At 42.8% G+C, this 283981-nt stretch overlaps 2 protein-coding genes across 3 annotated transcripts; both read left to right on the forward strand.

Moving 5' to 3' along the window:
• The first annotated feature begins 6339 nt into the window (after window positions 1–6339).
• Window positions 6340–125605, forward strand: LOC141107490 (class I histocompatibility antigen, F10 alpha chain-like). 2 transcript variants are annotated; one of them, XM_073598258.1, is made up of 9 exons: window positions 6340–6492; window positions 50713–50862; window positions 62594–62854; window positions 68196–68474; window positions 94989–95267; window positions 108683–108781; window positions 110264–110296; window positions 122014–122059; window positions 124034–125605. In XM_073598258.1, exons 1-8 carry the CDS (start codon window positions 6420–6422, stop codon window positions 122055–122057), a joined length of 1218 nt encoding a protein of 405 aa, XP_073454359.1. In that variant the 5' UTR covers window positions 6340–6419; the 3' UTR covers window positions 122058–122059; window positions 124034–125605. The 2 variants fall into 2 exon arrangements, with proteins under 2 accessions (XP_073454359.1, XP_073454360.1); XM_073598259.1 differs by lacking the exon at window positions 50713–50862.
• A 61049-nt stretch (window positions 125606–186654) lies between these two features.
• LOC141107496 (class I histocompatibility antigen, F10 alpha chain-like) lies at window positions 186655–278328 on the forward strand. The gene is made up of 8 exons (XM_073598265.1): window positions 186655–186829; window positions 197618–197878; window positions 202708–202986; window positions 254061–254339; window positions 260589–260687; window positions 262325–262357; window positions 264887–264932; window positions 272751–278328. Exons 1-7 carry the CDS (start codon window positions 186757–186759, stop codon window positions 264928–264930), a joined length of 1068 nt encoding a protein of 355 aa, XP_073454366.1. The 5' UTR covers window positions 186655–186756; the 3' UTR covers window positions 264931–264932; window positions 272751–278328.
• The last annotated feature ends 5653 nt before the right edge of the window (window positions 278329–283981 follow it).

Genomic DNA, 283981 nt, shown 5'->3' on the forward strand with positions numbered 1-283981 from the left:
CCAAGCACACCAGCTCAAGCACCGCATGGCATCTTTTGGCCTGCGTACTTGCGTAGCCCCTTGAACGCCTACGGAGCACCGCTGGTTCCGAGGAAGAGGCCATGGAGGAAGAAGAAGAGGAGGGGGTGGAGGAGAGAGGTGTGTCACAATCAGCATTTTGGAGGCGTGGTGGCGGAACAACCTCCAACACTACTGCACCTTGTCCTGCATCCTTCCCAGCTGCCAGCAGAGTCACCCAATGCGCCGTGAAACTTAGGTAACGTCCCTGTCCATGCCTGCTGGACCATGAGTCAGCGGTAATATGCACCTTACCGCTGACCGCCCTGTCCAGCGAGGCATGGACATTGCCTTCCACATGCCGGTAGAGAGCCGGAATCGCCTTCCGTGAGAAAAAGTGGCGTTTGGGTACCTGCCACTGAGGAACCGCACATTCCACAAACTCACGGAAGGGGGCAGAGTCTACCAACTGAAAAGGCAGCAGTTGAAGTGCTAGCAATTTTGCCAAGCTAGCATTCAACCGCTGGGCATGTGGATGGCTGGGAGCAAACTTCTTTCGGCGGTGCAGCAGCTGGGGCAGGGAAATTTGCCTGGTACAATCTGACGTCGGTGTACCAAAAGCAGATTGCCCACAAGTACTTGGCTGTGACACACCTAATTCTACACCTTCATTCCTCTCACTGCAGGTCTCAGAGAGGACTGAAGGTCTAGTGGGGTTGGAAATCTCAGCTGATGAGGAGCAAGGAGAGATCCTCTTTGTTCTTTGGTGTGGGTCTTTTAGATACGCTTGCCAACGAACTGCATGGCAGGTCAACATATGTCTGGTCAAGCATGTGGTACCCAAGCGGGAGATGTTTTGGCCACGCGAGATACGCTTGAGACATATGTTGCAAATAGCAGCGGTGCGATCTGATGCACTCGTCTCAAAAAAGGCCCACACCAAAGAACTTTTTGAATAACGCGCAGAGACTGCAGCGCCCTGCACATGTGGAGCTTTGGGGTGTGATGCAGTCAATGTGCTGCCCTTAGGCTGGCCCCTGGAGGGCATCCTGCCTCGTTGGTGATGTGCCGCCGCCTCCTCCTCCTCCTCCTCCTCCTCCTCCTCCTCTCTCCTATCAGGCACCCACGTTGAGTCAGTGACCTCATCATCCCCTCCCTCCTCATCACTGGAGCAAACCTGGCAGTATGCTGCAGCAGGGGGAGCATGACTGCCAGATTGCTGTCCTTCTTGGGCACCCCCTCTGTCCGTGCTCATGTTACTGCCTTCATCGAGCTCAGTATCGTCATCAGAGCCTTCCAAACGCTGGGCATCCTCCTGGAGCATGTACCCAACACTGTGGTCAAACAGTTCGAGGGAATCCTCATGAGGACATGGTGGAGCTAGGGAAGGAGTCACTGATGACATTGAGCTGAGGGAAGAGGCCGCTGCTTTGCCAGACAAAGCACCCTGGGCATGGGTGAGAGAGGATGAGGAGGATGAGGACGGCTTGGTCATCCACTCGACCAAGTCTTCCGCATGTTGCGGCTCAACACGGCCAGCTGCCGAAAAAAAGGCCAAGCGTGTCCCATGGCCACGTGCTGATGAGGATGCACCGTCTCCACGACCAGCACTAGACACAGAGCCTGCTTGCCCTCTCTTATTGGCTTGTGACTGTCTGCCTCTCCTTCTTGGCCTTCCAGACATACTAATGGCCTGTAGCTGCACTAAGCTGGGATAGAACACCTGTAATTTTCTTCAAGTAGCTTTATATACTGTAACCAGACAAGCCTGCCTGTCAGTAGGAAGATAACAGGAACGGATCTAGCTGAACACTGTGAGCAGGACGCACTGTACTAAATGTAAATAGTCTAGCTGCCTGACCGTGGTACTAATAGGATCAAATAGAACACCTGTAATTTTCTTCAGGTAGCTTTATATACTGTAACCAGACAAGCCTGCCTGTCAGTAGGAAGATAACAGGAACGGATCTAGCTGAACACTGTGAGCAGGACGCACTGTACTAAATGTAAATAGTCTAGCTGCCTGACCGTGGTACTAATAGGATCAAATAGAACACCTGTAATTTTCTTCAGGTAGCTTTATATACTGTAACCAGACAAGCCTGCCTGTCAGTAGGAAGATAACAGGAACGGATCTAGCTGAACACTGTGAGCAGGACGCACTGTACTAAATGTAAATAGTCTAGCTGCCTGACCGTGGTACTAATAGGATCAAATAGAACACCTGTAATTTTCTTCAGGTAGCTTTATATACTGTAACCAGACAAGCCTGCCTGTCAGTAGGAAGATAACAGGAACGGATCTAGCTGTACACTGTGAGCAGGACGCACTGTACTAAATGTAAATAGTCTAGCTGCCTGACCGTGGTACTAATAGGATCAAATAGAACACCTGTAATTTTCTTCAGGTAGCTTTATATACTGTAACCAGACAAGCCTGCCTGTCAGTAGGAAGATAACAGGAACGGATCTAGCTGTACACTGTGAGCAGGACGCACTGTACTAAATGTAAATAGTCTAGCTGCCTGACCGTGGTACTAATAGGATCAAATAGAACACCTGTAATTTTCTTCAGGTAGCTTTATATACTGTAACCAGACAAGCCTGCCTGTCAGTAGGAAGATAACAGGAACGGATCTAGCTGAACACTGTGAGCAGGACGCACTGTACTAAATGTAAATAGTCTAGCTGCCTGACCGTGGTACTAATAGGATCAAATAGAACACCTGTAATTTTCTTCAGGTAGCTTTATATACTGTAACCAGACAAGCCTGCCTGTCAGTAGGAATTTAACAGGAACGGATCTAGCTGAACACTGTGAGCAGGACGCACTGCACTAAATGTAAATAGTCTAGAAGATAACAGGAACGGATCTAGCTGAACACTGTGAGCAGGACGCACTGCACTAAATGTAAATAGTCTAGAAGATAACAGGAACGGATCTAGCTGAACACTGTGAGCAGGACGCACTGCACTAAATGTAAATAGCAGGAACGGATCTAGCTGAACACTGTGAGCAGGACGCACTGCATTAAATGTAAATAGTCTAGATAGAAGATAACAGGAACGGATCTAGCTAAACTGAATACAGTGTATATATATATATGCAACACCTGGGATGCATATATATACACAATACACTGTAAGTGCAGCTAACTGATTGACTGTTCTGCCTAATCTATCTAACTCAAATCAAATGACACTGTCTCTCTCTCTCTCTATCTCTCAGCACACCGGAACACACACTACACAGGGCCGCCGTGCAGGCGGCCTTATATAGTGTGGGGTGTGTACTAAATCCCCTGAGCCATAATTGGCCAAAGCCACCCTGGCTTTGGCCAATTACAGCTCTCTCTACTGACGGCGCTGTGATTGGCCAAGCATGCGGGTCATAGTGCATGCTTGGCCAATCATCAGCCAGCAATGCACTGCGATGCCGCAGTGAATTATGGGCCGTGACGCGCCACACGAATTTAGCGCGAACGGCCCATAACGTTCGCAATTCGGCGAACGATCGAACAGCCGATGTTTGAGTCGAACATGGGTTCGACTCGAACACGAAGCTCATCCCTAATGTGTATGTGTGGGAGCGCTCTGTATATTGTGTACTGTGTCTATGTACATGTGTATGTGTGGGAGCGCTCTGTATATTGTGTACTGTGTCTATGTACATGTATATGTGTGGGAGTGTTCTGTATATTGTGTACCGTGTCTATGTACATGTGTATGTGTGGGAGTGCTCTGTATATTGTGTACTGTATATGTATATTGCGCTCTGTATATTGTGTAATGTGTATGTGTGGGAGCGCTCTGTATATTGTGTAATGTGTATGTGTGGGAGCACTCTGTATATTGTGTACTGTGTCTATGTACATGTGTATGTGTGGGAGCACAATATACAGAGTGCGCTCCCACACATACACATGTACATAGACAGCGGCCACGTCATTGGATTTGGTTGACAGCAGCGGGAGCCAATGGCTGTGCTGCTATCAATCTATCCAATCAACAGCCGAGAACCCCCTAGCAGAGAGATGGCACGTCCCCGTGGGACAAGTTCAAGGGTTTGGGTAAGTAAAATGGGGGGGGCGGTCACTGACAGCTGTTTTTGCACCTTAATACATAGATTGCATTAAGGTGAAAAAACATGAAGATTTACAACCCCTTTAACCTCCCTGGCGGTATGATTATTTCGGATTTTAGGTGCTGAAAGCGGTACAATTATTTTGCATGGAAATTTGGCGTTTTATATTGTAGGTCTGTAATTCTTAACAATAACACACTTAAATCTGTCCAAACAAGAGTCTAGTAGATATCCCGGGTATGATAAAGTTTGAAACACAAAAACATAAATTATAATATAATAAAAAAAAAATAATAATTAAAAAAAATAAAAATAAATAGTAATAAAATAAATCTCCCCACGATTCACTATCGCTCAATTCTGCAAGTGTTCTAATTTACTATCGCTGTTTTCTAGCTGGTCTAAAGCCATTTTTGACGTAAAGGGACACTTTTTGGTTGCTATGGACAATCTCCAGTTTCCAGGCAGAGAGAACAGTATATATAATATAAAACTGCATGCAGGGCATGGGCCAGAGCACTGGGGACAAATGGGATGTGAAATGATTTCATACAGTACTGTAATCTGTAAGATTACAGTACTGTATGTGTTATGCTTTTTACATTTTTTGAATTTGCCGCCAGGCTCCGCCCCCGTGCGTCGCGACGCTCGCAGGGAACGGAGCCTGGCACGGAGAGGCTTCAGAGGAGGACACAGCCCGCGGACACTGCGGGAGACATCGCAGGATCCCGGGGACAAGGTAAGTAAGGAGGCACCAGGATCCTGCGATGTAATCCCGAGTGTGGCTCGGGGTTACCGCTAATGGTCCTGAATTTTAACCCCGAGCCACACTCGGGAATACCGCCAGGGAGGCTACTAACCTTGTCTCTAAAGCTCTTAATGCAAGCTATAAACAAACCTGCCTCTTGAAGGGCGCTACTGTTGTAGAGTAAGGCCTCTGAGCAGACCTGTCTGTGGTGGCAGTGTGTGTTACAGACGCTTATTCTAAAATCATAATTGGTATTGCTAAATTGATGGAAGTAAAGGTAGGTAAAGGGTTAATTGTGTAATTAGCCCAGTGACAATCGCTCTCAGGCTGCTCGCACTTAGATTGTGGTCCCACAAGCTGGAAAATCTTTGTGCTGGGCGCAGCTGAGAGTGGCATTGTTACGTAAGTGACAGCGTGGTATGAAGTTGGCCGGTCCTTTGTCTCGAGTTAGCGTGGCAGGGATCTGTCACTCGCATTTGTCACATCCTCTGCACTCATTTCCTGTACATAATGTCTTACACTTTGCACTCCTTTCCTACACATACCATCATACGCTCCACACTCTTGTATATGCTGCTGGAAATTCAGCACTCCCTTCCTGCACATACCGTAATACCCTCTGTACTTAATGAAAATGAAAAGGTGAACTAATGCTCCTAGTCTCCACTGCACTTACCTCTGTAGTAATGCAAGAGTTTTATTTATTTTTTTAATGATTGTGCTGAGGTTTATACATGTCGGTGAGACTCTTGCTTGTGGCACATCAAAGTGAGCATATTTTATGGGTACAAGAATGATTTTGCTTTATTTAATCATGCCCCTTTAGGCCTTCCCACTGTTAACACAATATGACCACACCCACTGTATGCCATGGCATGTTTGGGTTTGGCTTGAAGAAAAGGTGGCAACCCTGGTGTGAAAGCCTGAGTGCCTTCACACTGGGGCGGTGTACTTGCGGGACATTTGAAAAAGTTCTGCAAGCAGCATTTTTAGGGTGGTTTGGGAGCTCTCCCAAATTGCCCCTGCCCATTGGAATAACAATGGGCAGGCGCTTCAGAAGCGCCGCAAAACGTTAAAAGCGGCCCGTGCCCCAGTGTGAAAGTGCTCTAAAAAAGGGAGATGGCCTGGCTGGGCTAGGCAATGGCATACAGCTAGCTGAATCAACAGCAGGCATTTAACCAGTCTTGTGGGGAAACAGGTAACAGCAGAACCTTAGAAGTTAAAGCAATGGAACTACATGTACCAGCATGCCTGCTGATCTTTAGGAATAGAAGAGATATCTACAGCATGACTATTGCATTTATGAAATTACTGCAGGTTTCAATTTCACAGATTATTTGATGTGCTGGCAGCTACTATTTTTTGTTTAAGACAGCGCAGTTTCTTTTACTTTTTTATATATACATTCAAATTCACTTTGTGGCGTCTCATCGCAAACCTTCATAATGCTATTCTGCCCGGTAACTGCTGATCCTCCATCTTCTCATTTCCCTATTGGGGATAGAGAGGAAGCCTCCTCCGCCTTCCTGTACACAGACTGTCCTGAGCTCAGTGAAGTGGAAGGTTGTTGTGTTTTGGGGTCTCTCTATAGATGACAGCGGGGAGGATGAAGATGATGATCCCCCTCATCCTGATTATTCTGGGGGTGTCAGGGGTGGAGTGTGGTAAGTAGAGGACAATATAGATGACATCTTGTCAGTGGGGGGGATTTCCTCCAAGTGTTGTATAGAATGGTAGAAATCAATGTTTAGTGATAAAGGTAGAAGTATTGTGGAAGTGACAACCATGTCCTGTCTGTGTGAAGATGACAATACGGCTCTCCAGGCTCTGAAGGATCTTTATTGATCTTGTGTACGGAGCTGATGAGGGGCGGAGAAGTTGGTATCTTTACACACAGCTATTTCCTGTTTACATGTCTAATCCTGGCAGATGTACTACAATCTCTTAGTCATTAGATAAATGTTTTGATGTTAAAATGGAATTTTCAGTTAAACCATTTTTCTAGTTTAGATACAACAGAAAAGGATGAAAACCCTGTTCAGGCTTTTTTTTATTGCCACTGTCCCCGGAGACATTAGCTTAGTTTCAGTTACAAGGAAGACATTCAAAGTGAAGGGAAACTGACATTTATGATGGAGGATAAAACAAAACCTAAAACCAGTTTTGTACCTTTGACATGTGTTAGTAAATCTGTACATATCACAACTATTCAGTGTATCTGGGTTAATTATACCTTGTTTTTTTAGACTAATTATAGCTTCTTCTTGGTGGTAAATGGTAATGTATATCTCCTGATTTTATTTTTTTCGAAAGGTAAACTAAGACCCAAAATGGTAAAAAAGATTATATATATATATACAGTGGCTTGCAAAAGTATTCGGCCCCCTTGAACTTTTCAACCTTTTGCCACATTTCAGGCTTCAAACATAAAGATATAAAATTTTAATTTTTTGTGAAGAATCACCAACAAGTGGGACACAATTGTGAAGTGGAACGAAATCTTTTGGATTTTTGAAACTTTTTTAACTAATAAAAAAATGAAAAGTGGGGCGTGCAAAATTATTCGGCCCCCTTGCGTTAATACTTTGTAGAGCCACCTTTTGCTGCGATTACAGCTGCAAGTCGCTTGGGCTTTGTCTCTATCAGTTTTGCACATCGAGAGACTAAAATTCTTGCCCATTCTTCCTTGCAAAACAGCTCGAGCTCAGTGAGGTTGGATGGAGAGCGTTTGTGAACAGCAGTTTTCAGCTCTTTCCACAGATTCTCGATTGGATTCAGGTCTGGACTTTGACTTGGCCATTCTAACACCTGGATACGTTTATTTGTGAACCTTTCCTTTGTAGATTTTGCTGTATGTTTGGGATCATTGTCTTGTTGGAAGATAAATCTCCGTCCCAGTTTCAGGTCTTTTGCAGACTCCAACAGGTTTTCATCCAGAATGGTCCTGTATTTGGCTGCATCCATCTTCCCCTCAATTTTAACCATCTTCCCTGTCCCTGCTGAAGAAAAGCAGGCCCAAACCATGATGCTGCCACCACCATGTTTGACAGTGGGGATGGTGTGTTGAGTGTGATGAGCTGTGTTGCTTTTACGCCAAACATATCGTTTTGCATTGTGGCCAAAAAGTTGGATTTTGGTTCCATCGGACCAGAGCACCTTCTTCCACATGTTTGGTGTGTCTCCCAGGTGGCTTGTGGCAAACTTTAGATGAGACTTTTTATGGATATCTTTGAGAAATGGCTTTCTCCTTGCCACTTTTCCATAAAGGCCAGATTTGTGCAGTGTACGACTGATTGTTGTCCTATGGACAGACTCTCCCACCTCAGCTGTAGTTCTCTGCAGTTCATCCAGAGTGATCATGGGCCTCTTGGCTGCATCTCTGATCAGTCTTCTCCTTGTCTGAGCTGAAAGTTTAGAGGGACAGCCAGGTCTTGGTAGATTTGCAGTGGTCTGATACTCCTTCCATTTCAAAATGATCGCTTGCACAGTGCTCCTTGGGATGTTTAAAGCTTGGGAAATCTTTTTGTATCCAAATCCGGCTTTAAACTTCTCCACAAAAGTATTACGGACCTGCCTGGTGTGTTCCTTGGTCTTCATGATGCTCTCTGCGCTTTCAACAGAACCCTGAGACTATCACAGAGCAGGTGCAGGTTTTTCAGGGGTTGGGCTTGGCCTCTTAGTTCCAGTGAAGGGGACTCTTAAGGCGTCAGCATAGCAATACATTTTGGACAATTTGATGCTCCCAACTTTGTGGGAACAGTTTGGGGATGGCCCCTTCCTGTTCCAACATGACTGCTCACCAGTGCACAAAGCAAGGTCCATAAAGACATGGATGAGCGAGTTTGGGGTGGAGGGACTTGACTGGCCTGCACAGAGTCCTGACCTCAACCTGATACAATACCTTTGTGATGAATTTGAGCAGAGACTGTGAGCCAGGCCTTCTCATCCAACATCAGTGCCTGACCTCACAAATGCTCTTCTGGAAGAATGGTCACACATTCCCATAGACACACTCCTAAACCTTGTGGACAGCCTTTCCAGAAGAGTTGAAGCTGTTATAGCTGAAAAGGGTGGGCCAACTCAATATTGAACCCTACGGACTAAGAGTTCATGTGTGTGTGTAAAGGCAGGTGTCCTAATACTTCTGGCAATGTAGTGTATATATTTCTTGCAATTACCATAACCCATCACCAAAGAACAAACAAAAATAAATTCTCATGGCAGCGATAGCACAAATGTGTACATTTGTTGTTGTTTGTACCAGTAGTACAGCCCAAAAACAATAGTGCACATTTTGCACACTGACACTGAATAAAAAAAAACTGTTTAAACCTAAAAAAACACACTGACCATGAGCTTTGACCCCAACCTTTGTTAACCTTTGACCCTTAACTTGACTCTACAGCTACCTTCACATCTATGCAGGTGCATTTTGGAACAATTATGCACATTGCATTTAGGGCTGACCATTTATTTCAATTAAAATTTTGCAACTTTGATATGTGTAAGTAAAACTATACATATCGTCAAAACTACTTTGTGTATGAAGGTGGATTATACCTTGTTTTTTTTTTAGGACAAATTGGGCTTTCATTTGGTGATAAATGGTAACAGATATCTCTTACATTTCATTGTTTTATGATCAAATAAAAACTGGTCCAAAATAGTAAAAAAAATTTTTGTGAATTTAGCTGTATATTTGTTGCCATTACCATAGTTTACCACCAAAGTACAACCCAGAATAAATTCTCCTGCTAGTTGTTGTTTGTGCCTGTGGTATGGCCCAGAAACAATATTCCACATTTTGCATTTTTTTATCCTAAAACACACTGACACTAACTAAAACAACTTTTTCTTAATTCTACCTAAAATATGCTGATGTGAACATTGACTCCTGACCTTGACCCTAACACTAACCCTGCACATTTTGCATTTTTTTTTTTATACTGCCTTAACCATTTCAGCCCCGGAAGAATTTACCCCCTTCCTGATCAGAGCACTTTTTGCGATTCGGCACTGCGTCGCTCTAACTGATGTTGCACCCAAACAAAATTGACGTCCTTTTTTTACCACAAATAGAGCTTTCTTTTGGTGGTATTTGATCATCTATGCAATTTTTATTTTTTGCGCTATAATCAAAAAAATAGCGACAATTTTGGAAAAAAAAGCAATATTTTTTACTTTTTGCTATTATAAATATCTCCTAAAAATATACAAAAAAAATTTCTTTCTCAGGTTAGGCCAATATGTATTCTTCTACATATTTTTGGTAAAAAAATAAACTAAAAATCACAATAAGCGTATATTGATTGGTTTGTGCAAAAATAGGGGATAGATTTATGGCATTTTTATTATTATTATTTTTTTTAATTAGTAATGGCGGCGATCTGCGATTTTTTATTGTGACTGTGACATTATAGTGGACACATCGGACACTTTTGACACTATTTTGGGACCATTGTCATTTATACAGCGATCAGTGCTATACAAACTGATTACTGTGTAAATGACACTGGCAGGGAAGGGGTTAAACACTAGTTGGCAATTAAGGGGTTAAGTGTGTCCTAGGTAGTGATTCTAACTGTAGGGGGAGGGGCTACCACTGACATAACAGCGATCACTGCTCCTGATGACAGGGAGCAGTAGATCTCTGTCATGTCACTAGGCAGAACGGGGAAATGCCTTGTTTACATAGGCATCTCCCCGTTCTGCCACTCCATGACATGATCGCGGCCCCCCAGCGGACATTGAGTCTGCGGGAACTGTGGGCACAGAGTATGCGGCTGGCGTGTGCACCCACAATGCCACGATTAAAAGGGGATGTACCTGTACACCCATTTGCCCAGCCGTGCCATTGTGCCGACGTACATTGTCGTGTGCTGGTCAGCATGTGGTTAAACACACTGACACTAATTTAGTATATTTTTTAATTATACCCAAAATATGTTGACATGACCTTTGACTCCCAACCTTGACCCTAATACTAACCCTGGCAAACCTTAATCTTGTTTTTTTTTCTTGATTTTTTTTCTTTTTTTTCTTCTTTTTTTTTACACACTTTTTAAAATTTATAGCTTCATCTCTTGCAATTATATACAATTTTATTTAGACATTATATACAGTACTTATGATTCTATCTCCCACTTTGAGGTGAACTCTGTTTTAAAATTTGCAGATGACACCACATTAATTGGGAGAATAAGGGATGGTGACGAGGCTGCATATCATCAGGAAATAGAAAACTAATGCCGCGTACACACGGGCGGACTTTTCAATTGGACTGGTCCGATGGACCACCCTAAGTTGACTCCCGGCCTCGGTCGATAGTTCATCCTACAAAACATGTTCTTAATGTGTATTTTTATGTTGTGCCATGATATGATCTCTGCTTATATCCCCTCAGATCATCACAACTATTTTGGCTTTTCATATATTTCAATAAAAAAATTGTGCCAGAAAGTGAAAGTAAAAGAAAATCCCACATTTTAGATTGTCCCCAAAAAAGTGATAGAGGGGAAGTTTAACAATGAGGACACTAGTTCTGGTGACCTGGGGACCCCAAAGAATTCCCTTGATTGACAGATATTTTCTCTGACTTCCTATTTTGGCTATGGGACAGGAAGTGAAGGGAAATCTCTGCAGTGGGACACAGATAGTGAAAAATATCTGACGGGGGTTATAACCCTCCCTTGCTTTATCAAAAATGAGAAAAAATGTTTTGCCTATAGTTCTACTTTAATAATTCAAAGCTAAATGTGGATAAGACAAAGAAAATAATTGTAGATTATAGAAGACCTAGAGAGATCAGCTATGGGCCAGTTGTGATTGATGGGGTGGAGGTTGAGAGGGTACAGGAGTTTCCTGTTTCTTGGGATCAATAATGTGCTATGCCAAAATGCATAGTACTTTGTTATCATGCCTTTTGGCATGCATGAACATGTGCAAATGCATATGAAAAAATATTTCAGAAGTATAGAACCTACTGATAAAGAAGGTTACCTTAGAAATCTACGCAGCATGACTTACAAAATCCATTGTTCTTACTGGAGCAAATATAAAAAAAATACTATGACAAATATATTTAAATATAAATAAAACCTTCACCTTCCACCATTAAGACTCGGTACACACTGGGGCAACTTGTCAGGTGACTTAGCCGCCTGACAAGTCGTGCTCCATTCTGTACAATGGAACCGTTCTAATAGGAATGACACAAGTCGCTCCGACTTAGAAAAAGGTTCCTGTACTACTTTGGGGGTGACGTCAGGCGACTTGCATTGACTTCTATACAGAAGTCATTTTGCAAGTCGCCGCTGAAGTCGTGTGCAGGTCGCCTGAGGCAGTCGCGCTGCAAGTCGTGCTGCCTCAGTGTGAACTGACTCTAAAATTTGAAAATTTTGTCAAACAACATTACAGTCCAGGTGCAAATGCACATACATTAGCAAGATGCATTGGGGTGTCATTAAAGAGGAACTGCAGTCTGCTCACATAATTTGTAATAAAAAGATCTTTGCCATTCTGAAGCTTCCCTCCAACCACTTTGCATATTATTTTATACATATATACTATGAATTTGTACTTGCCAAATATGCTGCAGAAATCTCCCTCCAAAAAGTCTGAGTCTGGCAGCAGCCATTTTAACTGTGGGCAGCCGAAGCTGCTGCCTGTTCACCTCCTGGGTTTACACAGAGGCACACCTCCAGCCTGGCAGCTCTCATTGGCCCTCTTATGACTCACTCCCTCTTATGAGAGAGAGAGCTGTGCATGATGTCATAAGCCTAGGCTAATGACCAGACAAGAAAGAGGAAGTGGACTGTATAAGGCATTTTCTGGCAGAAAGAAAAATGTTTTTCTATCCAAAGTTAAAACAACAAGGGCAGAAGATTTAATAGATGGAAAGATGAAAAAATGTCCGCTTTAAGTATTAATGACACAGCCATGCACCTGCAGAAGGAATGCATTTTTTTTCTGCGTCGTGGGAAAGTGCACAATTTTACAAACATTCCCACAATACACAAATGTAAACCTAGACTTGCCATTATATTGACTTAGATTAACTACCTGCACTCTGGAAGGCTTTAGCCCCTTCATGACCAGAGCATTTTTTGCTATTCAGCGCTGCACTGCTTTAACAGGTAATGCATGTAATGGAAACCATTCATGACTGTTTTGTTTACATGGGAATCATGTTACCACTATGGCCAATCATAGTGATCACATGTTACCCAGTTACCAGTAACAGTAATCCGCTGCGTCACTGGAGTAGCATGCTGTGAGCCCCTAACCTGGAGCAGGTGGGATGATCTACATGTCACCCAGCCTGCTTGTGCCACCTGCCGGTAATATAAATATAGGGCGGGCGGCAAAAGGTTAAAACCTGACCTAGGTTTTTTTTTTTTTTTTTTTTTTATTTTCTCCTCTAATAAAGATAAAAAGATACAATGTTTTTATCTCCATCCAAGAGGAGAAATGGTGAAGGAATGGGCTGTACAGTGACTGATCACCATGATACCCAGTTACAGGCCATCACAGCAATCACAGCTGCTCCTCCCAATTTCTGATAATTAGTATGAGACCTGGAGCTGTCAATGACAGTTCAGTCTCCGTGCTGAGAGCTTGTTGTGCAGCATACTTCCAACACAAACACAGGTATGGCCCCATGGGAGAAAGGCCACTTTAGTGAGGCCACATACGTACAAAGGAGTTAACAGATGTCATTAATAAAAGGTGTCCATTCTGGAAGATTCCCCTCCACTGGTGACAACTGTGAAATTCTAAAACCTAACTCTGGGAAAATTAGATGTCCCTCCTTTGCAGAGGGGCTGCACTCACACTTCAAGGATTAAATCCTCAAACAACGGAAAGAAAAAGCACTTTTATTTAACCAATCCTCTGCTCTCCCAACAGATAGTGCACCCCCATGGTCCAACAATGGTCTGTCCCCTGGCATTCGTACATGCATACAGGGCTATGGTCCGAACATCGGTCTTGATAATTTAGAGCATCAGTCACCAACCAGTGATTCGTGGACCACTGATGGTCCACAAGAAAATTCAGTTGGTCCCCAGGGGTTCTCCCGCAAATCAACATTGTGGTGGATGTATACAACCCAATGTTTCCAGTGTTGTTCTCAATGTGCGCTGTCAATACTGTCAGAACCCATTGATGCCCAATGCCGCCTCCTGTAGTTCTGGGTCCTGTGAACTCAGAGGGAGGCACCGGGAGTATTGCAGAAGGAGGTGAAGAGGGAGGGGACTTCCAATAGCAGCACTGATCACAGGCTGTGGGAGGGAGCACAGAGCTCAAGCACATGGCTGGATAAGGAGGTGAGATCCATTGATGAGTCTGTGTAAGGCAGCAGTGTGATGCAGAGTGTGGAGGGAGCAGAGAGCCAGAGCATTGTGTATGTAAGGCAGCAGTGTGATCCAGGGAGAGGGGGAGGGGGCAGAGAGCCAGACCACTGTGTATGAGGCATGTTAGTGGTATAAATTCATGTCAGCGGTCCTCAAGATTAAAAATTGTGAGTTTAACTGCTTGCAGTCCAGTCGCTGCAGTTTTACTCTGGTAGGCTGGCTCCCCTGCGCAAAATCACGTTACTGTACATGATCTCGTGAGGAACGGATAGCAGGCACTGGCGCGCGCCCGTTGCACAGCAGGGGTGCCGATGCTCGTGGCCGACGGTCGCGATGACCGCTAACTACGAGCGATCGTGACCAGGAGACACAGAACAAGAACGAGTGTGTGTAAACACATACTTCCCTATTCTGTTCTGACAGGAGTGACAGATTGTGTGTTCCTATTAGCTAGGAACCACGATCTGTCACTTTTTCTCTAGTCAGTCCCCCCCTTCAGTTAGAATCACCTCCCAGGGAACACAGTTAACCCCTTCACTGCCAGTGACATTTTTACAGTAATCAATGTATTTTTAATCGCACTGATCGCTGTAATAATGCCAATGGTTCCATAAATGTGTCAAATGTGTCCGCCATAATGTCGCAGTCATGATAAAAAAATCGCAGATCACCGCCATTACTAGTAAAAAAATAAATAATAATAAAAATGATATAAATCTATCCCTTATTTTGTAGACGCTATAACTTTTGCGCAAACCAATCAATATACGTTTATTGCGTTTTTGTTTTTTTTTACCAAAAATATGTAGCAGAATACACATCGGCCTAAACTGAGGAAAAAAATATATTTTTATATATTTTTGGGGGATATTTATTATAGCAAAAAGTAAAAAATATTGTGTTTTTTTTTTTTTCAAAATTGTCGGTCTTTTTTTGTTTATAGCGCAAAAAATAAAAACCACAGAGGTGACCAAATACCACCAAAAGAAAGCTCTATTTGTGGGAAAAAAGGAAGTCAATTTTGTTTGGGTGCAACGTCGCATGACCGCGCAATTGTCAGTTAAAGCGACGCAGTGCAAAAAGTGCTCTGGTCAGGGAGGGGGTAAATTAACCAGGAAGTGGTTAATGGTCTGTGAGGTCCAAAAGGTTGGAGACCACTGTGTTAGAGGACTATAGCAGGGGTCTCAAAGTACCAGCCCGCAGGCCATTTGAGGCCCGCGGACCGGTTAAAAATAGCCCGCAGGCAGGGCCGATCCAGTACTAGAGGTCGACCGATATTTGGCCATTAACCTGATAAATAGCACTGGCCGCCGTTCCTCCTCCCTTCTCCACACTCAGCGCTTGATGCTTGTGTGAAAATGACACATAACAAGAGGAGAGAGACAGAGGGATCTGTCAGAATTGAGGTTGATGTTGGGGGTGGGTGGGACCCGGCCAGGGTGGGCGGGACCCGGCCAATATCAAACACCAGCCAATGGGATCTGGGTGGGCCGCTACGTGTATGTGGCCCGCCCCTTTTCTTAAGCAGCCCAATCATTGGCTGGTGTTTGATAGATGCTTGGTCCCGCCCACCCCGGCCGGGTTCTGCCCACCCCGACATCAACCTTAATTCTGACAGATCCCTCTGTCTCTCTCCTCTGTGTTACGTGTCAGTTTCACACAAGCATCAAGCGCTGAGTGTGGACAGCTCCTTGTCAATTTCACACACGGTTACACTCCGCTCAGTGTGAAACCTGCCAGTGCCAACCAGTGCCACCTGCCAGTGCCAACCAGTCTGCCAGTGCCACCTGCCACCTCCAACCAGTACCACCTGCCAGTACCACCTCCCACCGCCAACCAGTGACACTGCCAATCAGTGCCATGTGCCATTGCCAACCAGTGCCTGCCAGTGCCACCGCCAACCAGTGTCACTGCCAATCAGTGCCACCTGCCACTGCCAATCAGTGCCTGCCAGTGCCACCGGCCGCCACCTTGCAGTGCGACGCCAATCAGTGCCACCTACCAGTGGCATGCCAATCAGTGCCACCTGCCAGTGCCAATAGTGCCACCTGCCAGTTCCAAACCAGTGCCACCTGCCAGTTCCACACCAGTGCCACTTGCCAATGCCTGCGAGTGCCATCTTCCAGTGCCAACCGGTGCCACTGCCAGTAAGTGCCACCTGCCAGTGCCAATCAGTGCCACCTGCCAATCAGTGCCATGTGCCACCTGCCAGTGACAACCAGTGCCACCTGCCACAGCCAACCAGTGCCATCTGTACTGAGGACATCAAGTGTGTGGTAGAGGAGCAAGCAGAGAGGAGTGGAGTGGGTGAGGTTTTTTTTTTTTAAACCGGCCACAAAAATCGGCATTATATATCGGCCATCGGCTGCCCCGATTTCTAAATATCGGTATCTGCATCGGCCAGAGAAAAACCCATATCAGTCGACCTCTATCCAGGATGTCTTTTTGAACTGCACCCAGGCACTGCAGAGGGGGAGGTGCCAAAGAGCTTTACCTCCCCATCTCCTCTGTCCTCTCTGCTGCACGCTGCTGCAACCCAGAGAGATAACAGAGCAGAGGAAGGAGCGAAAGAAGGATCCGCTCATCGATCCGCCCACCTAGGCATTGACGATCGACCAGAGCCCCGATCCAGGGTCCTTCTGACACCTCAGGGCGGGAGATTGTGTTCTCTGGGTCCCCTGTCACTAGGCCTGTGTGGAAGCCAGGAGGAGAGGACTCGGGAGGCAGATGATCCTGACTGCCAGGAGAGGTGAGTGAGCCATCACACTGAGGCAAAGTCCTTAGTGGGGTGACTGGGGTAGAAATTTGTGTAGTGTGGGGGGTAATTGTGTAGTGTGGGGGGTAATTGTGTAGTGTGGGGGGTAATTATGGAGTGTGGGGGGTAGTTGTGCAGTGTGGGGGATAGTTGTGCAGTATGGGGGTAGTTGTGCAGTGTGGGGGGTAGTTGTGCAGTATGGGGGGTAGTTGTGCAGTGTGGGTGGTAGTTGTGCAGTATGGGGGGTAGTTGTGCAGTATGGGGGGTAGTTGTGCAGTGTGGGGGGTAGTTGTGCAGTATGGGGGGTAGTTGTGCAGTGTGGGGGGTAGTTGTGCAGTATGGGGGTAGTTGTGCAGTGTGGGTGGTAGTTGTGCAGTATGGGGGGTAGTTGTGCAGTATGGGGGGTAGTTGTGCAGTATGGGGGGTAGTTGTGCAGTATGGGGGGTAGTTGTGCAGTATGGGGGGTAGTTGTGCAGTGTGGGGGGTAGTTGTGCAGTGTGGGGGGTATTTGTGCAGTGTGGGGGGTAATGCTGGGGGTTAATAATGCGTTTGTTGACACCAGTGCTGGATATAATGCGTTTGTTGACACCAGTACTGGGTATAGTATATTATTGCTGGTATAGTTTATTGTTTTTGAAGTTTTGAAAGTTTGCATTGCAGCCCCCATGGGATATGAAAACTTGTCATGTGGCCCTCAGGCAATTTGAATTTGAGACCCCTGGACTATAGACTACTGGAGTGTAGGTGAGAAGAGGCTGCAGGGATGAGTTTAGGAGCCAGAGGAGCCTGTGGGTAGGGAGGATAAGTTAAGTAATACCGCTGTACCTGGTCTCCTAGACAGAAAATTGTATACTATCAGATTGTATAGTGTGTGGCTAACTCTTAGGAGGTTGTACAATAAGATTGTATAGTGTATGGCCAGCTTTAAGAAGACCGGATAATTAGATTGTATAGTGTGTGGTCAGCTTTTAGGAGGTTGTACAGTCAGACTGTATTGTGTATGATCACCTCTAATTAGATTGTACAAACAGATTGTGTAGTATATTGTCAGCTCTAGGATGACTGTGTAATAAATTTGTATAGTGTATGGTCAGCTCTCAGGAAGTTGTACAATCAGACTGCATAGTGTATGGTCAGCTTTAGGCGGGCCATAGATTGATTGATAGAATTTCAAATAAAAATTCCTGGGAAAAGAAGGGTCCCAGAAAGTTCATTAATTTTTCGAATCATTAGTGGGGTCAAATTGACATTCATTTTTAATGACAGTGACGAGCAAGAACAGTATGGGCATTTTTTCTCAAGCAAACACATTTCTAAGTGTATGTGATTTTTGTTTGGTAAAGCCCATTCATTTGGAACAACAAACAAATGTTCTGAGAAATTTCGTATGAATTTTCCTAAGAATTGTCCTCTGAAATGCTATCCATTTATGGCTAGCTTTAAGAAGATTGTACAATCAGATTTTAAAGTGGGTAGTAAACTCTGTACTACCACTTGTAGCCTTATTATAGGCTTACCTGTAGGTACTGTGACTATCTACAAAACGTGCACAGTTTAGGAGATATTCAGAGTGCATGCAGCCAATGTCATCACCAGCACATGCCCTCTGAAGTTCTGGGTTATAGTGCCAAACCTTCAGAACCCATGCCAGAGACGTTGGCTCCCACGTGTATGCAGTAACGTCATCCTGGCTCCAGCCAATCACATAGCCAGAGCTTGCAGACCCAGAAGACAGACAGGGGAACATGTCAGCCCTCTTAGGGATGACTTCACCTTTGTTCCAAGGTAAGTATTTCATAATGTGCTTGTTAATGGCACCCCAATTGCGGTGCGATTTTGCAGCGATTTTCCCGCAATAAATTGTGCTGCAATTGCAGCAAATTCACGCAAAAGAAGCTCCTTTTTGATGGACAAGCTTAGTTTGTTGCTATTTTACTGCAATTGCAGCACAATTTATCACGGAACAATTGCAGCAAAATAGGAGTTGGGATGCCATTAACAAGTAATGGCATCGCAATCGAATGCCGCTTTTTGCCAAGATTCTGGGATCATGGTTCCAAAAGCCTAGGTGTGAATGCAGGTATAAACAAGGCCAAGGATAAAAAAAAGTCACTTTCAGCGCTAATAGGTCTTCCAAGGTGTGGAGTAACAGATGTCAGATAAAATGGTGGTGTGAAAGGTATATATGGTATCCAAAACTAGGTGGATGCTGCCTTCCTCAGATGGGGTAATCCGAAAGGAACTACAAGAAAAACAGAAATGGAAGGCGTGCACACCTAGTGCATTACCAGAGATAATTTAATAATAAAAATGTTTTATATAAAAGTGGGTACTCACAAAATGCAACTGACAAAAGGCCATAAAAACACTGCATGGACATGCACAGAACACAGGGTACATCCAATGCGTTTCAGAAGTGCACCAACGTGTTTCAGGGGCATACCCTCTTCCTCAGAGCTAGGCTCTAAGGAAGGGGGTACACTCTGAAACGCTTTAGCTGTACCCAGTGTTCTGTACATGTCCATGCATTGTTTTTATGGCCTTTTGTCAGTTGCATTTTGTGAGTACCCACTTTTATATCAAACACTTTTATTATTAAATTATCTTTGGTAATGCACTGGGTGTGCGCGCCTTCCATTTCTGTTTTTCTTGTAAGGCCAAGGATAAATCAAAGGAAAAAAACAAGCTTAACTAAGGCCCCTTTCACACTGGGGCGGCGTCTGCGGTAAAATGGCGCTATTTTTAGCGCCGCTTTACAGTCGTTTTAGCTGCGGTATTCCGCCACTAGCGGGGACAGTTTTACCCCCCTGCTAGCGGCCGAGAAAGGGTTAAAACCACCGCAAAGTGCTGCTCTGCTGCAGCAGCACTATGCCGGCGGTATTACCGCGCAGCCCTATTCATTTCAATGGGCAGGAGCTGTATACACACCGCTCCTTCACCACTCCAAAGATGCTAGCAGGACTTTTTTTTACCATCATGCCAGCGCACCGCTCCAGTGTGAAAGCCCTCGGGGCTTTCACACTGGAGACACAGCAGCGGCTCTTTCAGGGCACTTTGCAGGTGCTATTTTTAGTGCTGTAGCGCCTGCAAAGCGCCCCAGTGTGAAAGGGGTCTTGCCAATCAGCTGGCAGACAACCAAATTAACCTGTCTAACAGTATGCGTTAAAAGCAGGCGTTTAGTCTGCACACGTTTGCAAATGCATGCATAAGCCACAGAGCCTTATCAAGGCACCCTGGTATCTGTGGTACCTAACACTAACTTATAAGTGTCCCCACAGTGGAGGCACATGCATTCTGATGGATAGGTGAGGGCAGGTGGACTGAAGGGGAGCCCCACCCCTTCTTAAAGGTACAGGAGCACACCAAACACCGAGTATATAGCACAATGGCTGCAGTAGGTGGATCATGGTTTGCTGTTTTTTTTGCCTTCCACTGGATCAACTGTGTGTAAAGGCTTGTGTATATGGGATTATATGATTGTGTTTTTTTTTATTGGTTGAGCTAGATGGACTCTTTTTTTCAACCTGACTAACTATGTAACTATGAATAGTAGAGCTGCACAATTAATCGTTAAAAAATCGTAATCTCGTTTCACCTCCCCTGACGATCTCTCCTGCAGAGTTTGCCGATTCTTTCATATAAACAAGTGGAGAGACTTTATCTGCTAACTCAGCTGTCAAAAGAAAGCATCCGGGCAGTCTGCCAAGTCTTTAAAGCGGGGTTCCACCCAAATTTGTAACAATATCTGTATGTATTCTCTTCCTTGCCTAGATGCTGACATGCCGTTTAAAAAAATTTAAAGCGCCGTAATTACCTTTTATTTTTCTATTCTTCTTTGCACTTCCTGGTTCTCCTCCTGTGGGCGTGTTTCTAGCCTCTCCCAGACTCCTGGGAGCTAGTCTCAGGCTTCCCAGGATGCCACTGAGCATGTGCGGGAACAAGCAGTGAATGCTGGGAGCACAGCATTCACCACATCCAGGAAATAAATGCTTGTGGGCTTCAAATGCCCACAATGAAGATGGAAACCGCCTGCAGTAAATAATATAAATTATTCTTTCCGATGAAATCTGACACAGGCGGACATATTACACACAATATGTGAGTATGTAATGCTGAGAAGAAAAGTTTGGGAATGAAATAAAAAAAAAAAAACGATAGATAGGTGGACCCCTGCTTTAACTTGAAACATTGTAACTAAGCTTCCTTCTTAGATCCAAGAGATAGAACTTCTGTGTGTACATAGATAATCCTGGCAGTCTGCCAAGTTTTCAACAATGTGTAGATGCAGGAAGTTTAACCACTTAAAGTCTAAATCTTTTTCTGATACTTCTTTCTTAAAGCGGAGTTCCACACAAAAATGGAACTTCCGCTTTTCGGAACCCTCCCCCCCTCCGGTGTCACATTTGGCACCTTTCAGGGCGGTGCAGATACCTGTCTAAGACCCACTCCCGCATAGACTCCCATGGGAGTCTATGCCTCTTCCTGTCCCTCCGCGCTGTCTCCTGGGAAACACACAGCTCCCAGGAGAGAGCGGGGACCACTTACGATGTTCAGCGCGACTCGCACATGCGCAGTAGGGAACCGGGAAGTGAAGCTGCAACGCTTCACTTCCTGATTCCCTCACCTAAGATGGTGGCAGCAGCTGCCGAGAACCGAGCGGGTTCTCGGCGTCGCCTGCCGACATCGCTGGACCCTGGGACAGGTAAGTGGCCATTTATTAAAAGTCAGCAGCTGCAGTATTTGTAGCTGCTGGCTTTTAATATTTTTTTTTTGCGATTTGGGTGGACTCCCTCTTTAAGTTAAAATCAATATTTTTTGCTAGAAAATTACTTGGAACACCCAAACATTATATATATTTTAGCAGAGACCCTAGGGAATAAAATGGCAATTGCTGCAATATTTTATGTCACACTGTATTTGCCCAGCGGTCTTTCAAACACATTTTTTGGGGAAAAAATACACTTTAATGAATAAAAAAAAAAAGCGAAACAGTAAAGTTAGCCCAATTTTTTTTTGTTTTAATGTGAAAGATGATGTTACACCGCGAGAATCGTGAGAGAATCGTGATCTATCTTCTAAGCAAAAAAATTGTGATTCTCATTTTAGCCAGAATCGTGCAGCTCTAATGAATAGCCATAACTTTCTTTCCCATCAATATAGTTCGGATTCACAATAGGTGTGAATGCAGTCTAATGCCGCGTACACACGGGTGGACTTTTTGACCGGACTTTCGACGGACTTTCCTAACGATCGGACTTGCCTACACACGATCACAACAAAGTCCGACGGATTCGTACGTGATGATGTACACCGGACTAAAATAAGGAAGTTGATAGCCAGTAGCCAATAGCTGCCCTAGCGTCAGTTTTTGTCCATCGGACTAGCACACAGACGAGCGGATTTTTGGACCAGATTTGAGCCCGTCTGAAAGATTTGAAACCTGTTCCAAATCTAAAGTCTGTCAGATTTTCGACCGAAAAAGTCCGCTGCAGGTCCGATGGAGCCTACACACGGTCGAATTGTCCGCTGGATCCATCGGACCAGTCCAGTCGAAAAGTCTGCCCGTGTGTACGCGGCTTTAGGGTTGATTATAACTATACAAAAATTCAAAAAATTAATAATGCGCCAACCACAAAGCAAAGCAGCCAACACCACAATCAGACAAATTGTACAAAAATAAAATTAAAAACAAGTGTGGCGCTAAAAGAAAAGTGTCCTTTATTGGGCAAAGCCAAACAGAATGGTATCTGGAGGGCAAAATGCACAATAAAGATTATTAATGAAAAGAGTCCTGCAAGGACTAAGAATTAATTCCAGAAACAATACAACATGGATGGCTAAAAAATGAGTGAATCCATAAATTATGTACCGTGAAAGGTATAACTAATATGTGCTATAAGGAAACGGGTAGTATGAAAAGAGCCTCAAAATCCAAACAAAAGGAAAGGTCTTCATAAAACGCTGTGAAAAGTAAATATGATGTGCAACACTGACATATTGCACATGAAAAAACGGTATGTGTATGTGTGGGGGATTGTGCACAACACAAGTGTAATACAAATAAATATAAATTGGTATATAAAGAAAACAAATATGCTATTACAATAAAAAGTCCATCCAAATTGGAAAAATAAAGTGATGACACTAAGTCCAAATCATGTATTGGAAACAACGATCAGCAACCACTGAGTCAACTGAGACAGGACCAATGGATCCAAAGATGGCATCCACAAGTTGCGATCTTGAACATCTGTGTAAATGATGTAGGCAAAAATACCCTTACCGGATAGGATGGACTCCCAGTCAGCGACTTGAGAGTCAAACAAGCTTGTGTAAAAATATGGAGGGTAGTTCCTGGTCCCCGACAGCTGGAGGTATTAGAAGAGTGGCGATGTTCACCGACCTGATCACTCCGATCTCACCGACCCGTCACTCCATAGGTTGCAATGGTAGGTACCTATTGGGACTCCGGCTCCATAGGAAGGATGTCACTCCTCAGAGATGATGGGAAAAGAAAAGAGGCTTCCCCATAGTATAAATCAGCTAAAAAACCAGCTTTATTAAAATAAAATAATAAAAGCACTCAGGCCCTTATATAGCAAAATAATGAAAGTAGCGCTAAAATACAAATGGTGGCAAGACAGGCATCAAAAACCCTACGCGTTTCGTCCGATAGGACTTCTACTGGGGTGTATGCTCGTCTGCCACTTGTGCCTGTATATATAGATGAACTAATAATAATCAAAATGTGGCAGCTGTTCGCGCCATGTAAACCGTCACTTCCGGGTTGTAGGAAAATGGTGTCTATATCCACCCTGATCCAATCGTAACAAAGCTAGAGCCAACCCAAAACCAAGCCTCAGTATGGATAGGCTAATCGTAGTAGTGCCATATATCGCGTCATCAGACCGGGGTCCGGACATGGGTCACATGTTAGCATTGCACCTATAAGATGCCCAATATGGACAATACAATGTCCAATAGGGCATATCCGTGTACTTAACCAATCGCGGACAAGGAGTAGCGTCCTATCCGGAAATATGTTGAGAGCGTATGACGTCATTCCGGCGTACGTCCGGAAGTGACGTAAATACAGACGGTGGTGGACCGCAAAAGCGTTCCACAACTCATTCTAAAAAAATACATGACGGAAGTGTTAAACTTGGACCGCAATGCGGTTCAACTGTCAATAGAGAGACCAAGTAAATAGATGTGTTTGAAGACGCTGACATGGCACGAACATTGCTATACTCTGCAGTAAAACAGATACATAATCAAAATGGACAGTAAACAGTGATGTAACCCTACAGTCAAATACAATGTTGGAGTATATAAGTGAGTGTTAATATGAGAATGGTATAATTAAAAATACTTAAAAAGAAAAACGTCTATATATAGACGTATTAACTAAAAACTAAAAAACTAGAAAAATCCCAAAAGAAATGAAACAAATAATCAAAATTGATTAGATAATAAGGTAGTACGAAGAGAAAACCATATATAGAGCTAAAAAGATTTTCTTTTTTGAAAAGATTTTCTTTTTCCAAGGAAAGAGTCTATGGAACAAAAAGTGAACATAACCTCCATATTAGTTCAAAGGTGACTAAATACAGTGGCCAACCAAATAAGGGTTATCACCCAATCTGCAAGATTGATGATAATCGCGAGAGTCATTATTCAGCACATATTCAAAAAAAAAAAAGAAGAAAGGGGGTGGTGTGTAGGCCTAAAAGAAAAAATATTGTCAATAAACGAAAAAGAAATTATGACTGGTTAATAAAAGAATTGATATCCCATTCAATGTTAAGGCCAAATGGCGAATAACATTTAAGTTGGTGTATCCAGAAAGTTTCCAATCTGGACACACCCCTCTTCATTGATTCGCCCCTCCAATGAGGGGTGAATTTATCAATAACTTGGAACCGAGTTCCATTAGGGTCCTGATTATGACAATGTCTAAAGTGTTTGGGTACACTATGGTTTGTAAGACCTTTTTTAATGTTGGCTATGTGCTCGTTCCCTCTAATTGAAAAGGTACGTATCGTGCGCCCCACGTACTGTTTCCTACATGGACATGTGATCAAATAGACTACGTATCTGGTATCACATGTTAAAAAGTGTTTTATCTGGTACTCTTTCCCAGTGGAAGTGGAGACAAATGTCTCAGTCTTCCTCCGTCCGCAACTATTATGTACACAGACATTGCACCGTTTACAAGGGAAAAAACCTTTCATGTTGTGAAAGAAGGAGCGGGTTACTGGGGGGTCAGTGATATTGGGGGCAATCTGATTTCTGATGGAAGGGGCCCCTCTATAGATAACACCACTGCGTTCTGGAAGAACAGGGCCCAGAATGGGGTCGTTTTTAAGAACTCTCCAATGTTTTGCTACAATTTCTTTAATTTGTCTGTGTTGAATAGAGAAATTGGTTAAAAGGGACCATTTATGTTTATTGTCGGGACCACTTTTAGGTTTAACCGCTAACAGAGACTCTCTATTAATCTCGGCTATGTCAATAATTACGCTGTCAATTTCTTTGGGGTCATAACCTCTATCAATAAACCTGGACTTCAAAATCTGTGTTTGATGAAAATAATCCGTAAGAGTACTACAGTTACGCCTGATTCGTGTAAACTGACTACGTGGTACAGATTTTAACCAGGTAGCATGGTGGCAACTATCGACCGGAATATAACCATTCCGGTCGGTAGGTTTAAAAAATGTCTTAGTCTCCAAATGGTTGTCAACTACTAATATCTCCAAGTCCAAAAAATGAATCGCGGAAGGACTAACCTCATACTTCAACTCTATCCCAATATCATTATCATTTAATATACGCAAAAAATCATGCAGAGATTGGGTGCTACCCCTCCATAGGAGGAGGATGTCGTCTATGTACCTCACCCAGAGAACAAGCTCCGGGGGGTCAAGAGCATAGACGACATCCTCCTCCCAACGGGCCATAAAGATATTAGCCAGGCTCGGGGCGAACTTCGCGCCCATAGCCACTCCCTTCTGTTGGATAAAAAAATCACCATTGTACCAAAAATAATTATGTTTGGTAGCAAACCGTAGAAGGTCCATGATGAATCGCTGTTGAGTTTTGGGAATGGACTCTTCTCTAGACAGGAAGAGTTCAACTGCTGAAAAGCCTGCATGGTGGGGTATGGACGTATATAATGACGTAACGTCAGCTGTAACCAAGAGAAGATCACTAGTATAAATGATATTATTTAACTTAGAAATAGTGTCCTTGGTATCCTTTAGATATGATGGTACAGATTGAACAATAGGTTGTAAAAAGAAATCTATATATCTCCCTATGCGGGAAGTAATAGAATCAATGCCGCTGATGATAGGGCGGCCAGGAGGTTGTGTAATGCTTTTGTGCACTTTAGGTAAGTAATAGATTACCGGGATTCTTGGGGCCACCGGAACCAAAAAACTTTTTTCCTTATTATTCAGGATGCCCAACTGGAACCCCGTATCCACCAAGTCCACAAGTGATTTCTTATAAGTGGTTGTAGGATTAGTATAGATCCTCGAGTAAGTGTCAGTGTCACTCAGGATTCTAGTCATCTCTAGGTGGTAGTCGTTTTTGTCTAAAACGACTATCCCTCCTCCTTTATCCGCTGGACGGATAATTAGATCTTTCCGTTCGCACAATTTTTTAAGTCCAATTTTCAAAGTTGGATCATAAAACGATTTTTTTGTAGGTAATCTGTCTAGGTCTTGTAAGACCAAGTCCCGAAAAACCTTAATGGAGGGGGCAGTGGGGCCTGGAGGGTTGAAGAGGGAAGGGTTAGAAAGTCCTGAATGAACTATGTGGGAATTAACTTCAACTTTGGGTCTAGTGGGATTAGCAATAATATATCTTTGTACATTTAATTTCCGCACATATTTCTGCACATCTATAAAGGTACTGAATTTGTTTAATTTTTTCGGTGGGGCGAACTTTAAGCCCTTTTCCAGGACCGAAAGTTCCGCCTCAGATAAATCTGCTTTACTGAGATTAAATATCCCGCTTCCCTTTAAACTCGTTTTCTTTTGTCGGGAGCGCCTCCCCCCTCTGGTCCCCCGTTTCCTTCTATGGCCCTTTTTTGTCTCCCTGGTTCCCTGGGAAAATCCCCGTGATAGGGGGGGGGCAATTGTTGGTTATAGTTGAAAGGTGATCGATTATAATAGTTGGAATCGTTTTCTCTATAGGGATGATAGGAGTTGTGAGTCTCCCATGATCTCTCATTCCTCAAAGGGGAATACCTATTAAAAGTGCGCACAGGCGTTCTCTGTGGATAAGGGTGTTCGTAGTATTCATTATGTCTATCGTAATGGTTCTCTCTCCTAGGTGTAGCTCTTTGGTGGTACTGGTTAGAGGATGAATCTCTCTGTCCCCCGCCCCTCCCTCTTCTATCCCTACCTCTGGAATTAATCGGAGGACCCTTACGATAATTTTTCGGGGTTTTGGGGGGGGCAGGTGGATGATACTCAATAGTCCCATGGTCTGTCGTATCAGCACTCCTAGATAGGAGTGATTGGGATTGGGGGTATTGTTGCTCCGAAACATCCATCTGACCTGGATCCTTTTCAGAAGCAGTAGGTCCCCCATCTACCGTTTGCCAGGAAAAGACACAACCACTTTTATAGTCATTGACATCCCTGGTATACTTTTTCTGTTTTTTAATTTTTTGATCCTTCTCTTCTTTTTCTAAGAGAGTTCTAAGGGCAGTTGAGTGTGTAGTATATTCAGAGGAAGACCTAAAGGATACCAACTTATCTCTGATCTCCTTTATCTCCCTGTCAATAGTCAACATCCTTGTTTTCTTTTTGTCTATTAGGAATTTTAAGAGGGAGATCCCGACCTCATTAAAATATCGGAACCAAGATTCCAGATCCAAGTCACCTTGTTGTGGAAACACATTCCACCTTAATCCCCTCGGAACCATATGCTCCTTGGAATACTGTTCCAGAAAAACAATATCCCAATCTAGATGTAATTCTGCAAGCATAAGGTTCTTAAGTCTGACAAACAGACCCCCTATCTCAGTGTCTGTTTTTAACAGTGTAAAAACACCCTCAGTATTAACTGAGCGGTTAGTGCGATAATCAAATACATCCATAGCGATGAATGCTGGAGGTAATGAGATATTTAAGTGGAGGCAGCACTATCTACGTCTAAAAAAGTATACAAAAATTCAAAAATTAATAATGCGCCAACCACAAAGCAAAGCAGCCAACACCACAATCAGACAAATTGTACAAAAATAAAATTAAAAACAAGTGTGGCGCTAAAAGAAAAGTGTCCTTTATTGGGCAAAGCCAAACAGAATGGTATCTGGAGGGCAAAATGCACAATAAAGATTATTAATGAAAAGAGTCCTGCAAGGACTAAGAATTAATTCCAGAAACAATACAACATGGATGGCTAAAAAATGAGTGAATCCATAAATTATGTACCGTGAAAGGTATAACTAATATGTGCTATAAGGAAACGGGTAGTATGAAAAGAGCCTCAAAATCCAAACAAAAGGAAAGGTCTTCATAAAACGCTGTGAAAAGTAAATATGATGTGCAACACTGACATATTGCACATGAAAAAACGGTATGTGTATGTGTGGGGGATTGTGCACAACACAAGTGTAATACAAATAAATATAAATTGGTATATAAAGAAAACAAATATGCTATTACAATAAAAAGTCCATCCAAATTGGAAAAATAAAGTGATGACACTAAGTCCAAATCATGTATTGGAAACAACGATCAGCAACCACTGAGTCAACTGAGACAGGACCAATGGATCCAAAGATGGCATCCACAAGTTGCGATCTTGAACATCTGTGTAAATGATGTAGGCAAAAATACCCTTACCGGATAGGATGGACTCCCAGTCAGCGACTTGAGAGTCAAACAAGCTTGTGTAAAAATATGGAGGGTAGTTCCTGGTCCCCGACAGCTGGAGGTATTAGAAGAGTGGCGATGTTCACCGACCTGATCACTCCGATCTCACCGACCCGTCACTCCATAGGTTGCAATGGTAGGTACCTATTGGGACTCCGGCTCCATAGGAAGGATGTCACTCCTCAGAGATGATGGGAAAAGAAAAGAGGCTTCCCCATAGTATAAATCAGCTAAAAAACCAGCTTTATTAAAATAAAATAATAAAAGCACTCAGGCCCTTATATAGCAAAATAATGAAAGTAGCGCTAAAATACAAATGGTGGCAAGACAGGCATCAAAAACCCTACGCGTTTCGTCCGATAGGACTTCTACTGGGGTGTATGCTCGTCTGCCACTTGTGCCTGTATATATAGATGAACTAATAATAATCAAAATGTGGCAGCTGTTCGCGCCATGTAAACCGTCACTTCCGGGTTGTAGGAAAATGGTGTCTATATCCACCCTGATCCAATCGTAACAAAGCTAGAGCCAACCCAAAACCAAGCCTCAGTATGGATAGGCTAATCGTAGTAGTGCCATATATCGCGTCATCAGACCGGGGTCCGGACATGGGTCACATGTTAGCATTGCACCTATAAGATGCCCAATATGGACAATACAATGTCCAATAGGGCATATCCGTGTACTTAACCAATCGCGGACAAGGAGTAGCGTCCTATCCGGAAATATGTTGAGAGCGTATGACGTCATTCCGGCGTACGTCCGGAAGTGACGTAAATACAGACGGTGGTGGACCGCAAAAGCGTTCCACAACTCATTCTAAAAAAATACATGACGGAAGTGTTAAACTTGGACCGCAATGCGGTTCAACTGTCAATAGAGAGACCAAGTAAATAGATGTGTTTGAAGACGCTGACATGGCACGAACATTGCTATACTCTGCAGTAAAACAGATACATAATCAAAATGGACAGTAAACAGTGATGTAACCCTACAGTCAAATACAATGTTGGAGTATATAAGTGAGTGTTAATATGAGAATGGTATAATTAAAAATACTTAAAAAGAAAAACGTCTATATATAGACGTATTAACTAAAAACTAAAAAACTAGAAAAATCCCAAAAGAAATGAAACAAATAATCAAAATTGATTAGATAATAAGGTAGTACGAAGAGAAAACCATATATAGAGCTAAAAAGATTTTCTTTTTTGAAAAGATTTTCTTTTTCCAAGGAAAGAGTCTATGGAACAAAAAGTGAACATAACCTCCATATTAGTTCAAAGGTGACTAAATACAGTGGCCAACCAAATAAGGGTTATCACCCAATCTGCAAGATTGATGATAATCGCGAGAGTCATTATTCAGCACATATTCAAAAAAAAAAAGAAGAAAGGGGGTGGTGTGTAGGCCTAAAAGAAAAAATATTGTCAATAAACGAAAAAGAAGTTATGACTGGTTAATAAAAGAATTGATATCCCATTCAATGTTAAGGCCAAATGGCGAATAACATTTAAGTTGGTGTATCCAGAAAGTTTCCAATCTGGACACACCCCTCTTCATTGATTCGCCCCTCCAATGAGGGGTGAATTTATCAATAACTTGGAACCGAGTTCCATTAGGGTCCTGATTATGACAATGTCTAAAGTGTTTGGGTACACTATGGTTTGTAAGACCTTTTTTAATGTTGGCTATGTGCTCGTTCCCTCTAATTGAAAAGGTACGTATCGTGCGCCCCACGTACTGTTTCCTACATGGACATGTGATCAAATAGACTACGTATCTGGTATCACATGTTAAAAAGTGTTTTATCTGGTACTCTTTCCCAGTGGAAGTGGAGACAAATGTCTCAGTCTTCCTCCGTCCGCAACTATTATGTACACAGACATTGCACCGTTTACAAGGGAAAAAACCTTTCATGTTGTGAAAGAAGGAGCGGGTTACTGGGGGGTCAGTGATATTGGGGGCAATCTGATTTCTGATGGAAGGGGCCCCTCTATAGATAACACCACTGCGTTCTGGAAGAACAGGGCCCAGAATGGGGTCGTTTTTAAGAACTCTCCAATGTTTTGCTACAATTTCTTTAATTTGTCTGTGTTGAATAGAGAAATTGGTTAAAAGGGACCATTTATGTTTATTGTCGGGACCACTTTTAGGTTTAACCGCTAACAGAGACTCTCTATTAATCTCGGCTATGTCAATAATTACGCTGTCAATTTCTTTGGGGTCATAACCTCTATCAATAAACCTGGACTTCAAAATCTGTGTTTGATGAAAATAATCCGTAAGAGTACTACAGTTACGCCTGATTCGTGTAAACTGACTACGTGGTACAGATTTTAACCAGGTAGCATGGTGGCAACTATCGACCGGAATATAACCATTCCGGTCGGTAGGTTTAAAAAATGTCTTAGTCTCCAAATGGTTGTCAACTACTAATATCTCCAAGTCCAAAAAATGAATCGCGGAAGGACTAACCTCATACTTCAACTCTATCCCAATATCATTATCATTTAATATACGCAAAAAATCATGCAGAGATTGGGTGCTACCCCTCCATAGGAGGAGGATGTCGTCTATGTACCTCACCCAGAGAACAAGCTCCGGGGGGTCAAGAGCATAGACGACATCCTCCTCCCAACGGGCCATAAAGATATTAGCCAGGCTCGGGGCGAACTTCGCGCCCATAGCCACTCCCTTCTGTTGGATAAAAAAATCACCATTGTACCAAAAATAATTATGTTTGGTAGCAAACCGTAGAAGGTCCATGATGAATCGCTGTTGAGTTTTGGGAATGGACTCTTCTCTAGACAGGAAGAGTTCAACTGCTGAAAAGCCTGCATGGTGGGGTATGGACGTATATAATGACGTAACGTCAGCTGTAACCAAGAGAAGATCACTAGTATAAATGATATTATTTAACTTAGAAATAGTGTCCTTGGTATCCTTTAGATATGATGGTACAGATTGAACAATAGGTTGTAAAAAGAAATCTATATATCTCCCTATGCGGGAAGTAATAGAATCAATGCCGCTGATGATAGGGCGGCCAGGAGGTTGTGTAATGCTTTTGTGCACTTTAGGTAAGTAATAGATTACCGGGATTCTTGGGGCCACCGGAACCAAAAAACTTTTTTCCTTATTATTCAGGATGCCCAACTGGAACCCCGTATCCACCAAGTCCACAAGTGATTTCTTATAAGTGGTTGTAGGATTAGTATAGATCCTCGAGTAAGTGTCAGTGTCACTCAGGATTCTAGTCATCTCTAGGTGGTAGTCGTTTTTGTCTAAAACGACTATCCCTCCTCCTTTATCCGCTGGACGGATAATTAGATCTTTCCGTTCGCACAATTTTTTAAGTCCAATTTTCAAAGTTGGATCATAAAACGATTTTTTTGTAGGTAATCTGTCTAGGTCTTGTAAGACCAAGTCCCGAAAAACCTTAATGGAGGGGGCAGTGGGGCCTGGAGGGTTGAAGAGGGAAGGGTTAGAAAGTCCTGAATGAACTATGTGGGAATTAACTTCAACTTTGGGTCTAGTGGGATTAGCAATAATATATCTTTGTACATTTAATTTCCGCACATATTTCTGCACATCTATAAAGGTACTGAATTTGTTTAATTTTTTCGGTGGGGCGAACTTTAAGCCCTTTTCCAGGACCGAAAGTTCCGCCTCAGATAAATCTGCTTTACTGAGATTAAATATCCCGCTTCCCTTTAAACTCGTTTTCTTTTGTCGGGAGCGCCTCCCCCCTCTGGTCCCCCGTTTCCTTCTATGGCCCTTTTTTGTCTCCCTGGTTCCCTGGGAAAATCCCCGTGATAGGGGGGGGCCAATTGTTGGTTATAGTTGAAAGGTGATCGATTATAATAGTTGGAATCGTTTTCTCTATAGGGATGATAGGAGTTGTGAGTCTCCCATGATCTCTCATTCCTCAAAGGGGAATACCTATTAAAAGTGCGCACAGGCGTTCTCTGTGGATAAGGGTGTTCGTAGTATTCATTATGTCTATCGTAATGGTTCTCTCTCCTAGGTGTAGCTCTTTGGTGGTACTGGTTAGAGGATGAATCTCTCTGTCCCCCGCCCCTCCCTCTTCTATCCCTACCTCTGGAATTAATCGGAGGACCCTTACGATAATTTTTCGGGGTTTTGGGGGGGGCAGGTGGATGATACTCAATAGTCCCATGGTCTGTCGTATCAGCACTCCTAGATAGGAGTGATTGGGATTGGGGGTATTGTTGCTCCGAAACATCCATCTGACCTGGATCCTTTTCAGAAGCAGTAGGTCCCCCATCTACCGTTTGCCAGGAAAAGACACAACCACTTTTATAGTCATTGACATCCCTGGTATACTTTTTCTGTTTTTTAATTTTTTGATCCTTCTCTTCTTTTTCTAAGAGAGTTCTAAGGGCAGTTGAGTGTGTAGTATATTCAGAGGAAGACCTAAAGGATACCAACTTATCTCTGATCTCCTTTATCTCCCTGTCAATAGTCAACATCCTTGTTTTCTTTTTGTCTATTAGGAATTTTAAGAGGGAGATCCCGACCTCATTAAAATATCGGAACCAAGATTCCAGATCCAAGTCACCTTGTTGTGGAAACACATTCCACCTTAATCCCCTCGGAACCATATGCTCCTTGGAATACTGTTCCAGAAAAACAATATCCCAATCTAGATGTAATTCTGCAAGCATAAGGTTCTTAAGTCTGACAAACAGACCCCCTATCTCAGTGTCTGTTTTTAACAGTGTAAAAACACCCTCAGTATTAACTGAGCGGTTAGTGCGATAATCAAATACATCCATAGCGATGAATGCTGGAGGTAATGAGATATTTAAGTGGAGGCAGCACTATCTACGTCTAAAAAAGTATACAAAAATTCAAAAATTAATAATGCGCCAACCACAAAGCAAAGCAGCCAACACCACAATCAGACAAATTGTACAAAAATAAAATTAAAAACAAGTGTGGCGCTAAAAGAAAAGTGTCCTTTATTGGGCAAAGCCAAACAGAATGGTATCTGGAGGGCAAAATGCACAATAAAGATTATTAATGAAAAGAGTCCTGCAAGGACTAAGAATTAATTCCAGAAACAATACAACATGGATGGCTAAAAAATGAGTGAATCCATAAATTATGTACCGTGAAAGGTATAACTAATATGTGCTATAAGGAAACGGGTAGTATGAAAAGAGCCTCAAAATCCAAACAAAAGGAAAGGTCTTCATAAAACGCTGTGAAAAGTAAATATGATGTGCAACACTGACATATTGCACATGAAAAAACGGTATGTGTATGTGTGGGGGATTGTGCACAACACAAGTGTAATACAAATAAATATAAATTGGTATATAAAGAAAACAAATATGCTATTACAATAAAAAGTCCATCCAAATTGGAAAAATAAAGTGATGACACTAAGTCCAAATCATGTATTGGAAACAACGATCAGCAACCACTGAGTCAACTGAGACAGGACCAATGGATCCAAAGATGGCATCCACAAGTTGCGATCTTGAACATCTGTGTAAATGATGTAGGCAAAAATACCCTTACCGGATAGGATGATTATAACTATCATCATATTTTTTTGCCACCTGTGTCCCATTGGGGAGATTTTCCTTCACTTCCTGTCCCATACGTAGCCAAAACAGGAAGTGAGAGGAAATTCCTCCAAAGTGAGGTAAACTAGTTGTCACCAGAACTAGTGCCCCTGTTGCAAGATTTCCCCTCTATTACTTTTTTGGGGACAACCCAAAATTTGGTATTTTTTTCAGTCTCAGGCCGGGTTCACAGCATGGGATCCGGTGGGTTTCTGTTCACTGGTTCAGGTGCGATTCTGAATTTTTGCCTGAATCTGCACCTGAACTGGACCCAAAGACACACAGGACCCTTTTGAAATGCAGACCACGACCATCCTGGATCTGTGTGAACCGATTCCATTGTGAGCCCGTCACACTTACATGTCATGCGAATTGGATGCGGAAAAATCTGCATCCAATTCGCACATACAGTGTGAACCCAGCCTCAGTAATAATGATCAAATAGAGAGAATGAATCTCCTTAACCCGGCACAGACAGCAATACAAACCTGACTAACATCTCCACTTTGTCCAAAACTATTTTTTTTGCCTTTAATTATACTGTACATTTAGATTACAAGGTAAGGTATTAAGGTATCCAAACAAAGAAAAAAGCTTGGGCTGAAGTTCTACCTTAACCACTTCAGCCCCGGAAGAATTTACCCCCTTCCTGACCAGAGCACTTTTTTCGATTCGGTGCTTTAACTTACAATTGCGCGGTTGTGCGACGTGGCTCCCAAACAAAATTGACGTCCTTTTTTTCCCACAAATAGAGCTTTTTTTTGGTGGTATTTGATCACCTCTGCAGTTTTTATTTTTTGCGCTATAAACAAAAAAAGTGACAATTTTGAAAAAACACATTTATTTTTGACTTTTTGCTATAATAAATATCCCCCAAAAAATATAAAAAAAACATTTTTTTTTCTCCTCAGTTTAGGCCGATACGTATTCTTCTACATATTTTTGGTAAAAAAAGTCGCAATAAGCGTTTATTGATTGGTTTGCGCAAAAGTTATAGCGTCTACAAAATAGGGGATAGTTTTATGTCATTTTTATTAATAATTTTTTTTTTACTAGTAATGGCGGTGATCACCGATTTTTTTTTTTTTGTGACTGCGACATTATTGCGGATAGATCAGACACTTTTGACACATTTTTGGGACCATTGGCATTAATACAGCGATCAGTGCTATAAAATTGCATTGATTACTGTAAAAATGTCACTGGCAGTGAAGGGGTTAACCTCTAGAGGGTGGGGAGGGGTTAAGTGTGTCCTAGGGAGTGATTATAACTGTGGGGGATGGACTAGAAGTGACACAACACTGATCTCTGCTCCCGATGACAGGGAGCAGACGATCAGTGTCCTGTCACTAGGCAGAACGGGGAGATGCTGTTTACATCGGCATCTCCCCATTCTTCTGCTCCGTGACATGATCACGGGTATCCCAGCAGCGATCGAGTCCACGGGTCCCACGGGCATGGTCACAGAGCTTGCGGCAGGCACGCGCGCATGGCAGGAAATTCAAAGTATCGTACAGGTACGTTACTTTGCTCAGCCGTGCCATTCTGCCAACGTATATTTGCTGACAGTGGTCGGCAAGTGGTTAAAGCTGAACTCCAGGATAATCAAATATGATGTACTGTAAATACAAGAGTCATGTGTATTCTTCCCTGAATCTTGGTGAGCTTTGTGCATTTCTTCCAGATCTGTTCAGTAATCCAGTGTGAGGCTTTACCTCTGTATAGGATATTGGTCATCAACCCTGTCCTCAGGACCCACTAACAGGCCAGGTTTTATGTATTACTTTGGGGAGATGCAGACTAGAATACTGCAATCACTGAGCAGCAAATGAGATCACCTGTGATGTTTTTCAGTTATCTTGCAAACCTGGCCTGTTAGTGGGTCCTGAGGACAGGAGTTGAGAACCACTGGTATAGGAGCTGCCGGTAATAAAGACCGCTCACTGCTGCTCTCTCTCCTTGTGCAGGGGACTGGTCTTGTCTCTGCCCCCTCCTGTAGTTTTTTGCAGGCAGCTTGTAATGGGTGGAGCCTGCTGGGTCCCTCCTACAGCTCTTTTCTCTGCTCTAGCTATGTACAGAACAGTGAAGATGTCACTGCTACTTTTCCATAGTAATATCTGGGTTTTCAAAAGCATTTGGGGCACATGGAATGGATTTATATCCTTTGTGGTTATTAGGAAATCTAATTAAATGAACATTTTTGTATCTGAAGTTGAGCATTAGGCACATTGAGAATTTTGGCTGTGTCACAGCTTATTGAACAATTATATTGTTTTATGGCTAGACCCTTCTCATCACCTCCTAGTTTAACTAGCCCCTTCATCCATAAATGCCTAATTTCTCTTGGATGTGGAAGGGTTAGATCCTCTGTCTGGATGTTATTGCCCCTTCTGTCCCCCTTTTAGGAGATCCCCCTCGCATAGGGAGCCCATGTGTCCTGGATTGCCCAGGATAGTACCGCATTTAGCAAGTCTGTCCCGGGCACCTTAATTCTGGGACAATACAGTGTCAGGGAATGATACTGACAGATTGAGCAAACCCCGCTGTAGTGCTGGTGCTCACTCTGCCTCCACCGCCACCTGATACTTTACTGGCCACTGGTTGCTAGAGCCGCCTGGCATCTAGCAACCAGTGATGTCATGGCTGCGACTCCCTGCTCAGCTCTCAAAGCGGAGGAATGGTTAACTTCCTCCTCCTCCATGCCTAGTGCTCTCCACTACACTGGATGACCCCCCTACTCTATCTTCTGGCAAGTGACACTGCATCTGGGCCTGGTGTCAGTGGGGGCCCCACTCACGGCATTGCAAAGAACCTGCCTGGAGTCTCTGCTACTTCACTTCCACTCACCACGGGGATCTCTACCATGCATCTGACCCTTCACAACATGGAGCAGCCAGCACCAGTAATCTTCCCAATCAGTGTTATTCTAGCAGGGGGGAACTGCCAGCCTCTGCCCACACCATAAAGGGACACATTAGGTTGGCAGAGGGAGTTGTAGGAGTTCTATAGAGCTGCCTGTTGGATGGATGAGCCTGAGCCTCCTTGTCAGTCACTTTCTTCACCTCCCCCCTCCCTAACCTGCCTGTTTAGAATGCTCCATGTTGGCCATGCTAGAAGAATCATAAATCACTGAGGCGACCATGAACGAGTGCTGGGGAGGGTGGGGGTGTACAGCTGTCAGTGTGTATGTACATGTCTACTGCCTGTGTGTGTGCTACACTGAGACATGGGACAACACTGGCTGTGTGCTGAGAGATCCCTCCCCCCACTGTATACACAGCATGTCACAGTACACAGAGAGACAGTCCCTGACCTGGACATCAGTCCCTCTCCTTCACCCACTACCGTGGATGGCATCTCCCTGATTAATAGGGACAGTCCCTGATTTATAAACAAACCCCTCTGTCCTTTTTTTTTATTGTCTTCTGTCCCTCTACCAGCTGTAACTATCATAGTTCTAATCCCTGTTTGGTAAGGACAGTCCCTGATGTACAGAGAAATCCATGTTATAGACAGTCCATTAAAGAAACATTCCTTGTGATCCACTTGCCCTCTGGAAGATTTACCCTCCTTCATGACCAGGCCATTTTTTGCAATATGGCACTGTGCTACTTTAACTGACAATTGTGCGGTCGTGCGATGCTGTACCCAAATATAAAATTGATGTCCTTTTTTCCCACAAGTAGAGCTTTCTTTTGGTGGTATTTGATCACCTCTGCAGTTTTTTATTTTATTATAAACAAAAAAGCTGACAATTTGGAAAAAAAACAATATTTTTTACTTTCTGCTATAATACACATCCAATAAAAAAAATATAGAAAAAAATTGAATTTATTCATCAATTTAGGCGAATATGTATTCTGCTACATGTTTTTGATAAAAAAAAAATCCCAATAAGCCTATATTGATTGGTTCGCACCCGTGTGGTTATAGCGTCTACAATCTCTGGGATATTTTATGGAATATTTTTTTTTCTACTCATAATGGTGGCGATCAGCGACTTATAGCGGGACTGCAATGTTGCAGTGGACACATTTGACACACTACATCTGGTGGCAGGTAACAAGCACAGGGTTCCCACTGATTCTACATTATGGTGAGTTGAACTATTTCATTATATATTACAATGTAGTAATAGAAATAATAAAGCAATAAAGGCCCTTAGTAGAGAAAAGAATGGCATGAACCCCCGCTATATTTTGCTTTTATATTTATCTCCTATTGCATATTTACTTCCTATTGCAGACAGATTACATGTAGGGCCAGTTATCTGTCCTTAGCCACAGGTATGTGAGGATAAATGTGAAGATCTGCTGATAAATGCAGCGACTGTCATTGCTAATCATGGACCCACTACTGGACCTTAACCACTTGCCGACCAGCCGCCATCATTATACCGCAGCAGGTTAGCTCCCCTGTGCGAATCGTCGTAGGTGTACGTCGGCTGCTATAAGAGTGATAGGGGGCACGCATGCGATGTCCACCAGCCACCCTCGATCGCTTCACAGAGAGCCAGAATGGGGATCAGTGTATGTACACAAACAGATCCCCCTTCTGTCAGGGGAGTAGAGAGAGAGATCTGCTGTTCCATTGATCAGGAACAATGATCAGTCTCCTCCTCCAGGCAGTCTCATCCCCCCCACAGCTAGAAACACCTCCCTAGGACACATTTAACCCCTTGATCGCACCCTAGTGTTACTCCCTTCCCTGCCAGTTACATTTATACAGTAATCAGTGGCTATTAGCTCTGATCGCTGTATAAATGTTAATGGTCCCAAAAAAGTGTCACAAGTGTCCGATCTGTCCGCCGCAATCCCGCTAAAAATCACTGATCACCGCCATTACTAATAAAAAATAAATAAATAATAAAAATGCCATAAATCTATACCCTATTTTGTAGATGCTATAACTTTTGTGCAAACCAATCAATATATGCTTATTGCAAATTTTTTTACCAAAAAATATGTAAAAGAATACATATTGGCCTAAACCGATGAAGAAATTTGTTTTAATTATTTTTTGGGATATTTATTATAGCAAAAAGTAAAAAATATTGTTTTTATTTTTTCAAAACTGTCGCCCTTTTTTGTTTATAGCACAAAAAATAAAAACCGCAGAGGTGATCAAATACCACCAAAAGAAAGCTCTATTTGTAAGAAAAAAGGATGTCAATTTTGTCAATTTTGGGTACAACGTCGCATGACCGCACAATTCTCAGTTAAATTGACACAGTGCTGTATCGCAAAAAATGGCCTGGTCATTAAAAGAGAAGTGTGTTGTTTTTTTTTATTTTTTTTTTATTTTTTAACCCATCATACTTACCTAGGTGGATGCTGCATCTTTCCCTGCCACCTCTGCACTGAGAACCGAGCCATCGAACACTGCCGATGGCTTGCTTAGCTGCTGACTGTCAGTCAGTGGCTCTCCACTCTGCCCCCCCCATGCTCACTGGAGCATTGAGCTGTGGAGGGGCAGGGAGCAGCCGTCTCAGGCTCTCAGCGGCTGGTTGATAGGCTGAGGTGGGTATCAGTCCAGGCACCTGGCAAATCCAGACTTTATTGTCGGGATGACATGCTGCCTGGACTGATTCCAGTGATGTCAGCAGAGAGAGGACTTCAGATCACTCTCTGCTGAAAATGGGTCACAGGAGTGCAAAACGAATTGCACGCCTGTGACTAGGGATGAGCTTCGAGTTCGAGTCGAACTCATGTTCTACTCGAACATTGGCTGTTCGCAAGTTCGCCGAACAGCGAACAATTTGGGGTGTTCGCGGCAAATTCGAATGCCGCGGAACACCCTTTAAAAGTCTATGGGAGAAATCAAAAGTGCTAATTTTAAAGGCTAATATGCAAGTTATTGTCAATAAAAGTGTTTGGGGACCTGGGTCCTGCCCCAGGGGACATGGATCAATGTAAAAAAAAGTTTTAAAAACGGACGTTTTTTCAGGAGCAGTGATTTTATTAATGCTTAAAGTCAAACAATAAAAGTGTAATATCCCTTTAAATTTCGTACCTGGGGGGTGCCTATAGTATGCCTGTAAAGGGGCGCATGTTTCCTGTGTTTAGAACAGTCTGACAGCAAAATGACATTTGGAAGGAAAAAACTCATTTAAAACTACCCGCGGCTATTGCATTGCCGACAATACACATAGAAGTTCATTGATAAAAACGGCATGGGAATTCCCCACAGGGCAACCCCGAACCAAAATAAAAAAAAAAAAATGATGTGGGGGTCCCCCTAAATTCCATACAAGGCCCTTCGGGTCTGGTATGGATATTAAGGGGAACCCCAGCCAAAATTTAAAAAAAAAATTGACGTGGGGTTCCCCCTAAATTCCATACCAGACCCTTCAGGTCTGGTATGGATTTTAAGGGGAACCCCGCGCCAAAAAAAAAAAAAAAAACGGCGTGGGGTCCCCCTAAAAATCCATACCAGACCCTTATCCGAGCACGCAACCTGGCAGGCCGCAGGAAAAGAGGGGGGGACGAGAGTGCGGCCCCCCCCCTCCTGAACCGTACCAGGCCACATGCCCTCAACATTGGGAGGGTGCTTTGGGGTAGCCCCCCAAAGCACCTTGTCCCCATGTTGATGAAGACAAGGGCCTCATCCCCACAACCGTGGCCGGTGGTTGTGGGGGTCTGCGGGCGGGGGGCTTATCGGAATCTGGAAGCCCCCTTTACCAAGGGGACCCCCAGATCCCGGCCCCCCCCTGTGTGAAATGGTAAGGGGGTACTTACCCCTACCATTTCACTAAAAAACTGTCAAAAATGTTAAAAATGACAAGAGACAGTTTTTGACAATTCCTTTATTTAAATGCTTCTTCTTTCTTCCTTCATCTTCTTCTTCTTCTGGTTCTTCTGGCTCTTCTGGTTCTTCCTCCGGCGTTCTCATCCAGCATCTCCTCCGCGGCGTCTTCTATCTTCTTCTCCTCGGGCCGCTCCGCACCCATGGCATGAGGGGGGAGGCTCCCGCTCTTCTCTTCATCTTCTTCTTCATCTTCTTCTTCATCTTCTTCTTCTTCTTCTTCTCTTCTTCATCTCTTCTTCCTTCTTCATTTCTTCTGCGGGCCGCTCCGCATCCATGCATGGAGGGAGGCTCCCGCTGTGTGACGGCGTCTCTTCGTCTGACGGTTCTTAAATAACGGGGGGCGGGGCCATCCGGTGACCCCGCCCCCCTCTGACGCACGGTGAATTGATGGGACTTCCCTGTGACGTCACGGGGAATGCCACAGGGAAGTCCCGTCATGTCCCGTGCGTCAGAGGGGGGCGGGGTCACCGGGTGGCCCCGCCCCCCGTTATTTAAGAACCGTCAGACGAAGAGACGCCGTCACACAGCGGGAGCCTCCCTCCATGCATGGATGCGGAGCGGCCCGCAGAAGAAATGAAGAAGGAAGAAGAGATGAAGAAGAGAAGAAGAAGAAGAAGAAGATGAAGAAGAAGATGAAGATGAAGAAGAAGATGAAGAGAAGAGCGGGAGCCTCCCCCCCATGCCATGGGTGCGGAGTGGCCCGAGGAGAAGAAGATAGAAGACGCCGCGGAGAAGATGCTGGACGAGAACGCCGGAGGAAGAACCAGAAGAGCCAGAAGAACCAGAAGAAGAAGAAGATGAAGGAAGAAAGAAGAAGCATTTAAATAAAGGAATTGTCAAAAACTGTCTCTTGTCATTTTTAACATTTTTGACAGTTTTTTAGTGAAATGGTAGGGGTAAGTACCCCCTTACCATTTCACACAGGGGGGGGGGCCCGGGATCTGGGGGTCCCCTTGTTAAAGGGGGCTTCCAGATTCCGATAAGCCCCCCGCCCGCAGACCCCCACAACCACCGGCCACGGTTGTGGGGATGAGGCCCTTGTCTTCATCAACATGGGGACAAGGTGCTTTGGGGGGCTACCCCAAAGCACCCTCCCAATGTTGAGGGCATGTGGCCTGGTACGGTTCAGGAGGGGGGGGGGGCCGCACTCTCGTCCCCCCCTCTTTTCCTGCGGCCTGCCAGGTTGCGTGCTCGGATAAGGGTCTGGTATGGATTTTTAGGGGGACCCCACGCAGTTTTTTTTTTTTTTTTGGGCGCGGGGTTCCCCTTAAAATCCATACCAGACCTGAAGGGTCTGGTATGGAATTTAGGGGGAACCCCACGTCAATTTTTTTTTTAAATTTTGGCTGGGGTTCCCCTTAATATCCATACCAGACCTGAAGGGCCTTGTATGGAATTTAGGGGGACTCCCACATCATTTTTTTTTTTAAATTTTGGTTCGGGGTTGCCCTGTGGGGAATTCCCATGCCGTTTTTATCAATGAACTTCTATGTGTATTGTCGGCAATGCAATAGCCGCGGTAGTTTTAAATGAGTTTTTTCCTTCAAAATGTCATTTTGCTGTCAGACTGTTCTAAACACGGGAAACATGCGCCCCTTTACAGGCATACTATAGACACCCCCCAGGTATGAAATTTAAAGGGATATTACACTTTTATTGTTTGACTTTAAGCATTATTAAAATCACTGCTCCTGAAAAAACGGCCGTTTTTAAAACTTTTTTTTACATTGATCCATGTCCCCTGGGGCAGGACCCAGGTCCCCAAACACTTTTATTGACAATAACTTGCATATTAGCCTTTAAAATTAGCACTTTTGATTATTCATGTTCGTGTCCCATAGACTTTAACGGTGTTCGCGTGTTCGAACAAATTTTTTTCCTGTTCGCATGTTCTGGTGCGAACCGAACAGGGGGGTGTTCGGCTCATCCCTACCTGTGACCCATAGGAGAAGCCAAGCCAAACAAGCTCAGGCTGGACTTATTATTTAACCGCTTGCCGACCGCCTCACTAGGATATATGTCGGCAGAAGTGCTCGTACAGGTAGAATCATGTACCTGTACGTTCCCTTTAAGAGGCGGCCAGCGGGCACATGCGCATGCCCGTGGCAAGCTCCGGGTCGCGGGGCCCGCAGAGTAGATCGCCACGGGGATACCCGCGATCGCCGCATGGGGAGGAAGAACAGTCAGATGCTGATGTAAACAAGCATCTCCCCGTTCTGCCTAGTGACACTGTCACTGATCTCTGCTCCCTGTCATCGGAGCAGAGATCAGTGACGTGTCACACACAGCCCAACCCCTCCACAGTTAGAAACATGCCCCTAGGACACACTTAACCCCTCCCCGCCCCCTAGTGGCTAACCCCTTCACTGCCAGTGTCATTTACACAGGAATCAGTGCATTTGTATAGCACTGATTGCTGTATAAATGACAATGGTCCCAAAAATGTGTCAAAAATGTCCGATGTGTCCGCCATAATGTCGCAGTCACGATAAAAATCGCTGATCGCGGCCATTTAAAAAAAAAAATTATTAATAAAAATGCCATAAAACTATCTCCTATTTTGTAAACGCTATAGGTTTTGCGCAAACTGATCAATAATCACTTATTGCGATTTTTTTGTACCAAAAATATGTAGAAGAAAACATATCGGCCTAAACTGAGGAAAAAAAATCGGTTTTTTTATATATTTTTGGGGGATATTTATTAAAGCAAGAAGTAAAAAATAATGTGTGTTTTTCAAAATTGCCACTTTTTTTGTTTATAGCGCAAAAAATAAAAACCGCAGAGGTGATCAAATACCACCAAAAGAAAGCTCTATTTGTGCTATTAGATTGTAAGCTCTTCTGAGCAGGGCCCTCTTAATCCTATTGTATTGTATTGTATTATAACTGTATTGTCTCCCTTTTATATTGTAAAGCGCTGCGTAAACTGTTGGCGCTATATAAATCCTGAATAATAATAATAAATAATAATTTGTGGGACGTCAATTTGGTTTGGGAGCCACGTTGCACGACCGCGCAATTGTCAGTTAACCCCTTCCCGATGACCATACGCAGATGTGCATACTCGGCTTTCCGGGGTTATACTGGGATGATGCCTGCAGCTGCGGGCATCATCCCGGTATAACCCCGGAAAGCCAAGTACGCACATCCGTTGTTTAGAGCCGGCGATCGCCTATCGGCTGTTATACCGGAGGAGCGGGAGGGGACGCCACCCCCTCCCGCCGCACGGGAGGCCTTGCGGATTGCTCCGGTGGCTGGGGGCGGGCTGGAGCGAAGCCGTGAATGGCTTTGTTCCAGCCTTCTAATTGTAAACGTGGAAGCAACGTCACTTCCCGTTTACTCGACTGCCAATGGCACCGGTTTAAAAAAAATACACAGTATTCAGAATCGCCATTTTCGGTGATCTGAATACTTTGAAGTGCAAAGGAAGGATTGGAGGTCTTTAAGACCCCCGATCCCTCCATAAAGAGTACCTGTCACCACCTATTACTGTCACAAGGGATGTTTACATTCCTTGTGACAACAATAAAAGTAAAAATATTTTTTTTTTCAAACACAATTTAGAAGTATAAAAATAAATTAAATAAATAATATATATTTTTTTTAAAGCACCCCCGTCCCCGCAGGCTCGCGCAGCGAAGAAAACGCATACGGAAGTCGCGCCCGCATATGTAAACGGTGTTCAAATCACACATGTGAGGTATCACCAAGATCGTCAGAGCGAGAGCAATAATTCTAGCACTAGACCTCCTCTGTAACTCTAACCTGGTTACCGTAAAAAAAGCGTTGCCTATGGAAATTCATAGGTACCATAGTTTGTCGCCATTCCACGAGTGCGTGCAATTATAAAGCGTGACATGTTTGGTATCTATTTACTCAGCGTAACATCATCTTTCACATTATACAAAAAAATTGGGGTAACTTTACTGTTTGGATTTTTTAAAATTCATGAAAGTGTCCCTTTTCCAAAAATTTGCATTTAAAACACCGCTGCACAAATACCTTTGTGATATAAAATATTGCAACAATCGCCATTTTATTCTCTATATTCTCTGCTAAAAAATATATATATATAATATTTGGGGGTTCTAAGTAATTTTCTAGCAAAAAATACGGATTTTAACTTGTAAACAGCACATTTCAAAAATAGGCTTAGTCATGAAAGGGTTAAAGCGACGCAGTGCCGAATCTCAAAAAGTGCTCTGGTCAGGAAGGGGGTAAATTCTTCCGGGGCTGAAGTGGTTAAGGGGGCAAATCCCCCCGGTCCTTAAGTGGTTAAATAAGCAGTGTGAATAATGCCTAACACTGTTACGATGGCCACAAACACTTTGATCATTGATCAATTTTTCTTCCAATTGATCTCTTCTGATAGAAAAAAATCATAATCTAATCAACAATCCATTTGTTCAGTGTGCCACACATGGGGAAAGGGATTTCAGTTCATTGTTAAGACTTGATCTTAATTTATCAATAAGTAATTAATCATATATTGGGTTACCATGTAATCTCATAATCTGATCCTTAAAAAATACTATAATAGATAAAAATACATAAATACAAATTCATGACCAAATAATCTCAGTGCTGGCTGATCATCTCAGTGTGACTAAATCTGATCTATAGTGATCGGAAAGAAAGTTATGGTCATTCATAGTTACATAGTTAGTCAGGTTGTTAAAATATTATTCCAAATTCATAATTCGGCACTTATAGGTGTTATATTCATGGCAAGCTTGCAAAACATATTTGGTTTTATGATTAGTCATGATTAGTAATAAATAGAGTATTATGTGTGAATGACCTTGATCAATTGATTTGATGGGATTCTTCATCTAAAGCTGAGCATTGCTGTATGTTTCTGGTGTAGCCAATTTGAGTATGACATATAGGCCCCTTTCACACTGGGGCGATTTGCAGGCGTTATTGCGCTAAAAATACCGCCTGAAAACCGCCCCTAAACAGCCTCCGCTGTTTGTTCAGTGTGAAAGCCCGAGGGCTTTCACACTGAAGCGGTGCACTGGCAGGAGAAGAAAAAATCTCCTGCAAGCCGTATCTTTGGAGCGGTGAAGGAGCGGTGTATTCACCGCTCCTAAACCGCTCCTGCCAATTGAAATCAATGGGACAGCGCAGCTATACCGCAGCTATAGCCGCGCTGTATGGGTGGTTTTAACCCTTTTTCGGCCGCCAGCGGGGGGGTTAAAACCGCACCGCTAGCGGCCGAATACCGCGGTAAAACAGCGCTAAAAATAGCGCTGTTTTACCGCCGACGCCCCCTACCGCCCCAGTGTGAAAGGGGTCATAAGGTATCTTGGTATAGAATGTCACGAGAAGACAAGAATAGACCTCCAGAATAGACCAGTATTTATGTAGTGAGAGAAATAATATATTTGTTTATATCCTGTTAAGTTTAGTGTAGTTCCAGTCATATTAATAAGTATTACTATATAGTTACTTAATGTAGTTAAAGTTTGGTAATATGTGTTCATATTATGTAGATATTTGGTTATATGACATTACATGTTCAGCACATTACTTGTATGGAGTGTTACATGTGGGCTTGTCAATCGTCTACCATATATGACTCTGAGTTAGAACCTCCTTCTGTATATCATATTGCTGAAGTTAGCAGAAATGAATATGTGCCATACAAGGTTCTAAGTTTTTGTGAGGTTATGATGTTCACATGTAACATATAAAGCCAACGTTTCTATACTGAAGGGAGACAGACACACCCTCTAGGAGGTATGACACTGACATATTCACACGAAGAGTCTTACAAGTTGGGACAGCTAAATTCTGCCAGAAGTCTGAGAACGTCATTTCCTGCTTCTTCTTGAACGACACAAGACAGCATGGAGACAGGAGGGCAGCAGCCATGAAGCACACATGTTTTCATAATCTTATTTAGGGCTGCAACTAACGATTATTTTCATAATCGATTAGTTGGTCGATTATTGTTTCAATTAATCGATTAATCGGTTAATAACATTAAAAAAAAAAGCGTGGTGTATAATTTAGTTAATATGTAAAGTTTTTTAAAAAAAACTGTTTATTCTTAAATATCTCTATGCCATGGTAAATATAAACAACCAACTATATGGTTAGGGAGCAAAATATTGAATCCACTCTGAGAATAACAGACAGAAGAGAGATACTGTATATACACTATTAGAGGAGAAATAGTTTTTTGGCCAATTTGTTGTTGGGCAGATTAAAAAATACAAATTGCTGCAAAAACGCATTACATGCTTTTCTGCAGCTTCTCCATTGAAGTATATTGAACCAAAAAAGCACTGTTTTGCGTTAAAAAAAAAAGTCCCTGACCCTTTCCAAATACGCAGCGGCTAAAAAAAGCATAGATGTGAACGTGTCCCATAGAAAACCATGTTAAATGAACTGTAGTGTGTTTCTGCAAAAAGCACCAAAAAACACAAAGATGAGAACCAGGTCTAAGACGTTTAGTAACATAATGGGGTTAAAAAAACTAAAATTAGCCCTTTATAGTACAAAAAAAGCAAATCATCACTACTGTAAGGGGTTCACTTTTTTACTGTAGAACTGTGAAAGTAATATTTACAGTAGCGATTATTTGTTCTTTTTGTACTATAAAGGGCTAATTTTATTATTTTTAACCCCATTATGTTACTGGCCGATTAATCGATTATGAAAATAGTAATCGATTAATTTCATAATCCATTAGTTGTCGATTAATCGATTAGTTGTTTCAGCCCTAATCTTATTACAGCTTTATAACTTTTTATTCTATTTCATATATTTTTACCCACACTGAACTGAACTATTATACTTTTTACATTGTATTTATGATGTCAACTGTGTGAAAATAAACTCACACTTTGCTTTAAGTCAGTATGACTATCAATGCTATTCATCCGGAAATGCCTCTGAGATACAAGAATATTAGATATTAATATTATTCTTCACAGGTTAAAAAAGACACAAAAAGAACACAATCAAACAATCCCATATACACAATCCTATACCCACAGTTGACCCAGAGGAAGGCGAAAAACCCCAGCAAAGCATTCTCCAATTTGCTACAGCAGGGGATAAAATTCCTTCTTGATCCCAGAGAGGCAATCAGATTTTCCCTGGATCAACTTTACCAATAAATGTCAGTACCTAGTTATATTCTGTACATTTAGGAAAGTATCCAGGACTTTTTTTAAAGCAATCTGCTGAGCTTTCCAGAACCACCTCTGGAGGGAGTCTATTCCACATTTTCACAGCTCTTACTGTGAAGAAACATTTCCATATTTGGAGATGAAATCTCTTTTCCTCTGGGCGTAAAGAGTGCCCCCTTGTCCTCTGTGATGACCTTAAAATAACTCAACACCAAGTTCACTATATGGACCCCTTATGTATTTGTACATGGTGATCATATCCCCCTTATTCCCCTCTTCTCAAGAGTGAATAAATTCAGTTCCTCTAATCTTTCCTCATAGCTGAGCTCCCCCATGCCTCTTATCAGTTTGGTTGCCCTTCTCTGCACTTTCTCCAGTTCCCCGATATCCTTTTTGAGAACTGGTGCCCAAAACTGAACTGCATATTTCAGGTCTTACTAATGAGGTCTTACTAATGATTTGTACAGGGGGGGCAAAATGATATTTCTTGCTCTGGAGTCCATTCCTCTCTTAATACAAGAAAGGACTTTGCTTGCTTTGGAAACCGCAGCTTGGCATTGCATGTTATTATTGAGCTTATGATCTACCAACACCCCCAGATCCTTCTCCACCATGGATTCCCCCAGTTGTCCCCCCCAATATGTATGATGCATGCATATTCTTGGCCCCCAAGTGCATAACTTTACATTTCTCAACATTAGACCTCATTTGCCATATGATTGCCCAATTAAACAGTGCATTGAGGTTGGCTTGTAAATTGGAGACATCCTGTAAGGACGTTTTTCCACTGCATAGCTTGGTGTCATTTGCAAAGACAGAAATGTTACTTTTATATCCAGACCCAATATCATTTATAAAAAGTAAGGGTCCCAGCACTGAACCTTGGGATATACCACTGATAACCTTAGACCATTCAGAGTAAGAATCATTAACCATTACTCTCTGAATTCTGTCTTTTAGCCAGTTTTCTATCCATTTACAAACTGATATTTCCAAGCCTGTAGACTTTACCTTACACATGAGCCGTGTGTGCGGAACTGTGTCAAATACTTTTGCAAAATCCATGTGTACCACGTCCACAGCCATCCCTCTGTCCAAGGTTTTACTTACCTCCTCATAAAAAGAAATCAGATTTGTCTGACTACTTCTGTCTTTCATGAATCCATGCTGTCTGTTGCTTAAAATATATTTTTCCAGCAAAGAACTCGTCTATGTGGTCTTTTATTAAATGCTCCAGTATCTTCCCGACTATAGAAGTTAAACTAACAAGGTCTATAGTTACTTGGTATTCAACTGTTTGCTGATCACTTTGATCAAATGGCACACTGATTGGATAATAAAATTAAAACGACTATTACTGTGTCAAAATACAAATGAACCCTTTTGCTTCTGCAGCTTTTTTTTAGACACAGATTAAAATACTTAAAACACTGAAAATTAGGGATGCACAAATATATTGGCCACAAAAAATTATCAGGCAAAATAGGGTTATCAGAGTTTTGCCGTTAGAAAAAGAAAGTGCTGATAACAGCCTGCTGCATCCAAAATTGCGCCTCATTGACTTCAATGTAAAAATGCCCCCTATTGACTTCCATGCTAAAATCGCATCCCATTGACTTCAATGAAAAATAGCACCCCATTAACTTTAATGCAAAAACGCCAGCCACATCAATTCAATTAAACATTTTTTTTTTAACTGTCCATTTTGGTTTCAGTTTTCGGCCATGTGTATCCTGAATTTTTGGTTTTGCTCCAGAATTTTCATTCATGTCTGGATTCTTTTAATATGTAAACAGAAAAATCAGTACTATTACCCATATGACACATAGATAGCAGATCTCCCAGGGGATTGTTCCACAGTCGTTGGCTGAGTAAAGTAATGTAGGAAAGATGATTTGCACTCTGGTTGTTGCTCTTTAAAAAAATCTTAATTTTATTGAAAAGCCATAGTGCACAAACGCAGATAAAAACAGTTGATGCATTTCAGCCTATAAGGCCTTAGTCATAAACACATTATCGCGATCAGACATGAAACTTTGAAATAAATAGTAGCTCTAAAGATCGAAGGCTCCACCCATTGATTGTCTCTTGATTGACCGCAGGCAATTATCAAAAAAAAATCTGCTGCAATACATACTTGGTGATCCACGTGTATGCCACTAATTTTCACACACCTTGTGGTGATAGTATGTAAACACATATACATACACACACACACAAATATATTCATACACATATACGCACAAGGATATGATCTAATGTAAAATAAACCAAACATTTCAGGCTGTGTATGTTTGCTCATTCTTTTTTGATTTTTTTTTGTTGCAGAAGTAAAAGTGCCTCATTTTGTGACTCCTGGACTGAACTTCATGGAGTGTACTGGCGTCTATCTGACAATATATATATTTGTCAGACATTGGAGGAGTACAATGCCCACCCTAATCCTGCTTATTCTGGGAGTGTCGGGGGTGTATTGTGGTAAGTAGACCTCAATATACACTATATTAGATTATATACAATAGGTTGGTAGGATTTCCTCCAAGTGTTGTATAGAATGGTAGAAATCAATGTTTAGTGATAAAGGTAGAAGTATTGTGGAAGTGATAACCATGTCCTGTCTGTGTGAAGATGACAATACGGCTCTCCAGGCTCTTTATTGATCTTGTGTAGGGAGCTGATGATGGAGGGAAATGTTGACATCCTTGAGTCAGCCATTTCTTGTTTACATCTGATCCCGGCTGACACAGTAGAATCCCTTTCAGTAAGTGTCAAGTGAATTTCTAATTTGTAAGGTAATGTTAAAATGGAACTTCAGCCAAAACATGTATCTAGTTTAGATGAAGCAGTGAAGAATTGAAACCCCTGCCATGCTTCTACTGTTTTCTCTATCCCTGCTGGGGAGACATCAGCTCACTTTCTGTTACAAGGAATATACCAAAGTGACGGGATACTCCACCTTTAATGCCTTAGGGCAGCCAATATTAAAAAAAACAAAAAACTAAAACATCAACACAAGGAACATAACTTACAGTCAGTAGGATGTGTTCCTTGTGCTGATACCACTTTTAAGGTGAAATTCTCCTCCGTCCATGCCCTCCCACCCTGGCAGGTTGTACCTTTCAATCATCTGCCCATCCTCTATTCATCAATCAAATTTAATTCATAGAAGCTGTAGAACTGCTGGGCAGAAAGGGCTGGCATATTTTGGCTCTCTTGATAAGAGCCTGTGACAGCATTTTAGCTCTATTAACCCCAGCTGCACCAGAATAGTATGCCAGCATGGGTGAAGAGGGCAAGGACTGAGGAGGATTTCACCTAAAAAAAAGAAGCATCAGCACAAGGGACACATCCTACGAACTGTAAGTTATGTCCCTTGTGCTGATTTTTCTGTTTCTATTTTGGCTGCACTTAGGCTTTAACCAATGTCATCAAAACAGGTCTCCGTAATGAAAGATTTCCCCTCTGCTGCAGACAACTTTTACATTTTAAATTTGATCACTGGGTTTTATAATCCTTCCCCATTCTATTAAAAATTAGAAAAAGAACTTGGGCTGAAATTCTATTTTAAGCTGCACTTTTTTATAGTATAGAACTTCTGTCTTGTCACAGATTATGGAGCTGCATTGTATTGTTTTATGGTGAATCCCCTCTCATCTCCTAGTTATAAGAGAACAAAAAATGTGTAATTTCTCTTGGGTGGGGAAGGGTTAGACCATCTGTCTGGTTTTTAATAGACATGTGCATTCATTTTCATCCGAATTTCATGTGTTTTCGCGTTCGTTTTAACAAAAGAGGGAGTCCCGTGAAATTTTTTTTTTAAAAGTCAGCAGCTACAAATACTGTGCCTGCTGACTTTTAAAATATGGACACTTACCTGTCACAGGGTCCAGCGATGTCGGCACCCGAGGCCAAACCATCCCTCGGTCCTCGGGTGCTGCCGCCACCATCTTCTGTATGGGAATCAGGAAATGAAGTCTTGCGGCTTCACTTCCCGGTTCCTTACTGCGCATGCGCGAGTCGCGCAGCGCAATCTGAATGATTCGTGCTGTCTCTGGGACCCGTGTGTGTCCCAGCAGACAGCGCGGGGGGACGGGAAGTGGCGTAGACTCCCGTGGGAGTCTATGCCCGGAAGTGGGTGCAAATACCTGTCTTAGACAGGTATCTGCACCCCCCTGAAAGGTGACAAATGTGACACCGGAGGGGGTGAGGGTTCCGAAAAGTGGAGGTTCAATTTTTGTGTACACCTCCGCTTTAATGAACGCGCAGAATCTGAAAGATCCAAAATAAAAAAATGCTTTATTTTCATATCCATTATATTTTCGTATTGTTGCGACAACAGTTCGATATAGATAGAGGATTTGACATGACAGTGACAATAGCGATCTGTGTCTATTGAATCTGCGGTTGAATGTGCCTAACCTAACTCTATTATTAGTCCAATATTATTTGGCATTATAGAGACATGAAGATTTGACGAAGCAGCTAAAGACATATGATCGTCGTGAGCGGACATTTACAGTCAAATGCTCCGCCCATAGGCTATAGAAGAATACTAATGTTGTTTGACTAGTAATAATAACTAATAATTATAATTATTACTAGTCAAACAACATTAGAATTCTACTATAGCTTGTGGGCGGAGCATTCGACCGTAAATGTACGATCGCGGTGTCACATAGTTTAGCTGCTTCATCGAATCTTCTTAGAACCTCCGACAGACTCCATAAGCCTTCAATTGATAGATTTGATCTTAAAGCGGAGTTCCACCCAAAAGTGGAGCTTCCGCTCATTTGTCTCCTCTTCCCCTCCGGTGCTACAATTGGCACCTTTCTGGTGGGGAGGGGGGACAGGATACCTGTCTTTGACAGGTATCCTGTTCAGATATCCTGTTCCCACTTCTGGGAGTCTGGGCCGCGGCCCGTGACATCACCGTGGGATTCCCTCCTCCTCCCTCCTCTTCTCCCTGTTGCTGGGCCAGTAGTAGAGAGGAGTGGGGCCTCGCGCATGCACAGTAGGGTTTCCGATGTGAAACCATAAGGCTACACTGTCGGGTACCCTTACCCACAATGGCAGAGGCAGCACCCGACAGCTGATGCAAACATGAGCTGCGGTGCCAACATTGGTGGACTCCAGAACAGGTAAGTGTCCTATTATTAAAAGCCAGCATGTACAGTATGTGTAGCTGCTGGCTTTTATTTTTGTTTTCTTTTGGTGGAATACCGCTTTAATTCAGATTTTTGGATGAATGCATTTTTTTAATGAAACAAAATTAAAAAAAACAAATTTCGGGAGTAACTAAATACATTTATTTTTTGGACGAAAACAAAATTCAGAAACAAAATATTTAATTGTGCGCATGTCTAGTTTTGAATACCACTTCAGTGCCTCTTTTAGGAGATCCCTTTTGCTTCCTGTTGTCAAATTGGTACAAGAAGTGAAGTAAATGTCTCCTCTGGGGATACAGCAATAAAAGTTCTTTTATTAGTGGAGTGGAGAGGAGTTTGACCCCCTGCCAGATTTTTCTGCTGTCTTTAATTTCTATTGCACTGAAAAGCGAGAGGAAATCTTCTCAATGAGGACACAGACAGAAACAAAAAACCTTAGAGTTTCTCAAAATGTCCCCACTTCATCCAAAATAAAAAATGGGTAGTGTTTCATTCAGCATTTTATGCACTGAAAATATAATCTTTCAACTCTCTTTTCAAGTCATTTCTACATTTAGACTGGCCATACATTATAAAATTCTTGTACAATTTTCCTTTAGATTTAGGATCCATGCACATTGGGCAAAAAACACCAGTTCCCTTGGCGGAACATTTTTGTACACACGTTTAGGTGCATTTAGGAGTGTTTAGCCTTTTTTCTTCAATCAAAAATGCAAATCAGAAGGTTTTTTTCCTAGATACAAAATAACTCTCCTGTGCTTAGGTATTATGCTCAAGGAACGGAAATGTGTATCTCTTAATCATTTTCATCCACACTTAAAGAGTAACTGCAGTCTACTCACATAATTTGTAATAAAAACATCTTTGCCATTCTGAAGCTTCCCTCCGACCACTTTGCATATTATTTTAGATATACTGTGATTCCGTACTTGCCAAATATGCTGCAGAAATCTCCCTCCACTAATTCTGGCTGCATCCATGTTAACTGTGGGCAGCTGAAGCTGCTACCTGTTCACTTCCTGGATTTACACAGACACACACCTCCAGCTCTGCAGCTCTCATTGGCCCTCTTATGACTCATCCCCCTCTCTCATCCTGGCAAACTCTCAGGAGAGTGAGAGAGAGCTGTGCATGATGTCATAAGCCTAGGCTAATGACCAGACAAGAAACAGGAAGTGGGCTGTTCAAGGTATTTACTGGCAGAAAAAAAATGTTTTACTATCCAAAGTTAAAACAACAAGGGCAGAGGATTTAATAGATGGAAAGTTGAAAAAATTACTGAAGGTCCACTTTAACCTCTCTGGCGGTATGATTATGTCAGATTTTTGCGTCTCAATGTGGTACAATTATTTTGCATAGAAATTTGTCATTCTATATTGTAGGCCTGTAATTCTTAGGAATAACTCACTTAAAGGGGTTGTAAAGGTAATTTTTTTTTTAAATAACAAACATGTTATACTTACCTTCACTGTGCAGCTCATTTTGCACAGAGTGGCCCCGAACCTGCTCTTCTGGGGTCCCTCGGCGGCTGTTTCAGCTCCTCCCCGCAAGAACTAACCACCTTAATGCGAGCTCCCTCGCATGGTGGTTAGTTCTTGCGGGCGCACTCCCGTGATACAGCCGGTGGCTATAGCCGCTCACTGTATCACTCGGCCCCGGCACGCTGCGTCATTGCATGTGATTGACAGCAGCGCGAGCCAATGGCTGCGCTGCTTTCAATCCATCCACTGTAGCCAATCAGCCGCCAAGCTGAGTGGCGAAATGGATGTCAGGAGCGAGCAGCTGACTTTCGAGGGGTCAGGTAAGTAAAACGGGGGGGCTGGGGGCGGCGGTATTGTCTGAAGTTTTTTCACCTTAATGCATGGAATGCATTAAGGTGAAAAAATTTTTACCTTTACAACCCCTTTAAATCTGTCCAAAAAAAGTCTAGTAGACATCCCGGGTATGATAAAGTTTGAAACAAGAAATTATAATATAATAAATAACTATAAATAATTATCAAAAATAATAGTTTTATAATAATAAAATGTATTCAATAATGTAATCAAATCAAAAACACTGAAATTTGCTCAGTTGCAGAATTATCAGTCGTCACTTTTACTGTCTGATGACAAATTTCCTCACAAAGTGATTCTAATTTATTATCGCTGTTTTCTAGCTGGTCTAAAACCACTTCTGATGTAAAGGAACGCTTTTTGGTTGCTATGGACTATCTCCAGTTTCCAGGCAGAAAGAACCGTGTATAAAATATAAAACTCCATGCAGGGCACTGGACAAAGCATTAGAGACAAAAGGGAGGTGAAATGATTTCATACAGTAATGTAATCTTACAGATTACAGTGTACTGCATATATTCTGTATTTTTTCACTATTTTAAATTTGGCGCCGGGCTCCATCCCCGTGCGTCGCAACGCTCGTAGGGAACGGAGCTTGGCACAGTGATGAATCGAGCGGAGTACACAGCATGTGGACACAGCAGGGGGGGCCATCGCAGGATACTGGGCACAAGGTAAGTAACTTTTCCAGGATACTGAAATGCAATCCCGAGTGTGGCTCGGGGGGTTAAAGCTTTTGGTAGTGAAAATTCCCCCCGAGCCACACTCAGGATTACCGCCAGGGAGGTTAAGGTCTTGCTGCCCTTTCAGGACCATGGGTATCCAAAAGTACTAAAAGACAATGAAAAATAAGAGAAGGGCGCACTTACCTAGTGCAATTCCAATAAAAACATTTATTAAAGAATAAAAAGTGACACGAACCATACTCACAAACATAGGTGTTATAAACGCAAAGTACAATATAACGGAATGCCTCCAGGAGTGCTGGGGCACTCCAACAATGCAAGGAGACCAGAACATGTCCGTGTTGGCTAGGCTGACACGTTTCCAGGGAGACCCCTCTTCCTCAGAGCCTCTGGAAATGCATCAGCCTAGCCAACACGGACATGTTCTGGTCTCCTTGCTTGGTTGGAGTGTCCCAGCAGTCCTGGAGGCATTCAGTTATATTGTACTTTGACATGTGTTTATAACACCTATGTTTGTGAGTATGGTTTGTGTCACTTTTTATTCTTTAATAAATATTTTGAATGGAATTGCACTGGGTCAGTGTGCTCTTCTCTTGTTTTTCTAATCGCTGAGCTTAAAATATGCCTCTAATCGTCCTAATGTGTGGGGAGATATTGGGGTTGATTTACTAAAACTGGAGAGTGCAAAATCTGGTGCAGCTGTGCATGGTAGTCAATTAGTTTCTAATTTCTGCTTGTTCAGTTAAGCTTTGACAGAAAACCTGGAAGCTGATTGGTTTCTATGCAGAGCTGCACCAGATTGTGCACTCTCCAATTTTAGTAAATTGACCCCATAGGATAACTTTGAGCTGCTTCTACAGGCAAAACACAAAACTCCTGTTGAAGTGAAGCAGTGTTTTTTTTTTTTTTTTTAGCCATTGTGCATGGACCCTTACCAAAACCCATATAATATGGAGGTTAAACCTAGACAACACTTTCAATTTGTATCCAATCAGCCATACCCTTGCACTACTCAAGATAGGTGAAAAGCATTTCCCCGACTCTAAATGTAACAAATGCAAAGTTCTTTGCTCACTTCTGACAGCTGACAAAAAAGGAATATCCAGGCAGCCTACCAAGGAATACCCAGGCAGTCTGCCAAGTTTATCACATCAGGGATAGGGATGAGCCGAACACCCCCCGGTTCGGTTCGCACCAGAACATGCGAACAGGAAAAAAGTTTGTTCGAACACGCGAACACCGTTAAAGTCTATGGGACACGAACATGAATAATCAAAAGTGCTCATTTTAAAGGCTTATATGCAAGTTATTGTCATACAAAGTGTTTGGGGACCTGGGTCCTGCCCCAGGGGACATGAATCAATGCAAAAAAAAGTTTTAAAAACGGCCGTTTTTTCAGGAGCAGTGATTTTAATAATGCTTAAAGTCAAACAATAAAAGTGTAATATCCCTTTAAATTTTGTACCTGGGGGGTGTCTATAGTATGCCTGTAAAGGGGCGCATGTTTCCCGTGTTTAGAACAGTCTGACAGCAAAATGACATTTTGAAGTAAAAAAACCCGTTTAAAACTACCCGCGGCTATTGCATTGCCGACAATACACATAGAAGTTCATTGATAAAAACGGCATGAGAATTCCCCACAGGGAAACCCTGAACCAAAATTAAAAAAAAAAAATGATGTGGGAGTCCCCCTAAATTCCATACCAGGCCCTTCAGGTCTGGTATGGATATTAAGGGGAACCCCGGCCAAAGTTTTTTTTTAAAAATGACGTGGGGTTCCCCCTAAATTCCATACCAGACCCTTCAGGTCTGGTATGGATTTAAAGGGGAACCCCGCGCCAAAAAAAAAAAAAAACGGCGTGGGGTTCCCCCAAAAATCCATACCAGACCCTTATCCGAGCACGCAACCTGGCAGGCCACAGGAAAAGAGGGGGGGACGAGAGTGCGCACCCCCCTCCTGAACTGTACCTGGCCACATGCCCTCAACATTGGGAGGGTGCTTTTGGGTAGCCCCCCAAAACACCTTGTCCCCATGTTGATGAGGACAAGGGCCTCATCCCCACAACCCTGGCCGGTGGTTGTGGGGGTCTGCGGGCAGGGGGCTTATCAGAATCTGGAAGCCCCCTTTAACAAGGGGACCCCCAGATCCCGCCCCCCCTGTGTGAAATGGTAAGGGGGTACTTACCCCTACCATTTCACTAAAAAACTGTCAAAAATGTTAAAAATGACAAGAGGCAGTTTTTGACAATTCCTTTATTTAAATGCTTCTTCTTTCTTCTTTCTTCCTTCATCTTCTTCTGGTTCTTCTGGCTCTTCTGGTTCTTCCTCCGGCGTTCTCGTCCAGCATCTCCTCCGTGGCGTCTTCTATCTTCTTCTCCTCGGGCCGCTCCGCACCCATGGCATGGGGGGAGGCTCCTGCTCTTCTCTTCATCTTCTTCTTGCCGCAAACACCCCAAATTGTTCGCTGTTCGGCGAACTTGCGAACAGCCAATGTTCGAGTCGAACATGAGTTCGACTCGAACTCGAAGCTCATCCCTAATCAGGGATAACTATAAACAAAGTAACATTTTGATCTTAGATAAAAGGGATGAACTTCTGTCTGTAAATGAGGGCAGTTTAACCACTTAAGGACACTTTTTCTGACACTTGTTGCTTACAAATTAAAATCAGTATTTTTTGCTAGAAAATTACTTAAAACCCCTAAACATTGTATATATATTTTTAGCAGAGACCCCAGAGAAATAAAATGGCGGTTGTTGCAATGTTTTATGTCACACTGTATTTGCGCAGCCATCTTTCATACACAATTTTTTTGTGAAAAAATACACTTAGTTAGCCCAATTTTTTGTATAATGTGAAAGATGATGTTGAGCCACGAAAATCATGATCTTTAATCTAAGCAGAAAAATCGTGATTCTCATTTTAGCCAGAATTGTGCAGCTCTAATATGCAGTCACTAATATGTTTTTTGTAAATACTAATATTTTGATATAATAAATGTAAACTTTTAACAGATTCAGTATGGTTCCTCAATTGTTACTTTTGGGCACTTCAAATATCCCCATTTTCTCATGATACTCCCCCTCTCGGGATACATGAGACATTTCCTCTATTTGTACACCTTGCACTACATAGTTGAAGGAAAGAAGTTAATTTTGTGTCAACACAGGGTAATACTGTAGACACAACCTAATACACTGTGCCTCATCCTACATTGAGTAAACCTTGATGTACAGAGAGAATGGACTTTGATGGAACCACATACACACAACTGTTAACATTTGGTTAACAGTTTAGTGGAGGGGGATTATGGTGTGGGGCGTTTTTCAGGGGTTGGGCTTTGCCCCTTAGTTCCAGTGAAGGGAACTCTTAAAGTGGATGTAAACCCTCACATACACCCAGTGATGTGAACAGCCTCAGGTGATACAAATCTCCTTACATAAGTTTTACATGTATATCTGCTGTCTTCAGCTTTATATACTGTTTACAAAATGCATGTCCTGTTAGAATTTTCTCTTCCTAATTCACCTGTTGGTGTGTATTCTTGCCATACACTGTGAGACAGCTGATTGGAGGAAGGGCACACACCCCCTCTCCACATAGGTAGAGACTCACAGAGCTGTGCTGTGAATAGACCAGCTCTCTGCTAATCTATTTATAGCACCCACCCTGACATAAAATTCAGGCTGGTTTTATCACAGTTGACAGAGAACTTGTCAGAAGTTATCATGCTGATAACAGAAGAACGGAGCAGCAGAAAGACATGGAACTTAGCGCTTTGAAGAGAGATAAGAAAACTGCAGATATATGTACCCAGGTCAAATTCATGAATAAGGTTTACATCCACATTAAGGGGTCAGTATACCAAGACATTTCTGGCCTGCACAGAATCCTTACCTCAACCCGATAGAACACCTTTGGGATGAATTAGAGCGGAGACTGTGAGCCAGGCCATCTCGTCCAACATCAATGCCTGACCTCACAAATGCGCTTCTGGAAGAATGGTCAAACATTCCCATAGACACACTCCTAAACCTTGTGGACAGCCTTCCCAGAAGAGTTGAAGCTGTTATACAGTGCCTTGCAAAACTATTCATACCCCTTGAAATTTTCCACATTTTGCCATGTTACAACCAAAAGTGTAAATGTATTTTATTGGGATTTTATGTTATAGACCAACACAATGTGGCACATAATTGTAAAGTGGAAGGAAAATGATAAATGGTTTTCAATTTTTTTTACAAATAAATATCTGAAAGGTGTGGCGTGCATTTGTTTTCAACCCCCCTTTACTCTGATACCCCTAACTAAAATCTAGTGGAAACAATTGCCTTCAGAGGTCACCTAATTAGTAAATAGAGTCCACCTGTGTGTAATTTAATCTCAGTATAAATACAGCTGTTCTGTAAAGTCCTCATAGGTTTGTTAGAGAACCTTAGTGAACAAACAGCATCACGAAGGCCAAGGGACACCCCAGACAGGTCAGGGATAAAATTGAGGAGAAGTTTAAAGGAGGGTTGGGTTATAAAAAAATATCCCAAGCTTTGAACATCTCACAGAGCACTGTTCAATCCATCATCGGAAAATGGAAAGAGTATGGCACAACTGCCAACCTACTAAGACATGGCCATCCACATAAACTGACAGGCTGGGCAAGGAGAGCATTCATCAGAAAAGCAGTCAAGAGGCCCATGGTAACTCTGGAGGAGCTGCAGAGATCCACAGCTCAGGTGGGAGAATCTGTCCACAGGACAACTATTAGTCGTGCTCTCTACAAATCTGCCCTTTATGGGAGAGTGGCAAGAAGAAAGTAATTGTTGGAAGAAAGCCATAAGAAGTCCCGTTTGCAGTTTGTGAGAAGCCATGTGGGGGATACACCAAACGTGGAAAAAAGTGCTCTGGTCAGATGAAACCAAAATGTAACTTTTTGGCCTAAAAGCAAAACCCTATGTGTGGCAAAAAACTAACACTGCACATCACCCTGAACACACCATCCCCACTGTGAAACATGGTGGTGGCAGCATCATGTTGTGGGGAAGCTTTTCTTCAGCAGGGACAGGGAAACTGGTCAGAGTTGATGGAAAGATGGATGGAGCCAAATACAGGGCAATCTTAGAAGAAAACCTGTGAGGTCGGGTTCACACCTATGCGAATTAGATGCAGGTTTCCTCACATCCAATTTGCATAGCAGGAGAATGTGACTGGCTCCCTATGGAGCCAGTTCACATATCTCCATTGTGGCTGCGAAGCCCACTGCATAGAAACGCTGTGCGTCTTTGGCTCCGTTCCAGGGCTGAATTCAGGCATAGATTCAGCCCTGATTTGGCCCTGAAACGGGGAACAAGGACGCACATCACTCCTGTGCAATCCGCAGCCGGTTCCAGTGTGAACCGAGCCTTAGAGTCTGCAAAAAGACTTGAGACTGGGGTGGTGGTTCACCTTCCAGCAGTACAAGGAACCTAAACATACAGACAGAGCTACAATTAAATGGTTTAGATTAAAGCATATTCATGTGTTAAAATGGCCCAGTCAAAGTCCAGACCTAAATCCAATTGAGAATCTGTGATAAGACTTGAGCTATTTTGAAAAGAACGGGAAACAATGTCACTCTCTCTAGATGTGCAAAGCTGCAATTACAGCAAAAGGTGGTTCTACAAAGTATTGACTCAGGGGGGCTGAATACAAATGCACACCACACTTTTCACATATGTATTTGTAAAAATTAATGAAAACCATTTATCCTTTTTCTTCCACTTCACAATTATGTGCCACTTCAGTCAGACATGAAGGGTGGAAGGGAGATCTAAATCTTTTATATTAAAGTAGTACTAAAAGCTTTTTTTTCACGGATATGATCATTTTAAATATAATGCACAATACTGGTAAAAGTTTACTTGAAATGTAATTGTAATGCCTTCTATTATCTCAAGTCTTTCAGCCTCCACTTTCTTCCGGGTTCAGATGCTGATCTTCCTGCAGTCTTTAAAGTGATTTTTTTTCTAAACCAGAAACATCTTATACTTACCTGCTCTGTGTAATGGTTTGCACAGAGCAGCCCTGATTCTCCTTTTCTGGGGTCCTCCTCCTGCTTTCAGAGTGGCCCAATAGCAAGCTGCAAAGTATAGTATAGAGAGCTCTTATAGCAAGGTAAAAAAACTTATGCCTTTAGAACCACTCACTTCCTAACCAGGACTACATGTCCCATGAGTTGAAAACTATTTTCATAATCGATTAGTTGACAATTAATCGATTAGTTGTTTCGGATATATATATATATATATAAAGACGCATTAGTTGTTTCAGATATATATATATATATATATATATATATATATATATATATATATATATATAATTAGTGGTAATATATATTATAATATATTATAATATATATATATATATATATATATATATATATACTTAGCTCCTATCCAGGAGTAGTCTGGATCAGTATGATAATGTATGGTTATCATATACTTTAAGCTGTGTATGATATATAACACTCTGTATGTCTCTTTATCAGACAGTCACTCTATGCGGTATTATATCACTGGAGTCTCCTCTCCGGGATCCGGACTCCCTGTATATTCTGTGGTCGGATATCTGGATGATAAGGAGATAACAAATTATAACAGTGACACCCGGCAGTATCTTCCCAAGACTGAGTGGATCAAGAAACTGGGATCTGATTACTGGGAGGAGGAGACACAAAAAGATCGATCTGCTGAGCCTTTTTACAAGCGCAATGTCCAGACAGCAATGAGACGATTCAACCAGACTGGAGGTGAGAAGAATCTGAGATTTATCAACTTTGGCACAAAAACATACACATGACCATTTCATGTACTAAGGAGTGCAATTCACACAGTTAATATTCATCTCAAATATTCATTTTAAGATTTAATGGTATTCACCTATTTGTTTCTGCCAGAATTCAGTCTATATATAATGTAGGCAGCTAATAGGTGAATCTTGCATAATTGAATGTTGGCAAGTTTGAATGTAGAAAGTAGAAGTTATTTTCTTATTTCTGGTGGAATCTTTGCATTTAGAAGGAGAGTCCCTTTTAATTAGCCAAATTTGCAAAATGTTCCCTGTGGTACTGAAACTGGGTTTATACCCAGTTTCAAACCTAAAGGGTTAAAGGGTAACTCCAGTTTTGTGGGGGGGGGGAATGGAAAATAAAGAACAAAATAATATAGCGTATACAATTGAGACACAAGTCATATTGTAATTAAGCCCTGGTTCACACTTAGCTGTGGTGATGAAGCCGTGTGAGTTCAGCTGAATTCACATGATTTCACTCCCGCTTGTCAGTCCCGATTTCGGACGCGATTTCAGGGACATCTGTGCAGGTTTCTGCACAGATGTCAATGTAAATCGCACCCCAAAATCGCAAAAAGTAGTACAGAAACTACTTTTTGAAATCGGCGCAGCGCCGCAGATGTGGTGTTGCACCGATTAGGATGGTGCCATTGCCGCTGATTTGACAAGGGGCACAGACAAAAACAGGGATTTCTTCAGAATAACAAAAATTAGGAATCTGCAACAGTTTGTTATAATCCTTGTAATGTACATACATCACCCTTAGGGGAATGTTTTTTTTTTTCAACAAAAGTGAAGTTGGGCTTTAAATGTCATTTTTTAACCTTCCTTGGCAGTATGATTATGTCTGATTTTTGAATGTCAAAGTGTTACATTGTTTTGCATAGAAATTAGTTGTTTTATATTGTCTGTAATTCTTAGGAAGAACACACTTAAATCTGTCCAAACAAGAATCTAGTAGACATCCTGGGTATGATAAAGTTTGAAACACAAAATCCTAAATTATAAATCCTAAATTATAAATCCTAAATTATATTTAGCAATGGCTCAATCAGTGATAGATGTTGCCATTCCATAGTAGCTGTTTTTTGGATTTAATTTTGTTCCTTTCCAAGTGTATAGGACTGAATTCCAAATGTAACCAGTTGAAGATTTACACGCATAAAGGATTTTACACCAAATCGTGCTCTCTTTGATGCAATGAATTGTAACCAGCTGAGCCTTCCCTTGTAGGCCATTAGACTTTCATCCATGCTGATATCTCTTTCTGGCAGATAGCTCCGTTGGAAATTTTTTTAGAATCATTTGAGATACTTCCCAAATTTTCTTGAGTTTTGGTGCAGGATGAGTAGTTTCATCAAATTCTTTGTTGTTGTCGAAGTTCATGATCAGGGAAAATCTGTACTCTGACATGACCATGCCAAAGAATGGAGTGGCAAGTAATTTGTTAGTTGTCCAATACCGCTTCTGCAGTGGTTTCCCCACCACTCCATGAAGTATTATTTGGCCCAGAAATTTCCAAATGTCATCTTTGGTCACTGGTTCCCACTTTCTACTTCTTGGAAACTTCTGATGTGTAGTAGCTTGTTGCTCTTGGTACCTGTTTGTCTATGTAACTATTTTTTCAAAGACCTCATCGGTCAGAAATAGTTGTAAGCATGCCAAGGGGTTGTCATCTTCAACGCCCACTTTCATACCAGATGCTCTAGTAAATAGGAATCTTGGGTGCGCTGCGCGATCCAAACCACTGTCAATAGAGCACCAAGCTCGAACATCACTGAGCTCAGTCACAGAATCGTCGCTGTCGTCACTTTCAGTGTCTGATGACGAATTTCCCCACGAATCACTATCACTCAATTCTGCAAAGTGATTCTAATTCATTACCGCTCTTTTTAAGCTGGACAAAAACCGCTTTTGACATAGAGACATGCTTTTTGGGTGCCATGGATCTTCTCAAGTTTCCAGGCAGACAGAATGGCAGAAAGAATGGTAAAACTGCAGGCAGGGCACTGGACAAAGCACTAGGGACATCCTGAGGTCAAATGATTTGATACAGTAATGTAATCCTATAAGATTACAATGTGTGTGTGTGTGTTGTGATTTGTACTTTTTGAAATTGCCACTGGTTCCTCCCCCATGCGTCGCGATGCTCGCAGGTAAAGGAACCCGGAACACTCAGAGCATCGGGCGGAGGATCTGGCCCAGGGACACAGAGGGAGTACATCGCGGGATCCCAGGAACAAGGTAAGTTCATGTTCCTGGATACTGCGATACAATCCAAAGTGTGGCTCGGGGTTACCGCTAATGGTACTGAAATTTTAACCCCGAGCCACACTATGGATAACCTTAACCCAATGCTGAAAGGCATCATGCTCTTTGGCACCCCCAGTGTGCCCAGAAAGAGGTGCCAGCAAAGAAGGGGTGCTCCTATACATCTACCTTTTCTCCATCATGGGGCGAAAAGGAGGCTACACACTCCCCAGTAAACTGGTTTTAGGGGCCCTTTTGATCAGGTAAAAAAGGTGTGAATAAACACCTTTTGCAGTTAAAAGTTTTTACATTTCCAGGGTTCAGCAATACCAAATTGTGTCCTATGGTATCCCTCCAGCATTGAAAGGTCAGAAGAAAGGAAGGCACAGGTGTCTTCCCTTCCTTACTGCTCAAACATTATTGGGATATTTCCCAGGCTTATGACCAATAACAAAAATGGCCAGTGTTGTCATGGGGAACCCTACTCTGGATTTCTCTGGGCACCTAAAATGGTTTGAGCAATGAGCAAAGAGGACCTGTGCCCTTTCTTCTGATTTACCAGTGCTGGTGAGACACTGTGGACACCCTCAAAAATCACTGAATTTTTACCAATGTTTTTTTCAAATTTCTTCTTAACTTAATGCACCATTAAACTGGCTAGGGGTCTGATGGTGCCTTTTTAAACTTTTTTTTGTTAAAATATATCACTTATAACCCTCCATTATTTGATAATAATAATTTCTCAAAGATTTGACTAGAAGTTAGAAATTAACCTCTAATTTACTATCAACATTCGATTTGATATTTGATAACATTCTAGGGCTGCAACTAAAGACTATTTTCATAATCGATTAGTTGGCTGATTGCTGTTTTGATTAATTGATCGGATAAAAAAAAGTGTATAATAATAAATTAGTTAACATGTAAGGCCTCATGCACACAGGCTGTTAAAATAACGCTATGAAAACGCCAGTATCTTTGCAGTGATTTTTTTTAACTTTTTTCAGCTTTTTTCAACATTTTTGCAATAGTGTTTTTGAGCTTTTTTCCGTGTTAGCGTTTTTTTTCAAATTTTTTTTTCTTCAATGCATCAAAAATGGTAAACGTTGGTGAATGATGTTTTTGAGCGTGTTTGAGCGTTTATCAGCGTTAGAGCGTTTTTACAGCTGAAAAACATCTCTCAGAACCCACTGGTCCTGGGTTTTTTTTACAGCTTAAAAACGCCTATGCCATTTGCTGCTCAAAAACGCCTAGGTGGGCATGAAGCCATAGACTAACATAGACATGCCTTTTTAAGCTGAAAAAAAAGCTCAAAAAAGCAGCTGTAAAAACATCCGTGTGCATGAGGCCTAAAGCTTAAAAAAAAGGCAATTTATTCTTAACTATCTATATGCAGTGGTAAATATAAATAACCAGCTATATGGTTGGGGAACAAAATATCTAATCCACTCTTAGCCTCCGTTCACATCGGCGTGATTTGACAGCTCAAATCGCCTGTCAAATTGCAGCCTATTCCCGGCAAAGGGAGAGTCCCAATTGGTGCGATGGCGACTTTGCGGCGACGCACTGATTTCCAAAAGTAGTTCCTGCCCTACTTTTGGTGACTTCGGGAACGATTTCAATAGACATCTGTGCATGAACCCGCACAGATGTCTTTCAAGTCGCCCCCCAAAGTTGGACTGAAATGTAGCTGAACTCGTCCGATTTCAAAGCCGCATTAATAACGAGAGTAACAGAGATATACTGTATCTACTATTAGAGGCTGAATCTGGTACATATCATCAGACTCAGAGATCAAAATTTTTATTCAAAGAATTGCAGATTTACAGACAGAACTGTAATATAAAATAAAAAAAACAATCAGCGCAATAAAATATCAAACCAATAACATGGGAATGCTAAGCACTAAAGGCAATTTTCACAATACCTTTACATACAAAAAAAAGAGAGTGCAGAACAAACCAATATTACATATGAAAGTATAATGAAGATGTAGCTCAGAGAGAATCATAAAATATCCATGAATATATACATCCACTGAGAGCATGACAGATATGACATCCAAAGTGACAAACGTGTTGGATTCCACCACTGGGGAGCAAAATGGGCCACGCAACTCAATGAGCTAACAGAATGGTCAAGACAGGCATTCCCTCATGGGAATAAAACCATGGGTTATAATACCGCTAATAGCTCTGCTCACTGTACTGGGCTATGTCAAACATATCTGTCAAACACATATGCAATTTAAAGAAGTGACAAATAGTGCTCTCAGTTTTAAAAACATGTAATGATACAAAACATAAAATCCACTCACATTAATGAGCACTGTCCTCAGCGCATGTAAACTGCATTGTGTTACACTGTAATCTTGAAGTTTGCATGGAGATGGCCATGGGTGATGCTGGCATCTGCAAAAGCTTCCTTCTCCGTATGCGTTACATCCAGGGCAGAACTTCGTCAGCGAGGATGGAACCAAGATGTCAGCCAGCATTAAAATAGCAGTGCCATAACCATGGAAACCAAAAACACAGCTGAATAATCACAGCGAGTGCATAGCTATGAAGAAACAACAACTTCCTGTTGTCAGTGACCACACACCTACACATGCAGGGTTCTCAGGGCTGGCTTTGAATTTTGGTCCTCCTCTCCTCTTGCTTCCCTTCTTTGCAGTCTCTTTTAAAACATTAGAAAAAGGTGCCAAGCGCCATGATGTCACTGTGCATGTAGACCCATGGCCCACCCCCCTGCCTGAGCCTGAGCCCAAGCCCAACCGACTACTAATAGGCCAACTCCGGAACTGTGACTGGAGACAAGTTCAGAGCCAGGAGACAAGTAGATTTTTTAGGGCACTTTTCTGCTGTTCACAGATAATTATATACAGTGTCTGTAAATTTATGGATGGTTGGTAACCCAGCTCATATACTGTACCTTGTGTACATAAATTCACATATAGTATCACCTTCTATATCAGTACATACAATACTACACACATAGCAGCACATGCCCTACTTCTGCTTTGTAACATCTTCTTCCCCTTCTCTCTGCAGGAACCCATATTCTCCAAAGGATGTACGGCTGTGAGCTGAGAGATGACGGCACCACTGAGGGGTATCAGCAGTACGGATATGATGGGAGAGATTTCATGTCTCTGGACACACAGAGAGGGATCTATATCCCGACCATGAATGAGGCTCAGGTCACCACAGAGAGATGGAACAGTCCAGACATCAGACTGGGAAAGAAGGACCAGGATTACCTGGATAATGTCTGTATTGAATTTCTAAGGAAATTAATAGAATATGGGAGAGAAGATCTGGAGAAAAGAGGTGACCATATACAACTATATATATGTGTGTGTGTGTATATATATTACACCGATCAGACATAACGTTATGACCACTAATAGGCAAAGTGAAAAAAACAGTAAAATGGGTGCAAGGATAAGGATATGAGCAACTTTGAAAAGGGGCAAATTATAATGGTTAGACGACATGTTCAGAGCAACTCCAAAACTGCAGCTCTTGTGTAAATTCTGGTGCTGATAGAAAGGTGTCAGAACACAAAGCACATTGCAGATTGTTGTGTATGGGGCTGCGTAGCCACAGACCAGCCAGGGTGCTCATGCTGACCCGTGTCCACAGGCCAATTGCCCCAACAATGGGCATATTAGCATCAGAATTGGACCATAGAGCTGGGTGCATCTGCATTGCTTACCTGGGATGGCAGAGAAGAGATGCACTATGGGAAGAAGGCAAGCTGACAGAGGAGGTGTGATGCTATGTCTATTGGAGTCTGCACTTCAATGGCTCAGGGTTGTTTTGGTGGCAAAATGTGGACTTACTTAAAGTTAGGTGGATGGTCATAATGTTATAGTTGATCGGTATACTGTATATACACACACATTATGCTGTATATGCATTGGGGGAATTCTTAAACAGTAACACTCTTAGAGCTCCATCATGCCTCCACACAACAAATGTACCTGTTGTAAGCAGGCATCTGAATTCGGGGCATGCACCAAGTATGGAGGCATGCTGAGATAGGAGTGTCCATATAGACACTCCATCCAACTCAGCTTCCACCTGCTGCATCTGTCACCAGACATCACAATGGTGGGGAGTTTTCTATCTGGGTAGGCGGAACCTGATGGGTTTTTTACAGACACTAGTTCCCCATCAAGTTTGCTCCTCATGATTGGCAGCAGGCAGTGGGCAGATCCTTAGCCAATAAACAGCCTGCGGTCAGGCACTGATGTTGGATGAGAAGGCCTGGCTCACAGTCTCTGCTCTACTTCATCCCAAAGGTGTTCTATCGGGTTGAGGTAAGGATTCTGTGCAGACCAGTCAAGTTCCTCTATCCCAAATGCGCTCATCCATGTCTTTATGGAGCTTGCTTTGTGCACTGGTCCAAATCATTTGGTGGATGAGGGATTATGGTGTGGGGTTGTTTTTCAGAGATTGGAATTGGCTCCTTAGTTCCAGTGAAGGGAACTCATAAGGCGTCAGCATACCAAGATATTTTAGACCATTTTATGCTCCCAACTTTGTGGGAACAGTTTGGGGGGTGGCCCCTTCTTGTTCCAACATGACTGCGCACCAGTGCACAAAGCAAGGTCCATAAAGACATGGATGAGCGAGTTTGGGGTGGAGGAACTTGACTGGGCTTGCACAGAGTCCTGACTTCAACCCAAAAGAACACATTTGGGATGAATAAGAGCGGAGACTGCGAGCCAGGCCTTCTCATCCAACATCAATGCCTGACCTCACAAATGTGCTTTGGGAAGAATGGTCAAACATTCCCATACACACACTCCTAAACCTTGTGGACAGCCTTCCCAGAAGAGTTGAAGCTGTTATAGCTGCAAAGGGTGGGCCAACTTAATATTGAACCCTACAGACTAATCAGGAAGTATACGAAAAGATCTGGACAGCCGCACACCGAGAAAAAAATGCAAGTGTCTTTATTATAAAATCTGGATCATAGAGCATACAGGACACTGTAGCAAAAAAGTACACACAAAACAGCTAACGTGTTTCACACTTATGCCAAGTGCTTACTCATAGCTGGCTATGAGTAAGCACTTGGCATAAGTGTAAAACGCGTGTGAAAGGGTTTTGCGGACTACCCCTTTTAGAGACCCACAACACCCCCACCACCTGCTTTTTGGTTAGCGCAGCACCCTCTCCCTGTATTTTATTTGTTATAGTTGGGGTTGTCTTTCCCCAGTTTTGGTGCATGCAGCTGTCCATTTTTTAGTTTTTTTAGTTTTTACGCTTATTCTCCATTACGGTAGCGCAGGAATACCCCTATCATATTTTTTTTTTTTTTACACTTTTATTTGTAATTGTAACAGTTCGGTTCCAGGTTCGGGTCTCTCAAAATGCGATGGCATCTTGGGAGACCCTGTGAAAGTGTTCCTAGTCTGTGCAATGCTGTACCCTACGCTAAAACTCCACCAAGTATGATAGCGTTCAAAACATTCACCAATGCAAAGACCAGGATTGTCAGGACAGGAGGAACAATAATAACAGGTGTCGCCTATATCCGCGCTTTCTACAGACAACATTTTCTTTGGGGGGCTCATTGGGTAGGGGTACTCGGGAGGACATATGGAAAATGCCTTTCATGCAGCCGGCTTACTGCATTTGGTTGGGGATGGTGAGGTAGAGCACTGTCTGGATACAGAAGGGCTCTGATGATCTCTGGAATTTAAGGAAGGATCCAGTCTGTCCTGAAGCTCTGTACAGCACATGAGCGTTCAGCAAAGCCAATTGAAATAAATAGACACTTTCTTGTACCAGCGTCTGGCCTTATGGGCAACTAGGTATGGCGCCAACAACTGGTCGTTGAGGTCCACCCCTCCCATATTTTGGTTAAATTCATGGACACAGAAGCGTTTTTCCACAACACCAGTCGCTGTAGTAATTTGGGTCGTCGTGTCTGCATGAAGGGGGTAAGAATGAAAACATTCTTCTCATCCCTCCACTTCATAGCGAGCAAGTTATTACACTGCAAGCAGGCTCTCTCCCCCAGCCTAAGACGGGATTCTACAAGCCTCTGGGGAAAGCCCCGGCAATTAGTTTGCACAGTGCCACATGCGCCAATCTGATGATCAAACAAGTGACTAAAAAGTGGCACGCTCATGTAATAATTGTCCACATACAAGTGGTACCCCTTTTCCGAATAAGGGTGACACCAAGTCCCACACAATCTTGCCAGAGCTTCCTATGTAGTCAGGGCAGTTTGTCGGCTCTACGTGACTATCTTTGCCCTCGTAAACCATAAAACTACATGTATAGCCTGTGGCCCTGTCACAGAGCTTATACATCTTGACCCCGTATCTGGCACGCTTGCTGGGAAGATACTGTTTGAATGACAAGCGGCCAGAAAACGTAATCAGGGACTCATCAATGCATACAACTTGATGGGGAGTAAACAAGTCTGTTGGTTGAAGTGGTTTACGAGGGGCCAAATTTTGTAGAGCTGATCGTATCCAGGGTCTCCACGAGGACGACAGAGTTCATTGTTGTTGAAGTGCATGAACCGCAAAATCTGCTCGTATCGTGCCCTGGCCATGGAAACAGAGAACACGGGCATATGGTACATTGGGTCAGTGGACCAATATGACCGCAACATACTCATTTTAACTATGCCCATGTTGAGGGAAAGGCCTGGAAAGGTCTTAAATTTGGCGACCGTAATTGGTCTCCAATCTCTGGCAAGGGAGGACTGGGGATTAGTGGAGATGTATTGACCAGCATACAAATTGCTTTGGTCCACAATAGATCTATAGAGATCTTTGGTGAAAAAAGTGAATAAAAATCAAGTGACATAAAATCAACTGTTTCCACCTGAATGCCGGGTTGGCCAGTGAATGGGGGAAGTACGGGTGCTGCAGAAGTGGTGGACTCCCAATTCAGATTGGCAAATTTGCAGAAGGTAGATTATAAACATATACCACACTGTCTCAAAAAAACAAAAAACACAGCAGTGGATAAAGTTGCAAAAATGACAAATTGGGTGAAATGTGCAGCGCTTATGTGATCATATAAACCATAACAAATAATATGAGTACCAAAAACGTGAATAATAAATGATGTGCTCAAAAATACTCCAAGAAGTCCTCTATTATGACATGTGATGTCTATAAACAGAGGAACTTGGATGTGTGATGTCCAAAAAAGAAAAAAGTCAGTGACAAGCTTCAATCATGTGTGATGATAATCCTCAACCACATGTGGATATAGTATAGTGACAGTCTTTAACTTCAAATATGTATGATGTGATAACAGTTAAGAGTAGGTCCACCACCAAAGACACCAGAAGCTGCTTACCAGAGGGATTGAACTCAAATAGGTGTACACCTAGTGAGTCAATCAAGCTTTGTGGTATAATATAGCAAGGGGATCAGATGCTCTATCCAGATATGACCTCCAGATTGACCTCCAAACAGGTGTAAGGTATGGATGGACTCAGTAGATATAGGCAGTCAGCCCCATCATTAAAAGAAAGAGGAAGGCATAAAGTGTAACTCCATATGGAAATTTTAATACATAAAAAGCAAAGGAAATACACTCACATGTTTAGCAGTAAAATCAAGCGCTTGTATAAAAGAAGACAGTGGTCTCAGCATATCCTCCCAACGTGTTTCAACTTAGAAGTCATCATCTGGGGTGCTGGACCACTGTACTGGCTGAGTATTTATAGATACTGGTTACCCCATAACAAGTGGCAGCTCCATCTGATTGAAAGTGCAAATTATGGAGATTAGTTCCTGGGTCCTCCAAAATGGAGCCGGGCTTGCATTCCCCAGCCTCGTTTTCATATGTAGAGGAGGATTACTTCCTGGTTCTGCCAAAATGGCGCCCGGACAAGAGTTCCAAGTCTCATTTTAACATGTGAAAGAGGATGTGACATCATGTGGAACAATGACTGGTTTAAACAGTGTTTAAATTATTATCTATTATCTATTAGAGGCACAAGGTAACCGAGAAAAGGATGGACAACTACTTAATGAACACTGAGAATGTGGTTTGGATTACTTCAAATGGGACAGTAATATTTATCAACAATATCCCTCAAGAAATATATGACAAATTATTCCCACTGTATCAGAATGATGGAACATTGTATAAGCTTTGCCAAAGACTATGGTAGATAGGAACTGGACAGTCTGCTACTGGGGTGTCCTGCTATTGTCTGAAGGTGTTCTGTGTTTATACTTATGATAATGTGCATTGAACTTTGAGCTCGGTGATGGTAAGTCTGACCTGAAGTGGAGATTTAATTGAGTCACCTAGGTTGGGTTAAAGCGGAGTTCCACCCAAAAATGGAACTTCCGCTTTAAGTGAAGGTGTCCCCCTGACATGCGACATTTGGCATGTCTTTTTTTTTGGGAGCTGAAACCATCTTTTTAAAGGGTTCCAGCTCCCACTTCCTCCTGGGGCACCGCAGCACCGGAAGCAAGTTCACCTCTCTCCCCTCCCTCTCGGCAATCATCTGGGACACAGGTTCCAGATGATTGCCCGGCTAGTCGCAGCGCAGCTCGCGCATGCACAGTACCTGCCTGGCTGTGAAGCCACAGCCGGGTGCCCACAGTGACAATGACGGTGCCGCAGAGAGGAGGGGAAGATGAGCGGGGCTTCATTCCCCTGCATCGCTGGATCCCTGGGACAGGTCAGTGTCCGATTATTAAAAGTCAGCAGCTGCAGTATTTGTAGCTGCTGGCTTTTCGGAACTCCGCTTTAAACGACAAGTTAATTAGCTCATGTTAATTACCGTATGTTCTTGGTTACAGTTTGTATTGCTAGGGTAATATTATCATGAGGGGGATGTCCTCCTGTGGGGTACATATATTCTGTTTGTATGAACATGGAAAACTTTTATTGAAACTCGATCTATTGTCGGCTAGTGTTGTATAATCGGCTATAATATCTGATCTCTGATGCTCAGACTGAAGTAGGCTGTATACTAACGGATGCACCAAACTGGGTGCTGGGAACGTTCAGTTACACCGGCAATCAAAGAAAAGCTGCTAAAGCCAAAAATAATTGATCTCTCTTATCCCAAACTTGCTGACCGCATAGTAAGTTTGTAAGGTTGAATGAAGGCCGCACAAGACCTTCAAGCTATCTATCTTACATATATCTTCCAAGCAATTCTGGCATAACTTCCCCAAAGGTTGCTACCCCTATAGTCAAATAAGTTTGCAATTGTTTCAGAGCAGAAAGGCCTACTTCCTGCATGCCAATCTAATCATCCTGATAACCCAACAGTGGATGACTCTTGAGGATCTGATGGCTAAATAAAAAGATTGTCCACTTTCCTCTTTTGACCAAGTACACTGTTAGTAACTTGACCATGTGTAAGGAACTGAAGTCTTCCTGCTATGCATTCAGTGACTTGTGTGTGAAAACTGTGAGGGACTATGGTGATACCAAACTTAATTTGTGAAATGACGCTGGTCGCAAACCGAATTGGTCGTGAACCGGGGCAAATTTCCCAAATGGGTTCAATGTAAATCCGGTTATTTCATTCTGAACTTTTTTTGTTGTTTTTGAACCACAAAAATCTGAAACCAAGTACAGTATAGTATGAAGAGAGAAAACACTAACCTTGTTTGAGATGACTTCTGGCGTAGAGGAAGGCGGATGGGAGGTGGTTATTTGGAGGGAAAGTCCCTCTCCATAAGGGGAGATCTCCTTCAGGGGTTTCCTCGCTTCTTTGTCTCTTAGCCGCTGGTTCAGTTTTGCTGAAAAATCTGTTCAATGTCACTTATCTTTTCTTGCGCTGCATAACCTTCCGGAAATGAGTGACCGCGTTATCATTAATCAGATTTAACACTCTGTTCGTTACAGTTATTTTGGGGTGGTGCTTCTCAAAAAAATCATGGCACTCATTCCATTTTCCCATAATGGATTTTATGGAATCACTGCTAACCTTCTCCCTGTCTTCCTCCTTCCTCAGTGGAGTGCTCCTCAAAAAGCGCCTGCTGCTGCTCACTGTGGAGTTCAGAAAGTTCTTCCATGGTCAGCTCCTCCTTATGTTCCTCAACAAGCTCCTCTACGTCTGCACCATCGACATCTAGACCCATACTCTTGCCCATGGACACAATCTCCTCCACTACCTCTGCATCAGACCCTTCAAAGTCACGTTCAGAGACACATTCTGGCCACAGTTACCTCCAGGCTGAGTTTAAGCTTCGGTGAGTAACCTCTTCCCAGGCTTTGTCAATGAGGTTAATGCAATGGAGAACATTGAAATGTTTTTTTTCCAGAATTCGATTCAGAGTCAAGGACATATCTTCAGTGACATTAAAACACCTAGTGAAGAGCACCTTTGTGTACAGATTTTTTAAGTTGCAGATCACTTGGTGGTCCATGGGCTGCAGAAGAGGTGCCGTGTTGGGGGAAGGAACTTGACCTTTATGAAGTCATACTCAGCATCCATATCATCCAACAAGGCTGGAGGCTGTGCCGGGGCATTGTCCATTAGAAGAAGGCACCTTTCAGGCAGTTGGTTGTCAGAAAGATATTTTTTACGGTGGGTGCAAACATCTTGTGCCATTCCATGAACAATTGCCTTGTGACCCAAGCTTTCACATTGGCCCTCCACATGACAGGCAGTATGGCCTTTTTCATGTTCTGTTTCCTGAATGCATAAGGGGTCTGGGAATGGTACACCAGTAGTGGCTTAACCTTCAGATCGGTGCTTGCGTTCGCACACAGCAAAAGGGTCAATCTGTCCTTCATGGGCTTGTGCCCCGGCAGTGCCTTTTCCTCCTGAGTGATATAGGTTCTGTTCAGCATCTTTTTCCAGAAGAGCCATGTTTCATCACAGTTGAACATTTGTTCAGTGATGTATCCTGTCTTCATGAATTCTGCTAATTCTTTCTTGTAGGCCTTTGCACCGGCCTTGTCAGAACTGGAAGCCTCACCATGTCTTATCACACTGTGGATGCCACTTCTCTTGCAGAATTTTTCAAACCACCCTCTACTGGCGTTAAATTCTTCACTTGCTGCACTTGTAGAGGAGTTTGTTTGCAGTAAATCACTGTGCAATTTTCTGGCTTTTTCACAGATCATAGCTTCACTAACGCTATCACCTGCCAGCGGGTTCTCATTCAACCACACTAACAAAAGTTTTTCCACCTCTTCCAGCACTTGTGTCCTCTGCTTGGTTAACCTAGTTACTCCTTTTGCCACATCAGCTCCTTTGAATGGCAGCTTTGTTCTTCAAAATAGTTGAGGTTGTCAACTTTACCATCTTGTACTCCGAGGCCAGATCAGTCACACGAATACCACAGTCATGTTTTTCTATAATTTTCTTCTTCAGCTCAATGGTTATTTTCTTTACAACGTTATTTTTGGAATTCCTACTCTGCATATTCTTGTCACCTTTATTACTACTCTGCGCTTTTTTAACCACCATGCTTGCTCTGCGTATTCTTGTCACCTGCATTTCCAATCTGCACATTCTTGTCACCTTCATTAACGCTCTGCACATTCTTGTCACCTTCATTACCGCCTTTCACATTCTTGTCACCTTCATTACTGCGCCGCACTTTCTTTTTACCACCATGCTTGCTCTTAATTTTCTTTGGAGCCATACTGGATGTCCGGTACAGTACAGTGTGTGCTAAAAAGCACACCAAAAGATTCAAAATACTGTAAGTGTCATACAGTACACGCACAGTACTCTTCTCTGTGACCGCGATCCACCTACAGGAAGTCGCAACCATGTGTCAAAGCAATGATGAGCAGGGAAATCGGCCGCAGCTCGTGTTCATGAACCAAAGCAGAGTTCGCATACCGAAGCAAATTTTTATGAACTTTTCTGTTCGCAAACAAAGTTGTTCATGAACCGAAGTATCACTGAACTTCCCAGTTTTGCTGGAACCTGGATACCACTTTAAAATGGAACTTTTGGAAATAGACATAGTATCCCTATTTCTGTTAAAAAAAAAGAAAAGAAAAGACACCAAAGGGCCCTTGCAGGAAAGTGTTGCAATCTTCAACATCCTTCTGTCTGAAGTACTTGCTGTCAGAAGAACTAGTTTAACCATAAGGTACTTCAATAGAAGTTAAACCATTGGAGCAAAGGGTGCTCTCAGATCCAAGCCTAATGCCGCGTGAGTGGACTTTCCGGCGGACTAGGTCTGACAGGATTAGTCCGGCGGACAATCCAATCATGTGTGGGCTAGTCCGATAGCTTTTCGGGATAAAAATCTGACGGACCTAGAAATAGAACATGTTTCAAATCTGTCCGATGGACTCAAGTCCAATGGACTAAAATCGGGAAAACTGTCCGTCTGTGTGCTGGTCCAATGGACCAAATACGACGCAGGGGAAGCTATTGGCTACTGGCTATTAAACTTCCTTTTTTAGTCCCGTTTACGTCATCATGTTCAAACCAAACGGACTTCTGAAAGGACTTATGCCCCGTACACACGGTCGGATTTTCCGATGGAAAATGTCCGATCGGAGCATGTTGTCGGAAATTCCGACCGTGTGTGGGCTCCATCGGACATTTTCCATCGGATTTTCCGACACACAAATTTGGAGAGCAGGAGATAAAATTTTTCGACAACAAAATCTGTTGTCGGATATGCCGATTGTGTGTACACAAATCTGACGGACAAAGTGCCACGCATGCTCAGAATAAATAAAGAGATGAAAGCTATTGGCCACTGCCCCGTTTATAGTCCCGACGTACGTGTTTTACGTCACCGCGTTTAGAACGATCGGATTTTCCGACAACTTTGTGCGACCGTGTGTAGACAGAACAAGTTTGAGCCAACATCCGTCGGAAAAAATCCTAGGATTTTGTTGTCGGAATGTCCGAACAAAGTCCGACCGTGTGTACGCCCTATAAGTCCAATCGTGTGTGGCCAAGTCCGTTGGTTTGGAAAGTCCATTGGAACTCCACTGAAAGTCCATCAGAAAGACCGTTGGACCTAGTCCACCGGAAAGTCCACTCGTGTGTACGCGGCATTAGTCCCACAGTGCTAACAAGAATTTCCCTCAAGGTCATTGTGATGAACGCGGGTGTCAGATCCCTGCCCTCCTCGCTAACTCGCGACAAAGGACCGGCCAACCTCACACCATGCTGTCACTTACGTAACAATGCCACTCTCAGCTGCGCCCAGCACAAAGATTTTCCAGCTTGCAGGACCACAATCTAGGTGCGAGCAGCCTGAGAGTGATTGTCACTGGGCTAATTACACCATTAACCCTTTAACTGCCACCACCCCCGTTTAAAAGACCGAGCCGGGGGAGACTCGTAATTTTGCAATACCAATTATAATTTTAGAATAAGCGTCTGCCACACACACTGCCACCACAGACAGGTCTGCTCAGAGTCTTACTCTACAACAGTAGCGCCCTTCAAGAGGCAGGTTCGTTTATAGCTTGCATTAAGAGCTTTAGAGACAAGGTTAACACTTTTCACCATAAGGGTTTATTATGAAAAGGTCAAAGTTGATGCAAATAAAATATTTACAGAAAAAAGATGTTTCAAAAGATAAAGACAATATACAGCCACAAAGCAATAAGGTAGAATTGGGAAGGAAGAATACTTGCAATTAATGTCCGAGGGTTGATCAGAGTTCGATCGATGAGCTAGGTAATCGGTTCTCAACTTGGCAGATGTTTCTTCTTGGGTGGTAAAAGGAGAACTGCCCATTGTCTTGGCATCTCTTTTCTGTCAAATCAAAGGGGGTGTTGACAGCGACCAGTAACCAATCATCTGGTCATCCTGTTTTAGGGGTTGGATGCTGGGAGGTGTCTACACTCATGACCACGTCCCAGGTAGATTTTGTAATACATACTCATATATCTGCATCTATAGTGTTTACAGACTCCAAATATCCATATTATTATTCAGCGTGAGATTTCCTTCAAAACAAGTCTAAACATGCCATATCTATAACGTATAGCCTGCTTTGGAGGAATAAGTGGTCCCAGGGGTTTCCCATATGACCTGACATAGGGGTGTCTGGACTTGAAACGTTCCATATTATCTGAGGAAGCTAAATATGTCCAGATTATGGCTGTGCTATTACTAAGTCAGAAGTTATGAAACATGCTGAAATTTCATACTTATTCTAGTGAGGTGTATTCAGACATTTTACGACCAAGGCCTGTTAGGTCTCTGAATGGGGAGGGTGACAGTTTTACGACAGGCCTGAACACTGCCCTTACAACAAATGTTTTCTACTGACCTAACCTGGTTCTGTTTTCTCTGTTGAGATAACCTTTTCTGTTGAACTTAAAAAGCTTTGAATTCCTAAGATGGGGAAGGAGGGAGTTCAAAGTTCTCTGTGAGGTTACATGGTTAGCCAAACTGTCATGGCTACTTCCACACAAGATGGCAGCTAGCTACAGCTTTTCATGTCCCGTACTTGATATCGTTACAGTCATATATAGATTGTCACCTGCAAGAAGCATCTGGTCACTGGCTTTTCCACTCATCTGCAGCCTGTGAAAGATAAAGTAGAGATGTGTACCCTAAATGTAGTTGTATGCCAGACCAACCTCTAGCGCTGACTGTATAATGTCCAGGATATTGGCTAGAGCAGGGAACACAGGAGAGAGCTTTTGCTGAGCAAACAAAACAAACTTTCATATCCTCTCATATGTAATGTTCATGGATGATCCTATGGTCACCAAGGTCTAAACAACCTCGGATGAGAATTCCTGCACCTCTAGTCTAGCCTATTCCATAGCCAGGCTATTTTAAAGTAGTCTCATTGGATTGGAGTGCTGTCACTGACCTTGCCATAAAAGTATTAATTTGACCAGAAACGTGTTTGGTGCTGATGATATCTGGGGGAGCAGTGAAAGCCAAGGCCTTCTCAGTAGGTGGAAAGGACCTGTATGGCATGGATTTGTTCTGTCCAAATTTTCAGAAGCACCTTTATATTCAAAAGGACCCCGGAGAGAGACAAAGATCAAACAGAAAATTTCATGGCAAGGTAAACCTATCTTGTATGACGGATTTTTTGTTTTGGTATCCTGTTGCAAATATCAGAAGTTGTATTTTCAGTGGAGTCTCCCTAAGAACTACTGCTGGAAAGCCCCATAAGGCCAATATTGCTTTGAGGCACTTGTTGAAAAATATTCTGCCTAACCAAACCAATAGTTGATTTTGCTTTCCTGGCAAGACCAACCTTAACTGACTGTAAGTGGTTCTCTGCCCCGCAAAAAGTTTCTTTGCAAAATGCAAAAAACAGGAAAAGAATTTTGGTGTCCCCTTGTCAGGCAATGTAGGCTACTACTGTCTTGTTCTCAATCAACTTTACTCAGCCCCCCTTGAAGAAGATCCTGAAAGGCTTGCAATGCCAGAAAAGGCTTCCTTCCATTCAAGATACTTGGGAGTCTGCGCTCCACCACACTCCAATGGCCTTGCACTTCTTTCTTCAGATTGTAGACTCCCCAACCCCAGAGACTGCCATTTGGCTTCAGAGTCATCCTATCCCCTGGGCTGAGAGGTATGCCCCGAAAGAAGCACAGTGACGATGTCCAAAATTCCAGTTCTTGCTGAACCTGTATAGGCACAAAGATTTTCTGATCCATAGACAGCCCAGCTCATAGACTAAAGAAGGCAAATTGAAATGCCCTCATGTGCCACCTGGCCCAAGGTACCACCACTGCCAACAAGATCTTCAAAACATTCCTGGGGCTGTGCCAGTTCTGTAAAAGGCAGACACCTGAACTGGAAGGGACATCTGGCCACTGCAAATCTCACATGCCTCTGGTGCTTGCCATTAATTGGTACATGGAAGTATAAGTAGGCAGGTCAATTAACACTAACTGGTCCTCCTGCTGAACTGCCCCTGTGACTGTCTGCATGGACTCCATCTTGAACCTCTTGGTGTGCCTGAACACATTTGATTCCTTCAAACTGAAACAAGCCAGAAGGCTCCTGCCTTAGGCACTAGAAAATCTGGGGAGAAAAGCCCCCAGATGATTCTATGTTTTCGGCATCACTGGCATGGTGACCTTGTAGCAATATAAATTATTATACCTAATCTTGCAAATTTTTTCTCTTCTGAGATCTGTTGATCATAAATTAAATGGATTCAGTGGTCAACTTGGGAATTCTCCATTGTACTCCCACCTAACTGTCTTCTGGACCCACTGGTCTTTGATTGTCATACAAACCCTCCAGAAGGAGGTTTCAATCATCAACTTCACTCAGGCCCCCTGGCCCCAACTAGAGGAGACTGGTTGGATGCACCTTCAAAAGACTTACCAGCCATCTTAGCAACTTGCTCTGGACTTGATTTCATGAAAAAAAGTAACTTTGAGGCACCTCCACTGTGATCTGTTAAATCTTCAGCCTGACATATAAGATTTTACCTCCTGCACCCTCCTGAAGTTCAATATGCTTGAGTGAAAGATAGCTGCCTCCTCTTACTTGTCTGTAGCCACAGTCCAGACTTTTCCTTCTGTCATTCGCTTAATTGCGTTTTTTAACGTTTGGCCAAATAATCTCCCATTATAGGAAATGTTGAAAGCTAGAAGCTCCACCTGCCCTCCGGTCGCGTAACTACAATGCTCTCATGGCAGTGACTGAGTACACCAGTGCTTGTACTGGCAATGCAATACTGCCAACGCACACGTTCCTCCACAGCTGTATCTTAGGTTGGGTGCTGAAATGACCAATAGCTGGAACCGACTGCAATCATGAGAAGGAAGTGTCACCAACACACCAGGATCTCCAAAATTGGATCCAAAACTTTAATCACATAGTATAAAAAAATAAATAGAAGTGACATTTCGGAGCCACGCAGGACCCCTTCATCAGGCATGTGATGAAGGGGTCCTGCGTGGCTCCAAAATGTCACTTCTAATTATTCTTTTGATACTATGTGATTAAAGCTTTGGACCCAACTTTGGAGATTCTGGTGTGCTGGTGACACTTCCTTCTCATGAATGCTTGTACTGGGTCTATCAAAACATCTATAAAAAGTCAGTTGCCAGGTTCAATTCCTCCAGAAACTGTGCCAAATCTTGCAGTTCTCAGTCTTGAATTTAATGCCATTTCTAAACAGTTTATATATCAAAGTTAATGCTATTGCTGGTTGACAGGCAAAAACGGTCACTGTATAGATTCTCTACAAACCTGATGATAGAAACCAGATCGCCTCAATTTCTGCGTTCAAGATGTGTTTCTGCTTGGATGTTTATCATGCTTTCTAATGTGTTCTCAATGCGTTTTGCCACTTTCCAGATGTGTTCCATACAGAAACAATCAGAATCCAAGTTATACACTCTACATGCGTTCTTGATGCAGAACAAAAACATACTGCACTGCATGTGGTGTGAACAAGTCCACCTTTCAAACCCACAGGATCTCTAAAGGCAACTGAATTTTAAAAAGGCAAAGATACTTGATGCGCCAGACGGTAGAGGGCAGCATTCACCCCTGGACGTGCAGTGCATAAACATACATCAGCCATCTTAAATGGATAAAGCTTAGAGAACCTGTTACTGTAAATTGGTCTTCTGATGAGGTCTCTGCCATCCTTCATCAACAAGCTCTTTACGCTCTTTTTTGTGTTGCGTGTGGCGTGGATATTTGCAGCACGCTTTCTGCTATAGCCGCTTTAATAGGGCTTAGAATTTTGCACAACCGCATCATTGTGAGGCAATTTGTGCAGTGTCATTTCTCTGCCATGCAGGCCCAAAATGCCCCCTGGTCTTGACGAGGCATTTCCTATCATGCTGACCTAAATGCATGTGAGCCAGTGCCACATGGAGTGCTTGGGGAGCATGAAAGCCACCCTGTGGGGACTTTGTGGGATGCGGGTTGTCCTGGTCAGGATAAGATGATTGTTGGCGGGATGTATGTTTTTTTGGAGCGTTTGTGTTCAGGGTGTCTGCTCCTAAAATAATGCAAAATGCCCTCATTTAAATTTCCTTGAGCACTCTTTTAAAAACCATGTCCCACATTGCCCCCTCCTACCTCTGCTAGAGTTCTGTGCCACTAACAGGTGTGGCAAGCTCATATTTGCACATAATATATGGAGAAAATCATATTCCCTCTCACCAAAAAACAGGTACACTGTATCTTTAAGACCCATCTGCCTTCATCCACTCACTTCAGAAGCAGCAGCAGGTGAGCTCAGGAAACACTTCCAGATGCAGACACAGTCAGAGTGTGAGACAAAACCAGTCAGACTGTCAAACCCACAGAAGTACACAGCGTAGCTTGGGAGCCAGGACAGCACATCCAGAGCCAGACAGGAGACACAGTCAGAATCTGAGGCAAGTCTTTACCTGCCATCATTGCAGAGAGAGAGGGAGAGAAGCCCTCTCAACTGCAGACCTCCAAGATCATTTACGCCATTGCATGGTGACTGGCAGGTACTATCCTGTGCTGCCCATCTCTCTGCCCCTGTGACATCATTCACAGCCACTTTCAGACTGACAATAAAGCCAGGAGAGCAGTGCAGCAAGCTGCATATAAAAGACAGGAAAAAACACCAAGTGAGAATCAATGATGATATTGCAGAGCTTTTATGATACCACACCTGTACAATATCAATGCTCTTTAAGTATCTTTTTGCCCACGGCCCGGCACACAGGGCACACAGTTTTTAGGAGGGTTTACCATCCAACATTCAGGGTCTTCCAACTCCATGAGAGGTTGAACATGGAGGGGTAGGGTTGGCAGGGGAGGATATACTGCAGCGAACAAAGTACTTACAAACTACAATCAACAGGTGGCGTGGAGCATGACCAAAAAAGAACACTTCTGTTGGGGGAAGGGTTATCTTTTATTTAGCTAGGAAGAGGTGGTTCTGTGGGGCTCCAGAGGAGGTGTTAATTCGTTGTGTGCTGATGTGAGGTGGGCCAGTTAATATGTTATATCTACACACTGTATATACACACACTACACTACATACATTATATATGTTATGTCTACACACTGTATATACAGCCCTTATATACAGTACAAATACTACACTGTAAAGACATGGCTCTATGTACACAGTGCTTTATGTAGTCACAGCATATGGTATATACACCGTACAAACTGTGACAAATAATTCAAACTGTTTAAACAGAAATAAATACTCATCAAAGCGGTGCCCCTGTCAAAAAAATCGCATTGACTAGCTAGCATATGTGCATTAACATATATGAACAATAGATACAAAATATTGAAAGATTGCAAAATAACAGATGGTGATGAGAAAGCAGTCCGTAGTGGATATAGTTGGTGGACCTAAAATCATCTGTTGACGAGTGCACCCTTCACCAAATTCCTCCAAACTTTGCTCAACACACCCCACTTGGGTTTAAACTCACCAGAATGATGCAATTATCAGGCCTCAATCATCATCAGTATCCTGCCATATACACAAATAGAGCCACATTGGAAACCTTAGGAATCGGGAAGTCCAGCTACTCTTTCAACTCTGTAACTGAGTCCTGCACTGAGCAAACGACCATAAACAGTGTGAGAAATCAATAAGACCAGAAAAAAAGAAGCAGACATGTTCCTGAGAATCTAGAATAACTGACATAGTCTAGCAGCATTTTTGAAGCTGTGTTGAAAACTATCCTTTAACCAGTTCCCGCCCGGGCTATAGCAGATTGAAGGCAAGGCAGTAGTTCAGTTATTCTGACTGGGAGTCATATGACGTCCAGCAGGATAACATGCCGCCGCATGCCTCCGGCGGAGGCTCTTTACCACGTGATCAGTCGTGTCCAATCATGGATGATCACGATGTCAATAGGAAAAGCTGTTGATCGGCTTTTCCTCTCTCGTGTCTGACAGACGCGAGTAGAGGAGAGCCAATCAGCGGCTCTCCTGAAAGGGGGGTCTGCACTGATTGTTTATCAGCACAGCCCCCCCTCAGATGACCACACTGGATCACCAGGGATGCCACTAGGACCACCAGGGAAGGGGGCAACATGTGGATGGCCAGGTATGTACCCCATGGCCATCCACATGTGCCCAATGTGCCCAGTCTGTGCCAATCAGTGCCCACAAATGGGCACTGATTGGCACCATTATATTTCAGTGATGCCCAGCAATGCCACCAATCAGTGTCATCAGTGCCACCCATCAGTGTCTATTGGTGCCACCTGTCAGTGCCCATCCATGCCCATCAGTGCCCATCTGTGCCACCTATCAGTGCCACCCATAAGTACCCATCAGTGCCACCCATAAGTACCCATCGATGCCAACTATGAGTGCCCATCAGTGCCGCCTATGAGTGCCCATTAGTGCCGCATACCAGTGCCACCTATCAATGCCACCTCATCAGTGCCACCTCATCGGTGCCCATCAGTGCCGATCAGTGCAGCCATATCAATTCCCGTCATTGAAGAAGAAAACATACTTATTTACAAAAAATGTTAACAGAAACAAAGAAAAACTTGTTTTTTTTTCAAAATTTTCGATCTTTTTTTATTTGTTGCGCAAAAAATAAAAACCACAGAGGTGATGAAATACCACCAAAAGAAAGCTCTATTTGTGGTAACAAAATGCTAAAAAATGTGGGTACAGTGTTGTATGACCGTGCAATTGTCAATCAAATTGCGACAGCGCTGAAAGCTGAAAATTGGCCTGGGCAGGAAGGTGTCTAAATATTAGTATTGAAGTGGGTAAATGAAAGGGTAGCTGGATTTCCTGATTCTTGAGGCTTTCCAATGTGGCTCTATTCATGTATATGGCAGGATACTGATGATGATTGAGGCCTGATAATTGCATCATTCTGGTGAGTTTAAACCCCAGCGGGGTGTGTGGAGCACAGTTTGGAGGAATTTTGTAAATGAGGCACTCGTCAACAGATAATTTTAGGTCCACCAACTATATCCACTACGGACTGCTTTCTCATCACCATCTGCTATTTTGCTATTTTTCAATATTTTGTATCTATTGTTCGTATATGTTAATGCACATATGCTAGCTAGTCAATGTGATTTTTTTGATAAGAGCACCACTTTGATGAGTATTTATTTCTGTTTAAACAGTTTAAATTATTTGTCACATGTGAGTTTTTTTATCCAGTTTTTAAGTGGTTGCTGACCAATACATATGGTTATCATATGGCTTTATAACCAATTGCTTTTATTGTTGAAATTTGAAATCCATAGCGCTGAGATAGGAAGAAGTAGGGACTGCTATTAATTTTTTCTTCCTTTTTTAACATATACACTGTACACTATAGATATACTGTATAAGGGAATGTGTAGAGTGAGTCTGCGATGTGATGGACATAGATCAGGGTTAAATGTGCTAAATGCAATGGATAAATACATCTACACTGATATGTTTTTACAGAAGAATCTGCCAGCAAAAAAAATGCTCATGTCTGTGTGAATGAGACCTAAATGCCCAATCATGTGCTAACAAAAATTGTATATTTCTTAATATTCCTTGTACATTATAAGGTATTCAAAGTGATCACAGTTTCATCTTATTTATTAATGATAATGTATAACTGTAACAACACCCCGAGTATGAAAGGGGTTAAAGTCGTTTAGGACATTCCATACCCAAACACAAAGGCAGCTACCGTCAGCCGAACCAGGAACCCATACAAATAATTCTCCCCCAAGTACAAGACAAGATGCTCTGTCTTGAGGTTCAAGCAGGAATGAATCTTTATTCAAAAACATGTCACACAGATCCCACTTCAATACAACTCCCCCCACCCTTGGAAAACCAGGCGGGCCAAACTGTCCAATGACAATAGACACACAGGTCAGGTGTGTCCAATGTCTCATCAGCACACAGTCTTACCAGCAAGGAGAGCTGCTGGAGGTATCCCCCTCCCTCCATAGAAATACACATCCTGTGATCCAAGGCAGACAAACACAATAGAACAGTGGAGTACAAGCCCACCCCAAACTAGCACAGCAAACAGTACACAACAGCATGAGACAACACAATATATACACAACATTGTGAAGCAGTCACTATTTATAATATGGCACATACGGAGTTCCCAGAGTTTTGTATTTTGGGGGGACATAGACTTGAATCCAAAGTAACATTAGTTCAGGGTCCCCAGGCATGCACCTCACAAAGAGTATTGTTCCCTTAAAATCCAGGGCCCATAGTCAAAAGGCAAGAGGCCTGCATTCAGTTCTCTCCAAAAGCCTCTGTCCCGGCTAGGTGTGTCACAATAACTAAACGCAAAATTGTGATTTATTTTTGGATAGAGTTGAGAGGAATTAGGACCCCTGTCAGGTTTTTATTGCTGTCTGTGCCCCCATTAGTGAGATTCCCCCTCTCTATTTATCCTGGTGACCATTATAACAGAGTTAAAGGGTTTCTCTTTAAAATAACAAACATATCATACTTACCTCCACTGTGCAGTTTGTTTTGCACAGTGTGGCCTGAACCTCATCTTCTGAGGTCCCCCAGCGTCACTCGTGGCTCCTCCTCACATCGGTAAACCCCCTAGGAGAAGCCCTCTCGCTGGGGGTTACCTTGTGGGCGTGCTCCCGAGTCAAGCATTTGCATCCATAGACACAGAATGCTGGACTTGGCACTGCCCCCCGATGCCTGCATCATTGGATTTAAATGACAGCTGCAGGAGCCAATGGCCGCACTGCTATCAATCTATCCAATCAAGAGCCAAGAACCCCGGGCAGAGAGGTAGAGCGTGTCTCTGCCGAGGGAATGAACAGGCTCAGGTGAGTAAAACAGGGGGGGGGCTAGGGGGCCGGTCAGTGTCAGAGGTTTTTTCACCTTAATGCATAGGATTAACTCCTTTAAAGTGAAAAAATCCCCATATTTTGGGTTGTCACCAGAACAAGAATAGAGGAAATCTTCCAATGGGGACACTAGTTCTGGTGACAACCAGGGATGTCCTCACTTTTTTGTTTTGGCTATGGGACAGGAAGTGAAGAAAAATCTCCCTAGAGGTGCACATAGCAAAAACCTCCATTATGCTATCCAAATGAAACAAAAACATTGTGACTTTAGTTCTATTTAAACATTGAAAAATAAACATTCACTTTGCCAGATGACCAGCCTCCATACCTTATAAATGAATCCACTAAACTTTCCACACTGCTCTGTATACATCCACTATTATAGGGACATTACCATAATAGGTGGTTTAGGTCAGCCTTGTTCTGGTATTGTTGGGTGCACACAGAGACATTGGAGGTCTGATACAGTGCCTTGAAAAAGTATTCATACCCCTTGCAATTTTCCATATTTTGTCATTTTCCAACCAAAAACGTAAATTTATTCTATTGGGATTTTATGTGATAGACCAACACACAGTGGCACATAATTGTGAAGTGGAAGGAAAATGATAAATGGTTTTCAATTTTTTTTTAACAAATATCTGAAAAGTGTGACATGTATTTGTATTCAGCCCCCTTTACTCTGATACCCCTAACTAAAATCTAGTGGAACCAATTGCCTTCAGAAGTCACCTAATTAGTAAATAGAGTCCACCTGTGTGTTATTTAATCTCAGTATAAATACCTTTGAACAGCTCAAGGAGCGCTGTTCAATCCATTATCTGAAAATGGAAAGAGTATGGCACAACTGCAAAGATACCAAGACATGGCCATCCACCTAAACTGACAGGCTGGGCAAGGAGAGCATTAATCAGAGAAGCAACCAAGAGGCCCATGGTAACTCTGGAGGAGCTGCAGAGATCCACAGCTAAGGTAGAAGAATCTGTCCACAGGACAACAATAATATCCTGTACACACAATAGGATTTTCATGAAAAATGTGTGATAGGAGCTTGTTGTCGGAAATTCCGACCGTGTGTAGGCTCCATCACACATTTTCCATAGGAATTTCCATCACACAAAGTTTGAGAGCTGGCTATAAAATTTTCTGACAACAAAATCTGATCGCGTAAATTCCGATCGTGTGTAGACAATTCCGACACACAAAGTGCCACACATGCTCAGAATCAAGCAGAGGAGCAGCATTGGCTATTGAACTTCATTCTTCTCTGCTCGTCGTACGTGTTGTACGTCACAGCGTTCTTGACGTTCGGAATTTCCGTCCAACTTTGTGTGACTGTGTGTATGCAAGACAAGTTTGAGCCAACATCCGTTGGAAAATCCTATCGTGTGTACAGGGCATTAGTCGTGCATTCCACAAATCTGGCCTTTATGGAAGAGTGCCAAGAAGAAAGCCATTGTTGAAAGGAAGCCATAAGAATGTGGGGGACACGGCAAACATGTTAAAGAAGGTGCTCTGGTCAGATAAGACCAACATTGAACATTTTGGAATAAAAGCAAAATGCTATGTGGCAGAAAACAAACACCACCCTGAACACACCATCCTTATGGTGGTAGCAGCATCATGTTGTGGGGATGTCTTCCTTCAGCAAGGACAGGGAAGCTGGTCAGAGTTGATGGGAAGATGGATGGAGCCAAACACAGGGCAATCTTAGAAGAAAACCTGTTAGTCACCTTCCAGCAGGACAATGACCCTAAGCATACAGCCAGAGCTGCAATGGAATGGTTTAGTTCAGTGGTTCTCAACTCCAGTCCTCGAGACCCACCAACAGGCCAGATTTTAAGTATTACCTTGGGGAGTTGCAGACTAGAATACTGCAATCACTGAGCAGCAAGTGATATCACCTGTGATGTATTTCAGCTATCTTGCAAACCTGGCCTGTTGGTGGGTCCTGAGGACTGGAGTTGAGAACCACTGGTTTAGTTCAAAGCATATTCATGTGTTAGAATGGCCCAGTCAAAGTCCAGACCTAAATCCAACTCCGAATCTGTGGAAAGATGTGAAAATTTGCTGTTCACAGATGCTCTCCATCCAATTTGACAGAGCTTGAGCTATTTTTCAAAGAAGAATGGGCAAAAATGTCACTCTCTAGATGTGCAAAGCTGGTAGAGACATCCCCAAAAATACTTGCATCTGTATTTGCAGCAAAAGGTGGTTCTACAAAGTATTGACTCAGGGGGCTGAATACAAATGCACTCCACACTTTTCACATATTTAGTTGTAAAAAAATATTAAAACAATTTATAATTTTCCTTCCACAATTATGTGCCACTTTGTGTTGGTCTATCACATAAAATCCCAATATAATACATTTACCGTATTGTTTGTTCCATAAGACGCACCTGACCATAAGACGCACCTAGGTTTTAGAAGAGGAAAGCAAGAAAAAAAATATTCTGACCCATACAGAAGACTGGCGAATAAATGTATGTTAGCCAGTGGTATATATTCCTATAATAAATAAAGATACGCCAGTGTTTATGTGAGTATAATCTGTTAAGTGAGTAATTGGATTTTTTAAGGCCATACAGTGTGGATCTATAGCAGGATGTCTCCCATGTTCCTATAGATATATAGCACAGTACACACACACCACTGTCATAATACAAGCAAATATATTGAAATGGTAAGAAAAAAAGGTGAAAAGCAGTGTAGTCGTCGTGTCTCTGTCAGAGACCATGAAATCAGGCCGAGACAGAAGTACAGTTAATCACACATATTTAATAATAAAAGTAAAAAGAACAAATGTAGTCAAAACATAGCCAAAGTTAAGTAACCGGAATGGATAGTCAGCCAAGCTAGAAGTCAGGGATTAATGTAGTGGAACGGCAAGTAGGATCTGGAGCCAGGAGGGATGTCAGCAAAGCAAGTCTTTAAACAGGAACGCAGGAGAAAGGCTCTGTGATGTTGACCAAGGTGAAGGCAGAGATCCTTTGGGCTGGACATCTTAGGTAGGCAGGCCTGATGAGCAGGGCTGAGTAACTGTGGAGAGATAGAAGCTGGCAATTAGCCGACAGGTGAGCGACCAGATCTGAGAAGGAAGGGCTGAGCCCAGCCTTGACAGTCTCTTTTCATCTACCTAAGCACCTAGCATGGTCTCTGTGACAGACTCACCAGGGACAGGGGGCTTTTGGAGGAGACTGAATGCTAGCCTCTTGCCTACCGACTATGGGCCCTGGCATTTGAGGGAGCTACAAGCATTTAGGAAGATATTCTGTTATGTAATGAAAAAGGACATTATTAGGGAGGCCATGATGGTCTCTGCTGTTTGGGGTGTGGCTGTATTCCAATGTTCTATTGTGTCTGTCTGCCTTGGATATTATGGGATGTGTATGTAGATTAGCTGGGAGATTGGTGGGGGCAAATTCCTCCAACAGCTCTCACTACTGATTAGACAGTCTACCCTGCCTGGAATGCAAAGGTGGGGGGAATGTCCAGAGTATTACCTGTGTACCTGTGTTTTCAATAAAGAGTCCATGTTCAACAACCAAATGAGTATTGTCTTGGTTGTGGTTGTTAGCAGTTGGAATATCTGATATCTATATTCAGACTGGGAGGAAGCGGTATATGATGAAAGTACTCAAGCAGAATGTGGGATGTTTTGTTACAGTCTCCACATACAGTTGTGCCCATAAGTTTACGTACCCTGGCAGAATTTATGATTTCTTGGCCATTTTTCAGAGAATATTAATGATAATACAAAAACATTTCTTTCACTCATGATTAGTGTTTGGCTGAAGCCATTTATTGTTAATCAACTGTGTTTACTCTTTTTAAATCATAATGGCAACAGAAACTACCCAAATGATCCTGATCAAAAGTTTACATACCCTGGTGATTTTGGACTGATCACATGCACACAAGTTGACAAAAAGGGGTTTGAATGGCTATTAAAGGTAACCATCCTCACCTGTGATCTGTTTGCTTGTAATTAGTGTGTGTGTATAAAATGTCAATGAGTTTCTGGACTCCTGACAGACCCTTGCATCTTTCATTAAGTGCTGCACTGAAGTTTCTGGATTTTAAATCATGGGGAAAGCAAAAGAATTGTCAAAAGGATCTGCAGGAAAAGGTAGTTGAACTGTATAAAACAAGAAAGGGATATAAAAAGATATCCAAGGAATTGAGAATGCCAATCAGCAGTGTTCAAACTCTAATCAAGAAGTGGAAAATGAGGGGTTCTGTTGAAATCAAACCATGGTCAGGTAGACCAACTAACGTTTCAGCCACAGCTGCCCGGAAAATTGTTCGGGATGCAAAGAAAAAAACACAAATAACTTCAGGTGAAATACAGGACTCTCTGAAAACATGTGGTGTGGCTGTTTCAAGATGCACAATAAGGAGGCACTTGAAGAAAGATGGACTGCATGGTTTAGCGGCCAGAAGAAAGCCATTACTACGCAAATGCCACAAGACATCCCGCTTACAATACGCCAAACAGCACAGAGACAAGCCTCAAACCTTCTGGCACAAAGTAATTTGTAGTGATGAGACCAAAATTGAGTTTTTTGGCCACAACCATAAATGCTACATTTGGAGAGGAGTCAACAAGGCCTATGATGAAAGGTACACCATTCCTACTGTGAAACACAGAGGTGGATCGCTGATGCTTTGGGGATGTGTGAGCTACAAAGGCACAGAAAATTTGGTTAAACTTGTTGGCAAGATGAATGCAGTATGTTATCAAAAAATACTAGAGGATCATTTGCGTTCATCGGCCAGGAAGCTGCGCATGGGACGTAATTGGACATTCCAACATGAAAATGATCCAAAACACAAGGCCAAGTCGACTTGTCATTGGCTACAGCAGAATAAAGTGAAGGTTCTGGAGTTTCCATTTCTGTCTCCTGACCTCAATATCATTGAGCCACTCTGGGGAGATCTCAAACATGCAGTTCATGCAAGAATTTACAGGAACTGGAGGCTTTTTGCCAAGAGGAATTGGCAGCTTTACCATCTGAGAAGATAAAGAGCCTCATCCACAAATACCACAAAAGACTTCAAGCTGTCATTGATGCTCAAGGGGGCAATGCAAGATACTAAAGACTGGGGTATGTAAACTTTTGATCAGGGTCATTTGGATTGTTTCTGTTGTCATTATGATTTAAAAAGAGTAAACACAGTTGATTGATAATAAATGGCTTCAACCAAACACTAATCATGAGTGAAAGAAAAGTTTTTGTGTTATCATTCATTCTCTGAAAGAAATCATAAATTCTGCCAGGGTATGTATGCACAACTGTAAATACTCCCATAAATACTCAAGCATATATTTCAGCATTCTAAACACACACGCCGCTTGACGCTACTTCTCCATCTCACCACCCATCCCATTAATTCTGGCAGTTGGTCCCGCCTCCTTCTGCCCCATTGGCTCGCAGCAGCCCAGGAGGAAGGCGTCCCCAGAAAGCACATAGGGATGGCCGCAATTGACAGCAGACTCCCACATCACGACCCCTTGTTGGGCTAGCAGCACTGCTATTGGAGGCAACGCGGCATCCCCTTTGCATGGACTTGGGTGGGGCTGGCTTATGGTTAGCTGGAGAAGTGTGAAACTGCGTGTTAATGTAACCAGCTGTGGAAAAGTGAGGGCTTCCTGAGCCATGTATGCGCATGGAGCGAGCAGTGGCAGTGACGGGGGAAGTGGCCTGGTCAATATTCGCTCCATAAGATGCACAGACATTTCCCCCCATTTTGGGGGGGGGATGTGTTGTATGGAGTGAAAAATACGGTACGTTTTTGGTTGTAACATGACAAAATGTGGAAATTTTCAAGGGGATGAATACTTTTTCAAGGCACTGTATGTTTTTTTAACCACTTGGCTTCTGGACGGTTTAACACCCCCCCACATTCTTCATGACCAGGCCATTTTTTGCAATATGGCTTTGCGTTATTTTAACTGACAATTGCGCAGTCATGTGAAAATGTACCAAAATGAAATGTATGTCCTTTTGGTGGTATTTGATCACCTCTGTGTATTATTTTTTGTGCTGTAAACATAAAAAGCCTGACACTTTTGAAAAAAAACAAAAACATTTTTTTACTTTTTGCTATGAATCATATCCAATAAAGAAATGTAAAAAATCGAATTTCTTCATCAGTTTAGGCCAATATGTACTACATATTTTTGGTAAAAAATTCCAATAAGCATATTTCGATTGGTTTGCACAAATGTTATAGCGTCTATAAACTATGGGATTCACTTGTGGAATTTTTGTTTCTTTATTTTTTTTGTAGCAATGGTGACAATCAGTGACTTATAGTAGGACTGCGATATTGTGGTAGACAGATCTGACACTAACTGACACTTTTTGGGGACCAGTGACACTAATACAATGATCAGTGCTAAAAATATGCACTGTCACTGTATTAATGACACTGACTGGGAAAGGTTTAACATCAGGGGTGATAAAATGGTTAACTGTGTGCCTAGCTGGTGTTTGTGCACTGTGTGGGAGGTGCTTTTACTAGGGGAAGACATTGATTCATGTTCCTGCTTTGCAGGAACACAGGATCGATGCCTTCCCTACTGACACAACGGTGATCTTATTTGTTTACATAGACAGACTGCCATTCTGGCTCTCTGCCTAATGATCGGCGGGTGCCAGCAGATCAGCTCCCACTGCGTATAATCACAGCAGGAGGAGGTCACCTGCAGCGCACATGTGTGCCCCAGACCCAGAAGTCCAGAATCATGTACTAGGTATGTGATCCTGCACAGCAGAGCTGCCCTGCCGCTGTATATGTAAGTGATATGGTTGGCAAGCAGATTCATTTGAATGTGGAAATCCTAATAAACCCCATGAATTATTTATATTATTATCTCACCAAGTCTAACATGTCATGACTTTCCCAATGTTTGGCCAGGTCTCAGGTAATCATTCTAAATTTCTTCATCTGATAGGTTTGGTAATCTCACACATTAGATCACATTTATTAGTTTGTGGGAATAGTCTACCTGGACTTTTTTTGCAGAGTTTGTCCAAGGAATGGAATATTTGTTTTTGGATTCAAGAAATGATTTAAACCAGATGAATATGTGACCTCTTGTACAACCGGCAGATTTTTATTTTTCTCTCTCTCTCTCTCTCTCAGTGCGTCCAGAGGTGAAGGTGTGGGGTCATCGTCAGTCGGATGATGTGACAAGACTTCAGTGTCTGGTGTACGGGTTTCACCCCCGACCTGTGGATGTGAAGTGGATGAGGAATGGGGAGGACCAGCTTCCTTCAGATGAAATGAGTCCAATTCTCCCCCATCCTGATGGCACCTATCAGATCAGAGTCAGTGTGGAAGTGCCAACCAAGGAGGGAGACACTTACTCCTGTCATGTGGACCACAGCAGTCTGAAGGATGAGACTCTCCGTGTGATATGGGGTGAGTTACACAGAATACATTAAACTTAGAAGATTGGGAAAAGAGAGCAGCAAAAAAAGTTTTTGTTTATTCCATGTGACATATCAATTTTCCATGGGATTCTAAAATTGAAATATCAAGAACAATTCATCTTCACACATTGCAGTCCCAGTTGTGTTCACTAAGATGCACATCCAAGAGACTTTTAAAAATATTAATACTCCCCACTGATGCCACCAATTGTGGAAGAGAGTTCCACATCCTTATCGCCCTGACAGTGAAAAATCCCCTACACAGCTTGAGGTTAAACAGCTTCTCCTCCAAACTCATTGTGTGGCCCTGTGTCTTCTTACACTCCCTGAGACTGAAAAGTTTTCTTCCTACGCTGGGATAACCATTTAGGTATTTGTTATTGCTATCATATCTCCTCTCAAGCGTCTCTTCTCCAGGGAGAACAAATTCAGTGCTTGCAGTCATTCCTCATAATTGAGGTCCTCCAATTGGTCCGCCTACCAATTTAGTTGCCCTTCTCTGGACTCTGCCCAGCTATACCACATCCCTCCTGAGGACTGGTGACCAGAACTAAATGGAATACTCCAGATGTGGCCCGAAAACAAAGATTTATAAAGTGGCAGGATCAGGGCTGCTGTTAGAAATCATGTGCCCCGTACAGCGTACCTAACAGGGCCCCTTGGCCCCGCCCACAACCCCACCCCTGGCTCCGCCCCTGACCCCATGCTGTCACAAAATCTGGGGGAATGGTGGCAGGAGCTGAAACATATAACATGTTCCAAAAGGTGAACCTTTAAAAGCAGTGTTTCACCCAAAAAAAAATAAACATTAAAAGCCAGCAGCTACGCATACTGTAGCTGCTGGTTTTTAATAAATGGACACTTACCTGTCCTGGAGTCCAGCGATGTCGGCACTCGCAGCTGATGTTTTCATCAGCTTTTGGGTGCTCCGCCGCCATTGCAAGTAAGGGAACCCAGCAGTGTAGCCTTTCAGCTTCACGCCAGGAACCCTGCTGCACATGCACGAGGACCCCCTCCTTTCTCCTATTGGCCCGGCAGCCGAGGGAGGAGGAGGGAGCTCTGCGGCAGGGACTCCTGGAAGTGGAAAAGGATAGCTGATACCTTGTCCCCCCCCAAAAGGTGCCAATTGTGGCACTGGAGGGGGGGAGGAATACGATGAGCAGAAGTTCCACTTTTGGGTGGAGCTCCGCTTTAATAACCATTATTATTCAAAACTTTTTACACCATTATAAAGCAGCAGAGATGTCTTATTTTAGAAGTTTTTTGACAACTAATTAGCAGGGATGAGCTCAGGCATGTTCAGACCGTAGTTTGAACCCACCTTAGCTTTACCACCAGGAAGCTTTACAGCGCCCCACCAATCATAACTGGATCTGAATGAGAGAGATGTCAGTTTTTGAACATCTGTGCCCGTTCAGTTTGTGTCCCCCCCATACACCACAGACTTGTGTCCATTTACATTAGGCTACCTCTGATCTGTCACATTTAGGTCTGGAAAAATAGAAAAGGATGTTCTTTTCCTTTTTTTGACCTGAATGGACACAAGTCAATTCATATCTGGACTCCTGTAGACCTACATGGAGCTTTCAATCAGGTCCACATCAGTGGCAGCTGGTGCTCAAAATTAATGGGGAGGGCGCAAACAAACTGAAAAATTCTGAAAAAAAAAAAACATCAATTGCTGCCACTGTGCCCATTAAATGCCACTGTGCCATCATATGCAGCTACTGTACCCATCCATTGCTGCCACTGTCCCATCATACGCAGCTACTGTACCAACTGGTCCACAGGAAAAACTAACAGCCACCTGATTGCAAAGCTTGGGTGAAAATTTCTTAAAGGGGAGTGGTTTGGGGGGTGGTAAAAATGCAGCTTGGCTGTGTTTTTACTGTCCCTTCCCCCATCACATGTGTAAAGTAGCATCTCACTATGTGCTCATGGTCATTATCATTATGATGATCAGAGCACAGCAGGGTGCTGACTTTCTCATGGCTGTGCTGTGTTTATTGTCTGTAACACACAGTACAGCCATATATTAAGAAAGTCATCACCACACAGCATTATACACAGACAGAGCCATAGAGAACCTGCTGTGCTCTGATCATCATAATGACCATGAGCACACAATAGGGAGTGTGGGGACTGAGCCTCGGCCTGTGTGATGTGTCAGTGTGTGTGTAGGGGGATTGCTTGCCTGTGGCCCAGCATCAGATTACTCTCAGTGTCTCCTTCAGGCTGCAGCATGGCACTTACTCAGGTAAGGGAACCGCATTACAATTGAATACATCCGCCCAGGAAAGCATACAGTGAGCACAAGGTACACTCACTGATGCAGTGTAGGGATTGTATGCTTCCACCCGAAAATGGAGAAAAAGTCCCTCTTCTGCTCTCACCTCCTGGGCCCCTCTATTAATCTGATGGGGCCCAGGAAGGTACTATATACTTTGCCAATCAAGTAGGTGCAGGTTAATAAAGTTCTTTAGCTCCCCTAGTGGCTTGACCCGGTACAACAGGGCTGGCTGTACTGCCCTATCAGCGGCCCTGGACAGGATAATCGTTTTATCTCTGGAGTAAATTCAATTTCTTTATGCAAGCTAATAGTCTGCTGCCTTTGGTAGCTGCAACTTAACATTGCCTGCTATTGCTCAGTCTGTCTTCTACTAGGACCACCAGAATTTTCTCCATCCTGGATTCCCCCAGAGTTCCCCCCTAGTGAATAGTTTGCATTTATATTCTTAGCCCCCAAGTGCATCACTTTACATTTTTCAACATTAAACCTCATTTGCCATGTAGTTGCCCATGTAGTTGGTCTTTCTTTAAGATTTCTATATCCTGATGTGAAGTTATTGCCCTGTTTATTTTTATGTTGTCCACAAAAACTGAGATTCTGTGTAAAAACCAAGGAGAAGAAAGCATTCAGTACAGTTGCCTTCACTGTGTCATCTGTAACCATCCTCCCTCCCTTTGTCATCTTTTATGTGGCCAATGTGCGCAAATGTTGCTTCTTTACTGTTAACCACTTGACAACTGGGCACTTAAACCCCCTTCCTAACCAGACCAATTTTCAGCTTTTGGTGCTCTCACATTTTGAATGACAATTACTCAGCCATGCAACACTGTACCTATATGAAATTTTTGTCCTTTTTTTCACACAAATGGAGCTTTCTTTTGGTGGTATTTAATCACCGCTGGGTTCTTTATTTTTTGCGCTGTAAAAGAAAAAAGACCGAAAAATCTGTAAAAAAAAGCATTTTTCTTCATTTCTGTTATAATATTTTGCAAATTAGTAATTTTTCTTCATATATTTTGGCCAAAATTTATACCGCTACATATCTTTGGTAAAAATAACCCAAATCGGTGGATATTATTTGGTCTTTGTGAAAGTTATAGAGTCCAAAAGCTATGGTGCGAATATCTGAAAATTGATCACACCTGAAGTACTGACGGCCTATCTAATTTCTTGAGACCCTAACATGCCAGAAAAGTACAAATACCCCCCAAATGATACCTTTTTGGAAAGAAGACATTCCAAGGTATTTAGAAAGATGCATGGTGAGATTTTTGAAGTTGTCATTTTTTCCCACAATTCTTTGCAAAATCAAGGTTTTTTTTTTACTTTTGTTTTTTCCCACAAAATTGTCATATTAGCAGGTTATTTCTCACACACCACATATGCATACCACAAATTACACCCCAAAACACATTCTGCTATTACTCCCGAGTACGGCGATACCACATGTGTGAGACTTTTACACAGCGTGGCCACATACAGAGGCCCAACATGCAGGGGAGCACCTTCAGGCGTTCTGTATCTCCCAGGCCAATTCTGACATTTCTCTCCTACATGTAAAAATCATCATTTATTTGCTAGAAAATTACATAGAACCCCAAAACATTATATATGTTTTTTTAGCAAAGACCCTAGAGAATACAATGGCGGTCGTTGCAACTTTTTATCTCGCACGGTATTTGCGCAGCAATTTTTTTAACGCGTTTTTTTTGGGAAAAAAACTGTTTTGTGCTTTACAAAAACCAAAACAGTAAAGTTAGCCTAATATTTTTGCATAATGTGAAAGATGAAGTTATACTGAGTAAATAGATACCCAACATGTCACCTTTCAAAATTGCACGCGCTTGTGGAATGGCGCCAAACTTTGCTACTCAAAAATCCCCATAGGCGACGCTTTAAAATTTTCTACTGGTTACATGTTTTGAGTTACAGAGGAGGTCTAGGGCCAAAATTATTACTCTCGCTCTACCGATCGCATCGATACCTCACATGTGTGGTTTGAATACCGTTTTCATATGTCGGCGGGACTTACGTATGCGTTCGCTTCTGCATGCGAGCACGCAGGGACAGGGGCGCTTTAAAATTTTTTTTTTTTTTATTGTTCATTTTACTTTATTTATTTTAGTTTGATGCTTTTTTCCCAAAAAAAAATTTTTGACCACTTTTATTCCTATTACAAGGAATATAAACATCCTTGTAATAGGAATATGGCATGACAGGTCCTCTTTACAGTGAGATATGGGGTCAATAAGACCCCACATCTCACCTCTAGGCTGGGAAGCCTGAAATAAAAAAATAAAAAAAAACGATCCTGGCTTTGATCGTAGCGGTGAGTCGGTAGAAGCGCGGGAGGGGGGGACATCCCCTCTCGCCTCCCGTAAGAACGATCAAGCAGTGGAACAGCCGCTATGATCATTCTCATGGTGTAGGGAATCGCCGGCTGAAAAAGCCGATATCTGAATGATGCCTGTAGCTGCAACCATCATTCAGATATCTCCGCACAAAGTCAAGGACGTTGTATGACGGCCGGTGGGCGGAAAGTGGTTAAAACGCATTTTTTTTTTAACACAAAGTTGTCCATTTATACAATATTTCTACCACATAACATGTACATACCAAAAATGACACCCCAAAATAGATTCCCCTGCTCCTCCTGAGTATGGCGATACCACATGTGTGAGACTTCCACAGCCTGGCCACATACAGAGGCCGAGTACAGCTGAGCATGGCTCGGTATGGCAGGGTATTGCGGAGTATGGCAGAGTATGGCGGAGTATGGCGGAGTATGGCGGGGTATGGCGGAGTATGGTGGGGTATTGCAGGTTATGGCAGAGTATGGCAGAGTATGGCGGGGTATGGCGGGGTATTGCGGAGTATGGCGGGGTATTGCGGAGTATGGCGGGGTATGGCAGAGTATGGCGGGGGCATGGCAGAGTATGGCGGGGGCATTGCAGGGTATGGCGGGGGCATTGCAGAGTATGGCGGGGGCATTGCAGAGTATTGCGGGGGAATTGCAGAGTATTGCACAGCATTGCAGAGTATTGTGGGGGCATTACAGAGTATGGCGGGGGCATTGCAGAGTATTGTGGGGGCATTGCAGAGTACTGCACAGCATTGCAGAGTATTGTGGGGGTATTGCAGAGTATTGTGGGGGTATTGCAGAGTATTGTGGGGGTATTGCAGAGTACTGCACAGCATTGCAGAGTATTGTGGGGGTATTGCAGAGTATTGCACAGCATTGCAGAGTATTGTGGGGGTATTGCAGAGTATTGTGGGGGTGTTGCAGAGTATTGTGGGGGTGTTGCAGAGTATTGTGGGGGTGTTGCAGAGTATTGCACAGCATTGCAGAGTATTGTGGGGGTATTGCAGAGTATTGTGGGGGTGTTGCAGAGTATTGCACAGCATTGCAGTGTAGTGGGGATGGCTGAGCATGGATGGATGGATGCCTGGATGTCTCTGTGCAGCGCTGTGGGCACTACACATACAGCCCACAGCACTGCAGACATCCATCCATCCCCCTCCCCGCTCACTGTGTACCGATCGGTACACAGGCGGGAAGGAGAGGGGGAGGAGAGGAACCGGCGTCATCAGATGACGCTGGTCTGTTTACATGTGATCGCGCCGTCATTTGACGATCAGCGGCCATTTACCGGGATCCGTGATGCGCCGGGTCCTCCGGACCCGGCGGTCACGGATGTGTTTGGGTGCGCGCCCCAGGGGGCGCGCGAGAGGGGAATTCTGGGAGGACGTCATAGTACGCCCTCCCAGAGTTATCCAACCGCCCTGAAGCCGTCATTCGGCTATGGGCCGGTTGGTAAGTGGTTAATATATCTAAAAAAAATGTTTTTTTTTACTCTCCTCCGCTATGTGTCTTGTTTAGCCGCCCTGACACTTCTTGCACGTTCTTCTTATGTGTTCTTACACTTCTTGTATTGTATTACTTGTAGTGTTGAAATGCTGATGATGACCTATTTTTTTCTCTTTAATAAGACCTTTTACATTATGGTTTAGACACCCAGGTTTAACCTTCACTCTTCTAGATTTATTTCCCATTGGAATGCACTGTGTAATATCTTTGTTTAATATGTTCCTAAAACATTCCCATTTTTCCTCCATTTTCAATGTTTCTAGTATTTGATCCCAACTGATGTCTTGTAGTATTAAGCACAGTTCAGAAAAGTTTGCTTGTTTGAAATTTAGGTTAGGGGGCCTGTAACATAACCCCAATATTAATTTCCCACTTACTTCTTCCCTTTGAAGTTCCACCCAAATGGATTCCACCTCCCCCTTGCACCATTTACAATATCACTCCTCTCTTCCATCCGTAAATCATTCTTGATATATAGGCACACCCTTCCACCTTTTCTACCCCCCATCCCTCTGATGCAATGAATACCCCTCAATATTTGCCAGCCAGTCATGTGAGCTGTCAAACCAAGTTTCTGTTATTCCTACAAAGTCTTAGTCCTCCTCGTGTAACAGCAGCTCCAGTTACTCCATTTTGTTAGCTAGGCTCCTGGCATTTGTGTATACTCCTCTCAGTATTGTATGGCTGCATATTATTTTCTCATTATGTTTTCTCAGGCTTTGTTTTTGATTTGTTATCTCTTTCACCCCGGGATTAGATGTTATGGCTATATTATCACTACTGATTCCACTATTAGCCTCTGTTCTTTGCTCACTGCCGGCTATCGCTTCCTCTGAACCCTCCCCCAACACCTAGTTTAAAAGCCCCTCCAACTTCTTGGCCATCTTTTTTTCCAACAGAGCTGCACCCTCCCCATTAAGGTGCAGCTTGTCCCTACTAAAGAGTCGGTAACTGACTGAGAAGTCACCCCAGTTCTCCAGGAACCAAAACCCTCCTTCCTACACCAGATCCTCAGCCACTTGTTAAGTTCCCAAAGCTCCTGCTGCCTCTCTTTTGTGGCTCGAGGCACAGGTAGTATCTCTGAGAAAACTACCTTCCCTTCAATCTATTCCCTAAGTCCCTGAAAAATTTTTTTAGTACGTTCCACCTTCCTCTTACTTTGTCATTGGTACCAACGTTTACCATGACCACTGGGTCCTCCCCAGCTCCACCCAATAATCTGTCCATCCGATCCTCCATATGCCAAATCCGCATGCCCGGTAAACAACATACCGTTCAGCGATCCCTGTCTTTGTGACAGATTGCCCTATCTGTCCTTCTAATAATTGAGTCCTCTGCATGAAAGTTTCTTACCTTCCTGTTTTCTTCTTTTGTATGTACACTCCATCTATACACATCACACAGTGCTGTATAGGAGGTTATTGGGAAATTTCTGCCTTCTCTTCTTCACTCATTCCTTGGAAGCTTCAATTTTCTATATTAAAAAAACACAAATTAAAACCCGTCTTAAAGTGGAAGTCCACCCTAACACTTAAATTCTCCCCTGCAATCATTAATGTGAGCTAAGTTCAGCATTATGTCTCAAAATGAAAAAATCCCAGTTTTTTTACCTTTATTTTGTAGTATCCAGTGCCGTCACCAGACTTCAGTTCTACTTCCTTCTGAGTCTAAAAGCAGCAAGTGGGTGTGGTTACTGAAGGCTAATGACATCACTTCCAGGGAGGGACACTGGTCCTGTGTAGCCAGTAGGTGTATACAGGATGGGAGGAGCTAGTCATAGGTTCCCGCCCAGTGTTCTCTCATCAGTAAGACCCCCTTTCACACTGGGGCCATTCTGCGGTAGCGGTAAAGCACTGCTTGTTTTTGCAGCGCTTTACTGCTGTTTAAGTGGCGCTGTAGCGCCACTTTTTGGCTGTTAGCAGGGCGCTTTTAACCCCAAAGAAGGGGTTAAAGGCGCCCGTGTTGCTGTGCTGCCACAGCGATTTGCAGGCACTTCGGCAGCACTGCCCATTCATTCCAATGGGCAGGGGCGGTTTGGGAGCACTGTATACAGCAATCCCAACCCGCCCCAAAGATGCTGCTTGCAGGACTTTTCATAACGTTAACACTGGTAACACTGGAATGAATAGAGAGGCAGTTTTCAGGTGCTTAGCAGAGGCTATTTCTCGGGTAAGTAAAATGGGGAACTGGGGGGCCGGTCAGTGACAGAAGTTTTTTCACCTTAATGCATAGGATGTATTAAGGTGAAAAAATGTGAGTGTTTACAACCCCATTTAAGTCTACGTTTCCACTAGTGAAACTTGTCATGACAAGTCACAGCCCATTGATTTCAATGACACCCGTTTCCATCTATACAACTTTGAAAATCAGCGACTTTAAAGAGGTACCTGCACTACATTGATGTGACTTTGATCTAGAGAGTGTAAAGTTGGATCAAAGCTGCATCCAAAGTCGCATCAAAGTCAAAATCTAGCCTTAGGCTACATTTCCACTAGCGCGACTCCAAAGTTGTGCGATTTAGAGTGCGACTTTGAGTGGGGCTTTGATCCAACTTTATACTCTCTGGATCAAAGTTGCATCAAAAGTTGCATCAAAGTATTGCAATGGGTAGGGGCGGTTTGGGCGCACTGTATACAGCGCTCCCAACCCGCCCCAAAGATGCTGCTTGCAGGACTTTTCATAACGTTAACACTGCTAACACTGGAATGAATAGAGAAGCGGTTTTCAGGCGCTTAGCAGAGGCTATTTCCTGCGCTAAAGCGCCTGAAAACCGCCCAGTGTGAAAATTGACTTGCATTGTACATCCTAATTCATCATAGAATGAAGAATTAAAAAAAGTCCCATCCACACAGAACTGGGGGGGGGGGGGTGCAGGGCACATATACAGTATAGCTGTGCTGGGCTTTGACTGAAGATTTGCACAGGAGAAGGGAGCTGGACAAGGGGGGGACTGTCAGTGTAGCTGGAAATGCTCATCAATATACATTAAAGGAATAGTACAGACAACCACACTAAAGCTTTGTACACACGCTTAGATTTTCAGACGACCGAACGTCTGTTTTTTGTGACATGCTAGTCTCATGTCGAACGTGAAGAGGTTACTCACAATATGAAAATTCTCCTATGACAGAATTCAACTTCAGAAGTGATGTAATGTTTTGAATAGTTTTGTATGTATTCTTTAGTTTCTGACCATGCATAGTCTTGCTCTTACGACTTTTTTCATACGAAAACCATACTAATGAAACATAAATTGGACATTGAGTTCACATCTGACAAAAAATATTATAGTCTGCACATCCAGCTTTTGTCTGACAAAAAGGTGAAATTGGCTGTCGAAAGCACCGTACTAACAATCCGAAAATCATCAGACAGCTCGTCGCGCGCAATTTTTCCAGCTATAAATGAAATTTCTGAGCTAACTAAGTGAAAAAAGTGCAGCTGCTTGTGTAAGCCTAAATACAAAAAAGCTCAAAAACATATATCTCCAAAAAACAAGCACGCAACCATTAAATAATCAGTATAGATGATTAAATACAACCATACAAACTCATATAAAGATATATATATATATATATATATATAGTATTGTGCAAAAGTGATACAATAAAGTAAAAAAATGCTACCAAAAAACACCCATGTGAACAGTGGTGTGCACCATCAACCTGTTACAAGGACCTAAAGCAAAAGTACTCTGATATATACAAAATCCATATAAAGTGAGTGTATCTAAGTGATCAAAAATATATAAGCAAAGTCCATAAAAATGACAATGTGAGTATGGAGAAACTCAGTAATCAGAGAGATGGGAATGAGATGATCTTGCAGCCCAAAAACTTGTGATATTACTGCTGCTTACCAGATCAGTTGGACCTCAAATTATAGAGATCATGGGAGCCTGTTGCATCAGCCTGCCGGCATCAAAATCCTCCACCTGTCTTTGAATCCAGGGATCGTGGTTACAATCACCCTCAATGACCGAAGCCAACTCCTCTCTCCTTTTGGAATCCACACACAGGAACAGTTATAATCACCCTTGATTCAGATCTCTTCTCATGGATGATCTCAGCGGTTAACACTCAGCGGATAAGAAAAAAGCTCCATAGTGAAGATAAACTTCGAAAAGGGGGTTTTTTATTCCAAAAAACTTCACAGCAGCTCACAGCACTTTAAAAAACTTTGATAAAACTTCACAGCAAATGTTCACAGCAAGCTAGCAATCATAAAAACGGAAACAGGAATGGTTGAAAAACGAATGAAGCAACAGCTCAGGATCAAACCAAATAGCTTAATAAAACGTGATAACGTCAGAATCCGCTGCTCCACCCAACGCGTTTCTCCATAGAAGGCATCAACTGGGAATGGAGGCCTCCGTTCCCAGTTGATGCCTTCCATGGAGAAACGCATCTCTCTGATTACTGAGTTTCTCCATACTCACATTGTGATTTTATTGGACTTTGCTTATATATTTTTGATCACTTAGATACACTCACTTTATATGGATTTTGTATATATCAGAGTACTTTTGCTTTAGGCCCTTGTAATAGGTTGATGGTGCACACCACTGTTCACATGGGCGTTTTTTGGTAGCATTTTTTTACTTTATTGTATCACTTTTGCACAATACTATATATATCTTTATATGAGTTTGTATGGTTGTGTTTAATCATCTTCACTGATTAATTAATGGTTGCGCACTTGTTTTTTGGAGATGTACACATTTTTCCATCTGATTTTCAGATCGAGTGTGTGGGCCTTTAAATGATTATAAGGCTTTCTTTTTTATTTTATTTTTAAATAACAAACATGTCATACTTGCCTCCACTGTGCAGTTTGTTTTGCACAGAGTGGCCCCGATCCTCATCTTTTGGGGTCCCCCAGCGGCGCTGGTAGCTCCTCCCCGCATCGTATAAACCCCCTAGGAGAAGCCCTCTCCCGGGGGGGTTACCTTGTGCGCGCGCTTCAGAGTCCAGCATTTGGCATCCATAGACACCAAATGTACGACTCGGCCCCGCCCCGGCGCCTGCATCGTTGGATTTGATTGACAGCAGCGGGAGCCAATGGCTGCACTGCTATAAATCTATTCAATCAAGAGCCCCGAACCCCGGGCAAAGGGGAAGAGCGCATCTCCGGCAGGGGGATACAGGACTCGGGTAAGTAAAATGGGGGGGCTGGGGGGCCGGTCAGTGACAGAAGTTTTTCCACCTTAATGCATAGGATGCATTAAGGTGAAAAAACATGAGGGTTTACAACCCCATTTAAGTCTACATTTCCACTAGTGAAACTTGTCATTCGGCTTTGGACACACAAAGTTGCATGACAAGTCACAGCCCATTCATTTCAATGACACCTGTTCCCATCTATGCGACTTTGAAAAGGTACCTGCACTACTTTGATGTGACTTTGATCCAGAGAGTGTAAAGTTGGATCAAAGTTGCACTCCAAATCGTGCGACTTTGGGGTTGCAATAGTGGAAACTTTGATTAAGGCTCCGTTTCTACAAGTGCAACTTGTCAAGTGACTTTGGACATATAAAGTCGCATGACAAGTCACAGCCCATTGATTTCAATGACACCCGTTTACATCTATACAACTTTGAAAATCAGTGACTTTAAAGAAGTACCTGCACTACATTGATGTGACTTTGATCTAGAGAGTGAAAAGTTGGATCAAAGCTGCACCCAAAGTCGCATCAAAGTCGAAATCTAGCCTTAGGCTACATTTCCACTAGCGCGATTCCAAAGTTGTGCGATTTAGAGTGCAACTTTGAGTGGGGCTTTGATCCAACTTTATACTCTCTAGATCAAAGTTGCCTCAAAAGTTGCATCAAAGTATTGCAGGCACCTTTGTAAAGTCGTTGATTTTCAAAGTTGCATAGATGGGAACAGTTGATGGGAACATGTTGAAATCAATTGGCTGTGACTTGTCATGCGACTTTGTGTCCAAAGTCACATGACAAGTTGCACTAGTGGAAAGGGAGCCTGAAACTCATTACTCACATGTAATGAGCAATAGAAATCGATCTGTATCCTTCCAAACTTTCAAAAATGGTCCTTTGTACCCCATTTCTTTCATATATTGTGCCGGTCACGTGACATTTCTTCCCCAACTCCCTCCGCCATTCACAGCAGCTGGGCGTGTGACACATCATGCACACCGTGCCCATCACAGTGCCACACCATGTACACAGTGCCCATCACAGTGCCACACCATGTACACAGTGCCCATCACAGTGCCACACCATGTACACAGTGCCCATCACAGTGCCACACCATGTACACAGTGCCCATCACAGTGCCACACCATGTACACAGTGCCCATCACAGTGCCACACCATGTACACAGTGCCACACCATGCACACAGTGCCATGCAGAAACAATCACGTGGTTCTACACTGTAGGAAAATCTGTGGCATGTTGCATTGTAATCTATCTTACAGTTTCTAATAAACAGTGTGTGTGTATTATGTGCTGCTGGAACCATGAGGAGAGAGCAGAACATACTTCAAAAGTCTCTCTCTCTCTCTCTCTCTCTCTCTCTCTCTCTCTCTCTTTTCTCTCTCTCTCTCTCTCTCTCTCCCCCCCCCCCCTCTCTTTCTCTCTCTCTCTCTCTTTTTCTCTCTCTCTTTCTCTCTCTCTCTCTTCTCTTCTCTCTCTCTCTCTCTCTCTCTCTCTCTCTCTCTCTCTCTCTCTCTCTCTCTCTCTCTCTCTCTCTCTCTCTCTCTCTCTCTCTCTCTCTCTCTCTCTCTTTCTCTCTCTCTCTCTCTCTTTCTCTCTCTCTCTCTCTCTCTCTCTCTCTCTTTCTGTCTCTCTTTCTCTCTCTCTTCCCCCCCCTCTCTCTCTCTCTCTCTCTCTCTCTCTTTCTCTCTCTCTTGTGAAAGTCAGCTTAGCAAATTCAGATAATGGGAGATAGCGTTATCAGTGAAGAACAGAAAGTAGCTGATTGTCTGGCTTAGATTAGACTTTCTAAGTGACACAATCAGCCAGAAAATGAATAATATCAAAGATAAAGATATTTAACATACTATTAATAGGAAAAATGTCATTTTGACTGGACTTCCACTTTAATACCTCATCTTGTAATTTGTATTTACTATATAGTAGTAATGTACACACTGTTCTATATAGTGCAGGAATAATGTATCAAAGGTGGCCAATACTTTTTGCAATATTGTAAACTTAATTTATATACAAGAATTCCAAAGTCTCTAATATCTCATATTCTCTTTATGTTTATCTCTGTCAGATCCACCAGGCAATGGCCTCTCACTCGGAGTGATCATTGGTGCTGTTATTGGAATCATTGCTCTTCTTGCTGTTGTTATTGCAGTTGTTTATTGGATAAGTAAGTATAAGGATTCGGGAATAATAATTTTTCTTAGCGCACTAATACCAGGCAGAGTGTCTGTATGCAACTCTTCTGATTCTATATCTGAGTGTAGAAAGTATAGAGATAGCTGTACTACTCCCAGTGCTCAGTAAAAATGCAAACCGTAAATAAAAGGGAGAAGCCCATGTTGTGGCATTCACTTTTTTGGAACTAGCCCCTATTAAGCCATCAGAATTTTAAAACTGCTGCAATTCCTGAAGTTCTTCATTAACCACCTGACCTCTGGAAGATTTACCCCCTTCATGACCAGGCCATTTTGTGTGATATGGCACTGCGTTGCTATAACTGACAATTGTGCAGTCATGCAATGATGTACCCAAATAAAATTGATCTCTTTTTTCCTCACAAATAGAGCTTTCTTTTGGTGGCATTTCATCACCTCTGCAGTTTTTATTTTTTACGCTACAAAGCGACAATTTTGAAAAAAAAAATTTTTTTTTACTTTCTGCAATAATACATATCTAAAAATAATATATAAAAAAACAAAATGTATTCATCAGTTTAGGCCAATATGTATTCTTCTACATATTTTTGGTAAAAATAATTGCAATAAGCGTATATTAATTGGTTTGTGCAAAAGTTATTGCATCTACACAATATGGGATAGATTTAGGGACTTTTATTTTTTTTTTTTTTACTAGTAATGGCAGCGATCTGCGATTTTTAGCGGGACTGCGACATTTTGGCAGACAAATTTGACCCCAAATGACACTTTTTGGGGACCAGTGACATTATTACATTGATCAGTGTTATAAAAATGCACTGATCAATGTAAAAGACACTGACAGGGAAGGGGTTGGGGGTGATCAAGGGGGTAACTGTGTTCCATAGGTGTGTTCTAACTGTAGGGGGGATGGGCTACCAGGGACATGACAGAGATCACTGTTCCCCATCATTGGGAACAGAAGATCTCTGTCATGTCTCCTGTCAGAACGTGGAATCACCTTGTTTACAAAAACATATCCCTGTTCTGCCTCTGTACTAGGCAATCGCAGGTCGCCGGCAGACATCGAGTCCACTTGACCCACAGACACACTTCCACAGTGGGCAACTGTGCCGGTGTGAGCCGCTGTACAGCTACGGTGATTCGCGCTGGAGAGATGATCTGCCGCTGTATAACGATGGCAGCTGGTCGGCAAGAGGTTAAAACAGCTCCTGGGATTTCTACAGTTTTGTCCAAAGCATCCAATTTAGTAAAGCCCGACCATCATGTAGCAGAGCAAATCAGAAAGCAGAGCCGGCATATCTAATAGACAAATATGACTGCCCCATGTACAAAATTAACAAAACAAAGATGATTGTATTTACATCAATTTGTAGATTCCATTTAACAATCTAATTTTCAACTGTGATGTTGTCTGGGTGAAAATATTCAAAATATAGTTTATGGGTTGAACTTTTTTTTTGGGTTCCTAACTCCATGTCTTTATATTTCAGAGAAGAACCAGGCAGGCTACAAAAGCACCAACAGTGAGTAATGTTTGCTGTATTGCTCTGTGTAGTATTTTATATTGTTATGATTTGTAGACTGTAATCTTTATGTAGAATTTTCTAAGGATCCTCTTAAGTGCCGGTTCACACTACCGTGACTTGGGATCCGACTTGTCAGACCTCAAGTCGCCCCAAGTCACTTGACATCAGAAATTCCATTCAAGTGAATGAGAGCCGTCTTAATGTACGCTACTGAAGTCGCTCCGACTTCAGAAAAGGTTCCTGTACTACTACAATCCGACTTCTAGGCAACTTGTACCCATTGATTTCAATGGAGGTCGCCTCCAAAGTCGGATCGTGTCTTAACTGAATCAACAATACAGGAAGAGAAGATGGTTTTCTCAATCAAACCCCTTCCTCCCCCCTCCCTCCCACAGAACTGATTGTTGTTTGATTGGCCACTGGAAAGTCGCCTGTCCTGGAGGCGACTTGAAGTCGCCTTGTAAGTCGCCCCAAGTCACCCCAAGTCGCGCTGTGGTGTCGCCCTCAGGTCATGTCTAGGTCGCCTTGCAAAGTCGCGGCCAGAGTCGTGTTGCCCCTGTGTGAACCGAGCCTAAGTCTGATGAGCAATGTAATCCAAACTGCACTGACAACCTCCTCATTATTGGTATTATTGCTTTCCATACACCCCAATGCCTCTCACAAAGTACAGAAAGAAGGGATGAGATGAGTTTAGAGATGAGTTTGGCTCTTTTCCCAGGGCTTGCGGGCTTGCCCATGGGCCATCCTACTGAATTCGCACACCAGCCACCCCACCTGTACACACTCTGCCCCCCTCAATCCTGTATGTATGTCAGCCTTCCTCACACCTGTATAAATGTCAGCCCCCCCACACACCTGTATATATGCCAGCCCCCCACACACCTGTATATATGTCAGCCCCCCTCAGAGTTGCCAACCCTCCAAAGTAAAAATTTACTGGCAGAATGAGAAAAATTTACAAACTGCACCAATTTTTTTACTGGCACTGTCAAAAAGTACCTAAAATTACAGTTTTCAGTGCTAAACAGTATAAATACAAATATCAATATTTAAACTATAAACATATATCTAGTGCAATTAGCAATGTGTTTAAGTTAAACAAAAGTAAAAAACATATTTCTGCATTAAAAACAAAAAAAAAACAAATGCACAAAACCAAAGTGAGCTGAAGCAGTTAGAGAGGTCTAAGAAGCCGCCACACATAAGGCAGTGTTCCCACACAGAAAAGCAAAATGATCATAAGAAATATGTGGCGCTAACTAAGTGCATAAACATATAAAAAGGATGATGAAACCAAACAGAAAATAGTGGTTCTTCAATTCTTCAAATACTAGCTAAAGTGCATGGGTGTAACGAGCAAGATCAATAAAAAACCTGGACATAAAAAAAAATGACAATTCAAACAATGTGACATCAAATGTAAAAAACAAATTGATAAAAGGATCCTATAAGAGTACATGCAATCCAATAATAGTCTAAAAGTGCATCAAGGTGAAAAAAATCCCAAAATATGAAAAAAATTGCATAAGATAGAAAAAGTCGCAAACAATGAAAAAAATCACAAAAAGTGCAAAAACGCAATAGAAATAGCCAAAAGTGCATAATCCAACTAGTGCAATAAAGTTCCAACGTGAATGGAGTGAATCTTCATATAACAGTTTGTGCAACAGACAAAAAATTGCTAGTGCAAAAATGATCAGTGTCAGATTCCTCTAATCATCCGTAATCTGTGGTGCGCCACACGTTTTCCCCCAGCCTCTCACCTCTAATAAAGACCCCTACGGGTCAAGGCGGGCCTGCAATCAGGAAGTGGGTGAACACCATCGATCAATCAATCTCCCCAGATTGTTGCAGCCCTGGCAGGTCTCCAGTGGAAGGCTTCAAGCTTGGCAGGTAGGGTGGAGGCATGAAAAAAAAGGAGTATCCCCATCATGTAGTATTCAACAAGATTTATTGAAAAAAAACATAGTGACTTACATATAAAAACAGAATGAACAGCACAGATCCCAGTACTTCCGGTTTTGGCCACGGCCGGAGGTGACGACACCTGACTCCTCCCTGACGCATTGCATCACTGCTCACGTGACTTCATCAAAGGGTGATGGAGTCAGGTGCCAGGTGTCTATTTAAATGGTCCGTTCCATTAGCAGAACAGATGGAATGGTAATTAGTATATCTTCACTAGATAAATACTAAGAATATCTATGCAAAGTCTAGATGATTGTAATAGACCTCCTAATAAAAAGTCCGGATAAGAATATATAAAAATGAAATAAAAATTTTATACTCACTATTTTTATCTATGGCGTATGTTTTTATCCTCTTTGTTTCACATATCAGATTTATCTACTTACAGTGTGAAATTTATTATCAGTACTATTATTTATCTAGAAGATGGCAGTATATGCGAAGTAGAATAAGGAGTCTATTCTATGCTTAGCATTGTACTCAAAGAATGAGTTTTTATCTTTTTACCACTAGATGTCATCTGTGTGCCAGGCTCATAAGGTGTTATTGACCAATCACCACCAGATGGCGCTGTCCTATGGAGATTTTTATATAGGCTATTTTTAATAATATTATTTCATTTTTATATATTCTTATCCGGACTTTTTATTAGGAGGTCTATCTATTACTATCATCTAGACTTCGCATAGATATTCTTAGTATTTATCTAGTGAAGATATACTAATTACCATTCCATCTGTCCTGCTAATGGAACGGACCATTTAAATAGACACCTGGCTCCTGACTCCATCACCCTTTGATGAAGTTACGTGAGTGGTGACGCAACGTGTCAGGGAGGAGTCAGGTGTCATCACCTCCGGCCGCGGCTGAGACCAGAAGTACTGGGATCTGTGCTGTTCATTCTGTTTTTATATGTATGTCACTATTTTTTTTTCAATAAATCTTTGTTGAATACTACACGATAGGAATAAGCCTTCCACTGGAGACCCGCCAGTGCTGCGACGATCGGAGGAGATTGATCGATTGATAGTTTTCACCCACTTCCTGATTGCAGGCTCGACTTGACCCGTAGGGGTCTTTACTAGAGGTGAGAGGCTGGGGGAAGCGTGTTGGATTATGCACTTTTGGCTATTTATATTGCATTTTTGCACTTTATGCGATTGTTTTCATTGTATAAGACTTTTTCTATCTTATGCAATTTTTTATTTCATTTTTTTCATATTTTGGGATTTTTTTTCACCTTAATTCACTTACTAGACTATTATTGGATTGTATTTACTCTTATAGGATCCTTTTATCAATTTGTTTTTAACATTTGATGTCACATTATATGAATTGTCTTTTTTTTTTATGTCCAGTTTTTTTATTTATGTGATCTTGCTCATTAGACCCATGCACTTTAGCTAGTATTTGAAGAATTGAACCACTATTTTCTGTTTGGTTTCATCATCCTTTTATATGTTTATGCACTATAGTTAGTGCCACATATTTCTTATGATCATATTTCTGCATTGACATGAAGGTCAGGTTACTAGAACCCAGCCAGCACAGAGTTCCCCCTTACATCAGAGTGTGCAGGATTCCCCCTTGCAGTGAAGCAAAACTCCTATGTAAAGGGGAATGCTGCAAATCATGATCTAAGGTGGAACTCTAATTTAAGGGGAGGCTCTGGTGACCAGAGACCACCTTATATCAGAGTCCACGGTGTTCCCTTTACATCAGAGTTCACAATTACATCAGGGTCTGCAGATTGAGTTCCCCCTTGTAAGGGGGAATCCTGCAGACTCCGGTGTAAAGGGGAACACCAGAAACTCTGATGTGGGGGAGACTCTGGTGACCAGAGACCACCTTCAGTAGAGTGAATACACTAAGGTAAGGGGTGCCCCCTTACATCAGTGACCCCCCCTCAGACTGGCCTGGCAGCGCTGTCACTGACCTCCCTTCAGCCCCTCACACCTGTATATATGTCAGCCCCCTCACACCTGTATATATGTCAGCCCCCTCACACCTGTATATATGTCAGCCCCCTCACACCTGTATATATGTCAGCCCCCTCACACCTGTATATTTGTCAGCCCCCCCACACACCCTTATATATGTCAGCCCCCCTCACACCTGTATCTATGTCAGCCCCCTTCATACCTGTATATATGTCAGTCCCCCCACACACCTGTATATATGTCAGTCCCCCCACACCTGTATATTTGTCAGCCCCCCCCACACACCTGTATATATGTCAGTCCCCCCACACACCTGTATATATGCCAGTTCCCCCCCAACACACCTGTATATATGTCAGCCCCCCACACACCTGTATATATGCCAGTTCCCCCCTCACACCTGTATATATGTCAGCCCCCTCACACCTGTATATATGTCAGCCCCCTCACACCTGTATATTTGTCAGCCCCCCCACACACCCTTATATATGTCAGCCCCCCTCACACCTGTATCTATGTCAGCCCCCTTCATACCTGTATATATGTCAGTCCCCCCACACACCTGTATATATGTCAGTCCCCCCACACCTGTATATTTGTCAGCCCCCCCCACACACCTGTATATATGTCAGTCCCCCCACACACCTGTATATATGCCAGTTCCCCCCCAACACACCTGTATATATGTCAGCCCCCCACACACCTGTATATATGCCAGTTCCCCCCTCACACCTGTATATATGTCAGCCCCCTCACACCTGTATATATGTCAGCCCCCCCACACACCCTTATATATGTCAGCCCCCCCTCACACCTGTATCTATGTCAGCCCCCTTCATACCTGTATATATGTCAGTCCCCCCACACACCTGTATATATGTCAGTCCCCCCACACCTGTATATTTGTCAGCCCCCCCACACACCTGTATATATGTCAGCCCCCCCTCACACCTGTATCTATGTCAGCCCCCTTCATACCTGTATATATGTCAGTCCCCCCACACACCTGTATATATGTCAGTCCCCCCACACCTGTATATTTGTCAGCCCCCCCACACACCTGTATATATGTCAGTCCCCCCACACACCTGTATATATGCAAGTTCCCCCCCACACACCTGTATATATGTCAGCCCCCACACACACCTGTATATATATGCCAGTTCCCCCCCACACACACCTGTATATATGTCAGCCCCCACACACACCTGTATATATATGCCAGTTCCACCCCACACACCTGTATATATGTCAGCCCCCACACACACCTGTATAATTGCCAGCCCCCCACACACACCTGTATACAGTGGCGGCTGGTGCTCAACATTTTTAGGGGGGGCGCAAACAAACTGAAAAATTCAGGAAAAAAAATTGCAGCCTCACTGTGCCCATCAATTGCAGCCACTGTGCCCATCAAATACAGCCACTGTGCCCATCAAATGCAGCCACTGTGCCATCAAATGCAGCCACTGTGCCCCATCAAATGTAGCCACTGTGCCCCATCAAATGCAGCCACTGTGCCCCATCAAATGCAGCCACTGTGCCAATCAAACGCAGCCACTGTGCCCATCAAACGCTGCCACTGTGCCCATCAAATGCTGCCACTGCGTCCATCAAATACCACCACTGTGCCCATCAAATACCACCACTGTGCCCATTTAAAAGTTAACACTGTGACCCCCAGCCCGCTCGCTGTCTGCCCGGCACTTACCCTATCTCGGTGGGGCAGCGGGTGACGGTGGTGAGCTGTGTTCTCCATGCGTCCCCTCTCCTCCTTGTGATAGGCATCCAATCACAGCGCCTGTCGTTTTAACCAATCAGGTGATGGGTAACACACCTGTGCTTCCTGATTGGCGGAGAGGCGGTTCAGTGTTAGAAAAGTGAATATTCATTTGCTGTTCTAACACACCTGGGTGAACTGCAAGTGCAATGTTGTACGCTCGCAGTGCGCCTATGGCTCTAATCAGGTGCTTCAATAATAAACCCCTGCTGCTGTAATTCAGGCGCCTGAAAAGGGGCCCTTAATGGGTGCACCACCACTGCCTGTATATATGCCAGACCAGCCCCCCCCCACACACCTGTGTGTGTGTGTGTGTGTGTGTGTGTGTGTGTGTGTGTATATAAATGTGTATATATAGGGCTTTATTTCTGCCGGAACGAAGTTCCGCCACCTCTGGCAGCCCTGTCCTCTCCCTCTTGTCAGTAACACAGAGAAGTAAAGGAATCACTTCCTCCACCAGCTTCTGTGTAGTAGTGTCGGCACTGCATCCGGGGCACATGATGCTGGATGTTTACAGATGGATGTCCCAGCGGGTCTCGATGCTGCAATAACCCACATTGTTTGTAAATATGGGGCTTGGGGAGGCGGCTTCTTTCTCCACCTGCCGCCTGTTACAGCTGTGTGTAGAACAGAGAGGAGCGAAGTGCTGTGAAACTCCTCCTCTGCTCCGTGCTACATTCCTAATAGGCAGAGCTGCAGGAACGTCACTGTGTTGAAAAAAAAAGCCCGGGCACAGCTATCAGAGCCGTGACGGCTGCATTCTGCAAGAGGTGACAGAGAGCTGTGGGGGAGGAGGACAATCTGTGAACAGGTGAGAGAGCTTTTTGTGTGGGGGGGTGGGAGGATTTGTGAGAAAGCTGGAATTAGGGATCTGTGAAAAAGGTGAGAGAGCTGGGGGGGAGGTGGGTGTTTGTGAAAGGATGAGAGAGCTGGGGGATCTGTAAAAAGGTGAGAGATTTGTGCACAGGGGAGAGCTGGAAAAGGGGCGATTTGTGTAGGGGTTATAGCAGGGAAGGGGATTTGCAGATTGTGCAGAGGTGAAAGCTGTGAGGATAAGCTGAAGATGAGGGTGCTGAGGTGAGTTGTGGACTGGGGGGTGTAATCGGTGGGGGGAGGGGTGCAGAGGTGAGATGTTAATGGGGTACAAAGGTAAGTTGTGGATGGGGTGCTAAGGTGAACTGTGGAAAAAGTGCAGAGTTGAACTGTGGATGGGGCAGAAGAGGTGTGTTGTGGATGGGGAGGTGTGTAGGTGGGTTGTGGATGTTTGGCAAAGAGCTGAGCTGGGGATGGGCACAGAGAAAAGCAGAGAGGTGTGCAGAGGCGAGTAATTGATGGTTACTTTGAGGGGTGAAGGATTTTTGCTTGGAGAGGACAAGGGAACTTTGCTGGGGGGGGGCAGCAAATTATACAGAGTTCAGTAACTAAGAGTATGTCATGTCTGGTAGGGTATGCAGGGTGCAACAGTGAGGATTTAGTAAAATATCTTGTACATTACCTAGTCATAACTGTATGCTGTGCTATACATTACATACCTCTTACAGTCATATGTTACATTAATGGGCCCTGGATAATACTAATGAATTCTGCACTCTGTACACAGTTCTGAGCCTCAATCACACCCACTATTTGGCAACCACATAATTTTCACCTCTAAAGGAAAATGTGGCTGGGGGTGCGGTTGTGGGTGTGGTGGGGGCGGGGTTGTAGTTGGGGTGGGGCATTGGCTGGGGAGGGTGAGTTCCAGCACCTATTTTCTGAGAAAAAAAGCCCTGTATATGTGTGTGTGTGTGTATATATATATATATTGTGTATATATATATATATATATATATATATATATATATATATATATATATATATATATATATATATATAAAAATGTCAGCCCCACACATACACAAATCTGTAAACACACAAGGCTCTGGCCCCTCCCTGTACACAAACAGCCCCCCTCCCTTTCCCTCACAGCCCCCACTTGTCAAGAATTTTTTCCTACCTGGTCCTGGCTCGTTTTCACAAAGTTGACATGTTGCTGACACAGAAAAGCCCAGTACACGAGGGGTGCCCATGCACATAGTAACCAGAGGTGGCAGTAAAGAGCTCGATGTCTGAGCTCAATGCCACAGAGAGCACACGCTGTGAGATCATTTCTGTACTGCACAGCATGGCTCCCCCTCACCCGTCCTGCCTTCTTCTGGCTCGGGCGGGCCCCTTGGGCCCCGGAGCCCCTTATACCATGTTCACGCGGTCGGAATTTCCGACAACAAATGTTCGATGTGAGCTTGTTGTCGGAAAATTTGAGAGCTGTATCTCAAATTTTCCGACAACAAAATCCGTAAATTCTGATCGCGTGTACACAATTCCGACACACAAAATTCCACGCATGCTCGGAATCAAGCAGAAGAGCCCCAATGGCTATTGAACTTAATTTTTCTTGGCTCGTCGTATGTGTTGTGTGTCACCGCGTTTTTGGTGATCGGAATTTCCGACAACATTTGTGCAACCGTGTGTATGCAAGACAAGTTTGAGCCAACATCCTTCGGAAATAAATCCAGGATTTTGTTGTCGGAATATCTGATCGTGTGTACGCGGCATAACAGTTGTAACGGATGTACCCCCCTGATGGCGGCCCTGCCCTGACCAGTGTGTGTTTGGGACATCCCATAATAAAAACTCCATTTCTTGGAGTACAGTACAGGACACGGGTCCCTCTCCTGTTATTTTGATCTCCCTATTTCTTGCTACAATCCTGAGCCTGTCTGGTAGTGGGTGGAGTTATATTGGTATTTTTGGCAGTCTATTTTGTCCAATCACCTGAGCTCATCCATGTAACCCATGGTAAAGACTAAAGAACCCATACTATACTCTAAGACACAGATTTTACTACTAACAATGGCTATACACTAATAGATTTTCATACAATAAATTTTTCAAACATTCCTAAGAATATTCTCACTATATATGAGGGTTTGACAAATATTGTTCAAAATGTTGTTTACATTTAGCTTTCAATTTATATTGAATGGACTTCCCAAACTAAAACTACATACTCTGCTAGGAATTGGTTCATTCAACAAAAAAATTCAACTTGCTCCTTCTAATTTTCTCCTCACTGCTGTTGAAAACCAACTTCAATTTTACCCACTAATGATTAGACAATCTAATGAATGTTCTTAAAATGAAAGAATTCTAATTAACTGCTTCAGCCCCGGAAGATTCTACCCCCTTCCTGACCAGAGCACTTTTTGCGATTCGGCACTGCATCACTTTAACTGACAATTGCGCGGTCGTGCGACATTGCACCCAAACAAAATTGACGTTCTTTTTTTCCCACAAATAGAGCTTTCTTTTTGTGGTATTTAATCACCTCTGCGTCAATTTAATAAATTATATTTGTACTAAGTATACCTTTCTATGGTTTTTATATGTGCCTAAATAGTCCACCAATAGGGGACCCTCTTTGTTGTTGTTTGATTTATTTGATCACCTCTGCGGTTTCTATTTTTTGCGCTATAAACAAAAAAAGAGCGACCATTTTGAAAAAAACGCAATATTTTTTTAATTTTTGCTATAATAAATATCCCCCAAAAATATATAAAAAAAACATTTTTTTTCCTCAGTTTAGGCCGATATGTATTCTACATATTTTTGGTAAAAAAATCGCAATAAGTGTATATTGACTTATTTGCGCAAAAGTTTTAGCGTCTACAAAATAGGGGATAGTTTTATGGCATTTTTATTATTTTTTTACCAGTAATCTGCAATTTTTATCAGGACTGCGACATTATGGCGGACACATCGGACAATTTTGACACATTTTTGGGACTATTGGCATTTATACAGCAATCAGTGCTATTAAAATGCATTGATTACTGTAAAAATGTCACTGGCAGTGAAAGGGTTAACACTAGGGGGCGATCAAGGGGTTAATGTGTTCCCTAGTGTGTGTTCTAACTGAAAGGGGGGGTGGACTGTGTAGGGGAGATGACAGTTCGCTGTTCATACTCTGCATGAACGGACGATCTGTCACTTCTCCCCTCAGAGAACCGGAAACTGTGTGTATACACATACAGATCCGTGTCTCGATCGCGGGAACCCAGCGGTGATCATGAACGCCAGGCACTGGCATCGGTTCGGGGGGCGTGCAGCGGGCGCTTGCCTCCGGTGGTGCGTGCCCCTAGTGGCCACAGGGCGAAGCGACGTAACATAACATTGCTTCGCCCAGCCGTGCCATTCTGCCGCAGTAATACTGCGGTGGCTGGTCGGCAAGTGGTTAAATTCTTTATGTAAAACATGGTTAAGTGGTTATGTTTGTGTGCTCTAACTAATTAACTAGTGTATTTTTTACTGAAATGTTGTGAATGATAAATCATTGAGCTATTATAAAAATTATTTTATTCTCATGGGTCTCTGCTTTAATAAAATATATAATATTTTTTTGAGGGGGTACACTAATCTTCAAGTCTGAAATGGCTTTTTAAAGCAGACCTTCACTCATCTTTTGAACTCTCTATCTATTAAATCTTCTGCCCTTGTTGTTTTAGCTTTGGATAGTAAAACCTTATTTTTTTCTGACAGTAAATACCTTCTACAGCCCACTTCCTGTTTCTTGTCTGGTAAAAAGCCTAGGCTTATGACATCCATGCACAGCTCTCTCTCTCTCTCTCTCTCTCTCTCTCTCAAGAGTTTGCCAGGAAGGGAGGGGGATGGGTCATAAGAGGGCCAATTAGAGCTGCAGAGCTGGAGGTGTGCCTCTGTGTGACTGTATAAATCCAGGAAGTGAACAGGCAGCAGCTTCAGCTGCCCACAGTTAAAATGGTTGCAGCCAGACTTAGTGGGGGGAGATTTCTGCAGCATATTTAGCAAGTACAGAATCACAGTATATATAAAATAATATGCAAAGTGTAAAAGAAGGAGGGGGATGGGTTAGTGGGACTTTTAAATGAGGCATGTATATGTAAGTAATAATGGAGAAATAAACTTATTATAGGAATGCGACATATAATATGATATATAATGTATTATATAATGATATACAATACATGATGTAAACTGGAAGAGACATAATATATAAAAATCATATTGACATATTTAATGTTGGTAGTTGATAAAACATGATTGTTACAGACACCGATAATAAATTAAATAAACATACAAATCCAATAAAATGAATATTCATAATACAAAATGTAGACATTGAATAGTATTTGCAGAATTCATGATTCTAAGCTTGCTTAGAATCATGGTTGGTTGGGTTCTAACAGGTCACTTTTCGTTCTCTATATTCGTAATATGCAAAGTGGTTGGAGGGAAGCTTCATAATGGCAAAGATGTTTTTATTACAAATTATGTGAGCAGACTGCAGTTTCTCTTTAATCATGTGTGCAAAAAAAATGTAAAGATGACTGGCATTAAAAGTGTTAAATGGATTTTGTATTTTAAATGTTTAGAGCTCCTCGATTAGCTGTTTTTTGTTCTCACTAGTTCATGTTCTCCAGGGCAGTGCCCAGCTATCCATGCCCTTTATTTGACAATTGTTTTCCTATTTGCCTTGAAAATAGAGGTAATTTTCAAGGTTCACCTTCCATTGGAAAGTTTTGCTTTAATGTTTCCAATTTGCAGACTTTTGGATGTGTTTGCTGCAATTCAACCCCAAACACATTTACCCATCACTAGATTTTTCCTGTTAAAACAACTTTGTGATCATCCCTGATAGAGGCTGTTACTTGTTACTATGATGTCATTGTAAATGTTTGTCATACAAACATCACCTAACTGGCAAACACGTCATTCTAATATTGTTATTGGTGTAATGAGGAGGAAAGAGACCCATATTCTTGTATTAGAGTCAGTGCCGGACCCAACCACAGGTATGGTAGTGGTTGCCACCTCTGCCATCCATCTTGTTACTCCATTCAAGTGCTCTGTATACAGACCATGTGTGCGATTTATCTGATATTACACTGATATAGTCATGTTAATAATATAATAGAAGCACATGGTAATCATTGCTTTATATTTTATAGCTTCTGACACCTCTTCTGACTACTCCAAGGAAGTAAAGGCCTGAATGTAAGTTTTCAGTTTACTATTAATGTTCTAATTTGCCACATATGACACATGTTGCCCAAAGAGAACCAACTAGATACTGCCTCATATTTCCAAGGAAGGTTATACATCACATCTTTGATAACAATTATTCACTATAAAGAAAATTGTGACCATGAAAGTGTTGCACTCTTTTAAACCTGGTTGAACTAGTCAAAATTTCAGACCTTAAACTCCAATCTTCATTTACTTCCACCTACTAAGTCTCTTGGTTAGCTCCTGTACAGGTGGTCCTGGGCCAATGTAATTTTTACCCATTTAAAAAAACAGACCTGCAGTCATCACTTGTATTTGCTGTTAATGATTTTTATAAATTGTCTCTGGACATATTGGGGCCAAGTCACACTAGGAATTGTGGTAATGCAACTGTGTAAATACGATGTGTTACCATTCTTTAGCGTGTAGTGCAATAGGGGAGCCCATTCATTTTAAATGGTCTGGCAGTGCCCCATAACATGGGAAAATGGACCTGACCCTTTTTTCCAATGCAATGCCTTCTACTGTAAAATTGCATTGGAGTGCTTTGCTTAAAGTGGTTATTAAGCCACTATCTCATCTTTATACCGACCCCTCTGTCAGATAAAAATCTGTATCCTTCGGACTGTTTTTATTTTAAAAAAAGCAGATTTCTACCTGTTTTAACAGAATCTCCCAGCGATTATGTGACTCAGGCTCTCTGCTCTCCCTGTCTGATAGCTCCAGCGGGCAGGCCGAGATTCCCCTGACGTCAGCCGGGAGGAGAGAAGGAGAGAGCCTGGAGTCATGTGATTGCTGGGAGACGCTGTTAAAGTGGTTATAAACCCTTACAGACCACTTTGACCTACAGATAAGCCAAGATTATGGCTTACCTGTAGGTCCAAGAAATATCTCCTAAACCTACACGGTTTAGGAGATATTTGCAAAAAGACAGGCACCGCTGTCTACAGTGCATGCGCCATAGACTGCGGCGTGCAGGCACACTGAGCATGCCACTGCTAGCAGCGATATGCTGTTAGTGACGGCTCCCATGCTCATGCGTGGGAGTGACATCATCGCGGCTCCAGCCAATCACAGTGCTGGAGCCACGATACCCGGAAAGAAGATGGATGCTCCGTAGCAGAGGGGACAGCGGTGACATCGCAGGCTCCTGTCTCAGGTAAGTGGCACATAATGGGCTACTGTGCGATACATAGTAGCCCATTATGCTTTACCTTTGCAGGGAAACAGAGGGGTTTACTTCCTCTTTAAAACAGGTAGAAATCTGCTTTTTGTTAAAAAAAAAAAAAAAGCACAGGCACTAGGATACAGCTTTTTATCTGACAGAGGGGATGATATAAAGATGAGATTGTTTTGTATCAGTGGGGAGGGAAGCAGAGCAGCGCTAATGAGAGCTGACAAACAGGGAGGGGTGAGGAGAGGAGGACAGAGGGAGACACAAAAGAGCTGCAGATAGCAGCGGATGGCGGAGGCATGTACACTGACCACAGTGTCAGGGCTCAGTAGCCCTGATATATTGTGGTCAGTGTACAGAGGGGAGGGTAGAAACTGGCAGGATCAGCCAGGTATTTCAGGTGTTACAGGAGACCATATGACACAGCACAATCACTGTGCTGTATAACATACTTTAAGGGAACAGGATAGTTTTTTTTTTCTTTTTGGGGTAAATAAACGCTTTATTGAATGGCACCTTAATGCACCACACCACACTTTGCTTATTACTATAACATTTAATTGGCCCTAAATGGTACATTCTTTTTGGTTGAGTCAATAAAAAATTGCAAGCTTTCAAAACAGCTCAGTTCTCTTGTTCTGGTGATGCGAATGGGAGAAGAAGCTTGCAAATATAATTGTCTTGTTTTCACAAGTTTTCTATTTTATGTTAAATAGGCAAGGTGTGCAAAGAAATTTTATATATTCTGATATAGGACTATATAAATAAATGCTTTTTGTTCTTTGCAGGTCTACAAAGGAGAAGAATGCAGATGGCTTCCTTTATTTGTATCTTTATTTGTATCTTTATTTGTTTCTATCACATATAGACTTTCAGATCACAACCTTACAGTTGTACAGCCAATAAATGCCATCATAGGCCCAAAATTCTAGTAGTTATCATGTGCTCAGGGTAACCAACTCTCGCACACTCCATTATTGAATGGATAGGAAAAAAAAATATTTACAGGATAACTACTTTGCCAATAGCTTTGTATGGCCAAATTTATAAAAGCTCTCGCGTTATGAGATTGAGTGAGCCTCAGATTGGAGAAACCAATCTACAAAAATAGGGCCAACTTCATCCAAGAAAGGATTACAAAGCAGAGAAGAAGGCGCTTCTAAGTGCAGTAATAAAACACTTTAATGACAAGGAAGGGTTAAAAACACTTACAAGATGGAAGTAATAAACAGGCATATCAATGAATCCATAACATCCAGCGGGATGCCTCCTGGGAGTAAAGACAGCTGCAGGTTGATGGTTCCAGCCGACCAGCGGTGGGAAGCACTGTCTCTCTGATCCAAGATGGAGGGCCGTGCTGTCAGTACCAGCATGGAATCCAGCCAATTTTTCAGGAACTACAATTCCCATCATGTCTGTGAATGTCAGAGATTTACAATGCCTTGTGGGACGTGTAGTTCTGCAACAGCTGGAGGGCCGTTGTTTGGAGATTCCTGGTCTAGGTGATCCAATGGCTTACTCCAATCCTGATCCCTTTGCAGTTTAGTTGGTGACTACCAATTTAGGAAGCCTGTATTCTATCCCATTATGATATTTTTTAGAGCAATTATGTCAAAGGGAGTGAGCAATCATGTCCCCTAATCTCCTGCACCCCCTGGTAATGAATAAAACTGCATTTATCAGCCTCTTGGGAAGTCCATTGCTCCGGGTGCAGATCTGAGGAGCTCATCTAGCTCAGTATGTATAGCAAAATTGAAAAACAAGGCTGAACTCTACAGAAATGTTATTGGTAAGTTTATTTTGTGTAGCTGGGTGTTGATGCCGTCCCTGCCCTTATGCCACACTCCTCTGACAGGTTTTAGTCCCTCCAAGGTCTATAATAAAGCCACAGGATAGGCCAGTGATGGTGAACCTTGGCACCCCAGATGTTTTGGAACTACATTTCCCATGATGCTCAACTACATTGCAGAGTGCATGAGCATCATAGGAAATATAGTTACATAACTATATTGGGGGTGCCAATATTTACCATCACTGGAATAGGCAAAACATGTTGGGTTGTGGCATAAAAGCAGGGACTGTGTCAGCAGCCAGCTACACACAATACATTTACCAGTGGGATTTCCATGAGTGTGGCCTCATTTTTTCAATTTTGCTAAGCATTCCTAATGGATTTCACATTCTGCTGACCAGAGCTAAAGAAGTTACTGCTGCTCAAAGATCAGGCGCTTCAATTGAACTAGTACAGAGTTTGAAAGGACTCAGTTACTATTTTACTAAACTACTATGCATTGCAAGACTACTACTAGCATCTTCTTCACCAAAGTGTTGTGAAATTTGCTAAAATTCACTAATTAATAGGCATGAATGATAGTGATAAGTTACCTGGTTTTCATCCTTACAGTATCAGATCTGTCAGAAAGGTGGAGTTGTGTTATTTGAAGGATGAAGCTAGCATTAGCCCTAAACTATAGCACTGTGCCATATAGTCTGTACTAACTCATTTTCTATGATTGAGGATTCTAATTGCCGTATTTGATGTGACATTTTTGAAGGATAATTACGACCAGCAACGCACCCTGGATGTATATACTGGGACAAAATAAAGTAATGGGTTGCTTTAATATTTAAACTTTACCTTTCCACTAGATAAGTAAACGATAATTCACCTTATGACAGGTTTGCTTTTATTATATAATTTTATATATATTATACACTTATATTACTGACTGTTTTATGCTTAAAGTAAACCTGTATTTTGCCCATACTAAACAAACTAATGAGTTCACATTACTCCATAGAACATGGAGGCAGAAGCAGTATGTACCTTTCACTTTCAATAAAAGGGAACTTGGAATATTTGAGTACCTGAAAAATACCCTCCGGTTACTTACCCACTCACTGAAAATAAACATAAATAAATACAAGTGGAGCTCTATGGTCAATGTAAATCCTAAACAAACAAAAGACAGTACCAAGAAAGCGTATAGTCAAAAGGACCATAGTAATGAGCCTCAGGGGTATAGTAGACCAAAGTACACAAATAAAAAATAAAACCAAATAGGAAATTACAAAAGCTTTATTTATCACAAAAATCAATCAAAAAAAAATCCAAATAAGAAAACCACCTTCCAGTCCATCCTCATAAAAAAGACAACGTTGTCTAAAATACCAAATGTGCGTCTAGATGCCACATACACATCCAGTCAATCCAGCAAGCAAATGCATGGAAAGGGTACTGTAGAGGACTAGAGGATTGTATATAAATTCTACCAATAAATGACCAGGAGTGATACATAACTTCCCACGAGGGAAAGGCAAGTAAACCAAACCAATAGTTAGAGCTCAGGCATAAAGTACAGCTAGCCCAGATTTCTTGGCTAAATAGCCATAATGTATCACTCCAAGGTGGTACATCCGGGTAAAATAAATATAAAGTGCAAGGGGGTGCTGCAAACAGACTGGGAGGCAAAAACTGCTGTCAGATATTAATATTACCACCATAGCCTAGTATGTAAAGTCCTGGAGATAATCCATATATGTATGTATTCATAGAGGCATTGGTGGACTATAACTGTCAGCAGAAATCAGCAGAAAGTCACATGAGCCACAGCATGAGCATATAGTCTGAGGCTGGGTTTACACCTAAGACGGATTCCGTCTCACAGCAGGACTCTGGTATGTCCTGGTTCACCGTTTTCAGGTCTGATATCCGTCTGAATTCTGTGCCTGTTACTTTAAATAGTGTGGCCAAAACACAGGTTAACTTTTGGATATGCATTTAAAAAGTATCTACAATCAGGTTTTGGGCTCTTAAAATCTTGTTTATTTTACTTGTTTTGCTAAGGCCCCTTTCACACTTATACGACTTCAAAGTCGCACGATTTTACCGTGATTTCGCGGCCACTATTTTGCAGTGATTTTACCGCGATTTACCACGATTTGGGAGCAGTACTACTTTGCCACAACTTTGGCATTAACAAATGAAAACATACAGTAGTTGGTATGAATCGTGAGGGGGAACTCCACACCAAGTTTTAAATAAAAAACTAGCGTGGGTTCCCCCCAGGGGCATACCAGGCCCTTAGGTCTGGTATGGATTGTAAGGGGAACCCCCTATGCCGAAAAATAGGCTTGGGGGTCCCCCCAAAATCCATACCAGACCCTAATCCGAGCATGCAGCCCGGCCGGTCAGGAATGGGGGTGGGAACGAGTGAGCGCCCCCCCTCCTGGACCATACCAGGCCGCATGCCCTCAACATGGGGGGGTACTTTGGGGCATGGGGGAGCACCTTGTCCCCATGTTGATGAGGACAAGGGACTCTTCCCGACAACCCTGGCTGTTGGTTGCTGGGGTCTGCGGGTGGGGGGCTTATCGGAATCTGGGAGCCCCCTTTAATAAAGGGGGCCCCAGATCCCAGCCCCCCACCCTATGTGAATAAGTATGGGGTACATCGTACCCCTACCCATTCACCTAGGGGAAAAAGTGTCAATAAAAAACACAGTACACAGGTTTTTAAAGTAATTTATTAGGCAGCTCCGGGGGTCTTCTTCCAACTTCGGGGGTCTCTCCGGCTTCTTCTCCTGGTGTCCGCATCTTCTGCCGGCTCCACCGCTATCTTCTGCCGCTCTTTTGCCAGCGGTGGCCCGGACTTCTGGATCATCTTCTTCCCTCTTCTCTTCCAGAGATGTTGACACGACGCTCTCTCCAGCTGGAATGGTCTCTGAGCGCTCCGCAACGGACTTATATAGGCAGTGACCCCGCCCCCTTATGCCGTCACAGTCCCTGGGCATGCTGGGACTGTGACATTTTAGGGGGCATGGTCACCGGGTGATGACCATACCCCCTTTAAGATGGCACAGTCCCAGCATGCCCCGGGACAGTGACCTCATAAGGGGGCGGGGTCACCGCCTATATAAGTCCATTGCGGAGCGCTCAGAGACCATTCCAGCTGGAGAGAGCGTCGTGTCAACATTGAAAGAAAAGAAGAAGGCAGAAGTCCAGGCCACCGCTAGCAATTGAGCTGCAGAAGATAGCGGAGGAGGCGGCAGAAGATCAGGACACCAGGAGGAGACGCCGGAAAGACCCCCGAAGTCGGAAGAAGACCCCGGAGCTGCCTAATAAATTACTTTAAAAACCTGTGTACTGTGTTTTTTCATTGACACTTTTTTCCCTGGGTGAATGGGTAGGGGTACGATGTACCCCATACTCATTCACAAATGGAGGGGGGCCGGGATCTGGGGGCTCCCTTATTAAAGGGGCTCCCGGATTCCGATAAGCCCCCCGCCCGCAGACCCCGACAACCAACGGCCAGGGTTGTTGGGAATAGGCCCTTGTCCTCATCAACATGGGGACAAGGTGCTTTGGGGTGGGGGGGCCCACAGGGTGCCCCCAAAGCACCCACCCCCCATGTTGAGGGCATGCGGCCTGGTACGGTCCAGGAGGGGGGGAGGCTCGCTCGTTCCCACCCCCATTCCTGACCGGCCGGGCTGCGTGCTCGGATGAGGGTCTGGTATGGATTTTGGGGGGGACCCCACGCTGATTTTTCGGCGTAGGGGGCTCCCCTTAAGATCCATACCAGACCTAAGGGCCTGGTATGCCCCGGGGGGGGAACCCACACTGTTTTTTTCATTTAAAACTTGGTGCGGCATTCCCCCTCATGATTCATACCAGACAGCTGTCAGCACTGCCTGTCGCTCATTGCAAAAGGAAAAAAAAAGTTTTCCTTTCCTGATCAGTGAGCCAGGCTTGTGCTTACAAAGTCATACTGAAATCGTGTCTATATTATTCAGGTACGATTTGCATACTACTTGAGGGTTTAACATTGAGGTCTATGGAGTACAACTCGCATTGAAGTTGAACCAAAGTAGTGCAGGGACTACTTTCAAGTCGGCACGACTTAAAGTCGTGCCAATATGAATGGTAGTCATTCAAAAACATGGAGAATGACTTGTCATACGATTTTGCAGTACAAAATCGTGGGACAAGTCATATAAGTGTGAAAGGGGCCTAATTAGGATCAGAATTTTTTTAAAGATTTGTTAATATAGCTTATGTGTCTAATTATATCCAATTGTCTGCTCTCATTGTCCTATATTTCCTTATAGTATTTCAAAATAAACAGCTAGGACTGGAATTATTGTTTTCTGTTACTTCACGTTGTAGGACAATATTAAGTGATTGCTATACTTGATGTTATAGATCCTGAATGTATGCTGAATGTTGATTTTTTTTAACTGTCATTTTCATTTTTAGGCTGATTAAAAGATTTTTACCTTTTGGAAAATGTAAATTACATTAAACCATAAAAATAAAGAAAGGATGATGGGGGTGGGGGGATCGCTGGAGTTGGGCATTAACAATTTCACTGCAACAGCCAAGAGTGTGTGAAAGGCCTTATTCACATGGGTGTACTTAAAGTGTAAGTAAACCCCCTATCGGTTTCAGCCAAGGAAGCTGCCACTTTTGCTTTGGTTTAATCTACAACTTACCTGATGTTGCACATCTGATCAGTTATGACACCAGCCATTAGATGGTTTGACAGTTTGGTTGAGAACACAACCAATAGGACTGTTACATTTCCGGCACGTGGCGGAAATGAAACTGTTTTATGGATGGGTTTACTTCCGCTTTAAGCATACACCCATATGAGGGTCAATTTTGCCTTTATGGGGTGCAGAGGTGTTTTGTGCAGGCAGTCCCATTCCTGTCAATTGGGAGCAGCAGCTTCACGGACACAGTTGTTGCTGTTCCCAATTTCACATGCGTGTGGGTGCCATTACATGTCCCCAAATTCACACTTTGTATTTGGGAACAGGCACTGCACTATCACCAACACATGTGGGTTCAACTGCAGCATATTTGAAATGAACGGGATGGCCTGCAGGCAGATGCACAGAACACCTGTGTATCCCTGTGCAGGCAAAACATGGCCCTCACCTGGGTGTGTGCTACAGTATGCCCATGTGAATGTGGACTAAAACCCCATAAGACATACAGCGGTGGCAGAAAGAGAATTAAATAGAAGTATGGCCAAAACTCTTTTGGCCATACTTCTCATGTGGGTCACTCCTGTAACCCAGAATCGGCCAATAGCGGACTAAAGCCCACTGACATCACAGAGCTACTCCATACTCTGAGAGGATTCCAAAAATAAAGTCAGGATCCACCCAGGTTCCTGACTGGTAGCTGGCTGAGCCTCTTAACATGCAACTGAGAGTCTGAGACAGCCACTCCTGTCCCCTCTCCTGCCTGACACTCCAGTGATCACTAAAGGGGCAGAGCACAGAGAGGGGACTGACAGTCAGTGCTCTCTGCTCAGAGCAAACCCGCTGAGTGATTATTGATGAAAATATTCATGTTTTTGTGTCTGGAGTTCACTTTTAAATAAAGTAAAAGTGATTCTAAAGTTTAAGGCTGCATTCTCACCTGAGCGTTTCAAAGTTGCGCGTTTTTACCATGATTTTGTTGCTTTGTTTTACGAGCGTTTTATGAGCTGAAAATGCTCAGGTGTGAATTCAGCCTAAGGCCCCTTTCACACATGCGGACAGTATGTCCGTATTTCATCCATCCATTTTCGGATGAAATACAGACATACATGCATCCCTATAGGATAGCGGGTGTCAGCGGATGGACATCCGCTGACACCCAATATCATCCTATTTTTCTATCCGTCTGCAGAGCGGATCGGATGAACACGGACAAACGGTCGGTGTTCATCCGATCTCCCCACAGGGGAGAGCGGAGATCTGACAGTGCGGTCCCTGCACAGTGTGCTCCATAGAATAACAATGTTCATATTGGGGATGAAACCAGAAAGAAAGCCACTCACATTTAGAAAATACATCAATAGCTTGACAACCCAGTAAAGGAATGCAGACTCCCATACACCATCCAATCTGATCAGACTGATCTTATACGGGGCTTAAAGATACACTATATTGCCAAAAGTACTGGGACGCCTGACTTTACGCGCACATGAACTTTAACGACGTCTCAGTCTTAAGCCTCTTACACACGATCTGATTGTTGGCAAACAGAACATGACTTTTGTCTGAAGGGCATGTGTCAGGAACTTGTCTTGCATACTAATGGCACACAATTGTCGGCCAACAAACACGAATGTAGTGATGTACTATGTGGAATTTCAGCTCTTGAGCACCACCCTTTTGGGCACCTTCTGCTAATGTCGTGTTTGGTGAGCATTGCATGTTTGTACTTTGGACTTTTGTTTGACGGACTTGTGTACACATGATACGAAAATCTGACAACAGACCGTTGTCCCCCCGAAAATTTACTAGCCTGCCATCCAACATTTGTTGGTGTAAAGTTGGACAACAATTGTCTGAAGGAGCATACTAACGGTCGGATTTTAGGAAAACCATTTGCCATCACACAATTCTGCTGAAAATCTGATCGTGTGTACAAGGCTTTAGTCCGTAGAGTTTAATATTGAGTTGGCCCACCCTTTGCAGCTATAACAGCTTCAACTCTTCTGGGAAGGCTGTCCACAAGGTTTAGGAGTGTGTCTATGGGAATGTTTGACCATTCTTCCAGAAACGCATTTGTGAGGTCAGGCACTGATGTGGACAATAAGGCCTGGCTCGCAGTCTCCACTCTAATTCATCCCAAAGGTGTCAGGTTGAGGTCAGGCCAGTCAAGTTCCTCCACCCCAAACTCACTCATCCATGCCTCTATGAACCTTGCTTTGTGCACTGGTGTGCAGTCATGTTGGAACAGGAAGGGGCCATTCCCAAACTGTTCCCACATAGTTGGGAGCATGAAATTGTCTTGATATGCTGACACCTTAAGAGTTCCCTTCATTGGAACTAAGGGGCCAAGCCCAGCCCCTGAAAAACAACCCCCACACCATAATCCCCCCTCCACCAAATGATTTGGACCAGCGCACAAAGGAAGGTCCATAAAGAAATGGATGAGCAAGTTTGGGGTGGAGGAATGTGACTGGCCTGCACAGAGTCCTGACCTCAACCTATAGTATATAACCATTGGGTAGCTTCTGAATGTATAAGTTGGGGAGATCCATAGCTCAGAGTGGTGAAAACAACTCTGATCTCTCCATCCGTTAACCACATGCTGTCCTACCCACAGTAATTATACTGCAGGCAGCCGGCACAGCCAGGCACAATCATGATTGGTGTGCAACATGCCCCCTGATCCATCAGACAGCATATTGAAGCTCCCAGTACCCGGCCGCTATGCAATCTCATGATCACCCTGTAAACACAACTGTGGGTTTCATTCATAACAGATAGACTTTAGTATTGTGATGCAGTGATTGGCCCAAATCTATTACATGGTACCTGGGCCAATCACAGCACCCTGTATTATGTGATAGCTGTGGGCCAATTATAACACACAATAGTAATCAGAGTTGTTATGAATGTAACTCATTCATGACAGTTCAAAACATAGCTGTTACAGTGATTATTACTGTAACAATAACAAAAGTGTAAAAAAAATCCCTGATCACTCCCCCATAGTAGCACAATGTCACAATGGTAACACTGAACTACTATGATGAAAGTATGTAAACAAGCGGAAAAAAAAGTTTAATTGAATTGAAACCCTGATCACCACCACACTAGTCACACGTTGACACTACTGCACTGGTGTGCGTATGTAAAAAAAAAAAATAAATAAATAAAAAATAAACATTTTTTTTTTAAATTTCTTGATTTTCCAAAAAGTTGTGAAAAAAAGTTACAACTTCAAAAAACTGACCATGCCTCCTATTAAATACATTAGACTGTCATACATTCTACAAAGAGATAATTTGGGGGTATTTGTACTGTCCTAGCATTTTAAGGGCTTCAAGAAATGAGATATGCCATCAGTACATCATGATTGATCAATTTTCAAATATACAGGTGCATCTCAAAAAATTAGAATATCATTAAAAAGTTCATTTATTTCAATTCAAAAAGTGAAACTTGTATATTATGTAGATTCATTACACACAGAGTAATACAGTATATTTCCAGCATGTCTTTCTTTTAATTTTGATGATTTTATGGCTTATAGCTAGTGAAAACCCAAAACTCAGTATCTCAGAAAATTAGAATATCACATAAGACCAATAAAAAAGGATTTTTAATACAGAAATGATGGCTGAAAAGTGTGTAAATGTACAGTATAGTATGCACTCAATACTTGGTCAGGGCTCCTTTTGCATGAATTACGGCATCAATGCGGTATGGCATGGAGGTGATCAGCCTGTGGCACTGCCGAGGTGTATGGAAGTCCAGGTTGCTTTGATAGCGGCCTTCAGCCTGTCTGCATTGTTGGGTCTGGTGACTCATCTTCCCCTTGGCAATACCCCACAGATTCTCTATGGGGTTTAGGTCAGGCAAGTTTGCTGGCCAATTAAGCGCAGTGATACCATGATTATTAAACCAGGTATTGGTACTTTTGGCAGTGTGGGGAGGTGCCAAGACCTGCTGGATAATGTAATTGGCATCTCCATAAAACTGGTCAGCAGAGGGAAGCATGAAGTGCTCTAGAATTTCCTGGTAGAGGGCTGCGTTAACTTTGGACTTGACAAAACACAGTGGACCAACACTGTGGGACCTGATTTCCAAATTAAATGAAAAACTTACTGGACAACAGTCCAGTCCTTTTCCTCCTTAGCCCAGGTAAGACGCTTCAGATGTCGCTGGTTCAGGAGTGGCTTGACACAAAGAATGCCACAGTTGTAGACCATGTCCTGGATACGTGTGGTGGCTCTTAAAGCACTGACTCCAGCTGTAGTTCACTCCTTGTGAATTGCCCCCAAATTCTTGAATGGCCTTTGCTTCACAATCCTCTCAAGGCTGTGGTTGCTCATTGCTTTATTTTCTACCACACTTTTTCCTTCCACTCAACTTACCATTAATATGCTTGGATACAGCACTCTGTGAACAGCCAGCTTCTTTAGCAATGACCTTTTGTGACTTACCCTCCTCTGGACAACTGTCAAGTTCCCCATGATTGTGTAACCTACTAAACCAGACCAAGAAACTGTTTAACAGCTCAGGAAACCTTTACATGTGTTTTGAGTTAATTCGCTGATTAGAGTGTGACACCATCAGTCTACAATACTGAACTTTTTCACAAAATTCTAATTTTCTGAGATACTGAGTTGTTGGTTCTCACTAGCTATAAGCCATAATAATCAAAATTATAAGAAAGAAATGCTTGAAATATATCACTCTGCATGTAATAAACCTATATAATATACGAGTTTCACTTTTTGAATTGAATTGCTGAAATAAATTAACTATTTGATGATATTCTAATTCTTTGAGATGCACCTGTATACCCCATACTTTGTAGACACTAACTTTTGGATAAAACCAATTAATATACACTTATTGGGATTTTTTCTTACTAACACATGTAGCAGAATACATTTTGGCCTAATCTTATTAAGACATTTGATTTTATTGGATGTGTTTTATAACAGAAAGTAGAAAATATTTTTCAAAATATTCCAGTGCTGATCAAATACCACCAAAAGAAAGTTCTATACGTGTGAAAAAATGATATAAAACTAAATCTGCATATAGTGTTGCATAACCAAGAAATTGCCAGTTAAAGTAGCGTGGTGCTGAATAGCGAAAAATGTCCAGGTCATGAAGGGGGTGAAACCTTCATGACCTTCAAGGTCAAGTGGTTAAGCCCACCTAAGTACTTTACTTTTCTTGTCCATCTTCTTACAGAACAGGCACTGCCAATAAAAGCGTGAATTTCGTTTTTTTTTTATTTTGCATTACCAATATAGAAGAAGGTCCCTGTTAAAAGGATGGACTGACATGTTATTCTTTTGTACACTTTGAAATGTTTTTGTTGTTTTAACTAGGTTATAATGTAGTTATATTCCCTGTGTACCTATCTTATCCCTATTCACCAGAGAGAGATGCAGCTTCCTGTTCACATAGCATCCAGTTCATGCCTAGTGTAGCGCTACTCCCACAGGAGTCGCTGGATAGGATGGGTTATCTGATCTTTGACCTCGACCTCACAAGCACCACAGCCCCTCCAACACTCCAGGTTAGTCAGACACATTTTGTAATGACACTGAATTTACTGAACACCCTTCTTCCCCTTGAAAAGCGAGCGATTTTGGTTGCTTTTCATTTTTTTTTTTTACATTTATTTTTTTTTAATTTTTTTTTCTTACCCTTGAAAAGCGAGCGATTTTGGTTGCTTTTCATTATTTTTTTTAAATTGTTTTTTATTTATTTTTTTTCTTCCGCTTGAAAAGCGAGCAATTTTGGTTGCTTTTCATTAATTTTTATTTATATTTTTTTATTTCATTTTTTTTCTTCCCCTTGAAAAGCGAGCGATTTTGGTTGCTTTTCATTATTTTTTTGAATTTTTTTTTATTTAATTTTTTTTTCTTCCCCTTTAAAAGCGAACGATTTTGGTTGCATTTAATTTTTTTTTCTTCCTCTGGAAAAGTGAGCAATTTTGGTTGCTTTTCATTATTTTTTTTCCCCTTGAAAAGCGAGCGATTTTGGTTGCTTTTCATTATTATTATTTTTTTCTTCCCCTTGAAAAGCGAGTGATTTTGGTTGCTTTTCATTATTAATTTTTTTCCTTTCCCTTGAAAAGCGAGCGATTTTGGTTGCTTTTCATAAATTTTTTTTATATTTTCTTTATTTAATTTTTCTTCTTCCCCTTGAAAAGCGAACAATTTTGGTTGCTTTTCATTATTATTATTTTTTCTTCCCCTTGAAAAGCGAGCGATTTTGGTTGCTTTTCATTTTTTTTTAACTATTTTTTTATTAATTTTTTTTCTTCACCTTGAAAAGCAAGTGATTTTGGTTGCTTTTCATTTTTTTTCTTCCTCTGGAAAAGCGAGCAATTTTGGTTGCTTTTTATTATTATTATTTTTTCTTCCCCTTGAAAAGTGAACAATTTTGGCTGCTTTTCATTTTTTTCTTCCTCTAGAAAAGCGAGCGTATTTGGTGGCTTTTCATTATTTTTTTATTTTTATTTTGCTCTTCCCCTTGAAAAGCGAGCAATTTTGGTTTCTTTTCATAATTTTTTTTTACATTTATTTTATTTAATAATTTTTTCTCACCCTTGAAAAGCGAGCGATTTTGGTTGCTTTTCATTATTATTTTTTTTCTTCCCCTTGAAAAGCGAGCAATTTTGGTTGCTTTTCATTATTTTTTTTTAATTGTTTTGTTAGTTTTTTTCTTCCGCTTGAAAAGCGAGCAATTTTGGTTGCTTTTCATTATTTATTTTTTTTATTTATTTTTCTTCCCCTTGAAAAGCGAGCTATTTTTGGCTGCTTTTCATTTTTTTTCCTCTATAAAAGCGAGCGTATTTGGTTGCTTTTCATTATTTTTTATTTTTTCTTCCCCTTGAAAAGCGAGTGATTTTGTTTGCTTTTCATAATTTTTTTTACATTTATTTTATTTAATTATTTTTTCTTACCCTTGAAAAGCGAGCGATTTTGGTTGCTGTTCATTTTTTTTATTTAAATTTTTTCTTCCCCTTTAAAAGCGAACGATTTTGGTTGCATTTCATTTTTTTTTTCTTCCTCTGGAAAAGCGAGCAATTTTAGTTGCTTTTCATTATTTTTCTTCCCCCTGAAAAGCGAGCAATTTTGGTTGCTTTTCATTATTTTATTTTTTTTTTATTTTTTATTTCATTTTTCTTCTTCCCCTTGAAAAGCAAACAATTTTGGTTGCTTTTCATTATTATTTTTTTCTTCCCCTTGAAAAGCGAGCGATTTTGGTTGCTTTTCATTTTTTATTTTTTTCTTTCCCTTGAAAAGCGAGCGATTTTGGTTGCTGTTCATTATTTATTTTTTTCCCCTTGAAAAGTGAGTGATTTTGGTTCCTTTTCATATTTTTTTTACATTTATTTTATTTAATAATTTTTTCTTCCCCTTGAAAAGCAAACAATTTTGGTTGCTTTTCATTATTTATTTACTTTTTTTTTTAATTCTTTATTTGCAAAGAGGCGGGAAAACAGCAATATACAAACATCAATAGAACGGGCACATCAGTTTTCCACATTTTATGTCCAGTTCTACTGATTAATCCTTACTGACCAGCAATACTGCCTGATAACGTGTAGAATCCTATACAGTCTCACCCTAGTTAACCGCTTTACAATTCAAGGAGGCCTGCAGTGCCAGATTTACTATTATGTATTATCTCTTGTATTTTCTTTTCTTAATGTTCTGTGTTCTCCCTCCTCTTCCCTTATCTGTATACCGTAATATACGAAGAGAAAATTGAGTACTGTCCGTGATACTTTTTTTATTTGCACTAACATACAATTTTTCAGGACAAGCTTTCGGGGTATGTCCCCTTCTTCAAGGTCCAAGCAGTACTGATTCACAAATTTTTTCAGCAGAATGTTAAAGAAGAAGAAAAAAAAAAAGAGAGAAAAACAAACACATACAAATCAATGGTAATAAAGATAGCAGCAGAGTTAGTGAGATAAGACAGAGGGAGAGCTATAGAATGCAGGGGGGGGATACTAATCACAGAGCGGTGGTAAAACTTTAGCATAATGTGTAAGGAAACCAATATCTAAATTCAGGCCATTATTCTTTGTGTCAAAAAGAAGTAATACAGTATATGGTGTGGTCCGATTATAGAAGACCTCAATGTTTTAGTTCTTAAAGGGAATTTCAGAACTATCCAGGAAAGGAAAAGGTTTGAACTAAGAATGATACTTCTTTTTGACAAGAAGAATAATGGCCTGAATTTAGATATCGGTTTCCTTACACATAATGCTAAAGTTTTACGACCCCCTCTGTGATTAGTATCCCCCCCTTGCATTCCCCCCCCCAGCTCTCCCTCTGTCTTATCTCACTAACTCTGCTGCTATCTTTATTACCATTGATTTGTATGTTTGTTTTTCTCTCTTTTTTTTGATTTGTATGTGTTTGGTTTTCTCTTTTTTTTTTTTTTTTTTCTTCTTCTTTAACATTCTGCCTAAAAATTTGTGAATCAGTACTGCTTGGACCTTGAAGAAGGGGACCTACCCCGAAAGCTTGTCCTGAAAAATTGTATGTTAGTGCAAATAAAAAAAAAGTATCACGGACAGTACTCGATTTTCTCTGTCACAATTGCACTAATACGGCTACAATCAAATCAAGTAGTATACAAACAAAGATAAACTAAGAACAGAAAGAGAAGGAGACAAGGAAAGTATAGGGGAAGAGGGATGAGAAGGAGAGGAGAGAGAGAGCGAGGGGAAGAGGGATGAGAAGGAGAGGAGAGAGAGAGTGAGGGGAAGAGGGATGAGAAGGAGAGAAGAGAGAGAGCGAGGGGAAGAGGGATGAGAAGGAGAGAAGAGAGAGCGAGGGGAAGAGGGATGAGAAGGAGAGAAGAGAGAGCGAGGGGAAGAGGGATGAGAAGGAGAGAAGAGAGAGAGCGAGGGGAAGAGGGATGAGAAGGAGAGAAGAGAGAGAGCGAGGGGAAGAGGGATGAGAAGGAGAGAGCGAGGGGAAGAGGGATGAGAAGGAGAGAAGAGAGAGAGCGAGGGGAAGAGGGATGAGAAGGAGAGAGGAGAGAGCAAGGGGAAGAGGGATGAGAAGGAGAGAAGAGAGAGCGAGGGGAAGAGGGATGAGAAGGAGAGAAGAGAGAGAGCGAGGGGAAGAGGGATGAGAAGGAGAGAGGAGAGAGCAAGGGGAAGAGGGATGAGAAGGAGAGAAGAGAGAGCGAGGGGAAGAGGGATGAGAAGGAGAGGAGAGAGAGAGCGAGGGGAAGAGGGATGAGAAGGAGAGAAGAGAGAGCGAGGCGAAGAGGGATGAGAAGGAGAGAAGAGAGAGAGCGAGGGGAAGAGGGATGAGAAGGAGAGAAGAGAGAGAGCGAGGGGAAGAGGGATGAGAAGGAGAGAGCGAGGGGAAGAGGGATGAGAAGGAGAGAAGAGAGAGAGCGAGGGGAAGAGGGATGAGAAGGAGAGAGGAGAGAGCAAGGGGAAGAGGGATGAGAAGGAGAGAAGAGAGAGCGAGGGGAAGAGGGATGAGAAGGAGAGAAGAGAGAGAGCGAGGGGAAGAGGGATGAGAAGGAGAGAGGAGAGAGCAAGGGGAAGAGGGATGAGAAGGAGAGAAGAGAGAGCGAGGGGAAGAGGGATGAGAAGGAGAGGAGAGAGAGAGCAAGGGGAAGAGGGATGAGAAGGAGAGAAGAGAGAGCGAGGGGAAGAGGGATGAGAAGGAGAGAAGAGAGAGCAGGGGGAAGAGGGATGAGAAGGAGAGAAGAGAGAGCGAGGGGAAGAGAGATGAGAAGGAGAGAAGAGAGAGAGCGAGGGGAAGAGGGATGAGAAGGAGAGGAGAGCGAGGGGAAGAGGGATGAGAAGGAGAGAAGAGAGAGAGCGAGGGGAAGAGGGATGAGAAGAAGGAGAGAAGAGAGAGCGAGGGGAAGAGGGATGAGAAGGAGAGAGGAGAGAGAGCGAGGGGAAGAGGGATGAGAAGGAGAGAAGAGAGAGAGCGAGGGGAAGAGGGATGAGAAGGAGAGAAGAGAGAGAGCGAGGGGAAGAGGGATTAGAAGGAGAGAAGAGAGAGAGCGAGGGGAAGAGGGATGAGAAGGAGATAAGAGAGAGAGGGGAAGAGGGATGAGAAGGAGAGAAGAGAGAGCGAGGGGAAGAGGGATGAGAAGGAGAGAAGAGAGAGAGCGAGGGGAAGAGGGATGAGAAGGAGAGAAGAGAGAGCGAGGGGAAGAGGGATGAGAAGGAGAGAAGAGAGAGCGAGGGGAAGAGGGATGAGAAGGAGAGAAGAGAGAGCGAGGGGAAGAGGGATGAGAAGGAGAGAAGAGAGAGCGAGGTGAAGAGGGATGAGAAGGAGAGAGGAGAGAGAGCAAGGGCAAGAGGGATGAGAAGGAGAGAAGAGAGAGAGCGAGGGGAAGAGGGATGAGAAGGAGAGGAGAGAGAGAGAGTGAGGGGAAGAGGGATGAGAAGGAGAGAGAAGAGAGAGCGAGGGGAAGAGGGATGAGAAGGAGAGAGGAGAGAGAGCGAGGGGAAGAGGGATGAGAAGGAGAGAGGAGAGAGAGCGAGGAGAAGAGGGATGAGAAGGAGAGAGGAGAGAGAGCGAGGGGAAGAGGGATGAGAAGGAGAGAAGAGAGAGAGCGAGGGGAAGAGGGATGAGAAGGAGAGGAGAGAGAGAGCGAGGGGAAGAGGGATGAGAAGGAGAGAAGAGAGAGAGCGAGGGGAAGAGGGATGAGAAGGAGAGGAGAGAGAGAGCGAGGGGAAGAGGGATGAGAAGGAGAGAAGAGAGAGCGAGGGGAAGAGAGATGAGAAGGAGAGAAGAGAGAGAGCGAGGGGAAGAGGAATGAGAAGGAGAGGAGAGCGAGGGGAAGAGGGATGAGAAGGAGAGAAGAGAGAGAGCGAGGGGAAGAGGGATGAGAAGAAGGAGAGAAGAGAGAGCGAGGGGAAGAGGGATGAGAAGGAGAGAGAGCGAGGGGAAGAGGGATGAGAAGGAGAGAAGAGAGAGAGCGAGGGGAAGAGGGATGAGAAGGAGAGAAGAGAGAGAGCGAGGGGAAGAGGGATTAGAAGGAGAGAAGAGAGAGAGCGAGGGGAAGAGGGATGAGAAGGAGATAAGAGAGAGAGGGGAAGAGGGATGAGAAGGAGAGAAGAGAGAGCGAGGGGAAGAGGGATGAGAAGGAGAGAAGAGAGAGAGCGAGGGGAAGAGGGATGAGAAGGAGAGAAGAGAGAGCGAGGGGAAGAGGGATGAGAAGGAGAGAAGAGAGAGCGAGGTGAAGAGGGATGAGAAGGAGAGAGGAGAGAGGAGAGAGAGCAAGGGCAAGAGGGATGAGAAGGAGAGAAGAGAGAGAGCGAGGGGAAGAGGGATGAGAAGGAGAGGAGAGAGAGAGAGTGAGGGGAAGAGGGATGAGAAGGAGAGAGAAGAGAGAGCGAGGGGAAGAGGGATGAGAAGGAGAGAGGAGAGAGAGCGAGGGGAAGAGGGATGAGAAGGAGAGAGGAGAGAGAGCGAGGAGAAGAGGGATGAGAAGGAGAGAGGAGAGAGAGCGAGGGGAAGAGGGATGAGAAGGAGAGAAGAGAGAGAGCGAGGGGAAGAGGGATGAGAAGGAGAGAAGAGAGAGCGAGGGGAAGAGGGATGAGAAGGAGAGAAGAGAGAGCGAGGGGAAGAGGGATGAGGAGAGAAGAGAGAGAGCGAGAGGGAAAGAGGAACAAAAAAAAAAAGGGGGGGAAGGGGGGGTGGGAAAACCACCCCTCTCCAGCCACACCTACAGTGTCTCCACATTCCAATTCTCCAACTTACAAAATATCTAGGCCACCAGCCCTGCATACTCTTCTGAGTAGAAAAATTGGAGCCAATAATACCACTTCTTAGAGAAGTGTTCTCCACGTCCCTGGTCTATGGCCATGAGGTCCTCCATTTTGTGAATATCAACTATCTTTTTCAACCAAACCGCAATACCCAGGGGCTCCGTCCTTTTCCAGAATAGGGGAATACAACTTTTCGCCGCCGTAATCAATGAGGGCAGGATTGATTTCCTGTATGCCTTGCTTGGTATTTCATGATGGTTTAATCGAAAGAATTCGGGGGTCTTGGGCAGCTCCCTATCTGTAAACTTCTGTGTGATCCGGTGTACTTCTGACCAGAAAGGAGCAAGAAGCCTACAAGACCAGAATATGTGAAGAAGAGAGCCCTCTTCCTCTCCACACCTCCAGCAAATATCCGTGCTCTGAGGAAACATCCGATGTACTCTGGTGTGTAATACCAATGTGATAGGACCTTGAACCCCGCTTCCTGTTGGGCCGCACAGATCGAAGTCTTGTAGGTAAAGAGAAATCTTCTCTCTGCCTGTCTCTCGTTTAGCTTTATTCCCAAGACTCGTTCCCACTTAGCTAGATAAGGAGGTCTAAATCCCTCGGGGGGTGAGATGAGGAGCTGGTAAGTTAATGAAATTTCATGGCGCAACGGCTCCTGCTCCGAACAAATAAATTTGAATGCTGTCAGTTCTCGCAAGAAAGATGCCGGTGAGGGCTGTGCTCTAAGAAAATGCGCTAATTGGACCTTTTGCCAAAAAGAAAAGCTCGCCAGGAGGGGATCATCCATAATTTCCTCCCTGGTCATCCATTTCCCATTCCCAATGAAGTGACGGAGCTGAGACCTGTTACGCCCCTTAAGAGCTTGGAATCTGGGTTCGTTCACTCCTGGGCTAAAGGCAGGATTATCACTTACTGGGGTTAGTGGTGAGGGAGCGGGCACAATCGAGTGTTCTTTAAATATTTTTGGGCCATTCGCCACGTCTCACCCACTGTAGGATGGTCCGTTATGCGGACTGGTAATTCTTCTGACACCACGGCAAGCCCTCTAGCTCCACACCCGTCAAACACTTTTCTATTTGAATCCATTGTTTTAGTGTCCCATGGTGACACCAGTCAATTATTCTTGTCAAATGGCAAGCTGAATGATAGAGAGCCACATCTGGAAAAGCAATTCCACCGAGCATTTTTGGTAAACGTAGGATTGATTGGGCGAGCCGTGGGGGCTTTCCAGCCCAATTAAACAGGGTCAACTCCCTATTTGCTGCTCTTAGAAATGCCTTTGGAATCCTAACGGGTAGAGTCTGGAGATAGTATAAAATGCGGGGCATAACATTCATTTTTTACTATACTACATCTTCCAAACCAGGAGAACAAACCCGATTGCCACTTCTGCAGATCTTTTTTAATGTCTCTCAGCATGGGAGGAAAATTAAAAGTGAATACGTCTTCCACCTTCTTTGGTAGACGGATGCCCAAGTATTTGATACAGTAATCCGCCCACTTGAAGGGAAAGTCTGCTTGCAGCAGTTTAGCCAATGAACTCGGCATGGATATATTTAGGGCTTCCGATTTTTGGAAGTTAACTTTAAAATTAGATAATTTACCGTATGCCCTGAGCTCTGACATCAAGTTAGGTGTGGAGACTAGGGGATTAGATATAAAGAAGAGCAGGTCGTCCGCGAAGGCCGCTATTTTGGGAGACAAGGAGTCCTTCAGGTGTATCCCTGACATGTTAGGATTGTCTCTCACCATACGGAGAAAGGGCTCCAATGCTAAGATAAATATTAAAGGGGATAAGGGACACCCCTGCCTTGTCCCGCTGGCAATAGCAAAAGGGGAGGATAGCAGTCCGTTTACTTTCACCTGAGCCGATGGTCTAGAATATATGGCTAACATCCAGTTCATCATCCTCTGTCCCAATCCTATGTGATATAGGGTCTCTATCAAGAAGGGCCAGTTCACCCTATCGAACGCTTTTTCGGCATCGGTAGAGAGAAGTAGCATCGGGATTCCTTTCATTCGTGCTGCGTGGATAAGGTTGATTGCTTTCCTGGTGTTATCCCTCGCCTCTCTGGAGGGCACAAATCTGACCTGATCTGAGTGGATAATTGACGGGATCCAATCCGATAATCTCATGGATAGAACTTTGGTAAAGATCTTTAGATCCACATTAAGGAGGGATATAGGCCTATAATTCTGACAATACAACGGATCTTTCTCCTCCTTTGGAATCACCAAAATGAACGCCCGTAATGAATCCTGAGGTAGACTCGTCCCCTCCCTGGTGTCATTATAGGCCGCAAGAAAGTGTGGTGTCAGGATACTCCCGAATGTCTTATAGTATGTCAGCGAGTATCCGTCTGGGCCCGGGGCTTTACCTTTTTGCATACGGGTGATGGCCAGTGCTACCTCCTCCTCCGATATTGGTACCTCCATAGTTGCTAATGCCTCATCAGGCAGCCGAGGGAGACCCGATTTCTGGATATATTCTCGTATAGCCTCCCTTTCTCTTACTTTATCACTAGCCGACAATTGTTGTGGAAGGTTATATAAAGAGGTATAATATTTGCGGAAATGTTCCGCAATGTCCTCCGTAATATGTACTTTGTGGCCCTGTTCTCACATGAGCTCAGGGATGAACGTTTGTGCCCTCTGGGCTCTCAAGGCCCTCGCTAGCAATTTACCACATTTGTTACTGTGCTCGTAGAAAGTGCGTTTGCATTTCGCGATCACTGCCTTAGCTTTGAACATTGCCAGGGCTCTCAATTGATTTCTCAGAGTTGTAAGCTCCAAAAGTGTTTGATGTGCAAGGGATTGTTTATGTATGGTTTCCAATACCCTAATTTTATCTAAGAGGTCAAGGATTTGCTGAGACCTCGCCTTCTTGAGGCGAGTACCAATTTTTATTAGAATTCCTCTGATCCTCTGGGGTGTACTATCCGGGCCTACATTATCCAAAAAAAAGTTTCTAAGTTCCCTCGCCACCTCCTCCACCACTTCAGGATCTTGAAGTAATGAGTCATTAAGCTTCCATTGCCATTGTTTAGGCACATGTGGTATGAAGTCTATGTCAACAAAGACCGGAGCGTGGTCTGAGAAAGTGATGGACCCTATAGATGCCGATCGTACCCTAGACAGCATGGATTGGGGTAGCATAAAGAGATTGATTCTCGTATAGGAATCATGAGGATGAGAATAGAAGGTGTAGTCCCTCTGTGTCGGGTTCAACACCCTCCACACATCGACCAGGTGAAAGGCATGAAAATTCCTTTTTAAGCGCTTGAGTGCTGCATAAGAAATTTGGGAAGTTTGCTTAGACGCGTCTAGGTATGGGTCCATAGTGAAGTTGAGGTCTCCCCCCAACACCACCGCCCCCTCAGCAAAATCTTGTAATTTCATCAGGATAGACTCAAGGAATCTAATCTGACCAGTGTTGGGGAGGTACAAATTCACTAGAGTTACCAAGGAGCTGCCCAAGGTTCCCTTCACCAGTAATGCCCATCCCTCAGTGTCATTCCACTGGTCTTTCAGCGTCCATGGCGTTGCGGCACGTATTAAAATGCTAACCCCCTTTGACTTAGATTCGGACGAGCACCCATGGTATGCAGTTGGGAAAAAGCGATCTCAAAGTCTTGGCATTGCATCGGCTCGAAAATGAGTTTCCTGTAAAAAGCATATATGGGCCTTCGCTTGTTTCAAATTAGCTAAGACCATACATCTTTTCTCAGGGGTATTAAGTCCCTTGACGTTGATAGACATTAATCGGAGAGTATCCCTGGAGTCCATGGTGTAGGCTAGGCTTAGGGAAGGGGTACAAATTTAAAAAAAAAAAAAGGGGGGGAGGGGGTTGGAAAAGGTAAGTAGAAAAAAGCAGAAAGAAAAGGCAGAAAAGTAGAAAGTGGGTCACTAAAGTATCAGTGTACCCAGGAAAAAAAGGGGGGGAAGAAAAAACTAAAACGCCTACAGCGTTTGGGAGACTTAGTCTCAGAACACCCTTGGGACTACTAAACCAAGCCCCAGAGGGGTGTTATCCTAATTGGGGTAGTGGCTGAACACAACCGTGGTCAGGAGCTCCCCAACCACACCCATATGTAAAAGAAACAAATATAAGGAAAGTAAACTATCCTGAACCAGCATGTAGTTCAAGGAAAATTGAAACTGAAAAACTAAAAATTATCATGAACCAGCATATAAGCATCAGTAACTTGAACCTTAATCCGGCTATCTATGAGGCAAGGTACACATTGAAAATTATGACTTAGGAGGAGTACTTCTGTCGCCTGCTACACCCCACTGCTTGCAATCAGTTAATTACATTCCAGTGATGTCTCACTGGAAAACCCTTGTGTCCATCCAACTATATGGGTGCGCAGCAGGCGAAATTCAGCACCTTTTAGAGCGCTGATGAGGCATAACAGTGTAATAACAAGCATAACTTAGAGCATGTCTGTGCTATAGGGACCATACATTTATAACAGTAACAGTCTCACCCCCCCCAGGCATCATTTGCTGGTATCTTTGGTGCAACTGGAATCTGACATACAGCCCCGCACCAGCCATCTTTTTGAACGTGTTCCTTTCCCCAGCGTAACTCTCGCCGGGAGGGCACATCATCTCTGACCATGGCGACACAGGGGTCCCCCCATTAACAGAAAGCCCCCTGCGTCATCCCGATATTCACCAAGAGGCAGTGCCGTGCTGCACGTCTACAACAAATGAGCGTCCTGTTCCCTACTTCCTGCTATGTTCTAGATCCCCCTCTTCCCTCCCCTTCAGTGCCTCCACCTCCAAAACACACAATACCTTCCACATGTTTATTCTTAGATGTCGAGAGGGGGTTAGAGTCCTCTCAATTTGCTGTGTGAAAAAAATGTGTTAGTGGTTGTCCTCTTAACCTGTAACATGCATTTTCAAACTGTTGCAGTAGTTCATGGCCCATGTTGTCCCAGGATAGCCAGGCCACCCCATAAGACATCTGCCTCCTCTCAGCCAGAGTTTCCTATCTACTTGAGGATGATGACATGGTTGCATACCGGGTGGTAAACTCCGTGGCGTACCCTGGGAAAGGGGGAATGCAATCTTACTAATGTGGCCACACATCACAGTCCTGGAGAGGAGATGGGATCGGCAGTACTAATCTCCTGTTCACAAAAGAGTAATGTAAAGGGGCAGAGGGGGGGCACCATTGGGGTCTGAGCGGAGCCCCATAAAGGTCGGGCATCCAGCGGGGCTCGGGCAAATTCAATATCCCTGAGCCTGTTGATTGTCATGAAAACATTACGAGTCCCGTAACACAGTCACCTCGCACTGTCAGTCACTTAAATGTACGGGATCTCTGGTCTCACGGCTCCGGATCCCCTCTTCCTATCGGAGTGTGCTCTCTTTGTCTGCGCCTGGTCGATCGACGAGGGAGACCCAACGAAGCACTCTGGGGGGCCGGAAGGAAATCCCTGCTCGGTATGGGACCCAGCCAGTCCCGCAGCAAAACCGGCTCCATCCCCAGGAAGGCAAATAGGTCCGGGAGTTCGGCATGTCAGCGTAGAGTAAATGTGTCACTTCCTTTCTGGACGGTCAGTTGTATAGGGAATCCCCATCGGTATGACAGTCCCGCTCGGCTTACTCTCTCCAGCAATGGCTTCAGCATCGCTCTCCTCAGGAGGGTTGCACGGGACACATCTGGATACACTGAGATCTGTGCTCCGTCAAAATCCACCGGGCCCTTGAGCTGCGCTGCGCATGATCTGTTCCTTGTGATTGTACCGGTGGAGACGGCATAACACATCGCGGGGACGTTCCATGTCCGCATGTTTCGGGCCAAGCGCTCTGTGTACCCTGTCAAACTCCAGGGAGGCAGGAAGGTCACCATCTAGTATTGTGTGTATTAGTGCCCGCACTGTTTCTATTAGATTCTGCGGGCCGGTAGCTTCTGGTATGCCTCTGAGCAGTATGTTTTGGTGCCGGCTACAGTTCTCTAAGTCCTCGGCATGCAGCTGTACCTCCGCTAGCTGTTCCTGATATCTCTGCTGTGATCTCTCCAGTAGTGTTACTCGAGTCTCCAGAGCCCCCACTGAGGCCTCCTCTTTAGTCAGCCGCTCATCAATCTCTTGGACCTCTGCCCGAATCTCCTGCAGATCGCGGCGGTGCTGTTCCTCTACTCTCAGGACAAGCGCCTCCACGTCTGCCTTGGTGGGGAGAGCTTCCATGTCTGCTTTAGTGGGCAGAGCCCTCAGCAATGCTCTCATGTCAGAATCATCACTGGGTAGCTGCACAGAAGGACCTGTTGCCGGCTGGCTGTTCAGCGATGGGTTTAGCAGATTCAGGATCCCCGTGAGGGCCTGTGAGCTCGTACTCTGTGAAGCCGCCATGCTGTCAGGAGATGCAGATGGTGAGCAGGCCTCGCCACGTGTTATCCCAGCCCAAACCTCCTGGCTTGGTCTGGACTTTTCTTTTAGATATCGGTTGATTTGTGCCGCCGGGTTTAGCTTGAGAGATGCCTTGTACTTGCCTCTCTTTCGATAGCTCATGGCCGGGTAGATAGAAGCTGGTGAAATGGCATAACAGCCTCGTTTGCTGGGTCTGGGGTCAGGAGCTCAAGCACCAAGTGACTTCACTCCGCCATGTCCAGGCCATGCCCCCACAGTCCTAGTTCTAATATTCACCCAGGTGCCCGGGGACAGGAGCTGATCTTGCAAAGTTAATGTGTGAGGTGTCACCCCTCCCTTCTCAGAGGCACTGGCCGTCTGGAGCCTTACCCTGTAAGATACAGGGGACGAGTAGGCACTGTCTAGAGGGGCACAGCAGAGCCACAATCCGTGTTCACAGCCCAGGCATAGGGGGTAGGTGTGCCAAAATGGCCGCCGATCACCATATGTAGGCCCAGGTGGCAGTCTAGGCCGGTTATGGGCATCAGTTTCCTTGGGTCTCTGATGGATAAATAGGACAGCAAACAGGGGGATGAGTGCAGTCCAGCCTTCCCAGGAAGCTATCTAGTAGCGGGGTACCTGTGTGATGCAGCAGGTTTCAGGCAGGGCCGTAGGTGAGGAGGACCAAGATGGCCGTGGCCTCCGGTTGTAGGCCGAAGCCGCGGTCTACATTTATTTTGCCACCGAGCGGAAGATCGCCGCTCCGTTCGGGCCACCGCACGTTCCTCCTCTTCAGGAACCAGATTCTTCTGTCCCAGGTGTCCCAGGGAGACAATCCAGCCGGCTACCCAGTGCAAACAGTCCAGGATTAGTAATAAAATGGAGTACTGGATGGAGCTCAGATTCCACACGCCCTACTCCATGCTGTGTCAGGCCACGCCCCCTCATTATTTTTTTTTAATTGTTTTTTATTTTTTTTCTTCCGCTTGAAAAGCGAGCGATTTTGGTTGCTTTTCATTATTTTTTTTACCCTTGAAAAGCGAGCAGTTTTGGTTGCTTTTCATAATTTTGTTCTTTCCTTCCCCTTGAAAAGCGAGCGATTTTGTTTGCTTTTCATTATTTTTTTTTTATTTTTTTTATTTACTTAATTTTTTTTCTTCCTCTTGAAAAGCGAGCAATTTTAAGTTGCTTTTCATTTTTTTTTCTTTCTATAGAAAAGCGAGCGATTTTGGTTGCTTTTCATTATTTTTATTTACCCTTGAAAAGCGAGCAGTTTTGGTTGCTTTTCATAATTTTGTTCTTTCCTTCCCCTTGAAAAGCGAGCGATTTTGGTTGCTTTTCATTATTTTTTTTTTTTTTTTTTATTTACTTAATTTTTTTTTTCTTCCTCTTGAAAAGCGAGCAAATTGAAGTTGCTTTTCATTTTTTTTTTCTTTCTCTAGAGAAGCGAGCGATTTTGGTTGCTTTTCATTAATTTTTTTTATATTTTCTTTATTTAATTTTTCTTCTTCCCCTTGAAAAGCGAACAATTTTGGTTGCTTTTCATTATTATTATTTTTTTTCTTACCCTTGAAAAGCGAGCGATTTTGGTTGCTTTTCATTATTTTTTTAAAATTGTTTTTTATTTATTTTTTTTTTTATCATTCAAAGTTTTATTGAAATAGGTACAAGAAAAATAAAAATAAAACATAGTGCACAGTGCTTCCATCGCAGATGCAACTGCATGTATTGTTTTTCATATATAACATGTACGCATAAGGTAGCTAACATTTACAAAATATTTAGTTCTAGTTTAGGAACTGAATTCGCAAAACATTTCAAGTATGGTTAAACCTTTCAGTTGAATTAAACATTACTGTAGTGAGCTGAAGTGGAACACACTTGGTCATTTCGCAGGAACAATTATAACCTGAAACATTAGTTGAGAACAGAGGCGGCTCTCTAATTAGGCAAATTAGGCGGTCGCCTAAGGCCTCGCACTCACAGGGGCCTCGCGGCTGCCTAATTTGCCTGTTCTCAATCACTGAAGTTGACGCCGGTGGCTCTGCCTACCCCCACTGGGACTCTGTGGCTTAGGAGCTAACGGACAAATCAGATACTGCCCGCAGGAATAGCGGCCTCATCACGGAGCGTCCCAGTCCGTGGGGCCTCATGTGTAAGTTTTGCCTAAGGCCTCACAAAGCCTAGAGCCGCCTCTGGTTGAGAATTATTAATAGCTTCAAATTCAGTTTGAGCTAGCAAAAACATCTGTCTTCTTAATTGGAATAGAGGATGTGCTCACTGTAGGAAAATTAAAGAAGGTAAATATTTAGAGAAGAGAAGTCAGGTTAGGTAATAGGAGGTATCGTACATATGGTATCATAGTGAATTACTTAAATCATATTAGGATCTTTCAGAGGACAATTTCAGGTATCAATTCCAGGTGTATCATCCCAGTGTGAGTCAGCACTTTATGCATATTTGAAAATCAACCATGGTTGCCAGGTTTTGTGAAACCTTTCAATGTTGCCTGTATCTTGCGCCAGAGTGTCTTCCATCTCATAGATTTCCTTTATTTTTTTCACCCATTCGTCAATAGATGGGGCTCGGGTAGAGTTCCAATGTAAGGGGATCAGTGATTTGGCTGCGTTTAGCAGGTGCTTTGTTAGGCTGGATTCACATCTATGCATTTTAGTGCTTTTTGCATTTTGCAGATTTGCACTACAGAACATGTACCATAGGAAACCATGGTAAATGCAAAATGCAAAAAGCACTAAAAATGCATAGGTGTGAATCCAGCCTTAGGCTGGATTCACACCTATGCATGTTGCTTTTGAGCGTTTTTGGAGGTTTTTTTTTCATGCTTGCCACGTTTTTGAGCCGTGTTTTTGCCGCGATTTTGTCGCGATTTTGCCGCGATTTGCGTTTTGCGGTTTTTGTTTTTTTTTTACATTTTTTTTTACAGTCTTTAAAAAAATTAAAAAAAAACAAAACAAAAAAAAAAACGGCAAAAACGCATCATAAACGCACCAAAAACGCATCAAAAACGCTGCAAAAACGGTGCACTTGCGTTTTTGATGCTTGTCCATTGAATTCTATTACATGCAAAACGCTGCATTTTGCATGAAAAAAAGTCCCTGACCCTTTCCAAAAATGCAGAGAAACAAAAAAGCATTGATGTGAACATGTTCCATAGGAACCCATGTTAAAAAATTCCCGTGCATTTCTGCAAAATGCAAAATGCATCAAAAAACGCGCTAGTGTGAATGGAGCCTTAGGGAGTGTTTATAGCGTTTAAGGGAGAATTTGGTTATATGTAGCAGACAGCAAGCTGCATTCAGTGTTATCCTTGTTTCAGTGATTTTTTTTGATTAGTCTACATACTTCATTCCAGAAGGGCTCAATCTTGGGACAATGCCACCAGATGTGCGCTAGAGACCCCCTTTCCGATAGGCATCTCCAGCACAAATCAGATTTCTGTTTATCCCATTTGTGTAATTTGTCGGGTGTGTTATACCAACGTGTCAGCAGTTTGTAACTTGTTTCTTGAAGTTTTGTGCTGATGGAACATTTGTGTGTTAATATACAGGCATACCTCCATTGTTGATCCGTTATTTCTTCTTTCAGTTCCTCTGACCATCTCCTCCTGTGTCCACTCCCACCCGTTGCTCCCGCATATCTCAGCCAGGAATATGCTACCGAAGTAGCCCTGTCAAGTGGCTTCCCTTCTTTGCAAACCGATTCTAGAGCTGTCAGGGGTCTACATAGTTGTTGGTCGTTTTTAAATTTACCTAAATAGCTCCTTATTTGAAAGTAAGTCCATTGTCTCATACGGGGTAGGTTTTTTTCTGATTTAAGTAGTGACCATTCTCTAAATTTATTGTCTGTGTAGCAGTCACCAGCCAGCAGAGGAACGTTCTGCATCGGTGGTTGGAGTGTCTGGTTGTGCATGCCTGGCAAAAAGTCAGGATTGTCCAACAGCGGTGTCAGGGGGCTTGGTAGTGTAGTAAGCTCTTTTTGTTTTGCTATTGTATTAATGATTCGCAAAGTCATGCCGGTGATTGGGTGTTTGCGTAGGACATGCGGGTAACTATTCAGGGTAACCCATGGCGAATACTTCAATGGGTACATGGATAACTCCGCTTCTAAGGCAACCCAATCTTTCGTGTGGTCATGGCAGTGCCAATCAATGACTCTCGCTATGTGTGATGCATAATAGTAGTGCTGAAAGTTTGGTAGGTTAATGCCTCCTAGATCTTTAGGTTTTGTTAGTGTGGTTAGTTTGACTCTTGGTTTTTTGTGGTGCCATAGGAACTTCGAAATTAAAGAGTTTAGGGCTCTAAAGAATTTTTGGGGGATCTTGATCGGTAGCGTGCGTGTTAGGTAGAGGAATTTGGTCAGTATCACCATTTTCACTATTGCTGCTCTGCCAAACCATGAGAAGAACCCCTCATTCCACCTCCCGAGATCTGTCCTGTATCCCTGAAGGAGGGGTATGAAATTTCTCTAAAAAATGGAGCTTAGCTGTGGCGTGAGCCAAGTCCCTAGGTATTTCAATGTATTCGGATCCCATCGAAATTGGGAATTTGTCTTGGTCTGTGTAAGCAGTCTTTCTGTAAGGGAAATGTTTAAAGCTTCAGATTTTGTGTAATTTATTTTTAAGTTGGATATATACCCATAATTAGCGAATTCTTGTAAGAGGTTGGGGAGGGTTATTGTCGGGTTGGTGAGGAAGAATAAGAGGTCGTCAGCATAGGCTGCTACCTTATATTCTCTGTCTTTGATCTGAAATCCATGAATTGCTGTGTTGTGTTGGACTGATCTAATGAAGGGTTCCAGGGATAGGATAAATAATAGGGGAAAAAGGGGACATCCTTGTCTGGTCCCGTTAGTAACGTGGACCTTTTTAGAGAGTATGCCATTTATTTTCAGTTCCGCTGAAGGGTTTTGATAAAGTGCGGAGATCCAAGCCATCATATGTGGACCCAAACCGACTCGTCTACATACAGTCAGCATGATATCCCATGCTACTCGATCGAAGGCCTTCTCCGCATCAGTTGATAGGAGAAAACCCTCGATCTTTCGCAATTTCACTGCATGAGTGAGCAGAAGTGCTTTGGTTACATTATCCTTGGCCTCTCTGCCTGGCATGAAACCAACCTGTTCCATACCTATGAGATTCGGCAATAGTGGGCCCATCCTCAAAGCAAGCACCTTAGCAAACAATTTGACATCCAAATTCAATAGAGAGATAGGTCGATAGCTAGCGCATTCTCTGGGGTCTTTGCCCGTTTTTGGTATAACCGTGATGTGAGCTGCTAATAAATCTGGGGTCACTGCTCTCGGGTTAGAAAGTGTGTTCAAGGCGTCTTTTAAAGGATTAGTGAGAATGTCTATAAAGGTCTTATAGTAGGTGGCTGAGAACCCATCTGGGCCAGGACTTTTACCTGATTTAAGTTGTTTAATGGCTTGTTTGATTTCAAATGAAGAGATTGGGGTTTCTAGTAGATCTATGTCAGATTTTGCTAGAGTTGGGAGTCCACTGTTGGTTATGTAGTCCTGCATGATTTGTGTTTGGTCTCCGGTCATATGCGGCTGCTTATGCTGTGAAGGTAGGTTGTATAACTTTGTGTAGAAATCATGGAAGTGATTGGCTATAGCCCTGATGCAATATCTAGTTTCCCCTCCTTGTTTCTAATGCCCGCAATATTGTTGGTAGAATTTTGTTCTCTTAGAGCTCTCGCCAGGAACCTACCGGCCTTGTCTCCTGACTCATAATAAATTCGTTTTTTGAAAAATAGCATCCGTTTGGCTCTAGAGTCAAGCATCTGTTGTAGCTCTTTCCTGGCTTCTAATAGGCTCCTGGCTGAAGCTACAGAGAGGGACTGTTTGTGCAATCATTCCAAAGTTTCAATTTGGTCAATCAGTTTCTTTATTTTGGTGTCTCTTTCTTTTTTACGCCTGGAACCCAGTTCTATTAGTGTTCCTTGTACATTTGTGTGCTTCCCATACCATCAGTGGGTCTGCCTCAGGTGTAACGTTGTGAGTGAAGAATTCTGTCAAGTTTTTAGTGATCGTGGGAAGGAGCACTTGGTCCATCAGTAGTGAAGTATTTAGTCTCCAAGTCGGTTGCTTTTGTGTGGTGATTTGTAAGTCCATGGAGATAGAAATCGGGGAGTGGTCTGAAATCGTCTGTATGCCTATGCGGGCGTCAGTTAGTTTTGAAAGATCCCTTTGTGAGATGAATAAATAGTCTAGTCGTGCGTATCTATTATGTGGGATTGATAAGTGGGTATAGTCTCTTCCTTCTGGGTTAAGAAAGCGCCAGGAGTCCACCAGTTGTAGCGTCTGTAAGAGTAACTTGAGTTTTTTAAGTATTTTGTAAGTGATACAGGTCTTGCCATTAGAGGCATTAGAGGTATCAAGGAGGGGGTTCAAGGGAACATTGAAGTCCCCCCCAAGTATCAGGCATCCCCTTGCAAACTCCTGGAGCTTTCCCACAATATGTTGACTGAATGTAATGTGGGCTTTGTTCGGAAAATAGACGTTAGCCAAGGTTATGGGAGTGCCTCTGTATGAGCCCTTCAGGAATACAAATCTTCCCTCCGGATCACACATTTGTTCAGCTAGTTCAAAGGGTACATCTCTACCTATAAGGATAGATACACCCTTGGACTTAGAATCAGCAGTAGTGGCATGAAAACCTCCTGGGAAGTGTAAATTTGTGAGTCTTGGTACATGGTGTGTCTTAAAGTGGGTCTCTTGCAAAAAAACAAATTGTGGCTTACCTTTTTTAAGTTCCCTCATGAGGGTGGAGCGGTGTTCAGGAATGTTTAGGCCTCTGATGTTATGTGATACTAGCAGAGGGCGGGTGCCCATGGATGAGTAGACCATGGTGGAGTGGTAGGAGGAGACGGTCGGAGGTCCTCACTGGGGATACAAAACTGTTTTATGGAGGTTAATACTCACGACCTTTGTCAAAAATAGTACTCTTATGGCAAACTTTTCTGGTACCTTCTATATATTAAAAACAAAAAAAGTAGGGGGAAGAGAAAAAGGACAGGTCGAGAGAAGGGAAGAGAGGGAAAGACAGAGAAAAGGAAACACTTGTTGAAAGTATTGGGAGAGTATTACTATGGTAGCCCTCTCTCCCGAGGGGTCACCTACTCCCTCAGAGTAGAGGTACCACCTGTTGTACTGTAGCTATTCCCTTCGCTCAACCAGGAGGTCAGGGAAGCTTTGTGGGATCGCTGGGAGGCGACAACAACCAGGGGACAGTCTACCCGTCAATCTGCAAAAATGTAGATTGATCAGATAACTGTAAATGGGGCTAGCCTCAGTGAGGCACACACGGTCAGTTCAATTATAGTTTAAGGTAGGAAATTATCCTTTATTTATTTACACCCGATCATGGTGTAGCGTATGGAAGTAAATGGGCATTTTTTTTTTAAAAGTATAACATAATATAATGTAGTATAATGTATAAGACCTAGTTGACACAAAGTGTTGTTATAGGTAGCATAACATGTATTCGCCATCATAACTATTAAATGAGAACCGTCTCAACTGATGGTGACTAATACGTATAAGTAGCGTTATTTCTAACTTTGTTGGTTAACAGGACTTAGGGTGGTAGATATATGTGAGAGGGATTATACGGTGTGTAGTAGTAGTGTCGTTACTCCTCTTCTTTCCCTGTGCGCAAGTCCTCTTCTCCTGCTGCATTCATCGGTTCGGTTGCCTCAACGTTATCAATTTTGGTCAGAGCGAGAAGCAGTACTTGCAAGTAGTGACCTTTTTACAGACAGTGAGCCATGTCCCGGGCAAGATGGTGTGTGGGTCCTGTTTGGGCATTGTAAAGTCTGCTAACATTCTTATGGTCAGTCTGTGCTCACAGGTAATATGAACCGAGATCTCATTTTTCTTTCCTTGGACCAGGATATGAAGAGAAAGTATTGCTGGGGCTATTCTGTGTGAGTTTAAGGTAGAACTCATCAGAGAGTGTTACTGTGACATGATGATGTCATCTGGATTGAGCTGTAGTGAGGAAGGAAGTTCATACAAATTCTTTACCTGCCTGTCTGGGGTTGTGTCGAAATTCAAAACGAAAAGTTGAAACAGGAGAGTTCTGAGATGGCATTTCAATCCTCTTCCTGTTCTCTAGAGGTGCCGGCCAGACTTCTCGGGGTGTCTGTTACAGAGTTGCCCCCCCTGGTTTTGTTTACGTTTTTTCAGCTGTCTCTTGTCTGGAGACGAGAAGGGTGAAGTAGGTGGGCTCCTCATCACCGGAGGTTGTAGGAATTCAGCGTACCATTCCGGAAGGTCCAGTTGGTCTATGTCCAACATCTCGCAGAATTCTGGGAGATCTGCTGGGGTGCGCAGTATGCATTGGTGCCCCTTATGCGATACTGTGAGGGCGAACGGGAATCGCCATGTGTACTTTAAGTCTCTTGCTCTCAATTTCTCCAGCAGGGGGCGTAAGGCGCGACCGTTCCTCAGAGTGATCTGTGATAGATCCTGAAAGAGCATTAATTGTAGCTCCATTAAAGATGATCTGGTCATTTCGCCTGGCTTTGCGCATAATGTCTTCTTTTATGCCGAAATTTTGTAGGCAGCATATTATGTCTCGGAGTGGTGCTGATTCTGACCCTCTGGGTCTTAATGCTCTATGGGCTCTCACAAAGTCAATCTCTGCGTCCTCCTGTCTCTCCAATAGTGTGTTAAAGACTCTCCTAAGGGCCGGAACAATGTGTTCTTGTTCCACTGATTCAGGGATCCCTCTCACCCTGATGTTGCATCTTCTGCCCCTGTTGTCAAGGTCTTCGATATGGCGGTTCATATCTATAAGGTGCTGCACATGTGCTGATGTAGTCATCTCTAGTTTGTGTATCGCCTTATCTCTGTGTCTGCCAGCGCTCTCAGCAGCAGCCATCTTCTCATTAATCACCAGCATGCTTGTTTTCAGGTCTGTGATGGCTGCTGAGAAGGTCGCTTTGATGTCTGCTGCAAACACTGACATGTCAGCGAACGTCGGGGGATGGTCCGGTCTGGACTTACCCCTGCCTGTGTCCTCCGCGGCTGAGAGAGAGTCCTCACTGCCTTCTTCCTCATGAGACGTGGGCGCCATCTTAGGCCTCGTTGTTCCGCTGCGGCCCGCCGACTTGCTTCTGAAGATGTCAGCGATGGTATTGTTAGCTGACGGTACCGAATTGCGGCGCGATCCGCTGGGGAGTCAAGTGGAGCTTTCTGCCCGGCATCTGGAGGCGGCTGATCGGGTTAAGAGCTGTGAACTGCCGTGTGTGTCAAGGAGCTCCTTCAATGTGCTGCCATCCCTGTTGCTCGCCAAGCCACGCCCCTTATTTATTTTTTTTCTTCCGCTTGAAAAGCGAGCGATTTTGGTTGCTTTTCATTATTTTTATTTCCCCTTGAAAATCGAGCGATTTTGGTTGCTTTTCATAATTTTGTTCTTTCCTTCCCCTTGAAAAGCGAGCAATTTTGGTTGCTTTTCATTATTTATTTTTTTTAATTGTTTTTTATTTATTTTTTTCGCTTGAAAAGTGAGCAATTTTGGTTGCTTTTCATTTATTTATTTTTTATTTATTTATTTTTCCTCCGCTTGAAAAGCGAGCTATTTTTGGCTGCTTTTCATTATTTTCTTCCTCTAGAAAAGTGAGCGTATTTGGTTGCTTTTCATTATTTTTTATTTTTTCTTTCCCTTGAAAAGCGAGTGATTTTGGTTGCTTTTCATAATTTAGTTTTTTCCTTCCCCTTGAAAAGCAAGCAATTTTGGTTGCTGATCATTATTATTATTTTTCCCCTTGAAAAGCGAGCGATTTTGGTTGCTTTTTATTATTTTATTTTTTTTTATATTTTTTATTTCATTTTTCTTCTTCCCCTTGAAAAGCAAACAATTTTGGTTGCTTTTCATAATTATTTTTTCTTCCCCTTGAAAAGTGAGCAATTTTGGTTGCTTTTCATTATTTTTTTTCCCCTTAAAAAGCGAGCGATTATGGTTGCTTTTCATAATTTTGTTCTTTCCTTCCCCTTGAAAAGCGAGCGATTTTGGTTGCTTTTCATAATTTTGTTCTTTCCTTCCCCTTGAAAAGCAAGCAATTTTGGTTACTTTTCATTATTTATTTTTTAAATTGTTTTTTATTTATTTTTTTGCTTGAAAAGAGAGCGATTTTGGTTGCTTTTCATTTATTTATTTATTTATTTATTTTTTTTTATTTTTTTTTTTCTTCCCCTTGAAAAGCGAGCTATTTTTGGCTGCTTTTCATTTTTTTCTTACTCTAGAAAAGTGAGCGTATTTGGTTGCTTTTCATTATTTTTAATTTTTTCTTTCCCTTGAAAAGCGAGAGATTTTGGTTGCTTTTCATTATTTTATTTTATTTTTTATTTACTTAATTTTTTTTCTTTCTCTAGAAAAGTGAGCAATTTTGGTTGCTTTTCATTATTTTTCTTCCCCCTGAAAAGCGAGCGATTTTGGTTGCTTTTCATTATAAATTTTTTCCTTCCCCTTGAAAAGCGATCAATTTTGGTTGCTGTTCATTATTATTATTTTTTTCCCCTTGAAAAGCGAGCGATTTTGGTTGCTTTTCATTATTTTTATTTTTTATTTTTTTATTTCATTTTTCTTCTTCCCCTTGAAAAGCAAACAATTTTGGTTGCTTTTCATTATTATTTTTTTCTTCCCCTTGAAAGACGAGCTATTTTGGTTGCTTTTCATTTTTTTTTAAACTTTTTTTATTACATTTTTTTTCTTCCCCTTGAAAAGCGAGTGATTTTGGTTGCTTTTCATTTTTTTCCTTCCTCTTGAAAAGCGAGCGATTTTGGTTGCTTTTCATTATTATTATTTTTCTTCCCCTTGAAAAGCGAGCAATTTTGGTTGCTTTTCATTATTTTATTTTATTTTTTATTTACTTATTTTTTTTTTCTTCCTCTTGAAAAGCGAGAGATTTTGGTTGCTTTTCATTATTTTTTTTTTTTTTTTTTTTTTTCATTAACATTTTTATTTTATTCTGTTACCATAGTTTACATTGCATAGAATACAACGGTTGAGGTGTTAGAGAAACACGATGCATAATAATAAACAAACAAGTACAGGTACGTGCAGTGTTCTCCCCAGCGTGTCGGGGGAGGACTATGGCCCCCAGGTCAGCCCGGTCACCACATCCCCCCAACACCACACACCCGGAGCAAACCTCTGGTATCTAGTAACAAAGACAACATTTGTAATAAAAACTAAAGAAAAGAAAGAGAAGGAAAAGGGAGAGGGAAAAGAACAGGAAAGAAGAAAGGGTTAAAGTCACCTGAGTGAGTCAATGATTCGTTTATAAGGAGTCCTCCCGGAGGCGCCACAGCTCCCAAACTTTATCATGTGCTTCCAGTCTGTCTTGCATCCTGGCCGTCATCCTCTCCATCAGCTCTATATCTTTAATCCTAGCATAAAGTGCTTCAGAAGTAGGGGGGGATTTCTTTTTCCAATTCAGTGCTATGAGGCATCGTGCTGCCGTTAGAATGTGGCGTATTAATTTTTTTTTGGTTTTGGAAAGCTTTAGTGGGGCTAAGCCCAACAGGAAAAATTTAGGGGTCATAGGGAGTGTTTTTCCCAGGAGATTGGTCAGTAACTGTTGGACTGTTCCCCAGTAGGTGACAATTTGAGGGCATTCCCAGTAGATATGGAGGAGGGTACCCCTGGCTCCCAAGCACCTCCAGCATCGATCTGTGCTAGTGGGGTAAATGGCATGAAGTACATCGGGGGTCATGTACCAAAAGAAGATTATTTTGTAAGCGTTTTCCTTGTATAGGGTACAAATTGAGCTTTTCGTTGCCTGGGACCATATCACCTGCCATTGTTCTATGGAGAGTTCCTCCTTCAGGGCTTTCTCCCATTTAACCATATAGAGGTGTTTGCCTTGTGTCTCTGTTGAGTAGGAATTTAAAATTTTGTAGATATCAGAGATCAGTCCCCTCTGTGTCAAACCTGCCATAACCAGGGTTTCAAAGGGGGTTAAGGAGGAAAAACGCAGGTCAGGTGCTATGGTCAGGGCATAGTGGCGGATCTGTAAATAGCTATAAAAGGCTTGGCGTGGTATATCGTGCTTATTTTGAAGTTCAGAGAAGGTTAGTAATCTACGTGTTCTAGGATCTACTATGTTGCCGAAGTGGAACAAGTTTCGGGAGGACCATGGGTAGGACATCTGATGTGTGAGGCTATCCGGTACTTTGGGATTGAATATAAAGGAGGTTAACAGCGATTTTTCAGATGAAAGGCCATGTGGGGAGCGCAATGCTTTCCACGTTTTACGGAGTTGGGACATAGTTCCTAGTAGGCGTTCAGGGGGCACCTCCGCATCCGCACACCAGAGCAAGCTATTTGGGTGGGCCGGGGCTAGCCAGATTTTTTCGATTTCTGTCCATTTATTATAGGACCATTGGGTGGACCACGAGACTATAGCTCTAAGTTGAGTTGCTTGATAGTATTTAATCAGATTCGGTAAGGCAAGGCCACCGTCAGACCGGGCTGCCATAAGGACTGATTGGGGGATTCTGTGCCTTTTATAATTCCAGACAAATTTAAGTAGGTCTGTCTGAAGTTTTCTGAGATGTTTAGATGGGACTGGGATGGGCAGTGTTTGAAATAGATATAGTAATTTTGGGAGGATTGTCATTTTGATGGATGTTATTCGTCCCAGTAGGGAGAGGTGATGTTTTTTCCATCTGAGGAGCATGGATCTAATGGAATGAAACAGGGGGGGGAAGTTTTCCTGGTAGAGTTTTGTGAATGTTGGGGTAATGTGGATTCCCAGATATTTTAAGGATGTAGTTTTCCAGTGATATGGGAAGTTGGTCTGTAGTTGTGCGACCTCCTGTTCTGGGATGTTTATTGGGAGGGCTTCTGATTTGGACGTGTTAATTTTATAGCCCGATAGTGCCCCATATTTATCAAGCTCGGCGTGGAGGTTCGGGAGAGATATTCTAGGTTGTGTCAGGGTCATAATGATATCATCAGCAAACAATGAGATTTTAAACTCCCTACCACGGACTGATATTCCGTGAATATCTGGATTCCCCCGGATATGGGCCGCTAGAGGTTCTACGCATAATGCAAACAGTAGGGGAGAAAGGGGGCACCCCTGTCTTGTACCGTTGTGTATTAAGAGCGGGGCCGAGACGGCAAAGGGAGTTCTGACCTGTGCAGTGGGGTTGGAGTATAGGTGTTGCACCGCTCGTAGGAAGGGACCTTTCATTCCTATGTGCTGTAGGGTTGCGAACAGGAAGGGCCAACCTAAACGATCGAATGCTTTTTCGGCGTCCAAGCTTAGAAGCAGAGACGCCGAATCCTCCCTGTTCGCCACATCCACCAGATCAATTACTTTCCTCGTGTTATCTCCCGCCTGTCTAAGTGGCACGAATCCTACCTGGTCTTTGTGTATGAGGGAGGGGAGAATTACATTTAGGCGGATTGAGAGTATTTTCGTGAAAATTTTTAAGTCGGAATTTAAAAGGGCAATGGGTCGATAGTTGGCACATAATATGGGGTCTTTATCTGGTTTGGGGATTAGGGTGATAAATGATCTTTGCATGTCAGCTGGGATCGGGGTATCCCGAAGAAAGGTGTTAAACAGTCTACTCATATGAGGTAGTAGGAGCGGGAGAAAAGTTTTATAGTATTCATATGGTAGACCGTCGGGGCCTGGCGATTTACGGGATGGTAGTGATTTGATTGTAAGTTCTATTTCCTCTTCTGTAATGGGTGCGTTTAGTGCCTCCAGGTCTGCGGGTTGTAGGTGGGGGACACCACTTTGTTCTAGATATTGTTGTAGCCTAAGTGAGAGCTCTGGGGTGAGAGGATTTTTTGGGATGTCTGGGTTGTTGTAGAGGTCAGTGTAAAAGTCTGCAAAGGCGTGTGCAATATCTTTAGGATGGGACAACAGGGAACCCTTTTTATTTTTAATTTGGTGTGGTGTTGCATTAAGGGTGTTCTCCTGTAACTTTTTTGCCAGCAATGAGTGTGCCTTGTTTCCCCTATCATAATACACCTGCCTTAATCGAAGCAAGGCTTTTTCTACTCGGCCCAATGCAAAGTCCTTTAGTATCGTCCTAAGTTTGATAACCTTCCTGAGAAGGGGTATGGTAGGGGATGTTTGAAGCTGCGTCTCCAAAACCCGTAGTTCCCTCTCAGTTCGGAGTTTTGTGGCTAATGCATCTTTTTTCATAGCCGATGATAGGGCTATGCATCTACCCCTGATGACCGCCTTATGGGCCTCCCATAGTGTAGCAGGGGAGATGTCAGGGGTATTGTTTTCTTTGAAGTACAATTTCAGGGAAGAGGTTATTTCCGTGGCTGATTGAGGGTGTTGGAGGAGAAAAGTGTTTAGTCTCCAGTTACAGGGCCTAGGGTTGGGGGACTCCACATCTAGTGTAAGAGTGATCGGGGCGTGGTCGGACCAGGAGATTGGGAGCACCTTGGCTTCTCGAACTATTCTAAGAGTAGAGTTGTTAACAAAAAAGTAGTCAATCCTGGTGTGGGTTTTATGGGGGGCTGAGTAAAAGGTGTACTGCCGATCCCCCGAGTGGAGGGCCCTCCAGGCATCAAATAGAGCATGTTTTCTAGTTAGTTGGCGAAAAAGCTTCGAGTCCCTAAGGGCTCGAGCTGATGGTGCCCGGGGGTCGACCACAAGGCGGTCAGCACTTGTGGAGTGTATTAGATTAAAGTCACCCCCCACCACCAGGATCTCATGTTCTGAGCGGAAAAGACGGGCAAACATCTTAGCTAGAAATCCAAGCTGCCTGGCATTGGGTGTGTACAGAGCGCACAAGGTGATCTCCCGTGACTGCCATCTACCCCTAACTATAATATAGTGACCATGTGGGTCTCCATAGTGACTCTCATATACAAATGGGGAACCTTGTTTAATGAGTATGGCCACTCCTGCCCGTTTGTGTGATCCTGAGGAAAGGTAGCTGTTTGGGAAGTGCCTAGATGCGAAAGCAAAGGTGCCCCCCCTGTCAAAGTGTGTCTCTTGGACAAAAATAATATCAGCGCCAGACTGTTTAAATTCCTTCAGCGCTAGATGCCTCTTTTTATTGGAGTTTAGTCCATGGACATTTAATGAAAATATCCTAGCCATAGTCTTTAGCTGGGAAAGGGGTGGTGTTTATGTTACCTGGTTTGAAGACGACGGCCATGGACCCTGGAACTGGAAGCGGGTCACCCCCGGCGAGGGGTCCGGACCTAGCTTGCGGTCCATGTGGAGAGTCACTCAGGGACAAGGGGTATAGAGTAAGAGGGGGTGAGACTAGAAAAAAGAGACAGGGGTTAGTATTAAACAAAACAAGGTAAAGCCTAAGACGTGCTGTCAGCTGACCTTGAGAGGTCAATGGACCTAGGTCAGTACGGTTTCCCAAGGATCCGCCCAGCCGTGCTCTAAGAAAGCCGGCCCGACGGGTGCAAGGGAGCCCTGGGTTGATCATGCAACAAAATATTACCAAAGCAATTGTGACAGTCATCACTTAAGTAAAGGGGAGGGGTTGGTGACCTAAGGGGAGAAAACATCTTCACTCCCAAGCCTCAACGGAGACATGCCCATATAGTGAAACAAGATCAAACTTGGAGATGAAAAAATGAAAAAACTGGAGCAAAAAGATTGGGGACTACGTGAATAAAATGTCCAGGACAGATCCATCAGCCTAATACAGTGGCTTAGTATTTATAAATTGAAGGACCCAGTAAAAGATAAAAGGGAAAAAAGTGTTCGAGTCAGCCGTTTCTGGATTTGGAACTCTTATGAGGGGTGTTTTCCCTCCGGTTGCGGTTAGAGGGGGGAACCTTCTGCCATGTTGTAGGCGGCGGTGGTGGAGTGGTTACTAAGTCCCAGTCCGGTAGTTGAGGAGGGTTGATCCCCAGAGCGTCACAGAAGTTGGTTAGATCCTCTGGATACCGTAGAACGGCAGATCTGCCTTGGTTCTTGGCTGTAAGGGTGAAGGGGAATCCCCAACGATAGGGGATATTTTCTTCCTGGAGGATGCGTAGAAGAGGTTGCAGAAGTCTGCGCTTCTGTAGGGTTATCCAGGAGAGATCTGGGAACAGTTGCAGGTGTGTATCTTGGAAGGTTATTTTACGTGTCAGGCGAGATTGACGCATAATGTCCTCTTTTAAGGGGTATGAACTTATTCTGCAAATAATATCCCTCGGTTTGGAGGTAAGATTCTTGGGGCGGAGGGCTCTGTGGGCCCTGTCCATGTCGATACGGTTGGTTAAGGGTTCTCCAAGTAGGTTGTTGAATATGTGTTGCAGTTTGTTGTGGATGTCTTCCGGGCCATCTGTTTCGGGCACACCCCGTACTCGAATATTGTTTCTGCGCCCTCTATTATCCAAGTCTTCGAGGTGGCGCTGCATTTCTCTTAGTTGGATACGGTGGTCTGCTCCTTGAAGTTGAGTCCTATGGACTGCTAGTTTAGTTTCTTGAATTTCTTCTTCGGCCATCTCCACCCTGTCAGCTAGGTGCTTGAGGCCTGTTTGTATTATCTGTATTTCTGAACGACAGGTGGATTTCACATCTGCAATCAACTGTTTGAAGTCATCTTTGGTGGGCATCGCCTGTAGATAGGTGTACCATTCACTGGGGAATGGGTGATGGGTGGTTGGTAGTGAGATTTGTTGTGGCATTCGCTTGTTTGTGTGTTGGTGTTGCACTTGAGATGCAGCTTCATCCCTCATGGTAGGTATGGTTTGTGGGGATGCAGTCCATCTGTTTCCCCAGGGTTGTTCCCGGATATGTATGGGGGTCTCAATCTCTTCCAGAACATGACAGTGGGGGACAGGAGCTGGTTCCCCTCGGTCTGTGTGGGCAGAGCGTGTGGGTTGCTCTTTGGTTGTGCTCAGTGCTTGAGAGAACGAAAGTCTCTGCGTTTTAGGTGGGGGTGAGCCAGGCGTGTGGGTTCTGAAGGCCGCCGCGGAGTCGTCCGGCCTTGATGAGGTGTTGGATGCCGGGAATTTTGGGCCTGGTAGAGCCGGAAAGTCCGCTGACATCTCAGAGGATGATGGGGATTCCGGGATATCCCCTGTCAAGCAGGGGTCTGAGGCTGTCCGCAGCAGGCGCGGGAAGGCCTCTGAGCACTGAGTGTATAGAGAAGGAGGGGGGTCAGACATGGCGGCTGGGGGATCACGTGGCGAGGTCCCGGGATAATCCGGGCTAATCATGCTCACCGTTCCCTGTGGAGAGGAGGTGCCTGTATGGTGTTGTAAGGCTGGCGGAGAGCTGACCAAGTCTCGGTGCGGGTTCGGGTCCGACTGGGAGAGCTGCGTGGGGAGCCTGGAGCGGGCCGCCGCGGCCTCCGGCGCCATATTAGTTGTGCTGCCAGACGGACCGTCGTTCTGTGAAAAGAAGGACCGGAGGTCCGTTGATGAGCCGGGTGGTGGCTGTGATGACCCCCTCGCTTTAGCGGTTCGGGGGGCTTTAGATCTGCCCATGTGTTTGTAGCGAAACGTCCCCAAAAAGGTTTTTAGCTGCGGGCTTAGGAGGAGCAGACGGCTCAGGCGTCCATCTAGGTCGGCTTCCGGTCACGCCCCCCCTTCATTATTTTTTTAAATATTTATTATCACTAATTTTTTTTCTTCCCCTTGAAAAGCGAGCAATTTTGGTTGCTCTTCATTATTATTTTTTTTCTTCCTCTTGAAAAGCAAGCAATTTTAAGTTGCTTTTCATTTTTTTTCTTTCTCTAGAAAAGTGAGCGATTTTGGTTGCTTTTCATTAATTTTTTTTATATTTTCTTTATTTAATTTTTCTTCTTCCCTTTGAAAAGCGAACAATTTTGGTTGCTTTTCATTATTATTATTTTTTTTCTTCCCCTTGAAAAGCGAGCGATTTTGGTTGCTTTTCATTTTTTTCTTCCTCTAGAAAAGTGAGCGTATTTGGTTGCTTTTCATTATTTTTTATTTTTTCTTTCCCTTGAAAAGCGAGCGATTTTGGTTGCTTTTCATTATTTTTATTTTTTTTTATTTACTTAATTTTTTTTCTTCCTCTTGAAAAGCGAGCAATTTTAAGTTGCTTTCATTTTTTTTTCTTTCTCTAGAAAAGTGAGCAATTTTGGTTGCTTTTCATTATTTTTCTTCCCCCTGAAAAGCGAGCGATTTTGGTTGCTTTCATTTTTATTTCTTCCTCTGGAAAAGCGAGCGATTTTGGTTGCTTTTCATTATTCATTTTTTCCTTCCCCTTGAAAAGCGAGCAATTTTGGTTGTTGTTCATCATTATTATTTTTTTTCCCCTTGAAAAGCGAGCGATTTTGGTTGCTTTTCATTTTTTTTTTATTTAATTTTTCTTCTTCCCCTTGAAAAGCGAACAATTTTGGTTGCTTTTCATTTTTTTTTAGCTTTTTTTTTTTTATTAAATTTTTTTTCTTCCCCTTTCTACCTTTTCACCTTTCTACTACCAATAATTTTGCCCCCTTTACAAAACCTCCAGGAGGACCAGCAATATAATCAGGACCATTTTTTAGGTGAAGAGAGGACCCCCTGGAGGGGACCTCCACGGACTCCTATGGGGTGAGAGACCCTGCAGGTTACACGAGTCCTCAGGACCAAAGGAGAGGTCCCCAAGACTCGAGAAACAGTCAAGGCAGTCTAAAAAGAAAACACCGAGAGGGTGTAGGGGGGGAAGACGACTCCAAAAGGCCAAGACCCCACTAGGCACTGGTATCTTTCATATAAGTGGTACCCCTCTCACTACTGATGAGACATTAGTTCTTGGTCGTGGTTTGAAGTTTGCTCCTATTCGCAATTTAAATAAATTTCAAGCCTATATCAACATACAGAAATATATTCGTAATTTAAATGTCAAAAAATATTTTCTCTCTAATTCAGCACAACGGATCACTCCCCAAGAGGATATTACTTCTAGGCTTTCCAACCTTCGTAATCGATCTGTTTTTAATCCCCTATGCAGTGATAATCGGCATTTGGAGGTATTTCTTGTCAAAAGAAGTTTATTGAGTATACAATGTTATAAAGATACATAAAGTAAGTTTACAAGGATCTATAAAGTAAGCTCATTGTTTTACAGTAGGGTTTATATAGGTAAATATCATGAAATTTCAAATATTAAACATTGGGTTCACGTAAACCTAAATTAAAGATATACATCATTTCCTTAGTTACTTTTGTAGGTATTTAAATGATTTATACCTACTATACATATTGTTTACAAGTAGAGTGTATATAGGTCAAATAAATTCTGATAATGAGCTTTAATCGTAAGGTGGAGAAAAGGAAAGAGAAAGAAGAAAAAGGGTAGAAAGGTAGAGGTATGGTCCACAAGGTTGTCCCGCTCGTCAGTTTATTATTCTTTTTAGTTCTCTTTGAAGCCTTAGAATGGGTATCTCTGTAAGTCATTTAATCTGTTACCATGGCAACAGGACAGAGTCATTGAAATTTGACAGGAACTGTTGTTTTATCCAAGGATGCCAAAGTTTTTCAAATTTTGGAATTTGATTTTGATCGATGGCTACCATCTTAGCATGGGACATTGTATTATTCATTCTGTGAATTGTTTCTGCTAGTACCAATGTAGGAGATTTCCATGCCTTGGCCACTGTTTGACATTTGGAGGTATTTAAGAACATGGTTTGTCATGATCTTGATAAACTCAAAATCAAGAAGGCTAGAGACTCTCCGGCCATTAAAAGAGGTGTATCCTCCCTGGAGCAAAGGAAGGATATAGTGATCCGGCCAGCGGACAAAGGGGGAAGGATTGGTTGTGCTTAGTAAAGCGTATTATCAGGCTGAATGACCAGAACACCTATCAACTCCTGAGGGGTGACCCTATGCTGACTTTTAAGAATAATCTACACTCTTTAGTAGAAAAAGGCAAAAGCAAGGGAATTCTGAATCCTAAGGAGGCGGCCTACCTGGATCCTTTTTTTATTGTAGGACTCCCATAAAGGTGACCGCACCCCGGTGTCTGTTCTTCCTGAGCGCCCACGGTTCATATATCGCAAAGCCCCCTCCTTACATGACCGGATAGCACCAGGGGTCATTGATCCACCAAAAATAGGGACTAATAGGTTGTTTGTTTTTTTGTCTGGCTTCTATGCGTGTGGCAAATGTGCCACTTGCAGGAAAGCCAGCAAAAATATCAAAAGGCGGAAAGAGTTTGTCTCAAATATCACGCACAGAAGTTATCAAATTGAAGGTCTAATTATGTGTTCGTCTGTGGGGGTGGTCTACATGCTGGTGTGCGATTGTGGCCTTCAGTATGTGGGCCGCACCTCAAGAGCATTGCATGTTAGAGTTGGCGAACACATTAGTAACATCAAACGGGGGTAAAAACCCACAGTGTGTCTAGGCATTTTCGCCTTTGTCATCATAGGGACCCCAAATGCCTCAAGTTCTGGGGGATAGAAAAAGTTCCTCGTCACTGGAGAGGTGGCCATTACATCAGACAACTTAGCCGTAGAGAATCCTTCTGGATTTACGAGACCAAGGTCCTATCTCCAGCTGGAATGAACGTTGATTTTGATTTAAACTGTTTTATTTCTAATAGATGATTTTTATGTATTATATTTATGTTGTTTATTTTGTTTTGTAACAATGTTACTGTGTGCAATTGATTATGTGTATGTGATCGTACTCAGGTGATGTCCGCGGTCTGACTGTCAATTTTTAGTATTTTTTATGCGTTTTTCTCTTTCTTTTTTCTTTATGCGATTCTATGCGTTTTTAGCTAAAATGGGTAATAAGCCAGCCTCTTTTTTTATGAGGACTTATATGTCCCTGAGTCACTCGTTTTTTCCCTTCTAAGCCTTATGAGCGGTTATTAAAACTTTATATTTCAGGAATTACACATAGGTACTTCGTACCAATTTGCCCTTCATTCCTTGTGAGGCTGAGCATTTAATTTGTGTGCCGATCACGTGTTCAGGTGCAGCTGGAGTGACGTGCTGGTTCATGACTTCCAGGATTACCGCACCAGTACTGTGATTGGCGCATCACTGTTACTATGGCACTATATATAAACAATGCGGGCCGTCATTGCGTATCCCGCCCCATGCTGATGAAGTCCCGCCCACGGACGTAACGCGTACGGGGGCCAGGAGCGCATGACGTCACCCGCGGCTGTCAGCCTGTTTACTACGATTACACGCCATCTAGCCGGCACTCGGACCTGAGTGCTGGTTTCTGTAAGTGCATGATTTTACCTTTTTAATGAAATAAAAGTACGTACAGAGAGCACTATATTGTCTATTTTCATTTGCATATACAACATCAATTTTCTCTGATGAGTGTTGGAGTTTGAAAATGGAGTCACCACCACCTGGATCAGTCTACCTTTTGTATGGTGTTTATGCTGTATGACCTGTTTCAGGTCGAAGGTTTCAGGTGAGGGGCCATCCATGTGCGGTGAGGGGATCTTAGTCACTTTAGATTCATCCCCTGTCGTTCTGAGTGTCCACTGGTGGTCTCATCTCCTGTTTTCATCTGTCTTATTTTGATATATTAATTCAAGGGCATTTTATTTGTGCAGCACTGTTTTCTATTTTATGTATTTGAGGTGTTGTTGAATTTACCTTAGTGTCTGCTTGCATTTACCTTTCTGAGTTGTCTGTCAATTAGTCAGCGCTGAGTACATTTCCATTAGCATAGTACAGGCAGGGATACTGTCCTTATACAGTCCAGGGTCAGTGCAAGTAGAGACATTGCCAGCAGTGCCAAAATATTGGTCCTGGTAGTAAGCAGGAAAATGGTCCAGGTAGCAGGCCAGGAAAGAATGGGGACAGGGGTAGAGACTTCTCCCACCCAAATCTCTTTGAAGCCTCCGAGTCTCCAGACCCTAAATCTGGGAATGAGAAAACTAAAAAATTAGTTTTCTTCATCCAGAAAAACATTTCTGGAGCCCCTCAGATATGTGAGACCCCTGTGTTGCCACTAGCATAGCAGGGTAAATGATCAGTCCAAGAGGCAGGCAAAAAACATGGTCAAACGGTCCAGGGTCAGTTCCAGAGCAGGCAGAGGTAGGTACAATTTAGCGTTAGGCATAAGCTTGGTCGTATAACAGGCCAGGGTCAGTTCCGGAGAAGGCAGAGGTAGGTACAGTTTTAGTGTTAGGCAGAAGCTTGGTCATATAACAGGCCAGGGTCGGTTCCAGACAAGGCTGAGGTAAGTCAGGTTCAGTGCAGTGGCATAAGGGGTGTGGAGGAAAATGACAGGACATGAGAATTACGTTTACCATACTTCCCTAATAATGTAGAGAAGTGCTAACGGCGGAAACATTCACCTATACAGAGGCCTAGTTGGGAAGGACAATCGGGACAATAATACGTGGTTTCTCTTCTAATTCCTCCTCTGGAGCACACCTGGCATTTCTTCTGACGTCCGTGGCCTGTTTCACGGGGGGGATTTTGTCAGGAAAGTGGCGTTCGTGGAGTATGCTCACGGAATCAGAGCGAATATTTTCTGGTGGGCTTTCAGGGTACAAAAGGGGGGAGATTACTTGTTCCTGGTAGTGCAGATAGGATACGGGGGTCTCAGTAGATTTTTGGTAAATTACATAAGTGTTATACATGGCCAAACTGAAAAAATAAATGGACACTTTTTTATACCAATGATGGGATTTTCTTGTGGGAAGGTAGGTTCTATCATCTGATCATTGAAGTCCACTCCCCCCATAAACAAATTGTAATCATAAATACAAGCAGGTTTCTGGACTGGGCCGTTTCTTCTTGGGACTTCCACGTAGGTGTCATTATGGATTGTCGTGAGCATGTGGACATTTCGTCTGTCCCTCCACTTGACAGCCAATAGCTCCTGGTTCCGCAAAGACACCGTATCCCCTCGGCGTAGCCTTTCATTGACCAGTTTTTGCGGAAAGCCTTTTCTATTGGTTCTTATGGTACCACGTGCTGGGGTGTCCCTCCGGTGAAGATTGCGGAAGAGGGGCAAGCTAGTATAAAAATTATCCACATAAAGGTGGTACCCCTTTCCAAAGAGTGGATAAACGAGCTCCCAGACAACTTTGCCGCTGGTTCCAATATATTCTGGACATTCAGGGGGATGCAGTTGGGTGTCCTTCCCTTTGTACACCCGGAAGGCGTAAATGTACCCCGTGGCTCGGTCGCAAAGTTTATACATTTTAATCCCATATCGGGCCCTTTTGCTGGGGATAAACTGATTCCAAGCCTGCCTGTAAATTTTACAAGGGACTCATCAACAGAAATATTCTGGTCGAGGGTATATAGCTGGGGAATTTTTTCAGAGAAATAATTCAGGAGTGGCCGAATTTTGAATAATTCGTCAAAGGCTGGGTCATTTCGGGGAGGGCACTGGGTGTTGTCATTGTAGTGAAGGAAGTGCAAAATCATAAGGTATCTTGATCTTGGCATTATCGAAGAGAAGAGTGGCATGTGGTGGATGGGGTTAGTTGACCAATATGAGTACATTTTGTTTTTTTTGTGAGACCCATTGTAAAAGTTAGGCCTAAGAAAATTTTAAATTCCGCTATGGTAAGCTCTCTCTCCACTCAAAGGGACGGGCATAACTAAAGCCAGGGTTGCTTACTATGTACTGCTGTGCGTAAAGGTTGCACTGGGCCACAATGGACGATAGTAAGTCTTCGGTGAAAATCAAATAAAAAAAATCAAGCATGACAAAATTATGGGTGTTTACCTGGACACCTGGCTGGGTGGTAAAAGGGGGGATATTTGCTGCTCCGAAATTAGGGGGAAGCCACAGGGGGTTTTGAAGGGCATAGGGTAGGCTGGCATGGCCTATATCCCTTTGGGGCTGAGATGACACCCTACTGGTGCCTGGCCTTTGTTGCAGTGGCTCTTCGCCTGAGGTGGACGGCACTGCGCTTGAGGTGGATGGCACTGCCCTGGAGGTGGACGGCACTGCCCTGGAGGTGGACGGCACTGCTCTTGAGGTGGTAGTAGACTGCTGCTCCACGCCAGAACGCCTCTTTTCACGGGCACACGTTCCTCTTCTGATTCTGTATCGGACCCGCTGCTTGTCACGGGTTCATAGGCTGAATCTGAATCGGACAGACACTCAGAGAGCTCCCCGCTGCTCTCATCGGTCATGCTGAGACACTGGTAGGCCTCCTCGGCCGTAAATAATTTTTTTGCCATACTGGTAGCTGGTGAAATTGATGTGGCGCAGATGAGCACTGATGGGCACAGGTGGCACTGGTGTGGCTCTGGCTGCACTGGTGTGGCTCTGGCTGCACTGATGTGGCTCTGGCTGCACTGATGTTGCTCTGGTGGGCACAGAGGTGGCTCTGGTGGGCACAGGCGGCACTGGTGGGCACAGGCAGCACTGATGTGGCCCTGGCGGCACTGATGTGGCACCGGCGGCACAGGTGGCACTGATGGGCACAGGTGGCACTGATGGGCACAGGTGGTACTGGTTGGGCACAGAGCACTGTAGTGGCACTGGTGTGGCTCTGGTTGCACTGGTGTGGCTCTGGTGGCACAGAGATGGCACTGGTGGGCTCAGGCGGCACTGGTGGGCACAGGCGGCACTGGTGGGCACAGGCAGCACTGGTGGGCACTGGCGGCACTGATGTGGTACTGCAGTGGCACAGATGAGCACAAGTGGCACTGACGGGCACAGGTGGCACTGATGGGCACATGTGGCACTGGTGTGGCACTGGTGTGCACTGGTGGTACTGGTGTGGCTCTGGTGGCACAGGTGGTACAGATGGTACAGATGTGGCACAGGTGGCACAGATGTGGCACAGATGTGGCACAGATGACACTGTTGTGGCACTGTTGTGGCACTGTTGGGCACTGTTGTGGCACTGTTGGGCACTGCTGTGGCACTGTTGGGCACTGATAATAGATAAAAGACTCACAGTTTGGCACTATGAAGCTCTCCTCTCCTCTCACGCTGCATCGGTGTGAGGAGAGGAGAGCAATGAACTTGTGATGACCCTGCAGCACAGCCTTTGTTGACATTTGTGATCGCTCCATCATTGGACGGAGCAATTACATGGTAAAGGGTCGCTGTTATTGGCCCTTTACCGCTATCCATGTTGCGGATAGCGGATAGCGGTCATTTTTACACTGTTTTAAAAAAAAAAAATTGTGTCACTTTTATTCCTATTACAAGGAATGTAAATATCCCTTGTAATAGCAAAAAAGCATGACAGGGCCTCTTAAATATGAGATTTTGTCATTAAAAAATAATTTTTAAAAAATGGCCTTTTAAGAGCTATGGGTAGAAGTGACGTTTTGATGTCGCTTCCACCCTGCAATGTTATGGAGATCGGTGGGGGCCATCTTCCACTCACTCGTCTCCATACCCAGCAAGGGGTAACATCCGATTGCCTCTGCCGCTGCTGATGGCCCTGGTAAGTGGCAGAGGGCACCAGAGCTTGGAGGGAAGTGATCTTGTGCGAATCCGCTGCAGAAACCACTCTTATCGGAAAGTGGACCAAAGGCCGAAGAAGAGGATACCGGGGTTATGGTAGCTAGCTACTGCCATAACAACCATATTCCTCTTCAAACTTAGGATGTATATCGGCGTGCAGCGGTCCGTAAGTGGTTAATGCATAGAATGACCTTCTGACTTTACAACCCCTTTAATGGTAAAGGTTGTGAGGCTTTACAATACTTTTTCAACATTCACTCCATTTAATTCTGAACCATTAATTTTATAGTCTCATGTTAGGCAAAAATGTTAAAATTGTGAGCAGGAAGAGTTTATTTTTATTGCAGAGGAGACATACTATGAGGTTGATTTACTAGAGGCAAATAGACTGTGTACTTTGCTAGTGCAGTTGCTCCAGAGCTTGGTAAATGAAGTAAAGCTGACTTAGCAAAGAATACCCAATCACGTGCAAGGAAAATAAAAAACGGCATCTTTGCTTGCACATTATTGGAAGATGGAAGTCAGTAGAGCTTCTGCTAGTTTACTAAGCTCTGGAGCAACTTCACTTGCAAAATGCACAGTCTATTTGTCTTCAGTAAATCAACCCCAAAGTTTCTTCTGCAATAAAGGATTCTTACCTGTACTCAGATGTAGCGCTGTCCCATAGAAGACACTAAATAGATGCCAGGATCCCTTTTCCCAGTAGTTTCCTTGAAGCCAAGCACTTGTTGACCGTGCTATAGCCAAATGAAAGGCTACAATATGGTTGTCTAGTTCTGGGATGCCGTTATATGATTATGGCCCATGATTGCGCCTGCTGTGTGCCCGCTGCTGGGCGCGGGCAGCGCACTCTGTGATCATAGTATCCTCTGGATACTGCTGATCACATATTGAGGTAAAGAGCCACTCAGTGGCTCTTTACCACATGATCAGCTGTGTCCAATCACAGCTGATCATGGAGGTAAACAGAAGCTGGTTATTGGCACTTCATTCCTCATACTGACAGCGTGAGGATTGGAGAAGAGAGCCGATAACCAGCTTTTGTGTGATTAAATACCACCAAAAGAAAGCTTTATTTGTGTGAAAAAAATGATAAAAATTTCATATAAGTACAGTGTTGCATGAGTGAGTAATTGTCATTCAAAGTGTGACAGCGCTGAAAGCTGAAAATTGGCCTGGGCAAGAAGGGGGTTAAAGTTCCCAGTAAGCAAGTGTTTAACCAGTCCAAGGATATGCTTTTTGATGCTTTAAAGAGAACTTGGATGAGTAGTGTGTAATGGTAGGATACTCCAGTAACCCATAGTAACGATTTGAAGACACTGAACTTTCTCTTCAGCACTGTGAGCCAAGTCCTTACACAAGCTGTTGATGGACTGAGCTTTGTAGTAACACTTTGAGGAGATGAATCTACCTCCTTGGACATGCAAGTCCTTTCACTAAGAATTGAATAGACTGAGCTCTTCAGGACACCAGACATAATGGGGTTGATTTACTAAAAGCAAATAGACTGTGCACTTTGTAAAGTGCAGTTTCTCTCCTCAAGTGCAGTTGGTCCAGAGCTTAGTAAATAAGCAGAAGCTCTGCTGACTTCCATCATCCAGTTGTAGCCAAGTCTTTATCCTCTTCCAGCCTAATGAGGACCTTCAAGGCCAAAGACAGCTGAAATCCTTCCATATGTAGTGGGTTGTGAGGCATACTGGGTGCAAAGATGGTGAAAGTCATTGGGCGCCAGACATTTCTTGGATGCAAAAGAGGTTTTATTTCTTTTTAACCGTCCTTTTATATTTTGAAGGGAAAGAGGGTTAGGGCCAGGATACCCTTTGAGTGGTAGCAATTTCAATTAGCAGACTTCGAGACTTCAATAGGAGGACAGCTGTACAGGGAAAGGCCCCAGCAAGGCATCACTTCTGCATGTGCAGGATTGCTGTCTCCTATGGCAACAGTACTTAACACTTCCTAACACAAAGTTCAACAGTTCACTCAGCTTCTTCTACTTGTAGTTGTCCAGCCCCTTGATCACTTGATCACCACCTGAAGTTTCCCAATTCTCCACCGTGCCCGTTCGGTGAGAATACTTACTCATTGTGGTCCCTGGTAAAGGTGGTTGGCCCCTTAGTGGTGACAGCTTTCCTTCTATCTCCGACCACTGACAGGTTCTCCGGCTGACAGAACCATCACTTCTGGTTAGACTGCAAGCCACAATCCCAACCCTGTGCTGCTCTCTTACTTCTGGATAAGATCTCCTAAACAGTCTTTTTCTTGTTTATAATATAAAAAATAAAAAAGTCAGTGGTGATCAAATACCACTAAAAGAACATAAAAAAAAATATACATTTCATTTGGGTACAGTGTTGTATGACGGAGCAATTGCCAATTAAAGTAGAAGTAGCACAGTGCTGAATAACAAAAAATACCCTGGTCATTAAGGGAGTAGAAACTAGGGATGGGCGAACGATTCAGCCCAGGCCAAACTTTGGTTGTTCGGATGTTCGGCGAACAACAATATGCGGTGTTAACTGCAAATTCGAAAAAAAAAAACATTTTTAAATGGCCGTTTTTTTCAGGAGCAGTGATTTTGATAATGCTTAAAGTGAAACAATAAAAATGAAATATTCCTTTAAATATCATGCCAGGGGGGTGTCCTTAGTATGCCTGTAAAGTAGCACATTTTTCCGGTGTTTACAACAGTACCGCAGCAAAATGACATTTCTAAAGGAAAAAAGTCATTTAAAACTGATTGCGGCTTTAATGAATTGTCGGGTCTCGGCAATATAGATAAAACTCATCAAAAAAATGGCATGGGTCCCACCAGTCCATTACCATGCCCTTTGGGTCTGGTATGCATATTAAGGGGAACCCCGAACCAAAATGAGAAAAAAAAATTGTGTGTGGGGCCCCCCAAAATCCATACCAGGCCCTTCGGGTCTGGTATGGATATTAGGGGAACCCTGCCCCAAATGTAAAAAAAAATGGCATAGGGGTCCCCCCAAAATCCACACCAAACCTAAATCTTAAGGGGAGCCCTGCGCCAAAATTAAAAAAAGGCGTAGGGGTCCCCTAAAATCAATACCAGACCCTTATCTGAGCACGCAACCTGGCAGGCCACAGGAAAAAGTCCTTTATTAAAAAATAAAAATGTCCCACAATGTAAATCCATCTCACGCCGCCCGATGGATCAAAAAATAAAAAAATAAACAGCTCCACCTCCATGGGAGGCTCCTGCCGAGTGATGCTTTTACTTGATGACAGCTGTTATATAGCTGAGGGTGGGGCCACTCAGTGACGTAAATGGGTGACCCTACCTTCCTCTGACATCACGTGGCATCAGAGGGGGCGGGGTCACAAGGACTTGTCCTAAAGTGTCTCTTGTCATTTTTACTATTTTTGACACTTTTTTGTGAAATGGTAGATGTCCATATCCTATGACCATCTCCTGTGCCATGTTCATATCCTATGACCATCTCCTGTGCCATGTTCATATCCTATGACCATCTCCTGTGCCAGGTCCATATCCTCTGACCATCTCCTGTGCCATGTTCATATCCTATGGCCATCTCCTGTGCCATGTTCATATCCTATGACCATCTCCTGTGCCATGTCCATATCCTCTGACCATCTCCTGTGCCGTGTCTATATTCTCTGACCATGGCACAGGAGATGGTCAGAGGATGCAGACATGGCACAGGAGATGGTCAGAGGATACGGACATGGCACAGGAGATGGTCAGAGGATGCAGACATGGCACAGGAGATGGTCAGAGGATATGGACATGACACAGAAGATGGTCATAGGAGATGGTCAGAGGATACAGACATGGCACAGGAGATGGTCAGAGGATATGGACATGGCACAGGAGATGGTCAGAGGATATGGACATGGCACAGGAGATTGTCAGAGGATATGGACAGGGACTAGGAGATGGATGGTCAGAGGATATGGACAGTCTCTGACTGGCCTTGTGCACTCACCATGGTCACTGTTGTGCTTGAACTGCTGGCCGAGCACTGCCCACTGGTGCCACCCAAATGCAGGGTCAACAGACATTTTTTACTGGCATTTTTCTCCTGCATTTACGGGCTGCCCATAAAAATATGGGCAGTTGGCAACAATGGTGAGGTATCATTAGATTGTAAATGCCTTCTCTGGTGCGGAATGGTGCAGAGGGTTCTCAGATCAATAAGTAGAGATCCCTCCTGTGATTGGTCTCTGGGATTTCTTGTGGATCTCGCCAATTTTAAGTATTAGGAGATGATTGGGGGATTTGCACATTCACAATATTTGGATTCCTAGAATTCTATTGGTGGAATGTCTGCAGGTTTCACTTTCACTTTGTGGCTTCTCATCTCCAACCTTCGTAATCTAATTCTGCCCGGTAACTGCTGATCCTGCATCTCCTCATTTTCCTATTGGAGAGAGAGGAAGCCTCCTCCAATCAGCACAGAGCTCCGCCTTCCTGTACACAGACTGTCCTGATCTGGGTGAAGTGGAAGGTTGTCGTGTTTTGGGGTCTCTCTATAGATGACAGTGGGGAGGATGAAGATGATGATCCCCCTCATCCTGATTATTCTGGGGGTGTCAGGGGTGGAGTGTGGTAAGTAGAGGACAATATAGATGACATCTTGTCAGTGGGGGGGATTTCCTCCAAGTGTTGTATAGAATGTTAGAAATCAATGTTTAGTGATAAAGGTAGAAGTATTGTAGAAGTGACACCCATGTCCTGTCTGTGTGAAGATGACAATACGGCTCTCCAGGCTCTGAAGGATCTTTATTGATCTTGTGTACGGAGCTGATGATGGACGGAGAGGTCAGGGGGTCAGAAGACATTACAATGTATCAGCTGACAATACATTTCACCTTCTCACTCATCACACCTATTTCCTGTTATAGATCTCATCCTGGAGGGGGCGCTGTGCTCAGTCTCATCTGTGTGATCTAAATGATAAATATTTGGGGTGATATTAACCCCTTAATGCCTGAACACAGTTTTGTAACTTTGACATGTGTTAGTAAAACTGTACACACATTATCATCACAACTACTTACTGTATCCAGGAGAATTATATCTTATTTTTTCAGGATAAAATGGTAATGGATATCTCTGATATTTTTGGGGGGCCTCCTGCACACCAATGTAATAATTTACTGATGTTTATATGCAGGATATTGCCGGCAAAAAGTTTCTGAATAAAAAACATAAAAGCCTTAAGTATACACATGTACACTATATCTCAAACAAGCGGCTCCTACAGGCTTTTGAGCTTTTTTGAGCTCTCGTTTTTTTTCTGACTGAAAACTCCTCTCCATGTTAGCCAATGTGTCCATACACACTATACACACTATGGATTAAATGCTTATAGTCACAAAACCTCGAAAAAAGCTCAAAATATGCAATAAGAACACACGAAAGAGCACAAAAAGCATAAGCTTCTTCAGGCTTTTAGGCAGAGAAATAAAAGCTCAAATTCCTTAACCTCTATGCACCCGCACTATAGCCGGCTGCAGCGCGGACGCTAATTGCCGGGAGGCCGTTCCTGGAAAAAACAAAAAAAAACAAGAAAAAAGTGATGTCAGTGCCATCTGTCCCCACTGCCATCTGTCCCCACTGTCATCTGTCCCCACTGTCATCTGTCCTCACTGTCATCTGTCCTCACTGTCATCTGTCCCCAGTGCCACGTATAAGTGCCATCTGTCATCGGTGCCATCTGTCAGTGTCATGTGCCATCTGCTATCAGTGTCACGTGTCATCAGTGCCACGTATTAGTGCCATCTGTCATCAGTGCCATGTATTAGTGCCATTTGTCATCAGTGCCATCAGTCATCAGTGCCACCTGTCATCAGTGCCACATATTAGTGCCATCTGTCATCAGTGCCACCTGTCAGTGCCACGTATTAGTGCCATCTGTCATCAGTGCCACGTATTAGTGCCATCTATCATCAGTGCCGTATCAGTGCCATCTGTCATCAGTGCCACATCAGTATCATCAGTGCCATCTGTCATCAGTGCCACGTCAGTGTCACGTGTCATTGTCCTGGTGCTCCAGGGCCTTCAAAAATGTAATAGGTAGTCAACAAGTTAGATGTGTCATTTATGCTCCTTGAACACCTGATGGTGCTCTCTGCATGTTGGGCCTCTCTATGTGGCCAGGCTGTGAAAAAGTCCCACACATGTGGTATCGTAATACTCAGGAGGAGTAGCAGAATGTATTTTGGGGTGTTATTTGTGGTATACACATGCCATGTTAGAGAAATAACCTATTACAATGACAATTTTGTGGGGGGAAAAAATCTTTATTTTGCAAAGAATTGTGGGAAAAAATGACAACATCAAAAAGCTCACCATGCATCTTACTAAATACCTTGGACTGTCTACTTTCAAAAAAGGGGTCATTTGGGGGGTATTTGTACTTTCCTGACTTGTTCGGGTCGCAAGAAATGAGATAGGCCGTCGGTGCATCAAATGTGATACATTTTTTATGATTTGCACCATAGTTTGTAGACTCTCTAACTTTCACAAAGATCAAATAGCATCCACTAATTTGGGTTATTTTTACCAAAGATATGTAGCATTATAAATTGTGGCCAAAATTTATGAAGAAAAATTAATAATTTGCAAAATTTTATCACAGAAACAAAGAAAATGCGTTTTTTTCATAATTTTCGGTCTTTTTTCATTTATAGCGCAAAAAATAAAAAACCCAGAGGTGATCAAATACCACCAAAAGAAAGCTCTATTTGTATGAAAAAAAGGACAAAAAATTCATTTGGGTACAGTATTACATGACTGAGTAAATGTGATTCAAAGTGTGAGAGCGCTGAAAGCTGAAAATTGGTCTGGGCAGGAAGGGGGTTCAAGTGCCCAGTGGGCAAGTGATTAAAGTAGCTTTTTTTGAGCTGCAGTGTACATGAGCCCATCAAAGACATCTTCATACTCTTCTAGCTGCCAGTGTTTCAATGTATGTATATACGTTCATATATATTTGTGTATACATTTATGGAAATGACTGCACTCAAACATATATTGTTCTTTTTTATGGATCTGAACACATTGCTTCATTACGGCACTTTTTGCAGCTGTGGGGTCTGTCCCATAATGAACAATGTACCTGTGTTCAGATTTCTTTATAAAAAGCTACAAATGCTGCATTTTTCCACTCATGTGCAAGAGGCTTTAACAGCAAAGGAAAACTGACCAAAAATAGTAAAACAAAACTTTCTTTGTAACTTTAACTGTATATTTTTTGTGGTTATCATGACCACAAAAAACCTCCAAAATAAATATTCCTACATCTGATGTTCATGGTGAGAGCAAAAGTGTAATTTATTTGTAGTTTGTACCTATAGTAGGGACCAAAAATATATGATGTAATTTGATTTTTTATCCTATCTGAGAACACTGACACACAAAACTTTTTTATAATTCTACCTAAAAAGTTTTGACCCTGACATTATCCTCCACCAGGCTCTGATCTAACCTTTTTATCTTTATTTTGCATTTATTACTTTTTTACATTCCTCCCCTCTGGCTATAAGAAAAAGGAAACATTCAGGGGAATTCACAGGGAGTGTCTAGAGCCTCGAACACACGATCGGACTTTAAACAAACTTTTCCATGGATTTTTGTCAAAAGGGCGTTGGCCATAAACTTGTTCTGCATACACACGGCAGGACTTTTTAGGCAACAAACACATACGTAGTGACGTTTCAACGTACTGACGAAACTTCAAAAGAGGAAGTTCAATTCTCCGTCGCCACCTTTTGATCAACTTCTGTATTGTTGTCTGATCTTTTGCATTGGTTCTGAGCATGCGTGTTTGTACTTTGTACTAAAGTCCGATGGTTTTGTGTACACACAGACTAGCCGACCTAGGACTTTTGTTGCAGGAAAGTTTGTCTGTTCGCACAGCCAACATTTGTCCGATGAAAACTGAAAAAGTTTGTCCGATGTAGCGTACACACGGCCAGATGTTGCCTTAAAACAGGTCATTTGCATGTTTGTTGTCAAAAAGTCTGATCGTGTGTATGGGCCTTTAGAAACAGTTTATAATTAAGGATGAGCTCAGGTGTGTTCACAACCCGCACATGTAGAGCCCGCCAGGAAGTCGGCATTGCACAGCGCTGATCACAGACAGTGAGACATTTTCCAGATCCGCGGCAGCAGAGATCGAGAAATGTCTCACTGTCTGTGATTAGCGCTGTACAGTGCCGACTTCTTGGTGGGCTCTACATGCGTGGGTTGTGAACACGCCTGAGCTCATCCTTATTTATAATCCTGACCTTCCTCCGCACAACAAATGTTGGTTGAGGTGACAGATCTGTGTACCTGTTGTAGAAAGGGACATGAATATGGGGCTGACAGTAGGAGGAGCCTATGACTCCCACCACCCTTAGTGTCTCCTGTGAGACCAGGAAGTGAGAAGAGAAGTACTGCAGCTGGGTCAGCACTGGAGTGGTGACAGGAGTCAGGTAGGTGTTTAGGAAGGAGGTGGGTATAACAGTTGGTGGGGCATTTTATACAGTACATTAATGGAGGGAATGCATTAAACCAGGGGGTCAGCAACCTGTAGATTGCGATCTACCAGAAGATTGTGGACCGGTGACTGGTAGATCTCAGTCTGGGCTTGCTGTCCCCCCATCCCAGAGTATCGGAGTGCAATGCAGAGGGACTACTTGTAAAGTTGATCTGTAGTAGGGAGCCGCATAATCCGATGTCTCCTCTGTAGTGCCGGCTCCTGTCCCATGTGGAGTGATACCAACTGCACTCCACCTCTTATCCCGGCTAGTGGTCTCCAGAGTGGTGCCAACAGGGGGAAAGAAGAGATCTTCAGGTCAGTGTGAAGCAATACACTGGGCATTATAGTATATGGCGTCTTTCACACTGATGTGCTGTGGTTTATGCACACCATGTGTGCAGTGCAGTGTACCTGCATCTTTCCTGCGGGTTTGCTGCACTTAGCCATAGACTTCTATTATATTCTGCAGGTTTTGGTGCATTTTCTGAATGCAGGAGTTTTGGTGCTTTCACAAAGTGTACCACTCCTGCAGGATATAATAGAAGTCTATGGCAAAGTGCAGCTAAGCCAGGAAGGTCACAGATGCAGGTGAACGCATCCTTGTAGGGGTTCATTTACATTTGCAGTTTGGGGGGTGGTAAAACCCCAAAGCTTTGTTTTTACTAGCTCCGCTCCAACCCCCTTTAGCTACAATGGTCAGGGGTGTACACATTTCACAGCTGCAGCAGGAGTTATATGCCCTGTCACATGGTTGGTGGGTGTAGCGCCTGCCAAGCATGACCCATTCAAGTGAATGAAGCTGCTCTGCATGTGCCCTACAACCTTGTGCAGTACAGCAAACAAGGGGTTAAAGTGGGCAGCTTTCATTTTAGCTCCATAATCTCCCCTCCACCCAATTTTACACTTGGCACAAGGCAGTCAGGCAAGTACCGTTCTCCTGGCAACCGCCAAACCCGGACAAGTCCATCAGATTGCCAGACAGAGAAGAGTGATCATCACTCCAGAGAACTCGTCTCCACTGCTCTAGAGTCCAGTGTCTGTGGGCTTTACACCACGGAATCCATCACTTTGCATTGCACTTGGTGTAAGACTTGGATGCAGTTGCTCGGCCATGTAAACCCATTCCATGAAGATCTCTCTACACACTGTTGTTGTGCTAATCTGAAGGCCACAGTTTAGTTTGGAGGTCTGTACATATTGACTCTGCAGACAGTTGGTGACTTCTGTGCAATGTGCGCTTCACCATGCGCTGACCACGCTCTGTCATTTTACGTGGCCTGCCACTTTGTGGATGAGTTCCTGTTGTTCCCAGTTCCTTCCACTTTGTTATAATATCACTAAGGCCCTTTTCACACTGCCACGACTTGAAAGTCATGTGATTTTGCTGCGATTTTTACCACAATTTTGACGCAATTTCAGGGAATACCTGTGTAAACTTGAGGTCTATGGACCTCAACTCACATCAAAGTCGGATCAAAGTAGTACAGGGACTAGTTTGAAGTCGGTGTGACTTGAAGTCACACAGATATAAATGGTACTCATTGGAGGATTTACAATCATCTTTACTTTCCTTCCATATTTGTTGTAGTTGAAGGATATAGACCGGCTTCCAATGTGGTCTCCTTTGAATAATTGGTGTTGGGTTGGCTTCCTGTGATTGGACAAAGCTGTGATAATAACGGATATGTAAATAATATACATTATCACAATGTGTAAATGATGTAATGTGTCATTTAAGGTATTTTGTATGAGATGTCACAACTTACCATAAAAATATGTTGTTATTTGGGAATATTACCTCCACTTATCTCCTGAAGAAATGGACACAGTCTATGAAATGCATTGAGAATGTACAAGACGGGCTGTAAAGTCTTTTCATTTAGCAAAATACATGAAGAGGTAAAGAGGAATTAAACTAAAAAAAAATATTTTATATATATTTGGCAGCTTACTAACCTTGTAATGGCTGCACTGGTTATATGAGGCTTTTTCCCCTTTATTTTGCTTGTTGATCCTGCCAGTAACACACCTCCCATGTTAGGGTGTCTCCACTCTGGATGGAGGAGCAGCAGAGACACCCTTGAACAGCAGCATTGTCAGTCGGGGGAGGGTAGTGTTAGATACATTGGCTGATTTAGATGGACTTGACTAACAAATACAGCTTTTTAAGCAGTTACAGCAACATTTTTTTCTTTTAGGGTAAATATTTTACATTAAAAAAAGAAAAGCTGTTTATTGTAAGCACCCCTGTCAGTGGTAAATGTTTTGTCTCATCCCTCCAACTGCTACTTTTGCTGCACAGCTTGGTCTGGTAAAGAAAGTTGAAAAATAATAGACTTTCTGGCAGGATCACTGGGTGGTAAAAATTGAAAAAAGTTAACAAAAAACAAACAAACAATGCAGCCATTGCTAAGTTCTTGTAAGCTGCAATATAAAAAAAGAAAAAGTCAAACAAGGTATTTATTAGATATAATAAGGGTCACTAAAAGCTAATAAGAGGTTTCATATGAGCAATTTGTATTTAAAAAACATTTTTGTTGGATTTGACAGTCTAAGTCAGCAATCCGGGCTAAAGCCACTGATTGAAGTAATCCGGTCCCTGTGATGAGAATGCTCTGCATGACCTGGATACATATTCTACTATTATTGTCTTTTATTTTATGTAGAGATGCTGTATGCAGTACTACATCAGAGCAGTAGGTGGCAGTATAAGACTTCTCTGTGCTCAGCTGGGTGATGGTAGCATTCCGCTGTAATGTGAAGTCATGCAGTTTCCTGGAAATTACTTGTTTGTAATTATAAATATTCTCCAGCAGGTGACGCTGTGCACACTAAGCCCTGGTTCACACCGCCAAGACTTGTCATGCAACTTGAGAGTTCAAAGTCACATGACAATTCCAATTGGTGCGTCTCAAGTCGCTCTGACTTAGAAAAAGATTCCTGCACTATTTTTTGTGTGACTTCAGCATGACTTGCATTGACTTCTGTTAGTAAGAAGTCTTATACAAGCCACAATGAAGTCATGCAATGATATCAGATTTAGAGTTGCGTGATTTCAAAGTCATGGCGGTGTGATCCAAGGCTTAGTAGAGGAGGAAAGTAATCTTTTACATGAAGAAGAAGAAGAGCACAGCCAGGGAAAAGATAAGTGTAACAAATATCAGCTGTCTATGTATGGAGCTCTCTGTACATTACACTATATTATTATCCTCACACATGTGCCATCCCTCCTGAAATGCAGGGAAAAGGTCTCGGCAGCATTTTAGAAATCGCAGTTTGCAGAGGAACCACAAGTGCAGTGCGGTTCCCATATGGAAGCAATTTCCAATGCTTTTGGCATGTCATTAGGATTAATGACACCCGCACCCACCCAGAATGATTTGTCTATGTGGGTGATTGTGGCTGTGGAAACAGGTGTGGTCCTGCAGTGGCAATTACCCGCACAGATCTGAACCTAGCCTTAAAGCGGAGTTCCACACAAAAATTGAACTTCCGCTTTTCGGAACCCTCCCCCCCTCCGGTGTCACATTTGGCACCTTTCAGGGGGGTGCAGATACCTGTCTAAGACAGGTATTTGCACCCACTTCTGGCATAGACTCCCACGGGAGTCTATTCCTCTTCCTGTCCCTCCATGCTGTCTCCTGGGAAATGCACAGGTCCCAGGAAATAGCAGGGACCAGTTACGATGCGCAGCACGACTCGCGCATGCGCAGTAGGGAACCAGGAAGTGAAGCCGCAATGCTTTACTTCCTGATTCCCTCACCTAGGATGGCGGCGGCAGCTGCCGAGAATCGAGCGGGCTCTCGGCGTTGGCTGCCGACATCGCTGGACCCTGGGACAGGTAAGTGGCCATTTATTAAAAGTCAGCAGCTGCAGTATTTGTAGCTGCTGACTTTTAATAATTTTTTTTTAGGTGGACTCCCTCTTTAATGACAGTTGGTATCCCTGGTATATGCTGTGTGGGGGTTAGAGAGCAGGTTGTGGGTCAGGGGCTTTGGGGGTTGCAATTGAATTTGGGGGGTGCAGCCCACCCCCTGCACCCACCTAAATCCAGTCAATGGGACATTTACTTGCCTGGCACTATTGGTAGTCTCTGCATTTGCTGCTGCGGGTGCTAGTACAAACATGGCATCCCCGGCATCCCTCCAAGTGTGTCTGTGCCTTGCTTCTCAGTGCCGCCACCATGCAGCTACTACATCGTCCCCAACTGTCCCTGATTTGGAACAATGTCCCTCCTTCCTCCTCATTTTGCTCTGATCTGTATAGTTGTATATAAAATGATCTGTTTATCTTTCAATAAGTGTTTCTCAGTGCTGAACCTTTCATCCAGTTTCTACATTTCTGCATTTGTAAATTTCAAAAAACAGTATAAAGGAATATTAGTGGTAAAAAAGTACTTGTGGGTTTACCTAATCATTTTTTTTTTATAATTCTTCTTTAAGGGGGTGTGTCCTATGCCTACATACATTTGCTAATAGGTGTCCCTCATTCCCATCTCAAAAAGTTGGGAGGTGTTCTACTATCCTTGTACATCATCAGATGTGTCCTCCATATGGTCCTGGGCCTGGCTTGTCCTGCCCCTGACTTGGAGACCCCTGTTCTATATGATCAGGATTCCCCGGCATTGTCCTGAGTGTGTCTGTATGTCAGTGGGGGGTCATTAGATTGTAAGCTCCTTCTCTGGTGTGGAGGGTTCTCTGTAGATCAATAAGTAGAGATCCCTCCTGTGATTGGTCTCTGGGATTTCCTGTGGATCTCTCCCATGCCCGGTGTTAGGAGATGATTGGGGGGTTTTGGGGGATTCCTAGAATTCTATTGGTGGAATGTCTGCAGATTTCATTTTCACTTTGTGGCTTCTCATCTCCAACCTTCATAATCTCATTCTGCCCGGTAACTGCTGATCCTCCATCTCCTCATGTTCCTATTGGAGAGAGAGGAAGCCTCCTCCAATCAGCACAGAGCTCCGCCTTCCTGTACACAGACTGTCCTGATCTGGGTGAAGTGGAAGGTTGTCCTGTTTTGGGGTCTCTCTATAGATGACAGTGGGGAGGATGAAGATGATGATCCCCCTCATCCTGATTATTCTGGGGGTGTCAGGGGTGGAGTGTGGTAAGTAGAGGACAATATAGATGACATCTTGTCAGTGGGGGGGATTTCCTCCAAGTGTTGTATAGAATGGTAGAAATCAATGTTTAGTGATAAAGGTAGAAGTATTGTGGAAGTGACAACCATGTCCTGTCTGTATGAAGATGACAATACGGCTCTCCAGGCTCTGAAGGATCTTTATTGATCTTGTGTACGGAGCTGATGATGGACGGAGAGGTCAGGGGGTCAGAAGACATTACAATGTATCAGCTGACAATACATTTCACCTTCTCACTCATCACACCTATTTCCTCCTATAGATCTCATCCTGGAGGGGGCGCTGTGTTCAGTCTTATCTGTGTGATCTAAATTATAAATATTTAGGGTGATATTAACCCCTTAATGCCTGAATGCAGTTTTGTAACTTTGACGTGTTAGTAAAACTGTCCATACATTATCATCACAACTACTTAAAAATAAAACATATTTTGGCTCTAGATATTCTTTAAAACTCAATTCTGTTTGATAACTTTTTCTATTTCAGTTTTGGATAGATTAGGGAAGGATTAGGACATCTGGCAGCATTTTACCTTACTTCCTGTCCAGATAATGGGTGTCACACAGAGCAGGAAGAGAACATAAATCTCTCTGTGGGTACACAGACTGTGTTTAACTACTTCTTTATCAGAGTATTTTTTTATTCTTTCACATATCTAAGCATCAATATTGGTGTGGTCAGATGCTTTGAGGGCAGAGGAGAGAGTTTAACCACTTCAGCCCCGGAAGGATTTACCCCCTTCCTGACCAGAGCACTTTTTACAATTCGGCACTGCGTCGCTTTAACTGCTAATTGCGCGGTCATGCAATGCTGTACCCAAACGGAATTTGCGTCCTTTTCTTCCCACAAATAGCGCTTTCTTTTGATGGTATTTGATCACCTCTGCCGTTTTTATTTTTTGCGCTATACACGGAAAAAGACTGAAAATTTTGAAAAAAAAATGATATTTTCTACATTTTGTTCTAAAAAAAATCCAATAAACTCAATTTTAGTCATACATTTAGGCCAAAATGTATTTGGCCACATGTCTTTGGTAAAAAAAAATGTCAATAAGTGTATATTTATTGGTTTGCGCAAAAGTTATAGCGCCTACAAACTAGGGTACATTTTCTGGAATTTACACATCTTTTAGTTTATGACTGCCTATGTCGTTTTCTTGAGGTGCTAAAATGGCAGGGCAGTACAAAACCCCCACAAATGACCCCATTTTGTAAAGTAGACACCCCAAGGAAATTGCTGAGAGGCATGTTGAGCCCATTGAATATTAATTTTTTTTGTCCCAAGTGATTGAATAATGACAAAAAAAAAAATTACAAAAAATTGTCACTAAATGATATATTGCTCACACAGGCCATGGGCATATGTGGAATTGCACCCCAAAATACATTTAGCTGCTTCTGAGTATGGGGATACCACATGTGTGGGACTTTTTGTGAGCCTAGCCGCATACTGGGCCCCGAAAACCAAGCACCGCCTTCAGGATTTCTAAGGGCGTAAATTTTTGATTTCACTCCTCACTGCCTATCACAGTTTTGAAGGCCATAAAATGCCCAGATGGCATAAACCCCCCCCCAAATGACCCCATTTTGGAAAGTAGACACCCCAAGCTATTTGCTGAGAGGCATGGTGAGTATTTTGCAGCTCTCATTTGTTTTTGAAAATGAAGAAAGACAAGAAATTTTTTTTTTTTCAATTTTCAAAACTTTGTGACAAAAAGTGAGGTCTGCAAAATACTCACTATACCTCTCAGCAAATAGCTTTGGGTGTCTACTTTCCAAAATGGTGTTATTTGGGGGTGTTTGTGCCACCTGGGCATTCCATGGCCTCCAAAACTGTGATAGGCAGTGAAGAGTGAAATCAAAAATTCACGCCCTTAGAAAGCCTGAAGGCGGTGCTTGGATTTTGGGGTCCCGTACGCGGCTAGGCTCCCAAAAAGTCTCACACATGTGGTATCCCCGTGCTCAGGAGAAGCAGCAGAATGTATTTTGGGGTGTAATTTCACATATTCCCATGGCATGTTTGAGCAATATATCATTTAGTGACAACTTTGTGCAAAAAAAAGAAAAAAATTTTGTCTCTTTCCCGCAACTTGTGTCACAATATAAAATATTCCATGGACTCGACATGCCTCTCAGCAAATAGCTTGGGGTGTCTACTTTCCAAAATGGGGTCATTTGGGGGGGTTTGAACTGTCCTGGCATTTTATGCACAACATTTAGAAGCTTATGTCACACATCACCCACTCATCTAACCACTTGAAGACAAAGCACTTTCTGACACTTTGATTACATGAAAAAATTATTTTTTTTGCAAGAAAATTACTTTGAACCCCCAAACATTATATATTTTTTTAAAGCAAATGCCCTACAGATTATAATGGTGGGTGTTTCATTTTTTTTTTTCACACAGTATTTGCGCAGCGATTTTTCAAACGCATTTTTTTGGGAAAAAACACACTTTTTTAAATTTTAATGCACTAAAACACACTATATTGCCAAAATGCTTGATGAAATAAAAAAGATGATCTTAGGCCGAGTACATGGATACCAAACATGACATGCTTTAAAATTGCGCACAAACGTGCAGTGGCAACAAAATTAATACATTTTTAAAAGCCTTTAAAAGCCTTTACAGGTTACCACTTTAGATTTACAGGAGGTCTACTGCAAAAATTACTGCCCTCGATCTGACCTTCGCGGTGATACCTCACATGCATGGTGCAATTGCTGTTTACATTTGACGCCAGACCGACACTTACGGTCGCCTTAGCGCGAGAGCAGGGGGGACGGGGTGCTTCTTTTTTTATTGTTATCTCAGGGAATGTAAATATCCTCTATGATAGCAATAGGTAGTGACAGGTACTATTTTTTGAAAAAATTGGGGTCTATTTGACCCTAGATTCTCCTCTGCCCTCAAAGCATCTGACCACACCAAGATAGGTGTGATAAAATGCTTCCCCAATTTCCCAATGGCGCTGTTTACATCTGGCGAAATCTAAGTCATAAAATGCTCGTAGCTTCCGGTTTCTTAGGCCATAGAGATGTTTGGAGCCACTCTGGTCTCTGATCAGCTCTATGGTCAGCTGGCTGAATCACCGGCTGCATTCTCAGGTTCCCTGTTGAGACAGGAGAGCCAGAGAAAAACACAGAAGACGGGGGGGCATTCCCTCCCACTGCTTGTAAAAGCAGTCTAGAGGCTAATTAGCCGCTAGGATTGCTTTTACATGAAAGTCAACCACTGGCTGAAAAGAATGATACCAAGATGATACCTAAACCTGCAGGCATCATTCTGGTATAACCACTCAAAGTCGTGAATGGCGTACCTGAAGACAAAAAAAATGGTTAACAATAAAGCACAGTAAATGGTAAAGTATAAAAATTGCATACCTGAAAAGCAAACCTGATAAAACATAATAATAAAACATTGCAGAATAGAATACAGTAAAAAAGAGCAGAACAATAGAGAGAGAATAGAGAGAGAGAACAATAAAACGACAACTATTTTTTTATTTTATATTTTTCTTTGTGGTTTTATTTTTTTTTTTACACTTTTATTTGTAACTAACTTTTATAACGGTAACCGGTTCCAGGTTCGGGTCTCTCAAAAATGCGATGGCATCTTGGGAGACCCTGTGAAAGTGTGTCTAGTCTGTGCAATGCTGTACCCTACGCTAATACTCAACTAGTGAATGGTAGCGTTCAAAACATTCACCAATGTAAAGACCAGGATTCTCAGGACAGGAGGGACAATAATAGCGGGTGTCACGCCTATATCCGCGCTAGCTGCAGACACAACATCTTTTTGGGGGGGGTCATTGAGTAGGGGTACTCGGGAGGACATAAAGAAAATGCCTCTCATGTAGCCGACTGCATTTGGTTGGGGATGTGAATGGGGGAAGTACGGGCGCTGCAGAAGCGGTGGGTTCCCAATTAGGATTGGCGAATGCTGCAGGAAGGGCATTATGGGCACGATGGCCTGTGTTTGTCTTCTTCTTGGTGGCAGCGGGACACTACTTGTGCTTGCCACCTCACCAGCTTGAACTGCACTTATGGGACTCGCCACGTCACCAAGTGTTACTGCAGTGCTGGTTTGACTATGACCGGGGTGTACTAGGCTGCTGGTGCTTGCCAGTTCACCAAAACGCTACCAAAAAAACTGTTAGCGATTGCAGGGATCAGGCCTGACTCTGTGAATGCTGCAGTTATGTGTTTAGTGTTTTGTAAGTGACAGTGATCGATCGATACTGCACTTGGGTGGGCTGGGCTGGGCCGGGCAGAGGGGCAAAACGCAGGTGCTAGCAGGTATCTGGGCTGATCCCGCTAACAATGCCTTTTTGGGAACCCTAAACTGCTGGGGACGCTAGTATAGATCTGATCAGATCAGATATTGATCCGTTCAGATACTATACCACTAAGGGAGGCGTATGCTGCATGCGTGGGTGTCAGCGGTACTGGCGCTAATCTGACACTGCCTTGGGCGACGCATTTCACCGCCAGGCGATCAGGGGGTTAAACATTTATTCGGTAATAAATGGCAGGTGCCCTGACACTATAAAAAATAAACGAACTAACCAGCGTCAACCGTAATGGTTATACGGTGATCAGTGGTGAAAGGGTTAACTAGGGGGCAATCAAGGGGTTAAAACATTTATTAGATAGTATACGGCGAACCTAAATATTTATGTCCCTAACTAGCGTCACCAGTGATACTAATACAGCGATCAGAAAAATGATCGCTTAGCGACACTGGTGACGGGGGGGGATCAAGGGGTTAAAACTTTATTAGGGGGGTTGGGGGGTACCCTAGACCTACAGGGGGCTAACCCTAACTGCCCTACCACTTTTAACTGTCACAAACTGACACAATGCAGTAATCAGAAAAAAACCCCAAAAACTGCTTGGTGTCAGTGTGACAGGGGGGAGGGGTGATGGGGGGTGTAAAGTATGCCTGGCATGTTCTACTGTGTTGTGTTGTGTTTGTCCACTTACATTTCAGTCATCTCTCCTCTGCGCCGGAATGGAAACTGCCGAGCCGAGGAGAGATGACATCACATCCTCTGCCTCTGTGTACTACACAGAGGCAGGGGATGATTGTCATTGGCTGGGAGCGATCGCGAGGGGGGCCACGATCGGATGGCCTCCCCCTCATCTCTGAACACTTCCAGTCACAAGCTGACCACCGCTGGCACCGAGGGGGTCCGATCAGACCCCCCGCCCGCGGGAAGGCAATCACGTACCAGGTACATGATTTTGCCTGCCCGTGCCATTCTGTTGAGGTATATCATCATTAGGCGGTCGGCAAGTGGTTAATAGACCCATTTGTTTTTCAAAAAAAAAGAGTACCTGTCACTACCTATTGCTATCATAGGGGAGATAACAATAAAAATGCTAAAAAAATGAAAGGAACAGTTTAAAAAAAAATAAAAAAGCAAAAAAAGCACCCCTGTCCCCCCTGCTCACGCGCAAAGGCTCACGCAAGCGTCGGTCTGGTGTAATATGTAAACAGCAATTGCACCATGCATGTGAGGTATCACCGCGAAGGTCAGATCGAGGGCAGTAATTTTAGCAGTAGACCTCCTCTCTAAATCTAAAGTGGTAACCTGTAAAGGATTTTAAAGACTTTTAAAATGTATGTAGTTTGTCGCTGCCACATGTTTGTGTGCAATTTTAAAGCATGTCATGTTTGGTATCCATGTACTCGGCCTAAGATTATCTTTTTTTATTTCATCAAACATGTGGGTAATATAGTGTGTTTTAGTGCATTACAATTTAAAAAAGTGTTTTTTTCCCCAAAAGTTGCATTTGAAAAATCGCTGCACATATACTGTGTGAAAAAAAATTACAACACCCACCATTTTAATCTGTAGGGCCTTTGCTTTAAAAAAATATATGATGTTTGGGGGTTCAAAGTAATTTTCTAGGAAAGAAAAAATATTTTTTTCATGTAAACAAATCGTGTCAGAAAGGGCTTTGTCTTCAAGTGGTTAGAAGAGTGGGTGATGTGTGACATAAGCTTCTAAAAGTTGCCTATAAAATGCCAGGACAGTTCAAAACCCCCCCAAATGACCCCATTTTGGAAAGTAGACACCCCAAACTATTTGCTAAGAGACATGTCGAGTCCATGGAATATTTTATATTTTGTCATAAGTTTCGGGAATATGGCAAACTTTTTTTGCACAAAGTTGTCACTAAATGATCTATTGCTCAAACATGCCATGGGAATATGTGGAATTAAAACCTAAAATACATTTGGCTGCTTCTCCTGAGTATGGGGATACCACATGTGTGGGACTTTTTGGGAGCCTAGCCGCGTACGGGACCCCGAAAACCAATCACTGCCTTCAGGTTTTCTAAAGGAGTAAAATGGTGATTTCACTCTTCACTACCTATCACAGTTTCGGAGGCCATAAAGTGCCAAGATAGCACAACCCCCCCAAATGACCCAATTTTGGAAAGAAGACACTTCAAGCTATTTGCTGAGAGGCATTTTGAGTCCATGGAATATTTTATATTTTGCCACAAGATTCGGGAAAATTATAATTTTATTTTATTTTTATTTTTTTTACATAAAGTTGTCACTAAATGATATATTGTTCAAACATGGCATGGTTATACTGTGTTTCCCCGAAAATAAGCCCGGGTCTTATATTAATTTTGGCAACAAAAGACACAGTAGGGCTTATTTTCGGGGTAGGTCTTACCATGTAATGTGCTGTCTTCTCTCCCCCTCTCTCCCCCTGCCTGACAGGAATCCCCAGTGTGAACTGAGTTAAAATGCTTGTAAAATCTTATAATCCACACTCTAATGCCCCGTACACACGGTCGGACATTGATCGGACATTCCAACAACAAAATTTATGGATTTTTTCAGACGGATGTTGGCTCAAACTTGTCTTGCATACACACGGTCACACAAAGTTGTTGGAGAATCCGATCGTTCTGAACGCGGTGACGTAAAACACGTACGTCTGGACTAAAAAAGGGGCAGTAGCCAATAGCTTTCATCTCTTTATTTATTCTGAGCATGCGTGGCACTTTGTGCGTCCGATTTGTGTACACACGATTGAAATTTAAAGGATCGGATTTTGTTGTTGGAAAATTTTATATCCTGCTCTCAAACTTTGTGTGTCGGAAAATCCGATGGAAAATGTGTGATGGAGCCTACACACGGTCAGAATTTCCGACAACAAGGTCCTATCACACATTTTCCGTCGGAAAATCCGACCGTGTGTACGGGGCATTAGAGTAGTATATAATGTACAATGTGTGTGTTTCTGTAATATAATTGTACCAAATACCTTTGTTATAGCGCCGTACTGTGCTTCTGTGACCCACCAGAGCTCTCTTCCCCGCAATTATATTACAGAAAACACACACATTGTACATTATATACTACTGTAATAGAGTGGATTATAGGATGTTACAAACATTTTAAACTAGGGCATATTTTCGGGGTAGGGCTTATATTGCAGCCCTCCTGGAAAATAACGCTAGGTCTTATTTTCTGGTTAGGTCTTATTTTTGGGGAAACCCCGTATGTGGAATTACACCCCAAAATACATTCTGCTGCTTCTCCTGAGTATGGGGATACCACATGTGAGACTTTTTAGGAGCCTAGCCGCGTACGGGACCCCGAAAACCAATCACTGCCTTCAGGATTTCTCAAGGCGTAAAATTGTGATTTCACTCTTCACTGCCTATCACAATTACGGAGGCCCTGAAATGTCCAGATAGCACAAAACCCCCCAAATGACCCCATTTTGGAAAGTAGACACCCCAAGGTATTTTCTGAGAGGCATGGTGAGTATTTTGCAGATCTCATTTGTTCTTGAAAATGAAGAAAGAAAAGAAAAATTTATTTTATTTTTTCAATTTTCAAAACTGTGACAAAAAGCGAGGTCTGCAAAATACTCACTATACCTCTCAGCAAATAGCTTGGGGTGTCTTTGGTGCCATCTGGGCATTTCATGGCCTCCGAAACTGTGATAGGCAGTGAGGAGTGAAATAAAAATGTTACACCCTTAGAAAGCCCAAAGGCGGTGATTGGTTTTTGGGGTCCTGTACACGGTTAGACTGTCAAAAAGGGAATAACATGGGAGGGGAAAAACTGTGGGAAAAAATGGGACTTTATATGAAGCATGCAGTCTGAGGGACAACCAGCTATCAAATAATAAAATTGCTTATATATATATTACACAGTAGGACCATAATAAGATAAAATTGATAAATAATGGTGGTAATGTAACCCCTGGATAGGATCTCAAATACACCTATGCATGTATAAAGTACACAGTCTCAGGGACAACCAACCATCAACAGTATAAAAATAATTGTTTATTAAGGCACAATAGGACCTTAATTGATAAGGTAAAAGCAATAATTAATAGTGGTAGTATAACCCATAATTTCATCTATACACACATGTTATGTTGATTGTTTACATATCTGAACAGTATTTACAATGATGGGGATAACCTCCAAACTTGCTAGTCTGCCAAATGTGATAGGGAAGAGACCCTGGGTATGGTATCTCAATCCTATACCACAAATTAGATATAAAATCTATAAAGTATAATATGTAAATCCAGACACAGCTTCAATTAGCTCATAAGTAAATCCGGAAACGGCTTCAATTAGCTTGACGCGTTTCATGATTTGGTATTACCGCTCATCAGGAGCAAAGCACGTGATCGTAATCTGAAATGAAATCGACAATTGTCTAATAATTGACATGTAACGGAAGAAATGGTAACAAATTATGAAAGATATCATAGTAAAGGAGTGTCTAGTAATGACAATGAGGATGAGGGATTGGTGATTGGCTAGTAAACATGATAAAGCCGACATAGTGGGAGATTGGGAAGTGAGTGGGTAACAATAAATAATTAAAATAACTTTTATATAAGGGAAGGAGAAAATGGGTAAATAGAGCCTAGTATTAGCACACAAATTAAATGATACCTCAGAGATAGGGAGTAGAAAAACCAATTCTATTTGGCAGTGCGGTGTGTGTAATGAATCTGATCAGGACAAGAGGACACCGAGGACACGGCTAGACTGCCAAAAAGTCCCACACATGTGGTATCCCCGTACTCAGGAGGAGCAACAGAATGTATTTTGGGGGGTAATTCCACATATAACTATGCTGTGTTTGAACAATATATCATTTAGTGACAACTTTGTGGAAAAAAAATTTGGAATTTTCCCGAAGCTTGTGGCAAAATATAACATATTCCATGAACACAACATGCCTCTCAGCACAAATCTTGGGGTGTCTACTTTCCAAAATGGGGTCATTTGGGGGGTTGAGCTATCTGGGCATTTCATGGACTCCTAAACTGTGATAGGTAGTGAGGAAGTGAAATCAAAAATTTCGAATGTACCCTAGTTTGTAGACGCTATAACTTTTGCGCAAACCTATAAATATACGTTTATTTATTTATTTATTTTTATCAAAGACATGTGGCTGAATACATTTTGTCCTAAATGTATGACTAAAATTGAGTTTTTATAACAAAAAGTTGAAAATATTTTTTTTTTCAAAATATTAGTGTTTTTTCCGTTTATATCGCAAAATTAAAAATTGCAGAGGCGATCAAATGCCATAAAAAGAAAGCTCTATTTGTGGGGAAAAAAGGACACAAATTTTGTTTGGGTAAAGTATTGCATGACCGCACAATTACCAGTTAAATCAGCGCAGTGCCAAATTATAAAAAGTCCTCTGGTCATTGAGGGGCCAATTCTTCCGGGGCTGAAGTGGTTAATGATTACAAGCTCTATAGGTGCAACCATCTTCACACTCACAGGGCCCACAATGCGATGTACTGTAAGGATTTATATCTGCTCTTTATTTGCTTTCATAAATCACTGAGAGTATCTGATTCCCTCTACAGCAGTTATAATAAAGCTGCCAATATTACTTTCATACATCATTGTGACACTACAAGACCTAATCCCCTCCCCCTCCCCCCCATGGTATTGTAGAGGGACAGGACTGGCTGTCATTACATCATACATTATGGTGAGTGGAGATCAGAGATAAAAGATTGGAATGACAGTTCATAGATGGGATTGTTCTACTAATAATAGTCAATTCAGATCATCTTTATCACATTGGAGGGATTATTTCACTACATTGTTCTCTTCACACTGAATAGACATGATGTGATCTTCTTATTCCGGCAGTGATCGGGGTCAGTGATGAGACTTGTATGTAATCATTATATACATTATACTGTGATGTGTACAGGATGTATATATAACACTCTGTATGTAATCATTATATACATTATACTGTGATGTGTACAGGATGTATATATAACACTCTGTATGTAATCATTATATACATTATACTGTGATGTGTACAGGATGTATATATAACACTCTGTATGTAATCATTATATACATTATACTGTGATGTGTACAGGATGTATATATAACACTCTGTATGTAATCATTATATACATTATACTGTGATGTGTACAGGATGTATATATAACACTCTGTATGTAATCATTATATACATTATACTGTGATGTGTACAGGATGTATATATAACACTCTGTATGTAATCATTATATACATTATACTGTGATGTGTACAGGATGTATATATAACACTCTGTATGTAATCATTATATACATTATACTGTGATGTGTACAGGATGTATATATAACACTCTGTATGTAATCATTATATACATTATACTGTGATGTGTACAGGATGTATATATAACACTCTGTATATCTCTATCAGACAGTCACTCTATGAGGTTTTATACCACTGCAGTCTCCTCTCCGGGATCCGGACTCCCTGTGTTCTCTATAGTCGGATATGTTGATGATAAGGAGATAACAAATTATAACAGTGACACCCGGCAGCGTCTTCCCAAGACTGAGTGGATGAAGAAACTGGGATCTGATTACTGGGAGAGGAACACACAAATAGGTCAGAACAATGAGGCTGTTTCCAAGCACGATGTACAGACAGCGATGAGCCGATTCAATCAGACTGGAGGTGAGAGAATTCTTACATTTCTATTTCTTTATTACACGGAATACAAACTCTGCAGACAGGATACAGGGGGAGGGGGGCAAACCCCGGAGAGATGAGACATTCTATGAGACAGATTTATAGAAGATCACAGCTTGATCAATAAATTCCTCCCTCATCTGATCAGAATTATCTCCTCACCTATAAAATATACACAACTACTTCTTCTAGGAAACCTGGAGTGAGAGAGATATGGAGGACACCATAGCTGATCTCTAATACTCGGCTCCTATCTGCCGGCCTGTCATACGGATTCATTACTTTCCATAGATTTGGGGTCATGACCCCAGAACAAGCAGATAGAATAAAGTGGATGTCTGCTCAAAACTTTTCCTCTTAGTTTTGAATAAAGTGGGGAAAGGTAAGTACCCCTGGCAGGTTTTTACACTCACTTCCTGTCCTACTGACTACATTTTACCAAACAGAAAGTTGGGGGAAATCTCCAACAGCAACACAGTTAGAAATAAGTCTGATTGTATGTAATAGAGTAGAGGAAGACTAGAACTCATGTCAGATATTTAATTCTGGCTTTGTCCCTGTTGTAGTTTTTCTCACTTCCTGTTTGGTGAAATGTTGTCAGCAGGACAGGAAATGATCCTCATTCTCTCTAATGGAGCCCCCGGGAGCAAAAAAAACTCTGCAAGGGGTGTAACCCTTCCCCCGCTCTCTCCAAAACTGGAAAGAAAAGTTTTTGTCTGACATCCACTTTTAAGTCTTCTCTCTGACTTCACTTGCTGCATGCTTTTCCCATGTGAGGGAATCAAAGTATTAGTACAAAAATAGTCAGACAGTCATCAGTTCTAGGAGAATGTCAGCAATGGGAGGAGCAGATTTCTCTCTGTACAGATTTTGGGTCTTATTTGAACCCTTTGACAGCCATACAGATGGAATGGAGTACAGGATCATCATGATGACAGTTAGGGGGTAAAACGAGCTGATTGGTCCAATAACAGGTGTGATCTGTTTCTGTTCTCATCTGGATTTGTCTTGGTGAAAATTATCAGCAAATCAGAAAGTGAGGAGAAATATTCCGAATACTGAGACATCAAATATAACGTAATGGGGTGTAATCCTTCCCTACTCCATCTAACAACTAAAACCTCTTCCTCTATACATAGACTTTAATTAGATGAAGGTATGATGAGGGGCCAGTACATATCAGGGCCTTATCAGCCTGGCTCTCAGGGGCCACACACTCTAAGCCCCGGATCTCACCAATGCAATTTGTCATGTGACTTGGGACTTCAAAGTTACATCCCATGTATTTCAATCAGTGCGTTTTCATTTCCACGACTCAAGTCACAGCAACAAAAAATTTATTTCCTGCTCTACTTTTGTATGACTTTCAGTGTGACTTGTCCCCATAGACTTCTATGTTATCTCCCAGAAGTCCCATCACTATAGATAAGAATGTCACTTTATAGGATCTTTTATTTCCCCCTCACCTCTCCTCCCTGGTCATCCTCACTGCCCAATACCATCCCCCCATCACATCCCATTCACACCTCAGTGTAATAGAAACGCATGTTCCTGCTCACATTTCTTGTGCTTTTCTCACTCCTAAACGCACATCACACATATGGCAGCCCATTTACTTGTATGGACAGCCCTATACACAACAAACACCTCAAGGTAGCTCAGGAACCTTTCTGGTTGCACAGCGTCACACATTTGGGTGCGTTTGTAGCGTGTTTTGCACACAGCAGAACGCACATCTGACAACCACCATTGAGTTTCATTTCCCATCTGTGTATTTCTGAATGTGTGGTAATCTGCACAGAACACGCACTTTGCCACATGATTAGTAAACACCCGGCAGGCATTGCTTTGCCATTTAGGCTGCGATCACATCTGTGCGTTCCCAAATGCATGGCGACCCGCACAGAAAACACACAACGCACATTAAGACATGTACAGATGTGATCACAACATAACTTGTAAACCACATTTTCTGTGCCGGTTGTTGTACATTCAGAAATGCGCAGATCCAAACGCAGCCTGAATAGGAACACATGTGCGTTGCTGAACATTTACAAAACACATGCGTTTACATCTGCTTGTTTCTGACAGTGTGACAACTCACACAGAAAACAGAAATACATGTTGTGCTTGTATCAGCATTTAGGCTGCGTTTGTATCTGTGCGTTTCTAAGCTGCAAACAATGAGCACAGAAAATACACGCTTTGCTGTGCGTATCAAAAATGCACGTAAACGCACCTTGAGCTTGTGTTACCATTTAGGCTGCGTTCTCATCTGTGTGTTTCCCTTTTGTGTGACAACCTATACAGAAATCACACGCTTTGCCCAGCATTGTGAAAACATGCGTTGTGTCTGCATCACCATTCATTCACATCTGCGTTTATCTGAATGAACGGCGACACGCAAGTTCCGTGTGTTTTATAAATGCACCACAACGCACATCATGCTTACATTACCATTTGTATCTGTGCATTTCCAAACGCATGGCAACCGCAAGAAAATGCACACTTTGCCATGTTTTTAGAAAACACGACAATGTGCATCACGCTTGTGTTACCATTTAGGCTGTGCTTTTATCTGTGCATTTCTGAACGCATGGCAACCTACAAGAAAACGCACGCTTTGTTTGCTGTGCATTTTGAAAATGTACAATAATGTGTGTCACACTTGTGGAACAATTTAGGCTGCATTCACATCTCTGCATTTCTGAATATTTCCAAACACGTGACAACCTACACTGGAAATGTGCACTTTGTTGTGTGTCTCAAACGCATGGCAACACATTATACCATTACCATTATTACCATGTTACCATTCATTCTCATCTACGCCTTTTCCAAACACATGACAACCTGTAAGAAAAGCCACACTTTGTCATGTATTTTAAAAATGCACAGCAATGTGCGTCATGCTTGTATTACCATTTAGGCTGCGTTTACATCTGTGCGTTTCCAAACGTGTGACAACCAGCACAGAAAACACTCACTTTGCGCATGTTTCAGAAACGCACATCACACTTGTCTTGTCTTTATGGCAATTCCTGAAATGTGCGGTAAGACATGCGTTTTTTAATGTGAGTTGCACGCAGATGTAAATGCAGCCTAATTGTTACTGACCCCCCCAATCACAGTTATTAGATGTGCGTTTTGTTATCCGACAAAATGTTCTACAAACTGAAAATAATGTGACCCTTCATGACTGACAATGTTCTGGAGATACTTTGTGACATTTGTTGGGGGAGGGGAGCCCACTCCAGTGAATGGGATGTACGATGTGCCACGCCCATTTACAACTGAAAAATGTACAAAACAGTGTGAGTGGGAAGATCCATTTCACCTACACTGAGGGGTGACTGGGATGTGATTGGGGGAAGTTTTTAGACACAAAGAATGACCAAGGAGGAGAGGTGGGGGGTAAAAAACCCAAACCCTGACCCACCAGAGTCGCACAGGAATGCTTCTTATCAGGGGAAGTCGCAGGGAAGTTGTACAGCAAAGTCATGTTGGAAATGATGAGACTTTCATGTCACACAAGTGTGAAGCAGCCAGAGATAAATCCATATTGTAATTGTAATGTGACATAGATGGAGAAGACACATCGCTCCTCTCACCTGACCTATGGGTGGGATGTACAGAGCAATGCATTGTGGGTAGGTACATACAGATCATCCAATACCAGGGAGGGGGGATGTCAGATTCTGAGGGTCCCAGAGACCTCTGATTGGGATGATGGTGGGTGTGACCCCTCTCGGTGCTTCTGTTTATGGGACACTTTTGGATTGATTTATAAAAATAATAGAAGTTATTCACTAAGCAAAGTGAAAGTAATGAAATAAATGTAAGCAGTATGTGCTTCAAGCAACCAATCACGTGCTTGCAAAAGATGAATATTCCAAGTGAACACAGGACACGCCCACTCCAGAGTGAGGGGAAGGATTTCCTCCATGCACAGCTGACTTCCTGTCTGGGGACTCCATAGAGAAGTATGGAGATGTGTCCCCTGTCAGGTCTCCTGTGTGTATTATACATGGAGGATCCAGCAGAAATGACACAACACAGACTCCTCCTCCCAGCAGATGTATAATATGGAATCTCCCATTCCTGTTCTGTGGGGGAAGGTTTACAGACATATTTGTAGTCAGTCTTCTACAGGAACCATTCTGTGATGTGGATTGTCTGTGTATGAATAGTAGAAGATGGATGAGGAAGGTGTACAATGGCCGTGTATTGTCTCTCAGGGGACATCTGGAGGTCATTATTGAGGAGATTTCCTGTGACATGATCTCTGTACAATCTGCAGCCATGATGAGGGAAGATATTCTAATTATTCCATAATCCACCAATCCTGTGTCACCATCACTGGGGGAGGGGTCATCTACACAGTGTGTGATTGGTTGTTAGGAAATGGAGGTAAACCACAGGCAATGAGATGAAGATCTGAAGATGTCACACCTGATTTGTGAATAGAAATGTTTGTCGGGTCAGGACAGCCAATCAGTGATGAGTGCCCTCTCCTCAGTGGTGGGATGAGTCGGTGACCCCTCTGTAGAACATTTTGGGGTGTCACTAGGATCTGATCTTCTTCTTCCTCCATACTGAGGATGTGTATCAGAGATTTCTGCCATAGTGGAGGATATATATCTGTAGTACTGGCTGTGTCATTATAAGGAGATCTGTGCTGTATATGTACACTCTGTATACACACATCTATCCCTGTACATATCTCCTCCCTATACCATCACCTCCTCCATCATCACATATTACACACATCACTTCCTCTGATCCCGGGTCACATCTTCCTCTTCTCTCTGCAGGGATCCATATTGTACAGGAGATGTACGGCTGTGAGCTGAGAGATGACGGCACCACTGAGGGGTATGATCAGTACGGATATGATGGGAGAGATTTCATGTCTCTGGACACACAGAGATGGATCTGGATCCCGACCATGAATGAGGCTCAGATCACCACACAGAGATGGAACAGTCCGGAGGTGAGAGTGGGGGAGAGAGACAAGAATTATCTGGAGAATGAATGTATAGAGTTCCTACAGAAACACATCAACAATGGGAGAGAAGATCTGGAGAAGAGAGGTGACTACACTATATACATCATATATATTATATCTACACAGTGTATATATATACACAACACTATATAAATCATATGTTATATCCAGGGCTGGATTAACATAGGGGCTGGTGGAGCTGCAGCTCCAGGCCCCTCCCTCAATATAGGCTCATGCCAGTGGCTTATGAATATCTGTGTGCCTGAAGGAAGAGGAGCCCTCTGTGCACACATGGAGGAGACAAGTGTTAGTGCAGCCCAGTCCTGTCTCTACCGATGCCTGACTCCTATCACAGGATCTGTTACACTCACACAGATCTTCAGTGTCTGGGGGAGGGGCGCTGATATTGTCCTAACCAGCAGGAGCCCGGGAGAGAGGAAGGACATCTCCCATGCTGTTGAGTTAAGGTTAGTAAATTTGTTAGGGAGATGTTTTATTGTGCTAGAGGACAGACTGCTGCTTCACCCCCATGTAATGTGCTCTCATGTGCCCAGTGCCCACCATGTCATGCTGTGCTTTGCAGTGCCCACAATGTCATGTCATGTGCTTTGCAGTGCCCCATGTAATGTGCTGTGGCCACCATGTCATGTCATGTGCATTGCAGTGCCCCATGTAATGTGCTGTGCCCACCATGTCATGTCATGTGCATTGCAGGGCCCCCATGTCATGTGCTGTGCCCACCATGTCATGTCATGTGCATTGCAGTGCCCCATGTAATGTGCTGTGCCCACCATGTCATGTCATGTGCATTGCAGTGCCCCATGTAATGTGCTGTGCCCACCATGTCATGTCATGTGCCTTGCAGTGCCCACCATGTCATGTGCTTTGCCCACCATGTCATGTGCCTTGCAGTGCCCACCATGTCATGTAATGTGCATTGCAGTGCCCCCATGTAATGTGCAGTGCCCACCATGTCATGTCATGTGCCTTGCAGTGCCCACCATGTCATGTCATGTGCCTTGCAGTGCCCACAATGTCATGTCATGTGCCTTGCAGTGCCCACAATGTCATGTCATGTGCCTTGCAGTGCCCACCATGTCATATCATGTGCTTTGCAGTGCCCACAATGTCATGTCATGTGCATTGCAGTGCCCCCATGTCATGTGCTGTGCCCACCATATCATGTCATGTGCATTGCAGTGCCCCATGTAATGTGCTGTGCCCACCATGTCATGTCATGTGCTGCACCATGCAGTGCCTACCATGTAATGTGCTGTACCCACCATGTAATGTGCTGTACATTGTCCACCATGGCATGTGCCATGCAGTACCCACAATAGAATGTGCTGTGCAGGGCTCACTATTTCGTCATCTGCGGTGTCCACCAATTAATGTGCTGTGCTCACAATGTAATGTAATGTGATGTGCTGTGTCATGCAGTGCCCACCATATCATGTGGTGTCATGCAGTGCCCACCTTGTCATGTGCTGTGCAGTGCCCACCATGCCTTGTGCAGTACCCACCATATAATATGCTGTGCCCACCATATAATGTGCTGTGCAGTGCCCACCATGTAATGTGCTCAGCTGTGCCCACCATGTTATGTTCTGTGCCCACCATATAAGGTCCTGTGCCCACCGTGTGCATGTGCTGTGTTGTGCCCACCATGTCATGTGCTGTGCCCACCATATAATGTACTGTGCCTACTAGGGATGAGCTTCGAGTTCGAGTCGAACTCATGTTCTACTCGAACATTGGCTGTTCGCAAGTTCGCCGAACAGCGAACAATTTGGGGTGTTCGCGGCAAATTCGAATGCCGCGGAACACCCTTTAAAAGTCTATGGGAGAAATCAAAAGTGCTAATTTTAAAGGCTTATATGCAAGTTATTGTCATAAAAAGTGTTTGGGGACCCGGGTCCTGCCCCAGGGGACATGGATCAATGCAAAAAAAAGTTTTAAAAACGGACGTTTTTTCAGGAGCAGTGATTTTATTAATGCTTAAAGTCAAACAATAAAAGTGTAATATCCCTTTAAATTTTGTACCTGGGGGTGTCTATAGTATGCCTGTAAAGGGGCGCATGTTTCCTGTGTTTAGAACAGTCTGACAGCAAAATGACATTTGGAAGGAAAAAACTCATTTAAAACTACCCGCGGCTATTGCATTGCCGACAATACACATAGAAGTTCATTGATAAAAACGGCATGGGAATTCCCCACAGGGGAACCCCGAACCAAAAAAAAAAATGATGTGGGGGTCCCCCTAAATTCCATACAAGGCCCTTCAGGTCTGGTATAGATATAAAGGGGAACCCCAGCCAAAATTAAAAAAAAAATTGACGTGGGGTTCCCCCTAAATTCCATACCAGACCCTTCAGGTCTGGTATGGATTTTAAGGGGAACCCCGCGCCAAAAAAAAAAAAAAAAAACGGCGCGGGGTCCCCCTAAAAATCCATACCAGACCCTTATCCGAGCACGCAACCTGGCAGGCCGCAGGAAAAGAGGGGGGGACGAGAGTGCGGGCCCCCCCCCCTCCTGAACCGTACCAGGCCACATGCCCTCAACATTGGGAGGGTGCTTTGGGGTAGCCCCCCAAAACACCTTGTCCCCATGTTGATGAGGACAAGGGCCTCATCCTCACAACCGTGGCCGGTGGTTGTGGGGGTCTGCGGGCGGGGGGCTTATCGGAATCTGGAAGCCCCCTTTAACAAGGGGACCCCCAGATCCCGGCCCCCCCCCCTGTGTGAAATGGTAAGGGGGTACTTACCCCTACCATTTCACTAAAAAACTGTCAAAAATGACAAGAGACAGTTTTTGACAATTCCTTTATTTAAATGCTTCTTCTTTCTTCCTTCATCTTCTTCTTCTTCTGGTTCTTCTGGCTCTTCTGGTTCTTCCTCCGGCGTTCTCGTCCAGCATCTTCTCCGCGGCGTCTTCTATCTTCTTCTCCTCGGGCCGCTCCGCACCCATGGCATGAGGGGAGGCTCCCGCTCTTCTCTTCATCTTCTTCTCTTCTTCATCTTCTTCTTCATCTTCTTCTTCATCTTCTTCTTCTTCTTCTCTTCTTCATGTCTTCTCCGGGCCGCTCCGCAGCCATGCTGTGGCATGGAGGGAGGCTCCTGCTGTGTGATGGCGTCTCTTCGTCTGACGGTTCTTAAATAACGGGGGGCGGGGCCATCCGGTGACCCCGCCCCCCTCTGACGCACGGTGACTTGACGGGACTTCCCTGTGACGTCACGGGGAATGCCACAGGGAAGTCCCGTCATGTCACCGTGCATCAGAGGGGGGCGGGGTCACCGGGTGGCCCCGCCCCCCGTTATTTAAGAACCGTCAGACGAAGAGACGCCGTCACACAGCGGGAGCCTCCCTCCATGCCACAGCATGGCTGCGGAGCGGCCCGGAGAAGACATGAAGAAGAGAAGAAGAAGAAGAAGATGAAGAAGAAGATGAAGAAGAGAAGAAGATGAAGAGAAGAGCGGGAGCCTCCCCTCATGCCATGGGTGCGGAGCGGCCCGAGGAGAAGAAGATAGAAGACGCCGCGGAGAAGATGCTGGACGAGAATGCCGGAGGAAGAACCAGAAGAGCCAGAAGAACCAGAAGAAGAAGAAGATGAAGGAAGAAAGAAGAAGCATTTAAATAAAGGAATTGTCAAAAACTGTCTCTTGTCATTTTTAACATTTTTGACAGTTTTTTAGTGAAATGGTAGGGGTAAGTACCCCCTTACCATTTCACACAGGGGGGGGGGCGGGATCTGGGGGTCCCCTTGTTAAAGGGGGCTTCCAGATTCCGATAAGCCCCCCACCCGCAGACCCCCACAACCACCGGCCACGGTTGTGAGGATGAGGCCCTTGTCCTCATCAACATGGGGACAAGGTGTTTTGGGGGGCTACCCCAAAGCACCCTCCCAATGTTGAGGGCATGTGGCCTGGTACGGTTCAGGAGGGGGGGGGGGCCCGCACTCTCGTCCCCCCCTCTTTTCCTGCGGCCTGCCAGGTTGCGTGCTCGGATAAGGGTCTGGTATGGATTTTTAGGGGGACCCCACGCCGTTTTTTTTTTTTTTTTTTGGCGCGGGGTTCCCCTTAAAATCCATACCAGACCTGAAGGGTCTGGTATGGAATTTAGGGGGAACCCCACGTCAATTTTTTTAAAAAATTTTGGCTGGGGTTCCCCTTAATATCCATACTAGACCTGAAGGGCCTTGTATGGAATTTAGGGGGACTCCCACATCATTTTTTTTTTAAATTTTGGTTCGGGGTTGCCCTGTGGGGAATTCCCATGCCGTTTTTATCAATGAACTTCTATGTGTATTGTCGGCAATGCAATAGCCGCGGTAGTTTTAAATGTGTTTTTTCCTTCAAAATGTCATTTTGCTGTCAGACTGTTCTAAACACGGGAAACATGCGCCCCTTTACAGGCATACTATAGACACCCCCCAGGTATGAAATTTAAAGGGATATTACACTTTTATTGTTTGACTTTAAGCATTATTAAAATCACTGCTCCTGAAAAAACAGCCGTTTTTAAAACTTTTTTTTGCATTGATTCATGTCCCCTGGGGCAGGACCCGGGTCCCCAAACACTTTTTATGACAATAACTTGCATATAAGCCTTTAAAATTAGCACTTTTGATTATTCATGTTCGTGTCCCATAGACTTTAACGGTGTTCGCGTGTTCGAACGAATTTTTTTCCTGTTCGCATGTTCTGGTGCGAACCGAACAGGGGGGTGTTCGGCTCATCCCTAGTGCCTACCTTGTAATGTGCTGTATTGGGCAGTGCCTACCGTGTAATGTGCTGTGCCCGCCATGTAATGTGCTGTGCTTCGCCCAGCATTAAATGTGTTGTATCCATGTATCCACCATGTGATGTGTTGTGCCAACCATGTAATGTACTGTGCTACACCCCCATGTAATATACTATGCTGTGCCCCCCACAGACTCACCCCCTCACTCTCACCCCTCCTCTCTCACCCTGTTCTCTCTCTCACCCCCTTCATCCCCCATTCTCTCTCTCTCGCCCCCTTCAACCCCCTCTTTCCTACCACCCTCTCTATCTTTCACCCTCTCTCTATTCCCCTTTTTCTCACCCCCTCTCTCTCACCCCATCTCTCTCTCATTCAACCCCTTTCTCTCTCTTTTACCCTCCCTCTCATCCCCTCTCTTTCAGCCCCCTATCTCGCTATCACCCCCCCTCTCTTTCTACCCCTCTCTCACACCCCTCTCTCTCTTGAATTTAATTTGCATTTTCATTTTATTTATTTTCATAAAAAGGCCCACCAAAATCCTTAGCACCAGGCCCATGATGCTCTTAATCTGGCCCTGGTTATATCTACACCCCGTATATACACACTACACTATATACATCATATATGTTATATCTACACCCCGTATATACACACTACACTATATACATCATATATGTTATATCTACACCCCGTATATACACACTACACTATATACATCATATATGTTATATCTACACACAGTATATACACACCACACTATATACATCATATATGTTATATCTACACACCGTATATACACACTACACTATATACATCATATATGTTATATATGTTATATCTTCCCCCCGTATTTACACACTACACTATAGACATGTGCAGTTCGTTTCTTTCCAAATTGAAATTCTGACACATTTTTCATTATTTGGAAATTCAGATGCATCTGAATTACCGAATTACAATAGTAACAAATTTAAACTAATCCAAAATAACGATTCAAATTTAAAAAAGCAGAAAAAATTGCAAAAAAATAGAAATCGATTTTTCTAAAAAAAAGAATACAATTAAATAGAATATAAAATAATAAAGCAATAGAATAAAAATAAAAGAATAGTATTTAATAGAATGTAATAAAATAGAATATAACCGCCTTTCAAAATTCGAATTTCGAATAGTATAAATTCAAATTTGGATAGATTAGAATAGAGTCCAAAACAATGGAAACCAAAATAATAGAAAAGAATAGTATAGAAAAGAGGAAGATAGAATAGAAAAGCAATAGAATGAATTTGAATAGAATAGATTAGAATATAATCCAAGACAATGAAATCCAGAATAATAGAATAGAAAATAAGAAAGTAGAAAAGAAAATAGAAAAGAATAGAATAGAGAAAAAATAGAACAAAATAGAATAATATAGAAAGAATATATAATCGTCTTCTAAAATTTGAATTTAGAATAGAATGAATTTGAATAGAAAATACGAGAATGCAATTGAATAGAAAAACAATACAATAAAATATAAAGAATATAATAAATATATAACTATCTTCTGAAACTCGTATTTCAAATAGAATGAATTTGAATTCAAATGTAGAATACATAGAAAAGAAAAGAATAGAAAAAAATAATATAGATTAGAATAACATTCAATATAAATGTTATTCTATTTTATTCTATTCTGTTCTATTGTTTCTATATTCAATTTTCTATTATCTTTTCTATTCAAATTCATTCTGTTCGAAATTGGAATTCATTCATTTGAATGGTATTATATTAGATTTTATTCTATTCTGTTCTATTGTTTTTCTATTCTATTCTTTTCTATTCTATTTTATTTTATTCTATTATAATCTTTTCTATTCAAATTCATTCTCTTCAAAATTGAAATTCATTCTATTCCAAATTTGAATTTCAGAAGATGGCTATATAGTATATTCTTTTTTATTCTATTATTAGCAGTCCCACTATTGTTGTTCGTTTTTTTATTTATTTATTTTAATTTTATTATTCCGTATGTTTTTTGGCTCTGCGTAACTGCCCGGGGGACAGCACAGACATACCATGTACTGATTTATAATAGAGGAATATGAAGGGGCAGTTTTTATGGGGCTATTCTGATGGGGGCAGTTTTGATGGGGGCAATATGATGGGGCAGTTTTGATGGTGGCAATATAATGGGGCAGTTTTGATGGTGGCAATATGATGGGGCAGTTTTGATGGTGGCAATATGATGGGGCAGTTTTGATGGTGGCAATATAATGGGGCAGTTTTGATGGTGGCAATATGATGGGGCAGTTTTGATGGTGGCAATATGATGGGGCAGTTTTGATGGTGGCAATATGATGGGGCAGTTTTGATGGTGGCAATATGATGGGGCAGTTTTGATGGTGACAATATGATGGGGCAGTTTTGATGCTTGCAATATGATGGGGCAATTTTGATGGGAGCAGTTTTGATGGGGGCAATATGATGGGGCAGTTTTGACGGTGGCAATATGATGGGGCCATTTTGATGGGGGCAATATGATGGGGCAGTTTTGATGGGAGCAGTTTAATGGTGGCAATATGATGGGGCAGTTTTGATGGTGGCAATATGATGGGGCAATATGATGGGGCAGTTTTGATGGTGGTAAAATGATGGGGCAGTTTTGTTGGTGGCAAAATGATGGGGCAGTTTTGATGGGGGCAATATAATGGGGCAGTTTTGATGGGACTGTTTTGATGGTGGCAATATGATGGGGGCCGTTTTGATGGTGGCAATATGATGGGCAGTTTTGATGGGGGCAATATGATGGGGCAGTTTTGATGGTGGCAATATGATGGGGCTGTTTTGATGGGGCAATATCATGGGGCAGTTTTGATGGGGGCAATATCATGGGGCAGTTTTGATGGGGGCAATATGATGGGACAGTTTTGATGGGGGCAATATGATGGGGCAAATTTAATGGGGGCCATTTTGATGGGGCAATTTTGATGGGGCAGTTTTGAAGGGGGCCTTTTTGATTGTTGCAATATGATGGGGCAGTTCTGATGGGGGCAGGTTTGCTGGTGGCAATATGATGGGCAGTTTTGATGGGGGAAGTTTTGATGGGGGCCGTTTTGATGGGGGCCATTTTGATGGGGCAGTTTTGATGGTGGCAATTTTGATGGGGGGCCGTTTTGATGGGGGCCATTTTGATGGAGGCAGTTTTGATGGGGCAGTTTTGATGGGGCAGTTTTGATGGGGCAGTTTTGATGGGGCAGTTTTGATGGGGCAGTTTTGATGGGGCAGTTTTGATGGGGCAGTTTTGATGGGGCAGTTATGACTGTGGCAATATGATGGGGCAGTTTTATAGGGGCAGTTTTGATGGTGCAATATGATGGGGCGGTTTTGATGTGGCAAACTTGATGGGGCCGTTTTGATGGGGCAATATGATGGGGAAGTTTTGAAGTATAAAATACTTCAAATTTCCCAGCGAAATGCATAGCCAACTTCTTTTTTAATCGCCGACATGCCCACATTTTTAAGTTTATCAACATAATACGTTTACAAAGGCCGTGTGTCTCTAACGGTGAAGTTGCTGTTTCCATAGCATGTACTGTTGTGGATTTATTAAGGCTTGTTTGAAGGGTTCTCTCACACTGTCTCTCACTCATTAGGTGTGGGGTTAATGATCAAAAAGCTTTTCAAAAAACCTTTAAATATTCCACATCTTTCATACAATAGTGGTGTTAAACTTTTTTAATGAAATTCACGTTTATTTTAAAATCATTCCTACTTTTCCAACTATTCTCACTTCAGCTTTTTCTTACGGATTTCAGCTATTCATCCAGTTAGCTTTAGCAATTCAGCTATTCAGCATTCCTACGCATTTTCTCCAGGAAATGCATTTTCTAGTTTTCTATTGTTTTTCTATTCTATTCTTTTTTTATTCTATAGTATTCTCTTATTTTTTATTCTATTATTTTCTATTCTATTTTAATCTTTTCTATTCAAATTCATTCTATATGAAATTAAAATTTCGGAAGATGGTTATATGGTATATATAACCTTCTTCCGAAATTCAAATTTTGTATAGAATTAATTCAAATTTGAAAAGAAAATATTAGAATAGAATAATAGAATAAAAAATAAGAGAATACAATAGAACAGATAGAATAACATATAATATGTATATATAACCATCTTCTGAAATTCGAATTTCGTATAGAATGAACTCAAATAGAAAATATTTGAATAGAATAGAAAATAATAGAATAAAAAATTAGAGAATACTATAGAATAAAATAGAATAGAAAAACAATAGAATGAAATAGAATATAATATATAACAATATTCTGAAATTCAAATTTCGAATAGAATGAATCAGAATAGAATAGAAAAGAAAAGCAATAGAACAGAATAGAATAAAATATAATATATTAACCATCTTCCGAAATTCGAATTTCGTACAGAATGAATTTGAAAATATTAGAATGGAATAGAAAATAATTGAATAAAAAAATAGGAGAATACTATAGAATAAAAAAGAATAAAATAGAATATAATATATAACCATCTTCTGAAATTTGAATTTAGAATAGAATGAATTCAAATTTCAAATAGAATGAATGTGAATATAAAAGATTAAAATAGAACATAAAAAAAAGTATGGAATCGAAAAACAATAGAGCAGAATAGAATAGAATAAAATATATATAGATAGATATAGGTAGATAATATATTTTCTATTCTATTTATCTTTTTTATTCAAATTTGGAATTCATTCTATTCTAAATTAGAATTTCGGAAGATGGCCATATATTCTATTGTTTTTTAATTTTCTATTGTTTTTCTATTCTATTATTTTTATTCTACTGTATTCTCCTCCTATTTTCTATTCTATTATAATCTTTTCTATTCTAATTTGAATTCATTCTGTTCGAAATTGGAATATATGCTATACAAAATTCAAATTTCGAAAGATGGTTATATATTCTATTTTATTCTGTTCTATTGTTTTTCTATTCTGTTCTTTTCTATTCTATTATAATCTTTTCTATTTGAATTGAATTCATACTGTTTGAAATTGGAATTAATTATATTCAAAATTTGAATTTCAGAAGATGGTTATTTATTATATTCTTTCTATTGTTTTTCTTTTCTATTGTTTTTCTATTCTATTTGTTTCTATTCTCTTGTATTCTCTTATTATATATTCTATTATTTTCTATTCTAATATTTTCTATTCAAATTTGAATTAATTCTATATGAAATTCAAATTTTGGAAAATGGTTATATATTCTATTCTGTTCTGTTGTTTTTCTATTCTATTCTTTTCTATTTTTTTTATCTTCTTTTCTATTCAAATTGAATTCATTTTGTCCGAAAATTGGAATTCATTCTACTCGAAATTCAAATTTCAGAAGATGGTCTATATTATATTCTTTCTATTTTATTCTATTCTGTTCTTGTTTTTCTATTCCATTATTTTCTTTTCTATTTAACATAAAGCATTTGTATGATTTTAATTTTTTTTTTTTGCGAATGCGGTTTCGAATTCTGATACCGGTTCAATACATTTTCGATTTAGTTTGAATTTGGTCGTTTTTTTAGGTAGAATTTTTTTCGAATGCAGTTGAATTTTTTCTAATTCAAAAACAAAACTAAATGAATTCCAAAAACAAATGTAACGACTGCAATGAAATTAACTAAACTAATTTTGTTAAATAACGAATCGAAACAAAACATTTTTTTTTATACTGCACTATATACATCATAAATGTTATATCTTCACACCATACTATATATATCATATATATATATATATTATATCTACACATCGTGTATATACACACTACACTATATAGCGAAAAATTTGTTATCAAATACTTACCATCGTTTTCCTTTCCTGGCCCATCCTAACATCAGCACACAACGGGTTAACACCTTCTCTGGAGCCCAAAGGACCACTGTCATGGAACGTCCCACACTCCACTTGATTGTTTCCATCAGTATACCACTTCCTCCCAGTCTGGATACAGATATCAGATATTCCAACTGCTCCCAAGCACAAAACAAGGCAACACTTGTTTCACTGCTAACATGGACTGTTTTATTATCACACATGGACACAACAGATAAAATAACTCAGAGACTCTTCCCCCCCACCCTTGGAAAAGAGGGCAGGTTAAACTGTACAAAGACAATGGACACACAGGTCAGGTGTGTTCAAACTTATCCTCAGTAAACAGTCTTATCAGCAGGGGGCTGCTGGAGGAATCCCCCCTCCCTTCACAGAGATACACATCCCAAATGATCACAGCAAAGAGTCCACAACAGAATGAGACAACATACAATATATACACATATACATGATTGAGTATGACCAGTACAGATCAGACCGGATTTCTCATTCACCTCGCAAAGAGCATTGTTCCCTTGAAAATCCAGGACCCATAATCAAAAGGCAAGAGGCTTGCATTCAGTCCTCTCCAAAAGCCTCTCTCCCGGCTAGGTCTGTTACAACCACCTCTTCCTAGCTAACTAAAAGACAGCCCCTCCCTGAACTGATGTGTTTGATAACCTAGCCTGTGACAGGCCACTAGGGAGGGAGTCCTGTGCTTATGTTAGGATGGGCTAGGAAAGGAAAATTACAGTAAGTATTTGATAAAAATTTTCAATTTTCCTGGCCCACCTCACGTCAGCACACAACATGATATACCATAGCTGAATAAATGGGTGGGAGAGAACAAATTAAAAGATACACTGACTGTGACGGGAGGCCCGTGGAACCCAGCTTCCCTTGCAGAGGTTGGGAAACCCTTGTTTCAGCTCCGCATGTACTTCTTATGTGCAAGCCACTCTGTGTCTATTAGGGGCACAGGGTGACCGAGTAAAGGATGGACAACTACTTAATGAACACTGAGAATGTGGTTTGGATTCTTTAAATGGGACAGTAATATTTATCAAAAATATCCCTCAAGAAATGTATGATACAGTCAGGTCCATAACTATTGGGACATCAACACAGTTCTAATCTTTTTGGCTCTATACACCACCACAATGGATTTGGAATGAAATGAACAAGATGTAATTTAACTGCAGACTTTCAGCTTTAATTTGAGGGTATTTACATCCAAATCAGGTGAACGGTGTAGGAATTACAACAGTTTGTATATGTGCCTCCCACTTTTTAAGGGACCAAAAGTAATGGGACAATTGGCTGCTCACCTGTTCCATGGCCAGGTGTGTGTTATTCCCTCATTATCCCATTTACAAGGAGCAGATAAAAGGTCCACAGTTCATTTCAAGTGTGCTATTTGCATTTGGAATCTGTTGCTGTCAACTCTTAATATGAGATCCAAAGAGCTGTCACTATCAGTGAAGCAAGCCTTCATTATACTGAATAAACAAAACAAACCCATCAGAGAGATAGCAAAAACATTAGGTTTGGCCAAATCAACTGTTTGGAACATCCTTAAAAAGAAAGAATGCACCGGTGAGCTCAGCAACACCAAAAGACCCAGAAGACCACGGAAAAAAACTGGTGGATGACCAAAGAATTCTTTCCCTGGTGAAGAAAACACCCTTCACAACAGTTGGCCATATCAAGAACACTCTCCAGGAGGTAGGTGTATGTGTGTCAAGGTCAACAATCAAGAGAAGACTTCACCAGAGTGAATACAGAGTGTTCAGCACAAGATGTAAACCATTGGTGTGCCTCAAAAACAGGAAGGCCAGATTAGAGTTTGCCAAACAACATCTAAAAAGCCTTCACAGTTCTGGAACAACATCCTATGGACAGATGAGACCAAGATCAACTTGTACCAGAGTGATGGGAAGAGAAAAGTATGGAGAAGGAAAGGAACTGCTCATGATCCAAAGTATACCACCTCATCAGTAAAGCATGGTGGTGGTAGTATCATGGCGTGGGCGTGTATGGCTGCCAATGGAACTGGTTCTCCTGTATTTATTGACAAAAGCAGCAGGATGAATTCTGAAGTGTTTCATGCAATATTATCTGCTCATTTTCAGCAAAATGCTTCAGAACTCATTGGACGGCGCTTCACAGTGCAGATGGACAATGACCCGAAGCACACTACGAAAGCAACCAAAGAGTTTTTTTAAGGGAAAGAAGTGGAATGTTATGCAATGGCCAAGTCAATCACCTGACCTGAATCCGATTGAGCATGCATTTCACTTGCTGAAGACAAAACTGAAGGGAAAATCCCCCAAGAACAAGCAGGAACTGAAGACAATTGCAGTAGAGGCCTGGCAGAGCATCACCAGGGATGAAACCCAGCGTCTGGTGATGCCTATGCATTCCAGACTTCAGGCTGTAATTGACTGCAAAGGACTTGCAACCAAGTATTAAAAACTGAAAGTTTGGATGATTGTTAATCTGTCCCATTACTTTTGGTCCCTTAAAAAGTGGGAGGCACATAAACAAACTGTTGTAATTCCTACACTGTTCACCTGATTTTAATGTAAATACCCTCAAATTAAAGCTGAAAGTCTGCAGTTAAAGCACATCTTGTTTGTTTCATTTCAAATCCATTGTGGTGGTGTATAGAGCCAAAAAGATTAGAATTGTGTTGATGTCCCAATATTTATGGACCTGACTGTAAATTATTCCTACTGTATCAGAATGATGGAACATTGTATGAGCTTTGCCTAAGACTATTGTAGATAGGAGCTAGTCAGTCTGCTACTGGGGTCTTCTGCTATAGTCTGAAGGTGTTTTGTGTTTATACGTATGATACTGTGCATTGAACTTTGAGCTCTGTGACGGCATGTCTGATCTGAAGTGGAGATCTAATTGAGTCACCTAGGTTGGGTTAAATGACAAGTTAATTAGCTCATGTTAATTATGTTCTTGGTTACAGTTTGTATTGTTAGGGTAATATGATCATCAGGACGGGATTGTCCTCCTGTGGGGTATATATATTCTGTTTGTATGAACATGGAAAACTTTTATTGAAACTCAATCTATTGTTGGCTAGTGTTGTACAATCGGCTATAATATCTGATGTTCAGACTGAAGGAGACTGTATACTGACAGATGCACCAAACTGGGTTCTGGGAAGGTTCTGTTACACTGAAAATCAAAGAAAAGCTGCTAAAGCCAAAAAGAATTGATCTCTCTTATCCCAAACTTGCTGACCGCACAGTAAATTTGTAAGGTTGAATGAAGGCAGCACAAGACCTTCAAGCTAGCCATCTTACATATATCTTCCAAGCAATTCTGGCATAACTGCCCCAAAGGCTACTACCCCTCCAGTCAAATAAGCTTTCAATTGTTTCAGAGCAGAAAGGCCTACTTCCTGCATAAGTAAGGGAAATAAATAAAATACCATGCTAGAAGACCAACAAATAAAAGCAGCAACAAAGACCATCAAATATCTCTATGGTGAAAATGTACAATGTTAAAATAAGTTGGGCTAAACCTAAACAATCACAGTTAAGTGACACAAAATAAATGGATGAATTAAAAAATGACAAATATTCAATTGTGATCATACAAATATAAGTCCATATGAGCAATGTGATACAAAAATTTGAAAAAACAATATTCGTGAAAAACGGTGCACGATATTGATAGCTGTGTGGAAGGATCAGTGTAGATGAACGACAAAGTTCACTGCAAATATGAATTCTCCAGTACCCGTCACCACTCACTGAAAGTAAGGCTAATGAAGAAACCGGTCTCACCCTGAAGGAAGTGGGAACCCTTACCAGAGCTGGTGGACCCCCTAAAGAGCAGAGTCATACACATAGGCAGATTAAGCCCTCTGCGGGGACAAATTAGTCTTCCGATGCCTTTGATTCCTCACTGTCTTCCGATAATCAATGGAGATAAATTCAGCAAGGTGCGGAAACAAACCCGACAGATGGATGCTCTCATCTACAAAGAGATGCACTCAGACTCAAAGCCACGAGTGTAAAAATTTGCCCAGTGACTCACAGATAGCAATGAAATACTGAATGCCATATGTTTCTACACTTCTTGCAAATTATGTGACACAGCTCTACAGAACAGAAAACACAGTCAAGCCGGGTCCAGATGATGTTCCTTTTCCTCTAGAGATCCCTGGCAATCCACATTGTCCATCAGAAGAAGGCACCTTTCAGGCAGTTGGTTGTCAGAAAGATATTTTTTTACGGTGGGTGCAAACACCTTGTGCAGCCATTCCATGAACCGTTGCCTTGTGACCCAAGCTTTCGCATTGGCCCTCCACATGACAGGCAATCTGGCCTTGTTCACGTTCTGTTTCCTGAATGTACGAGGGGTCTGGGAATGGTACACCAGTAGTGGCTTAATGTTTAGATCGGCGCTTGCGTTTGCACACAGCAAAAAGGGTCAATCTGTCCCTCATGGGCTTGTGCCCTGGCAGTGCCTTTTCCTCCTGCGTGATATAGGTTTTGTTCATCATTTTTTTCCAGAAGAGCCATGTTTCATCACAGTTGAACACTTGTTGAGTGATGTATCCTTCAGTATTCATGAATTTGGCAATTTCTTTCTTGTAGGCTTTTGCACCGGCCTTGTCAGAACTGTAAGCCTCACCATGTCTTATCACACTGTGGATACCACTTCTCCTGCGGAGTTTTTCAAACCACCAGCTTTAAATTCTTCACTTGCTGCACTTGTAGAGGGGTTTGTTTGCAGTAAATCACTGTGAAATTTCCTGGCTTTTTCACAGATCATAGCTTAACTAACGCTATCATCTGCCAGCTGTTCCTCATCCAACCACACTAATAAAAGTATTTCCACCTCTTCCAGCAACTTGTGTCCTCTGCTTGGTTAACCTTGTTACTTACTCCTTTTGCCATATCAGCTTCTTTGATGGCAGCTTTGGTCTTCAAAATAGTTGAGATTGTCGACTTCGCCATCTTGTACTCCGAGGCCAAATCAGTCACACGAATACCACGGTCATGCTTTTCTATAATTTTCTTCTTCTGGTCAATGGTTATTTTCTTTACAATGTTATTCTTAGAATTCCTGCTCTGTACATTCTTGTCACCTTTTTTACCGCTCTGCACTTTCTTTTTACCACCATGCTTGCTCTGCACATTCTTGTCACCTGTATTTTCACTCTGCATGTTCTTGTCACCTTCCTTACTTCGCCGCACTTTCTTCTTACCACCATGCTTGCTCTTAATTTTCTTTGGAGCCATACTGGATGTCTGGTACAGTACAGTACAGTATGTGCTAAAAAAGCACACCAAAAAGCTTCAAATTACTGTGTCATACAGTACACGCACAGTACACTCACAGTACTCTCTGTGACCACGATATACCTACAGGAAGTCACAACCACGTGTCAGAGCAGGGAGGAGCAGGGAAAATGGCTGTGGCTCATGTTTGTGTACCGAAGCAAATTTTTATGAACTTTTCTGGTCGCAAACCAAGTTGTTTGTGAAGCGTTCGTGAACTGAAGTTTCACTGTACTTCCCAGTTTTGCTGGAATCTGGATACCACTTTAAAATTGAACTTTTGGAAATAGACATAGTATACCTATTTCTGGTAAAAGAAAAAAGACACCAGGAAAGTGTTTCAATCTTCAACATCCTTCTGTCTGAAGTACTTGTCAGAAGAGCTAGTTTTACCGTAAGGTACTTCAATGGAAATGAAACCATTGGAGCAAAGGGTGCTCTCAGATCCAAGCCTAAGTCCCACAGAGGGAACAAGGTTTTCCCTTAAGGTCATATATAGATTGTCACCTCCAAGAAGCATCTGGTCACTGGCTTTTCCACCCATCTGCAGCCTGTATAAGATAAGGTAGAGATCTGTACCTTAAATGGAGTTGTATGCCAGACCAACCTCTAGCGCTGACTGTATAATGTCCCAGGATATTGGCTAGAGCAGAGAACACAGGAGAGAAAGCTTTTGCTGAGCAACCAAAACAAACTTCTTTCATATCCTCTCATATGTAACATTTATGGATGATCTTCTGGTCATCAAAGTCTAAACAACCTCGGATGAGAATCCCTGCACCTCTAGTCTAGCCTATTCCGTAGCCAGGCTATTAAAAGTAGTCTCTTTGGATTGGGGTGCTCTCACTGACCTTGCCATAAAAGTATTAATTTGACCAGAAACGGGTTTGGTGATGCTGATGACATCTGGAGGAGCAGTGAAAGCCAAGGCCTTCTCAGTAGGTTGAAAGGACCTGTATGGCATGGACTTGTTCTGTCCAAATTTTCAGAAGCACCTTTATAATGAAAAGGACACTAGAGAGACAAAGATCAAATGGAAAATTCCATGGCAAGGTAAACCTATCTTGTATGACAGATTATTTGTATTGGTATCCTGTTGCAAATGTCAGAAGCTGTGTTTTCATTGGAGTCTCCCTGAGAACTACTGCTGGAAATCCCCATAAGGCCAATATTGATTTGAGGCACTTGTTGAAAAATATTCTGCCTAACCAAACCAATAGTTGAATTTGCTTTTCTAGCAAGAAGACCAACCTTAACTGACTGTAAGTGGTTCTCTGCCCCGCAAAAAGTTTATTTGCAAGATGTAACAGGAAAAGGCTTTTGGTGTCCCCTTGTCAGGCAATGTAGGCTACTACTGTCTTGTTATCCATCAGCTTTACTCAGGCCCCCTTGAAGAAGATCCTGAAAGGCTTGCAATGCTAGAAAAGGCTTCCTTCCATTCAAGATACTTGGGAGTCTGCGCTCCACCGTGCTCCAATGGCCTTGCACTTCTTTCTTCAGATTGTAGACTCCCCAACCACAGAGACTGGCATTTGGCTTCAGAATCATCCTATCCCCTGGGCTGAGAGGCATGCCCCGAAAGAAGCACAGTGACGATGTCCAAAATTACAGTTCTTGCTGAACTTGTAAAGGCACAAAGATTTTCTGATCCATAGACAGCCCAGCTCATGGACTAAAGCAGGCAAATTGAAATGCCCTCATGTGCCACCTGGCCCAAGGTACCACCACTGCCAACAAGATCTTCAAAAGATTCCTGGTGCTGTGCCAATTCTGTAAAAAGCAGACACCTGAACTGGAAGGGACATCTGGCCACTGCAAATCTCACATGCCTCCGGCATTGATTGGTACATGGAAGTATGAGTCGGCAGGTCGATTGACACTAACTGGTCCTCCTGCTGAACTGTCCCTGTGACTCCATCTTGAACCTCTTGCTGTGTATGAGCACATTTTATTCCTTCAAACTTAAACAAGCCAGAAGGCTCCTGCCTTAGGTACTAGAAAAACTGGGGAGAGAAGCCCCCAAATTATTCTATGTTTTCGCCATCACTGGCAGGGTGGCCTTGTAGCAGTATAAATTATTATACCTAATCTTGCAAACCTGAGATCTGTTGGTCATAAATTAGATGGATTCAGTCATCAACTTTGGAATTCTCCATTGTACTTCCACCTAACTGTATTCTGGACCCACTGGTCTTTGATGATTGTCATCCAAACCCTCCAGAAGAAGGCTACAATCATCAACTTCACTCTGGCCCCAACTGGAGGAGACTGCTTGGGCGCACCTTCAAAAGACTTTCCAGCCACCTTAGCAATTTGCTCTGGACTTGATTTCATGTAAAAAAGTAACTTTTAGGCCCCTTCACTATGATCTGTTAAATCTGCAGCATGACATATAAGATTTTGCCTTCTGCACCCTTCTGAAGTTTAATATGCTTGAGTGAAAGATGGCGGCCTCCTCTTACTTGTCTGTGGCCACAGTCCAGACTTTTCCTTCTGTCATTCGCTTAATTGCGTTTTTCAGCGTTTGGCCAAACAATAACCTCCCATTATAAGAAATGTTGAAGGCTTGTGTAGAAGTTCCACCTGCCCTCCAATGGCATAACCACACTGCTCTCATGGCAGTGACTGAGTGCACCAGTGCTTATACTGGGTCTATCAAAACATCTATCAAAAGTCAGTTGCCAGGTTCAACTCCTCCAGAAACTGTGCCAAATCTTGCAGTTCTCAGTCGTGAATTTAATGCCATTTCTAAACAGTTTATATATTGAAGTTAATGCTATTGCTGGTTGACGGGCAAAACCTGTCACTATAGATTCTCTACAAACCTGATGCCCATATCACCTCAATTTCTGCGGTCAAGATGTGTTTCTGCATGGATGTTCATGATGCATTCCAATACATTCTCAATGCGTTTTGCCACTTTCCAGATCTGTTCCATACAGAAACAATTGGAATCCAAGTTATACACTCTACATGCGTTCTTGATGCAGAATAAAAATGTACTGAACTGCATCTGGTGTGAACAAGTTCACTTTCCCATCCATAGGATCTCTAAAGGCAACTGAGTTTTAAAAAGGCAAAGACACTTCATGCGCCAAATGCTAGAGCGCAGCATCCACCCCTGGAAGTGCAGTGCATAAACATACATCAGCCATCTTAAATACATAAAGCTTAGAGAACCTGTTACTGTAAATTGGTCTTCTGATGAGGTCTCTGCCATCCTTCATCAACAACCTCTTTATGCTCTTTTTTTGTGTTGCTTGTGGTGTGGATATTTGCAGCACGCTTTCTGCTATAGCCGCTTTGATAGGGCTTAGAATTTTTCACAACCGCATCATTGTGAGGCAATTTGTGCAGTGTCATTTCTCTGCCACTGCAGACTGCATGCAGGCCCAAAATGCACCCTGAGCTTGGTGAGGCATTTCCTATCATGCTGATATAAATACATGTAAGTCAGTGCCACATGGAGTGCTTGGGGAGCATGAAAGCCAAAAAAAGCACAAGTGGAGAGGCGCCTCTGGGTGCAGTCTTTTTTTTGTAAAATCAATTTAATAAACAACGTAAGATCAACTCACATGTAGTGTAAGAATAAAAAGCATGGTATCAGTCAAGATGACGCTCCCACATCCTGTGGCAAGATCCGTGCTGTGTACCATGAGCGGGGATCTTCCGAATGATGTAAACGCTGGCTCCGGAAGAGCGGCCACAGAACGAGGCTTGGAACACAGTAGACAGCTGGCAGCAGGGGGATGATGTCATAATTGATTAATTATTAAATTGATTTTACAGAAAAACGACTGCACCTTGTACTTTTTTTCAGCTCTTAGGAATATGGTTTCTTCCCCAATTTGATGGCAGCCTTGTGTGCCTCCTTTGGACGTTTTTTTCCCCTCTCCCAATACCACTACATAGCTGATTTGCCTGTGTATGCCATATGGACTATATTGTCATCTTCAGTCTGATTTATAACATCCATTACTAGCAGATTTATATTGGGACTTTTATTATTTCTGTTTTGTTGCACCTATACTTGTTTTTTTGAGCATGAAAGCCGCCCTGTGGGAACTCCGTGGAATGCAGGTTGTCCTGGTCAGGATAAGATGATTGTTGGTGGGTCATATGTTTTTTTATTTTTTGAGCATTTGTGTTCAGGGCTTCTGCTCCTAAAATAATGCAAAATGCCTTAATTTGCATTCTTTGAGCACTCTTTTAAAAACCATGTCCCACGTTGCCCCCTCCTACCTTTGCTAGACTTCTGTGCCACTAACAGGTGTGGCAAGCTCATATTTGCACATGATTTATGGAGAAAATCATATAAACACACTCCAAAAAAATCAGGTTTACTGTTTCTTTAAGAACTATTTGCCTTCATCCACTCACTTCAGAAGCAGCAGCAGGTGAGCTCAGGCAACACTTCCAGAGGCAGACACAGTCAGAGTCTGAGACAAAATCAGTCAGACTGTCAAACCCCTTGAAGTACACAGCATAGCGGGGGAGCCAGGACAGCACATCCAGAGGCAGACAGGAGACACAGTCAGAATCTGAGTCAAGTCTTTACCTGGCAGAATTGCAGAGAGAGAGGGAGAGAAGCCCTCCCAACTTCAGACCTCCAAGATCATTTACGCCATTGCATGGCGACTGGCAGGTACCATCCTGTGCTGCCCATCTACTGACCCCCCAAAATAATTCAACACAGCCATTAAAGTCTAAACCACTGGCAACAAACGTAAGTACACCCCTAAGTAAAAATGTCCAAATTGTCCAAATTGGGCCCAAGTAGCCATTTGTCCTCCCTGGTGTAATGTGACTCATTAGTGTTACAAGGTCTCTCTCATACTGGCTGTGTGTTGAGTTATTTTGAGGGGACAGCAAATTTACACTGTTGTACAAGCTGTACACTCACTACTTTACATTGTAGCAAAGTGGCATTCCTTCAGTGTTGTCACATGAAAAGATATAATGTGAGGGGTGTACTCACTTTTGTGAGATAATGTACATTATATATCTATACACTATATATATATATATATATATACTATCTACATCATATACAGTATGTTATATCTACACACTGTATATATACACTACATACATTATATATGTTATGTCTACACACCATATATACACCCCTAATATACAGTACAAATAATACACTGTAAAGACATGGCTCTATATACGGCTCTATGTACACAGTGCTGTATGTAGTCACAGCACTTGGTATATACACCGTACACTATAGATATACTGTATAAGGGAATGTGTAGAGTGAGTCTGCGATGTGATGGACATAGATGAAGGTAAATGTGCTAAATGCAATCGATAAATACATCTACACTTATGTTTTTACAGAAGATTCTGCCAGCAAAAAAATGCTCAAAAATAGTTTATTACTTAATATTCCTTGTATATTATTGGGTATTCAAAGTGATCACAGTTTCATCTTATTTATTAAGATTAAAGTATAACTAAATGCAACATTTTGATTTATTTTTGGATAGAGTTGAGAGGAATTGGGACCCCTGTCAGGTTTTTATTGCTGTCTGTGCCCCCATTAGTGAGATTCCCCCTCTCTATTTGTCCTGGTGACCATTATAACTGAGAGTTAAAGGGTTACTAAACCCTGATTTTTTTAAATAACAAACATATAATTACCTCTACTGTGCAGTTTGTTTTGCAGTGTGGTCCTGATCCTCGTCTTCTGAGGTCCCCCAGCGGCGCTCGTGGCTTCTCCTCGCATTGGTAAACCCCCTAGAAGTGCTATCCCTGGGGGTTACCTTGCGGGCACGCTCCCGAGTCCAGCATTTGCGTCCATAGACACAGAATACCAGACTCGGCCCCGCCCCCAGGTGCCTGCATCATTGGATTTGATGGACAGCAGCGGGAGCCAATGGCTGTGCTGCTACTGATCTATCCAATCAAGAGCCGAGAACCCTGGGAAGAGAGGTAGGGGGGCCGCTCAGTATCAGAAGTTTTTTTACCTTAATGGATAGGATTTACAACTCCTTTAAAATGAAATAAAATCCCCAAATATTGGGTTGTCGCCAGAACAAGAATAGAGAGGAAATCTTCCAATGGGGATTTCCTCACATTTTGTTTTGGCTATGGAACAGGAAGTGAAGAAAAATCTCCCCAGAGGTGCACATAGCAAAAACCTCCATTATTCACTTTAATTATATTTAAATACTGAAAAATAAACATTTACTTTGCCAGGTGATCAGCCTCTATACCAAATTAATCCACTAAACTTTCCACACTGCTCTGTATACTTCCACCATTATATGGATATTACCATAATAGGTGGTTTAGGTCAGCCTTGTTCTGGCATTGTTGGGTGCACACAGAGATATTGGGGGTCTGATACAGTGCCTTGAAAAAGCATTCATACCCCTTGCAATTTTCTACATTTTGACATTTTCCAACCAAAAACGTGAATGTATTTTATTGGGATTTTATGTGATAGACCAACACACAGTGGCACATAATTGTGAAGTGGAAGGAAAATGATAAATGGTTTTTATTTTTTTTTTTACAAATATCTGAAAAGTGTGGCACGTATTTGTATTCAGCCATCTTTACTCTGATACCCCTAACTTAAATCTAGTGGAACCAATTGCCTTCAGAAGTCACCTAATTAGTAAATAGAGTCCACCTGTGTGTAATTTAATCTCCGTATAAATACCTTTGAACATCTCACAGTTCAATCCATCATCCAAAAATGGAAAGAGTATGGCACAACTTTAAACCTACCAAGACATGGCGTCCACCTAAAATGACAGGCCAGGCAAGGAGAGCATTAATCAGAGAAGCAGGCAAGGGGCCTATGGTAACTCTGTAGGAGCTGCAGAGATCCACAGCTCAGGTAGAAGAATCTGTCCACAGGACAACTATTAGTCGTGCTCTCCACAAATCTTGCCTTTATGGAAGAGTGGTAAGAAGAAAGCCTTTGTTGAAAGAAAGCCATAAGAATGTGGGGGACACAGCAAACATGTGGAAGAAGGTGCTCTGGTCAGATAAAACCAACATTGAACTTTTTGGAAAAAAAGCAAAATGCTATGTGTGGCAGAAAATGAACACTGCACATCACCCTGCACACACTATACCCACCGTGAAACGTGGTGGTGGAAGCATCATGTTGTGGGGATGTTTTCATTCAGCAAGGAAAGGGAAGCTGGTCAGAGTTGATGGGAAGATGGATGGAGCCAATTACAGGGCAATCTTAAAAGAAATAAAAGTGAAATGCAGCGCTAAAAATGATAACAAATGATAAAAGGCACATCAGACATGGTGACAATTACCAATATATACATATCTGAAACACATGAAGCATAATACCAAAAAATTGAATATTAGACGAGATATAGTAAAGTCCCAATGTATGGCTATGAATCTGATACAAGAGAGTCCCAAACATAGGCTAAATATGATGTAGAAATCTTCTCTTGTATATCATGAGTTGTACGATCATGGGAAATGAAAAGATGGAATACGCTTACCAGCAGGAGTGGATTCGGATGCCGGTGACACCAAATCAAACAGGCTCTGAGATCCTTAATGGACAATGGTTGGATGATGGTTGGTCCTGGAAACCCTGGATCTCGAGGGGATCTATCCTCTATGGTCCACGTCACGACTGTGACATCGATGCCCCTGTTGAAGTCTATGTAGACGAAACACGTCGGGTAAGCCTTACTCTTTCCTACACTTGATTTTATTGTTTTACACGTGATCACGTTTTTATATCGTTTGATGATTATTGGTTATATCCAATAAAATACGTCATTTGATCTGCACTATTGGCGTCCTATCTATCTTTTTGGGAACCATCCATGCTCTGGAGACTTGTTTGTGGCGGAGAATTCCCCCTCGGGCTTCTGAATGGACAGTCGTGACATGGACCATAGAGGATAGATCCCCTCGAGATCTGGAGTTTCCAGGACCAACCATCGTCCAACCATTGTCCATTAAGGATCCCAGAGCCTGTTTGATTTGGTGTCACCGGCACCCGAATCCACTCCTGCAGGTAAGCGTATTCCATCTATTCACTTCCCATGATCGTACAACTCATGATATACAAGAGAAGATTTCTACATCAGTCCAACATTCATATTTAGCCTATGTTTGGGACTCTCTTGTATCAGATTCATAGCCATACATTGGGACTTTACTATATCTCGTCTAATATTCAATTTTTTGGTATTATGCTTCATGTGTTTCAGCTATGTATATATTGGTAATGGTCACCATGTCTGATGTGCCTTTTACCATTTGTTATCATTTTTAGCGCTGCATTTCACTTTTACTTCTGTTTACAATATTGGTCATAATTTATGTAGCTGCTTTTCACATTGGGTTAGCGCAGTGTTATTTATATTTTCTTTGAAATCTTAGAAGAAAACCTGTTGTGCCCCGTACACACGATCAGAAATTCCACCAGCAAAAGTCCGATGAGAGCTTTTGGTCGGAAATTGCGACCGTGTGTATGCGCCATCGGACTTTTGCTGGTGGAATTCCAGCCAGCAAAATATTGAGAGCAGTTTCTCTATTTTTCGGTTGAGAAAAGTTCTTATCCGAAAATGTGTTCGTCTGTATGCAGTTCGGACATGCAAAAAATCACGCATGCTCAGAATCAAGTACGAGGCGGAAGCTCTCAGTCTGGTAAAACTAGCGTTCATAATGGAGATAGCACATTTGTCACGCTGTAAATTTTTGGATCATTTAATGCAGCGCATTCTTTTGTTCTTTATAATGCTAGGAGAATGAAGTTGTTTTGCTGCTGATATTCACACAGAGTTCTGACAAACTGATTTCTTTATTATTTCTCATGATCTCCTGAATAATCTTTTTTGTTTTTAAAGCCAGCTCTCCATAATAATGTTTAGAATTATTTTTTATAGTCATCTTTTTTTTTAATCAAGATCTCCTGTTTTTTTGATTATTTTTAAATTATTTTCTAGTGATCGCCATAATTTTTTTTGTTTGTGTCAAGTTTCCACAACAACATTATTATCTTATATTTTTAAAGCTCAAGGAGGTTGGTTAGTGTCCCTCGTTAATTAGACACCTCGTTAATTAGGTACCTGCCTACTCACAAACAAAGTGTCCTATTTGAAGAAAAACACATAGGCAGGTATTTTCATATTAAAAAATCTCCATTTATTCTGGCTCATAACAAAATAAAGAGGAAGGCAACGCTGGAGAAACTGCTTGAATTTACGAAGCCTTTGTACCCCAGGGCACACATCAACTCTGTATCTAAAAATTGGTAGCCTGAGAAGCCCATATAATAGGGAGCACAATCTGGTCCTGGACTCCCAGAGATCATGAACAGCAGCAGATGACATATAGGTCCCCAGGCTGTGGTACTAAAACAGGCTGCGTCTTCTGTCAGACCAGACTTAACCCAGGCCATCACTTTTTTGTCTTCCCTGCAGCCTTCCCTCCATGCTTCCCTGCAGCCTTCCTTGGAGGCTGTGGCTCTGGAGGTGGACTTGTGGCAGGAGGAGGAGGAGGATGGGCGAGCGCATATAAGTGCATTTTATCAGTCATTTGGCCCCTCAACCCCTTATGAAGGGCCTGAAAAATAATCTGCTCACAGATGAGGCATTGTCCCTCCTCTATTTGCTGCAATTTTGCAGCTACATAGCAGCCATAAGCCTCTTCAGCGTCGGGGGGTGTTTTCAGGGCCGCAATAGCGTCCTTAATGAGGCCCAGTGCTGCCTCCTCCACGTTACTCCCCTTCCTGGCCCTTTTTGTTGTAAGGCGAAGGGGAGGCACCTGGGATTGGGTGAGGCTACTGGGCCTGGCCACCTCCTGGCTGACACTTACCTCCGCCTCCTCCTGGCTGCCACAATCCAGAGCCTCATCCTGACTGAGGTCTTCGGTGTATGAAAAAGGGAAATAGTTTTAGTTTTTGGTTCCAACAATCACACACAATTTTCAGCTCATGACTGTTGCAAATTGAATGTTAATAAATAGAAAAGACTATCATTCTGAGCCCAGCATTTTTCATTATTGTCACAATGATTTTTGGCCACTACTGTCTATTGATATGTAAAACACTTTTTGTTAAATCATTCATTTGTTATCAATAATAACATCTAGTTAACAACAATAATTTTCGGACAATAAATATGTTCAAAAATACTATACCTGGCTCCATCTGGGTTCCTCAACTTCTTCCAGGATGGAAGGCCCAGGTTGGTCCTCAGAAGCCTTAGCTTGGGTTGAGGGAAGGGTGGATGGAAGTGTAGAAAGTGATTCCCTGGCTTCAATCTGGTCTTCCAGAAACCGCATCCTGTTGTAGTACCACAGACTGGGTACATACACATCCTTTGCTGCTGCTCCTAATTTCATGGAAGCCTGGACCTTATTAAGCTCCTTCCTATACGTGCTTCTCAAGCTACCAATTTTCTTATCCACAAACTCGATGTCTGCGTCGGGGACCTGCATCTTCACAAAGTGCAGTAGTTTCTCCAGCGATGTCTTCCTAGCTGGTTTATTTTCCATATAAGGGGTTTTTAACCTTCCACAAATTTCTCATATCCCTGTATCTGTCTATGAACTGGCCCACGAATTCAGGGTCTTTGAATTGTTTCATATTTGCTGCAAGACAAAACACAAGACAAAAACACTAATATCAGGCTAAACTCTCCTAATCTTATCCCAATATAGTCCTCAATCTCGAATCAGTATAGGCCACTGATGTCCCAAGTTAAAATGTTAGCTTCGTTGTAACATTCGGCGCTTCCTCCACTCACAGATTGTACATTCGATACACGCGTGTTAGCGTTATAAACACTGCGCATGCGTGAAACTCCGCCCGCATTGCCCGCCCCTGATGTTCTTTCTAGAATATTCCCCATTCTTTCTCTTTCGTCGCAGTGGGAGAGGAACATGGCGGAGACACAGCAGGTGCGTAATAGCAGTAACGAGGAGGAAAGCCTGGAGCCCAAAACGTCCCGATCCCGCAGGAGATTTAAGGCCTCAAATATGGCCTTTATAGAGCTGGTGGAGATGGTGGACATTTTGAAGAGGGCCGACTATGATGGAAAGTATGGACCATACCTAAACTCAAATGTGAGAAAGGCCAAGATCATGACTAAAGTTGTGAAGAGTCTGCACAGGAATTTTGGGGTACGACGATCCAAGGAGCAATTAAGGAAACGCTGGCCAGACCTGATATTGAGGGAGCAGGATCAGTACAGATAGATCATGAAAGTGCTTCTAAAAAGTAAGTATTTGTCATGTATCATTAATAATATTATTATTATTATTTTTATTCTTATTTGCATGCTGCTCCCATGTGCTTTTCTTTACTGATGTACAGTTTTAAATGGCAACTTTCAGGCTCATGGGCACAGTAATCGTTCGTAGTAAACATTGTTCATTCGCCAACTAAATACGATGTTTTTGGCAGATACAGGGTTAACTACATTTGGTCATGCTAATTTGTATTAAAAGAAGTTTAGGACATTGGTGTCTAGATGTGTTTGAAACTAGAAAGAATTGCAAACTTGATTCAGTGTAATGTAAGGAGAGGACACTCAGCAGCTGTTTACACATCTGGACTCAGGAGCACTAGTGTGGGACACCAGAACAAACTTTTTACGGTGGCCCACACAGGTACTCCAGTGGATACTTGGGGTGTCTCCATGTGTGAAACGTGTCCCAAAAAGGTAAGTATTCCAGCTTTGGTAAGGGAAAAAATCATGTCTTCAGCTTGGAACTCAGCCAAAACAGAGAATTGTACCTCACTTCCAAGCAATGTTTCATATTCCTATTTCTGGCCTCAAATATCGGTGTGCTAAGTATACCTTTTGTTTTATTCTCATAGGAGAGAAAAGATTTAGGACGTCTGAGAACACCAGGAACCCCCTACCTCCTGAAGAAGGGGAACAGAGGACAGCACAACCTCAGGATGTGGAGGAAGGAGAGGTGGTTGAAATTGTCACCACAACAGGTGAGTGTCTGACACCACAGATTCAGGTAATTGATGTATGCCTGCATATTTATAATACATGGTGAGTATTTTTTCTTTTAGATCAATGGTTCTCAACCTGGGGGTCGGGACCCCCTCGGGGGTCAAATGATGATTTGCCAGGGGTCACCAAATCCTTGTCTGTTTCTGAAGCCCACACCGCTTTCCTAGCCTTTTTGTGGCCACCCAGCAGGGCTGGCCCTGGAGCCCGCAGCCGCCCACTCAGCCTCTTCGCAACTGCCCATTCAGTTCACGGCATGACTGGTGGGCAGAGACTAGAGGTCAGCTGACTGGTGAGGAATGTGAAGTGGGAGGGGCTAGAGGAGACCCTATCTCCTGATTTCAGCATAGGTGTCACTGCTACGAGACACCACAAAGTCAGAGACACGGTGAGTAAAACTACCTGTGATTATAGTTGCCATTAAAAGTCCCCCCTACAGTTCTCAGATCAGCAGATGACCTTGATTAAGAGCACCTAAGTTGGCTTATCAGAACTCCCCGCCAACATTGCCATCCCCCCCCACCAAGGAGTAAGAGAAGGAATAAAAATATAGAATACATGGAAGGGAGAGGAAAAGAGGGAGAGGAACAAAGAAAAAGGGAGAGAAAGAATAAGAGAGAGAACAAGAAAGATGGCTAGAAAGAGGGATGGGAGAAAAAAACAAGAAATTAGGATAGAGAGGGTTAAAAGGGGAAGAAAGGAGAGCAAAGAGAAAGAGTGGTACATCCTAAAATGTACCATAAGGGGTTTTAATATTGTACGAGTGGAAGGGACTCAGGGAGCGCTAAATGTCCGTGGGTTAGGGGCGCAAATTACTTGTCTTGTCTTGGGTGCTGACAACCCATGCTATGAAAATAATTTTACAGTTGGGGGTCTCCACAACTTGGGAAATTTTATTAAGGGGTCACGGCACTAGAGAGGTTGACAACCACTGTTTTAGATGATGTGCATGTTGTGGAAGAATAATCTCCTCATTTCACCAGTGACAGTGCACAAAGGCTAATCCAGGACATAATGTTTTGTAGGGATTTAGACATCATCAAGTCAGGATTTAGACATCATCAAGCAAAAAACAAATGAGGTTGAACAAAAACTGAAGAACATGATTGATGTACTAGGAAGCATCTAAATAACTACAAAATGACACAATTTTTTGAGCAATTTTTAGCCATTTTTGATGCTTTTTAAAAGCCAGATTTTGAAGATGCACACAGTGTGTCAACATGTGCTATCTGCCATCAGGGGATATCAATGTATGCGTTTTGTGGGTGCAACCCCTTCCTCCCAACTAAAGTAGGTGAGAGGAAGTGGTTGCACCCCCAAAACACGTCCATTGATCTCCCATGATGGGAGATAGCACATGTTGACATTAGGCGTGGGATCAGGAGGGAAATCCCAAGTTTGACTCCCAATTTGTGTGCATCTTCAAAATTTGGCTTTTACAGGGGTGACATCACCCCATCTGATGAAGGCAAGATCAACACATTTTTGACACTATAATGTCTGATATTGCCTTCAGTTTTTCAATGTTGAACTTTGTAAGTTCCTGAGTTGTGTATGTTATGTTTTGAAAAATGCCTGTTTATGTACAAAAAAAATTACAAGCTTAAACTTTTATAAAACCAAGATGTGTTTTTTTTTTTAACCAAAAAATGGTTTCTAACGCACATGTGAATGTGCATGGAGTTGTATTTTCTGGAAGTCCGGCCTCCGGCCCAACTGAGGCAACATCAATAGGAGCATTTCTCTTTAAAAAGTTGTGAAGTATGCAGCATGCTAGAACTATGTGGTTCGGTTTGTACTCCGCCGTAAGAAATAGGCCATTATCCCAAAGGCATTCTCCACAACTTTTCTGACTTTTCCAGCCAGTAATTAAAAGCCCTCTTCCCCAGGGTGAAGGTCCTCTGGGGGAATGGCCTCATCAGGTGATCACCCAGATCAAATGCTTCATCAGCGATAAAAACAAATGGGAGTCCTTCAACGTTCTCTTCTGCAGGTGGCAATCCCAAGCCACCACTCTGGAGACATCAGTAGAACTCGGTCTGGGCAAAGACTCCGGCATCCGGCCATTCTTCCCCATGTCCACATAGAGAAACTCGTATGTCGCCGACACCACCACCATCAACACAATACTATTGAACCCTTATAATTAAAATAGTATGACCCCGAGTGGGGAGGTGGAACAATGTGGACATGTTTCCCATCGATTGCCCCTCCACAGTTAGGAAAGTCCAAACACTGAGCAAATTGGGAAGCCCACAGTCTGTCATTCCTGTGGCGTTGAAGGAAACTGTGGAGTCAAAAAAGAAAAAATATATTAGTACTTTTGCACTGAACATTGCAAGCAGATTAGACACAAACATTCTTGGCCAACATCAATATAAACATTTATTTTAAGGAGTATTTAAAGACAAAAATATAAGGTCCACTTATCAGATTCCTCACACCCTCTGATGGCCCATTGTAAAAAAATTTAGGGGGGAGGGTTATAAATGAGTTTTGGACCCCAAAAAAAGCTTCTGGCACTCTGCCTGAATTTAAGGACAACAATAACATTTGGACACATTTTAGGGGGTGTTTAGGGTAAAGCACTACAATGGAGCTGACAAAATAAATACATTGTTAAGTGACTAAGCTAGGTGTATATGGTCCCAGGATAGCATGCTGGAGTGGTTAGTGAAGGCAAATATGCTAGAAGGACAAAAAAGGAGCATTAAAAGCTTACAGCATGCATGGACACAAAGGGGACATTCACGGCATATTACAATCATGGTAATTAGGGAGTGATGAAAGAAATAAAAATCATTAGCATACATGAAATACATCGAATGTGATGTTAAAGGAGAAAACGTACCCTAATATAGTCCTTCTGCAGGACCTGAATGATGGCAGAACAGGTCTCTGGAATAATGATCCCCAGAGCCTGGGGGAGATGGCTGTAGAGAACTTGAGGTCCTGTAGACTTCTCCCCGTCACCAAGTACCGCAACGTGGTGACTAGCCTCTGTTCGGGAGTGATGGCTTGCTGCATGCAGGTGTCCTGCTTGGTAATATAAGGAGTCGCAAAGCCTAAAGACGGTGAAAAACGGGGTCCATCATCTGGAGAAAATTCCTGAAATCATCAGGGTTATTTTGCTGGAGCTCCCGCAGCAAAGGCATACGAGAGAATTGGTCATACTGGAGCAATCAATTCTTGGTCCATGAACTTCTCCCCACACTGTTCATGGACTGGGCTTGGGTCAAAGCAAGAACCCCAACACCAAGCCCCTGCATAGCACAAACTCTACGATGAGCACGTACCCGCAAGATGGCTTAAAAATGGTCGGCTAGTCAGAACGAACGAACAGAATGCACTGAAGAACAGAAAGGCCTGTGAAGAGCGAGCTGAAAATCAGAAATGAGCGGACAAGAACGCACTGAAAAATAGATACGAACTGACTACACGCACTGAAAACCAGATACAAACCCACAAGCACAAACTGAAGAGCAGTAACGGACTGAAAAGCACAAGGCTGAAAAGCGCAAATAGTCTCTCATCAAACTTCTACTAACACGAGATGAACACAAGATTAGCAGAAGGAGCCCAAAGGGTGGCGCACTGGGTATTGAACTTCCGTTTTCTAGTCCCATCGTACGTGTTGTATGTCACAGCGTTCTTGACAGTCGGAATTTGGTGTAACCGTCTGTATGCAAGACAAGCTTGAGTGGAATTCCATCTGAAAAACCATCCAAGGCTTTTCCGATGAAAATTCTGATCGTGTATACGCGGCATTAGTCTGCAAAAGGCTTGAGACTGGGGCAGAGGTTCATCTTCCTGCAGGACAATGACCCTAAACATACAGCCAGAGCTACAATGGAATGGTTTAGATCAAAGCAGATTCATGTTTTAGAATTGCCCAGTCAAAATCCAGACCTAAATCCAGCTGATATTCTGTGGAAAGATTTGAAAATTGCTGTTCACAGACGCTCTCCATCCAATCTAAAAGGGCTTGAGCTATTTGGCAAAGAAGAATGGGCAAAAATGTCACTCTCTAGATGTGCAAAGCTGGTAGAGACATCTCTAAAAGACTTTCTGCTGTAACTGCAGTGAAAGGTGGTTCTACAAAGTATTGACTCCGAGGGGCTGAATACAAATGCACACTTTTCACATATTTAGTTGTAAAAAAAATAAACAATTTTATAATTTTCCTTCCACAATTATGTGCCACTTTGTGTTGGTCTATCACATAAAATCTCAATAAAATACATTTACCGTATTTTTCACTCCATTGGACGCACCTGACCATACGACACACCTAGGTTTTAGAGGAGGAAAACAAGAAAATATTCTGACCCATACAGAAGCCTGGCAAATAAATGTATGTTAGCCAGTGGTATATATTCCTATAATAAATAAAGATACACCAGTGTTTATGTGAGTATAATCTGTTTATTGAGTAATTGGATTTTATAAGGCCATACAGTGTAGATCTATAGCAGGATGTCTACCATGTTCATATAGATATATAGCACAGTATGCACACACCACTGTCATAATACAAGCAAATATATAGAAATGGTAAAAAAAAGGTGAAAAGCAGTGTAGTTAGCCGTGTCTCTTTTCATCTATCTAAGCACCTAGCATGGTCTCCACATACAGTTGTCCCCATAAGTTTACATACCCTGGCAGAATTTATGATTTCTTGGCCATTTTTCAGAGAATATGAATGATAATACAAAAACATTTCTTTCACTCATGGTTAGTGTTTGGCTGAAGTAATTTATTATCAATCAACTGTGTTTACTCTTTTTAAATCCATAATGGCAACAGAAACTACCCAAATGACCTGGATCAAAAGTTTATATACCCTGGTGATTTTTGCCTGGTAACATGCACACAAGTTGACACGAAAGGGTTTGAATGGCTATTAAAGGTAACCATCCTCACCTGTGATCTGTTTGCTTGTAGTTAGTATGTGTATAAAAGGTGAATGAGTTTCTGGACTCCTGACAGACCCTTGCAACTTTCATCCAGTGCTGCACTGAAGTTTCTGGATTCTGATTCTGGGGAAAGCAAAAGAATTGTCAAAGGATCTGCAGGAAAAGGTAGTTGAACTGTATAAAACGGGAAAGGGATATAAAAAGATATCCAAGGAATTGAGAATGCCAATCAGCAGTGTTCAAACTCTAATCAAGACGTGAAAAATGAGGGGTTGAAACCAAAACACTCGTCAGGTAGACCAACTAAAATTTCAGCCACAACTGCCAGGAGAATTGTTCAGGATGCAAAGAAAAACCCACAAATAACTTCAAGTGAAATACAGGACTCTCTGAAAACATGTGGTGTGTGTGCACAATAAGGAGGCACTTAAAGAAAGATGGGCTGCATGGTTGAGTCACCAGAAGAAAGCCATTACTATGCAAATGCCACAAAGTATCCCGCTTACAATACACCAAACAGCACAGAGACAAGCCTCAAACCTGGCACAAAATCATTTCGAGTGATAAGACCAAAAGTGAGCTTTTTGGCCACAACCATAAATGGTATATTTGGAGAGGAGTCAACAAGGCCTATCATAAAAGGTATGGAGGTGGATCGCTGATGTTTTGGGGATGTGTGAGCTACAAAGGCACAGGAAATTTAGTCAAACTTGTTGGCAAGATGAACGCAGTATGTTATCAAAAAATACTGGAGGAACATTTGCATTCATCAGCCAGAAAGCTGCGCATTGGATGTACTTGGACATTCCAACATGACAATGATTCAAAACACAAGGCCAAGTCGACCTGTCATTGGCTACAGCAGAATAAAGTGAAGGTTCTGGAGTGGCCATCTCAGTCTCCTGACCTCAATATCATTGAACCACTCTGGGGAGATCTCAAACGTGCAGTTCATGCAAGACAGCCCAAGAATTTACAGGAACTGGAGGCTTTTTGCCAAGAGGAATGGGCAGTTTTAATATCTCAGAAGATAAAGAGCCTAGTCCACAAATACCACAAAGGTATTTAAAGGGGGAAATAGTTGATACTAAGAAGTGAAGTATGTAAACTTTTGATCGGGGTCATTTGGATTGTTTCTGTTGTCATTATGATTTAAAAAGAGTAAACACAGTTGATTGATAATAAATGGCTTCAGCCAAACACTAACCATGAGTGAAAAAAAAGTTTTTGTGTTATCATTCATATTCTCTGAAAGAAATCATAAATTCTGCCAGGGTATGTAATCTTATGAGCACAAATGTATGTGTATGCTAGGTGCTTAAATAGATGAAAAGAGACACGGCTAACCACACTGCTTTTCACCTTCTTTTCTTACCATTTTAATATATTTGCTTGTATTATGACAGTGGTGTGTGCATACTGTGCTATATATCTATGGGAACATGGGAGACATCCTGCTAAATAAACACTCCCATAAATACTCGAGCATATATTTCAGCATTCTAAACACACACACCGCTTGATGCTCTCGTCACCCCTTGTTACTTTGATTGACAGCCAGGCAGCTACTTCTCCATCTCACTGCCCATCCCATTAATTCTGGCAGTTGGTCCCGCCTCCCTCTGCCCCCATTGGCCTGCAGCAGTCCGGGAGGAAGGCGTCCCCAGAAAGGACATGGGGATGGCCGCGATTGGTGACAGCAGATTTCCATGTCACGACCCCATGTTGGGCTAGCAGAGCCGTGATTGGAGGTGATGCAGCATCCCCTTTGCATGGGCTTGGGCGGGGCTGGCTTATGGTTAGCTGGAGGAGTGTGAAACTGCATGTTAATGTAACCAGTTGTGGAAAAGTGAGGGTGGCCCGAGTCGGTGGTGCGTCCCGTGTGTGCACATAGCGAGCGGGGGCAGTGACAGGGGAGTGGCCTGGTCAATATTCACTCCATGAGACGCACAGACATTTCCCCCCATTTTTTTGGAGGAAAAAAGTGCATTGTATGGAGTGAAAAATACGGTATGTTTTTGGTTGTAACATGACGAAATGTGGAAATTTTCAAGAGGTATGAACACTTTTTTTCAAGCCATTGTATTCTTTTTTAACCACTTGGCTACTGGATGATTTAACACCCCCCACACTGGCACTGCGTTACATTACCTGACAATTGCGCAGTCATGCGATGATGTACCGAAATAAAATGTATGTCCTTTTTTTCCCCACACATTTTTGCTTCCTTTTGGTGGCATTTGATCACATCTGTTTTTTTTTTTTTTGTGCTGTAAGCGTAAAAAGCCTGACACTTTTGAAAAAAAATTTTTTTGTACTTTCTGCTATGAAACATCCAATCAAGAAATGTAAAAAAATGATTTTCTTCAGTTTAGACCGATATGTATTCTGCTACATATTTTTGTTAAAAAAATCCCAATAAGTGTACATCGATTGGTTTGCGCAAATGTAATAGCATCTACAAACTATGGGATTAATTTGTGGAATTTTTATTTCTTTATTTTTTTTGTAGCAATGGTGGCGATCAGTGACTTATAGTGGGACTGCGATATTGTGATGGACAAATCTGACACTAACTGACACTTGACATTTTTGGGGGACCAGTGACACTAATACAGTGATTAGTGCTAAAAATATGCACTGTCAATGTATTAAAGACACTGACGCTGGGAAAGGGTTAACATCAGGGGTGATAATAGGGTTAACTGTGTGCCTAGCTGGTGTTTGTGCACTGTGTGGGAGGTGCTTTTACTAGGGGAAGACATCGATTCATGTTCCTGCTTTGCAGAAACACAGGATCGATGCTAGTGCTGCGAGATTTTCTAAAAAAAAAAAGTGATTTTCTTAAAAAAAACTCTATTCACGATTCGAATCAAGTTTTTTTTTTTTGGACACCGCGCCGGTCCTGAGGAGCTGCGGGCAGGAGTTTTTAGGTGAGGCCGCAGCTTTGGCCTAGCCTGCGGTGTCCGGCCTCATGGACTAGGCCGAAGCCGCGGCCTCAACTAAAAACTTCTGCCCGCAGCTCCTCAGGACAGGCGCGGTGAGAAAAAAAACTAAAAAAATCGATTTGCTTAAATTTTCAATCGATTTGACCTCTCAACTCGATTCAAGATTTAAATCAATTTTTTTCCCCAGCCCTAATCAATGCCTTCCTTACTGACAGAACAGTGATCTGCTTTGTTTACCGCCGTTCTGGCTCTCTGCCTAATGATCGGCAGGTGCCAGCAGATTAGCTCCCACTGTGTATAATCACAGCAGGAGCAGGTCAAATGCAGCGCACATGTGTGCCCCAGACCCAGAAGTCCAGAATCATGTACTAGGTATGTGATCCTGCACAGCAGAGCCACCCTGCGACTGTATATGTACAGTATCTCACAAAAGTGAGTACATCCCTCACATTTTTGTAAATATTTTATTATATATTTTCATGTGACAACACTGAAGAAATTACACTTTGCTACAATGTAAAGTAGTGAGTGTACAGCTTGTATAAGGCTTAATGTACATGGGACATTTTTACAACCTCTCCTAAATGATTTAACTTGACAGATAAAAACCCACATTTAAAACGTCTGTTTTGCTGCATTTACATGCCACTTTTAGCGGCGTTTTGCCGCATTTGTGTTTAGAAGCATTTGAAAAAAAATGTACATATTTTTTTTCAAAATAGCCAAAAATGAAAAAGCCTGTAAACGAAACGCAGCTAAACGCTGGTACCGGGTTTAGTGGCTGAAACGTTGGAAACTTCGGCGTCTGAAGTCTTTTTTTTGCCTTCAAAGAAAAGCCTCTAAACGCAACTGCCTAAAAATGACATTACACGAACCTGTGTACATATACACATAAGATAACATTGGATGAGTTCAGGGGCAGCTGAAAAAGGCATCCAACTGTCTCTGAATGTCAGTTTACCAGCAGCCGTGTACATGAGGCCTAACAGTGTAAATTTGTTGTCCCCTCAAAATAACTCAACACACAGCCATTAATGTTTAATCCGCTGGCAACAAAAGTGAGTACACCCCTGAATGATAATGTCCAAATTGGGCCCAAAGTGTCAATATTTTGTGTGGCTACCATTATTTTTCAGCACTGCCTTAACCATCTTGGGCATGGAATTCCCCAGAGCTTCACAGGTTGCCACTGAAATCCTCTTCCACTCCTCTCTGATGACATCATGGAGCTGGTGGATGTTGGAGACCTTGCGCTCCTCCACCTTCCATGTGAGGATGTCCCAAAGATGCTCAATAGGGTTTAGGTCTGGAGACATGCTTGGCCAGTCCATCACCTTTACCCTCAGTAGGGATGAGCTTCTAGTTCGAGTCGAACTCAAGTTCGACTCGAACATCGGCTGTTCGCAAGTTTGCCGAACAGCGAACAATTTGGGGTGTTCGCGGGGAATTTGAATGCCGCGGAACACCCTTTAAAAGTCTATGGGAGAAATCAAAAGTGCTAATTTTAAAGGCTTATATGCAAGTTATTGTCATAAAAAGTGTTTGGGGACCTGGGTCCTGACCCAGGGGACATGGATCAATGCAAAAAAAAGTTTTAAAAATGGCCGTTTTTTCGGGAGCAGTGATTTTAATAATGCTTAAAGTCAAACAATAAAAGTGTAATATCCCTTTAAATTTCGTAGCTGGGGGGTGTCTATAGTATGCCTGTAAAGGGGCACATGTTTCCCGTGTTTAGAACCGTCTGACAGCAAAATGACATTTCAAAGAAAAAAGTCATTTAAAACTACTCGCGGCTTTTGCATTGCCGGTCCGACAATACACATAGAAGTTCATTGATAAAAACAGCATGGGAATTCCCCACAGGGGGACCCCCGAACCAAAATTAAAAAAAAAAAATTACGTGGGGGTCCCCCTAAATTCCATGCCAGGCCCTTCAGGTCTGGTATGGATTTTAAGGGGAACCCTGCGCCAAAATTTAAAAAAAAACAGCGTGGGGTCCCCCCAAAAATCCATACCAGACCCTTATCCGAGCACGCAACCTGGCAGGCCGTGGGAAAAGAGGGGGGATGAGAGAGCGCCCCCCCTCCTGAACTGTACCAGGCCACATGCTCTCAAAATTGGGAGGGTGCTTTGGGGTAGCCCCCAAAACACCTTGTCCCCATGTTGATGAGGACAAGAGCCTCATCCCCACAACCCTGGCCGGTGGTTGTGGGGGTCTGCGGGTGGGGGGCTTATCGGAATCCGGAAGCCCCCTTTAACCACTTGCCGACCGCCGCACGACTATATACGTCGACAGAGCGGCACGGGCAGGCAAAAGGACGTATATGTACGTCCTTGCCTGCCCGCGGGTGGGGGGTCCGATCGGACCCCCCCCCGGTGCCAGCGGCGGTCGGCAAATCTCCCCCGGCGATCGGAGGTGAGGGGGAGGCCATCCATTCGTGGCCCCCCCCTCGCGATCGCTCTCAGCCAATGGGATCATTTCCCTGCCTCTGTATTGTACACAGAGGCAGAGGAAATGATGTCATCTCTCCTCGGCTCGGTATTTTCCGTTCCGGGCCGAGGAGAGAAGACTGCAATGTAAGTGCACCAACACACTACACACAGTAGAACATGCCAGGCACACTAAACACCCCGATCCCCCCCCCGATCGCCCCCCGATCCCCCCCCAATCACCCCCCCCCCCTGTCACAAACTGACACCAGCAGGTTTTTTTTTTTTTTTTTTTTTTTTTTCTGATTACTGTATTGGTGTCAGTTTGTGACATTTACAGTGTTAGGACAGTTAGTATTACCCCCCTGTAGGTCTAGGGTACCCCCCTAACCCCCCCTAATAAAGTTTTAACCCCTTGATCACCCCCCGTCACCAGTGTCGCTAAGCGATCATTTTTCTGATCGCTGTATTAGTGTCACTGGTGACGCTAGTTAGTGAGGTAAATATTTAGGTTCGCCGTCAGCGTTTTATAGCGACAGGGACCCCCATATACTACCTAATAAATGTTTTAACCCCTTGATTGCCCCCTAGTTAACCCTTTCACCACTGATCACTGTATAACTGTTACGGGTGACGCTGGTTAGTTTGTTTATTTTTTATAGTGTCAGGGCACCCGCCGAATAAAGATTTAGCCCCCTGATCGCCCGGCGGTGATATGCGTCGCCCCAGGCAGCGTCAGATTAGCGCCAGTAACGCTAACACCCACGCACGCAGCATACGCCTCCCTTAGTGGTATAGTATCTGTACGGATCAATATCTGATCTGATCAGATCTATACTAGCGTCCCCAGCAGTTTAGGGTTCCCAAAAACACAGTGTTAGCAGGATCAGCCCAGATACCTGCTAGCACCTGCGTTTTGCCCCTCCGCCCGGCTCGGCCCAGCCCACCCAAGTGCAGTATCGATCGATCACTGTCACTTACAAAACACTAAACGCATAACTGCAGCGTTCGCAGAGTCAGGCCTGATCCCTGTGATCGCTAACAGTTTTTTTGGTAGCGTTTTGGTGAAATGGCAAGCACCAGCCCCAGGCAGCGTCAGGTTAGTGCCAGTAGCGCTAACACCCACGCACGCACCGTACACCTCCCTTAGTGGTATAGTATCTGAACGCATCAATATCTGATCCGATCAGATCTATACTAGCGTCCCCAACAGTTTAGGATTCCCAAAAACGCAGTGTTAGCGGGATCAGCCCAGATACCTGCTAGCACCTGCGTTTTGCCCCTCCGCCCGGCCCAGCCCAGCCCACCCAAGTGCAGTATCGATCGATCACTGTCACTTACAAAACACTAAACGCATAACTGCAGCGTTCGCAGAGTCAGGCCTGATCCCTGCGATCGCTAACAGTTTTTTTGGTAGCGTTTTGGTGAACTGGCAAGCACCAGCCCCAGGCAGCGTCAGGTTAGTGCCAGTAGCGCTAACACCCACGCACGCACCGTACACCTCCCTTAGTGGTATAGTATCTGAACTGATCAATATCTGATCTGATCCGATCAGATCTATACTGGCATCCCCAGCAGTTTAGGGTTCCCAAAAACGCAGTGTTAGTGGGATCAGCCCAGATACCTGCTAGCACCTGCGTTTTGCCCCTCCGCCCGGCCCAGCCCAGCCCACCCAAGTGCAGTATCGATCGATCACTGTCACTTACAAAACACTAAACGCATAACTGCAGCGTTCGCAGAGTCAGGCCTGATCCCTGCGATCGTTAACAGTTTTTTTGGTAGCGTTTTGGTGAACTGGCAAGCGCCAGCGGCCTAGTACACCCCGGTCATAGTCAAACCAGCACTGCAGTAACACTTGGTGACGTGGCGAGTCCCATAAGTGCAGTTCAAGCTGGTGAGGTGGCAAGCACAAGTAGTGTCCCGCTGCCACAAAGAAGACAAACACAGGCCCGTCGTGCCCATAATGCCCTTCTTGCTGCATTCGCCAATCCTAATTGGGAACCCACCGCTTCTGCAGCGCCCGTACTTCCCCCATTCACATCCCCAACCAAATGCAGTCGGCTGCATGAGAGGCATTTTCTTTATGTCCTCCCCCTAGTACCCCTACCCAACGAACCCTCCCAAAAAAGATGTCGTGTCTGCAGTAAGCACGGATATAGGCGTGACACCCGCTATTATTGTCCCTCCTGTCCTGACAATCCTGGTCTTTGCATTGGTGAATGTTTTGAATGCTACCATTCACTAGCTGAGTATTAGCGTAGGGTACAGCATTGCACAGACTAGGACACACTTTCACAGGGTCTCCCAAGATGCCATCGCATTTTGAGAGACCCGAACCTGGAACCGGTTACAGTTATAAAAGTTACAGTTACAAAAAAAGTGTAAAAAAAAAAAAAAAAAACACAAACAAAAATATAAAATAAAAAGTAATAGTTGTCGTTTTATTGTTCTCTCTCTATTCTCTCTCTCTCTATTCTCTCTATTGTTCTGCTCTTTTTTACTGTATTCTATTCTGCAATGTTTTATTGTTATTATGTTTTATCATGTTTGCTTTTCAGGTATGCAATTTTTTATACTTTACCATTTACTGTGCTTTATTGTTAGCCATATTTTTGTCTTCAGGTACAGCATTCACGACTTTGAGTGGTTATACCAAAATGATGCTTGCAGGTTTAGGTATCATCTTGGTATCATTCTTTTCAGCCAGCGGTCGGCTTTCATGTAAAAGCAATCCTAGCGGCTAATTAGCCTCTAGACTGCTTTTACAAGCAGTGGGAGAGAATGCCCCCCCCCCCCCATCGTCTTCCGTGTTTTTCTCTGGCTCTCCTGTCTCAACAGGGAACCTGAGAATGCAGCCGGTGATTCAGCCAGCTGACCATAGAGCTGATCAGAGACCAGAGTGGCTCCAAACATCTCTATGGCCTAAGAAACCGGAAGCTACGAGCATTTTATGACTTAGATTTCGCCGGATGTAAATAGCGCCATTGGGAAATTGGGGAAGCATTTTATCACACCGATCTTGGTGTGGTCAGATGCTTTGAGGGCAGAGGAGAAATCTAGGGTCTAATAGACCCCAATTTTTTCAAAAAAGAGTACCTGTCACTACCTATTGCTATCATAGGGGATATTTACATTCCCTGAGATAACAGTAAAAATGATTAAAAAAAAAAAAAATGAAAGGAACAGTTTTAAAATAAGATAAAAAAGCAAAAAAATAATAAAGAAAAAAAAAAAAAAAAAAAAAAAAGCACCCCTGTCCCCCCTGCTCTCGCGCTAAGGCGAACGCAAGCGTCGGTCTGGCGTCAAATGTAAACAGCAATTGCACCATGCATGTGAGGTATCACCGCGACGGTTAGATCGAGGGCAGTAATTTTAGCAGTAGACCTCCTCTGTAAATCTAAAGTGGTAACCTGTAAAGGCTTTTAAAGGCTTTTAAAAATGTATTTATTTTGTTGCCACTGCACGTTTGTGCGCAATTGTAAAGCATGTCATGTTTGGTATCCATGTACTCGGCCTAAGATCATCTTTTTTATTTCATCAAACATTTGGGCAATATAGTGTGTTTTAGTGCATTAAAATGTAAAAAAGTGTGTTTTTTCCCCAAAAAATGCGTTTGAAAAATCGCTGCGCAAATACTGTGTGAAAAAAAAAAATTAAACACCCACCATTTTAATCTGTAGGGCATTTGCTTTAAAAAAATATATAATGTGTGGGGGTTCAAAGTAATTTTCTTGCAAAAAAAAATAATTTTTTCATGTAATCAAAAAGTGTCAGAAAGGGCATTGTCTTCAAGTGGTTAGAAGAGTGGGTGATGTGTGACATAAGCTTCTAAATGTTGTGCATAAAATGCCAGGACAGTTCAAACCCCCCCCAAATGACCCCATTTTGGAAAGTAGACACCCCAAGCTATTTGCTGAGAGGCATGTCGAGTCCATGGAATATTTTATATTGTGACACAAGTTGCGGGAAAGAGACAAATTTTTTTTTTTTTTTTTTTTTTTTTTGCACAAAGTTGTCACTAAATTATATATTGCTCAAACATGCCATGGGAATATGTGAAATTACACCCCAAAATACATTCTGCTGCTTCTCCTGAGTACGGGGATACCACATGTGTGAGACTTTTTGGGAGCCTAGCCGCGTATGGGACCCCGAAAACCAAGCACCGCCTTCAGGCTTTCTAAGGGCGTAAATTTTTGATTTCACTCTTCACTGCCTATCACAGTCTCGGAGGCCATGGAATGCCCAGGTGGCACAAACCCCCCCCAAATGACCCCATTTTGGAAAGTAGACACCCAAAGCTATTTGCTGAGCGGTATAGTGAGTATTTTGCAGACCTCACTTTTTGTCACAAAGTTTTGAAAATTAAAAAAAGAAAAAAAAAATTTTTTTTTTTGTCTTTCTTCATTTTCAAAAACAAATGAGAGCTGCAAAATACTCACCATGCCTCTCAGCAAATAGCTTGGGGTGTCTACTTTCCAAAATGGGGTCATTTGGGGGGGGTTTGTGCCACCTGGGCATTCCATGACCTCCGAAACTGTGATAGGCAGTGAAGAGTGAAATCAAAAATGTACACCCTTAGAAATCCTGAAGGCGGTGATTGGTTTTCGGGGTCCCGTACGCGGCTAGGCTCCTAAAAAGTCCCACACATGTGGTATCCCCATACTCAGGAGAAGCAGCAGAATGTATTTTGGGGTGCAATTCCACATATGCCCATGACCTGTGTGAGCAATATATCATTTAGTGACAACTTTGTGCAAAAAAAAAAAAAAAAAAAAAAAAATTGTCACTTTCCCGCAACTTGTGTCAAAATATAAAATATTCCATGGACTCAACATGCCTCTCAGCAAATAGCTTGGGGTGTCTACTTTCCAAAATGGGGTCATTTGGGGGGGGTTTGTGCCATCTGGGCATTTTATGGCCTTCAAAACTGTGATAGGTAGTGAGGAGTAAAATCAAAAATGTACGCCCTTAGAAATCCTGAAGGCGGTGATTGGTTTTCGGGGCCCCGTATGCGGCTAGGCTCCCAAAAAGTCCCACACATGTGGTATCCCCATACTCAGGAGAAGCAGCTAAATGTATTTTGGGGTGCAATTCCACATATGCCCATGGCCTGTGTGAGCAATATATCATTTAGTGACAACTTTTTGTAATTTTTTTTTTTTTTTTTTTTTTTTTTGTCATTATTCAATCACTTGGGACAAAAAAAATGAATATTCAATGGGCTCAACATGCCTATCAGCAATTTCCTTGGGGTGTCTACTTTCCAAAATGGGGTCATTTGTGGGGGTTTTGTACTGCCCTGCCATTTTAGCACCTCAAGAAACGACATAGGCAGTCATAAATTAAAGGCTGTGTAAATTCCAGAAAATGTACCCTAGATTGTAGGCGCTATAACTTTTGCGCAAACCAATAAATATACACTTATTGACATTTTTTTTACCAAAGACATGTGGCCAAATACATTTTGGCCTAAATGTATGACTAAAATTGAGTTTATTGGATTTTTTTTAGAACAAAAAGTAGAAAATATCATTTTTTTTCAAAATTTTCGGTCTTTTTCCGTGTATAGCGCAAAAAATAAAAACGGCAGAGGTGATCAAATACCATCAAAAGAAAGCTCTATTTGTGGGAAGAAAAGGACGCAAATTTCGTTTGGTTACAGCATTGCATGACCGCGCAATTAGCAGTTAAAGCGACGCAGTGCCAATTTGTAAAAAGTGCTCTGGTCAGGAAGGGGGTAAATCCTTCCGGGGCTGAAGTGGTTAACAAGGGGACCCCCAGATCCCGCCCCCCCTGTGTGAAATGGTGAGGGGGTACAAAAGTACCCCTACCATTTCACTAAAAAACTGTCAAAAATGTTAAAAATGACAAGAGACAGTTTTTGACAATTCCTTTATTTAAATGCTTCTTCTTTCTTCCTTCATCTTCTTCTGGTTCTTCTGGCTCTTCTGGTTCTTCCTCCGGCGTTCTCATCCAGCATCTCCTCCGTGGCGTCTTCTATCTTCTTCTCCTCGGGCCGCTCTCCACCCATGGCATGGGGGGAGGCTCCCACTGTGTGACGCGTTTCCTCTTCTGATGGTTCTAAAATAATGGGGGGGCGGGGCCACCCAGTGACCCCGCCCCCTCTGACGCACGGGACATGACGGGACTTCCCTGTGGCATTCCCCGTGACGTCACAGGAAAGTCCCGTCAAGTCACCGGGTGGCCCCACCCCCCGTTATTTAAGAACCGTCAGAAGAGGAGACGCGTCACACAGCGGGAGCCTCCCACCATGCCAGCATGGGTGCGGAGTGGCCCGGAGAAGAAGATGAAGAGAAGAGCGGGAGCCTCCCCCCATGTCTTGGGTGCGGAGCGGCCCGAGGAGAAGAAGATAGAAGACGCCGCGGAGGAGATGCTGGACGAGAACACCAGAGGAAGAACCAGAAGGGCCAGAAGAAGATGAAGGAAGATAGAAGAAAGAAGAAGCATTTAAATAAAGGAATTGTCAAAAACTGTCTCTTGTCATTTTTAACATTTTTGACAGTTTTTTAGTGAAATGGTAGGGGGGGCGTGATCTGGGGGTCCCCTTGTTAAAGGGGGCTTCCAGATTCCAATAAGCCCCCTGCCCGCAGACCCCCACAACCACCTGCCAGGGTTGTGGGGATGAGGCCCTTGTCCTCATCAACATGGGGACAAGGTGTTTTGGGGGGCTACCCCAAAGCACCCTCCCAATGTTGAGGGCATGTGGCCTGGTACGGTTCAGGAGGGGGGGTGCTCTCTTGTCCCCCCCCTCTTTTCCTGCAGCCTGCCAGGTTGCATGCTCGGATAAGGGTCTGGTATGGAATTTAGGGGGACCCCCACGTCATTTTTTTTTTTCTTAATTTTGGCCAGGGTTCCCCTTAATATAGCCGTGAGTAGTTTTTAATGACTTTTTTCCTTTGAAGTGTAATTTTGCTGTCAGACTGTTCTAAACACAGGAAACATGCACCCCTTTACAGGCATACTATAGACACCCCCCAACTACAAAATTTAAAGGGATATTACACTTTTATTGTTTGACTTTAAGCATTATTAAAATCACTGCTCCTGAAAAAACGGCCGTTTTTAAAACTTTTTTTGCATTGATCCATGTCCCCTGGGGCAGGACCCAGGTCCCCAAACACTTTTTATGACAATAACTTGCATATAAGCCTTTAAAATTAGCACTTTTGATTATTCATGTTCGTGTCCCATAGACTTTAACGGTGTTCGCATGTTCGAACAAACTTTTTTCCTGTTCGCATGTTCTGGTGCGAACCGAACAGGGGGGTGTTCGGCTCATCCCTAACCCTCAGCTTCTTTAGCAAGGCAGTGGTCATCTTGGAGTTGTGTTTGGGGTCGTTAGCATGTTGGAATACTGCCCTGTTGATCAGTCTCCGAAAGGAGGGGATCATGCTCTCCTTCAGTATGTCACAGTACATGTTGGCATTCATGGTTCCCTCAATGAACTGTAGATCCCAAGTGTTGGCAGCACTAATGCAGCCCCAGACCATGACACTCCCACCACCATGCTTGACTGTAGGCAAGACACACTTGTCTTTGTACTCCTCACCTGGTTGCCTCCACACACGCTTGTCATCATCTGAACCAAATAAGTTTATCTTGGTCTCATCAGACCACAGGACATGGTTCCTGTAATCAATGTCCTTAGTCTGCTTGTCTTCAGCAAACTGTTTCCTGGCTTTCTTGTGCATCATCTTTAGAAGAGGCTTCCTTCTGGGACAACAGCCATTCAGACCAATTTGATTCAGTGTGCAGAGTATGGTCTGAGTACTGACAGGCTAACCCCACACCCCTTCAACCTCTGCAGCAATGCTGGCAGCACTCAAACGTCTTTTTCCCAAAAACAACCTCTGGATATGACGCTGAGCACATGCACTTAAAGAGGAGGGCCACTAAAAAAAAAAAAATTAAAAGTCAGCAGCTACAAATACTGCAGCTGCTGACTTTTAATTGGACACTTACCTGTCCCTGGGTCCAGCGATGCGGGGGATCGAAGCCCCACTCGTCTCACAGTCTGTTCGGTGGCGCCGGCATTGCAACTGTGGGCACCGGGCTGTGGCTTCACAGCCTGGCACCTACTGCGCATGCGCAAGCGGCGCCGAGCGCCGTGATTGGCCGCTCAGCCACCTGGGACCTGTAATGGGTCCCAGATGATTGACAGGAGGGAGGGAGCAGAGCTGAGCCCTTCCTGTGCCGAGACGGAAGTGATGTCACCAAACCAGGCACTGAAAGAAGCAGACTACGAGGGACCCCCTAGCAACAGGCATTTAGAGGTGAGTAAATAAAAATATCCAAATTTTTTTTGTATTTTTTTTATGATTTTTCATGTAGTTTTTTTTTTGGGTGGAACACCACTTTAACTTCTTTGGGTGGCCATGGCAAGGCCTGTTCGGTGTGGAACCTGTCCTGTTAAACCGCTGTATGGTCTTGGCCACCATGCTGCAGCTCAGTTTCAGGGTCTTGGCAATCTTCTTATAGCCTAGGCCAGGGCTTGACAAATTTGCTTGGAATCTAGGAGCCAGCTAAAAAAGTTAGGAGCCAGGTTTTTTTTTTTTTTTTAAACGACCGACAAAGCTTTATTTTCAATATAAAAATTAACCAATCTTAAATTTACACAGAGACGACTAGAACGAATGTGACTGCTTTTATTTCCTGCCATGCAGGGACACAAGACCGCCATATTCCCACTAAGGATCCAATCAGGTCCGCCTGAAAAACTGACAGGCGAACCTGATCAGACAGCCCGTGTGAAAGGGGCCAAGCAGGGAGATGACAAATAATAAATTCATTTTAATTAACTACTTCCTTCCCGCAGGACGACTATATACCTCCTGTCTTTGAAGAGAATTACCGTTGTTATGGTAGCAGCTAGCTACCATAACCCGGTATCCTCTTCAAGAGCCGGCGGTTCTCTTTCAGATAAAAGTGGTCTCTGCAGCAGATTCGCAGCGAGACCACTTTTATCGGCGACAGGAGAGGGCCCCCCCTACCGCCGCGCTCCGGTGCCCTTCACCGCTTACCGTGGCCGTCGGTAACGGCGGAGGCGATCCGGGTCTGTCCCTGGCCTGACATGGAGACGAGTGAGAGGAAGATGGCCCCCCCGCCCATCTCCAAGTCATTGCAGGGCGGAAGCGACGTCAAATCGTCACTTCCACCCATAGCTCTTAAAGGGACATTTTATTATTTTTTTTTCAAATGACAATTTTTTTTTTATGCATTTTAGTGTAAATATGAGCTCTGAGGTCTTTTTGACCCCAGATCTCATATTTAAGAGGTCCTGTCATGCTTTTTTTCTATTACAAGGGATTTTTACATTCCTTGTAATAGGAATAAAAGTGACTTTTTTTTTTTATTTTAAAAGAACAGTGAAAAAATAAAAGTTAAAATAAATAAGAAAAAAAAAAATTAAATGTGCCCCATCCCTTGTAATAGAAATAAAAGTGACGCAATTTTATTTTTTTTTAAACAGTGTCAAAATAAAAAGTAAAATATATAAGAAAAAAAATAATTTTTTTAAACACGCCCCAGAAGCAAACGCATATGTGAGTAGCGCCCGCATATGAAGGCGGTGTTCAAACCACACGTGAGATATCACCACAATCGTTAGAGCGAGAGCAATAATTCTAGTCCTAGGCCACCTCTGTAACTCAAAACATGCAACCTGTAGAATTTTTTAAACGTCGCCTATGGAGATTTTAAAGGGTAAAAGTTTGTCGCCATTCCACAAGCGGACGAAATTTTGAAGCGTGACATGTTGGGTATCAATTTACTTGGCGCAACATTATCTTTCACAATATAAAAAAAATTGGGCTAACTTTACTGTTTTCTTATTTTTTAATTAAAAAAAGTATTTTTTCCCAAAAAAGTGCGCTGTGCAAATACGGTGTGACAGAAAGTATTGCAGTGACCGCCATTTTATTCTCTAGGGTGTTAGAATAAAAAATATATATAATGTTTGGGGGTTCTAAGTAAAGGGAAGGAGATGAGCGGGCAGTGAAAACAGGGAGGGGAAGCTCCATTAGCATTGGTGGTTGTCTTGTAATACCAACGGCCACCACCAGAGGGCGCCCGATTGCAGAAGGAACCATAGGACTGCAGTAGGCCACAAAGCCGGGGCCTCAATTACCGGCGCGGCCCAACGCGATCGCGCCGGGAGGGGGGGTGTCGAACGGACACAGGATACCCAAGCTGGTCCGCCCCAGGCGCCAGGTCGCTAATTCTAGTCGCAAATGCGACCTGGCGCCCGGGGTTTGTCGAGCCCTGGCCTAGGCCATCTTTATATAGAGCAACAATTCTTTTTTTTTTAAGATCCTCAGAGAGTTCTTTGCCATGAGGTGCCATGTTGAACCTCCACTGACCAGTATGAGAGAGTGAGAGTGATACCAACCAAATTTAACACACCTGCTCCCTATTCACACCTGAGAACTTGTAACACTAACGAGTCACATGACACCGGGAGGGAAAATGGCTAATTGGGCCCAATTTGTTCATTTTCACTTAGGGGTGTACTCTTTTGTTGCCAACGGTTTAGACATGAATGGCTATGTGTTGAGTAGTTTGAGGGGACAGCAAATTTACACTGTTATGCCCCGTACACACGGTCAGACTTTCCGACGGCAAATGTGCGATCAGAGCTTGTTGTCGGAAATTCCGATCGTGTGTAGGCTCCATCGGACTTTTTCCATCGGATTTTACGACACACAAAATTTAAGATCTGGATCTCAAATTTTCCGACAACAAAATCCGTTCTCGTAAATTCCGATCATGTGTACACAATTCCGACGCACAAAGTGACACGCAAGCTCAGAATAAATTACGAGAGGCAATCGCTTGGTCTGGTAAAACTAGCGTTCATAATGGAGATGGCACATTCATCACGCTGCAAATATTTTAATGCAGCGCATTTTCTTCTTCTTTATAATGATATAATAATAAAGTTGTTTTGCTGCTCATATTTACACACAGTTCTGACAAACTGATTTCTTTATTATTTCTCGTGATCTCCTGAGTAATATTATTTTTTTTTCGTCAGATATCCATATTAATGTTTAGAATTTTTGTTTATATATTTTTATTTTTTTTTTTATATCAAGATCTCCTATTTTTTTTATAGTGATCTCCATAATATTATTTCTCATTTTGTGTGTCAAGTTACCACAACACCATTATTATCTTGTATTTTTTTTAACCTCAAGGAGGTTGTTTGGTGTTGGTGTCCCTTGTTAATTTGACATTGTATTTTTGAAATGTACCTACCTACTCCACAAACAAACTGTCCTTTTTAAAGTAAAACACATAGGCAAGTATTTTAAAAAAAAAGCCATTTATTCTGGGTCAGAACAAAATAAATAGGAAGGCAACGCTGGAGAAACTGCTGAAATAGGCGAAGCCTTTGTACCACAGGGCACGTATCAACTATTTGCCAGCCAAAATTGGTGGCCTGAGGAGTCCATATAATAGTGAGCACAGTCCAGGAATACAAGAGATCAGGAACAGCAGCAGATGACATCTATGTCCCCAGGCTGTGGTCATACCACAGCCTGCATCTTTTGTCAGACTAGGCTGAACCCAGGCCATCACTTTTTTGTCTTCCTTCCACGCTACCTTCCAGGCTGTGGCTGTGGTGTTGGAGGTGTGGCAGGAGGGGGAGGAGGAGGAGGATGGTTCAACTTACTCTCACGCACTGAAAATCAAATCCGTACTTTAATAATAATAATAATACGCACTGACAAACTGACTACATGCACTGAAGAACAGATGCAAACCCACAAGCACAAACTGAAGAGCAGTAATAATGATCTGAAAAGCGCGAATCGTTTCTTACCAAACTTCTACTAACACGAGATTAGCAGAAGGAGCCCAAAGGGTGGCGCACTTGGTATTGAACTTCCCTTTTATAGTTCCGGTGTACGTGTTGTACGTCACTGCATTCTTAACATTCACAATTTCTGACCAACTTTGTGTGACCGTGTGTATGCAAGACAAGTTTGAGCCAACATCCGTCGGAAAAAAAACATGGATTTTGTTGTCGGAATGTGCGGTCGTGTGTAAGCGGCATTATAAAAGCTGTACACTCGCTAATTTACATTGTAGCAAAGTGTCATTTCTTCAGTGTTGTCACATGAAAATATATAATAAAATATTTACAAAAATGTGATGGGTGTACTCACTTTTGTGAGATACTGTAAGTGATACGGTTGGCAAGCGTATTTGCATATGGAAATCTTATCAAACCCCATGAATTATTTATATTATCTCACCAAGTGTTAGGGCTGGGCTCAGCCCTTCCTTCTCTGAGCTGGCCACTCAACTGTTGGCTAATTGCCAGCTCCCATCTCCCTCTCCAGTTACTCAGATGTTGATGATATCCTGCTCGTCAGTCCTGCCTAATTAAGCCATCCAGTCCAGAGGAGCTCTGCCTTCGCCTTGGTCAACATCACAGAAATGATCTCCTACGATCCTGTTCAAGACTTGCTTTGCTGACATCCCTTCTGGCTCCAGATCCTGCTTGTTGTTCCACTACATTGATCCCTGACTTCTGGCTTGGCTTACTATCCCTTCCGGTTACTGAACTTTGGCTATGTTTTGACTACGTTTTGTTCTTTTTACTTTTATTATTAAATAAGTGTGATTTAACTGTACTTCTGTATCGGCCTGATTTCATGGTTTCTGACACCAAGTCTAACATGTCATGACTTTCCCAATGTTTGGCCTGGTCTCAGGTAATCATTCTGGATTTCTTCATCTGATAGGTTTGGTAATCCCACACATTAGGTCACATTTAGGAGTTAGTGGGAATAGTCTACCTGGACTTTTTTTGCAGAGTTTGTCCAAGGAACGGTATATTTGTTTTTGGATTTAGGAAATGATTTAAACCAGATGAATATGTAACCTCTTGTATAACCAGCAGATTTTTATTTTTCTCTTCTTCTCTCTCTCTCTCAGTGCGCCCAGAGGTGAAGGTGTGGGGTCATCATCAGTCAGATGATGTGACAAGACTTCAGTGCCTGGTGTACGGGTTTCACCCCCGACCTGTGGAGGTGAAGTGGGTGAGGAATGGGGAGGACCATGTTCCTTCAGATGAAATGAGTCCAATTCTCCCCCATCCTGATGGCACCTATCAGATCAGAGTCAGTGTGGAAGTGCCAACAAGGGAGGGAGATACTTACTCCTGTCATGTGGACCACAGCAGTCTGAAGGATGAGACTCTCAGTGTGATATGGGGTGAGTTACACAGAATACATTAAACTTAGAATATTGGGAAAAGAGAGCAACAAAAAAAGTGTTTTTGTTATTCCATGTGACATATCAATTTGCTATGGGATTCTAAAATTGAAATATCAAGAACAATTCTTCATCTCCACACATTGCAGTCCCAGTTGTGTTCACTAAGATGCATATTCAAGAGCCTTTTTAAAAAATATCAATACTCCCCACTGATGCCACCAATTGTGGAAGAGAGTTCCACATCCTTATCACCCTGACAGTGAAAAATCCCCTACTCATTGAGTGGACCTGTGTCTTCTTACACTCCCTGAAACTGAAAAGTTTTTTTCCTACGCTGGGATAATCCATTGAGGTATTTGTATATTTCTATCATATCTCCTCTCAAGCGCCTCTTCTCCAGGGAGAACAAATTCAGTGCTTGCAGTCATTCCTCGTAATTGAGTTCCTCCGATTGGTCCACCTACCAATTTAGTTGCCCTTCTTTGGACTCTGTCCAGCTATACCACATCCCTCCTGAGGACTGGTGACCAGAACTAAATGTAGTACTCCAGATGTGGCCCGAAAAAAAGATTTATAAAGTGGCAGTATAATCGTTTTATCTCTGCAGTAAATTCTCTTTTTTATGCAAGCTAATAGTCTGCTGCCTTTGGTAGCTGCAGCTTAACATTGCATGCTATTGCTCAGTCTGTCTTCTACTAGGACCACCAGATCTTTCTCCATCCTGGATTCCCCCCTCTAGTGAATAGTTTGCATTTATATTCTTAGCCCTCAGGTGCATCACTTTACATTTTTCAACATTAAACCTCATTTGCCATGTAGTTGCCCACCCCGATATTTTATTCAGGTCTTTCTGTAAAATTTCTATATCCTGATGTGAAGTTATTTCCCTTTTTATTTTTGTGTTGCCCACAAAAACTGAGATTGAGCTATTTATCCCATCCTTTATGAATACATTTAACAGAATTGGTCCCAAGACAGAGCCTTGGGTTACCCTACATACCACTCCAGACCAATTAGTGTACGCATTATTTATCACCACCCTTTGGACACACCCCTGTAACCAGTTTTCTATCCATGAAAAAACTCTATGGTCTATGCCTTCAGACCTCAGTTTGTAGATTAAGCGTTTATGGGGAACTGAATCAAATGCTTTTGCAAAATTCAGATGCACCACATTCAAAGGCCTTCCCCTATCTAGATGGCAGCTCACTTCCTCATAGAATGTTAACAAATTGGTGTGGCAGGAATGACGCTTTGAAAAACCCATGCTGATTTCTGCTGATGATCTTGTTTTCATCATCAAATTCTTGCAAATAGTCCCGTATCATCCCCTCTAACAGTTTTTTGTTCAATCAAACACATTTTTATTAAGTTTTTCACATTTTACAACAAAAGAAAAATACTTATGACATTACCATCACATTACCCCACCCGGCTTTTGGGTTAAAAAAACTAAGAACAATACAAAACAAAGAAAGAAAAAAAAAAGAATCTCCCCCTCTTTATCTGCGTTCGTCAGACCCTATTTCAATTCCCTCCTTCACATTATTCCTAGGCGGTACCTATCAAATATGGACTCCCAGTAGCAGTGCAATTTGGGGCATCGCCACAACATGTGTATAAGTGTACCGGTGCCGTTTATGCATCTTGGGCAATTCGATGTACTTGCTTTACCCCAGGAATACAGTTTTAAGGGAGTATAGTGAGCTCTATGGATAATAAATAGTTGAGTCAAACACTGTGCAGAGGATAAGGATACCTTTAAATACATTTTTCAAAGCTTGCCCCATTCCTCATCACTAAGTGTCTCTAGGTCTCTGTCACCGTCCAAAGCTACCTTCTTGTGAGTTGATTCTTGTTATCGTTTTAATAGAAGAATATATCTTTCCCATTAGTTCCTGTTTAGAACATCTAGTAGTAACTGCCATAGCTAAAACAGTTTACATCCAACAGTTTACATACTATTGATGTTAGGCTGACTTGCCTGTATTTTCCTGGTATATGTCTCTGCCCCTTTTTGAATATTGGTACCACATGGGCTTTTCTTCAATCAGCTGGTACCAATCCTGTCAATATGCTGTCTATAAAGATTAGGAACAATGGTCTGGCTATAACCTGACCGAGTTCCTTGAGGACTCTCGGGTTTAAGCCATCCGGTCATGGTGATTTATTTGTGTTAAGCTTTTCTAGTCTTTTCAGGACAACGGCTTCTGTTAGCCACAAGGGTACATCCTGCAACGTGTTACTAACAGTACTGTCACGGTCGGTATACCCCTCCTTCTCCTGTGTAAAAACCAAGGAGAAGAAAGCATTCCATACAGTTGCCTTCTCTGTGTCATCTGTAACTATTCTCCCTTTGTCATCTTTTATGTAGCCAATGTGCACAGATGTTGCTTTTTTACTGTTAATATATCTAAAAAAAGTTGTGATTTTTTTACTCTCCTCCGCTATGTGTCTTGTTTAGCTGCCCTGATTGCGTTCTTACACGTCTTATTGTATTACTTGTAGTGTTGAAATGCTGACTATGACCCATTCACTTTATAATTTTTAAAGACCATTTTTTCTCTTTAATAAGACCTTTTACATTATGGTTAAGACACCCAGGTTTAACCTTCGCTCTTCTATATTTATTGCCCATTGGAATGCACTGCGTGATTTCTTTGTTTAATATGTTCCTAAAGCATTCCCATTTTTCCTCCATTTTCAATGTTTCAAGGATTTGGTCCCAACTGATGTCCACCCAAATGGATTCCACGTCCCCCTTGCCCTATTTACAATACCACTCCTCTCTTCCATCCGTAAATCATTCTTGATATATAGGCACACCCCTCCACCTTTTCTACACCCCCATCCCTCCGATGCAATGAATACCCCTCAATATTTGCAAGCCAGTCATGTGAGCTGTCAAGCCAAGTTTCTGTTATTCCCACAAAGTCTAAGTCCTCCTTGTATAACCGAAGCTCCAGTTCCTCCATTTTGTTAGCTAGGCTCCTGGCATTTGTGTATACTCCTCTCAGTATTGTATGGCTGCATATTATTTTCTCCTTATGTTTTCTCAGGCTTCGTTTTTGATTTATCATTTCGTTCACCCCGGGATTAGATGTTATGGCTATATTATCACTACTAATCCACTATTAGCCTCTGTCCTTTGCTCACTGCCAGCTATCGCTTCCTCTGAACCCTCCCCCAACACCTAGTTTAAAAGCCCCTCCAACTTCTTAGTCATCTTTTTTTCCAACAGAGCTGCACCCTCCCCATTAAGGTGCAGCCTGTCCCTACTAAAGAGCCTGTAACTGACTGAGAAGTCAACCCAGTTCTTCAGGAACCGAGACCTTCATTCCTACACCAGTTCCTCAGCCACTTGTTAAGTTCCCAAAGCTCCTGCTGCCTCTCTGGTTTGACTTTAGGTACAGGAAGTATCTCTGAGAAAACTACCTTCCCTTCAATCTATTTCCTAAGTCCCTGAAAAAATTTTTGTACGCTCCACCTTCCTCTTACTTTGTCATTGGTACCAATGTTTACCATGACCGCTGGGTCCTCCCCAGCCCCACCCAATAATCTGTCCATCCGATCCTCCATATGCCAAAAACACATGCCCGGTAAACAACATACTGTTCAGCGATCACGGTCTTTGTGACAGATTGCCTTATCTGTCCTTCTAATAATTGAGTCCTCTGCGTGAAAGTTTCTTACCTTCCTGTTTTCTTCTTTTGTGTGTACACTCCGTCTATACACATCACACAGTGCTGTATAGGAGGTTATTGGGAAATTTCTGCCTTTTCTTCTTCACTCATTTATTGGAAGCTTCAATTTTCTATATTATTAAAAAACACGAATTGACACCCCTCTTAAAGGGAAGTCCACCCTAACACTTAAATTCTCCCCTGCAATCATTAATGTGAGCTAAGTTCAGCATTATGTCTCAAAATGAAAAAAATCCCAGTTTTTCTACCTTTATTTTGTAGTATCCAGTGCCGTCACCAGACTTCAGTTCTACTTCTGAGTCTAAAAGCAGCAAGTGGGTGTGGTTACTGAAGGCTAATGACATCATTTCCAGGGAGGGACACTGTTCCTGTGTAGCCAGTGGGCAAATAAAGGATGGGAGGAGCTGATCATAGGTTCCCGCCCAGTGTTCTCTCATCAGTAAGACCCCGGCCCTTTCACACTGGGGCTGCTCCACGGTAGCGGTAAAGCATTGCTCATGTTTGCAGTGCTTTATGGCTGTTTAAGCGGCGCTGTAGCGCCACTTTTCAGCTGCTAGTGGAGCGCTTTTAACCCCAAAGAAGGGGTTAAAGTCACCCCTGTTGTGGTGCTGCCAAAGCAGTTTGCAGGCACTTCGGCAGAGCTGCCCATTCATTCCAATTGGCAGGAGCGGTTTGGGAGCGGTGTATACAGCGCTCCCAACCCGCCCCAAAGATGCTGCTTGCAGGACTTTTCATAACATCCCACAAGTGCACCACCCCAGTGTGAAAAGTCACACTAGAATGAATAGAGAGGCGGTTTTCAGGCACTTAGCAGAGGCTAATTCCAGCACTAAAGCACCTGAAATCCCACCCCAGTGTGAAAATTTACTTGCATTGTACATCCTAAGTCATAATAGAATGAGGAAATAAAAAAAGTCCCATCCACACAGAACCCAGGAGGGGATGGGAGGTGCAGGGCATATATACAGTGTAGCTGTGCTGGGCTTTGAATGAGGACTAACACAGAAGAACACAGAGAAGGGAGCTGGACACGGGGGGTCTGTCGGTGTAGCTGGAAGTGCTCATCAATATACATTAAAGGAATAGTACAGGCAACCACACTAAAGCTTTGTACACACGCTTAGATTTTCAGACGACCGAATGTCTGTTTTTTGTGACATGCTAGTCTCATGTCGAACGTGAAGAGGTTACTCACAGTATGAAAAATTCTCCTATGACAGAATTCAACTTCAGAAGTGATGTAATGTGTTGAATAGTTTTGTATGTATTCTTTCATTTCTGAGCATGCGTAGTCTTGCTCTTATGATTTTTTTCATACGAAAACTGTACCAATGAAACAAAAATCAGACGTTGAGTTCACATCCGACAAAAATGTTATAGTCTGCACATCCAGGCTTTTGTCTGACGAAAAAGTGAAATTCGCTGTCGAAAGCACCGTACTAACAATCCGAAAATCTGCAGACAGCTCGTCATACGAATTTTTCTATCCAATTTTTAGAGTGTGTGTGCGGGCCTTAAAGTGATTGTAAGGCTTTTGTTTTTTAAGTAACGAACATGTCATACTTTCCTCCACTGAGCTGTTCGTTTTGCACAGAATGGCCCCGATCCTTGACTTCTGGGGTCGCTCGGCGGTGCTGGTAGCTCCTCCCTGCATCGTATAACCCCCCTAGGAGAAGCGCTCTTCTGGGGGGTTACCTTATGGGCGCGCTTCCGAGTCCAATATTCGGCATCCATAGACGAGCCAATGGCTGCGCTGCTATCAATCTATCCAATCAAGAGCCGGGACAACAGGCAGAGGGGAGGAGTTCAACTCCGGCGGGGGAATACAGGACTCAGGTAAGTAAAATGGGGGGCCTGTCAGTGACAGAAGTTTTTTCATCTTAATGCATAGGATGCATTAGGTGAAAAAGCATGTCGCAGCCTATTGATTTCAATGACACCTATTCCCATCGATGCAACTTTGAAAAGGTACCTGCACTACATTGATGTGACTTTGATCTGGAGAGTGTAAAGTTGGATCAAAGCTGCACTCAGTTGCATCAAAGTCAAACTCTAACCTTAGACTACATTTCCACTAGCGCAACTCCAAAGTTGTGCGATTTTAGAGTGTGACTTTGAGTGGGGCTTTGATCCAACTTTACACTCTCTGGATCAAAGTTGCATTAAACGTTGCATCAAAGTATTGCAGGCACCTTTTCAAAGTTGCTGATTTTCAAAGTCTCATAGATGGGAACAGGTTATATTGAAATCAATTGGCTGTGACTTGTCATGTGACTTTGTGTCCAAAGTCGCATGACAAGTTGTACTAGTGGAAAGGGAGCCGGAAACTCATTTTCAAAAATGTTCCTTTGTACTCCATTTCTTTCATATATTGCACCAGTCATGTGGAATTTCTTCTCCAACTCCCTCCGCCGTTCACAGCAGGTGCCCATCTCGCTCTCTCTTCCCCCCCATACTTTTTGGAATTTTGTAAACTTAATTTATATACAAGAATTCCAAAGTCTCTAATATCTCATATTCTCTTTATGTTTATCTCTGTCAGATCCACCAGGCAATGGCCTCTCACTCGGAGTGATCATTGGTGCTGTTATTGGAATCATCGCTCTTCTTGCTGTTATTATTGCAGTTGTTATTTGGATAAGTAAGTATAAGGATTCAGGAATAATAATTTTTATTAGAACACTAATACCAGGCAGAGTGTCTGTATGCAACTCTTCTGATTCTATATCTGAGTGTAGAAAGTATAGAGATAGCTCTACTACTCCTAGTGCTCAGGAAAAATGCAAACCGTAAATAAAAGAGAGAAGTCCATGTTGCGGCATTCACTTTGTTGGAACTAGCCCCTTATAAGCCATCAGACTTTTGGGAAAAAAACACATGATCGAATTGTCCGACGGACTCCAGTCTGCCGGACCAAGTCTGCCATAAAGTCTGCTCGTGTGTACGCGGCATTATGAGCCGTCAGACTTTTAAAACTGCTGCAATTCCTGGAGTTCTTCATTAACCACTTGACCCCTGGAAGATTTACCCCCTTCATAACCAGGCCATTTTTTGCAATATGGCACTGCGTTGCTTTAACTGACAATTGTGCGGTCATGCGATGCTGTACCCAAACAAAATTGATGTTCTTATTTCTCCACAAATAGAGCTTTCTTTCGGTGGTATTAGATCACCTCTGCGGTTTTTATTTTTTGCGCTATAAACAAAGAATGACAATTTTGGGAAAGAAAAAAAATTTACTTTCTGCTATAATACATATTTAAAAAAAATGTATAAAAAACAAATGTATTCATCAGGTTAGGCCAATATGTATTTTTGGTAAAAATAATTGCAATAAGCGTATATTAATTGGCTCACGCAAAAGTTATTGTGTCTACAAACTATGGGATAGATTTAGGGACTTTTATTTATTTTTTATTGTTTTTACTAGTAATGGCGGCAATCTGCGATTTTTTTTTTTTTTTTTTTTATTGATTTTTTTTGCGGTACTGCGACATTGTGGCGGGCAAATTTGACCCCAAATGACACTTTTTGGGGACCAGTGTCATTATTACATTGATCAGTGTTATAAAAATGCATTTATCAATGTAAAAATCACACTGGCAGGGAAGGGGTTGGGGGTGATCAAGGGGGTAACTGTGATCCCTGGGTGTGAACTGTAGGGGGGGGTTACCTGGGACATGACAGAGATCACTGGTCCTGATCACTGGGAACAGTAGATCTCTGTCATGTCTCCTCTCAGAATGTGGAATCACCTTGTTTACAAAGACATATCCCTGTTCTGCCTCTGTACTAGGCAATTGCAGGTCGCTGGCAGACATCGAGTCCACTTGACCCACGTACATGCGTCCACAGTGTGCACTAGTGTGCGGCGGCGAGCGCCCGCTCACAACTGCGCTGGCGAGAGCCGCCTTACAACTACGATGTTTCGCGCTGGAGAGCTGACCTGCCGCTGTATAATGATGGTGGCTGGTCGGCAAGAGGTTAAACAGCTCCTGGGATTTCTGCAGTTTTGTCCAAAGCATCCAATTTAGTAAAGCCCAACCATCATGTAGCAGAGCAAATCAGAAAGCAGAGCCGGCATATCTAATAGACAAATATGACTGCCCCATGTACAAAATGAACTAAACAAAGATGGTTGTATTTACATCAATTTGTGAATTCCATTTAACAATCTAATTTTCAACTGTGATGTTGTCTGGGTGAAAATATTCAAAATATAGTTTATGGGTTGAACTCTTTTTTTTGGGTTCCTAACTCCATGTCTTCATATTTCAGAGAAGAACCAGGCAGGCTACAAAAGCACCAACAGTGAGTAATGTTTGCTGTATTCCTCTGTGTAGTATTTTATATTGTTATGATTTGTAGATTGTAATCTTTATGTAGAATTTTCTAAGGATCCTCTAAGTCTGATGAACAATGTAATCCAAACTGCACTGACAACCTCCTCATTATTGGTATTATTGCTTTCCATACACCCCAATGCCTCTTACAAACAAAAAAGAATGTAAAGTGGTCCTGGGCCATTTTTGTTTAGGGATGAGTTTGGCTCTTCCTCACTTATTGTTACCTGGACCTGTGTGTGTGTGTTTGGGACATCCCATAATAAAAACAATAGATCCTGTGTAAACTCCATTTCTTGGAGTACAGTACAGGACACGGGTCCCTCTCCTGTTATATTAATCTCCCCATTTCTTGCTACAATCCTGAGGCTGTCTGGTAGTGGGCGGAGTTATATTGGGATATCTGGCAGCCTTTTTTTGTCCAATCACCTGAGCACATCCATGTAACCCATGGTAAAGACTAAAGAGCCCATGCTATACTTTAATGCTATGTACACCCGATAGGATTTTCCGACTTGTCTTGCATACACACGGTCGCACAAATGTTGTTGGAAATTCTGAACATCAAGAACGCGGTGGCATACAACACGTACGACGAGCCGAGAAAAATGAAGGTCAATAGCCAGTGTGGCTCTTCTGCTTGATTCTGAGCATGCGTGGAATTTTGTGCGTTGGAATTGTGTACACGCGATCAGAATTTCCGACTCTCAAATTTTTGTTGTCGGAAAATTCCGACAACAAATGGCCGATGGAGCCTACACGCAGTCGGAATTTCCGACAACAAGCTCCCATCGAACATTTGTTGTCGGAAATTCCGATCGTCTGTACGAGGCATTAGACACAAGTGTTACTACTAACAATGGCTATACACTAATAGATTTTCATACAAAAAAATTGTTCAAACATTCCTAAGAAAATTCTCACTATATATGAGGGCTTGACAAATATTGTTCAAAATGTTGTTTACATTTAACTTTCAATTTATAGTGAATGGATTTCCCCAAACTAAAACTACATACTCTGCTAGGAATTAGTTTATTCAACAAAAAAAATTTCCACCTTGATCCTTCTAATTTTCTCCTCACTGCTGTTGAAAACCAACTTCAATTTTACCCACTAATGATTAGACAATCTAATGAATGTTCTTAAAATGAAACAATTCTAATTCAATTCTCTATGTAAAAAATGGTTAAGTGATTATGTTTGTGTGCTCTAACTAATTAACTAGTGTATTTTTACTGAAATGTTGTGATTGATAAACCATTGTGGTATTATAAAAATGATTTTATTCTCCAGGGTCTCTGCTTTAATAAAATATATTATATATAAACTAATCTTCAAGTCTGAAATGGCTTTTTAAAGTGGACCTTCACTCATTTTTTGAACTCTCCATCTATTAAATCTTCTGCCATTGTTGTTTTAGCTTTGGATAGTAAACCATTTTTTTCTGCCAGTAAAAAACTTATATAGTCCACTTCCTGTTTCTTGTCTGGTAAAGAGCCGCCCTAGGCTTATGACATCATGCGCAGCTCTTTGTCTCTCTCTCTCTCTCTCTCTCTCTCTGTCTCTCTCTCTTTCGTGAGAGTTTGCCAGGAAGGGATGAGTCATAATAGGGCCAATGAGAGCTGGAGGTGTGTGTCTATGTAAAACCAGAAAGTGATCAGGCAGCAGCTTCAGCTTCCCACAGTTAAAATGGTTGCAGCCAGACTCAGTGGAGGGACATTTCTGCAGCATATTTGGCAAGTACAAAATCACAGTATATATTAAATAATATGCAAAGTGGTTGGAGGGAAGCTTCAGAATGGCAAAGATTTTTATTATAAATTATATGAGCATACTGCAGTTCCTCTTTAATCATGTGTGCAAAAAAAATGCAAAGATGACTGGCATTAAAAGTGTTAAATGGATTTTGTATTTTAAATGTTTAGAGCTCCCCGATTAGCCGTTTGTTTGTTCTTAGTGGTTCATGTTCTCCAGGGCAGTGCCCAGCTATCCATGCCCTTTATTTGACAATTGTTTTCCTATTTGCCTTGAACATTTTTCAAGGTTCACCTTCCACTGGAAAGCTTTGCCTTAATGTTTCCAATTTGCAGACTTTTGGATGTGTTTGCTGCTATTCAACCCCAAACACATTTCCCCATCACTAGATTTTTCATGTTAAAACAACCTTGTCATCATCCCTGATAGAGGCTGTTACTTGTTACTATGATGTCATTGTACATTTTTGTCATACAAACATCACCTAACTGGCAAATACATCATTCTAATATTGTTATTGGTGTAATGAGGAGGAAGGAGACCCATATTCTAGTATTAGAGTCAGTGCCGGACCCCACCACAGGTATGGTAGTGGTTGCCGCCTCTGCCATCCATCTTGTTACTCCATTCAAGTGCTCTGTATACTGACCATGTGTGAGATTTATCTGATATTACACTGATATAGTCATGTTAGTAATATAATAGAAGACATGGTAATCATTACTTTTATATTTTACAGCTTCTGACACAGCTTCTGACAACTCCAAGGAAGTTAAGGCCTGAATGTAAGTTTTCATTTTACTATTAATGTTCTAATTTGCCACATATGACACATGTTGTCCAAAGAGAACCAACTAGATACTGCCTCATATTTCCAAGGAAGGTTATAAATCACATCTTTGACAACATTTGGTATTCACTATAAAGAAAATTGTGAACATGAAAGTGTTGCACTCTTTTAGAACTGGTTGAACTAGTCAAAGTTGGGGCGTGGCCTAGCGCGGCATGTGAACAGACCTGTTCACCGGAGCTCCCGCTGTTGATCCTCCTAACGATCCTTTCCTCGCTGTTCCCGGCGCCTAAAAACCGCAATATTCGGTAGCTACAGCATCCCGGACACCCCAGGACATAGATACAGCTGCAGTGTGGGGGTATGATGACCCGTGGAAACCACGGAGAAGCCGCGGCCTCAGCCGCTCAGGACATCCAAGATGGCGCCTGGACATCTCAGCCGCAGAGAACGCCACGAGGCCAGGACAAGAAAGCAGACCAAGGGGGTAAGTCACAGAAACCCCCTAAGGCCAAAGACCAGCCCAGGGACATGCTATACTATACACAGAAACTGGCAGGCTCTGCAGACTCCACACAGACTAGCACACAGACTCCAGCAGTGTCAGTGGAGCAGACAAGCAGGGAGGACACAGAAAGGCCAGAAGACACAAACATTATGGACTCTGTTCCGGATCCTATGCCAGGCCTGTTTGATTTACAAGTGGAGGACAGTCCCCAACCTACACTCAGTGAAATCCTGCATGCAGTCCACAGATGCACTGCCTCGGTGGATGACCTTAAGGAAAAATTTGGGGGACTGAAGGAGACCGTCTCTCTCCTCCGCCAGGACATTCAAAAAATTAGGGAGAGAACCACAGCAGTGGAGGGGAGAGTAAGTGACATGGAAGATCAGATGCCTCATTTAACCAGAGATGTGCGGGGGGCTGCACAACATGCACACCAGGCCTTTGAAAAGACTGACGACATCGAGAACCGCCTGAGACGCAATAACGTTCGCATAGTGGGGCTCCCGGAGAAGGTGGAGGGCAGGGACCCCACAGTGTTCGTTGAAGAGTGGCTGCAGGAAATATTCGGTAAAGAGGCCTTCTCTCCCCTATACGCGGTGGAACGGGCACATCGAGTGCCGCCACGACCTCTACCTCCTGGAAATCCCCCTAGAGCGATGCTGGCCAGGCTCCTCAATTATCGTGACCGTGAAGTAGTGCTACGACTAGCCAGAGAAAAAGGGGCCGTGCAGTTCAACGGAACCAGAATCTCCTTCTACCCCGACTTCTCAGCCGAAGTGCAACGCAGGAGATCTAAATTTGCGGATGTCAAGAAACGGCTGCAACGCCTACAGCTCAAATATGCAATGTTGTTCCCTGCCAAGTTGCGAATTACAGCTGGGGATCAAAACCACTTTTTTGAAAACGCACAAGATGCTGCTGAATGGCTGGACCGAAATGAGCAAGACCTGCGTCGACGCAGACGCGACAATGAAGATGGATGACTTTACTTGGTCAGTTCGTCACAGAGATAAAGGGCGCCCACACTACACAGTCACTGTTACTCCTTACACAGAGGACTTTTTTCCTTTTTTCACTTAGCACCAGCGAGGAAATTTCAATGTTATGAGCTCACTGCAAGTGCCGAATAACCACTTGGGTGGCTGGCGGATATACTCCGCAACTGAACTTTACGTGTTGCCACTGTTGTTATGGCCTGAGTTGTTGTGCCCTGTTGGCACGGTTGGGGCCTATCGAGCCTCGCACAATCTGCTACCCCTCCGCGTGGCACAACCTGCGGGGAGTATCTCACAAGTCCTTTTTCTTTTTCTTTCTCACTGGACCTACTACCTGGTTCACCTTACCTTCCAATTGAATATACAGCTTCTCTGTACCATTTTGTTGCATCTCCAATATCTAAACTGCATCACCAGCGAACCCTGTGCTCTAGATGGCCGGCTGGTCAATTTAGTTTATGCAAGCATTGCTGACTGGCGATTCCCGGAACTGCTGCAGGACAATATGAGACCTCACCACACAGATGAGAACTGGACTGAACTTCTGCAATGTCTGATACACCCATAGTGACCTGGAATGTTCGGGGAGTAAACGATCCATTGAAAAGGTCCATGATCTCAGCCGGACTGCGGAAATTCCATCCGGCTGTGATTGGCCTGCAGGAAACCCACCTGCGGGATGATACAGTTGGTTTCTTGCAATATGCATGGGTCGGCAAGGCCTATCATTCCACTCCGCTTTTTCGCGGGGAGTAAGTGTACTGATACACAAAGCCCTAGTATACCAGGAGCTAGACTCCTTAGTAGATATATCTGGTAGATTTGTATTCTTGCACTGTAAATTGTATACGATTACCTTGATACTAGCTTTTGTATATGTGCCCCCTCCATTCTCCAGAGAGGTATTGCAATTGTTAATTTCTTATTTAGCTAATAAACCGGATATTCCGGTATTAATAATGGGTGACTTCAATTGTTACCTAGACCCTAAACTGGACAGGCATCCACCTGTACAGCCTCCGGGGGGTGGACGGGGCACCGCTCTCAGCCGCTTACTTGCAGAAGTAGGATGGATAGATATATGGCGCAATCGTAACCCCGAATGCAAACAATTTTCCTGTTTTTCCAAGACACACGGGTCATTGTCACGTATTGACTTATGTATAGGTACCCCAAATCTGGTAAGCAATATAACCAAAGTGGAATATTTTCCACGAGGAGTGTCAGACCACTCCCCACTATCTCTGTGGTTAACTACTAGACCCCCCAGCAACCTACCCAAAGCCCCGTGGAAGCTAAATGCCTTTTGGTTAAAGCTCTTTGTTTCGCAGGAGGGAATAGCAACGCAGATTGAGGGTTTATTTAAAACACACAGATATTTACATGATGCTCACTTGAAATGGGAGACTTTTAAGGCACATCTGAGAGGGATTTTCATCCAGGAAATACAACAGGTTAAACACAACTCCTCGGTCCTGCTAGAACAGGCTGGGGACTTGGTAAAGCAACTAGAAATTGCCTATATAACTGATCCCACTGACCCCACTAGGGAGGCATGGATGTCGGCCCAGGATTCCCTGGACCGGCTGAGATCCTCCACTGCAGAGCGTAAAAGGTTCTTCACGAAGCTAGCATTTTATGAGGAGGGGGAGAAGACGGGCCGCCTACTGGCAAAAATTGCACGATCACAACAGCAATCACCAGCCATTGGGGCCATTCGGGCTGCCAATGGGAAAGTAGTCAATTCCCCGGAACTTGTCATATCCGAGCTGGCATCCTTCTATGAAGACCTATATAGGCCGAGGGATGCTTACTCGGATGCAGAACTAGCAGAATATATATCTACGATTGATCTGCCCTCGTTGACGGCAGCAGTACAGAAACAATTAGATGCCCCGATAACCTTGGAGGAGCTTCGGGTGGCGGCCTGCTCTTTTCCCACGTGTAAAGCACCGGGTGGGGATGGCCTCCCTATGGAAGTATTCACTCAGTATGGAGAACAGATACTCCCCGAACTATTAAAAGTGATCAACGCTTGCCTGGACACAGGCAGACTTCCTGATTCTATGGCAAGGGCAAATGTGATTTTACTTCTTAAACAGGGGAAGGATCCGGTTGACCCCGGCTCCTATAGACCTATTTCATTGCTCCAGAGTGATGTGAAGATCCTTGCAAAGGTCCTGGCGCTTCGGGTCAACGGGGTCATCTCCTCCATTATACACCAGGACCAGGCAGGCTTTATGCCCCAAAAGTCCACAGCCACCAATTTGAGAAGACTGTTCCTTAATATGCAAATGCAGGCAGACAATATGGGTCAGAGAGCGCTGCTATCCCTAGACGCCAACAAGGCTTTTGACAGCGTTAGCTGGACATATCTCTGGGCAGTATTAGACAAATTTGGGTTTGGGAAACGGTTCATAACATGGGTTAAGCTGCTGTATGCGTCCCCTCAGGCCAATTTTCGAATGTCAGATAGAGTCTCGCATGCCTTTGCTCTGGGCAGGGGGACGAGGCAAGGCTGTCCTCTGTCCCCACTGCTCTTTGCGATCGCGATAGAGCCCTTAGCAGCCCTTATAAGAGACAGCGACCGGATTCAAGGGTTCCATTACGGGACACTGCATGAAAAGATAATGTTGTATGCAGACGACATGTTACTTTTTCTGGGAAACCCGAGCAATTCACTGTCAGAGGCCATGTCAATAATAAAACTGTTTGGTCACTACTCCGGGCTAACCATCAACTGGTCTAAGTCAGCCCTGATGATGCTGGATGGGGACCATGGGGTTGCGCTTCCTGATCATTGCCCCATTCCTCTGGTCACTAGTTTCAAATATCTGGGCATACAAATAGCGCCCAGGATTGGAGACTACTGTTCCATAAACATATACCCCCTGCTTTCACGCTTTCGTGATAAAATAAACACATGGAATAACTTAAAAATGTCCCTGGCAGGCAGAGCCAATTTAATCAAGATGATTCTTATGCCCCAATTATTATATTTCTTGCACAATACACCGGTGGTAATCCCCCTAAAAATCTTTAGAATAGTAAATACCCTTTTTCGTAAACTGCTATGGAACAATAAACATCCCAGAATTAGACTAGAACAGTTGCAGCAGTCTAAGGACAACGGGGGGTTGGCGGTTCCCAACCCCTGGTTGTACTACATAGCGTCCCAGTTGCAGCAGTTGGTTGGCTCCATGGCTCCAGAGCCACAGGGCTCAGCAGCGCGGTTGATGCTGATTGCCTCTGGAGCAGAAACTATCCCTGTGGGTCTTGAGGCCCAGCTATTTGCGAAATCCAACAAAAAGGCCCCAACCCTGTCGCTGGTACAGAAAATATGGAATAAAGTTAGACAAATCCAGGGGGTGCAGGGGTTCACGGATTTCAGTCCAATATGGGACAACCGTTCCTATAGTGAACTGGGAAAACTAAACCAAAAGTCTAGATGGTGCAAGTACGGGGTAAAACTACTCTCTCAAATATTCGGGAACGGTAAACTGCTCTCTTTCACAGAACTACAAGCCAATTCCAACTTACCGAATAATATGCTTTACCCATACCTTCAGTTGCGACACGCGGTGGCTGCGCAGGGGACTGCTGTTGAGTGGATATTGTCACCCACTCCGGTATTCCATGTGTTACAGTCTAGTAAGGAAACCAAAGGAATCATATCCCAATGCTACCAGATGCTGCTGGTAAGACACTTACGGGCTTACCCATGCAAGGCGGCTCCTGCCTGGGAGAGGGACCTTGGCCAAATCACAGATGAGCAGTGGGAGGAGGCTCTTCAAGTCATACCCAATTGCTCCCTTAACGTAGCACAAAAGGTCTCCCAATTGTTCATAGTTTTGAGAGTACATTACACCCCTAAGAAGTTACACAAGATGGGCAGGGCGACAAGCCCTCTATGCTCCCGCTGTCAGCAGCACGATGGAGACCTCATTCACCTACTATGGCGCTGCCCGAAGCTCCACCGTTACTGGAATGGGGTGCTAGACACGCTCAACGGAGTATTTCAGACAAAGGTTCCCACTGACCCTAAGTGTTGCTTGCTGGGAGTCCTGGAGGAGGAGATCCCGGAGGAGATGGATAGGGTCGCTTTCTCCAGGGCTCTATTTCAGGCCAGGAAACTTATCCTAATGGGGTGGAAATCCACAATGCCACCCACCAGGGGCTCCTGGGTGGAACACATGGGACAGACCCTTATCAGGGAAAAGCTAATATACCAACACAGGGGATGCCCAAATAGGTTTGAACGTATTTGGTCAAAATGGCTGGATACACCGGGACTGAGTCCAAGAGAGTTGGTGATGTCTAGACTCCTGCAATCTCTTTAAACCAGATGAAGGGGAGCAAAATGGAATACATAGCATAAAATAACATGGGTGGTGATAGCCAAAACAGGGAAAGCTGTGTTGTGGATGTTTGGAAATTTGCAACAGATTGACAAATCAGGTGGTATAATTACTGTATACATGACCGTGAACCTATTTGATATTACTGATGTAACTGTAAATGCAACATGAAGAGTGATTATTGCTGGACTATATGTGAAAGTTCAATAAAACCTTTTTTGATTTAAAAAAAAAGAACTAGTCAAAGTTTCAGGGGGTCCCTAAACTCCGATCTTCATTTACTTCCACCTACTAAGTCTCTTGGTTGCCCCCTGTACAGGTGGTCCTGGGCCAATGTAATTTTTACCTATTTAAAAAAACAGCCCTGCAGTCATCACTTGTATTTGCTGTCACTGATTTTGTATCACTATAAATTGTCTCTGGACAGATTGGAGCCAAGTCACACTAGGAATTGTGGTAATGCAACTGTGTAAATACAATGCGTTACCATTCTTTAGGGTGTAGTGCAATAGGGGAGCCCATTCATTTTAAATGGTCTGGCAGTGCCCCATAACATGGGAAAATGGACCTGACCCTTTTTTCTAATGCAATGCCTGCTACTGTAAAATTGCATTGGAGTGCTTTACTTAAAGTGGTTGTTAAGCCACTATCTCATCTTTATACTGACCCCTCTGTCAGATAAAAAGCTGTATCCTAGTGCCTGTTTTTAGTTTAATAAAGCCGATTTCTACCTGTTTTAACATAATCTCCCAGCGATCACGTGACTCAGGCTCTCTGCTCTCCCTGTCTGATAGCTCCAGCGGGCAGGGCCGAGATTCCCCTGCTGACGTCAGCCGGGGAAGAGAGGAGGAGAGAGCCTAGAGTCACGTGATCATTGGGAGACGCTGTTAAAACAGGTAGAAATCTGCTTTTTTTTAAACAAAGAAGCACAGGCACTAGGATACAGCTTTTTATCTGACAGAGGGAATGATAAAAAAGATGAGATTGTTTTGTATCAGTGGGGAGGGGAGCAGAGCAGCGCTAGTGAGAGCTGACAAGCAGGGAGGGGTGGGGAGAGGAGGACAGAGGGAGACACAAAAGAGCTGCAGATAGCAGCGGATGATGGAGGCATGTACACTGACCACAGTGTCAGGGCTCAGCAGCCCTGATATATCCTGGTCAGTGTACAGAGGGGAGGGTAGAAACTGGCAGGATCAGCAAGGTATTTCAGGTGTTACAGGAGGCCATATGACACAGCACAATCACTGTGCTATATAACATACTTTAGGGGAACAGGATACATTTTTATTTTATTGGGTTAACAAATGCTTTAATGGCACCTTAATGCACCACACTTTGCTTATTACTATAACATATAACATTTAATTGGCCCTAAATGGTACATTCTTTTTGGTGGTTGACTCAATGAAAATTGCAAGCTTTCAAAACAGCTCAGTTCTCTTGTTCAGGTGATGCAAATATGAGAAGCTTGCAAATATAATTTGTTGTCTTGTTTTCACAAGTCTTCTATTTTATGTTAAACAGGCAAGGTGTGCAAATAAATGTTATACGATCCAAATTAGTGTTATAGAACAAAAGCTGTACTATCCACAAATATAGAACATATAAAGGCAATTAAGGTTTTCAAGTTGGGGAAATTTACTGAAACTGGAGGACTCAGAATCTGGTGCAGCTGTGCATGGTAGCCAATAAGCTTCTAACTTCAGCTTGTTCATTTAAAGCTTTGACAATAAAACCTGGAAGCTGATTGGTTACTATGCACAGCAGCACCCAGTTCTGTGTGCACCAGTTTTAGTAAATCTCCCCTGTTGAGTAAAGGCTCCATTTCACATTGGATGAATACTGTACCTTTCCTCACATTTATGGATAGGACTGATAAGTAAAACTTTTACTGAGAGTAACAAAACTTCTAATATAGAACTATATCAATATATACTTTTTGTTCTTTGCAGGTTCACAAAGGAGAAGAATGCAGATGGCTTCCTTTATTTTGTATATCATTTTTCGCTGCACTTTTTAGAAATACCTACTTTATGATTAAGGAGAATCTGTCATATTCCATAATCAGTATATATGCAAATATAATTAGTTGGTAGAAATCATGGGCACTTCTATGATGTTAGGATTTTTAGAACATTTTAAGAAGACATGTGAGGAAATTTTAGAATCTATACTACACACACCAGATATGTGAGTGACAGGTACACTTTATTATTATATATTCAGCAGCTGGTGGGATATATGGCAACCATTCATTCTGCATTTTATAGGTGAAATTCCATGGTTCTCCATATTCATGGCTGATTTGATATTGTAATGCAGAACGCTGAGGTCATCTTTGTGAAAAGTATTTATTACATGTTCCATTATGCTTACTGAAATATGCTTGGAATTCTTACTGTACAATAGAAATATCCATACTAGTAGCCATGTTGTTTTCCAGAGTTCACAGTTGTCCTCCTTTTGAAATGTGCATTAAATAAGAAATGCTGGGTTGACCACAGCCACCAATCACATTTAGACTTTCAGATCACAGCCTTATGCCGCGTACACACGAGCGGACATTACGGCGGACTTTGCCCGGCGGACTGGATTTCGTCGGACAATTCGATGTGTGTGGGCTCCAGCGGACTTTGTTTTCTCAAAAGTTGGACGGAATTAGATTTGAAACTTGTTTTAAATTTATCCGTTGAAATCGAGTCCGGTCGAAAAGTCCGCCGTCTGTATGCTAGTTCGACGGACAAAAAGCCACGCTAGGGCAGCTATTGGCTACTGGCTATGAACTTCCTTGTTTTAGTCCGGTCGTACGTCATCACGTACGAATTCGACGGACTTTGGTGGATTGTGTGTAGGCAAGTCCGTTCATTCACAAAGTCCGTCGGAAAGTACATCGAAAAGTCCGCCGGGCAAAGTCCGCCGTAATGTCCGCTCGTGTGTACGCGGCATTACAGTTGTACGGCCAAGAAATGCCATCATAGGCCAAAAATTCTGGTAATTAGCATGTACACAGGGTAACAAATAGGAAAAAAATAATTGCAGGATAACTACTTTGCCAGTAGGTTTGTATGGCCAAATATATAAAAGCTCTGGCCGTATGAGATCGAGTGAGCCTCAGATTGGGGAAACCAATCTACAAATATAGGGCCAATTTCATCCAAGAAAGGATTACAAAGCAGAGAAGAAGGCACTTCTAAGTGCAGTAATAAAGCACTTTAATGACAAGGAAGGGTTAAAAACACTTACAAGATGGAATTGATAAACAGGCATATCAATGAATCCATAACAGCAGCGGTGGGAAGCACTGTCTCTCTGAACCAAGATGGAGGGCTGTGCTGTCAGTACCAGCATGGAATCCAGGCAACCAGAAGTGACGTCAGGGTGGGCGCTATGTGTTTCGGAGCATGCCCAGTCACTTCTTCTTCAAACAAATCAGAAGTAATCCATCTTGTAAGTGCTTTTAACCCTTCCTTGTCATTAAAGTGTTTTATTACTGCATTTAGAAGCGCCTTCTTCTCTGCTTTGTTTTTCCTATAGAGTGTGCTTCCCTCTTCTGAAGTGCTGCTGTGGTGCATTAATCACATTTCAAGAGCCAGTCATGTAATGTTAAAGTCTTTTTGTTATCCAGAGCGCCCTATTCTCCATACTCCAAGAAAGGGATACGTTTATGCAAACATTAATTTATTAGTTGTAGATAATTATAGACCACTGAATATGGAAATCATGGCTGCCAGTAAAGTCTGAAGGTTTTACTTTGTGGAAATGAATACCCTGGACAGGAATGACAGAATTAGATAGAATAGTGGTTAGTGGATTGGTTAGCTCTTTCCTAGATTACTAGTAGTTCAGGCAAGTCAATGTTGCTGCAGAACTCAGATTAGTCTAGGTCAGGGGTCTCCAAACTATGGCTCTCCAGTTTTTCAGGAACTACAATTCCCATCATGCCTAGTCATGTCTGTAAATGTCAGAGTTTTACAATGCCTCGTGGGACATGTAGTTCCTGATCCCTTCGCAGTTTAGTGGCTACCAATTTAGGAAGCCCGTATTCTTTCCCATTATGATATTACTTTTATTAGAGCAATTATGTCGAAGGGAGTGAGCAGTCGTGTCCATTAATCTCCTGCACCCCCTGGTAATGAATAAAACCGCATTTATCAGCCTCTTGGGAAGTCCATTGCTCCGGGTGCAGATCTGAGGAGCTCATCTAGCTCAGTATGTATAGCAAAATTGAAAAACAAGGCTGAACTCTACGGAAGTCCTTCTGATAAGTTTATTTTGTGTAGCTGGGTGTTGACACCATCCCTGCCCTTATGCCACACTCTGACAGGTTTTAGTCCCTCTGAGGTCTATGTGAAAGCCATAGGATAGGCCAGTGATGGTGAACCTTGGCACTCCAGATGTTTTGGAACTACATTTCCCATGATGCTCAACTACACTGCAGAGTGTATGCATCATGGGTAATTTAGTTCCAAAACATCTGGGGTGCCAGGATTCACCATCACTGGGATAGGCAAAACATGGGTTGTGGCATAAAGGCAGGGACTGTGTCCACAGCCAGCTACACACAATAAATTTACCAGTGGGATTTCCATGGAGTGTGGCCTCATTTTTCAATTTTGCTAAGCATTCCTAATGGATTTCACATTCTGCTGACCAGAGCTAAAGAAGTTACTGCTGGTCAAAGATCAGGCTCTTCAATTGAACTAGTACAGAGTTTTAAATGATTCATTTACTAGTTGACTAAACTACTATGCATTGCAAAGCTACTACTAGCATCTTCACCAAAGTGTTGTGAAATTTGCTAAAATTCACTAATTAATAGGCATGAATAATAGTGACAAGTTACCTGGTGTTCTTCCTTACAGTATCAGATCTGTCAGAAAGGTGGAGTTGTGTGTTATTTGAAGGATGAAGCTAACATTAGTCCTAAACTATTGCAATGTGCCATATAGTCTGTACTAACTCATGTTCTATGACTGAGGATTCTAATCGCCGTATTTGATGTGACATTTTTGTAGGATTATTCTGACCAGCAGTGCACCATGGATGTATATACTGGGACAAAATAAAGTAATAAGTTGCTTAAATATTTGAACTTTACCTTTTCACTAGATAAGTAAACGATAATTCACCTTATGACAGGTTTGCTTTTATTATATAATTTTTTTAGAGGTTATACACTCATATTACTGACTGTTTTATGCTTAAAGTAAACCTGTATTTTGCCCAAACTAAACAAACTAATGAGTTCACATTACTCCATAGAACATAAGCAGTATGTACTTTTCGCTTTCCACAGATTTTTGCATATTTTTTGAGTTGATCAATCTACACAGAGGCTGCACACAACTTGCCCACCCATGTGTGATAGGCTGCAGACCTCAATGTTGGCTATACAAACCGTGTATGGGCAGGCTGAATGTATATCGAAACAAAAAAGACAATAAAAGGGAACTTGGAATATTTGGGTACCTGAAAAATACCCTCCGGTTACTTACCCACTCAAAGAAAATAAACATAAATAAATACAAGTGGGGCTCTATGGTCAATGTAAATCCTAAACAAACAAAAGACAGTAACAAGAAAGCAAGTCAACAGCACCATAGTAATGAGCCTCAGGGGTATAGTAGACCAAAGTACACAAATATAAAATGAAACCAAATATGAAATTACAAAAGCTTTATCACGAAAATCAAACAAAGAAAATCCAAATAAGAAAACCACCTCCAGTCCATCCTCATAAAAAGACAACGTTGTCTAAAATACCAAACATGCATATAGATGCCACATACCCATGCATACAATCCACCAACCAAATAATTGAAAAGGGTACTGCATGTACAATATAGAGGACTGTATATAAATTCCACTAATAAATGACCAGGAGTGATACATAACATCCCACGGGGGAAAGGGAAGTAAACCAAACCAATAGTTAGAGCTCAGGCATAAAGTACAGCTAGCCCAGAGCTCTCGGCTAAATACCATAATATATCACTCCAATGTAGTACATCCGGGTAAAATAAATATAAAGTACAAGGGGGTGCTGCAAACAGACTGGGAGGCAAAAACAGCTGTCAGATATTAATGTTGCCACTATAGCCTAGTATGTAAAGTCCTGGAGATAATCCATATACTGTATGTATGTATTCATATAGGCATTGGTGGACTATAACTGTCAGCAGAAATCCACAGAAAGTCACATGAGCCACAGCATGAGCATATAGTCTGATGAATAGAAGTAAAGGAAAATAGACAGGGAGATAACAGCTTGTGGTCAAGCAATTGTAAGTATAGCAGAGCAAACAGTCTCTGGACCCGATCTCAGAGCAAGGAGAAGCAGCCACAGAGAGAGAAGCAATGGGCAGTGTAATGAATGCCACAGTGAAAATACTTATCCGATCGTCTGCTTCTCAACCTCCACTGACAGGCTGGATATATACCATACATCGGTGGTGCCTCCTCACAATGAGTTTGTCCGCTTTATGCAGGATCAATCCCTGTCGCTCAAGGCATGATACTGCTGACCTGTTCCATGCCTTGAGCAACAGTGCGTCGAAAGTGATGAAAATGCAGTGCGCCTCAGCCTCCAGTGCAGCAGCGCTAGTACACCCCGATCACGGGGGAAGGTGTGATGACAGACATCAGACGCACAGGAGCATGATGTCAACATGTTTCACCGGAAACACCAGCTTTAATCAGGAGATCATCAATCGATCAACTTGGGTACAACCAGCTTGGCAGATTTTACATGCAATTATCACTAGAGGCTGCTATGGTTGCTAGCAATAATCACTGTCTTCTCCCAGTGGGGGCAGCTTTCCTGTCCCCCTGCTGGGAGAAGACAATGGATCAGCAGGAGAGATTCCCGCATCACCACTGTCTGTGTTGATGGGGGAATCAAGCAAATTTCTTTCCAGCAACCCGTGTATGGCCTTCCTAAGCGAGCTGTCAGAGACAACTACCTGATCTCTGTTTATGATCGGGACCCAGCGGGGCTGGCTCTGATCTTGTGACCTCTATGGCAGCCAAAGTGATCACATGATTGAGAAGTCTGTCCCACCACCTGGCATTAATACTCAGTTGACGAGCCACCAGGAGGGGGAGGAACAGGGATAAATACTTGTTGTTTTCATTCCGTAGACTAAGGTGTGCCTTTTACTTTACGCAGTATGGGCAAAACACAGGTTTACTTTAAGATATACATTTAAAAATGTATCTGCAATCTGGTTTTGGGCTCTTAAAGTCTTGTTTATTTTATTTGTTTTGCTAATTAGGATCAGAATTTTTTTAAGATTTGTTAATATATCTTCTGTGTCTAATTATATTCAATTGTCTGCTTTCATTGTCCTATATTTACTTTTAGTATTTCAAATTAAACATCTAGGACTGGAATTATTGGTTTATGTTACTCGACATAGTAGGACAATATTAAGTGATTGCTGTACTTGATGTTATAGATTATAGATCCTGAATGTTGTTTTTTTAACTGTAATTTTCATTTTTAGGCTGATTAAAAGACTTTTACCTGTTGGACAATGTAAATTACATTAAACTGTAACAATAAAGAAAGGGGGTGGGAGGTCACTGGAGATGGACTTTAACCCTTTCACTGCAACAGCCAGGAGTGTGTGAAAGGCCTATACACCTATATGAGGGCAATTTTTTTTTGCCATTTATGGGTTGCAGAGGTGTTCTGTGCAGGCAGTCCCATTTATGTCACTTGTGACACAGCATCTTCACGGACACAGTTGTTTTTGCTCCCAATTTTACATGCGTGTGGGTGCCATTACATGTCCCCAAATTCACACTCTGCGTTTGAGAACAGGCACCGCACAACACCCACACAGATATTGGTGCAACTGCAGCATATTATTTGAAATGAATGGGATGGCCTGAAGTTAGATGTATGGAACACCTGTGTATCCCTGTGCAGGCAAAGCATGGCCCTCACCTGGGTGTGTGCTTTATTATGCTCATGTGAATGTGGACTAAAACCCCATAAGACATACAGTGGTAGCAGTAAAATAATTAAATAGAAGTATGACCAAAGTTCTTTTGCTCATGTGGGTCACAAAAGTGCACTCATGTGACCAAGAATCGGCCAATAGCAGACTAAAGCCCACTGTCATCTGAAATCAGAGAGCCACTCCAAACTCAGAGGATTCCAAAAATAAAGTCGGGATTACCCAGATCTGGCTGAGCCTCTCAACATGCAACTGAGAGCCTAAGACAGCCACTCCTGTCCCCTCTCCTGCCTGACACTCCAGTGATTGCTAATGGGGCAGAGCACAGAGCGGGGACTGACAGTAACAGACTGAGAACTGAGTAATCAGTGATTGATTGATGAAAATATTCAAGTTTTTGTGTTTTTTGTGTCTGGAGTTCACCTTTAAATAAAGTAAATGTGATTCTAAAGTGTTCTTTCTCTGCATTAGGGTAAAATACTCCCCACTACTTGTCCCCCCACCACCATCCCTAAACACTTACCTGTCTCTTTTTACGATTCAGCTCTGTTCCTAGCTACAGCACCGCTCTCCCCTCTTCCCGCTCTCACAGGAGAAACGGGCATCCAGATGAGTGATCGCTAGAGGGGCAGTACCACCCCAACAGTTCTCATCCTTGAACTTTCCCACCACCAAACTTCAATCTGCACTAATTTCTCATTTATTTGTCAACAACTAGTATATCAGCTTTGCCTCAAAACTTGGAATAGTGCACTGAGAAAAGACAAAACTCCATGGAATAATAATAATCATATTTGGGCAGAACATTAGAAAGAAAGCCACTCACATTTATAAAGTACATTAATAGGTTGTCATTCCCAGTAAACAAATGCAGACTCCCATACACCATCCAATCTGATCAAACTAATCTAATATATGGCTTTAAGATACACTATATTACCAAAAGTAATGGGACACCTGCCTTTACGTGCACATGAACTTTAACGGCATCCCATTCTTAGTCCGTAGGGTTCAATATGGAGTTGGCCCACCCTTTGCAGCTATAACAGCTTCAACTCTTCTGGGAAGGTTGTCGACAAGGTTTAGGAGTGTGTCTATGGGAATGTTTGCCCATTCTTCCAGAAGCACATTGAGAGGTCAGGCACCAAGAGAAGTCTCTGCTCTAATTCATCCCAAAGGTGTTCTTTTAGGTTGAGGTCAGGATTCTGTGCAGGCCAGTCAAGTTCCTCCACCCTAAACTTCATCCATGTCTTTATGGACCTTGCTTTGTGCACTGGTGCGCAGTCATGTTGGAATAGGAAGGGGCTGTCCCCAAACTGTTCACACAAAGTTGGAGCATGAAATTGTCCAAAATGTCTTGGTATGCTGACAAGCCCCTTAGTTCCCTTCACTGGAACTAAGGGGCCAAGCCCAGCCCCTGAAAAACAACACTACACCATAATCCCCCCTCCACCAAATGATTTGGACCAGTGCACAAAGCAAGATCCATAAAGACGTGGATGAGTGAGTTTGGGGTGGAGGAACTTGACTGGCCTGCACAGAGTTCTGACCACAACCTGGTAGAACAACTTTGGGATGAATTAGTGCAGAGACTGTGAGCCAGGCCTTCTTGTCCACATCAGTGCCTGACCTGACAATGTGCTTCTGGAAGAATGGTCAAACTTTCCCATAGTTGGAGAGTGGTGTCACTCCTGTATGGAATAAAGACAGTTGGCCCACATCCCTAATAAGATAGACTAGGTCACTCAGAGGAGTGCGTTTCCTCTAATGGGACTTTGAATTGGGTCATTGACAAACTAGCTATGAATATTATAAATCAAAACGATAGTAATTAAAAGAGTATATTTATTTGGAATAAGATTAAAAATTGATAACTATGACAAATGCAAAAATAAACATCTAAAAGGATGCACATTGGTGGATGCAGTGATTACATTGAGTACAATACATTTACCCAACTCTATTGAAAATTGATAGCAAACAACAGAAGAACCCAACGTTTTGAGGTCTATGAAGGTAAAACCACCTTTTTCAGGGGTGGCTGCTGAATGACCGGCCATTTTTTCTCATTCGGCGCTGCTTCGTTTTAATTGACAATTGCGCGGTCGTGCGACGCTCCACCCAAACAAAATTGACATCCTTTTTTCCAACAAATAGAGTTTTCTTTTGGTGGTATTTGAACATCTCTGTGGTTTTAATGTTTTGCGCAATAAACAAAAAAAGAGCGACAATTTTGAATAAAACTCAACATTTTGTACTTTTTATTAAAATAAATATCCCCTTTTTTTTAAAAAAAGATAATTTTTTTCTCAGTTTAGGCCAATATGTATTCTTCTACAAATTTTTGGTAAACAAATTTGCAATAAGTGTATATTGATTGGTTTGCTCAAAAGTTATAGCGTCTACAAAATAGGTAATAGATTTATGGCATTTTTATTTATTTTTTTTACTAGTAATGGCGGCGATCTACAAATTTTATCAGGACTGTAACATTACGGCGGACACATCAGACACTTTTGACACATTTTTGGGACAATTGGCGTTTATACAGCGATCAGTGCTATAAAAATGCACTGACTACTGTAAAAATGTCACTGGCAGGGAAGAGGTTAACACTAGGGGCGATCAAGGGGTTAACTGTGTTCCCTGTGTGTGTTTCTAACTGTAGGGGGAGGGGACTGACTAGAGGAAATGACAGATCGTGGTTCCTAGCTATTAGGAACTCACAATCTCTCTCTCCTTCCAGAACAGAACAGGGATTTGTGTGTTTACACACACACGTCCCTGTTCTGCCTCTCGTGCCCGTGATTGCTCGTGGCCGGCGGTCATCGCGACCGTTGGCCGTGAGTATCAGCACCCCCGCAGTGCAGCGCGCCTGCTATCCTGCTTAAAGGAGCTGACATATAGCTACGACGGGTCTCGGGATTGTGACGACCTGCCGCAGTATAATGACTGCGGCTGGTTGGCAAGTGGTTAAACCAGGTATTGGTACTTTTGGCAGTGTGGGCAGGTGTCCAGTCCTGCTGGAAAATGAAATCAGCATCTCCTAAAAGATTTTTCACAATATTCAATTTTCTGAGATACTGAATTTTGGGTTTTCATTAGCTGTAAGCTATAATCATCAAAATTAGAAGAAAAATGCTTGAATTATATCACTCTGTGTGTATGAATCTATATAATATATGAATTTCACTTTCTGAATTGAGTTGCACCTGTATTTTGTAGACACTATAACTTTTTAAACAAACCAATTAATATACACTTATTGGGATTTTTTGTTTAACCAAAGACGTGTAGCAGAATACATTTTGGCCTAAATTTATGAAGAAATTCGATTTTATTGTATGCGTTCTATAACAGAAAGTAGAAAATATTTTTTCAAAATATTCCAGTGCTGATCAAATACCACCAAAAGAAACCTCTATACGTTTGAAAAAATGATGTAAATTAAATTTGCATACAATGTTGCATAACCAAGCAATTGCCAGTTAAAGTAGCGCAATGTTGAATAGCAAAAAAATGGCCTGGTAATGAAGGGGGTAAAACCTTCCAAAGGTCAAGTGGTTAAGCCCATCTAAATACCTAACTTTTCTTGTCCATCTTCTTACAGAACAGGCACTGCCAATAAAAGTGTGAATTTCATTTTGCATTATCAATTTAGAAGAAGGTCCCTGTTAAAAGGATGGACTGGAATAACATTTTATGCTTGTGTACATATTCAAATGTTTTTGTTGTCTTAAATAGGTATTAGTCTAGTTATTTTCCCTGTTTACCTAGCTTATCCCTATTCACCAGAGATAGATGCAGCTTCCTGTTCATATAGCATCCAGTTCATGCCTAGTGTAGTGCTACCCCCGCAGGAGCTGCTGGATAGGATGGGTTATCAGATCTTTGGCCCAAACCTCACAAGTTTCCCAGCCCCTCTGACACTCTAGGTTAGTCAGACACATTTTGTAATGACACTGAATTCACTGAAAGCCAGAAGCACAATGATGATACTGTGTCAAGGAACAGACATCAAACTAACTGTTAGAGGTGAATTTAATTATATTGAAATATAGTATAAATGATAACATTTGAGGCATAAAACTAGGCAAGCAAATAATAGTTGAACAGATCAGTGTATGGTAAGTAAGAGACAAACATAAGGCAACACTACAGTATGTACAATCTATACTGCCAAAGTGCATTAAGGGTGATGGTGCTAGGCCAAGATTTATTATGAGGAGGTGCCTGTTAATTAGAAGAAAATTAAGGTGATTAGTGAAGTGGCTTAAAACAGAGCAGTCCTTTATGATATTCTTCTCCCTGCTATAGTTGGGGCCCTTTAAAATTGTTGGTGCACTTAACAGCAGTCTTGATTGATTTGTGTATAACTTAGGTGCAGTTTATGTTCAGCTTGGGTGTTATATTGCCACGGTAGTGACACAGTACATATGTAGTATTGTTCCCATGGCATGGGTTAGGTAATGTTCTGCTCTCAGTGACTCAATTGCAGCTTAACAATATTTAAAAGGTGAACTATCTGCCCTCTCCTTAGTCCTTGCAACACAACAGCAAAGTTTCTGTGGTGATAAGGGCCCCTTTTTGTCCTCACACAAGTGGTTCCAGCATTCAGTGGTGTAAGAAAGGAGGATGAGAAGGTGCTCTGTAGACTTAGTACTGATACGACCTCAGCAATCCCACTAGGGATCTTTGTTTGCTGCCACCTTCTGACCTCCGGCTCCATATTCCTGGCTGGGTCTGCCTACTGATGATGGGAGAGAACACGAGCAGATGTGCTCACCTCATTTCCCTTGGTGAGCGTGAAGCTCACCGTTCGGTTTGGTAAAAGCTATTCCACCACACCCATTCATCCCAATGCTTTTTAGGAACTGTAGTATATGGGGTCTAAGAGTCATGTTATAAGGCTGCTACCCTGGACATTTAGTTCCCATGATCCTCAGCATTCTGTTTAGAAGACCATAGGCTCTTATGGCTATAGTCCTCCCTCCCCTGCAATCTGAAGAGCGTATTGCAACACAAACCAGCATATCAGTAGAAAGTAAAGCAAATTAACTGTAAGGCTCAGGTTCACATATATGCAAATTGGATGTGTTTTGGGCCGCATACAATTCTCATGACATGTGAACTGGCAGCCTTCTCTATGGAGCCGGTTCACAAATATGCGGGCCGGCTGCAGTCAGTTTTTAAAAAGAGTCCTGTGTGTTTTTCAGTCC

Source organism: Aquarana catesbeiana, linkage group LG09 (assembly GCF_042186555.1).
Source record: "Aquarana catesbeiana isolate 2022-GZ linkage group LG09, ASM4218655v1, whole genome shotgun sequence".
Classification (NCBI taxonomy): Eukaryota; Metazoa; Chordata; class Amphibia; order Anura; family Ranidae; genus Aquarana; species Aquarana catesbeiana.

Bases quoted from the DNA above. Each gene is read 5' to 3' on its own strand.
- LOC141107490 (XM_073598258.1), top strand. From the start codon at position 6,420: ATGACAGCGGGGAGGATGAAGATGATGATCCCCCTCATCCTGATTATT. The intron at 62,855-68,195 runs GTGAGAAGAATC...TTCTCTCTGCAG, and splicing joins ACGATTCAACCAGACTGGAG to GAACCCATATTCTCCAAAGG. The intron at 68,475-94,988 runs GTGACCATATAC...TCTCTCTCTCAG, and splicing joins AGAAGATCTGGAGAAAAGAG to TGCGTCCAGAGGTGAAGGTG.
- LOC141107496 (XM_073598265.1), top strand. From the start codon at position 186,757: ATGACAGTGGGGAGGATGAAGATGATGATCCCCCTCATCCTGATTATT. The intron at 260,688-262,324 runs GTAAGTATAAGG...TTCATATTTCAG, and splicing joins TGCAGTTGTTATTTGGATAA to AGAAGAACCAGGCAGGCTAC. The intron at 262,358-264,886 runs GTGAGTAATGTT...TATATTTTACAG, and splicing joins AGGCTACAAAAGCACCAACA to CTTCTGACACAGCTTCTGAC.